Source organism: Thalassophryne amazonica, chromosome 6, assembly GCF_902500255.1.
Source record: "Thalassophryne amazonica chromosome 6, fThaAma1.1, whole genome shotgun sequence".
Taxonomy (NCBI): domain Eukaryota; kingdom Metazoa; phylum Chordata; class Actinopteri; order Batrachoidiformes; family Batrachoididae; genus Thalassophryne; species Thalassophryne amazonica.
Genome location: NC_047108.1, coordinates 47,899,273 through 48,187,630, shown reverse-complemented (window position 1 = coordinate 48,187,630; position 288,358 = coordinate 47,899,273). Strand labels below are relative to the sequence as shown.

At 41.1% G+C, this 288,358-nt stretch overlaps 3 protein-coding genes across 4 annotated transcripts in view; 2 read left to right on the top strand and 1 right to left on the bottom strand.

The window, feature by feature from the left end:
• Positions 1 to 45,444, top strand: part of arfgef2 (ADP-ribosylation factor guanine nucleotide-exchange factor 2 (brefeldin A-inhibited)) — a 130,349-nt gene extending 84,905 nt beyond the window's left edge. Inside the window, 15 exon segments of the mRNA XM_034172132.1 lie at positions 8,066 to 8,217; positions 8,328 to 8,500; positions 9,537 to 9,697; positions 9,806 to 9,936; positions 14,346 to 14,475; positions 14,576 to 14,711; positions 15,421 to 15,531; positions 15,534 to 15,558; positions 16,705 to 16,762; positions 17,121 to 17,229; positions 18,649 to 18,788; positions 19,817 to 19,994; positions 21,807 to 21,945; positions 37,945 to 38,062; positions 43,887 to 45,444. Of these exon segments, the coding sequence (XP_034028023.1) occupies positions 8,066 to 8,217; positions 8,328 to 8,500; positions 9,537 to 9,697; positions 9,806 to 9,936; positions 14,346 to 14,475; positions 14,576 to 14,711; positions 15,421 to 15,531; positions 15,534 to 15,558; positions 16,705 to 16,762; positions 17,121 to 17,229; positions 18,649 to 18,788; positions 19,817 to 19,994; positions 21,807 to 21,945; positions 37,945 to 38,062; positions 43,887 to 44,051 (1,926 nt within the window). The 3' untranslated portion in view covers positions 44,052 to 45,444.
• Positions 45,445 to 56,060: 10,616 nt separating this feature from the next.
• bcl2l1 (BCL2 like 1) lies at positions 56,061 to 175,669 on the top strand. 2 transcript variants are annotated; one of them, XM_034172130.1, is made up of 3 exons: positions 56,061 to 56,308; positions 78,728 to 79,484; positions 171,634 to 175,669. In XM_034172130.1, exons 2-3 carry the CDS (start codon positions 78,933 to 78,935, stop codon positions 171,775 to 171,777), a joined length of 696 nt encoding a protein of 231 aa, XP_034028021.1. In that variant the 5' UTR covers positions 56,061 to 56,308; positions 78,728 to 78,932; the 3' UTR covers positions 171,778 to 175,669. The 2 variants fall into 2 exon arrangements, with proteins under 2 accessions (XP_034028021.1, XP_034028022.1); XM_034172131.1 differs by lacking the exon at positions 56,061 to 56,308 and adding an exon at positions 67,127 to 67,328.
• A 2,647-nt stretch (positions 175,670 to 178,316) lies between these two features.
• LOC117512153 lies at positions 178,317 to 198,480 on the bottom strand. The gene is made up of 5 exons (XM_034172129.1): positions 198,359 to 198,480; positions 198,047 to 198,125; positions 182,253 to 182,417; positions 182,033 to 182,164; positions 178,317 to 178,676 (listed from the first exon to the last, which is right to left on the bottom strand). The coding sequence occupies exons 2-5, from the start codon at positions 198,123 to 198,125 to the stop codon at positions 178,543 to 178,545; spliced, it is 510 nt and encodes a 169-aa protein (XP_034028020.1). The 5' UTR covers positions 198,359 to 198,480; the 3' UTR covers positions 178,317 to 178,542.
• Positions 198,481 to 288,358: the final 89,878 nt, after the last annotated feature.

Sequence of the window (288,358 nt, the reverse complement as noted above, 5' to 3'; positions counted from 1 at the left end):
ACTCGCCAACACCCATGTTAGTGTGTATCATCCATTTTCTTCCGCTTTATCCGGAGTCGGGTTGCGGGAGCAGCAGCTCAAGCAAAGCCACCCAGACCTCCCGATCCACACACAGCTCCTCCGGGGGAACCCCAAGGCGTTCCCAAGCCGGCCGAGAGATGTAGTCCCTCCAGCGGGTCCTGGGTCTTTCCCGGGGCCTCCTCCTGATAGGACATGCCCGGAACACCTCTCCAGCGAGGCGTGCAGGTGGCATCCGGAAAAGATGCCCGAGCCACCTCAGCTGGCTCCTTTCAACGTGGAGGAGCAGCGGTTCAACTCCGAGCTCCTCCCCCTATCTCTAAGGGAGCGCCCAGCCACCCTGCAGAGGAAACTCATCTCAGCCGCTTGTACTTGCGAGCTCGTTCTTTCGGTCATGAGCCAAATCTCATGACCATAAGTGAGGATCGGAACGTAGATCGATCGGTAAATCGAGAGCTTTGCCCCCCTACTCAGCTCTCTCTTCACACGACGGTCCGATACAGCAACCACACCACTGCAGATGCTGCACTGATCCGTCTGTCGATCTCACGCTCCATCAGTCCCTCACTCGTGAACAAGACCCGAGATACTTAAACTCCTCCACTTGAAGCAAGTACACTCCACCGACCTGAAGAGGGCAAAGCACCTTTTTCTGGTCGAGAACCATGACCTCGGATTTGGAGGTGCTGATTTTCATCTCGGACGCTTCACACTCGGCTGCAAACCGCCCCAGTGCACGCTGAAGGTCCTGATTTGACGAAGCCAACAGAACCACATTGTCCTCAAACAGCAGAGACAAGATTCTGTGGTTCCCAAACCAGACCCCCTCTACACCCTGGCTGCGCCTAGAAATTCTGTCCATAAAGATAATGAACAGAACTGGTGACAAAGGGCAGCCCTGGCAGAGGCCAACGTGCACTGGAAATAGGTTTGACTTACTACCGGCAATGTGAACCAAGCTCCTGCTACGGTCGTACAGGGACTGGATATCCCTTAGCAAAGGACCCCGGACCCCATACTCCCGGAGCACCCCCCACACGGTGCCCCGAGGGACACGGTCAAACGCCTTCTCCAGATCCACAAAACACATGTGGACTGGTTGGGCGAACTCCCATGAACCCTCAGGCACTCGATGGAGCGTGTAGAGCTGGTCCAGTGTGCCGCGACCAGGACAAAAACCACACTGCTCCTCCTGAATCCAAGGTTTGACTATCGGTCGAATTCTCCTCTCCAGTACTCTGGAATTGACCGTACTGGGTAGGCTGAGGAATGTGATCCCCCTGCAGTTGTAACACACCCTCCTGTCCCCTTTCTTAAACAGAGGGACCACCACCCCGGCCGGCCAATCCAGAGGCACTGTCCCCGTCCGCCACGCCATGTTGCAGAGGCGTGTCAGCCAAGACAGTCCCACAATACCCAGAGACCTAAGGTACTCAGGACGGATTTCATCCACCCCAGGAGCCTTGCCACCGAGGAGCTTTCTAACCACCTCGGTGACTTCGGCCTGGGTAATGGATGAGTCTGCCTCTGAGTCCCCAGTCTCTGCTTCCTCTTCGGAAGACGTGACGATGGGATTGAGGAGGTCCTCGAAGTATTCCTTCCACCGCCCGGCAACATCCTCAGTCAGGGTCAACAGCGCCCCACCCGCACCGTGGTGGAGAGCTGCTTCCGCCTCCTGAGGCGTCGGATGGTTTACCAGAATTTCTTCGAGGCCGACCCCGAACTCCTCCCAGACCCGAGTTTTTGCCTCTGCAACCGCACGGGCTGCAGCATGCTTGGCCTGCCGGTACCTGTCGGCTGCCTCCAGGATCCCACCTACCAACAAAGACAAGTAGGACTCCTTCTTCAGCTTGACGGCATCCCTTACTTCTGGCGTCCACCACCGGGTTCGGGGATTGCCGCCGCGACAGGCACCAGAAACCTTGTGACCACAGCTACGAGCAGCCGCATCGACAACGGAGATGGAGAACATAGTCCACTCGGACTCCATGTCTCTAACCTCCCCCGGGATTTGGGAGAAGCTCTCCCGGAGGTGGGAGTTGAAGACCTCGCTGACAGAGGGTTCCGCCAGTCGTTCCCAGCAGACCCTCACGATACGTTTGGGCCTGCCAGGTCTGCCCGGCTTCCTCCCCTCCCAGCGGATCCAACTCACCACCAGGTGGTGATCGGTCAACAGCTCAGCCCCTCTCTTCACTCAAGTGTCCGAGACACGTGGCCGAAGGTCAGATGATACTACTACAACATCGATCATCGACCTCCGGCTCAGGGTGTCCTGGTGCCACGTGCACTTATGGACACCCTTGTGCTCGAACATGGTGTTCGTGATGGACAAACTGTGACTAGCACAGAAGTCCAACAACTGAACACCACTCGGGTTCAGATCGGGGAGGCCGTGCTTCCCGATCACCCCCCTCCAGGTCTCACTGTCACCGCCCACGTGGGCGTTGAAATCCCCCAGGAGAACAATGGAGTCCCCAGTCGGAGCACTATCTAGTACACCTCCCAGGGACTCCAAGAAGGTCGAGTACTCTGCACTGCCGCTCGGCACGTATGCCGAGACAACAGTGAGAGACCTGTCCCCGACCTGAAGGCGTAGGGACGCGACCCTCTCGTTCACCGGAGTGAACTTCAACACGTGGCGACTGAGCTGTGGAGCAATAAGCAGTGCAACCCCAGGTCTCCGCCTCTCCCCGTGGGCAACGCCAGAAAAGTGGAGTGTCCAGCCCCTCTCCAGGCGTTGGGTACCAGAGCCCAAGCTGTGCGTGGAGGTGAGCCCGACTATCTCTAGTCGGTATCTCTCAACCTCCCGCACAAGCTCAGGCTCCTTCCCCCCAGTGAGGTGACATTCCACGTCCCAGCAGCCAGGGGCTGTGAGCACAGACCGGGCCACCCGCCCTTGACCGCCACCCAGTCCTCTCTGCACCTGATCCCCATGGCCCCCTCTGCAGGTGGTGAACCCACAGGAGGGCGGGACCACGTTGCGTTTTCGGGCTGAGCCTGGCCGGGCCCCATGGGCTAAGGCCCGACCACCAGGCGCTCGTGCGCAAGCCCCAACCCCAGGCCTGGCTCCAGGGTGGGGCCCCGGCTCCGCCATACCAGGCAACATCTCGGTCCTTGATTTTTTTTACTGGTCATGGGAGCTTCTGAACTGTCCTTAGTCTGACCCGTCACCTAGGACTGGTTTGCCTTGGGAGACCCTACAAGGGGCACAAAGCCCCCGACAACATAGCTCCTAGGATCATCCAGGTACGCAAACTCCCCCACCACGATAAGGTGGCAGCTAGAGGGGGAGTGTGTATATATATATATATATATATATATATATACATACACACACACTATATATACACATTATATATATATATACACACACACACACTATATGTACACATTATATATATATATACACACACACACACTATATATACACATTATATATATATATATGTATATATATATATATACACACACACACACACTATATATATATATATATATATATATATATATATATATATATGTATGTGTATATATATATGTGTATATATATGTATGTGTATATATATATGTGTATATATATCTGCGTGACGCGCAGAACTCCTCCGCACGTCTGTCTTAATGTGCTGAAAAAGTGCTGATGTCCACGTCTTTTCACAATTCCTGTGCTAGTCAGACGACATCCTGGATCAAGACAGCATCCAGTTTAGAAATGAACGGCACATTCCACTGTTACAGGAGTTTTTGTCATGGAAAGAGGAGCATGGCGCAAAGCAACGCCGTGATGAAGCCTTCCAGGACATGTTGGGGCATGTCCAGCTCATGCACAATCACAATCGGATAATCACACGACTGAAAAGCAACCGGAATCCATCTGAAAGCCACCTGAAAGCCGTCCTGTGAGACCAACACCAATGTGGTTTTGTCCCGCGTAATGAACGGCTCCGTGGCGCGTCCCTCCGCTTTTCTTTCCATGAAAAAAACTCCTGTAACAGTGGAATGTGCCGAAAAAGCCTTCACGTTGGAAATGATCTGGTTGTTTCAGCGGGGTCTGAGCATGTCGATCGGCGCCGCGCTCTCAGCAGTTGTGGGCCGTCCTTAAAGCGGCAGTAACACTCCTTAATCTGTATAATCCCCATAAAATCATCCCTGAAAGCCATATTAATTTTCCGAACGGTGTCCACCTGGAGGTCTCTCACAGTTTCTGGAAAAAAGTTGATGCAGCAAAGCTCCAAATCATTCAGACATTTATTCGCAATAAAAAATCCGACGAGATGGGTGGACCAGTGCTCACAGGCGAATGACGCAACCGACAGGCGTGAAAAAACTCACGCATGCACATGAAGGTTCAAACTTGTCTGATGCAATCACACGTGATTCAAATCCATATGGTTTTTGAAAAAAATAAAAAGGTCCGATACTTTTCTAACAGACCTCGTGTGTATGTATGTATGTATGTATATATATATATATATATAAAGAATCTCAACATTGCAGGTAAGTGAATTTAAATATCATGGTGTGTGCTAAAATTGTATGCATATTATTTTCCCCATGCACAACAGCAAATGGGAAAAAAATAACAAGGAATATAAATTTGTTACCATAAAAGAAAAGTGATAAGATGATATGTGTCTTTTATACCACTACAAGGGCAATCAGAAGTCTTACATAGAAGATAAGCAGTGACACCAGTGTGGGCCTCAGTACTGTCACTGCTTATCTTTCAGTTCCACAGTGTGAAGCTTCTGCGAGTCACTCAGCAACTGAGGCAGACAAACACAGGTGAGGTGCTGAAAGGACAAGAGGCGAGCGCTGCCAGCCTGGTATCACCACATCCGCCTTAAAGACTCTAAAAGCTGGCCAGGTACACTTAGTGTCGCTCGTGAGTTCCACCCACCAGGACCTGCAACAGCAGAGTGACAACAAGCAGACGGGAAAAACACACACTCTTTCTCTCTCACTCAAGGCCGCCACAACAGCAATAAGAATCCTTGGTTCTCCAGTGATGTCATTAAACTGCACAACCAAGGAAGAGGCTCACAGACATTGTGACTGTGATGCACTCAAAATATGCACTTGAACAGAACAGTCACATCGATCAAAAACAAAAAAATAAAAAAGGAGCAGCATTTCACATTTGACTTTTCATTCAAAATTTGAACATTTGGACAACAAAGGATGTGTCCAGTCTGTCTGAGTCTGTCTGCTACATGTTCTAGATTGCAGCCTCTTCACACCTCAGTTCTCTGCTGTGCTTTGTAAGCTTCCACCACCCATCAGCTTCAGCGGATAGCAGGTTGCTCCATTTACTCAGGAAATAGAAGATTAGCAAACCACCCACTCCTGATTGTATCTCAGTGACAATAGTCCGGTGCTGCTCTGAACTGCCTTCTCCCACTCTCCCCAGCTTCTCCCCACCTATCAATCAGCATTTAAATCCGGTAAACCTGAGGTCCACGCTGTCGAACTGTGGTCGTCTAACAAGACAGAGGAGCTGAAAGGATGTTTCTTGTGTACAGATTGGGACATTTTTTTCCAAGATGTGACATTAACGCTACCACAGAAGTAATTGCTAGTTACATGTCCTTCTGTGTTGACTCAATCATTCCCTAAAAAATCATTAAGAAATACACAAATAATAAATTGTATATCACATGGGAAATACGGGAATCTATCAACAGGAAGAAAGCAGCTTTTGAATCAAGGGACATTGCAGGGGTCAGGGTAGCACAAAAAGACAATCAGAGATGAGAAATGTTTGACTGCAATACAAGGAGCGTGCAAAACGGGATCTCTCCAGGGCGAACAACAAGAGACTGTGGGATTTCATTTGTGGCATGACAGACATGGACACAAAAGGGAAACCTGTAATTGCCAACGATGAAATTGCAAAACCCAATGAGCTAAATGATTTTTATCTGCGTTTTGAGAGTGATAACCAGGAAGAGTGCAGGGAAATTCTAAAAGAGATTAGTTGTAATTTGCATATGGACAGAATTTTAATTAACCCATAGTCAGTCATTCAAGTTTTTAAATCAATGCATACTAACAAAGCAACAGGGCCAGACAATATGTCCGCTTTTCTTTTAAAAACATTTGCAGAGGAGCTCACTCCAGCTCAGCATCAACTCTTCCAACTCTCTATTGACACTTATTCGGTACCTGAGCTTTGGAAGAGATCAGTTATTATTCCAGTCCCCAAGAAGTCATGCCCGCAAGTGAACAATGATTTTCGGCCAGTGGCTCTAACCTCTAACGTAATGAAAGCATTGGAGAAACTGTAAAATCAGGAGCTTAGTACAGATTTACTTGGATCAGTATCAGTTTGCATACAAAAGGAAGCGGAGTACGAGTGATGCCATTTTAACTATAATGAACTTGGTTTTAAAGCATCTTGAGAGTTTCTCTGCATTTGCCAAATTAGTTTTTTATTGATTTTAGTTCTGCTTTTAATTGTATCCAGTCACATATCCTTCTTCAAAAACTGACTCAGCGGAATGTGAACCCTTTCTTAATTAAGTGGTATCACTGTTTTCTGTCAAACAGGTCACAGCAGGTGAAGTTTAATTCTGTCTTCTCTGATATTGCTTTAAGCAGCACTGGAGTCCCTCAAGGCTGTGTTAGTTCACTATTTCTATGTACATTGTATACTAATGACTGTGTCAGCTCCCAGTCAAGCCAGTATGTTGTTAAATTTTCAGATAACACTGAAATACTTACTTTGCTAACCCGTAACCAATTTAAGTAGTCACAAATCTGGTGGACAGGTTTGTAAACTGGTGTGACACCCACCAACTGCAGATTAATACCAATAAAACAGTAGAGATGTTGGTGGACCCCACGTCTTTTGGGGACTGTAGTTTGGTAGCCATACATGGACGTAACATTGAGCAGGTGGATTCATATAAATATCTGGAGGTTTACATTGACAACAACTTAAGCTGGCAAATGTCAAGTGTTTGTGCCCAAATCCACCAGCGCATGCACTTTCTGGTGTATGTAGGAATAATATGTTGAATTTCTACAGAGCAGCTATTGAGTCTGTGTTACGGTATGGTATTACCAGCAGGTTTGGTAATTTAACAGTTAAATCAAAAACTGAAATACGAAATCTGACAAAAATAGCAGGCAAAATCATTGGTGGCTGTCGAGGTGGATGATCCCATTCAGGACTGTGTGATCTCACCAGTGGCTGTAGTTCTGACAGTGACTCTGTTAAGCGTATTAAGTTTTCATACAAGAAAACCGATCAGGTGTACAGTAGGCTTCAGTCTCCCATGTGTCTCCCAGTAAACTGCAGCTGGAATTGCACTTTTTAAAAAAAATCTAAATCCTTTTTTGTGACACTCCACCCTGAAGCTATATAACTGGTGATGTGACACGACAGATACTGAAGAGCAGCAGAGTTTCTCTGGTCACAGCCATAGCAGCCTTTAACTCCTTCACAGAGTTGGCTGGAATTCTCAATGGCTTCCCTCACTAGTCTCCTTCCAGCTGTCTGTAAATAGGCTTGTCGTTCCTAAATTGTTTATGCTGTATTTTTGCTAATCAGTTGAATGAAAGCTTAGTCTACACTCCAAACACATCTTGATTGTTTCAAGTCAGTGATGGTTGTGTATAGAAGTAAAATTACAAAATGGTCCTATGGACCTGACTTTGTGGTGTGTTTAAATTTGAAGGGCATAGTTTTGCTACAGAGACCTGGATTTACATTAGTAGTTGAAAATGCGATATGGTGTATTTATATTAGATTAGACAGTAACGCTTAAAGTGAGAACACAATGAGAATTACAGCCTTAATGGTAAAACGTACTGGGAATTCCTGTCAAATATGAAACATGAATATTTTCTCTGACTACTGGAAGTCAGTGGTCTGCTGAGAAGGCTGTACTGGTCATAAATGTACATTTATTCATCGGTTATGTGGGGTTTTATTTTACAAACTGACCTGCCTGACGTAAATGCGCAGTTATTTTCACTCATTTAAACTTTTATTATTTTCCTAGGTGAAGCTGACTGACTGTTATGGGTGTCATATCTCCTTCAGGTTGGCTGTAACCCAAATGAGGATGTAGCCATCTTTGCCGTGGACTCACTGAGGCAGCTTTCTATGAAGTTCTTGGAGAAAGGAGAGCTGGCCAATTTCCGCTTCCAGAAAGACTTCCTCAGACCCTTTGAACACATCATGAAGAAGAACAGGTAGACACCGCCAGTGAAGAGAAGGATATTGGCTGTCTGTCAGTAAAAGACGGTGAATGAGGTGAGCTGTGTGTAGTATCAGTCATAAAATGTTAATACTCTCCCCTCAGATCTCCCACGATCAGAGACATGGTGATCAGGTGTGTGGCTCAGATGGTAAATTCCCAGGCAGCCAACATCCGTTCAGGTTGGAAGAACATCTTTTCAGTGTTTCACCAGGCAGCATCGGACCACGACGAGACGATAGTGGAGCTGGCCTTCCAGACTACTGGCCACATTGTCAGTGAGTGATTGTGGCTGTTTCTTTGTGGGATGGTTGTTGATCAGACATTGGTTTTATTGAGGTAGTTTAGTATGGATGAAATAATGCAACCAAAGGGCCAGAATATCTTCCAAACTTCTCATTTGATCCTGTGCCTTTAAGAATTTAGTGTAAAAATTTCTGCATTTCAAAATCCATCCATCCATTTTCTATGTCCACTCACTCCAATTAAGGTTCATGGCTGGAGCCCATCCCAGCAGTCATCGGGCGTGAGGTGGGGTGTACACCCTGGACAGGACGCCCTTCTGTTGCAGGGCCAACATTCAAATTATTATTATTTTTTTTAAGTTGCATTGTGTTGTAAAATGGAAACTGGACTTTGGCATTTGTGGTGCTTTGCCTTTGTTCCCCTGCAGCATTGCTGCGCAGCGAGTGCAGTAGGTGCGAGTTTTGTAGTGGAGACTCGGGCCGTTTTCCCCCTGAAAATTTTTAAATTTATAACTCTCTGAAACACTGTTGCCTGCATTTTGAGGGCAAAGGTTTGTGAAGTAGTATTAATATGCTGCATAACTATACAGTCAGGTAACAGCTCAGAAAAATGGTTTTAATAACACTGACCCAAATTGATATCAAATCAAAATAATCAATTCTGAATCTTAAGAATCAGAATCGAATCGACTTTTGAAATTTAAATTGATACCCAGCCCTACTATAAACCCACTTTCTCTCCTTTTTTTTTCCATCTTTCCTTTTGAGCACAGTGGATCAGTGGTTACAACTCTTGCCTCACAGCAAGACGTTATGGGGTTCAATTTCACCCATGTTCAGTTCCTTTCTGTGTGAACTTTCTGTGTTCTCCCCATTTCTGTGTGGGTTTTCTCTGAGTAATCCAGTTTCTTCCCACTATCAAAAACATGCACATCACTGCCCACTGCTGCTAGTGGTTGGATTGTGTCTAACTGTAATTGGGATGGATTAAATGCAGAGGACAAACTTCATTGTATGTACAGTGACAATAAAGGCTCTTCTTCTTCTTCTTCTTCTCCTCCTCCTTTAGTGAACACTTTCCAGCAGCACTTTGCGGCAGCTATCGACTCTTTCCAGGATGCAGTCAAGTGCCTGTCAGAGTTTGTGTGTAATGCAGCCTTCCCTGACACCAGCATGGAAGCCATCAGACTCATACGTCACTGTGCCAGATACGTGTCTGAAAGGCCGCAGGTGGGAGCAGTTCAAGTGTGACACTGCTGGTTTATTTCATTGGATTGTATGGTTTCTTTCCAGTGTCTTGCGTAATGTTTTAATTGCTTTTTTTGCCGACCTGTGCAGGCTCTGAGAGAATACACCAGTGATGACATGAATGTTGCCCCTGGTGATAGGGTGTGGGTTCGTGGTTGGTTTCCCATCCTGTTTGAGCTCTCCTGTATCATCAACCGCTGCAAGTTGGATGTCCGGACCAGGTAGCAAAAACTATTCCAGCAGCTTTGGTGGTGTCTCTCATTGGGACTTGGGGACTTCTAATCTGTATGTGGCACAGATTTTCCTGTGCATGATTCCTAACACTTGGTTGTGCCTCTCAATGTACGCTGTCCCAGCTTGCATCTCTGATCCTGTTACTATGTGCTGGACTGTCTCTCGGGCACATTTGCAACTTGGGTTCTGTCTGCCGTGGTGGACTCCTGTCTCTGTGGATCTGCTGCTGAGAGCCTGTTCTTGTGCAGCCATGATTAGAGCCTCTGTGCTGTCCTTTTGGCCAGTGTCGCAGACTGAAGGGTCCGCCCCTAAAAATTGGTCCGCCCTGCCTCCACTGCGCATATGTCATTTCAGAGCTCAGCAGCTCGTCTGAGACAGTCTCTAAACCCAAAGTTATCAGGTGGATTAATGGGATTATTAACAAGGTAAAACCTCTTAAATCATTCTAAAGTCAGAATGATTTAAGCAGAAGCGAGGCTGTTTTAAGTAGAAAAGAGGCAATACTTTGTGACGCTTTGAAATGACCGACGCGCAGTGAACGCATCAGCTAGCAGCGTGTGTGCTGCGGTGCATCAGCTAGCATATATACATAAATTATGAAGTAGTACAAACAGTATGGCACTCTGGTTAATCTGTGTGGAACAGACAGTTCTCAAAAACTGAGTGACTGTGCAAGAAGGAGAAGAGTGAGGAAAGCCACCAAGACACTTAGCCAACCCAGAAGTTGTTACAGGTTTCTGTGGCCGTGATTGGAGAAATTGTGCACAGTGCAAGTTTTGCATTTTGCATCACCAGTTATACAGCTTCATGATGAAGTGGTACAGAGGTGGATTTTCACAAAAAAAAAAAAAAAAGACCTGAAAGTTCATTTACATTTTGCCAAAAGGTACATCTGAGATGCAAACCTAGATTTGATGTTTTGGTGAAAGAAAATCCTTTTTCGTAATTTATGTAAATAAATTCCAAGACATATTCAGTGACTTGGAAATTTTCATGTATCCATCCCGTGACTCGTCTGAAGAAAACTGACAATAAAGCTGATTATTTACAGGTATTATACCAAAGCAGCTCATTACTTACGCAACCATGATCTTGGCTTTTATTTTTTTTTATGAACTTATAACAAGTTGTAGAGATTTACTTTCAGTTTGAGTTTTAGGAACATAATTTTCCAATTTTTTATATTGAGAAGCCTGATTTACTTTTTGTATTTGAAATGCCATAAACAAATTAAAATGCGTGAAATACCAAGGAGCCAAATACTTTTGCAAGCCACTCTGTGTGTGTGTGTGTGTGTGTGTGTGTGTGTGTGTGTGTGTGTGTGTGTGTGTGTGTGTGTGTGTGTGTGTGTGTGTGTGTGTGTGTGTGTGTGTGTGTGTGTGTGTGTGTGTGTGTGTGTGTGTGTGTGGTCAGCTGTATTTATGCTTTTTCTGATGGACATAACTTTTTCGGGACCATTTTGTTGCTTGATGGCTTTGCTTCATGAGAAAGTTTTAAATTTCAGCTGTAGTTTCTCAGAAGCCACGTGGGACAAATGACTCTCCCATGACTGCATATGACTGCTGGTGCCCCATACACAAGTTGCACTGTGACAGCTATGACTTTGTCCAGTCACAGCTACAGAAGCCTAGAATGCCTTCAGAGTTGTCTGTCTTGGTGGCTTCCCTGACTATTCTTCTTCTTGCACGGTTGTTAATTGCATTTATATAGCGCTTTTCCATCTGCATCAGACACTCAAAGCGCTTTACAAATAATGCCTCACATTTACCCCGATGTCCAGGTGCTGCCATACAAGGCACTCACTACACACCGGGAGCAACTAGGGGATTAAAGACCTTGCCCAAGGGCCTTTAGTGATTTTCCAGTCAGGCTGGGATTTGAACCGAGGATCCGAGGCAGCACCCTCACATCGGGGTGAATGTAAGGCATTATTTATAAAGCGCTTTGAGTGTCTTTGAGCGTCTATATAAATGCAGTCCATTTACCATTTTCACTAGACCATCACCGCTCTATTTTTTGTGAACTGCCTCCTCCATATAGATTTACCATACAGCACCAAACTGATGTATATCTATGGATACATATATTTTTATGAGATGATAGAAAAGCTGCTCAGTGGGACCCAAAGAGATTTGAGGAGGTTGTAAAGACTAAACAAGGACATGCGAAGTACAACCCCTGGCAAAAATTATGGAATCACCAGCCTCGGAGGATGTTCATTCAGTTGTTTAATTTTGTAGAAAAAAAAGCAGATCACAGACATGACACAAAACTAAAGTCGTTTCAAATGGCAACTTTCTGGCTTTAAGAAACACAATAAGAAATCAGGAAAAAAAATTGTGGCAGTCAGTAATGGTTACTTTTTTAGACCAAGCAGAGGGAAAAAAAATATGGAATTACTCAATTCTGAGGAAAAAATTATGGAATCATGAAAAACAAAAGAACGCTCCAACACATCACTGGTATTTTGTTGCACCACCTCTGGCTTTTATAACAGCTGCAGTCTTTGAGGCATGGACAAACAGACTATTTGCAGGCCATGACATTGACCCTATGTGTCTTTTTGCAAGGAATGTTTTCACAGTTTTTGCTCTATGGCAAGATCCATTATCATCTTGAAAAATGATTTCATCATCCCCAAACATCCTTTCAATTGATGGGATAAGAAAAGTGTCCAAAATATCAACGTAAACGTGTGCATTTATTGATGATGTAATGACAGCCATCTCCCCAGTGCCTTTACCTGACATGCAGCCCCATATCATCAATGACTGTGGAAATTTACATGTTCTCTTCAGGCAGTCATCTTTATAAATCTCATTGGAACGGCACCAAACAAAAGTTCCAGCATCATCACCTTGCCCAATGCAGATTTGAGATTCATCACTGAATATGACTTTCATCCAGTCATCCACAGTCCACGATTGCTTTTCCTTAGCCCATTGTAACCTTGTTTTTTTCTGTTTAGGTGTTAATGATGGCTTTCGTTTAGCTTTTCTGTATGTAAATCCCATTTCCTTTAGGCGGTTTCTTATAGTTCGGTCACAGACGTTGACTCCAGTTTCCTCCCATTCGTTCCTCATTTGTTTTGTTGTGCATTTTCGATTTTTGAGACATATTGCTTTAAGTTTTCTGTCTTGATGCTTTGATGTCTTCCTTGGTCTACCAGTATGTTTGCCTTTAACAACCTTCCCATGTTGTTTGTATTTGGTCCAGAGTTTAGACACAGCTGACTGTGAACAACCAACATCTTTTGCAACATTGCGTGATGATTTACCCTTTTTTAAGAGTTTGATAATCCTCTCCTTTGTTTCAATTGACATCTCTCGTGTTGGAGCCGTGATTCATGTCAGTCTACTTGGTGCAACAGCTCTCCAAGGTGTGATCACTCCTTTTTAGATGCAGACTAACGAGCAGATCTGATTTGATGCAGGTGTTAGTTTTGGGGATGAAAATTTACAGGGTGATTCCATAATTTATTCCTCAGAATTGAGTGAGTCCATATTTTTTCCCTCTGCTTGGTCTAAAAAAGTAACAGTTACTGACTGCCACAATTTTTTTTCTTGATTTCTTATAGTGTTTCTTAAAGCCAGAAAGTTGCCATTTGATCTGCTTTTTTTCTACAAAATGAAATAACTAAATGAACATCCTCCGAGGCCGGTGATTCCATAATTATTGCCAGGGGTTGTATTAGACAACATTTCGTAGAACGAAATGCAAACATTTGTGGATTGACGTATGATTTCAGCATTCTCTTTGTGCATTTTTTTGTTACTTTTGATGATAAATGGACATTTGTACAAGCTGAATGGGCATTCAGTATTATATTAATGGGGGGGAAAACGTGTTTTTTTTTCATGTTTTTGTCATTTTCAGTCAGGCCTTCTTGCTTGCTAACCTGTAGAACCTACAGGAAGTGAATGTAACCGCATGTAATGGTGTTTGACTCCCAACCAGGCAGATGGTTTCAGGCGAGCATGCATGAATCAGACACCTTGTTTGTACGGTGCTGAGGGCAAATCAGGTCCTCTGCTGTCTGCTTTGCCTCCCTTCTGGGAATAAAAGCATGTTCTTGTCATGCCAATTATAATAATCTGAGACTAAATGTTGAAATGGCCTCTAGTTTGCTTATACAACAAACACGTATTGAAATATTTTTCAAAATGACTCATTTTTTTTGAGACATTGTTCTGAAGTGCTGCATGTCTGAAATGGATTTGTCACAAGCAGGATAAATAAGAGCCTCAGAAAACAGTGTTTACTGAATAACCTTTTAGTGTTGGCATGACTTCCTGGATACGACACAGTTCAGTGTTGACCATGGCCAGTGCTGACTGTAGGGGTGCTTTTTTTTTAAGTTGCTTGACAGACGCGTAACTGTCTTTAATCCTGACAGAGGTCTGACGGTCATGTTTGAGATCATGAAGAGTTATGGCCACACCTTTGAGAAGCATTGGTGGCACGATCTCTTCAGGATCGTCTTCCGCATCTTCGACAACATGAAACTTCCTGAACAGCAAACAGAGGTCAGAGGTCACTAAATGATCCAGAAACGTGAATTCAAGGAATATGAAAAAAAATATGACTTTAATCACATTGGCTGATGTGTGTTGTTTTGATTGACAGAAAACAGAGTGGATGACAACAACTTGTAACCACGCACTGTATGCCATCTGTGACGTCTTCACCCAGTTTTATGAGCCTCTCAGTGAAATCCTGCTTTCAGACATATTCACACAGCTGCAGTGGTGTGTCAGACAGGGTGGGTGTCTAAAAAATATAGTATGAATGGGTAAAAACTGAATATTCACTCTGGTGATCTTCACAGGTTCAAGTGTTTGCACCTGATCTGAACCACATCTGCAGAACACAGTCTGAACCCTGAAGGCACGAGTTGATTTTTCAGTCAAGGATAAAATTTGATTGCCATAAAATGGATAGGAATGGATAGGAAGATAATCCGACCTCATCTAGATCAGACTAAAATATAGCGAAAATCTGCATCATGAGAGCACGCTTATGCATCACCAGGTTCCAGACTGTCCCAACTTTTTCTGATTTGGGGTTGTATTGCAAGAACTTGTTTTTTTCTTTTTTGATAGAACATGGCTACAAATTAGGTCAAACTTTTATCGGTAAGAGTTCAAATTGCTCCACAGATGTTCATGTTGGAGACTCTGTTATTGATGACACAGTTACTGATCAGTGCATTCTACAGTCTCTTGTTATTTTATGTCTCACATGAGTTTGTGTCGCATCTCAAACACATGGAATCAAACTAATACAGAAATCCTCCATGACATCAGCTGTTGTGGACATGTTTGATCTCTGCCGTTATCATGTCCTTCTCAACTGGTCAAAGTTGCTTAAGTAACAGTTTATGTTTTGTCACTATTAACCAGTACAAATAAAATTGAATGGTTTTAGCCTGTATCATACTGTTCTCTGAAGCCATTACTTTTCCTCCCCAGACAACGAGCAGCTGGCTCGGTCGGGTACCAACTGTCTGGAGAACCTGGTGATTCTGAATGGAGAGAAGTTCAGCAACAAAGTCTGGAACGTTACCTGCTCCTGCATGCTGGAGATTTCCAAACTACCAGCCCTCATGCGTATGTGGTCTTTTTCCATCAGAAGTATATTCTGGTCCCTTTTACTTGATTCAGCTCATAAATATCATAATAGCGTTTCATGACATTCATTCAGTGTAACATGCACATGCACAACCATTTCTAGAAAATCAAAAATGTTTTCATGCTTGAAAGAAAAAAATTCCAGCTGTGATTCTCTGCAGCGTTGAGAGTAGCTGAGGTTCCAATCAGTTTGAGTTGATCCAAGTTAAACGACAGTATAAAAGTATATTTATGCTTTGTGGGTTTTTTTTTTCGACACTGCCTGTGCATTAGTTGTAAATGACTAAACTCAGGCTGATGCCACTAATTATCCCCCACTGGCCGAAGGCAAATTATGTCCTGGTGATTTCTGTCCATCCGTCCATCCCAGAAAGGGTATAAGCATTCTGAGATCAACTCCTCTCACACTTTCAGGAGGAATTTTGTAAAACTTGGTACAAGTGCTCGGACAAGTTGTAGGTTGGTAATATGCATATTCTCATATCGTTCGAGTTGGGCCCATTTTACAAGAGTTATGGGCCTTGATTAACAAATCTAGGCTCCATCAGCTTAATGAAAGCAACTCCTCACATTTTTAGTAGGAATTTTGAGAAACTTGGTACAATTCCTTGTTATAGGTTGGTAATATGCATATTGTAATATTGTACAAGATTGACACATTTTGGCAGAGTTATGGCCCTTGATTAACAAACCTAGGCACTGCCAGGTTCATGAGTTGGTGTCTGTATTCTGAAATCAACCATCTTTTACATTGAAATGTTAGCAGAATGTAGCAAACACTTGTACCAAAGTAGCATTTGCCAGCAAGGATATTGTGCTCTCAGAGCACGCTTGTATTTGTATTTTATGAGGTCATTCTTATCATTTTTAAAGTTTGAATCAGTAAAATGTCCTATACAGCTGATATTCAAAATAAAAAATGTACTGCTGTAAATTAATGCACGTTGCTTTAATGCTAGCAATAAATCGTGCACATGGGGCGGTCTGTAATGAAATTGAGGAATTATATCTTGTGTATAGTAATGGTGATTTTGTCTTCATGCTGTGGTTGGATAGTCAATATAATCGCTCATACCTGATCTGCCACTCTGTTTTCTTTTTTCTGTATTTTTTATTATACATCAGTTTGTTGACATGGCGACCAGCTGGACAGGAAGAGGAATCGACTGATGGGAAGCATTTTGTAAGAAAATAAGCAAACTCTTGTTTACAACAGCAATTTTTTCCCCCCCCTTTGTTTGTTTTTTTTTCAACAGCAGGTTTTTCAAGGCTTGATATGCAAAAAAATGCTTTTTGCCACTGTCATGCACTTACTAGATGCAAGTACAAAATTGTTTCTAGTGTGGATATAAGTGGAATAAATCTCATTATACCGCAATAAAATAATTATTATATTGTTGTTATATATTTATTTTTAGGAGAGCTACAGTACATAATGACAGCAATTCCTAATTGGTGAAGAAATTGGTTATTTTACTGATGCTGTATCCCATCTCATTCCTCTTCTGTGAATGATCGTATTTGATTCTGAATGTTTTCAGGATGCTGACTTTGACAACCAATCCCAGAGCAGCTACGACAGAGCTCTGTCTGAGAGAGGACACAGTCAGATGTCCAGTGACGACACCTGGAAGGGACGACCTCATGCTCGTGAGTGCACAGTGTGATAAAGAAGAGACCCAATTATAGCCAGAGCAAATTTAATTTCTACCTGCATATCCATTAAACTGTAAATGCCAGTTTGAAAAATTCAAAATAGAAGGGCACTCTGTAAAGCACATAGCTGCTCCAAAGTCCCACCGTACCTTTTAATTTAAATTTAGCCTGAAACCAAACATTCAGTTCTTCACACATTCTATAATGCTATCAGTGCGGTAAGTGCCTAAATAAAGCTATAATGTGTTGCATCTGTGGCTGACATATCAGCTAGCCAGCATAAACAGATGTATGTAGATGAAAACAGTCTCCATGTTTGAGGTAAAATTAAAAGAAAAACCCAGGCACATTGCATAGTAATATTTATTCACAGGACTTATGTATACATTTTTGAAAAGTATAACATCTGTCTGACAATACATTTTTGACCACTGCATCCCAGTTATCTGTTACACAGATGAGTACTTTGAAAAGTTAATTTATTCAAATTTATTAAAAGTTGATTTATTATTTACTTTATACAGTTACTCTATGCAGTTACATTGTAATGTAACTAATAAAATAACTAGTAATCTAACTTGGTTATTTTTAAGATTAAGTAATCAGCAAAGTAACTGTTAGTTGCTTTGCTGATTATTCAATCTTAAGAATAACCGTTAGATTACTAGCTACCTTATTAGTTACATTATTTATTAGTTACAAGTTGTCGGCAGCTGCAAATAAAGTAACTGCATAAAGCTGCTAATGAAGTAACTGTATTAACTAACTAATAAACTTTTCAAAGTAACTGTGGCAACACTGGTCATAGGATACATATGCATGATTTTTCTCACAAAGATAGATGCATGAATTGATCTTAACTGTTAATCTTTGATCCTATGTGAGGACCTTTAATCTTTACTCTGTCCTCTGATTGTGAACATTGATATATGATCCTGATTACTGATCTGTGGTCCTGATCACAGTAGTTTGATACTGATTGGGGCCTGTGAATGTACTTGGTCTTTGCTGGAAATGGTTAGTCTTTGATCCTTTATGCTTAGCTTTGATTCTCATTCAAATTTGTCCGTGATTGCTGAGGTTTGCTCACTGATATTTCATCTATCTCCTGATCTGGATCCACACCAAAATGTAACAGGTTCTTCCTTGGCCAATGCCCCGCCCCACCCCTCCACCAAGTTTCATTAAAAGTGGTTCATTAGTTTTTGCACAGTACTCCTAAAAGTCAAATATTACAATGAAAACATGACTGTGTTGGTGTACTTAATAGGTTTTTAGCAGATTTGTCATTAACTGTTAACAGAATCACTATTCTATTTTTTTCTCCGGCAGCTCTATGCTAGAAGGATTTGTACAGATTCCTCGTGCATGAAGCCTGCTGAAATTCTGTTTTGTGTTTCTGTGTACCTACAGGAGTTTCTGACCAGAAGCTCTTTGCAGGACTGCTGATTAAATGTGTGGTGCAGCTTGAACTAATACAGACTATAGACAACATTGTTTTCTATCCTGCAACCAGCAAGAAGGAGGACGCTGAGAACATGGCTGCTGCCCAGGTTGGTCACAACAGGGTACATGAGACGCTGTCAAAAACATACATTGTGTTTAGGCCATGTGCTTGTTCTGTACAGACCTTCAAAGTCTGACAAGGGCATTTTCGTGTGTTGACCGGTCACATTTTATTTATATGGTACATTTCATTGCTCCATGAGGGAACTATATGCTTAACACTAGCAAACAACAACATAAACCGCTTGTAAGCACAATACACGTACACAGAGAGGAGCACAAAATAGTAGTAAATCTATACATGTCTTAAGGCCCATTGGGCTGGTGCTTGTCCTCCAAAAGCCTAGCATAAATCGTATGAAAGAGGTCAAATTGGCTGCAGAATTTATGTATTTAGTTTTTATAAAATTGTATCATCTAACTTGACAAGGCTTCCAGTTATTGTTGGAGAGCGATAACCACCAGGTCAGTGGGCCACTCTTTCTGGTAGACCACACCTCCCTCTGGTGGTCACAGTCAAAAAGCATTTGTCACCAGTCTGTTACAACTGACTCCCTCGGTGGAGATCACACAGACTAAAAGCGAGTCTATCACCAAACATATTTGCCAACTTTGATGAAGGCACGGATTTCTAAATCTGAAAATCCAGTGTTGATTGGTTGAGAGCTCTTCCATCAACATTATGATGCAATTGCGCTACAAGACAGCAGCATGCTCAGGTGGTCTCAGTTCAAAGGCATGTTAGACACTAGTCTGTTGTGTCTACATCCTGTGGTGACCATCTCACGTCCTGGGGTGAGTCTGTGCTAAAAGTACTAAATCTTCTGGGCGTGTTGTACACTGATCTTTCTGGTGCATATCTCATGTTCTGCCAAATGGTAAACAAAAGGCGATTGGGGACAAAGTGTCCAGTTTCAAAAAACATAAAAATCATTGACATTTATGTTGCCAGATGTTTTTAAAAATACCCTAATTATTATTTTTGGCCACACAGCTAAATATGAACTGTGGTTAATTTGGTAGCTAATCCTTGCTGTCTCATTCCATGTGGCCATTTCCTTTGTCCTTCTGTCAGCGTGATACTCTGGAAGAATCTGAGGTTGAACGAGGAGAGTCTGGTGCAGATCAGGGTATGTACAGATATTTAGCCTCGGTGCATCTCTTCAAGCTACTGGATTGTTTGCTGGAGTCACACACCTTTGCCAAGGACTTCAACTCCAACAACGAACAGAGGACGGCACTCTGGAGGGCAGGTAACCAGAAAGGGCAGAGTCTGTTTTTGTTGTTGTTGTCTCTCTCTTTCTCTCTGTGTCTCTCTCTCTCTGTCTCTGCCCATGGAATCCTAAGAACTAATTCTAAGGACTATTTTTTTTATTATTATTATTAATGGATTAGATGTTTGGTCCCTAAAAATATATGAAAATTGACATGCAGAACCCAAAGATAATTGTTTGACTGTCAAAGCAAAGTAGACAAAGAAACCAAAAATTAACTGATTATCAAAATAGTTTGGTTAATTTAATAGTCAAAGAATAATTGACTGTAGCATCTCTAAATGAGATGCAATGTCCTGTAGCTCACAATGGGAAAACATAGTTGTCCTTGTATGTGTGTTTGGGGTGGGGCTGTTGGTAGTGTGCCTTAATTGAGAGAGTGGCCACATGATGAATAAAAAAAAAAAAAAAAGTCACATGACTCATGGTGCCATCTTGGTTCCAAAATAGTTAATCTATCTGCATATAAATCCAGCTATTTTATTTATTTATTGGCTGAAAATGCTGGGTTGCTGTGCATTTGGAGGCACAGATAGACACAACAAGGGCCTCAGGATGTACACATTCCCTTCAGATCCAAACAGAATAAAAATTTGGGAAAATAGTCAGCTGTGTGGGATGGAAGCGACTTCGTCAAAGTTTTGAGAGGTAAATTTGTTGTTCAGTCCCATGTACAGTAAAACTCACCTAAAACATCATTGTATAAACCAGATATTCACATTCACTGGACAAAAAAGTCCCAAAGTTTTTGTATTGTTTTCCATGTAATAAACACCGTGTATAACGCATTTTGTATAATGGATTTTTCGCTCACATCGGATAAAATATCCCGTCCGAACGCAATGTATTTCTATTAAAAAACCCGAGCAGTCTGGACGTGCACATGTAACAGAGGTACAAATTAAAGTTCAATGCTGACACTCGCCAATTTCAGTAAGGTGGGACCGGTGTCATTTCTGTGATTAAAAGTTCGACCGTTTATGTTTTTCACACTGTGCTCAGACTCGAACCCGCATCCTGACGTGCACCTGTTAAATCACACTTTTTCTGCTTTCACTCCTTCGTCTCCCATCATATTTTAATAGTTTTTACAGTGCGCATGCTGATTACAAATGGATCAGAAAAGTCTGCAACTTTACAGCACAAAGTCGGTAAAAGAAGAAATTGTAACACTTACCTTTGATCTGGAGGTGATGATTGTAGAAAGAAAAGCTTGTTGAGGAACAAATTAGTCCCAAATAAAGCTTAATCCAGAGACTGAGAACTTTAAAGGTGTTTACAGGTGCAACTCAAATACCCGGTAAATCTTTTTGGATTGATCTTATCATTCTTATTCTAAAGGATTGACACATTTGGCACATTTATTTTTGACACTGTAGGCCATAATTATCTAAATTAAAATAAAAAAATCCTTGAAACTTTCGAATTTATATGTAATGAGTCTAGAATATTTAAATCTTCACTTTTTGAAATGACAAACAAAATATTGAGCTTTTTCATGATATTGTAGTTTTTTTTACATGCATCTGCATGTATGTAGTCATTGTAATAAGTGCAACAGAATGTTATGTTGCCCTTCTAAACTGAACTGGAAAATCTTGAACTGCAGGATGTTTTCTTTGACCTCCAAATAATCAGCTCAGTCATGAATATTCTGATCCGTCTGAAGTAACAGTTGGGTTGCAACACAGAAACTGTATTCAAGGTCTTTGTGCCCATTCATAAATTAGATTCTACTGATGTTCTTTAGCAAGTTGCATGTCAATAAGATGTTTGTTTTTCTGTCCTCAGGCTTTAAAGGAAAATCGAAGCCTAACTTACTGAAGCAGGAGACCAGCAGTCTGGCCTGCAGCCTCAGGATTTTGTTTAGGATGTACTCTGACCCTCAGCTGCAAGACTCTTGGCCTGACATCCAGACACGCCTTCTGCTGTGAGTATAAATTGTGATCATGAATCTGTCTTTGTGCCTTTTCACAGTGAAATAGTGTAACTGTTGATGCAACAGAGAAATGGTTGCACAGTATGCACAGTTTCTCCAGTCACAGATGCAAAGGCCTGTAAATCCTTAGGACTCGTGGTGGTTGCCCTCACTTATCTCATTTTACACAATCACTGGTCCAATCCCAGTATCCACCATAAACCCGAACCCCTGAACCATCACTAACTTTTAAACGGCATCGTCTGGAATGTTTGAAGCTGCAAGTGTTCAAAATGCTATAAACAGGAACGGAACAAAACACATTACCTCAACACCATCATGGTGCTCACTGTCAGAGTTCTATTTGTGAGATTTATGCATTGTAATTGAATATAAGATTTTCAACTGTTTTGTTTGCAATTTCAACAAAAATTAATAAACTTAATTCAAGGTATATTTGTTGGATAAACTGGTTCATATAAATTTGAAACAAATTGGGTTTATTTATGATAAATACATGGGTCTGGTTATTAGGTATTTAAAACAAGTTGCTTGGCAGACATAAAAACCTCACATTAAATGTATACTGTAGGACCACTGAGCTTTTTTTTTATTTTTATTTTTTTATGATTTGAATTTTAATGACTTTTTACAAAAACAAACATTGTCAGATATGCAAACAGCGGGGGGAGTCATCAGACGCTCAAAGCACTTAACAGTTCACCCCAATGTCAGGGTGCTGCCATACAAGGCGCTTACTACACACCTGAAGCAATTAGGGGATTAAGACCCTTAGTGATTTTCTGGTCAGGCCAGGATTTGAGCCAATGATCCTCTGGTCTCAAGCCCCCCTAGTGGCCGGTGATCACCTTATTATTTCTTCTGTTTTTGTTTTTGCTTAATGCTGACAATTATACTGTATTTGTTGTATTTCTGATGCCTGGTTCTGTTTTTTATCTCTGTTTGAGGTGCACTTCCACCCAGAGATGGGTGTGGTGTCTTTCTGTAACCCTCCAGTCCTGTGCACTGGCAAAATTTCCTGTATATTCATTTTGTAAATTTTTTTGTAAATTGGGTAGCATGGCCCAAGCAGAGGGTCACCCCTTTGAGTCTGGTGTGCTTGAGGCATGGAGCTGTATATAAGAACTAGAGAGCGCACTCACAATGCTGCACACTAAACAAAAATGTCCCTTCATGGACAGCGACATGACGTCTCCTAACCGGGCAAAATGTTGATGAAGTACCCGGATGTTAATGCATTTTCAGTGGGGATTCGCAACTGAACACATTCACACTCGTATTTTGCTCTTAAAATATGTGTTAAAATGCCATTTTGACCTGGATATCGAGCCAGTAAAATTAAATTACATTAAATTATGTCAGGAAAGTATTAAACTTACTCTGACACACACACATTCCCAAATATTAGTGTTGAAAGTTACACTGAACTGTGCTGTTCAAGCTGCTGAACTGAGGCGTCCTGCTGCAGCTGCTGCTGTGTTCAACGCAGCACGGCTCCTAAAACCATTACAATATATTTATTACCTCCGCCAAGGAGGTTATGTTTTCGGTCGCATTTGTTTGTTTGTCTGTCAGCAGGATAACTCAAAAAGTTTTGAACGGATTTTGATGAAATTTTGTGGAGTGGTTGGAAATGACAAGAGGAACAAGTGATTAAATTTTAGTGGTGATCCGGATGGATCCGGATCCCAATGCTAACGCGTTAGCATGTCTATGGCATTTTCAATGTTAAAAGTTAACATTAAGTAGTTGCAGCTGTCATCACGTTCGGGTGCATTTGTTTTCAAATTGTAATATTTCTTAAATTTATTTTTGTTTATATATTATTAATCTAATGATTATTATATATAATTTTAGAGAAAGAGACAAAAAGAAATAGATCACTGTGCCAAGGAGGGAATCTCTTTAGGGTTAGTGACCCTATGGCCTTGTTTAGAGAAGTATTTCATAGATGTTAAAACATTCATATATTTGCAGTTTAGTTGAATAATAAATTGAATTTTGTCTCTTATTTGTTTTTGTCTATAAGCACATGCAATATCAATGTCAGTGCTCAGATGACAGTAGTTTCTGGGAAAGGTACAAGTTGCAATAAAACGTGATGCCAAGCGCTAAGGATACATGCTATCCAGTCACAGCTGATGAAACTTTTTTTACTACTGAGCAAACATCATTGTTAGACTTTTTAGGTTCAATGATTCCATGGCGTGTAGATGTTATGGCGTCAGTGACCCCATGGCCTTGGCGGAGGTTTGCACTCTCTGAGTGCTTCTAGTATATATTATATTATTACACAATTATCCTTTATTGACCGAGTTTCATTCATGAAGTCAGTGGTGTGGGTACACATCTCTATGTGTGGGTGTGACTGTGAGCGGCACAGTGCGGGTCATCATAATCTCATTATTTTAAGGTGCAAATTTTTTTAAAAATCCCCAGTCTTGTCGAACAATTTTAATCACTAACGACAAGTATTTTAACTAGACATTGGTCTAGCAGTGGAAAATATTAACTAGACATAAGTGAAAAGTTAATGGTCCGTGTCATCATTCAAATATCACGGACAAAGTGACAAGAATAACCAAAACCACTTACTTATGGAAGGAAATATTGTCTCCCTTGTTCCACCGTTTGTGGCTTTGCCAACATGCGCAGCTTTCTAGCATATTCCACCTGTTTCTTGACGAGACTAAGTGAACTTCTATGCATGCAAATCACTAACTTGCCCGGAATTAAAATGGCAATCATGTCTCCTTGTCGGCACGCTTCTCAGCGCTACTGTGCTCTCTAGTTCTTATATACAGCTCCATGGCTTGAAATCATCAGAGGGAGTTTTTCCCTTACCACTGTCACCTGTGTGCTTGCTCTGTGGGTTGGTAAGGTTAGACCTTTACTTGTTTGAAGCGCCTTGAAGCAACTTTGTTGTGATTTTGCACTTTATCAATAAAAATGAGATGAAAGTCCAATGCTTAACCACTAGACCATCACCTCCCCCAAAAACAAAGCAAAAATCAAAAGCAAACAAACAGTCTTACCACCTTACCTACCCCATTGATACTGGCAAGATAGGTGTCCCACTTCAAATGGAAGTTGGCCTTCTGATCCAGGAGTATAAATGAGAGGCTGTCTAATGCAGCTACTTTAACAAACTCCCTGTGCCACAAAGCAACCGATGGAGCAGAAGGAGATTTCCAGTGTGAAGCGATAAGCTTATATCCCACCGGCTACTAAGCTTTTTATGATTTGGGGCTTAAAAAGAATTTTCTATGGCACCACTATAAATTTATTTATTAGCCTTTAAATTGGGGATTCATAATATGACATTGCTAACAAGATCAAAATTCACGTTTTCTAGAAAAAAATGTATAAAAAGTTCCCCTGAAGGGTAAAATATCAAAACAACAGATGGACTTGAACTACTTGCAGTAGCGATGGTTGAGACCCATGCAGTCTGATAGTGATGTCATAGATCATGTGGGGGGTTCCCCAGACTTTGCTTGAGAGGTTATGGGAAGGACACAGTGACAGGCAATCAGAGTAGAGAGGCACTGTGATGTCACTGGCTGGTCTCTCTCTGGTTGCTTATCCAACATGGCAGAAAATGCGACAAAACCACTCAGTTTCTGTATAAGTGTCACTTGTTTCTCATATATTATGTAAAAGCTAGTGAGAAATAAACACTTAGAAAACTAAAAGCACTATTCTTGTTAAAAGATAACACCGCTGAAGTGATTTACAAGACATCTTATGGATGTCAGCATGAGCACTATGTGTGCATGCATCACCCACGGTCAAAGGTAACTTTCAGTCTTTTCAAAAGGTCCGCGCAGATAAGTATGTTATCTTCATTAAAATGAGCTGTAATTTTACAAGATGTTTCTAAAGTCTACATTATAATGTTTGGTTTTCAGTAGAAACTAAATTTTGTCAGTTTAGTTTGGGTGGCCCTATGCTTTTAAGCAGGGGTGCCCACGTTTTTTCTTCTTGTGAGCTACTTTTAAAATGACCAAGTCGGAATGATCTACCTACAGTACATTACAAATGGGTTGAGCCAGATGCTCATTTCACACGAGTATCCAGTATGGTTTAAGCATTTTGACGAGTACGAGCATGATATGAGTAAAACTCATCAATATCTGTGCTCGTGCTGAAGGAAAATCCTCATTGGCTAACTGACTGTCTTCACGCTCTGGGATTGGCTAGTCATACACAGCGCCTGCCCCTCCCTACACAGACACGTCTCTGCAGCCTCTTGCACACACACAGACAGGGACTGAGCTCTCTGTGCTTGACTCTGTCTCACGTTGCTCTCTCAGTACTCCTTAAGTTTTCTTCAGCTCACCTCTTTTTCAGTTTGTATGATATTTAAAGTTACTTGGTGAACTTATTTTGTAACGTACGGGGTGCATTTGACAAGACAGAGCAGAAAACGGGTCGTGTCGCGCCGGTCAATGTCTCTACTCTGGTTGGGGTTTTTTTTTTTTTACCATTTGTTTGCTCTTTGTTTTGCTGGTGATATAAAGTCAGTTGGAAAACTTTGCTCCTACTGAACGCGGTGCTTTTGAGAAGAATACAGTGAACAAGGCTGACATTATTTTCCTGTTTGCCATCACTGGATGTTTGCATGAATCACAAAGTTCACACAGATCATTAAAAAATAAACAGTCTTACAGACCACTTACACACATACACACATATTGCTGAACACACAAAGTGGCCAATATTAATATTTTTATTGAATGTGGCTGCATGCAGTATCTGACACTTTCTCACTGCAGTTCATAAAAATAAATTGGTAAGTAGAGCAACCTCTCTCTTTCTCCTTCTCACACAGTCACACAGACACACATGCACACACAGACAGTCATACACACAGAGACAGTCATGCGCACATACATCTTAATCAATATTGTTTAACTTTGTGTGGCAAAAAAAATGACAATGTTAGGTAGTAAAAATAAATAAATAATTGGGAAAAAAATCACAGTTTGATCATCAAATTTAAAAAAAAGAAAGTTGTGTTGAGTATGACAACTTTTCTTCATGCATACTTAGTTCATAATTTCCTGCTACATTGAATGTCAATTCTGAGGCTGTTCTGTTATTCATTCATACACTTAAGAATATTTATATTCTGAGTTTATAAAAAGTTGTTAATAGTTCCTTTACTGTTGTGATCAAAAACATTTAATCTCAATTCTGAGGTTGTTCTGTAAGTATTCATTCATGCACTTAAGAATATTCATGTTCTGAGTTAATAAAAAACTTGTTCTGCAAATAGTTCTCTTACTTTTGTGATCAAAAACATTGATTTGAATCTCAATTTTGAGGCTGTTCTGTAAATAGTTTTCAAATAAACAATAAATATAGCAACTTCTGATCAATCCAAATCAATTTCAGACTTAAAATAATGTACTGATTTAAGCCCAGGGTTGGGAGGGTTACTTTAAAAATGTATTCCGATACAGTTACTAGTTACCTGTTGAAAAATGTTGTCAGTAATGTAATCCAAGTACATAATATTAAAGTAATGTAATTTGATTACTTTCAGTTACTTCTGGATTACTCCAATATCAAATATGCTAATACAGACAAAAAAAAAAAAACTAAATATAAATAGTCTTGACCACATAGTACAGTTTATTAAGCAAAAATAAAACTTTCTTTTACATGGCATGCTCTGTTTTACTTCACATTATGAATTAAGAGCGCCACAATATTGTTTTAAACACACCCAGTGTTCACCTGCTAAATTTTCAACAAAAAATGCCAAACAAATGAAGGATAATGAAAACTCAGGCTGTGTGCGGATGAATTTGTAATTAAAAGTGGCTTGCAGAACAATATACAAAACAAAAAAAAATTCTGCTACTTGTTCAGTAAACATAAAATTATCTTACTTTAGTCTTTCACATGGCATTCGCACCATGTTTAACATATCAGTCCACTTATTGAACTTTCAAAATAAGAACAACAGCATAATGAAAACCATTAAGTAAATAGTGTCAGTAAGGAGGCATGGTCGCCATTTTAATTCCGGGCAAGTTAGTGATTTGCGAACATAGAAGTTCAAGAAACAGGTGGAATATGCCGGAAGCTGCACATGTTGGCAAAGCCACAAACGGAGGAACAAGGGAGACAATATCTCCTTCCATAAGTAAGTGGTTTTGGTTCTTCTTGTCACTTTGTCCGTGATATTTGGGTGATAGACAGCTGTATGTCTCCTGCCGTACCTGTGTCACCCGATGACACGGACCATTAACTCTGCACTTATGTCTAGTTGATATTTTCCACTGCTAGACCAATGTCTAGTTAAAATACTTGTCGTTAGTGATTAAAATTGTTCGACAAGACTGGGGATTTTTTTTTTTATTTGCACCTTAAAATAATGAGATGATAATGACCCGCGCTGTGCCGCTCACAGTCACACCCACACATAGAGATGTGTACCCACACCACTGACTTCATGAATGAAACTCGGTCAATAAAGGATAATTGTGTAAAAATATAATATGTATACAACCCCTGGCCAAAATTATGGAATCACCGGCCTCGGAGGATGTTCATTCAGTTGTTTAATTTTGTAGAAAAAAAGCAGATCACAGACATGACACAAAACTAAAGTCATTTTAAATGGCAACTTTCTGGCTTTAAACAACACTATAAGAAATCAGGATAAAAAATTGTGGCAGTCAGTAACGGTTACTTTTTTAGACCAAGCAAAGGGAAAAAATATGGAATCACTCAATTCTGAGGAAAAAATTATGGAATCATGAAAAACAAAAGAACGCTCCAACACATCACTAGTATTTTGTTGCACCACCTCTGGCTTTTATAACAGCTTACAGTCTCTGAGGCATGGACTTAATGAGTGACAAACAATACTCTTCATCAATCTGGCTCCAACTTTCTCTGATTGCTGTTGCCAGATCAGCTTTGCAGGTTGGAGCCTTGTCATGGACCATTTTCTTCAACTTCCACCAAAGATTTTCAATTGGATTAAGATCCGGACTATTTGCAGGCCATGACATTGACCCGATGTGTCTTTTTGCAAGGAATGTTTTCACAGGTTTTGCTCTATGGCAAGATGCATTATAATCTTGCAAAATGATTTCATCATCCCCAAACATCCTTTCAATTGATGGGATAAGAAAAGTGCCCAAAATATCAACGTAAACTTATGCATTTATTGATGATGTAATGACAGCCATCTCCCCAGTGCCTTTACCTGACATGCAGCCCCATATCATCAATGACTGTGGAAATTTACATGTTCTCTTCAGGCAGTCATCTTTATAAATCTCATTGGAACGGGACCAAACAAAAGTTCCAGCATCATCACCTTGCCCAATGCAGATTCAAGATTCATCACTGAATATGACTTTCATCCAGTCATCCACAGTCCACGATTGCTTTTCCTTAGCCCATTGTAACCTTGTTTTTTTTTCTGTTTAGGTGTTAATGATGGCTTTTGTTTAGCTTTTCTGTATGTAAATCCCATTTCCTTTAGGCGGTTTCTTACAGTTTTTTTTTCTTTTTTTTTTTTTCTACAAAATTAAACAACTGAATGAACATCCTCCGAGGCCGGTGATTCCATCATTTTTGACAGGGGTTGTATAAATGTATTGTAAAGGTTTTAGGAGTTGCATTGAACAGCAGCAGCAGCAGGATGCCTCAGCTCAGCAGCTTGAACAGCGCAGATCCGTGTAACTTTCAACACTAATATTTGGGAATGTGTGTGAGTGTCAGAGTAAGTTTAATACTTTCCTGACATAATTTAATGCCATTTAATTTTACTGGCTTGATATCCAGGTCAAAATGGCATTTTTTGAACATGTATTTTGCAAGCATTTTTCTGAGTGTGTTCAGTCGCGAATCTCCATTGAAAATGTATTAACATCCGGGTACTTCATCAATATTTTGCCCGGTTAGGAGACGTCAAGTCGCTGCCCATGAAGGGACGTTTTCGTTTCAAAGAAAAAAAGTATTATATACAGATAATATCATAAAATGCATTAAAATTGTAATCCTGCGAACTAATCCCCATTTTTACTAAATATACCTGTAATCTGAATACGTCTTTTTTGCTCTAACTGTAGCGGAATACAGTTACCTTTTTTTTTTGTATCCTAATTACGTAACGCCGTTATATGTATTCCGTAACTCCCCAAGGCTGTTTAAACCCCACCCATTTCGGATTAAACCATGCCCACTTCCAGTTTAAGCCCCACCCACTACAAGTACAGATGCGGATACAGATCATTTAGATGGTTGAACAGATACAGATAGTGGTGTACTCGCTCATCCCTAGAAAAAATGTCTGTGTCAAGCTCACTGCAGATGTGCTGTCATCACTGCGCTTTGAGACACAGAGAGATGACTGTTTTTCAGCTGCTGCACAAAACAGTGGATTAACAGCTCGCAGCATCAAATGCTAAAAGTGGACAAAGTGGCCAGTTCAGATGGACCCCTGACCTCCCCCTGACTACGGGCCCTTTTTAATGCCGTGCGATATACCCGCTCTATCTTTGTGATCGACTGGTTGCTTGCTATCAACGTATTGGGCACTCCTGCTTTTAAGTTTATTCATTTGCATTAAAAATATAATCCAGCTGGATGGAAATCTTATATGGAATTAAAATGCATAAATCTTTGGAGTTGGCTTTATTTTGGGCTTGGGAGATTTTATTTTAATTTCATTTTTGTTACATTCTTGGTCCTTCATAATTAATTTACTCTTGTCAAAGCAGCATCAATTTATAGGCTAGCTTTTCGAGAACTGCCTTGTCCAGACAGCTTTACTATGGAGTGCCATACTGTTTGTATTTCTTAATGGATGATGTCATTGAAGTCCAAGACATGTTCAGTGACTTGGAAATATTCATGTGTTCATCCCCAAACTTGTCTCAAGAAACATGGTTGATGATTTCAAAATTCAAAATAATAATAATAATGCTCCCGTTAGGGGTCGACCACAACATAGCAATCTCACCCTGACCATCTGTATCTTCCTCTGTCACACCAACCACCTGCATGTCCTCCTTCAGCACATCCATAAACCTCCTCTTTGGACTCCCTCTTCTCCTGCCTGGTGGCTCTATCCTCGGCATCCTTCTCCCTGTATACCTTGGGTCCCTCCTCTGCACATGTCCAAACCATCTTAAGCTCGCCTCTGACTTTGTCTCCAAATCGTCCCACCTAAACTGTCCCTCTGATATGTTAATTCCTAATCCTGTCTGTTCTCGTCACTCCCAAAGAGAATCACATCTTCAGCTCTGCCACCTGTCTTTTTGTTAGTGACACCATCTCTAAGCCATAGAACATAGATGGTCTAACGACTGTCTTGTAAACTTTCCCTTTCACTCTTACAGGTATTGTTTGGTTATAAAACACTCCTGCCACCTTTCTCCACACACTCCACCCTGATTGCACTCTCTTCTTCACCCCTCTACCACACGCTCCATTACTTTGAACTCTTGTCCCCAATATTAAACCCATCTACTTTCACCACTTCTACTCCTTGTAACTGCCCTGTTCCACTGGGCTCCTACTCATTCACACACATGTACTCAGTCTTGCTCCTACTGACTTTCATTCATCTTCTCTCCAGAGCATATCTCCACATCTCCAGGCTAGAATCAACCTGCTCTCTACTCTTACTACAGATTGCAGTGTCATCTGCAAACATCATAGTCCATGGAGACTTCTGGCTGATCTCATCTGTCAACCTGTCCATCACCATTGCGAACAAGAAAGGACTCAGAGGTGATCCTTGGCGTAATCCCACCTCCACCTCAATTGAATCTGTCATTCCTACTGCGCATCTCACTCTTGTCACACTGTCCTTGTACATGTCCTGCACTACCCTCACATACTTCTCTGCCACTCTGGACTTCCTCATGCAATACCTCTTGACACCCTGTCACAAGTTTTCTCTATATCCACAAACACAAATGGTAACTCCTTCTGGCCTTCTCTCTACTTCTCCATCAGTATTCTCTGAGCAAACTTCGAATTCTGTAGTGCTCGTTCTCTGCATGAAACCATATTGTTGCTCACAGATCTTTACTTGTTTTCTAAGGCTAGCTTATGCTACTCTTTCCCATAACTTCATGTTGTAGCTGATCATCTTTATGCCTCTGTAGTTACTGCAGCACTGCACATCACCTTGTTCTTAAAAATAGGAACCAGCATACTTCATCTCCCCTCCTCAGGCATCCTCTCACTTTCTAAGATTTTATTAAACAGTGTAGTTAGAAATTCCACTGCTGTCTCTCCTGGACATTTCCATGCCTCCACTGGAATGTCATCTGGACCAACTGCCTTTCCACTCTTCATCCTCTTCATAGCTGCCCTCACTTAATCCTTACACCTGATTTACTCCCTCCACATTATCCAGCCTTTTTTCTCTCTCATTTTCTTCATTCATCAGCTCCTCAAAATATTCCCTCCACCTTCTCATGCTCTCCTCGCTTGTCAGCACATTACCATGTGCATCTTTTACCACCCTAACCTGCTGCACATCCTTTCCAGGTCTGTCACTTTGTCTGGCCAATCAGTACAAGTTCTTTTCTCCTTCCTTACTGTTCACCTTCTTGTAGAGCTCGCTATATGCTTTTTCCTTAGCTTTTGCCATTTCTCTTTTCACCTTACACCGTGTCTCCTGTCTATTTTCTTAATCTCTGACTATCTCTGTTCTTTTTTGCCAGCTTCTTTCTCCTTATGCGTCCCTGGACATCTTCCTTTCTCCGCCAAGTCTCCTTGTCTTCCTTCCACAGTACCTTCCTCGCTGTCTCCCCTCACCACATCTGCAGTACATTTCCAGTTGTCCAAATTGCTTCTCCTCCATCCAGTGCCACTCTCACCTGCTCACTGAGTTCCACACAACAGTCTTCCTCGTTTAGCTTCTACCATTTGATCCTTTGTTGAGCTCTTACTTGCTTCTTCAAGTCATCCTACAAACCACCATCCGATGCTGTCTAAGTACACTCTCCCCTGCCACCACCTTACAGTCTCTAATTTCTTTTAGCTTGCATCTCCTACACAGAATGAAGTCCCCCTGTATGCAACTTCCTCCATTCTTGTATGTCACCCTGTGCTCCTGGCTTTTCTTAAAGTAGATATTCACCACAGACATTTCTTTTGTTTTTGCAAAATCATCTACCATCTGACCTTGATACCATATCTACCAATTACTTCCTCATCACCTCTGTTCCCTTCACCAACATGCCCATTGAAGTCTGCTCCTATCACCACTCTTTCATCTAACTCACTCCAGAAATCTTCTTTCTCCTTCATCTCACAACCAAACTGTGGGGTATATGCACTGACGATATTCATCATCACCCCTTCAGTTTCCAACTTCACATTCATCACCCTTTCAGACACTCACTTAACCTTCAACACACTCTTAACAGCCTCTTCTTTTAAAGTGACCCCAACACCATTTCCCTTCCTATCCACACCATGATAGAACAACTTGAACTCACCGCCTATGCGCCTGCTCTTACTTTTCTTCCATTTGGTCTCTTGCACACACAATACATCTACCTTTCTCCTCTCCATTATATCAGCCAGTTCTCTTCCTTTACCGGTCATCAATCAATCAATTTTTTTATATAGCGCCAAATCACAACAAACAGTTGCCCCAAGGCGCTTTATATTGTAAGGCAAGGCCATACAATAATTATGTAAAACCCCAACGGTCAAAACGACCCCCTGTGAGCAAGCACTTGGCTACAGTGGGAAGGAAAAACTCCCTTTTAAACAGGAAGAAACCTCCAGCAGAACCAGGCTCAGGGAGGGGCAGTCTTCTGCTGGACTGGTTGGGGCTGAGGGAGAGAACCAGGAAAAAGACATGCTGTGGAGGGGAGCAGAGATCGATCACTAATGATTAAATGCAGAGTGGTGCATACAGAGCAAAAAGAGAAAGAAACAGTGCATCATGGGAACCCCCCAGCAGTCTACGTCTATAGCAGCATAACTAAGGGATGGTTCAGGGTCACCTGATCCAGCCCTAACTATAAGCTTTAGCAAAAAGGAAAGTTTTAAGCCTAATCTTAAAAGTAGAGAGGGTGTCTGTCTCCCTGATCTGAATGGGAGCTGGTTCCACAGGAGAGGAGCCTGAAAGCTGAAGGCTCTGCCTCCCATTCTACTCTTACAAACCCTAGGAACTACAAGTAAGCCTGCAGTCTGAGAGCGAAGTGCTCTATTGGGGTGATATGGTACTACGAGGTCCCTAAGATAAGATGGGACCTGATTATTCAAAACCAAAGTAAGAAGAAGAATTTTAAATTCTATTCTAGAATTAACAGGAAGCCAATGAAGAGAGGCCAATATGGGTGAGATATGCTCTCTCCTCCTAGTCCCCGTCAGTACTCTAGCTGCAGCATTTTGAAATAACTGAAGGCTTCTTAGGGTACCCTTCATACAACCTGATAATAATGAATTACAATAGTCCAGCCTAGAGGAAATAAATGCATGAATTAGTTTTTTCAGCATCACTCTGAGACAAGACCTTTCTGATTTTAGAGATATTGCGTAAATGCAAAAAAGCAGTCCTACATATTTGTTTAATATGCGCTTTGAATGACATATCCTGATCAAAAATGACTCCAAGATTTCTCACAGTATTACTAGAGGTCAGGGTAATGCCATCCAGAGTAAGGATCTGGTTAGACACCATGTTTCTAAGATTGTGGGGCCAAGTACAATAACTTCAGTTTTATCTGACTTTAAAAGCAGGAAATTAGAGGTCATCCATGTCTTTATGTCTGTAAGACAATCCTGCAGTTTAGCTAATTGGTGTGTGTCCTCTGGCTTCATGGATAGATAAAGCTGGGTATCATCTGCGTAACAATGAAAATTTAAGCAATACCGTCTAATAATACTGCCTAAGGGAAGCATGTATAAAGTGAATAAAATTGGTCCTAGCACAGAACCTTGTGGAACTCCATAATTAACTTTAGTCTGTGAAGAAGATTCCCCATTTACATGAACAAATTGTAATCTATTAGACAAATATGATTCAAACCACCGCAGCGCATTGCCTTTAATACCTATGGCATGCTCTAATCTCTGTAATAAAATTTTATGGTCAACAGTATCAAAAGCAGCACTGAGGTCTAACAGAACAAGCACAGAGATGAGTCCACTGTCCGAGGCCATAAGAAGATCATTTGTAACCTTCACTAATGCTGTTTCTGTACTATGATGAATTCTAAAACCTGACTGAAACTCTTCAAATAGACCATTCCTCTGCAGATGATCAGTTAGCTGTTTTACAACTACCCTTTCAAGAATTTTTGAGAGAAAAGGAAGGTTGGAGATTGGCCTATAATTAGCTAAGATAGCTGGGTCAAGTGATGGCTTTTTAAGTAATGGTTTAATTACTGCCACCTTAAAAGCCTGTGGTACATAGCCAACTAACAAAGATAGATTGATCATATTTAAGATCGAAGCATTAAATAATGGTAGGGCTTCCTTGAGCAGCCTGGTAGGAATGGGGTCTAATAAACATGTTGATGGTTTGGATGAAGTAACTAATGAAAATAACTCAGAACAATCGGAGAGAAAGAGTCTAACCAAATACCGGCATCACTGAAAGCAGCCAAAGATAACAATACGTCTTTGGGATGGTTATGAGTAATTTTTTCTCTAATAGTTAAAATTTTGTTAGCAAAGAAAGTCATGAAGTCATTACTAGTTAAAGTTAATGGAATACTCAGCTCAATAGAGCTCTGACTCTTTGTCAGCCTGGCTACAGTGCTGAAAAGAAACCTGGGGTTGTTCTTATTTTCTTCAATTAGTGATGAGTAGAAAGATGTCCTAGCTTACGGAGGGCTTTTTCATAGAGCAACAGACTCTTTTTCCAGGCTAAGTGAAGATCTTATAAATTAGTGAGACGCCATTTCCTCTCCAACTTACGGGTTATCTGCTTTAAGCTACGAGTTTGTGAGTTATACCACGGAGTCAGGCACTTCTGATTTAAAGCTCTCTTTTTTAGAGGAGCTACAGCATCCAAAGTTGTCTTCAATGAGGATGTAAAACTATTGACGAGATACTCTATCTCACTTACAGAATTTAGGTAGCTACTCTGCACTGTGTTAGTATATGGCATTAGAGAACATAAAGAAGGAATCATATCCTTAAACCTAGTTACAGCGCTTTCTGAAAGACTTCTAGTGTAATGAAACTTATTCCCCACTGCTGGGTAGTCCATCAAAGTAAATGTAAATGTTATTAAGAAATGATCAGACAGAAGGGAGTTTTCAGGGAATACTGTTAAGTCTTCTATTTCCATACCATAAGTCAGAACAAGATCTAAGATATGATTAAAGTGGTGGGTGGACTCATTTACTTTTTGAGCAAAGCCAATAGAGTCTAATAATAGATTAAATGCAGTGTTGAGGCTGTCATTCTCAGCATCTGTGTGGATGTTAAAATCGCCCACTATAATTATCTTATCTGAGCTAAGCACTAAGTCAGACAAAAGGTCTGAAAATTCACAGAGAAACTCACAGTAACGACCAGGTGGACGATAGATAATAACAAATAAAACTGGTTTTTGGGACTTCAATTTGGATGGACAAGACTAAGAGTCAAGCTTTCAATGAATTAAAGCTCTGTCTGGGTTTTTGATTAATTAATAAGCTGGAATGGAAGATTGCTGCTAATCCTCCGCCCCGGCCCGTGCTACGAGCATTCTGACAGTTAGTGTGACTCGGGGGTGTTGACTCATTTAAACTAACATATTCATCCTGCTGTAACCAGGTTTCTGTAAGGCAGAATAAATCAATATGTTGATCAATTATTATATCATTTACCAACAGGGACTTAGAAGAGAGAGACCTAATGTTTAATAGACCACATTTAACTGTTTTAGTCTGTGGTGCAGTTGAAGGTGCTATATTATTTTTTCTTTGAATGCTGGTCATACTGCCAGCATTCAAAGTCGACACTCTCACTTCCACCCTTTTAGTTTTCCTCTTCTTTCTCAGTCTCATGTTTTCCTCTCCTTTGCTCAGCAGTAGCCCAGTTTCCACCAGCACCCTATTGGCCAATGGCACCGGTTGCGGTCATTGTTAACCCGGGCCTCTACCGATCCTTCTTTATTTTGTCCAATTACATGTGGCCTCTGAAAATTGATTGACAATATATCAAAATGGCTGTAATTATTGAAATGTTAATGAGATATTTTTGTTAAACCCCAAATTAAAGCTGAAAGTCTACACTGTGAGAACATCTTGGTGGTTGCATTTCTACTCCTCTGTGGTGGTGCGCGTAGCTCAGTGGATAAGGAGCTGGCCTGTCTATATGTAGAGCTCAATGGCTCTCATGCCGCCTGTCTGCATTGCAGAAGACACTTCACCTGCATTGTCTTAGTCTGCAGAGCTCTGACTGGGTACCGGCGTTGTCCGGGGAAGTAGCCTGCATCGGACAGGTGTCCTGCCCGAGTTATTGAGTCTCATCTGCTTTCTCAAACAGACCTCAGACCTGACTGTATTATACTCGACCTTACATAGAGCATGCTGTTCTGTTATCAGTTTTCCTTTGATTATTAATCTTTGGGTGAGTAAACAACAGCTGTGCTTGCTCTGACTTGTGTGAGTTATATTTTGATAGATGACTGGTGTCATATATTTATGCGAAGTGTGTGCACGTGCACTTGCTGCATGGACTGTTGGCATTTGGTCTACACCAGCTTGCTCTGTTTATCTCTGAGCGGTGACTCTGGAGCTGTGGACTCCTTATGTGCGACATGTGTGCTTACTGTTGACTGTTGATTATTTTTCTTTTGCTTACATTTTTTAAATTACATCATCAATATAAAACCAAATGCATTACACCAATGAAACATCGAGAATACGGTTAAAATGCTTCTTTGCATGTAGTCCTTACAGGGCTGGTAAGCAGACCAGTCCCAGGTTTGGACAAACATCACACGTTGTGTTTGGAATAATGTGTCTGTGTGTGTGTTTTGTCTGTCAGGGTGTGTAGTGAAGCTCTGGCCTACTTCATCAGTCTGACCTCAGAGAGCCACAGAGAGGCCTGGAACTGCCTTCTGATGCTGCTGCTCACCAGGACACTGCGGCTACCCGACGACAAGGCAGGAACACAAATTATTTCTTCAACCACAGTAGTGTTGTAACAGTGCACCGACTACAGCAAAGCACAATGAACCAAATAATAACCTTCAACTATGTTTAGTTTTCTGAATAATTTTCTTCAGACTTGATCAAAAGTTATTGTCATTGGATAAATTTATTGTGGTCTTATTGGTATTAAAACATCCCCATTTTCTGTGACCCACACAATCACTCAGATTGTCAAGAGGTTAGAGAGGTGGGCTTGTGACCACAGAATCCTTGATTTGAATCCCAGCCAGACCGGAAAAATCACTGAAGGCCCTTAAGTAAAGTTGTTAATCCCAACATTGCTCTGGTGTACAGTTTAGTGCCTTGCATGCTGACACTGGACGGTGTGTGCGAAGGTGTGGGTGAAAGTGAGGCACCACTGTAAAGTGCTTTGAGTTTGCATCAGATGTAAATAAATAAATAAATGAATAAATAAACACTACAAAAATACAGGCCATTTCCCATTCATTGTTAAAGTAAAATTTTGAGATACAGCCTTATTCCAAAATAGAGTAAAATATTTTTCCTTTCAAAATTTGACTCACAACACCCCATAATGACAACATGAAAATTTTTTTTTCCTACAAATTTATTAAAAATAAAAAAAAACTAAGGAATCACTCGTACGTAAGTATTCACACCCTTTGCTTAAGACTTTGTTGATGCACCTTTGGCAACAATTACAGCCTCAAGTCTTCTTGAATATGATGCCACAAGTTTAGTGAACCTGTCTTTGGGTATTTTTGCCCATTCCTCTTTGCAACACCTCTCCAGCTCCATCAGGTTGCATGGGCAGCGTCGGTGCACAGCCACTTACAGATCTCCAGAGATGTTCAAATCGGATTCAGGTCTGGGCTCTGGCTGGGCCACTCAAGGACATTCACAGAGTTGTCCTCAAGCTACTCCTGTGATATCTTGGCTGTGTGCTTAGGGTCATTGTCCTGCTGAAAGATAAACTGTCGCCCCAGTCTGAGATCAAGAGCTCTCTGGAGCGGGTTTTCATCCAGGATGTCTCTGTACGTTGCTGCATTCATCTTTCTCTCAATACTGACTAGTCTCCCAGTTCCTGCTGCTGAAAAACATCCCCACAGCATGATGCTGCCACCACCATGCTTCACTGTAGGGATGGTACCAGGTTTCCTGGAGACATGATGCCTGGCATTCACAGCAAAGAGTTCAATCTTTGTCTCATCAAACCAGAGAATTTTGTTTGTCATAGTCTGAGAGTCCTTCAGGTGCCTTTTGGCAAACTCCAGGTGGGCTGCCATGTGCCTTTTATGAAGGAGTGGCTTCTGTCTGGCCACTCTACCATACAGGCCTGATTGGTGAATTGCTGCTGAGATGGTTGTCCCTCTGGAAGGTTCTCCTCTCTCCACAGAGGAATGCTGGAGCTCTGACAGAGTAACCATTGGATTCTTGGCCACCTCCCTGGCAAAGGCCCTTCACCCCCAATCACTCAGTTCAGACGGCGGTCAGCTCTAGGAAGAGTTCTGGTGAATACGAAATTCTTCCATTTAAGGATGATGGAGGTCACTGTGCTCACTGAGACCTTCAAAGCAGCAGAAATGCTTCTGTAGCCTTCCCCAGATTTGTGCATCAAGACAATCCTGTTTGAGGCACACCAGGAGCAATCTTGCAACTCAGGACTTTGTTCAGTGGCACCTTGGTGCTAGCAGTGAGGCTGAAACAAGTATTGATCCTTTATCTTCACCATCCACATTTTGTCTGTTCTTCAGTTCTCGCAATCGTCAAGAAAACTTTATTTTTGGGTGTTTTTGTTTTGTCTGAAAGTCTAAACCCTCAAATACATAATACGAGCAAAGCTTAGTAGACGAAGTCACAAATTGGAAATGGCACAAAACAATCTGGAAATGGCACAAAAAATCTGCCCATAGGGGAAAATGCCACAAACCGGACAACATTGTCGTCAAAAACCACAAACCGATGGTAGGTTCTGCAACAATTATTCATTTTTAAATTATTCTTTGATATATACAAGGATAGTGAAGAACTTTGCTCATTGGGGGGCACTATATCCTAACCTTACGATGGGTGCAAAATGAGTGTGGTATTACTGTTTTGTTTAAAAATGTTTAATTTTCACTGTTGCTGCACTTTGTGTGAAATCCTGAAGAGCTTCGCTCGTCATGTCCGTGACATATACATATTATACAATGAATGATATAAAAGATGATTCATAATCTCATTTTAAAGAAACTGCAATAAAAGTGTCTTTTCATTCATAATATTTTACTTATCAAAATAATGTGCTGCTAGCGTGTGATTTTATTTTTTTTGTGTGCGTTTGTTCGGTTTGTTGGGAATCAGTAAAATATGTGTGGCACATCTGTTTGCGGTGTAATGTGCCAATTGTTGGGCGGCTTTGTTTGTCCACCATCCAATGTCTTTAGTTCAGTGACATATTCTGAACTAAAGTAGCCATATCATGAATGAAAATTTAAAATTGTTTTTAGGACAGGACTTTCTGGACAGGAACATCGAGATAAAACAGAGTTTTGTGTCATTTTTCAGTCAACACTACGTGTCTTCCTCTTTGTCTCTGTGGTTACTGAACCATTCAGCTACCGTCTGTCGTGGACAGTTTCAGATGAACAGATCTGATTCATTAATTTGCATTTGAAGAAAAGCATATTCTACTGATGTAGCTGTTGTGTTTTTAAAGACTGTGTTTTAAGTATAATTTGTTCTCCAGTGCCCCCTCCTGTCGGTTACACTCATAGCAGTAAAAATGAAAATGTCCTCAACAAGTGGAACAGTCTCTGAACTGTGAATCATCCTGGTAATGCTGATCTTAATTTAATTAAATTTATTTAATTTATATTGTGTCAAATCACAACAAAGTTGCCTCAAGGTGCTTCACACAAGTAAGGTCTAACTTTACCAACTCTGAGAGCAAACACACGGGCGACAGTGGTAAGGAAAAACTCCCTCTGATGATTTGAAGAAGAAACCTCAAGCAGACCAAACTCAAAGGGGTGACCCTCTGCTTGGGGCATGCTACCAACACAATTAACAATATGAATATACAGGAAATTTTGGGAGTCCATGCTTGTGCACAGGACGGGAAGCCTGCAGAAGAAGACACCCACTCCCAACTCTTGATGGAGCCACACCTCAAACGGAGAGAAAAAAGTAGAATCTGGTGGCAGAAAGACAACAAATACATTATAATTTGTCTGCATTAAGCAACAAGAAAAGCAGAAGAAATGCTAAGGTGATCGCTGGCCACTAGCCCTAAGCTTCAATAAAAGACCCAGAATTTAGATAAAGTTGACGTGAAAGTCTCTACAGAATCTGACTGTTTTATTGACACAGGGAGATCATTCCGCAAAGCAGGTACCCGATAAGACAAAGCTCTGTGATGCACAGACTTTTTATTCACCCTAGGGACACAAAGTAGTCCTGCACCCTGAGAACACAGTAAGTAGGTAAGCTAAGCAGGGAGATGCTATTCCATGAATAATTTTATAGGTTAATAACAGAACCTTAAAATCTGGTCACACAGGGACAGGAAGCCAGTGAAGAGATGCCAAAATGGGTGTAATGTGGTCAAAGTTTCTGCTTCCTCTCAAAAGTCTGGCAGCAGCATTTTGAACCAGCTGGAGACCCCTAATCCTGGACTGCAGTAAACCAGAAAATAGAACATTGCAGTAGTCCAGTCTAGAAGAAACAAATGCATGAATCAGGGTCTCAGCATCAGCCATAGACAGGACGAATCTTTGCTATATTTCGCAGGTGGAAGAAAGCGGTCCTCATAATATCTCCAATGTGGAGGTCAAAGGACAGCGTAGGATCAGAAATTACCCCAAGGTTCCTCACTTTACTACTAATAATAATTGGAGGCGCCTTTCAAGTCACCCAAGGTCACCTTACAAAAAGTAAAAGCAGAGAAGTAAAAAAAAAAAACCCCACAAACGTTAGTAAAACAAAACATAAAAACAAATGACAGACTCCAGCTAGAGGTCATATGCCAGTTTGAACAGATGGGTTTTGCGTTGGGACTTGAATGTTGTGATGGAGTTTGATTGTCTTATTTGTCAGTGTGATGTATGACACACGAGCCTAGGCTAAGCGTTAACTGGTCAAATTGATGCAGATGTCTCACTGGACCCAGAACCATCATTTCAGTCTTGTCAGAGTTTAAAAGTGGGACATTGCTAGACATCCAGCTTATCTCTGATGAAAGGCAATTTTCTAAGGGTTTTATATGGATGAGATTACCAGTAGTTATTGGCATGTATACCTGAGTATCATCAGCATAGCAATGAAAGGTAACTCAAAATGCCGCAATATGTGCCCAAGGGGTGCTATATAAAGGGAAAAAAGCACGACGGACCTCTCTGGAACCCCAAATTTCATGTCACTAAGGTTAGAGGTAGTGTTATTGTACAAAATCAGTGAGAACAACTGGTCAGGTATCATGTCAACCATGCAAGGGCATTCCCAGTAATCCTAAAATGATTCTCCAGCCTATCGAGTAGAATATGGTGATCCATGGTATCAAACACAGCACTAAGATCTAACAGCACCAGAACTGTAGTGGTGTCCGAATCCATTGCAAGCAGAAGATCATTCACCACTTTAGTGAGAGCTGTCTCTGTGGAATGATATTTTCTAAAAGCAGACTGCAGTGACTCAAAAAGATTATTCTCAGTAAGGTGGTCCATGAGCTGCTATGAAACCACCTTTTCCAGAATTTTAGAGCAAAATGATTGATTTGATATCGGTCTGTAGTTTACTAGGGTCAAGATTAGGTTTCTTAAGTAATGGTTTAATCACTGCAAATTTGAAACATTTAGGAGCAGATCCAGAGGTTAATGAGAGATTAATCATTTCCAGCACAGTCGGCCCAAGAGTGGGCCACAGGTCCTTAAATTAGTGTTGTTGGTATAGGCACAAAATAAGCAGGTTGTGCTTTTTGTAGACATTACAAGTTTCGTCAGCATGTCCAGTGAGATATTATCAAATTCTGTAAATCTAGGCAATACCTCACTGATGGCACCCACCTCAATAGCAGGGTGTAGTGGCTGGGTTAAGGCATGCTGGAATATGTTTAACCTAATGTCATCTATTTTCTTCTCAAAGTCATCTTAGAAATCTTGTGCTGTAAAAGGAGAGCGACTTACAGTTGGTTGTCCATGAATAAGTGTTACCATCGTCTCAAACAAGAACTTTGAGTTATGTTTGTTTTTGTTGATCAATCAGAGTAATAGGTCCGCTTTGTAGCTCGTAGTGCATGCTAGCATCACGCCACGTGAGGTGGAATACTTCTAATTTTGAACCAGACCATTTACATTCTAGTCCTCGAGCCTTATACTTGAGATCATGCAGGTAATTATTTAACCAAGGTGACTGCGTTTTGGGGGGGGTTGTGGTTTTAATACAGGTTGAGGAATCATGTTGAGTGTAGTTTTGAGCGCTGAGTTTAAACTGTCCACAAGACTGTCTACTGATTGGGCATTTTCCAAACATGACACTAAGATATCAGACAGTCTAGCTTCGAGTTCAGTAGTAGTTGAGGAGTTGAAGCATCACCGCAGTGATGAATAAGGTTTTTGCTCCACTAAACACGGCAGTGAAACTCTAAACTTAATAAGACACCACCAATACAAAAGGCATAATGTCAATGTTTGTGCAATACCACGTGCGAGAACCAAATCCCAGATATTTCCACTCATGACCATCTAATCCTGAATGCATTGCTGGAATCCAAATACATTCATATGATCTTTTTACTTTGTTCTAATTGTTGTGTCATTTCCTTTTTTCTTCCAGTTTAAGCCCCATGCTTCCTGCTATTATCACCACTTGTGTGAAATGATGCAGTTTGACCTCATCCCCGAGCTGCGTGCTGTACTCAGGCGTTTCTTCCTGCGCATCGGCTCTGTCTTCCACATATCTGCTCCTGAGGTGGGTCCCTGCTGGACGGCAGCATCCTAAAATGTGTGGAGCGGTACTACAGGAAAAATGAAGCTGCCGGCATTCTTTGGCGATGGCCACTACACCGGAACAGACTTTACTCCTTTCACGCTGAAGCAGTTTACAGAGGGAGATCAGCGTCTGTAGCTTTTCTCACTCTGTTCTCAGTTCCTCTTGTTTCAGAGAGAACAGAAACATTAAAGTGTTGAGTTTTTCTCCCCTTTCCCTCCTGTGTCCCTCCTTTCTCTCTGGGATGAACAGCACTGTGACAGCGCCCCCCTCATCGCACCACTCATATCTCTCACTGCATTGACAGCAAAATAACTGTTAATTTATTTATACTGTATTGTTGAGACCCCTGCATTTTATTTTCTTTTTCCCCTTTGAGCTTGGTGGGTTTTTTGTAATTAAATGTATAAAGGTTGAAAGCAAACAAGCGCTTTACAAAAACCTCTTTTGGCCGCCTGTGCCTGTTGTGAAAACGCTGAGCAGTTTGGTGATGATGTGTGAACACTGATTTCTCTGTGCCCATCGCAAACCATTGTGAATCCCTTTCCTGTCTGTGGTGTTTGGTGGCGGGTTGGTCTTATTGTTACGGTGAAACTGAGCTGCAGGAGACAAACTGTCAACCTCAGAATCAACGACATTGCACAACGTGGTTTGTGGGAAGTCACAGCTCTGACACGACCATCCCCTTACGGCTCATCAAGGAGATTTAAATAGTTTTGGCTGTTATTTAGGATAACTGCTGCTTTACAGTGTAAAGTTTGTTGAAAGCCAGGATACTTCCCTGTGCCATATTAACACTGCACAGCGTTGGACTGAACGTGATGTCAGCTCTTCCTGCGTGGAATTACACTACCCTCAAAACAAAACCGCCAAAAGCTTCACAAAGTCGTGCGCTGGCCTCTGCAGTGACACGGAGGTTGTTTATCTCCCATGTTGTTTTGCACACCTGCTGTCTGCGTGGGGCAGATTCATGCATTACGGCCGCTCGCTGTGGGTGGCTGCTGGAACTCCCGTCAGTGTTGTTGTGTTCAGCAGCAGAATCCAAGCATCCCGGAATGGAGCGAAACCAAAGCTCGCTTCCAGAGATAGGGAAATCTCTTTTGCCTGATTCCATCATACTTATTTACATGCCTTTTTTAAAAAGGAGGATGTATGTAATTATTTAAAGTGCATTTAAATATTTTTGAGAAGCATTCCTTCCCTTGCAACTCTGGATGTCTACTTTTCTTCCCTAAAATTAGGGAGTATATAAATATTTACAGTATATACAGTGAAAGGAAAAACAGTGTAAAGTTTTCATTGTAAAATACATAGAAATGAAACTACTATCTGATTCTATACATAATAATATTGTGATGTAATCTTACAAACATTTGGTGAAGTAATCAATAAATCTCATCTCTGATCTCTGATCCGCTGCATTGACTTGATTCATTTTTAAGTGGTGCAGAATCTTGTATGTCATCATAACCTTTATTTTGAGTATCTCTCATCTTCCCCCACCAATTGACCGGGGTGAGAATTATGTCTTCTCAACAAAGATGAAAATTCAACTCTTGTGCTCCCATTTTTCATGAGGTGTAAAAAATAAATTCCATGCACACATTTATTTATCTCAAAAATTTCTTCAAAGCCATGTTGGTGGGCAGTTCACCAGATAATCTATCCACCTGGCTGGTGTGGTGTATTTTAATTATTAAACAGAATGATTATTGCACAGATGTGCCTTAGAATGCTCGAAATAAAAGGGAAATTAGCCTTTTTGTATGCATAGCATAAATCTGACATATTTTACATAAAAAATGAAAATGGATGTTTTTGTGATCTGTTTTTTTTTTTTTTTTTTTTGATATGTCATTGTAAATGATAGATTCTTGATCAGATGTTGTGGCGAGATTCTTAAATTTGACTTGAGGAAGGATTGACTTAGTTTTATGTCTGATTCAGATCTGCCTCAAATATTTTCTATTTGTGAACAACGGATTTGGTTGGTGTTAACACGGACATGATCCAACAGAAATCTCACCAGATATGCCACATGCTGTCTGAATCTAAACGGTCACCAAATGACCGTTATGTGGTCATTTGGTGTTTTTCAAAAAAATCTGCAAACCCACAAACTCGACTTAAGGTCAAAACCGGTAACGGTGAGAATAAGTCAGTGTTGGATGCTGTGTCTATTTCAAAATGCTGCAGGTTCCCTTGAATGAGAATAATCACAAGCTCTAAGGGGTGAGGTTAAAGGTGTAGTATGACCACACCCCTCTGATGGTGGGTGGGGTTAATGCTGGCTGAGGTGTGTGCACTCTGAGTAGTGTGCCTTTATTGAGAGAGTGGCGTCAACTCAGAACACGGTGCCATTTTGGGTCTAACTGTGCTGAACTACTGAATGAACCTTTAATCTTTTCAACATTTTTTAAAATCATTAACCACATACAACACCACATCCAGGTACAGGTGCTATCAAATATAAAAACAGTTAAGCTATCAAATTTATATAAATTTACAATTTATGATATTTATTTAATTTAAAGCCTGATTTATGCAGCTGCAGCTCTGTAACTCGGTGCCATGCAATAACGTGCGTGACAGTTTTAAAGATCTCCATCTCTGGATTATGCTTTGTTCTGGACAAATTTGACCCCCAACAAGCTTTTCTTTCTACAATCATCACCTCCAAATCAAAGAAACACCTTAGATAGTAACAACTATATAGTTGGAATATTCATTGATTTAAAGAAAGAGTTTGACACAATCACTCAGTTCTACTCAATAAACTGGAAAGATATGGTATCAGGGGAGTGGCTTGGAAATGGATTCAAAGCTATTTAATGGAGAGACAACAGTTTGTGCAGATGGGTGCATTTAAATCTAGATGTTTGGGCATCGCTTGTGGGGTCCCACATGGATCCATATTGGGTCCACATTTTTTTTAATCTTTATATAAATGACATTTTTAATGTGTCACAATTATTAAAATTATTATTATTTGCAGATGACACCAATATATTCTATTCCTGTGATAATTCTAGCAAACTTATTAATGTGGTAAATAGTGAATTAATCTGAAATCCTGGTTGAATATTAATAAATTATCCCTAAATATAAATAAGACTAAAGTCATGTTTTTCGGAAATCATAATGACAATTCTAATTTACCAGTAAATATAGACGGTGTTGAAATAGATAAAGTGTCAGAAATCAAATTTTTAGGGATAACCATTGATAGTAAATTAAGCTGGAAGTCTCATATCAGCCACATACATAAAAAAGTTTCCAAGAATGTTTCTATTATCTACAAAGCAAAATATTTTCTGGATCATTATGCATTATATTTATTGTATTGTTCTTTATCTCTCCTAATTTAACATACTGTATAGAGATCTGAGGCAACAATTACAAAAGTTTGCTACATCCCCTCTCTATACTCCAAAAGCGTGCAATAAGAATCATCTATAAGGTAGGATATCTTGATCACACAAATAGTCTATTTTTGCAATCCAAATGGTTGAAAATGCCAGATTTGGTTAATTTCTACACTGCTCAATTATTATATAAAGCCAGTAAAAACTCATTACCTAGTAATATTCTGTCTTTTTACTCAGAGAGAAGGGAGCTATAATTTCAGGGGATGTGGTAACTTTAAAGTCAAGGCAGTGAGAACTACCAGGAAAAGTTTCTGTGTGTCCGTGTGTGGCATTAAGCTGTGGAATAGTTTGGTACCTCAGCTCAAGCAATGTCCAAATATCCATCAATTCAAAAAAAGATACAAAGAAATGGTTCTATTGAAATACATGAATGAGGAGAGAGGTGCGTGATCATTACGTCTCTAATTTATTTTTATTTAATTTACCTTTGCTTTTTTGCCTTGTCAGCAATAGAAGGGATCTTGCTAAGACACACAAACTTTCATAAAATACCTAGAAATATATTGTACATCAATTTAATTATATATATCATAGCCATAATTGTAAATTATATTATTAAAAAAGAAAATAATAATAATAAAATCTTACTATATGTTTAATATATGTTAACATATTTGCATAATACCTGTTATTGCTGGTGTCGTAACCATGGTCAAAAGTATTATTTTTATACATGGTAATAACTTAGAGAGAGGGGGGAAACATATATATATATATATATGTGTACATATATAAATTTATTGATACATAAAAATACTTTTCTTTCCTCCTTGTCTCCCCCACTTACATCACTATCACCAGATCAGGGCCGGCAAGTGGTGGTCTGTTGCTCGAAGGTCTCCCCCTTCTGCCAGCAGACTCCAAAACCTTGTCTTTTAATGCAGAGCCTAGGACACTCAGCAAAGGGTGGACCTGTGTCAGGGGGCGACCCCTCTCTGGCAGCAGGTTTACAAAATACTTTGCATTGTTTAATGCACCACACACAAGACGAATGGGGAAGGAGGGGAAGGGAAAAATAAAATAATAAATTAATAAAAAAAAAGTTAGGGTAATAAAATAATAAAATAAATGAAATATATTTGTATATATGTGTGTACGTGTATACATGTGTGATGTATGGTGATGTATGTGTGTATTTTGTGTATGTATATCTACATATATATATATATAGAGAGAGAGAGAGAGAGACAGAACTACCATCCACACATACAATAATAATTCTTCTAAATAGTCATTCTCTGAATAAATGTGGGGAACTTATTGATATATGAAAATGACTTAAGGAATGACACCAGCAACATCAATAAAAAAAAAAAAATTTGACAATAATAATAATATTATTATGGTCATTATTACTAACTATTATGGTGGGAATTATTATTATTATTATTATTATTATAGATATTCATCACTAATATATGACATCAATTACATGATAATAAAAAAGGAATATTGGTCACACTCGGTAGTGGTAATAATGTATGGGTGTTTGGGGGTGGGATTAAATAAGCTCGTCTTCTTCCCACCCCTTTTCAGGCTAAATGCGTGTGTGTGTATGTATGTACGTATGTATTTCCTGTTCTTTTCAACCCAATGTGGGTAAATGTGAAAGAAATACTTATTTTGTAAAGCTCGAAATAAATAATCAATCAAAAAAGGTAAGCTGTACATTTTCCTCTTTTTCCGAGTGCTGTAAATGTGTGGACTTTTCTGATCCATTTATCAGTCTGCATACTGTAAAAAGCTATTATGATGACAGATGAAGGATTGAAAGCAGAAAATGTCAAATCACAGCCTTTTGTGTCTGATTTAACAGGTACGCATCCAGGCTACAGGTCTGAGTCTGAGCATGGCGTGAAAAAATTAACGGTGGGGCTTTTAATCACAGAAATGACTCAGGTCCGACTTTCCTCTCATTGGCGAGTGTCAGAGCGCTGAACTTTAATTTGTACCTCTGCACGTCCAGACTGCTCTGGGTTTTTAATGAAAATACATTGCAATCTGATGTGAGTGATATCTATGTAACAGATTAGTTACAGTCAGGAGGCGCTGAACATATACAGGGATTCCTGAATCGGGACCTGCGCCTCATTTAATGACCGGTCAAAATTTCCTCTGAAAATTTTTTCTGCCAAATGTATTTGATCTGAGCAATGGACTCAGACACCACTATGGTTTTGGTGTTGTTAGATCTTAGTGCTGTGTGGATGATCATATTTTGCTCGAATCTTTTTGGGATTACTGGAAGTGCCCTTGCATGGTTGATGTCATACCCGTCCAGTCTTTCTCAATGTGTTTTGTATAATAACACTACCTCTAACCTTAGTGACATGAGATTCAGGGTTCCACAGGGATCCGTTTTAGGCCCCTTGCTTTTCTCCCTGTATGTAGCACCCCTTGGGCGTATACTGCGGCGTTTTGGGATTGCCTCATTGTTATGCTGGTGATACTCAGTTGTACATGCCATTAACTGTGGGAAATCTCATTCCCATAAAACCCCTGGGGGACTGTCTTCTATCAGTGAGAAGCTGGATGTCTAGTAACTTCCTACTTTTAAACTCTGATAAGACTGAAATGATGGTTCTTGGTCCAGCAAGACATCTGCATCAATTTGACCAGCTGGCGCTCAGCCTGGGTTCATGTGTCATACATCATACGGACAAAGTGAGGAACCTTGGGGTAATTTTTGATCCCATGTTGTCCTTTGACCTCCACATCAGGGATGTTACTAAGACTGCTTTTTTCCATCTGCGAAATATAGCGAGGATCCACCCCATTCTGTCTATGGCTGATGCTGAGACCCTGATTATTGCATTTGTTTCTTCTAGATTAGATTATTGTAATGTCCTATTTTCAGGGTTGCCACAGTCCAGCATTAGGGGTCTTCAGCTGGTTCAGAATGCTGCTGCCATACTTTTTACATAAAGCAGAAGATTTGAACATATCACACCCATTTTGGCATCTTTACACTGGCTTCCTGTCTCTGTGAGAGCAGATTTTAAGGTTTTGTTCTTGACTTATGAAGTTGTTTATGGACTGCTGTCATCTTATCTGGCCGATAAGGTAAAACCCTCCGTGCCGGCCTGGGTTTTGCGGTTGCAGGATGCGGGACTGCAATGTGTTCCCAGGGTGAAGAAGTCAGCGGGTCAAAGAGCTTTATCTTATTGTGCACCCGCTCTGTGGAACAGTCTTCCTGCGACCGTGATGCAGTCGGAATCCGTGGACATTTTAGTCTAGAGACTTAAAACCTATTTTTATTCTCTTTCTTATGAATAGCTTTTATTTTTTTCTGTTTTATTCTTTTACTTGTGTTTTAAATTATATATTTAATTTTTTATTTTTGCTTATTTTTAATTTTATATTTGAACTGTGAGGTGCCTTGGGGCAGCTTTTGTTGTGATTTGGCGTTTTATAAGCTGATTAAATTGAATTGAAATGATCAATTATCAAAATGTAATCAGCGTGCGCACTGCAAAAAAAACGATTAAGATATGATGGCAGACGAAGCAGCGAAAGCAGCCAAGTGTCAAATCACAGCCTTCTGCTGCAGCTCAGAGTCTGAACACTGTGTGAAAAAATTAAACGGTCGTTTTTTTAATCAAGGAAATGACTCCGGTCCCACATGTGAGGGGTTTAATGGAAATACATTGTGATCGGATGGGACATTTTGTCCGATGTGAGCGAAAATCCATTGTACAAAATCGGTTATATACGGTGTTTATTACATGGAAAGCAATACAAAAACTTTCCAACTTTTTTTGTCCGGTGACTGCAAATATCCGGTTTATACGATGATGGTTTACAACCACAATTCTAATGAAGTTGGGACGTTGTGTGAAATGTAAATAAAAACAATACAATGATTTGCAAATCCTCTTCAACCTATATTCAATTGAATACACCATAAAGACAAGATATGTAATGTTCAAACTGATAGAGTTTCTGTTTTTGTGCAAATATTTGCTCATTTTGAAATGGATGCCTGCAACACATTTCAAAAAAGCTGGGTCAGGGCAACAAAAGACAGGGAAAGTTGATGAATGCTCAAAGAACACCTGTTTGGAACATTCCACAGGTGAACAGGTTAAGTGGACTCGGATACTACTACAGCATTGGTGTTGTTGGATCTCAGTGCTGCGTTTGACACAGTTGATCATCATATTCTACTTGATAGGCTAGAAAACTGTTTCGGGATTACTGGAACTGGTCTTGTGTGGCTGACGTATTATCTGTCTGGTCGTTCCCATTGTGTTTCGGCGTTTTGGGGTTGCTTTTCATTGTTATGCTGATGATACTCAGTTGTATATGCCGATAGCTGCTGGAAATCCTGTCCACATAAAATCTTTACAGGACTGTCTTGCAGCAGTGAGAAGTTGGATGTCTAGCAACTTTCTACTTTTGAACTCTGATAAGACTGAAATGATGGTTCTTGGCCCAGCAAGACATCGGCACCAATTTGATCAGCTGGCGCTTAGCCTAGGTTCATGTGTTATACATCATACTGACAAAGTGAGGAACCTTGGGGTAATCTTTGATCCTACGTTGTCCTTTGACCTCCACATTAGGGATATTACGAGGACTGCTTTCTTTCATCTGAGAAATATAGCAAAGATTCGCCCCATCCTGTCTATGGCTGATGCTGAGACTCTGATTCACGCATTTGTCTCTTCTTTATTTTCTGGTCTGTCGCAGTCTAGCATTCGAGGACTTCAGTTGGTGCAGAATGCTGCTGCCAGAATTTTGACACAAAGTAGAAGGTTTGACCACATTACCTCCCATTCTGGCATCCCTTCATTGGCTACCGGTTTCTGCCAGATTGGATTTTAAGTTTTATGTTGGTTTATAAAATTGTTCATGGACTGGCGCCTTCCTACTTGGCGGACTTGGTTATGCCCTACGTACCTGCGAGGCCTTTGCGTTCGCAGGGCTTCTGTGTGTTCCGAGGATGAACAAAAAGTCTGTGGGGTATAGAGCCTTTTCCTACCGTGGTCCGGCTCTTTGGAATGATCTACCTGCTGTTATTCGGCAGTCTGACACGGTGGAGATTTTTAAATCAAGACTGAAGACCCACTTTTTTAGACTGTCTTATCATTAATTTTTTAATCTGTTTGTGTTTGCTTTGTAATTTCTTTTTATTCTACTGTGGTTTATCTTTTAACTGTGCTTTTCTTGCTTTTAATTTTGAATTTAGATTAATTTGTGTTGTTGTGAATTATGTGAAGCGCCTTGGTGCGACTTTGTCGTGATTTGGCGCTATATAAATTAATAAATTAATTGGAAACAGGTGAGTGTCATGATTGGGTATAAAAGGAGCATCCCCAAAAGGATCAGCCGTTCACAAGAAAAGATGGGGTGAGGATCACCACTTTGTGAACAACTGCTTGAAAAAATATTCCAACAGTTTAAGAACAATGTTTCTGAATGTTCAACTGCAAGGAATTTAGGGATTCCATCATCTACAGTCCATAATATAAATCAGAAGATTCAGAGGATCTGAAGAACTTTCTACACGTAAGCGGCAAGGCCGAAAACCAACATTGAATGCCCGTGACCTTTGATCCCTCAGGCAGCACTGCATTAAAAACCAACATTGTGGAAAAGGATCTTACCGCTTGGGCTCAGGAACACAGTTCGTCGCTACATCTACAAGTGCAAGTTAAAACTCTACCATACAAAGCGAAACTCATACATCAGCAACATCCAGAAACGCCACTGCCTTCTCTGGGCCCGAGTTCATTGAAATGGACAGAGGCAAAGTGGAAAAGTGTGCTGTGGTCTGATGAGTCCACATTTCAAATTGTTTTTGGAAATCATGGATGTCATGTCCTCCAGATAAAAGAGGAAAAAGACCATCCAGATTGTTACCAACGCAAAGTTCAAAAGCCAGCATCTGTGATGGTATGGGGATGTGTTAGTGCCCATGGCACGGACAACTTACACATCTGTGATGACACCATCAATGCTGAAGGGTACATCCAGGTTTTGGAGCAACACATGCTGCCATGCAAGCAACGTCTTTATCAGGGACGTCCCTGCTTATTTCAGCAACACAATGCCAAGCCACATTCTGCATGTGTTACAGCAGCATGGCTTCATAGTAAAAGAGTGCAAGTACTAGACTGACCTGCCTGCAGTCCAGACCTGTCACCCATTGAAAATGTGTGGCGCATCATGAAGCGCAAAATACGACAACGGAGACCCTGGACTGTTGAAAAACTGAAGTCGTACATCAAGCAAGAATGGGAAAGAATTCCACCTACAAAGCTTCAACAATTAGTGTCCTCAGTTCCCAAATGCTTATCGAGTGTTATTAGAAGGAAAGGTGATGTAACATAGTGGAAAACATACCACTGTCCCAGCTTTTTTGAAACGTGTTGCAGGCATCTATTTCAAAATGAGCAAATATTTGCACAAAAACAAAGTTTATCAGTTTGAACATGAAATATCTTGTCTTTGTGATGTATTCAACTGATATAGGTTGAAGGGGATTTTCAAATCACTGTACGAGTATTCTATTTTTATTTACATTTTACACAACATCCCAACTTCACTGGAATTGGGGTTGTAGGTGAGTTTTACTGTACATGGGACTGAACAATAAATTTACTTCTCAAAACTTTGACGAGGAAATTACCTCCATCCCACACATCTGACTTTATTTTCCCAAATTTTTCTTCTGTTTGGATCTGAAGCCCTTGCAGTGTCTATTTGTGCCTCCAAATACACAGCAACCCAGCATTTTCAGCGAATGAATAAATAAAAAAGCTGGACTTACAATGGTTTGCAAAAGTATTCAGCCCCTTGGTATTTCACACATTTTAATTTGTTTATGGAATTTCAAATACAAAAAGTAAACCAGGCTTCTCAATATAAAAATTTCTAAAATTATCTTCCTTAAAATCAAACTGAAAGTAAATCTCTACAACATGATATAAATTAATTAAAAATATAAAAGCCAAGATGATGGGTTGCATAAGTAATGGGCCCCTTTGGTATAATACCTGTAAATATTCAGCTTTATTGTCAGTTTTCTTCAGATGAGTCAGTGGATGGATACATGAACATTTACAAGTCACTGAATATGTCTTGAACTTTATTTACATCATTTATGAAGAAATACAAACAGTATGGCACTCTGTGGTAAATCTGTATGAAGTAGACAGTTCTCAAAAACTGAGTGACTGTGCAAGAAGGAGAAGAGTGAGGAAAGACACCTAGACAACCTAGAAGTTGTTATAGGCTTCTGTGGCTGTGATTGGAGAAATTGTGCACAGTGCAAGTTTTGGATTTTATATCCCCAGTTATACAGCTTCATGACGAAGTGGAGCAGAGGAGGGTTTTCTTAAAAAAGACCTGAAAGTTCAACTACAATTTGCCAGAAGGCACATCTGAGATGCAAGCCTCGATTTGATGTTTTAGTGAAAGAAGACCCTCATCTATACCACACAATTTCTTCAATCACAGCCACAGAAGCCTAAAACTTCTTCTGGGTTGTCTGGGTGTCTTGGTGGCGTTCCTCACTGTTCTTGAGAACTGTCTACTCCACACAGATTTACCATAGAGTGCCATACTGTTTGTATTTCCTCATAATTGATGTAACTAAAGTTAGACATAATCAGTGACTTGGAAATGCTCATGTATCCATCTCCTGACTTGTCTGAAGGAAACTGGCAATTAAACTGATTATTTACAGGTATTATGCCAAAGGGGCTGATTACTTATTCAACCCATCATCTTGGCTTTTATATTTTGAATTAATTTACGTATATCAAGTTGTAGAGATTTGTTTTCAGTGTGAGTCTAAGGAAGATATTTTTAAAAAAATTTCTATTGAGAAACCTGATTTATTTTCTGTATTTGAAACACCATATTTACAAATTTACACCATATTTATTAAATTATTAATTTATTAAATTTACACCATACCACAAATTAAAATGCGTGAAATACCAAGGGGCTGAATACTTTTGCAAGCCAAAGTACATGCAGACAAACAGCGAACACTACACCATGAGTCATGTGACCGATTTTATTTGACTTGTCACGTCACCACTCTATTTAGGCACACGAACGCTGAGTACCCTTCTAGTTATCTTAAGAATTGCCAGCATTATTTCTTTAAAGCAGCAAGCAAATTTCCTGACTGATAGTTGACTGATTTAGTAAAGTAAATACACTAAAATATATATGGTTGACACAATAAACTGAAAACTCTTATTTCCACTGTGGTCCATATTAATCATTGGGTTCGTCTCTTTTTAAAATGTAAATATTAATCATTTCCAGTGTGTCCACGCGAAGATACCCGCTGGGTGGCGCTGGGTTCACACTGGTCACGCAAGATGAAGCGCGCGAGATAATTTTAGGGCAAACAAAGGTTACCATGGAGATCTCTTCTATCCTTTGTTTTAAGTTGTTTAACATCGACCACACGGGAAAACACCGTGTTATTAACGCACAAACCCAACAACACTCAGTTTATTAATTCGTGTGAGTTTCCCCGCAAACACAAGCAAACTCTCTCTTTAGCCAGTTTGACATTAGCGACGCGCTGCTAACGCTAACCAGCACTAGCTGGCATGCTAGTTTAAGCGAAATCGGTAAGTCATGGCACTGAGAGGAGTTTCACTCTGTACTTCACTGCAGATTGAGAAAAAAGCGGCCTCTATGAGCTGAACTGAGTGGTTAGGAGGAGATAACGTCGCTGTGGGCGGATCTCAAACAGCCAGTGAGGTTATCTCCGGTTAGCCATACAGGCTAGCATGACGGACCGTATCGTTCCTGCCGGGGTCTGGATTCTTCTCAGCCACCAGCCATGATTTTATGGAGCCTAACCTACAAGTAAGAGCTTCTCCCCACTACCCGAATGTGATTCTCGTGAGTGTTTATGTCTGACAGAAAGGATTGGTGCATAGGGTGGATTTTCTTTTCTGAATCATCCAGCTAGAGGAAGGAGGATTTTTGTGGCACACCTCGATAGATCGTGAAGAAAGCCGAACCATATTCTTGATTTTCGTCAAATGTTGTTCTGTTTGGTGCAGGGGACACATGTAAAGTCTAGTAAATGGTTTAACCCAGGGAAGTACGCCTTAAATATCTAGGCTTTACAGGTACGAGTACGCCAGGCGATAGTGACAGCCATATTCAATGTTCGCAAAAACCACCGAGCGCTGTGTGCACCAAATGCCTTTTATGACTTACTTCCTGTGATCCACATGATAAAGGTGATGGATTATATTTAGAGCAGGTACAGAGGGTGTTGCCGCAGAGTGGCATTTTTATGTGATTAAAGGTCTCACAAGAGAACTGAACGGTAATCTTGTATGTGTGCTGCCTTCGGGGACTCTGTTTTAAAATTGTTCATCCTGGACTCGCCTTAGCATTTCATATTGTCCGTTTCTGTCACCATATAGATAACGTAGCACTTATTAATTTTAGCTATTTCATGTAATAGCCAGCTGTACATGCTCTTATTTGTGGTGTACAATGTATTTTGACAGCCCTGTAAATGGTGCCTCAATAATCTCATTTATTTTAATGTGGCACTTGCCTTTAATAGAAACTGAAGGCAATATGAAATTATGTTAGAGTTGGTAGAAAAGTATTGTGAATTTTATTCTTTAATGTTTACTCATTGCCACTGAGAATTTGCTTACTCTTTCAAACATTAGGTGTTTTTAAATTAAGTGGTTACAGGTGTGAGACATCCCAAACATGAACGGTCATGTTACCTGCTGGAGCAGTTTGTCACACAGCACCACTTTCCAGCCATGGACCATTTCAGTGATGGCTGCCAATACAGCGGGTACTGTGTGGTATAGCATATATCTAAATACATTTCCCGTGTAACCAGAATTTTACAAGGAGAGTTTAATACAGAAGTACTCGCTCAGAGAGAAATCTTAATTTGCATATTCATGTCCACATATGGGCCATGTGCCATTGACAAAAATACAAAAATTATAAGTAAAAGTACAAGTTCATAACTTGACATTCGTTCATTTCTTGTACCCGCATTCCCCAGTCGAGGGTCTTGGGGGGGGGGGGGGGGGCTGAAACCTATCCCAGCAGTCGTAGGGCAAGGGGTAGGGTACACCCTGGAGAGAATACCAGTCTGTCACTGGAGTATATATAGACAGACAAACTCATTCACAAATAGATGTACACCTATGTTCAGTTTAGAGTCACGGATTAACCTATCCTGCATGTCTTTGGAAGTGGAAGGAAGCCAGAGCACCCAGAGGGAACCCATGCAATCAAGGGGAGACCATGCAAACTCCACACAGAAAGGACCAGGTGGGACGCAGTCCCAGGACCTTCTTGCTGTGAGGAAACAGTGCTAATCACTCATCCATCGTAACGACTAACTCTAGACAAATAATTCTTAAAGAGAGAGGAAAATAATGGTATAGAACTCTCACACTGAGCACTAACTGTGCTTTGTTGGTCAGATGATGTTATAGTGATTGCACAGTTATAGCTGTGATAACCCTAACCCTTCAATACATGTATTTAGCTGCTTTATGTCCTTACCTTGCAGATTCATATTAACAGCACAAAATCTTTATCAGTAAATAAAATATTCTATCAATAAAGCTTTATTGCTCTACAGGGTAACATTGGGAACATGCACTGGTACTATGCATCACTGCATCTGCCACACTAGGGAACTGTCTCAGGTTTTTGATGGAAACTTCCCAATCAGACAGCTGGTTCATCCCCACTTCTTGAATGTCACCATCTAATCTGCAGCAGCCAGGTGAAACATAGGCATCACCTTGGCCTTCTTCATCCTCTGGAGTCCTCAGTATTGAGGCACCTCTGTTCATGATCATGCCCAGAGAAAACACGCCTCATAGCCAAAATGTCATAGCAAGCATTCCGATACAATGCAAGTGATACTCCTCATCTTAATCTCCCTAAGTAATTTCTGTTTGACAAGAAGTCAGTAGGATTTTCTCAGCAGTGACATTCATGTCTCTGGGTCTTTGCCCTTTATGACTGAGACACCTACAAAAAGCTTATGGAGCCATGAGTTTGCTGGACAGTGGTGTTCAGTGATAAAACTCTGTGGACTCTATTGTCCTTGTCCGGACTAATTATTTGTTACAAACTGACATAATAGGCTTGTGGTACAGTTATCTGTACCAACGGACCACCTAAGACATCTGCGCTCTCGTATTTCTATTGAATGAAATATCACCGTTAACAATAATTAGCAGGTGTTTATAGCTGGTCATAGTTGTTAATGCCCACACCCAAGCCACCAAAAAGCTTTGCGGAAATCGAACACCTGAACCAAAGTTAGCCTTAGTTTGCTTGGAGAGTACGATATGGTGGGGCGGGATGGATTTGGGCTCCATTCATCTTGCCCAGGTCACCACGGCCTTGCTCCACACCTTTACCCATTGCTGGCCATGAACAATGTTTTTATTTGTTTTTCATTAATTCATTCATTTTCTATACTATTCTATGGGGAATCTTCTTCACAGACTAAAGTTAATTATGGAGTTCCACAAGGTTCTGTGCTAGGACCAATTTTATTCACTTTATACATGCTTCCCTTGGGCAGTATTATTAGACGGTATTGCTTAAATTTTCATTGTTACGCAGATGATACCCAGCTTTATCTATCCATGAAGCCAGAGGATACGCACCAATTAGCTAAACTGCAGGATTGTCTTACAGACATAAAGACATGGATGACCTCTAATTTCCTGCTTTTAAACTCAGATAAAACTGAAGTTATTGTACTTGGCCCCACAAATCTTAGAAGCATGGTGTCTAACCAGATCGTTACTCTGGATGGCATTTCCCTGATCTCTAGTAATACTGTGAGAAATCTTGGAGTTATTTTTGATCAGGATATGTCATTCAAAGCGCATATTAAACAAATATGTAGGACTGCCTTTTTGCATTTACGCAATATCTCTAAAATCAGAAAGGTCTTGTCTCAGAGTGATGCTGAAAAACTAATTCATGCATTTGTTTCCTCTAGGCTGGACTATTGTAATTCATTATTATCAGGTTGTCCTAAAAGTTCCCTAAAAAGCCTTCAGTTGGTTCAGAATGCTGCAGCTAGAGTACTGACGGGGACTAGCAGGAGAGAGCATATCTCACCCGTGTTGGCCTCCCTTCATTGGCTTCCTGTTAATGCTAGAATAGAATTTAAAATTCTTCTTCTTACTTATAAGGTTTTGAATAATCAGGTCCCATCTTATCTTAGGGACCTCATAGTACCATATTACCCCATTAGAGCGCTTCGCTCTCAGACTGCGGGCTTACTTGTAGTTCCTAGGGTTTGTAAGAGTAGAATGGGAGGCAGAGCCTTCAGCTTTCAGGCTCCTCTCCTGTGGAACCAGCTCCCAATTCAGATCAGGGAGACAGATACCCTCTCTACTTTTAAGATTAGGCTTAAAACTTTCCTTTTCGCTAAGGCTTATAGTTAGGGCTGGATCGGGTGACCCTGGACCATCTCTTGGTTATGTTGCTTTAGACGTAGACTGTGTTTCATAATTATTGTATGGCCTTGCCTTGCAATGTGGAGCGCCTTGGGGCAACTGTTTGTTGTGATTTGGCGCTATACAAGAAAAAAGTTGATTGATTGATTGATACCCGCTTATTCTAACCAAGGGCCACGTGGGGGGGGGGGCTATCCCAGCGGTCACTGCGATATGCAAGGTTCCCCCTTGATATGACATCAGACTATCACAGGGCTGATGGATATAGAACAGACAAACACATTCACACTGTCACTCACACCTGTGGTCAGTTTCGAGCAACCAGTTCACTTAACCTTCATTGGAGCATGAGGAGTGAACCCATACAAACATGGGGAGAACACACAAACTCCTCACAGAAAGGACCAGGTCAGAAGTAAATCCAGGGCCATCTTCTTGTGATGCAATGGTGCTAACCATTATGGATGTGAATCTTTCAACAACTCACAGTTTGATTACGTTTTGATTCATGGGGGTCACGGTTCAATTCAATATCGATTTGGTACAGAAAATAGAGCTGCTAATTTCAGGATCTACTCAAGTGTGCTAAGAAAGGTGGTGTGGCAAATTATGCCATGAAAGTAAAGTGCCAAAGATAATGTAGATTTATATGTGAAAAAGTCAATGTAAACAAAAGCAAATTTATGAATAAAGGTATTTCTTCTCCACAACACTGTAGGGGCATGTCTTTTGAAATCAAACGGGTGGTAGATCTAGTTATTCTTTTTACAAATTCAGAACTGGCTGGACGTTTGTTAAAGTGATGCACTGTGGTGCTGGTCAACTCCTGGTGTTGCCGCTGCGGCTGCTCATCTTCTTTCAACTCGGGGTAGATAATATGCTGGATGCATCTGAGCATTTATTCTGTTTTCCAAAATGCTTGACCTTCACTTTGCACAGCTTGCATATTGAATTGGTCATATGAAGCTACTTCCTTCTCGGGATATTGTACAATCCAAAGTGCGCCCAAACTCTTGCTTTTAACGATAACGGTAAATTTTGCTGGATGATATATTGCCTCAGTAAACACCACAAAAATGTAAATACTGTATAATCCTTTTAAAGAGAAATGAGCTTTATTTCTCAAGAATATACAACGTTGGAATTGAAATGAGTTAAACACTTTTAAATTAGTGATTCATTTTTCAAAAGGGGGTGTGAACTAATGGGCCATTTTCTCCATATGATGTGCCCTTCAGACATCAGTGGGCCTATGCAAAGCAGACTAAAATAAATAATTCAAGGATTGTCATGGTGTGTGTGTGTGTGTGTGTGTTTAAATCTGTTTTAAGAGTCACAGCTTTATGGCACTAAATCCAGGCCAAAAGTTTTGTAATCTGAAAAGAAAAAAGATTGAAAAAATAAATTTTGAAACTGAAAATTCAATGTTTGTTTTTGAATTTTATAATCATTTCAAATGTATTATTAAAATAAAAATAAGTGTAAGATATATATTTTTCAGTTTAAATGTATTTTTGATTCAGCTCTGTAATTATTTTGATCAAAACATTTATTTTCATTCATATTTCCTTTTTTTCACTCTACTCCCGTCTCCATCGTGGATTACTACGCGGCTGGCGCGTGAAAGAAAATAGAGAGAATGAAAGCTTATTACGAGGCTTTAAACCCTCGAGATAAAGCTGTTTATTGTGATTGATATGTAGCAATTGGTTCAGTCGATCCGTATGTTGTACCGGATAGTGAATTTAATGACGATGTAACAAAGTGGCCGGTAGTTTCACAGCGTAAACTTAATGTGACCAGAACCAAGCAGACCGCCCGTAAAGCCAAAGTCAAAAGAGCGCTCCGGCTACCGGCGGTGTGAAGAAGCCTCACCGTTACATGCTCGGCACTGAGGCGCTGAGAGTGATCCGCCGCTGCCAGAAATCCACTGAGCTGCTGATCCGCAAGCTGCCGACCAGGTCAGCCTCGCTGGCCTCCTGCAGAGCATCATAGCAGAGCTCTGAAAGCAGAGGTTGGTCTTGAAGTCCTGAGCGATTTCTCTCACCAGGTGCTGGAAGGGCAGCTTGTGGATCAGCAGCTCGGTGGATTTCTGATAGCGGTGGATCTCTGTCAGTGCCACGGTGCCGGGCCTGTAACGGTGAGGCTTCTTCACACCGCCGGTATCCGGAGCGTTCTTCCGGGTGGCTTTGGATTTGGATTTCCGGGCGGTCTGCTTGGTTCTGTCCATATTAAAGCTTCCTTCAGATCTGCTGAGCCAGGTTTCTCTGTGTGTCACTTAGAAAGCTCCTAACACTCCTCTGCATGATGCACAATAACTGCTGGCAGCCTGTAAAATGAGCGACCTGCCTCATTTTCATGCAGCAATGCTGTGCTGCTTTCACGGTCTTGTGTGGATTTGGGACACATCGGTTTTTTAGGTATAGGTGTTAAGCTTTACAGTCTTGCATATTTTCCAGTTTTTAAACATCAAAAATGAGTGGTCTAGAATTACTTGTAATAGACATCTTTGTCCTTAGCATTACTTAGACCAGTGATTTTCAACCTTTTTTGAGCCGCGGCACCCTTTTTATATTTACAAAATCCTGCGGTACACCACTGTCATGTGTCACGCACCACTAACTCGACTGTGTCTACACGGTGCGTTAGCACGTTAGCAAGACGTGCGGTACAGATATGATGTAACATAGTATATTATAGTCATGGAGCTGTATATAAGAACTAGAGAGCGCAGTCCCATTGCTGCACACTAAATGAAAATGTCCCTTCATGGACAGCGACATGACGTCTCCTAACCGGGCAAAATATTGACGAAGTACCCGGATGTTAATGCATTTTCAATGGAGATTCGCGACTGAACACACTCAGAAAAATGCTCGCAAAATACGTGATAAAATGCCATTTTGTCCTGGATATCGAGCCAGTAAAATGAAATTACATTAAATTATGTCAGGAAAGTATTAAACTTACTCTCACACACACATTCTCAAATATTAGTGTTGAAAGTTACACGGATCTGTGCTGTTAAGCTATGCTGCTCGGCTGAGCTGCTGCTGTGTTCAACGCAGCGCGGCTCCTAAAACCATTGCAATGCTTTTATATATATTATATTTTTACACAATTATCCTTTATTGACCGAGTTTCATTCATGAAGTCAGTGGTGTGTGTGTGCACATCTCTGTGTGTGTGGCAGCACAGCGCGGGTCATTAATCTCATTATTTTAAGGTGCAAAAAAAAAAAAAACTCCCCAGTCTTGTCCAACAATTTTTAGTCACTAACGACAAGAATTTTAACTAGACATTGGTCTAGCAGTGGAAAATATCAACTAGACATAAGTGAAAATAATGATCCGTGTCATCGGGCGACACAGGTACGGCAGGAGACATACAGCAGTTTATCATCCAAATATCACGGACAAAGTGACAACAATAACCAAAACCACTTACTTATGGAAGGAAATATTGTTCTCCCTTGTTCCTCCGTTGTGACTTTGCCAACATACGCAGCTTTCCGGCATATTCCACCTGTTTCTTGACGAGACTAAGTGAACTTCTATGCACACAAATCACTAACTTGCCTGGAATTAAAATGGCGATCACGCCTCCTTGTCGGCACACGGCTCAGCGCTACTGCGCGCTTTGCTGCCATCTAGTGGAATAAAAGAGCATTACACCATCTGCCACACTATTACAGCACATACACCCGATAATGGTGATATTTGATAATTGCCCACGGCACCCCTGACGATCGATCACGGCACCCCGGTTGAGAATCACTGACTTAGACAATACAGTGGAGAAAAAGTGTTAAGTCATTATCTATCAAAGGACCCACGTTTCCTGAAAGCAACATCATGTGAGGACTGATTGCTCTCCTGTCAGTCACAATTCCATGCCCCTCTCAATCAAAGCCACGCCCTCCCACACCAGAATGGGGTCAAAAGTTTGAAACTGAAAAAATAAGATCTGAAAGTGGGGAAAAAAGATCTGAAGGTGAAAAAAAGAAATATGAATGAAAATAAATTATTTGATCAAAATAGTTACAGAGCTGAATCAAAAATTTATTTAAACTGAAAAATATATATCTTACACTTATGTTTATTTTGATAATACTTTTTAAACGATTATAAAATTGAAACATTGAATTTTCAGTTTCAAAATTTATTAATTTTTTTTTTATTTTCAGATTACAAAACGTTTGGCCTGGATTTAGCTCCATACAGCTTGAGCCAATTGGAGACAAAATGTTGTTATTTCCTGGCTATTAATTCAAGCCTCTTGTGTAAAAATCTGTAGGCTTTGGTTTGGGTGAATGTAATCTCTTTACATACACCACAGATAATGTGAAATACTGAAACATGTGATAGAGTGAAAAAACTGAAATAAATCCATCTTGAAACTATTATTTCTAATTAATATTGTATGGAAATAAAGTTGGCCTTCTCACTAACTTAACATCCATTGATGAATACATGCAGTTGGGGGAAATGGAATTTAAGTTTTTAGTCAAAGTGTATGTAAACTTACAGTACCCTCCAAAAGTATTGGAACACTTGGTATTTCACACATTTTAATTTGTCATTTCAAATACAAAAAATAAAAAATTCTAAAATGACCTTACTTAAACTCAAACTGAAAGGACATCTCTACAACTTGATATAAATTAAATAAAAATATAAAAGCCAAAATGATGTGTTGCATAAGTAATGGAACGCTTAATTGTAAATAGCCAGTTTTATTATATGGCTACGATGCTACGCACACTCTGATTGGCTGATTTCCAGTCTGATATTTTCCAATATCAGACCTTTCCATGACAATCGGTCTGGTGTCACAGGCCGAACGGTCCACCCCTAAAAATCGGTCTCCCCTGCCTTCACTGCACATGCGTCATTAGCCACGGTTCATGGATTATCTCCTCGTTTCTGCTTAAAGCTGCACTTCAGTCGTCATTTGTCTCAGCGACAGATATCTGAAGCTTTTGTACAACAATCATTTCCACATAAATTTGACATTATTTCATCATAAAACACGGAGGAAGCGATCAGAGTGCCGCAGCTACACTGGCTGCTAGCTATTGCGTTCACTGTGTGTCCATCATTTCAAAGTGTCAGCGAATATCGCCTCATTTCTGCTTAAAACGGCCTCATTTCTGATTAAAACTGACCTTAGAGTGATTTAAGAGGTTTTACCTTGTCATCTGATGGTTAATAATTCCATTAATCCATTTGATCGCTTTGGATGAAGAGACTACTGCCCCCCCCCCAGATGAGCTATCGATGCTCCGAAATGACAAATGCACAGTAGAGGCAGGGCGGACCAGTTATTTTTTGGGGGGGGGGGGCAGTCGGTCTGTGACTCCGAAATGACAAATGCACGGTAGAGGCAGGGCGGACCAGTTATTTTTTTTGGGGGGGGGGGGGGGACAGTCGGTCTGTGACACCGGATTGCCTATCACATTTGCGACATTGTTTACAATATTCACGGTGCAAAATAAAACAAAACAAAAAGCAAACAAAGAAAATGAAGGAATTGACAGCAAATGAGAAGCTTATTGAGACTGCTCATTTTTCTAACATACACAAAAAACAACAAAAAACAAATCCAGTATGTCATAAGCCATCTGAAGGTATTTGCAGTAGGTGAAGAGCTCAACACATTTCTGTTGCGATTTTTTGCTGGACTGAGAAAAGCAGACGGCAGTCTGTACACAATGCACAGCATCAGCTATGGGCTGCATCGTTAGGATTGTTTTTGAACTATCTGATTCTTTTTGCAAGTTGACTGAGAACAATTTTGGATTGGACTCCTACGAGTATTTAAAGTTCATGTTGGACTGTTTGGAACCTGTTGACGTCAAAGGACCAGTGACATGGCAAAATGTAAGTCCCTTTCTCTTGTTTATAAATTAATAAAATATCAAATGACAAGGATCTATTTTAGCCATTGTATAAAACAAACAGTTTTTTCATTTGTTCAATGGAAAGAATATTTCATGAGGTGAAAGATGGAATGTTCCATCTTTCACCTCATGAAGTATTGTCACCATTGCACTCATAAACATTCATTATTTATATCAGGGGTGGGCAACTTGTTCCAGAAAGAGCCAAGAGGGTGCAGGTTTTCTTTGCAGCCACTGACTCCACCAGGCGATTTCACTGATTAACTGATTCCATTTGCTCAAAGTGCTATTAATCAGTGAAATCGCCTGGTGGAGTCAGTAGCTGCAAAGAAAACTTGCACCCTCTTGGCCCTTTCTGGAACAAGTTGCCCACCCCTGATTTATATAATAACGTCTTCTTGGTTGTCTGGGTGTCTTGATGGCTTTCCTCACACTTCTCCTTCTTGCAGACTCAATTTTTTAGAAAAATCTACTCCATAGAGATTTACCATAGAGTACCATGCTGTTTACATTTCTTTATAATTGATGTAAATAAAGTCTAAGATGCATTCAGTGACTTGGAAATGTTCATGTATCCATCCCCTGACTTGTCTAAAGAAAACTGCCAATAAAACTAATTGTTTACAGTTAATAAACCAAAGTGTTCCATTATTTATGCAACCCATCATATTGGCTTTTATATTTTTAATTAATTTATATCAAGTTGTAGAGATGTGCTTTCAGTTTGAGTTTAAGGAATATAACTTTAGATTTTTTTTTTTGGTTGTTTGTTTGTTTTGTTTTTTTTTGTATTTTTGTTTAAGTGTCAGACATGAAAATGTGTGAAATATCAAGTGTTCCTATATTTTTGGCGGACACTGTACATCTACAACTGTAAATGATTGTAATCAGGAGTTACAGTATCTCTAAACATTTTCACTGTACATCACTTTATGGTGTTGCCTTAAATAATTATGTTGTAAATGAAAAGTTTATCTGTTATGATACTATTATCATAGTTTATTTGACACCTGACTATCAATTAACTGTTTACTGCAAATGAGTCAAATGATTGTTGCACATCCAGAATATATCACGTGATCCAAATGATTGTTTCAAGTCTGCTGAACATCACAAATCACACTGCAAAGAAATTATGTAAGTCTTTCTTGTTCAATTTTGATAGATGGCACTTATTTAGACGAGATTTTGTCTGACAGGAAACCTCTTTCAAAGGAACGTGTGGATCGTGACGATTGAGATAGTTCCGACGGTCTTTGAAGGCATATATTGTTACGTAATAAGGGGCAGGGCCAGTAGGTTTTACATGCGTGAACCGTGAGCACAGTCAGTTACGCACTGTCTCTGTGGATGTTATATCGACCTCTGCTGGATTTCTGGCTGCTCTGTGGGAGCAGACTGAGAGAAGTTTGGGACATTTCGCAGCAGAGCGGTCACCAATCAAAATACAACTCCGCGTGCGCTAAAAAAAACAACAAAAAAAAAACACACACAACTGGTAAGATGCGACTTTTCTGTTTCTGTGTCAGACCATTTGTTGACGTAGTGTGTAAATTTATGTCTGCGCACAGGCTGTAAGTGACAACGCGTTTTATGTGGAGATAAATATCTTCACAGCGTTTTGTCAGTTAATATGTGAGCTGATGTTGCGTTCATGTGCTACATTTCACCGCGACTTGTTGAAAACGCCACACATTGTTCAGCGTGGTGTTTACGTCGCTGTTCATGCTCCAACCACGTGTCGGCAGCTTGGTGCCTTGTGGCCATTGTAAACACCGCTGCATTGTGGGACGCTGTCTGCGGTAATACACTTTTTTTCCTAATTTGTCACCAAAACATATTGACAAAGACAACTGCAAGTGCTGGAAGTTTGTAGGTGGGTGAAAGTGTCCGAGCAGCGTGCTGTGCGGGGCTGAACAGCCTGCATCATCCCTCCCATACAGCAATTAGACGCTCGAGTACTTATCATTCAGTGTCAATATTTTCGATAATACTGGACATGGTGATCATCACCAGGTCATCCTGCTCCCACACAGCAGATACTGTATCATCAGCCCACCGCACACAGCTGACAATAAATTACTGAAAACATGACTTTGATTGCAATTTATTTAACAGAAATGATTAAACTCAGTTTAATGCCATCACATATTAATCTTAAGTAAATTCATAGTATAGTGCACAGTAATATTAAGTTGGTGTTAAACCATACGAAAATATAGTTGGCAGGAAAAAAGTGTTAAGTATTAGTGTTAAGTATTAGTTTTGGCAAATACAAATTGATTGACCTCTGGAGCAAGTAATTAATAAAGACCCCTTTATTCTTTATTCATTTCTAATTTTTCAAGCTACATTTTTTTTTTTTAAAGTAGACATTAAGTATTTTTAGTGATATCATAACCCTTTTGTTTTCTGTGCTGGTTCACATTCATATCCATATGAAACTGGTAGCTTTCTGTAATTTTGCATACCTCACAACCCCAGTGGCGGTCTCATATCTTATACATCCAACATTCACACACACAAACTACAGCTGATGATTGATATTAAAAATTTAATGGTGTGAAATTACTGTTACAGGTTAAACCCTGTTCACCATTATTAACACAAGGCAGCGCCATCGTGTCACTGCTGCTGGAGTCCCTTAATTGAGAGAGTAGCAACATGACTAGTTGGGGGGGAAGGTCACATGACTCGTGGTGCCATCTTGGGTTCAAAATAGCGTTCTCTGTTAATCTATCTGCATGTAAATCCAGCTATTTTATTTGTTTATTGGCTGAAAATGTCAGGTTGCTGTGCATTTGGAGGCACAAATAGACACAACAAGGGCTTCAAGATGTACACATTCCCTTCAGATCCGAACAGAAGAAAAATTTGTTTAAATAAAGTCAGCTGTGGTATTGTAGCTGACATCATCATCAGAGCTTTGAGAGGTAAATGTATTGTTCAGTCCCATGTACAGTAAAACTCACCTAAACCATCATTGTATAAACTCGGTGTATCCGCTGTCACTGGACAAAAAAAGTCCCAAAGTTTTTGTATTGTAATCCATGTAATAAACACAGTATGTGATGGATTTTGTATAACATATTTTTCACTCACATTGGATAAAATGTCCCATCCGATCACAGTGTATTTCCATGAAAAACCCCTTGCATGGGGGGGCCGGAGTCATTTCCGTGATTACAAGCCCAACCGTTTATCTTTTTGCACATGGTACGCAGACTATGAAACCGCAGCCTGACATGCTAAATCCAGCCCATTTAAACATGCTGTAGTTAGGCCTCTTCTTAACCTAGATCCCTCAGTTTTATCTAATTTTAGACCAGTATCAAACTAAGGTTTTTATCTAAGGTTTTAGAAAAAGTTGTTTTTAATCAGTTGCAATCGTTTTTAGAACACAACTCTGTTTTAGATAAATTTCAGTCAGGTTTTAGATCTCGACATAGCACTGAGTCAGCTCTTTTAAAAGTACAAAATGACATTGTTTTATCCTTGGACTCTAAAAAACCTGTGCTGCTGGTGATGTTGGATCTAACAGCTGTGTTTGATACTGTGGGCCACTCAATCCTCCTCACACGTCTGTCCCAGCAGGTTGGCCTCCGGGGGACTGTCCTGGAGTGGTTTCAGTTTTATTTGACCAACAGGACTTTCAGGATGATGGTTAATGACCTCTCCTCCTCCACAGTTCCTCTGACCACTGGTGTGCCCCAGGACAGTATCCTCGGACCGCTCTTGTTCTCTTTGTACATGCTTCCACTGAGTTCAGTCATCACTAAATACAATCTTCAGTTTCATTTTTATGCTGATGATCTTCAGATTTATATGCCAGTTGTGCCTAATAATACAAGTGCTTTGGACTTCATACATAGCTCTTTTAAGGATATTAAGGACTGGCTGGCTCAGAATTTTCTGCACCTTAATGAAGCCAAAACAGAGTGTATTCTGTTTGGAGCTAAAACTAACTCTGACCCAGATCTTGGCTCCCTGGCTCCTTATTGTAGGGCTGTGGTAAGGAACCTTGGTGTGTTGTTTGACGACTGTTGAAAATTTGAGAAACAAATTGACAGTGTGGTAAGAGCCAGTTTTTTCCAGCTGAGACTCTTGGCAAAAGTCAAACCCTTTCTAAGCCAAAGGACCTTGAAAAGGCTATGCATGCTTTTATCAGCTCCGGATTGACTACTGCAATGCACTTTATGTTGGTATCACTCTAGGCTCCCTAAACCGACTCCAACTGGTCCCGAATGCTGCTGCTCGCTTGTTGACCAACACCAGGAAGCACAGCCACATCACTCCTGTACTTTACTCCCTGCACTGGCTTCCAGTCCGTTTTAGAGTTGATTTTAAACTGTTAGTTTGTTTTTAAAGCTGTAAATGACATTGCACCTTCTTATTTATGTAACCTGTTAAAAACACACAACCCTGTCAGAGCACTTCGGTCTGCTGACCAAAACTTTCTGGAGGTTCCCAGGTTCAAACAATGGGGTGACTGTTCTTTTGCAGTAGCAGGTCCTAAGTTGTGGAATGCATTACCTCCTGAACTGAGGTCCATTAATAGTTTGCCTCTGTTTAAAGCTAAGTTAAAAACGTACTTGTTCAGGGCAGCTTTTTGCACATAATTGCTTTGACACTTTTTCGTCTATTTTTTAATTCTATTTGGATGCTCTTATTATGCTTTTATGTATGTTTTTCATACTGTTCTTTTTATTTTTTCTTTAGTTAGTGCTATTGGAAAGCACTTTGGTTCAGTGAAAACTGTTGTCAAGTGCTATAGAAATAAAACTTGATTGATTGATGCTAAATCAGATAGCTAAAGGCTGTCTGCGTTCACTCCATCTACCATCATATTTTAATAGTTTTGCAGTGCACATGCTGATTACATTTTGGGATCACATACGTTTGTCAGAAAATTGTGCAACTTTACAGCACAAAGTCGGAAAAAGATGAAATTGTACATCTTACCTTTGAAGTGGAGGTGATGATTGTAGAAAGAAAAGCTTGTTCAGGATCAAATTAATCCATAATAATGCATAATCCAGCGATGGAGAACTTTAAACCTGTCATGCACGTCATTGCATGACACGTTATGATCAGACAAATAATGTATAGTTTTCATGATAGGAGCATTTTTAAATTTTGACCCCTGTGTAATTCTTTATTAACCTCTGTAGCTCATTAAGCCTCAGTCCCACCGAATAATGAAGGCTGAAGAAGGAGCCACGCATGGGTGTGGGGTGATTATTCAAAGAATGACCCACGTTTTGATCTATCACGTATCCACTATGAAGGTGCCACTATCTGCCTCTCTGTACCCCGCATGTGCCGCGTAGCAGCCTCTAGTGAGCCACGACCGACCTGTCATTACAGCCTCGAATGGCTCGCATCAGCCACACTAAGCCATGTAGTGCCATGCTAGCGCCATATTGGAGCACGTTTAGGCATGAGTTTGGTCCAAACCTCCAGCCCTCCCACACCTGGTCCCTTCAAAGTGTGGGTTTTCAATTCACAGATTCACAGCAGCATTTAAAGATGTCCCTTTTTTTTTTTTTTTAAACGCAGCCCAAAAATAGACACTCCAGCACAGTTCCACAGTTGTGCACTATGCGCCAGGCTGCTGTCCACCTGTAATGCACCAGACCAGCTAGACCCGAACCACGGGTTCCTGGAGAGCCGCCTCTGTGCTCCTCGCTGGCTCCGCGGCTCTCTGGCTTTTCTTCTGCGGCTGTAAACACACAAAACTTTGTTTGTCCATTTATTTCTGCAAAATCGCTCTTTTGCGCACGTGCTGCTGTTGTCCTTTCATGGGCAGCCGCCTCTGTGCTCTTTCTAAGTGGCTTCTTTTCCATCTGTGGCTTGCTGGCTTTATTTTTTCCCTGGCTTTACACAGTCATTTTTACAACATGATTCCACTTTTGACTTTGTGTTCGTCCGTTTATTTCTGCAAAAGCGCTCTTTTGTCCGCGGTGCCGTTCTGTATATAGAATGAGGTGACCGTTTTATTATATACACCTGTGGATCATTTTCAGTGTGTGTGTGTGTATGTATATATGTGTGTATATATATATATATATATATATATATATATATATATTTCTTTATTTCTTCCGCAGCTTACAAGTTATCATGATACAACTTTTAACTTTGTGTTATGTCTTCAAAATCAGTCTTTTGCGCTCTGCACCTGTGTTGCCGCACAGCTCCTGCTCTTAGCTACTCCACTGGAGTTATTATCTTCCATAGCTTTAAACACACATCCACTTTCACGCAGTCACCCAAATTTTAACTTTGTGTTCGTCCAATATTGACTGAAATATCACTCTTTTGTGAGCTGGCGTTCTGCCTAAATGCTCGTTTGAAGCGTGATGATGAGTCACTGCCTCAGTGCGCACACACAGCGGAGCTCATGTGATCCATTAATTCCAGAAGTAATTAGAGGTGTTTTCAGCATCCAAGGTTTGACAGAAAATGATTAATCCACTACAATATAATTATTTTATATAGAGTCCAGCGCACAGAGCAGGTGGAATTGTGTGCGCAAGAGAGCCGCTCCAAAAATAGCCTCTCAGGTCTTGCCTCAGTGCGCGCACACACAGCGGAGGTCATGTGATCCATTAACAAGATATTAAATCAACATACTTTTACATACAACAGACATAAACATACAGACATACTTTTACAGCTAGGAACTGTTTTATCAAGCTATAAAAAACATTAAAAATAATTACCTTAAGCTGTTCAAAATACATTCCACATGGAGCAGGAAAGAGGGGGGGAAAAAAAGCGTCCAGATGAAGCAGTCCTCTGATTCTAGAAGTGATTAGAGGTGTTTTCAGCATCCAAGGTTTGGCAGAAAATGCTTAATCCACTACAAAATAATTATTTTATATAGAGTCCAGTGCACAGAGCAGGTGGAATTGTGTGCGCAAGAGGAGAGCTGTAACAAAAATAACCTCTCAGGTCCTGCGAAGGTGCCAGGCGCGCGGATAATGGACTTTTTGCAGAATCGTAAGCACCACGCAAATGCCTCTAAGCCATCGTAGTAACTGTTGTTGCTAAATTTTGAACATCTTGAAATTAGCGCCACGCTCAGAGAGGAGCATCGTTAACTGAAGATAATGCCTCTAAGAGCCACTCTGAGCCACTATACTGCTACGATAGCTCACGAAACAAAAACAAAAAAACAGGGTGCGTGGCTCCTTCTTCATCCTTCATTATTCGGTGGGACCACGGCTTTAGAGTTCAGCTCCAGGATGGCTCCATATCTAAAAATAAACATTAGTTAATTTAGAATATGTGTGCCAAATTCCATGCTTTTTTCACAAACTGAACAATGTTTATGGAAATTTTAGCTAAGCTGCACCACTACCACAAGTGGTATGGTATTGGGCTTTAAATAGAATCATATCATGCATGCATAGATGCAACTTGATTATGATGAGTGCACAGTTTAGAAATGCTTTTTGTGTAAGGGTCACTTAAGTTAAAAAGTAGCCTTTTGCAGCTCCCAGTCCACCCACCAGTAGTGCCTTAATCTTCTAAAAAATTAAAAAATTTTGGTGAGAACACTACTTTCATTGGAGATAGACATTTTACTAATAATGATTGCCAACTCTGTCTGTAACCACCTCCCAGTTTGGTACCATCCCCCATGGATGCAGGGTTTACCCAACATGTCTCACAGAGTGGCCAGAGGGTGTTTGGATCTCTGTGCTTGCCTCCCTTCCTCATGTGGGAAAAGAGGGATCTTTGTCCCATGCTTTAGGTCTAGGAGTGTTGTTTACTACAGAGAGCACTGAAAAACAGGATATAACTTGATATATTCCAGTTTAGGCCTTAACTGCTCAAGTTTCTGTAGCCTTATAGATGGTATCTTCGTGCTGTAAATCAAGGTGAGTCTCTGTGCTGAGGCTGTGTAATCACTTACACTGAAATAATTTTTGTGATGTTTCATTGATATGACAGAAACTTGCATGTGCACTGTTTATTGTCCAGTTAGTGAGTGTAGCAAACGGGTGACCACTAGGCAATTAGTGTCGTGGTGGGCAGTCATTGGCATAGTGTGATGTTTCAATGTCAAAATAATTACTATTATTATTTTTTTTTTTAAGAAGACTTGTTTGTTTATGGACCTAGAGTTTAAAGTGCCTGTCACACCATGACTGATCAAGGAAACTTATGAGGAACCTGATACAAATTTTGGATATCTGTTTGTGATAGTTTTTGCCTTCCAAATGTCCTTTTCCCATTTGCTAATTGCGTTTCTTGTAACTGTCAGCTGATGTCTGCCGAGTCCCTCCAAAGGTTTTGTGCATGCTCAAAACTTTGAGCCAACATCAGGTGGAGAACTTTTCTGGTGCCTGCACATTTGTTTATTGTTTTGTTCTCTATTACAGGTGAGCCCCATTAACCCACTCGAGTTGGGGTCCATAAAATCGGACCGCGAGTTATCTGAAACTGCAAGTTAATAAGTTTGACCAAAAAAAAAACAAAAAAACCTTAAAATCAGCTTACCATGCCATAGTTTTAACCATTTGTACCATTCCTTCCTGGATGGTGTTTGGATGTGACTCTTTAGACTAGGGCTGAAACGATTAATCGAGTAATTCGATTACAAAAAATGTTCGAGGCAAATTCTTTGCCTCAAAGCTTCGTTTAAAGCTGTAGTACATATGCTAGGCCTGTAGGTGGCACTATAACGCTCCCACAAAAAACCGAGAAGACGACCGTAGAGCATGCCCATAACTAATGTAAGCGCTAATCAATGTAGCAGCCGATGCTACAAGCTTACAAAGCCACATGCTGAGTAAAATAAAGCCTAAAGGGTCTGTGCTGATCGTCTGAAACGGACTTATTATGCGTTTAAAGTGAAGCAGGGTGTTTATATTTTTTTAAAACGTGGTTGCTCCACTGGCTGCTCTCCGCCTCCGCAGATGAAGCGAAAGGAAGCACACTTTAAATTAATCATGTTTAACTATTCAAAAAAAAACTTTTTTAGATTTGATAAGAGTTTTTATCAACAGGCTGTAGAGTTAATTTATCAGTGCAGCTGTTGTGGAAATATTGCACTCCACAGCTGTTTTTTCAAAGGCTTTGTTATTCACCAAGTAGCCACAGAAAACAAGGAATTTGACTTCGGTTTGAGCTGCTCAGTACGGCATGTAGAAATATACACTAAACACTGAATAAATCACAGTAATAAAAAGTGCAAATGAAATGTGCAATAAGAAAAAAAAAAAAAAAAAAGAATGTTCTGTCCGCAAACTGAAGATTTCACAGAGCGCCTGGGCTTATGGTTTGGCAAAGCTCCAAAATTCTTAATAATGTGAAAAAATAATTACCTGGGAAAACAGAGAGAGGGAACATCCTAAACTTAAAAATCTGCATGATGGCACAGCGACATTGTGTCATTGCTCAGGGAGAGCCCTGCCACTACTGATATTGTTTAAAAATACAAAAGTACTTTTTTTTTATCCGATTAATCGATAGAATACTCGATTCCAAAAATATTCGATAGCTGCAGCCCTACTTTAGACTACCACGCTGCTCTCTCACTCGTGCTTTCTGTTTAGTGTGACAGACGTGTAGAAATTCCAGCACAATCTGAACTGGCAGTAAGGATTTCAAGCATCAAGTCCAAAGGGGAGTCTTCTGCACTGGCCAGAGGAGGGGGAAGATTCCAGATCCACTCTGTGTGCGCTCATCACACGTGGTAGGCGTGTGTGTGGTGGGCACACGACAAACATGTTGATGAGCAGCAGCCGGAGGAGGAAGAGGGAATCATTGTCCACACTCCCAAAAATGGTCAAATCAAAACTGACTTTGTGTAGTCTAAATTTTTGAGGTCCACAACTTTGACCATGAGTAAAGCTGAATTGTGACTTGTGTGTGTCCAACTTAACGGGGCTCACCTGTAGTTTTTTTAGTTTTATGATACTCATGCGTAGGGATGGGTATCAAGAACAGGTTATTTTCGGGTCTCGTTAATAAATGATTTGATCCACCAACATCAATAGCCTTTTTGCTTAACGATTCCCTTATCGGTCCTTCAGAGCGGCCGTTGTTTTTGAGGGTGTTTGTCGGGAAATGATCATTTCTCTACATTGATTGCAGACCTTGCAGTGGGTCTGTAATCAACCGTTTCTGCTGTGTGGCTCTGCTTTGAACCTTGAACCAATGAAGCAGTGCTCCGATCCACTGCTTTGTTGGTTCTTTGCTTTTTTCCTCTTCAGAAGCGGCAACTCCGCTTCTTAAACCCTCTCAAAGCCATTAAAATATATCAATTGTGAGTCACTTTTGTGCGGATTGGGACTCCTGTCTTGTTGCAAGAAAGAAACGAGAATCGTCCTCCGTTCCGTTGCTCTAAACACTGCGCCGCTCTCTACTGAGTCAAGTTAGAAAGATAGAGTCCGCTCAGAGTTAATAACTTCAAAGCAAATCACTGTTCAAATCAAATGACACCTTGTTATAAACGTAATAAACTGCAATCGATGAAAATGTTTTTTTTCCTCCCAAAATGAGATGTCCTGCACTGATGTGCAGCAGCCCAAGACTGTATGGCTCCAGACCTGTAGACTCCAGCAGCCGTCTGAGTTCAACTAAGACGTGTGGAGAGACTTTCATGCCATTGTCTGAAAGGAAATGCTTTTGACAAAAAATACAGAATTTGTTTATTTCTATTTATGTCCAGAGGTCAAGGATCCAGTGACTATTTACTTTAAGACTCAATAAAATATTGTTGACATAGAAAACTACTTGTAGTACACAGAAAATTCACAGGAGGTATCGATAGGGGAATCAATAATGGTATTGATAAAATCTTATCAGTACCCATCCCTACTCATGCGTTAATATCTTGTGGCTTCAGACTGGCTTTCTGATTGGCCAAAGCTCCGGTATGGGGTGTGAATTCTGCATGAGAGGAGAGAGGCCTGATCCCAAAGTGGCAAGATTCAGCGTGGCTCTTCATTTAGCCAAGGTCAGACTGAACTGAAGAAAAAGACAGTGCTGTGTACTTTTTAATCTGGACATCGGTGCACCCAGCAAATTCTCATGGTGAGAAGATGCAACAGAGTTTGTTTGTGTCCTTGCTACTGCGGCACCACTGAATGCCAGCACAGTGAGAAGACTCTGTCAGAGCCAGGGATGCGTATTGATAAGATTTTATCTATCAATTCCCTTATCAATACCTCTTGTGAATTTTCTGTGTTTTTCTCTGGGTAAAACTGGAGTTGCGTCAGGAAGAGCATCCGGCATAAAATGTCTGCCAATTACCAATGTGGATCTGGCTGTATCCGCTGTGGTGACTCTGAACAAAACCGGGAGCAGCTGAATAAGCAACAACAACTAAAACTAGGCTTTACGGGTTTTCTATGTCAACATTTTATTGGGTCTTTTTAAATAAATAAATATAATATGTATAAATAATATATAATATATATTATATAATATATTAATATATAAATAAATATTTCACCCATATTGGCCTCTCTTCATTGGCTTCCTGTTAATTCTAGAATAGAATTTAAAATTCTTCTTCTTACTTATAAGGTTTTGAATAATCAGGTCCCATCTTATCTTAGGGACCTCATAGTACCATATCACCCCAATAGAGCGCTTCGCTCTCAGACTGCAGGTTTACTTGTAGTTCCTAGGGTTTTTAAGAGTAGAATGGGAGGCAGAGCCTTCAGCTTTCAGGCTCCTCTCCTGTGGAACCAGCTCCCAATTCAGATCAGGGAGACAGACACCCTCTCTACTTTTAAGATTAGGCTTAAAACTTTCCTTTTTGCCAAAGCTTATAGTTAGGGCTGGATCAAGTGATCCTGAACCATCTCTTAGTTATGCTGCTATAGACTTAGACTGCTGGGGGGGTTCCCATGATGCACTGAGTGTTTCTTTCTCTTTTTGCTCTGTATGCACCACTCTGCATTTAATCATTAGTGATTGATCTCTGCTCTCTTCCACAGCATGTCTTTTTCCTGATTCTCTCCCTCAGCCCCAACCAGTCCCAGCAGAAGACTGCCCCTCCCTGAGCCTGGTTCTGCTGTAGGTTTCTTCCTGTTAAAAGGGAGTTTTTCCTTCCCACTGTCGCCAAGTGCTTGCTCACGGGGGGTCGTTTTGACCGTTGCGGTTTTTCTGTAATTATTGTATGGCTTTTGCCTTACAATATAAAGCACCTTGGGGCAACCGTTTGCTGTGATTTGGCGCTATATAAATAAAATTGATTTGATATAAATTAGTCAATGAATCCTTGATCTTTGGACATAAATAGAAATAAAATATGTAGTTTTTGTCAAAGGTATTTCCTTTCAGACATTAATGGCACTAAGATAACTCCATACATAGCCTCTGAGTTGAGCTCAGCCGGGTGCGCTGCAAGTCCAGATGTAATTCATAAAGAACGCAGGACATCTCATTATAAATATTCTGGCAAATGTGAGACCATCGCATATTTTCACCATCCACCTGAATCTTAAAAAGCCTCTTAAATGACAGCATACATGTCTATGTGAGTAACAGCCTAGTGTTCAGATATCCAAGGTGTTCAAATGGTCCAGCTGGAGGTCGAAGGGCAGCGATGAGGTGACTGTCTGTGTGGGCTGCCTGTCAGTCTGATCTTTCCTCACCTAAAACCTCGTGTGCTCTCTTCTGTCTCTGTCATGCTCACAAACACATTTTGCCCTATGATATGAATGTCACTGCCGCCTGCTCCATATGTAACAGTCCAATTAGAGAAATACACTTTGACCCTGTCTGTCCAGGTTTAATTTTAAAGTCTCAAGCATACCTGCTGAGCTGTGTCGTCCCTCCTCCTTCACACGCACCATTGTCCACACGTGCATAATTCCAATATGCTATAACTATCCAGACTTTGACCTTTCATTGTTGTCTTTTCTACAGGGCCTGAGCTGATTTGTCAGCCTTGTGTAGGTTTAGATTTTGCCCCTCAAGTGTCCTCTGGACATCAGCTGATTATGTTGATCTGAGGAGAGGAGACACAGGGAGAACATCTTGCACGTTGTGTGTTGATTCTAGCACAGGACGGCTCAACGAACAGAGGAACAGAGAGGCTCAGGAGCAAGGAGAAAAGAAATTTAAATTCACAATGTCTCAAAACAGAGAACTGGTGGTTTTCTACATAAACTATAAACTCTCCCAGAGAAACGATCCTTTCTACCACATTGGACTTTTAGAGTCTTCAAGCAGGACTGAGGGTGGGGAGGCTGGTTTTGCTGAGGAACAGCCAGTAGCAACACACTCCAATGGGACCTCTAATGGCACAAGTCCTGGGACCCCCCCAGCTTCCTCCCGGCAGCAACATTTGCAGTCAGCGACGAGCCTGGACGCTGTAAAAGAGGCCCTCCGGGAGTCAGCCAACGAGTTTGAGCTGTTATATGCTCGCGCCTTCAGCGACCTCCACAACCAGCTCCACATCACACCGGCCACGGCTTACCAAAGCTTCGAGAATGTAATGGATGAAGTGTTCCGGGATGGCGTCAACTGGGGCCGCATAATAGGGCTGTTTGCATTCGGTGGAGCGCTGTGTGTCGAGTGTGTAGAGAGAGAAATGAGTTCATTGGTGGCCAAGATCGTAGAGTGGATGACTGTCTACCTGGACAACCACATTCAGCCCTGGATCCAGAGCCAAGGCGGATGGGTAAGCCACACCTACAAATAACACATGCAAGCCTGAAGGGCAGGATGTAATGTTTTCATTGTCCTTTGTCTGTTTTTTGTTTATTTTTATAAGTTGCTGAAGCAGGCACACATTTTGAAATAGGCAACCAATTTGTTGGACAGGCAGATTCATGTTTATTGATGGAGTTTTACTAATGAATGGATTGTGTGAAAGTTGAGTAAAATATTGGAACAGGTTTTGATTTGGAATCAGCCCCGTTACATTTCGATTAGGGATGTCCCGATCCGATCACATGGTTTCAGACTTGATCGAAATCGGACGTTGCATCCCGATCAGGAATCCAATATAGATTTTATCCTCATTATTTTGATCAGCACTATTTCAGGCTCATTATTGCAGATTAATGGACCTTTCACGTGTCGCAAGCGTCAGAGGCGTGAGACGCGTTGCTTTTTAGAAGCGTCGCTTTAGCTCGGCTTTTGACGTGACGCTTCTGACGGGAGCGAGCATTGCTGCTTGTCGAGAGGCTGACGCTGTCAAAGTTCAACCCAATTTTTTTTTTTTTAATTGAACAAAAGAAAAAACATAAGCTCAACCGGATAGAGGTGGGGGGAGTTGCACGCACAAAGTTTCTTTCGCAGAACTGCTGTTTGTGTGTTTACGCGCTCAGCCTGATGCCTCGATGGAATGACAAGAGGATGATGTACACTTTCCCACCGAAACTCTTGCTCAGTCATCCTTCCGTGCGCAGCAGGACCCGGTGCTGACCAAGTCCTCGGGACAACGATCTGTCGTCTGATTAACAAAAAGAAAAAAACTAATTGTTCTGTGATCGTTTGTCTGCAAAACAGAGCGAGAGATGGTGTGTGCACGAGTGACGTGCACACTCATCACATTTAGGAGAGCGTCTTAAAGAGCTTCCGTCTTCATTCACGTTCACTGCGCTGCTCTGAACTTATTGAACACTAATAAAGCATCAGAGGGGCACACTGAAGACTGTCAGGACGCAAATGTAAGTTTTTTTTTTTTTTTTTTTTTTTTACTTTTACTTTTCAAAATGACTTTTGAACTTTCGACGCTCTGAACTGTGACGTAGCTTTGCGCTGTCCAATAGGAACGACGCGTCGGGCCAAAACACGGAAGACTAGTGGCAGAAACCACTGATCTGTACAAATGGTAAATGTACTGCATTTATAAAGCGCTTTTCCATCTGAATCGGAGGCTCAAAGCACTTTACAGTTATGCCTCACATTCACCCCGATGTCAGGGTGCTGCCATACAAGGCGCTCACTACACACTAGGAGCAATAGGGGATTAAAGACCTTGCCCAAGGGCCCTTAGTGATTTTCCAGTCAGGCGGGGATTTGAACCAGAGATCAGTGCAGAAACCATGTGTCTGAAGAAAAATCCTTGGAAATGTTTTTTGTTCTTGTTGTTACCTCAAAATTTCTGATTACTGTTTAAAAAAGTTTAGAACACTTGTAATTAAAATAGCTAAATCAATAAATGGGTCTTTAAAAAAACCTTTCATCTATAAATTAAAACCACCTGTTATTTCAGATTAGATAATTTCTTGTTTAACATAAGGAACCTTTGACATTTATTTTTAGACAAATAAAATAACATGGAAATTTGTACCTTTTTTTTTTTACGTCTGGTAGATTATTACTTGATTGTTCAAGCTACCTCAAGGAGAAGTGCACTGTTTAAGTGATAAATAATAAAATAAGGTGATTAAAATGAAATTATTATATATTTAGCATTTGTTCATTGTTCATTCAGTTTTTTAAAGTATCGGATCGGGACTCTGTATCGGCAGATACTCGGAATCGGATCGGGGCCAAAAAAACCTGATCGGTACATCCCTAATTTCGATACAGATCATCAAATGTTTAAAATCATGAAAGCCTGGGAAAATAAAGTGTGTGTGTGTGTGAGAAAGAAAGGTGATACTTTTGCTATATCTCCCACACGTACTTCACACAATGGTAGCACATCTGGTCCAATAACACCAGGGGGAGAGAATGAATTGGACTTTTTATTTAGTTAGTACTTCACATTCATCAATTACATGTACAGTAGTGTTTAATTGGTTCAATTCACCATAAGAGTTGCTACAACCAATATATAATGCATGTAAGCAACCAGCATGGCAGAGCAGGGTGGGGGTGATCATTTTGTAATCTTGATCACTGCTTTCCAGTTTAAAACTGATGAGTCAAATAAGTAAATATTGTCAATATAGAAAGAGTGACCAGTTAACATTTGCCTTTTTTTTTTTTTTTTTTTTGATAAATGGAAGACTATTGCATCACTTTGGCTCAGTGGTTAGCACAGTTGCCTCACAGCAAGAAGCTCTGGGGTTTGATTTCACTCATGAGCAGTTTGTTTCTGTGTGGAGTTTGTATGTTCTCCCCATTTCTGCGCAGGTTTTCTCCGGCACTCTTTTTTTTTTTCCGCAATCAAAAACATGGGTCTCCTCCTGACCGCGGCAACATCTCTGCATCTGGAGTTGGTCCCCGGGCGCGGCACTGCGGCTGCCCACTGCTCCTAGTTGGATTGTGTCTAACTGTAATTAGGATGGGTTAAATGCAGAGGACAAATTTCATTGTATATACAATAAAGGCCCTTCTTCTATCGATCGAGTAATAATTTCAACTCTGGTCAAATTTTTGACCCAAGCTAGTTACAGTTGTGGGAAAATGTGTGCAGATAGCGTAAGCTTTTGTTGACAGGCTCCTGGGTTATATTGTGTGTTGTTTCAGATGTGGGTGTGTGTGTATTGAAATACTGAGTGCATCCTGTTCCTTTTTATCAGCTGTGCTTTGAGCTAAACAGCCAGGCTATCTATCTGCCTCTCCCAACCTTCCAGGAAAGGTTTGTGATGTACATCTCGCCAGAAGTGGAAAATCCACAGCATTGTTTTTAATTTATTATACCTGTATGTAGGGCTGCAACAAACAATTATTTGGGTAATCGATTAATCTGATGGGGTTTTGACACGATTAATCGGATTAGCGGGGAAACAATTTTTCTCTCCTTCCATCACTTTATTTAACAACAGAACATTATTTGAAAACTTAAAATACTTGAAAATCAACAAATTGTCAAATGTCCCTTGGCTGTTGAAATATAAAATAATAAAGAATAAAACAGTTTATAATAAAGAACAAAAATAATTATTTCAAATGGCATTGCTGCATCAAAGGGCTGAGTTGCCATAAAACAACATTGAAACATATAAATGTTATAAAATATACGGTGAAAAAAGAGGTATTTTTATTGCTGCAAATGAGCAATTAGCATAACCAGTTAACCATAAAACCTAAATCAAAAACTATAGCCAGACTCATTATATGTGCATCATTCTCTGTATAACTTGTAAACTATGTGGTCATTTCACAATGACACGTGACTCATCCCACATATTTTTTTTCTCTCTCTCTCTCACCGTATTTGAGCAAACTTTGGAAACATGAAGACTTTCAACTGTAAAATAAAGCCTATAAATGAATTTCTGGAGCTATACAAGCAGAAGGAGCTCGTTTTATCTGAAGACTTTGACTGAGTTTTTTTTCCGCTACAGCGCTGCTCGGCTCTTTGTCTGCGGGTAGGGGGAGTGGCCAGTTCAGTTCTGCACAAACAGTCTGGCTGAATTTTAGAAAAACTACCTGATAGCAGGACAGAGTGTGACGGCGCTGTCGGAACACTGTGGCGCGGCATCGTTGCTCCACTGTCTGGGGAGTACCCTGTGTTACCATGTTTTCCGATTGTCCGCTGCATGGAGAGTGGCAGGAAAAACCGAAGACACTTTCTTGCGAGGTGTGAGAAGAATTTGAACGTTTTAAACCAAAAAAAAAAAAAAATGGCACTTGTCCGGTCGGACAACGATTTAGAGCTATTACTTGTCCGATCACATTTCACACTTGTTCCGGACAATCGGACAAGCGTTAATGTTGATGGTAGGACTTTGACAACATTAATAAAAAACTGTCGGTGCTGTTAGTTTTTCTTCTTTTTCTCTCACTCTCTGCTCCTCACCTCACTGCTCTGGGAGACGCGCAGACAGCCTGAGCCTGACTAGATCCAACCGTCAGGCTTCATATCACTGCCTGACTTGTCATACTGAGACGTTATGACTGCTTACACAAAAATAAACAAACATTTAACTTGTCCAGACACTGAGCTCTCCCCTTCCTCGTTGATGACTTCAATATGCTTTCGTTTGAGATGCTGCATCATTACCGTCGTACTCCCGTGCCGTGCGAGGTCCGACTTGCAAATGTTGCAGTTAACAAACGTCTTTGCGTTAACGTAAAGTGCTCCCACACTTTTGAAGTCTTAACTTTCTTCTGTCTACTTGCTTCTGCCATATTCTAAGTTAGTTCTTCTATGAAACAGCGTCTGATCTACTTTGTACACTGGTCGCTACTGGCGTCAGAAGCGGCCAGCAGCTTCTGACGCCATAATCGCTCGATACAACACATCGATGACGCAGTGTGTTGCCAACGCCTGTTGTAATCGAATTTTATCGATTCGTTGTTGCAGCCCTACCCGTATGTATGTATGTTGCAATTTGACTTGGACAAATTTATCCAGATAAGTCAGTATGTGAAGACTTCTCCATAACATTGTAACCTGAGAGAAGTGGTTGTAGCTCTGCTGTCCTGCAGTGGAGGAGAAAAGACCCTGGATTGAATACAGAGAAAACTGAACGAAAGGCAATTAACAACCAACCAAAGAAGTATTTATTAAAAAAAAAAAAAGAAAAAACTGCTGAGCCTAACAAACTGAAGAGAGCATGTTTGTCTGTGGTCAGCAGCTCGTTCAGCTGTTCACTAATTGATCAGCAGCATGGAGCTCAATGAGCAGAATCGAAGTGGGAGCTTAACAGTCTACATCAGGGCTTTGTGGCTCTCTACAGCCTGCCTGCCTGGGGATCGAAGTTCCCTCATCACAGGGTGGGATGAAGTCCAGAGCTTTTACAGATAGCCCTTTGTTTTTCTCCGGTCAGTTGATTGGCTCTGTTCTTTTCTTTTTTTGTCCTCTTCCCTCCTTTCGCTATCTGTTTTCCCTGTCTTCTCAGGACAGCTGCTTCATTTAAAAGCTTTTTTTTTTTAAATATATCTACTTTAAGCGTGAAATGGGTGGTACAGGTATTTATTGAAAATCCTTGGGTGTTTGTGTGGACAGATGTGCCTGTGAGCAGTTTCAGGACAGTTTAGGTCAGCTCTTTCCCTTTGTGTTCCTGTGTCATTGAAGAACAGTGATGGGAGGGGCTGCTGATCACTTCTATGGTGTCTCACGCTAGGTCAAAGGTCTGTCCTATGGAAACAGACATCCTATTAGCTGAACAGTATAGCTTAACAACAATCCTGTTGGGCAGGCTAGCTTTGTTGCACACCAGACCTCAAATTTGGCCATTTACTTTGAGTCTGAAACACTACAATATTTTTTCATAGGTAATCTACAGATTGCTTTCATGATTAATCAGATCAGTTGGGATTGTTTTACAAAGATCCTTAAAATATAATTCGACTTGCTTTGGCTTATACTCTGAGAAGATTTATTGCAGGATGTAGTCGGCCTGAAATGATATATATAAAAATAAAATTAAAATATCCAAGTGGTCTCTGTGTGCGTATGTATGACTTTGATCACATCGAAACTGGGGAGAGCTGACATTTGCCATTTGGTATGCTTATGTATTTTGGGTCAAGGATGAATGCTGCGAAAATGGTAAGTTGATAGGACTAATATTTTTGGAGAAATTAGCGATATTATCTAACAGTGAGCAGTGAATGTTGTGCTGCAGTGCACCATGGGAGTTCAGGGTTTTGGGGTTTTAAATTCAAGGATTCAAAAGAATTTTATTGTCATATGCACAAAGAAACACAATGAATTGTGTCTACTGCATTTAACCCATCCTAATTGCCAGTTAGGAGCAGAAGTCGCCATAAGGCGCCCGGGGACCAGCTCTAGATGTACATCCCTGCTTTAGGTCACAGCAGGGCTGAGCAAACCATGACCGACCCAAAGACAAACAACACACACGTAACAGACATAAGCCAGCCTGGTACATAAACGCATATAAAAAAGGACACACAAGGTAAGGAAGAGAAAAAAACCCTCAAGGTCGCTGCCTTTGAGAAGCCACAACAATGAGGAAAAAACTCTTATCAGCACAGAGAACAGTAAACACACAGACAAACAAGAACACAGGACGACAGCCGAGCTTTGAAAGTCCAGTTTATCAGAACACTCCGGTAGCAGCCCTTCTTGGCGCTAAACAACGGCCATGACTGAATCCTGGAAGGGAGGGGGGTTCTCTGAGCAGTCCACTGTTCACAGTCAACGTCAGAGCTGGAGAAGCTGAGGGAGGGGGAAACCAGGGAAGCGAGGCTTGAGTGTTTAATCTTCTTGGAGGTTTTTTATCGCAGCAGCCTTGAAGTGCAGCTGTCTTGGGGAAGCCAAATGAATGTCTGATTAGCAGACGCCTGAAAGATTCCACAGTTCTGAGAACAAAGTGGCTCTCAATGCATCTGAATGTAGAAAGGAAATATGGTCATTTACTGATGGTCAAGGCGGTTTTCCAGCGCTGCAATCCTCCCAGAGATGGTTTCCAACGTGCGGTTAACACCCGCCGACTGAACAGTCACTGTCCTTCCAATCGAATCAATCAAGTCGGGCAATCTGGATGGCCCAATCAAAACAGCCTCCACTTTTTTAAATTTCCAGTAAACCAGCGCTATGCCCGTGCCACACAGCAGAAAGCCGGTCACTCCCAAGCCAAATAGATACACATCTTCAACATCCTCCACAGACAGCGTGTAAAGGCACATGGCCTGCCATCTCCTCCACTAGCCCATCACATGCGTCCCGGCAGGACAGGTCGGGTCCTCCGCCCCCGAATGTCTTGTAGAAAAAATAGTGTCAATTGCGTTCAGAGACCACTTTAACAAATCCATTTTTGTCACTTTTCAGAAGAGCACAAACTGGAGCCTCACAGACAACACGCCACAGAAGCAGGAAAGATGAGGGAGGGAGAGAAGAGAAAATGCGTCCGTCTCGGCCGAGTGCAAGCTGGCAAAAAATATTGTGGTTCATGTTAAGTGTTGTTAGTGTTATTGATTTATTGCGTTTTTGTAGTTCAATTGGTTTAGTCAGTTTAGTGAAGTGTCACGTTGCTGTTACCATGAGTGAAAAGTGTGGCGCTTTTGATGTCTTACTCCACAGTTTGTGTGATAATTACATTCTGGACTCGCACGCCATTCCAACAGGGGGTGGTACATCTATATATTAAAAGTGTACATGCATGATTTTATTAACATAATTGTAAATACGTTAAAAATACATGAATGACACAAAGTGAAAACACTTATTTGCATTGTGGTCATTTAAAAATCAAATGACGAAATAGAAGTAGTAATAAAATAGTGTGTGTGTGTATATATATATATATATAATATGACGAACCTAAACAATTTATAAATCCATTAAGACAGTAAATTAACATTTTAAAAAAAAATTACATAATTAACAGGAAATAAAAGGGTTGAGTACTTCTTCTAAAAGCTGTTGAGGTCTAAGGTTCTGAAAACATTCTGGATTCACACGCCATTCCAACTCATAGAATCTTTGCATAATTTATTACCACCCATCAATAATGTCAGCCACGTATTTTATAAACACGACCCAATATAGAGCCTGTGGATCCCTATGGGCAACACGCTAGTTAGTTATAAGTTGTCATCCCCCGCACGCTCACTCACCCACTCACGTACTTACCTCACCACCAGCAGAAATGTTAAAACAAAATGAGACTAAAGCTGTAGCATATTTCAAGGCTTTACTGGCCTTACTAATGTCCCATGTTTTGTAAAAGCCAGAGCTCATCAAAATGTATTGAACATCACTACGCACACTGCTCTAGTCTAATGGTATACTCACACTAGACACTCTGTACAATGCCCAAGCTTGCCTTGCCCCCAAATTCCAGTTTGTTTGACTGGCATGCATGCTTTGGGCCATAGTCTGGGCCTCCTCACTGATGTTTGCCTGCCTCTACTTGCAGAAGTGGTACAATGTATGGTCCAGCTGCACACACCCGTGGATGCACATAGTGTGATCACAAAGGCACAGGAGCACAGAACTCTGTCATGTCCCTGACACCACTGTTGAATTTAATAATTACTGCTAATATTATTTTTACTACTTGGATAATACTGCCCTCAATTCATTCAATAGCATTTGGGTTAACAATGAGTGTAGTTTCTTAACTTATTGATGAATGTGAATTGTGGTCATCAAGCAAAGCTACAAAATATTTATTCATCTGCTGCCTTCTTAAAATCTTGTCATGCATGCAGTACGATTGACTGATAAATCCCTTATTGGATAATTTATTAAGACAGGGCAGCTTTATATAGGGAGGTGGGGTGAAGTAATAATTACCAGAAATCCTAGGTATTTTTGCTGCATCTGAATGCACCATCCATGCCAGTATTTTGGCACCTCTTAACTTTTGTCAAACGATCCATTGAAATTACCTCAGGCTAAGATGAATCTTTTGTGAAAGGAGTTTTACACTGTTCCACAAAATGCATTTGTAAAAACATTGCATCTTTTGATCACCTGTTTTGTTGCACGCTTGACGTGTATTGTGAAGTCCACAGTTCTGTATGCAGATAAACAAAAGCCAAAGTCAGTGAGATGTCTCTGTGAGAGGTGTTCATCCCATCTGCTCTGCATTGAGCAAGCAAAAAAGTTGTGCTGACAGATGCGTTGAAGCTAGACAGTCAGAAAAGACTGCAGATTCATTCTTTCAGAGCCGAGAACAAAGGAAAAGCATACCTAAACATGGCAATTTTTTTCTTTTTGAAGAGTGATGGCCATGCTTCTGGCCTGTTTGAGTAGCCACACCCACATCTCGTTTATCGAGCCTTTTTAACCCATGCTATTTGGTCATAATAAATATTACATTACCCCTTAAAACTATTCTCATCAGAATTGGGCTAAAGTCTAATCTTTCAGCGAGGTGTGTGTGTGTGTATATATGTGTGTGTGTGTATAGGTGTGTGTGTGTATAGGTGTGTGTGTGTGTGTGTATAGGTGTGTGTGTATACATATATACGTATATATATACACGTGTGTGTGTATAGGTGTGTGTGTGTATAGGTGTGTGTGTACAGTGAGGAAAATAAGTATTTGAACACCCTGCGGTTTTGCAAGTTCTCCCACTTAGAAATCATGGAGGGGTCTGAAAATTTTCATCTTAGGTGCATGTCCACTGTGAGAGACATAATCTTAAAAAAAAATCCGGAAATCACAATGTATGATTTTTATTTAATAATTTATTTGTATGTTACTGCTGCAAATAAGTATTTGAACACCTGCCAACCAGCAAGAATTCTGGCTCTCACAGACCTGTTAATTTTTCTTTAAAGGAGACCTGCATTGAAATAAATGCAGTCAGATCTTTGGACCAAAAAATGACTTACATTTACACATAAGATCCTTCTGAATGTAGTAAAGTAAATCTGGAAGCCCAGATCTGTCATTCAACTGAGAAATCATTTAAAAATGACAAATTTACAGCTAACATTTAGCCCTCTGCAAAACTGTCCCTCTCATCATGGACACTGCCGAGACATCACGGAGAAGACCCTCTCTACCAGCATGCATTGCGCGCCAGCTGTAATTTGTGGATTAACGTCAGTTTGCATCTGCACCTTTTTCTTGTCTTATACGGAAGGATCTACTTTTTTTAAAACTTCATATTGTCTTGCGGCACGTTTGGTGAGTACACATTTCTTTTATTTGTGCTTGAAAATTATTTTGGGGGACTTTTTCATACGCCCGTTTGATTGAGTGGTGTCGCAATGAAAATCTACTGTCTTTCACCTCCGGTACCATCACGGGATATGGAGGCGAGACCTGCAAAGAATCCCAGTCATTAAAAATATATAAACCTCTCTCAGCGTCCATGGAGTTTTGGGGCTCCGATTGCCGAGACGTGCGGTGCTGTGGATTTTGCCGCAAGAAGTCTGTCCTTGCAGCAACAGGTGTACCGGCCGCTTCGCATTAAAACAGCGAGCGTAATCTCAGGACTTGTGCCAAGTGTGCTGCAGCTCCATTCAGTAGACAGAGAGGTGATGCCGGTGTTGTGCGCTGAATCTGGCACAACACCGGCTGCAAAGCAGACACGGGCGGTGTGAGTGGCCCGCGTCAGCGGTTAACGAGCCCGCAGACTTGATAAGCGCAGCGGAGGCAGAGAGCGGGAGAGGAAGAACGGCGCCCGCTGTCGATGGCGTTGCTGATCTGAGCATACAGATCTGTATCTCACATTCATTGTAGCTTACTTTTGGATGTTGAAACCAGGACGTGTATAAGTAACATTACTAACAGATAAAATCAGTTTCAATGCGGGATCGGACTGAAGGCGGGAGCGCGTCGTCTTGTCCCTGACGTCATGGAAATGATACGGCTGTACAAACTGTTTTCACAGAGGGCTAAATTTTAGCTGCAAATTTGTCATTTTTAAACGAAGATTTCTCCGCTGAATTACAAATTTGGGCTTACAGATTTACTTTACTGCATTCACAAGGGTCTTAGAAATACATATCAGCTATTTCTTTCTGAAATCTGACCACATTTATTTCAATGCAGGTCTACTTTAAGAAGCCCTCTTATTCTGCACTCTTTACCTGTATTAATTGCACCTGTTTGAACTTGTTACCTGTATAAAAGACACCTGTTCACACACTCAATCAATCACACTCCAGCCTGTCCACCATAGCAAGACCAAAGAGCTGTCTAAGGACACTGGGGACAAAACTGATGTGACCTTGATAAATGCGGCGGGTGAAAACAATCGTAATTATAATAAACACGCCCATAAATATTCAGACTCCGCTTCAGAGACACCCTCATTTTACGACATGGAAGCCAGGAAGACGGCAAAGAAAAAGAACTCCACCAATCACGATGCGTGCCAATAGAGCGTCAAAAGCGGCCGTCGTATAAATTTTTTTGTAGTATATAATCAGTGTTACAGTGGTCCCTCGTTTATCGCGGGAGTTACGTTCTAAAAATAGCCCATAATATGCGAAACCGCGACGTAGTCAGCGTTATTTTTTACAATTATTATAGACGTTTCAAAGCTGTAAAACCCCTCACTACACAGTTTATACACTTTCTCAACCAGGCATGAACATTTTCTCACTTTTCTCTCGTGTGTAAACACTCTCAAAGTTCAAACCTTAGTAGAAAAATAAGACCAACCTGTTTTCAGGCCCAAACATTTGTTTGAGAAATAAAAATAGAACGTTTTCCTATAAATAATTATGATGGCTTTTAGAACTAACGAATTTAATTTTAACGATCAACGTACGAGGTTGGACACATAAGAAATTAATAGTGACTGACCAGTATTTCACAGATCGCGCATCTGCGTCCTGGCACCGCGCCTTTTTCCACTCACACCTGGCTGCAGGCGTCTGTTTCCAAGTGACAAACAGTTATGAGTAGTTGTTGGCGCTCTTTTTTTCTTCTGGGCGAGAAGATTCTTATAAACAGACACGCAGAACACAGAACACTGTTTAAAAAAATAAGGATTTGTATTGATTATTATGTAGTATAATCAGGAAAGTGTTATTTATGTAACATATGCATTGATTTGTATAATGGTACTGTTTATCATGTTGATCATTTTCATTCTTATGTGGATTCCAGCGCTGGTTCATTTTGGTGTATAATTTACACCACCTCTCGACCTGGTGTATATTTTCAGAGCAGCGTACGCCAACGACCACATTGTTAAATGCCAAGTAGCGCAGCCGTTTTGGCGTACACCCCATATACGCTCAAATATCGCCTTACACACATTGATACATGAGGCCCACTGTGATTTGTGGATTTTTTTTTTTTTGGTTTTGTTTTTTTTTTTTTTTTTTAGATTGTCTCTCACAGTGGACGTGCACCTAAGATGAAAATTTCAGATCCCTCCATGATTTCTAAGTGGGGAACTTGCAAAATCGCAGGGTGTTCAAATACTTATTTTCCTCACTGTATATACTCACTCACTGACTGCTTTATTACATAGAGCTGTTCAGTTGCTTGTTAACACAAGTAGATAATCAGCCAATCACATGGTAGCAATTCAATGCATTTAGGCATCTAGATGTGGTGAACATGAGTTGCTAAAGTTCACACCAGGAATCCAAATGGGAAAGAAAAGGGATTTAAGTGACTTTGAACGTAGCGTGGTTGTTGGTACCAGATGGGCTGGTCTGGGTATTTCAGAAACTGTTGATCTATTGGGGTTTTCACACACAACCATCTTTCGGGTTTACAGTGAATGGTCTGAAAAAGGGAAGATAATCCAGTGAGCGACAGTTGTGTGGATGAAAATGCCTTGTTGATGGTAAATGGACTGCATTTATATGGTGCTTTTCCATCTGCATCAGACACTCAAAGTGTTTTACAATTATGCCGTCCATTCACACACACACTCACACACTGATGTCAGGGTGTTGACATGCAAGGCACTAACTACACAACTCGGGTATTAAGGACCTTGCCAAAGAGCCCTTAGTGATTTTCCAGGCAGGCTGGGGTTTGAACCGAGGATCCTCTGGTCTGAAGCCCAATGCTTAACCACTAGACCATCACCTCCCCAATGTCATTCTGACATGTTGGTGTCAGAATGGGCAGACTGGTTGAATGGGCAACTGCATGATAGCCTGTCAGTATGGACTAACATCCTGAGGAATGTTTCCAACACTTTGATGACCCTATGGCACAAAGAATTAAGGCAGTTCTGAAGGCAAAAGGGGATCAAACTCTGTACTAGCAAGGTGTACCAAATAAAGTGACGTGTGTGTGTGTGTGTGTGTGTGTGTGTGTGTGTGTGTGTGTGTGTGTGTGTGTGTGTGTGTGTGTGTGAGAAAAACAAAACAAAGGAACTCTTATATTGATGTACGTGTGTTTGGCCCTGAATGTGGAGTACAGTGTCGGTGCTGGCCAGTGGCAGAGGGGTGAAAGTTATGCTTGGGCACAGTCTGAGGAACCTGGGTTCAGTGTGAGTATGCCCTAAGATAGATAATCACGCTGGATAGTTGATGTATAATTATTGATGTTAGCTGCTATCATTATTCTCTTAAATAATGACAGTATGTTGAGTGCAGGTGCTGACTGGCGTGATGCACTCTCAGGCCAAGCCACTGAAAATAACTGATTTCAGAGCAGAATGCTGCGCAAACTGCATACTTTGTGGAAGAATATTTAAAGGCACGTGAAGGATGAAAACGGCTCAGCTAGGTTGTGCTGTTGGCTGAGAAGATTGTGCCAGCTCTGTCGACTTCAGCTTGTAGTGTCCCCGGTTTGGATTGGTTTATTTAGTTGGTGTGTAGGAAGAGCTTTGAGGGGGAGACTGGTTTATTCACATGGGAATTGGGTGGAAGAAATCATGCAGTGATGTGGCTTATATGTGCCCAGAGTTGCCATGACAATATATGTGCCGAAGGCTCATGTGAGACTGCTGTGAAAAGGTTCAACATTGCGAGGCCACCTGAGACATTGAGAAACACTGTTCGGGGAAAACCCAAAATAAAAAAACATGCATTTATTCACATTTTAAAAAGGATAGCCGCTGCTACAAATAAGATTTTGCAACATAAGTGTAGGCTACGCTGCTTTTCCTGCATTCACTTGTTGGCTGTAAAGGGCCTGGCACACCTTGAGGATTTGGCTAGCGTATAGCGACTTATGAAGAATTTGGCAAATACACTGGCTATGTCAAATAAGTTATATTGCTGTCACGCCATGATGATTTAACCAGCTTTTGCTGATGTATCAAACATGCCGCCAATACGCCATTATATGGTAGCTGACACATTCACTCAGTTCTGTGGTCATCTGGAAAACATGAAATATATCAATAGGTGTTGAAGATGAGTTCAGTATAAGTTACACATAGGTTCAAAGCACGTTACTCATAGCTTAGAAGTAAGTTTTGGGTATGCTAGACATGGCATTTTGACTTAAGAGTAATGTGTGTCTGTAGTCACATAACGTACCTACCACTTGTGTGGTACATCCTGTGTATGCAGGATGTATGAGCCATATATTGGCGTGTTGAAAATATTTTGCATGCACAAAATTTTTTGACGTCCTTGCCATACTACGATATATACCAGCATGTTTCAACATGCTCTTAACTTATACAAAACTTACCCATTACTTAATAGATGTACGCCAGCATATTTGCCAAATTTTTAATATGTTGGCATACGCAGGCTAAATTGTCAAGGTGTGACAGGGCCATAAGCAGCAGACTGTAAAGCAGGTGTAGTTTTATCTTTAATGAGGAGGAAAGATGGTCAGTGAGAGGTGGACTATTCAAGTGCAGAAAATCACCTATTCTTTATCTGGGTAAATGTGAATAATTTGTTTGGTGTTGGAGAGGATTTAATCTAGAACCTGAGAAAGGTAATTTTTTTTAAGGTGCCATCAGACTCTGGGATTCCTGTTTTAGTAGAACACCTTGCAAAACGCTGCATCTTTCAGTTAAGTAAATAGTAGTTGGCATTGACAAATGACTGCACCTCGTGTTGTCACCTGCAGCTTAGGTGAGTCCATCTCGACTACAAATATACACTCAACAAAAATATAAATCAATCAATCAATCAATTTTTTTTATATAGCGCCAAATCACAACATAAACGCAACACTTTTGGTTTTGCTCCCATTTTGTATGAGATGAACTCAAATATCTAAAACTTTTTCCACATACACAATATCACCATTTCCCTCAAATATTGTTCACAAACCAGTCTAAATCTGTGATAGTGAGCACTTCTCCTTTGCTGAGATAATCCATCCCACCTCACAAGTGTGCCATATCAAGATGCTGATTAGACACCATGATTAGTGCACAGGTGTGCCTTAGACTGCCCACAATAAAAGGCCACTCTGAAAGGTGCAGTTTTATCACACAGCACAATGCCACAGATGTCGCAAGATTTGAGGGAGCTTGCAATTGGCATGCTGACAGCAGGAATGTCAACCAGAGCTGTTGCTCGTGTATTGAATGTTCATTTCTCTACCATAAGCCGTCTCCAAAGGCGTTTCAGAGAATTTGGCAGTACATCCAACCAGCCTCACAACCGCAGACGACGTGTAACCACACCAGCACAGGACCTCCACATCCAGCATGTTCACCTCCAAGATCGTCTGAGACCAGCCACTCGGACAGCTGCTGAAACAATCGGTTTGCATAACCAAAGAATTTCTGCACAAACTGTCAGAAACCGTCTCAGGGAAGCTCATCTGCATGCTCGTCATCCTCATCGGGGTCTCGACCTGACTCCAGCTCATCATCGTAACCGACTTGAGTGGGCAAATGCTCACATTCGCTGGCGTTTGGCACGTTGGAGAGGTGTTCTCTTCACGGATGAATCCCGGTTCACACTGTACAGGGCAGATGGCAGACAGCGTGTGTGGCGTCGTGTGGGTGAGCGGTTTTCTGATGTCAATGTTGTGGATCGAGTGGCCCATGGAGGCGGTGGGGTTATGGTATGGGCAGGCGTCTGTTATGGACGAAGAACACAGGTGCATTTTATTGATGGCATTTTGAATGCACAGAGATTCCGTGACGAGATCCTGAGGCCCATTGTTGTGCCATACATCCAAGAACATCACCTCATGTTGCAGCAGGATAATGCACGGCCCCATGTTGCAAGGATCTGTACACAATTCTTGGAAGCTGAAAATGTCCCAGTTCTTGCATGGCCGGCATACTCACCGGACATGTCACCCATTGAGCATGTTTGGGATGCTCTGGACCGGCGTATACGACAGCGTGTATCAGTTCCTGCCAATACCCAGCAACTTCGTACAGCCATTGAAGAGGAGTGGACCAACATTCCACAGGCCACAATTGACAACCTGATCAACTCTATGCGAAGGAGATGTGTTGCACTGCATGAGGCAAATGGTGGTCCCACCAGATACTGACTGGTGTCCCCCTCAATAAAACAAAACTGCACCTTTCAGAGTGGCCTTTTATTTTGGACAGTCTAAGGCACACCTGTGCACTAATCATGGTGTCTAATCAGCATCTTGATATGGCACACCTGTGAGGTGGGATGTTTTATCTCAGCAAAGGAGAAGTGCTCACTATCACAGATTTAGACTGGTTTGTGAACAATATTTGAGGGAAATGGTGATATTGTGTATGTGGAAAAAGTTTTAGATCTTTGAGTTCATCTCATACAAAATGGGAGCAAAACCAAAAGTGTTGCGTTTATATTTTTGTTGAGTGTATATATATATATATATGGGTGATTCTTTAACTACGGGCACTATTGGCCTTGTAAATGTAATTTCCACCACACCATTGCCTTACAATATAAAGCGCCTTGGGGCAACTGTTTGTTGTGATTTGGCGCTATATACATGTGCTCTGATGTCACTGTTTATCTCCATAGAAACTACCCAAACAATCTTTCATACAAACTGTTTAAAGGGACATTACAGTGTTGTGGTGGAAATTACGGCAATAGTGTGGCACAACTACATTTTGTTTAAAAAAACCACAACAGTTGTATGACGTTGAATTATGTTTTAATTATTTTACTGATATTTTATTCAGAGATATTTTAAAACATTAGAAAAAACGTTTCTTTACCATTCATTTTTATCATTGAAGATCAAAAGTCTGGGTGTGGGACAAGCACAAAACGGCAATATTTGCATATAATGATGCTGAAAAAAAGGTGAAAGTCATCATAGACTACTAGAACAAATTTCTTAACACACTTTCAATGTAAAGATAACTATAAAAGTGTGAAATTTCCCCTTTTTTCTGTTTTTCATACAATATGATCAAAGGACATAATAAGTGCCCGTAGTCTAAGAATCACACATATAGAGAGAGAGAGAGAGAGAGAGAGAGAGAGAGAGAGAGAGAGAGAGAGAGAGAGAGAGAGAGAGAGAGAGAGAGAGAGGAGAGAGAGAGAGAGAGAGAGAGAGAGAGAGAGAGAGAGAGAGAGAGAGAGAGAGAGAGAGAGAGAGAGAGAGAGAGAGAGAGAGAGAGAGAGAGAGAGAGAGAGAGAGAGAGAGAGAGAGAGAGAGAGAGAGAGAGAGAGAGAGAGAGAGAGAGAGAGAGAGAGAGAGAGAGAGAGAGAGAGAGAGAGAGATGAGAGAGAGAGAGAGAGAGAGAGAGAGAGAGAGAGAGATTGATTGATTGATTGATTGATTGATTGATTTGTGGTTTATGTTTTTGATGTCATGTCATCAAAAGTATGTTTGCACCCACACGTACTCCCTCAAATGCAAAAGGAACAGATACTTATGAGATGATTAGCATAATTTTTGATGAACAGTATTTCAGCTTGCCTCAAGTGGAGGAGTTTAAGTATCTCTGGGTCTTGCTCACAAGTGAGGGACAGATGGAGTGTGAGATCGATAGACGGATCGGTGCAGCATCTGCAGTGATGCGGTCGCTGTATCGGACCGTCGTGGTGAAGAGAGAGCTGAGTAGGGGGGCAAAGCTCTCGATTTACCGATCGATCTACGTTCCGATCCTCACCTATGGTCATGAGACTTGGCTCATGACCGAAAGAACGACATCGCGAGTACAAGCAGCCGAGATAAGTTTCGTCCGCAGGGTGGCTGGGTGCTCCCTTAGAGAGAGGGTGAGGAGCTCAGTCATTCGGGAGGAGCTCGGAGTCGAGCCACTGCTCCTCCACGTCGAAAGGAGTCAGTTGAGGTGGCTCGGGCATCTTTTCCGGATGCCCCCTGGACGGTGTTCCGGGCATGTCCCATTGGGAGGAGGCCCCGGGGAAGACCCAGGACACGCTGGAGGCACGCTGGACACATCTCTTGGCTGGCTTGGGAACGCCTTGGGGTTCCCCTGGAGGAGCTGGGGGAGGTGTGTGTGGATCGGGAGGTCTGGGCGGCGTTGCTTGAGCTGCTGCCCCCGCGACCCGACTCCGGATAAAGCGGAAGAAAATGGATGGATGGATGGATGGATGTTTGGGGAATGGATCAGTATGTTAAGAAAATCCAAGTGTGCGTGTGTGCGCGTGCAGTTTCACATCTCTTGATTCTGAAGAAAGACACTCAACCACATGATGCCACTTCCTTTATGTCTGTGCTTTCTGTAATTCACTGTTACCGTATTGTTGATCCAGTCACATGGTACTGCAGATCTTACAGTGGTGTGGTATTTGTTCCTTATTCATAACATAACTCTCTTGCCATGGGGGTGGTCCCGAGGTACAAAGGAAATCTGAACTATGCAGTGTTGTAGGTGTTTTACCCCAGAGTCCTTTTGATTTCTTCCTGTTGGTGTTTATAGTCTTTTTCACTTTCCCTCTTTTGCAGTCTGTCTTTAAAACCAACAGGCCTGCTCTTTCCGTTCCCTGAAGGGTACCTGTACCCTCAAAGGGGATCTGAGGCCTTTGCCTCTGAGTAGTATCCTCTTGAGATTTTCTTTCTTTCCTACTTTCCTCCTCTCTTGTGACACACACATGGATGAAGCGCATAGCCGCTGGCAGATGAAGGAACTGAAGTGTAGCTATGAGGAAAGTGCACCTTTTGTGCTCACTGATGAAATATTAGTCTGTTCTTCACAGCAAGGTCACTCTCTCTCTCTCTCACCTTCACAGACTTGCTCCATCACTTGTCTCGTGATCTTATTGGACTTTTCCAAATTCTTGTCATTGGTTGTCTTCAAAGATTGCAGTAGACAGGAAATGAGTGGATGGGACAGAGTGTACAGCATGGCTTTGGTAATATTCCAGTAATAGAAAATTTGATGTAAATGCCATCTGATTGTTATTGAAGCCCATTCTAATGCAAGGTAATCAATGTTTTTGGCAGAATCTGATTAACCCACATTGACATCTAATTCAGCAGTGTTATTTAAAATGTGATTTTATTTTTTGTGATAAAATGTGACTTTTGAAAGCTGAACACAAAATACTGAATTCACTTGTGACCATTAGGGAAGTTGTAGTTGCTGTAAGATTGCACATGAATGCGTCATCTTGCCAGGATTTTCAATCAGTTGGAACTTTCAACTGCATTTCACAGTAGACATTTAAGAGAATGTATAAATACAGAATTTATTTGCAAAGGTACCAATTATTTAAAAAAAATTATTGACGTTATTTCAGTTACAAGATAATTAAAAGTTAAGTCCCAGACTCATTCAGAACAATATGAATTTGACATGTCAGTGCATCATAACATTTCACACTTGGCACATAAATTATCTCAAATTTCATCCTTGTAAAATAAGACCCAAATCTATAATTGGAACCTTCCAATTTCTCAATATTTAGTAGCCATCAAAACCAGTGTGTTCCATAATGGGTAATTAACCAGTGTTCCATATATATATATATATATATATATATATATATATATATATATATATACACACACAAAACGGGTAAAATATGTATTGAACACATCACCATGTTTCTCAGTAAATGTATTTGTGAAGTTGCTATTGACATGAAATTTTCACCAGATGTCTGTAACCCAAATAATCCATAGATGCAAAGAAACCAAAACAAGTACAAAAATTAAATTATGTGTAATAAAATGGAATGACATAAATGTTTGCTGAAATTTATTTAATACTTTGTACAAAAGCCTTTGTTTGTAATGACAGCTTCAAGACACCTCCTGTATGGAGAAACTAGTCACATGCATTGCTCAGGTGTGATTTTTGGCCCATTCTTCCACACTGTCTTCAAATCTTGAAGGTTTCGTGGACCTCAACTATGAACTCTGATCTTTTAGTTTTTTTCCATAGATTTTAAATGGGAAACTTTCTAATTGTCCAGGTCTCCCTTATAAAAGAGATCTTGATGTCAGTGGGACTAACCTGGTTAAATTAAATGTTATATTGGATTCAAGTCAGGTGATTGGCTGGGCCATTCCATCAGATTTCATTTCATTCTCTGAAACCAATTGAGTCTGGTTGGCTGTGTGTTTGGGATCATTATCTTGTTGAAATGTCCACCTTTGTTTAATTTTCATCATCCTGGTAAGTTGTACCAGATTCCATCTTCTTATCGGTGCATTTGTTCATTCATCCTTCCTTCAATTATGCAAAGTTTGCCAGTGCCGTATACTGAAAAAGTCACACACCATGATGTTCCCACCTCCAGATTTGACTGTTGGCATGGTGTTTTTGTGGTGATGTGCAGTGCCATTTATGGTGTGTATTATGACATCCAAAAACTTGTATTTTAGTCTCATCTGACCAGACTGTATTTTTCCCGGCTTTTCTAAATGTTGTGCAGCAAACTTTAAATGAGCTTCCTCATGCTTTTTCTTAACCCTCTGGAGTCAGGTTATAACTGGGTGTTTTTGGATACTTTTGGTTTTACCTTCATAACTTGCCTTTAACAACTGTTTGCTTTGTTTCTTGTCATTGTTTTCAGTGTAACCTCACCTGTGTGACTTTACAGTTTTTCTTTCATTCTGACATTCTATATTATCACAATGAACCTAAATTCACACAAAAACATAAAATCTGAATAGGAATAAAGTTTGGGTTTTTTTGTACTGTGAAAACCACAAACATGTTTAACAAACAATATTCATAACTTAAAATTCATATATAAATTGTAAATCTCAAACATATGCACAAATGTAGCAAAAACAGTTATATACATTTATTTACATTACAATTCAAGAAATGTTTCAGGTGTCTTTTTTTGGTACAGCTATTTATATGCAATAAGATTCCACACAAATTATGTTTGTGGCACTCAGAAAAACAATTCCTGTCCATTGTACATCAGAAGCCCCAAAAAAAACTGCACAGCTAGTCCATCGTAATAGCTATTTGTATTTTTTCCTAATTCCTTGTTTTTGCAGCATTTATATTTGTGTTGGTACAGACTTTCCTGACTGCGTTAGTTGCAAAAAAACAAAAATAATAAAGGGTCTTTTGGACTTTGGGGGCAAAGTCTGTCTGTCTGTCTGGACTCCTGGTGTTCTCTGTGGCTGGAGCCTGCTTTGCTGGGGCACTGTCAGCATCCTGCTGTGTTCCAGGAGTCAGTGCAGGGGCAGGTCTCTGCTGTGCATGCCAGCGGAGACCTGGATCTGCTGGTAGCAGAAGCACGTGGGCGAGCTCCGCCCCTTTCCACCATGAAAACAGCCGGAACTACCGCGAACTTCGGTTTACATACTACTCGCCGACAAAACCATCTGGGTGTAAACCTTGCTTTATGGAATCACTGTCATTCTACATATGGAGAATGTCTCTCCTTCCTCTCTGCCTTTTCCACCATCTTGCCTGCTGAAGACACTCTTGGCCTTCCTAAAGTCCTCCTCCCTACTCTTACCAGTTTGGTATCTTGGGAGCGCTCTTGAGGCCCTAAGATGCTTGTGACCAACTTTCATATTACCAAGGGAAAATTCTAAGAAATGTCTAAAAATCCGAGGAATTCTACTATTTTTCTTAGAATAACATCACTGGGAGCTATTTTTAGCCTTAGGTTGCTTAGTGGAGAGCTCGTTGCTTTTACCCATCATGAGATGCTTCTTGTGTGACACCTTTTTATAGGTCATCAATTGGGACTGAACCAACTGATATTAACTTGCACTGACAAGGGGCAGGATTGCTTTTAAATTACTGATAGATTTCAGCTGGTATATTTGCTTTCCATGTCTTTTTGCACCTCCTTTTCTTCAGGTATTCAATACTTTTCCTGTGTTGTTTCACATTATTACACATAACAATTTATGGGCATCTATGGTTTGATTTCTTTTGTATGTGTGGATTACCTAGGTTGATACCAACATCTGGTGAAAATTTAATGTCAATAGCACCTTAGACATGTATTTACAGAAAAAAATGGTGACGTGTTCAATAATTATTTTACCCGCTTGGGGTGTGTGTGTATTATTATTATTATTATTATTATTATTAATGGACTTTATTTGACTCAGCTTTTGAGGTGGATGCTGTTGTTTTAAAAACTGTTGCATTATGTACTTGGGGTCTAATGATTGAAGCCAATGATGCATAGAACATGGCGGCATTTTCTCCAAGTTAAAAAATGCTGAATAGATGTCAATACATAAATATTTATAATTAGAATTTTTCCGAAACATTCAATACAGCTAGAGTACCGTATGAATATACTTGGCGATATATGTACTTTTCTTTAACAGACATTTGAATATTTGCAACTGAAAGGTGTTAAAGTGGGAGGCATGAAACAACTGGAGCCTCGGCTTAATCTATCCCAGTAGTTATTATTTTGGCACCCCTGCTGTCTTTGATACTGAAATATTTGATATTAATGTGGGATATGAGACTAAAATGCTCGGCCAGATTCTCACTCTGCAGCTCCTGATTTTACAGGAAGCTGTATATTGTAGGATAATAAACCTCCTTGGCAGACAGCAGAGGAAGAGACAGTGCCATCGACCTAATAATGCTGTTTCCAGCAGAGCAGGCGATGACAGTGATTACTCAGTGGAGATTGAGCCGCCTCAGGGTGGGGGTACAGGGTTATTACCAATTATAGATGAATAATATCGTGACCTGCTACGAGGGAAACGATGTTTTTTTTTTTCCCTCCCCCGCTCCACCCTGACAGAATAATAAAGGCTAAACTCATTTAGTAGAACCACACTGTTACGGTCTGTGGAAGTTGGGATGGAGCTGCATAAGGGGAGACAGAGGATGGAAAAAGAGGCCATTAGTGTCGTCGTTCTGCTATGTGGTATTGATGGTCTCTGTAAGGTAAACGAAAAGTTAACTACAATAAAAACATTTTGTAGTCCATTTCTTTCTATACTGCCCAATAGTATTCATCTATTTTGTTAATCACCTCTGCCACTTGGCTGTACATAATTTTTCATACATTATGTTGAGCTATAGGCTGTAATGTGACTGTAACACAGGCTGTACTGTGTAATGTAGAGAACTGACACTGTAATTAATGGCCCATGGAGGGTACTTAATTGACTTGTTTTGATAAGGATACACCTGAGCTTCCTTTGTGGCATTCTCATTGGTAGACTTATTTAAACACTGTTGGTTGCTCCCTCAACTGTCTTGCTCTCTCACTCTGTCTCTCTCGCCTTCTCTCTAATTAACATGCACATAGGATCGGCAGTTAGATTCACAGACCCGTCTGTCAGACTACCCTAGCAAAAAGGAGCAGGAAATCTCACCCGTGGGACCTATCCATCCCTCTCGGCTCATCTCTCGCTCTTTCAGAACCCCCACCTCATTTTCTTACTTATTTCCTTTCTGTCCTTTACCCTTCTACTTCGTTTCATCTCCTTCTGATTGATTTGTTCCTTTACAAAAAATACACAAAAAAAACTCTACAATCTTCAACTGTTCATCATTTTTGACCTTGTATTCTTCCTCCTTGCTTTCATTCCTTTCCTCCACACAGAGCCAACATCATGGTTTTCCGATCTTGCCATTAGCCCTGCATACTTGTGTCCCATTGCTTTGTTCTACATCTGTTGGCTTAATATAAACATACTCAGATTGTCACCAGCACTATTGATTGCTTCTGCATCACGTCCCGCAGCTTTCCAGCTTCCTACTGTTCATCATCCCTGTTTTACTCCCTCCGCTTCTTTGTCCGTTCCTTTCACACCTTGAGGTTTTTTTTTTTCTCTGATTTCTGTTTTGTTTCTAATAACGGTTGTTCATTCATCAAGTTTCCATACATTGTATTTGTAATAATCGAATGCGGAGCATGCATTGTTATTTCATTTTATGGTGGTGCGCTGCAGAAGGGAGGGGACGGAACCAAGTCAGACAAATCATGCGACTACATTAAACAAAGGACCTGTGGCCACATACACACAGGCAGAAATGTGCTTTATGGACTTGATAATTATTCCCACAGGTCTGTTGTTGCTTGCAGACTAAATCATTACTTACAGGACAGTCAGTCCATTGAAGGGCTGTTGTGATGTAAAAACAACTTTATCCTCTCTTGCCTCTTTAAGTTGTGACACAAACAATGTGATTGTACTTTCTGCGTTGTATGAGATAGTTTTTATTTTATTTTAAAAGGACTTGTCGCACATTTTTTAACGTCCCACTTCAGACCTGGGCACACAGCATGCGGCGATAGCTGAACAAAGGGGGGGGGTCCCAAAGTCACAAATCGAGAAAAAGTAGACGAATGAGCCGGTACTTCTCCCATCACCGAAAAGCCTGCGAGTCCAGAGTGCATAAAAGAATGAAACGAAACCAAAACTAACAAAGGAAAAACGAAGCAAACAGCGACCTTGATGCTTTCAACAAAATCAAAACAAAGCATTCATGATAATGTGACTCGACAGCGGGTATCAGACCACGCGCCAACTTGTGATCAAGTCTGGAGTCAGCGTGCGCTCTCCACAGTACCTGCAGATGTGAGTTCTGGTTGTCTTGACAAGAGGTCTGTCTTCACAACAACGTGTGCGCACAGCCTCTCCATCAACAGACGGCATGCGAATGTGTGTAAATAGTTACAGTAATTGGTAAAACGTTCTTGCCGCTATTGTTTCTGTATGAAAACATTGCTTTTCGTCCCACACATGGACGAGTCACATTCAGTTCGTTGGAGCTTTAGTTATTGATCCATTGAGATATCGTCAATGTTCGTGCAAGACGTCGGACTTGGGAGGTTGGACGACAATCAAACAGAATGCTGATGGTACGGAAACTATGCAAATGATGAGGAAACGTCAAGACAGAAAGCAAAATGGATTATCGACGAATTGAAGTTGTCGTCGGGATTCATTCACATTTTTCAACAGTTTGAAAATTCTGATGAAGCGCCAGCTACAGGAACAAAGCTGGATGACTTAAACGAAGTCTCCGAAAGTCAACGCAAGTCCAGATTTCTTTTGTTTTGGCCTTGATGTCCTTTGTTAGTGCCGTGTGACCGGGGCTTAAGCAACACAACATCAAAGTATTCATGTTTGCAAGTCTCTCCGCCCACATGCGCTCATAAGTAGTGGTCTCATGTTTTATTTATTGCTCTCCCTGAGTGAGTTAATAGGTGCATTTCCGGGAAAACGTCTCACTCGGCAATATTTGGCATTTCTCTGCATGTGACGTACATTTTAGAATAAGCAGAAACATCCCAATGACTGACAGTGAAACAAACCTGCTCTGTCCAAAAACAAAACTTCTGAGCTTTTATTTGAAAGTGATGGCTCGGATTTACAGAGGAGGCGACGCACTTCACCCCAAAACTCTTAACTTTTTCAGAGTCTGTCAGATTTTGGAACCTAAAATGTTGTGACGCTGCTTTTGTGCCACGGGATGCTAGTTTACTGCTGCTGTGATCATGGACGTGGACTGTCTCCACCATGCTGTTTTTACAGACTGCCTGGACATGCAGATGTATGTCTCATATTGGCAAAACTCAGACACTGTTTTCAGGCGATAATGGACTCTGTATCTAATGTGCTGCAATCATGACAGAATTTCAGCTGAAAGCAAAGCTGTGATTAGATGTTATGTGCACGCGCAATCGGAACATGAGGGTAAGTGGACCTGGACGTTATTCTCTGGCTGGCTATCCATACCTGAGGACTAGTGGAACTTGAAAATGATCTCTGGATGTCAATCCGATTGAGGTCTAGTGGACCCTTTACTTGGTAGGCGATCACACGCACATGATCATGATGCGTGTGTGGGGGCTTCTTTGATGTTGTGGAATTTTTATTTGGAAATCTTTACAACAGGGTGACATGGCTGCAAAATCTCCGTCTGTAGACGGATTTCCGTCAATTTTTATTTTCTGGTTCCGTTTATTCCGTCATTTATAATCGCTAACTGAAAAAAATATTTTATTGCTTCATTTCGACACAAAACGGGAGAGAAGGATGGAACTGCTTTAAAATGTATTCCATACGGAGGCCGCCATCACAGGAAGCGGTCGTGTGTGCGCAGTGGTGTTCTGGGCAGCGACTCTGTCACTGTGCTCATTGCTTTCTGAAGGTAAACATGTGAGCAAAACCTCCGTTTATGGATTTCCTTCCAATTTTTTTTCCATGTTCCGTTTATATCGTCATATAAAACCGCTAACTTAAAAAAAAATATTTTATGGCTTTATTTCGACACAAAACGCGCTCCTGTCAAACCAGGTGACCCTATGAGAAAATCAAACTCACCCCTCTTCTTGTACGGCGTTTAATGGCAGCTGGCATCCTTATTGTTGGACTACTGCCACCTACTGTATTGGGCCGTTAAAGCAACCCTAAATCCTCTCATTGAGTCCCGTGTCTTTCAAGTATTTAAAAAGGCAACACTTCCCCCTCTCACTGGACTTTACTGCTAAAATACTTCTTACAGAAACTCCTTTCAGGCCTTACAATTGATTTCCTTCCGTTTTACACTTTATAGCTTTATTTTGACATGAAATGCACTCCTCTCTAAACGTGTGTCACGGTGATGAAATCTAACATACCCCTCTCTTCTTCTACGGCGCTTAATGGCATCGCACTGCTGCCACCTGCTGCATCAGTCCATTATAGCAGTATTAAATCCTCTCGATGAGTCCAGTGTCTTTCAAGTACTTAAAAAGTCAAGATTTCCCCCTCTCGACCTTCTGGCTAAATTGCTTTCTACATAAACTTCTTTTAGTACTTACAATTGATTTATTAAGTTTTTACTCTTTAATCGATTCAAAAATGACTATTTTTGTAAAATAAAACATTTTGAAGTAAAATAAAATGCTAATGCTGTAAAGGTGTTCATTGGTTATGATTTTTATCATTTATATTAAAACTTGTGGTATTTGAAAGTGCTGGATTCTGGTGACAGTATTTCACAAGACTTTATTTAAAATTCAGTTGGTCTGGTGGTTCAATTCTTTTTATTTCGAACTTAGTTGTCAATTCCAGTATCATGACAGTTCACAATATAAGCAAATCAAATGAACAAAGCTTCTTTGTCCTCTCTGTACCTCTACACTCATATGAAAAAATAAACAAGATTAAAAAAGAAGCAAAACAAAAAATGACAACAAGAAAGTTCGAAAGGGAGTGGGAAGAAGTACATACTTTTTAAATCCCACCCCCAGTACACATATCTTCAGTGGTTGCTTAATTGACAATAAATACAACTGCAGTTAATTTACAATACCTAAATATATTTACAATTCCAATAACTCATGAATAGACAACAATTTCAATAACTTATCAATATACCTACAGTTTCAATAGCTCATGAATGGACTTACAATTCCAGTACCCGTGAATATGCTTACTCTTCAATCACTCATCAATATACTACAAATACTAAATAATTTAGTAGATTCAATATTCAGTACAATACAATACCTTAACTCTGATATACTTATTATTACTAAATGATTTAATGTTTTATGATCTAAATACTATGACTATAGTAAGAATTTTCACTGTATACTGTACCGTAGTAAAATGTTTTCTTTGTACTTGGCTTTGAATTGGTAAGTGTTTGGACATTGTTTTAAATTCCATTCTAAACTATTCCACAATCGCACTCCACACACTGAAACACACATACTTCTTCTCATGGTTCTTACAGGTTTTGGTATAAATTTACCATTTCCCCTCAGATTGTAGCCGCCTTCCCTTTCTATAAATTGGGCTTGAATGTTGGCCGGTAGAGAATTTTTACTGGCTTTGTATAGCAGTTGAGCTGTGCAGAAATCCACCAGATCAATTAATTTCAATAATTTGGACTGTAAGAAGAGTGCGTTTTTGTGTTCCAGGAAGCTTGTCTTGTGGATAACGCGTACTACACGCTTTTGAAGTAATACCAGTGGCCTTAGAGTACTCCTGTAATTGTTACCCCAAACTTCTATAACATATGATAAATAAGAATAAATTAAACTAAAGTATAAAACGTACAGGGCGTTATAGTTAAGTACCCACTTTGCTTTATTTATAATAGCTATATTTTTTGATACTTTCTTTTGTATGTAATTAATGTGGGATTTCCAGTTTAAATTCTTATCTGTTATTATTCCCAAAAATTTGATTTGTTACCTTTTCTATTACTTTACCATCAATAGTTATAGATATATTTGGATTTTCCTTGCCGTTACCAAACATCATTACTTTAGTTTTTTCAAGATTAAGTGACAGTTTATTATTGTTTCATCCATATTTTAATTTTTGCCAATTCCTCATTTACAGTGTTTATAACGTCGTCATAATCATCATCTGCATAGAAAATATTTGTATCGTCAGCGAATAAGACCAGTTTAATTTATATACAGATTAAATAATTTTGGACCCAATATGGAACCCTGTGGCAGTCCACATGTGATAATTTTACATGGAGATTCATACTTACCCATCTTTACGAACTGCTGCCTCTCAGTTAAATAACTTTTGATCCATTCCCATGCTACCCCTCGAATCCCATACTTTTCTAATTTTTCTAGTAAAATTGAATGATTGTGTCAAACGCTTTTTTTAAGTCAATAAAAACTCCAATAGCATTTTTTTTTATTTTCCAATGAATGTGCAGTTTCCTCTATTGCATCAATAATGGCCATAGATGTAGATCCTCCAGGTCTGAAACCATACTGGCCTTTATTTAACAGGCAATATTTTTCTATAAAATTTTCAAGTCTGTCATTAAATACTTTCTCAAGTATTTTTAAGAATTGTGGGAGGAGAGAGACAGGTCTATAGTTAGTAAAGATGTGCTTGTTACCAGTCTTAAAAATTGGAATTACCTTAGCAGTTTTCATTTTGTTCGGGAATATCCCAATTTGCAGTGAAATATTACAAATATACGTTAATGGTTATTTTTACACTTACGAACAATTTCTTTAATTTATGTTTCATTTACTCCTGAGAGAAAGATACTTTTTGGATTTCTTTCAATTAGTGATTGACCTTCATTACTTGCAGGGACTCCAGCCGCTAGATCTGGGCCCCCATTTACAAAAAATGAATTAAATTTGTTCACCACATTTTGCATATTATAATTCTCAGCATTTCTGTCAATAAAATACTCTGGATAGGTGTCCATGATATCTGCCTTATCTTTAACTAATCCATTAATTACATTCCATATTCCTTTAATGTTGTTTTTGTTTTGATTCATTAACCTTTCAAAATGCAACTTCCTACTCATTCTTAGTATTGTGGTCAACTTATTTTTGTATACCATATATATATATATATATATATATATATATATATATTTTTTTTTTTTTTTTTTTTCATATTCCATAGTTCTAACTTTCAAGAACTGTTTATATAGTTTATATGGTTGAATTTGGCATTAATATGTGGTCTTGATCTGGTGATGGTCTTTTTTTTACTTTAATTTTTTAACTATTGCATCAGTTTTAAATTACTTAAAGTGTAGCTTTAAGTGTATTATTTACTGTAGAAAGTGTGTAATTATTGATTTGTTTTATAAGACACTGTTTTGATAAATGTAGAATGAAAACAGTGAAAGCAGAATTAAAGTCAGTTAATACAGACATTAAGTCCATCTGTGGAAACTTGTTACTGACAAAACATACAAGATAGAAAATACATTTTAATGAAATTAACTTGAGACATATTTTGTTCCAGTATAAGAATCAAATACCACTGATTTAAACCAACAAAAACTGACCAAAGTGCTCTCAGAGTGCACCAAATTGCATAATTTTTTTCAACATTTCCAGGGGAATATGCCCCTGGACCCCCAAGGGGACCTTGCACTTTGGTGCTCGGCTGTCCACTTAGAGAAAATGTTCAGTCAAAAAAATTTCAGTTGCTTGCACCCATGGGATGAGTGGGATGTTCATTTTTTTCAGCTTTTGCTTTGTGTTCCTTTCAATAGAGCTTTCAATGAAAGTAAAATTTTATTTTACTTTGAGAGAGAGTGTGTGCGCATGCAGCACACACACTCTAACGCACAGCTCATGTTTTTTTTTGCCGCTGTGAACATGGACATGAAATATCATAGATCTGATCACATCTCTCTGATCATCCATATTCATAAATGCAGAGTATTGAAAAGCACCCCCAATTTACATGTACCACTGGCTGAATTTGAACAATATATTAGCAGTATTAAGCTTATAGACTCTCCCAAATGTCATAAAACTGTCAAGCCCTATAAGGAACTTTGAACGAGAATTGGCCATGCAGGTGCACTAAACCTTCTCAGGGCTGCTGCTTTTACTGTGACTGCATCAAAATGAACAGTTTTCACTTAAAAACGAGTCATCATAACCCAACATCACACTTGTGTAAACTTTGGAATTAATCAGTCTGTGTCTCAGTTCTTAACGTCAGCAGCTACATTCCATTCAAGCATGTGCTGGGATGCTTCTAATAGTAACATCACCACTGTCGGAAACACACGAGTACTCACAAGTAAGTCTCCGTAGTTGTTTGTTGCGAATGTCGTATACTTTCAAAGCGGTCATGGAAGTGTACAAAGTAATCCTGGAGGATCATTGGATGGTCACTAACATTCTAAATATAAACTACGACTGCAAGCAGTCATATACGGGCCCTCGTTCCGCGTGACCGCCTACCCAGGGCAGTGTGTTCTCTTGTGAGCAGATGTGGGCATGTGCGTACAGGGGCAACCACTCATCCCACAGTTCAAATTTCAAGCAAATCACACAATGCATGAAGGAGTTATGACATGTTGATGGTTCATCCACTAGGGGGCGCTCAGTGTACAAACAGAGGGGCCAGGTGTGTTGAGGGGCCAACCGTCATCATACATGTGAAGTTTCAAGTCAGTCAGGCAAAGCCTGAAGGAGTTATGACTTGATGTTCTATGGCGAAGGGTCAAAATGGCAGCGCCATAGCGGCCACACCTTTCAACATAAAGAAAAGCTTTCGATAACTTTTGGTCAGTATCGTCTGCGGGTGATGTTGAAGAAATTTGAAGTGCATTGGACAAAATCCCTAGGAGGAGTTTGTTCAAATACAACATGTGGAAATCAGGCCAAAATGACAAGAAAATTCAAAATGGCCAACTTCCTGTTTGGAGTAGACCCATGGTGCAAGAGACTTTTTTGTACGTCTATGCAAGTCACACGTGTACCAATTTTCATCTCCCTACTCCAAAAAAAAACCCCTATGGGGAGGGGTTTTTGAAAGTTTCAAGGGGGCGCTATTGAGGCATTTTGCCCCGCCCATAGGCGACGCCCCTATGAATTGTAAGAGGTTGTTGTGCTCGACCTGTGTATCAATTTTCATGATGATGTGACAAAATTAAAGCCGTCAAAAGGAAGAATGTAATTTCATGGCGAATGGTCAATATTCGGCACGCCGCCACACGGACGCCTTTACTCGTAACTTCACGGCGTTCATTGCCTACGTTCACCAACTTGTTCTGCATGTTTTAGAAGAGGAATGAAGTTGATTGGGTTAAGTATGTGACATCAGGACCTCTTAAAGTAAAAATAGGACATTTCCCACCACCACCGGGGGGCGCTATGGCGCAGGTGGGAACGTAAGATATGTAGACGTTGAGGGCGGAGCCCTCATCATGTCCAGCAAGTTTGAAGGATCTACGATGAAGTATGTGGGCGTGACAGCCGTTCGAAGTGAAATGGCGTGCTCCGAAAAGCTCGCCAAAGTTTGACGACCCCTAGCATCCACGCCTTTTGACTTAATTAGAATCTTTTGATAACTTTTGATCACCATTGTGTTGTGATGATTTTGACCAAATTTGAAGATGATCGGATGAAATCCCTAGGACGAGTTCGTGCAAATGTAAGTAGTGGAAATGGCCAAAAATGGCAAAAATTTGCTCAAAATCGAAACTTAAAATCAAAATGGCCGACTTCCTGTCGATATTTCACCATGACAGTAAGAGACTTTTTCATACGTCCTGGCATGGTAAATATGTGTACCGAATTTCGTGAGGCTACGACGAAAAAAGCCCAATGCGGAGGGGTTTTTGAAAATTTCTAGGGGGCGCTATTTCGTGATTTTTCTGCGACCATGTGCAACACCCCCAAAATATCGAATTTCGGATCTGGCCGGATGACTTTGGAAAGTTTGGTGAGTTTTTCAGCATGGGAAGAGGCCGAAATTTCGATTTCAAAAGTGAGAATAATAATAATAATAAACAGCGCAATTACAATAGGGTCCTCGTAGGACGTTGCCTACTCGGGCCCTAATCATGATTTTGGTGCAACATGTCCTTTAAAGTTCACCATGAATATTGGTCTTAGGTGCTGTGGCATATGTTTATATCTGGTGGGTAACTGTGGATTAATTTGAAAATGCTTTTTGTTCAGCCTCAGACTTATCTCTGTTTTTGTGTGCATATGCTCTGTTTAAGCTTCCACATTAGTTCTTCATGATTGGGTGTGTACACTCACTGGTGTGTTTCAGTCACAGCTTGAAAATGGCAGAAAACAGATTGTCTGATTCACTTGCCTCCAGCTTTACCAGAAGAACATCAGAGACGTGTGCACATACATGTAGGCCTGACGTGTTTGCATATAAATTCTTGCATGTCTTGAGGAAGAGGTCTTGGCACAAACCATTTTTATGTGGTTGCAGTGAATGGTCCACTGAGGGATGCACCAATTCAATTTTTTCTTTCTTTATTCTTCTCTGGTTCATAGTTGGTGGCTCATTGACAGATGTGAAGTTACCAGTGTGATGCCATGCACACAATAACTCTTGTCATTGCTGCATTGTACTTATTTATTAGGTCACTGCGAGTGCAGAGTGCACAAAGGACAGATGGCGGTGAGTCTTTATTTCTGTGTAAAATGACTGAGATACTTTGACTATGCAGATATCGTTGTCAGCCATTTATAACGGCCAATATTAAAGGATTATTAACCGATCGCGAGGTCTGTACGGGGAAATATCAGACCGAGGTGTTGTCAGTACGGACAGAGCGTTAGCGAGGTCCGTGCGAAAAACACAGATCTCTCGTTAATACCTAATGCCAAAGTACCAGTCGATACGGAGTACTCACCTCATGGCAATGATTGGGTTTAAAAATCTGTTTGTATGAGAGGGGTATGGACAAATTGTTTTTCTGTATGTAAGATGAGATGCTACAGTCACATCCTACCTTGCGTCTGGAGGGTTTTGTAAAAATTGTATATTTTAACCCTGCAGGCACAGTTACTTTGACCATATAGTGACTAGAAAGAATGTTTAAAGGGGTTTTGTTGCATATGGTGCATTCCATTTATGTGTGTGTGTGTGTGCACAAGATCTGACCTGACTGATGTCTGGATTTGTTCAAAGCAAAGTACCACTCTGTTGCTAGTGGCATAAATTCTACCTTTTTATCACATTCTCATTTAAAATGGCATCTGACGTTCCTGGTTGTGTCACAAACTTTTTCCATGTTAAATGTCTTAATGAGACATTTGTGTAATTAACTGCATGTGTTATTAGGACAAAGCTTTTATGTGAATGGGCAACACTACATGTGAGCCATGTCTTGTAAAATCACAAATATACTGACCAAAAAAAGAAATGCAACATTTTAGTCAATGTAATAAGGATTTTATTTTGATACATATAACACATAATTTGGTTTAAAAATTTAGGCGACACATTAAACAAAACAAATATCAATAAATCATGTGACAACCGAACCACATTGTACACCAGTAACAAAAAAAACAGAGACAGTAACATTCACAAAGTCAGTAACTGGTCCTCCGTTTGCCTCACGTACAGCATTACACCTGCTCCTCATTGACGCTATCAGATGTCTGATGATGACTTGTGGAATGTTGTTCCACTCCTCAGCGTCCAGATACGACATTCAGTAGCTGGGGTGGTAACACGTGGTCTTCCGGATTATGGGATGATCATCAATCCGTCCAGTGTCATTCAGGCGAGTCTGGAGATAGCTTATTGTTGTTGGGTGGACACCAAATTGCCAGGTGACTTGGTTCACGCAAGTTCCAGCCTGCAACATCTCAATTGCTCATTCTCGTTGAACTGCTATCAGTCATGACATGGCTGCACATTCTGAATTTTAGCCATTTTCGCTGGACTTTTATAGGCCCCGAGGAGAACATATATTATATCCAGCACTGCTGTCATCTTCATGAATAGATTCCCCAAATACTTCCCACATCTTGCTTTCCTTTGAGGAGTGTCTTTTTCTTTTTAAACTTCTCCCACTCAGTCTCCCTGTTCAATCTCCAGTAATGCAGGCTGTCTGTGGTAACCACCGCTGCATCTCTTCAGGATTGCAGTTATTCAACCGATGATGTTAAAGAAAACAATGATTTCTTAAATATTGATGGTGGCCATTAGGTAATGTTTGACAAATATACAGTGCTATGAAAAATTTGGTGCCCCCTTAAGCTTTTGCATGCTTGAAATTTTTAGGACATCAAAAAGAAAATGAGAAATTAATTTTTTTAATGTTTTGGTTGAAATTGCAAGATAAAACAAAGGTACGACTCTATACTCTTGAAATGTGATCAAATTGGTACATTTTTCAGCAATATTTCAGTTAATTTTTTGGAAAATCTCTGGTGGGCTTGACAGCCAATTTGAACGCGAGAGTCGGACGGAAATTTGCAGTACTGGCAGTACCACCCAGCGCTGCCCACCGTAGCTAGAACCCTGATTCCTACATTATGAATTAAAATAAATAAAACTGTAAAAGCCAAAAAAGATGGTGTGAATAAGTAAGTGCACCCTCTAGTATAACCAGTGATGCCAGTAACGCGTTATTCTAATCTGACCGCTTTTTTCAGGAACGAGTAATCTGACGCATTAATCTTTCCAAAGCAGTAATCAGATTAAAGTTACTACTTCAAGTTGCTGTGTGTTACAATTTTTTTTTTTTTATCGTGGTTCGATTGTAGCATGAAAACCGGCCCGTGAGCGGGGAGGTCGGCGTTTGGCTGAACTGCTCACTTCCCCCACTATCAGTGAGCTACAAGCTTTTCCTCTGTTGTGCAGCAGCTCTGAGTTGAAAAACCTTTGTCTCTTAAAGTACAGTGATGCTCAGTTATGGTTTTACAAAGACATTATTTTTTCACTTTTATGTTTTCTTGAAAACTCTGTACCACAGTGTGTCTCCTCCTAAAAACAGCTGATCCATGATGCGTTATAAATACTAACACTTGTTTTCCCAAGTGGGTGGGGCTGGGGGGTGGGGGGGGGTGGGTGAGGGCAGCTCCCCACAACAGCCCCAGATTAAAGTTTCACTTTTGAAGACATTTTTTTCTATTACTACTACTAATAATACTACTTATAATAATCATAATAATTTAAACAATTAAAATATTTAGAATATAAATGTTAGAAAGAATTTAATAGTTACATTTATAAATGGTGTAAGGGGTGGTGGCCAAGTGGTTTAGGGGTGGTGGCCAAGTGGTTAATGCGCTTGGTTTCAGTTCAGAAGGTTCCGGGTTCAAATCCCACCCCTGCCACATTTCTCCATGTAATGTGGAGTTGCGTCAGGAAGGGCATCTGGCGTAAAACTTGTGCCAATTCAACATGCAGATCCACCTTGGATTTGCTGTGGCGACCCCAAGTGCAAACAAAGGAGCAGCCGAAGGGACTTACTTTTTACTTTTACATTTATAAATGGTGTAGATTAGAAATTAAGTTTTACCCTACAGTGCTATCAAAAGTTAAATATGAGGTCAAGAGAGATGTCTTGATTTTATTTTTTTTAAAACAAGTATTTATGTTCATTGTCAAGAAAGAGTGACTATAAAGTAAGAATTAGCAAAACGGGTTATCATTTTCATATTGAGGTGGCAGTGGGGGTTGTTGTCCGCAGCTGCTGAAAGTACGTAATAAAGCAACTGGTAATGTAACTTAGTTACTTGTAAAATTGAGTAATCAGTAAAGTAACTAAGTTGCTTTTCTAAGGAGTAATCAGTAATTGGATTACTTTTTCAAAGTAATTGTCAACACTGAGTATACAGTTGTATGCAAAAGTTTGGGCAGCCCTGATCATTTGCATGATTTTCCTTTATAAATCATAGGTTGTCTGGATCAGAAATTTCAGTTAAATATATCATATAGCAGGAAAAACAGTGATATTTGAGAACTGAAATGAAGTCTTTAGTATTTACAGAAAGTGTGCAATAATTATTTAAACAAAATTGGGCAGGTGCATACATTTTGGCACCCTTGTTATTTTATTGATTTGAATACATATCACACTAATTATTGGAACAAAAAATTGGTTTGGTAAGCTCATTGACCCTTGACCTCCTTACACCAAATCAAATCATGAGAAAGGGTATTTAAGGTGGCCATTTGCAAATGTTTCCCCTCTTTGCATCATTCAACATCATGGTTTAGGGGAAAGATACAAAAAGCTATCTGAGATTTCAGCTGTCAGTTTCCACTGTGAGGAAATGGAAGATGGCAGGCACAGTACTAATTAAGGCCCGAAGTGGCAGGCCAGAAAAAAATCTCAGATAAGCTGAAGCGAAAATTGGTGAGAACAGTCATAGTCAACCCACAGACCTGCTCCAAAGACCTACAACATGATCTTGCTGCAGATGTTGTCTCTGTGTGTCGCAGAGGAAGCCTTTTCTTCGTACACACCACAAACAGTCACTTGAAGTATGATAAAGCACATTTGGACAAGTCAGCTTAATTTTGGAATAAGTTCCTGTGGACTGATGAAACTAAAATTGAGTTATTTGGACATAACAAGGGCCGGTATGCATGGCAGAAAAAGAACACAGCATTCCACTTGCTACCTACAGTAAAATTTGGAGATGGTTCCACCCATCATGCTGTGTGAAAATGGTATTGGGCCCATTCACGTTACTTTTCAGCATAATGCCCACTATTGCACGTTAATATTTAAGCTTATACCTGCATGTTGTACCTCTTCAGAATCAGGCAATTTCAAAGAAAACGACCATCAACTCCAATCAAAGCCAACCATCCATCACAAACGCCACTAACTAATAATTTGTCATCATATTAGAATTCATAATTTTCCATTCTTACCTTTTCTGAGTCTTTTGGACCTTCAAAACAAGTCAAATCCAGCCACGAATAGGCTCATTTTGTTTGTGACATTACACAGAAAAATAATATCCAGCTGTATGTCCCATAAAGAAATGTTGTATGTTGTCGTCTATCAAATTCCATTTTACTCCATGAAAAAGTAAAAATACGACGATAATAAAAACGTGCCTTTCCCGTGAATAACAACCGGTTTTCGAAACTTTGGATTTTCCATGTGGCTTGCGCTTATTCACTAATCTGTTTACTCTCTAAATCCATCGTAAGCTCCGTTCTCGGTACGCGCATTCGTCTGGTGGACGCTCTGATTTTCCACGTGGCTTGGGCTTATTCACTAACCCAGGGGTGCCCAAGTTCGGCCCTCGAGATCTACCTTCCTGACACTCTTAGTTGTCGGCCTGTTCCAGCACACCTGAATCCAATGAAAGACTCGTTAGCAGGCTTTTAATGAGCCTTTCATTGGATTCAGGTATGTTGGAGCAAGGAGACAACTAAGAGTGTCAGGAAGGTAGATCTCGAGGGCCGAACTTGGGCACCCCTGCACTAACCTGTTTACTCTCTAAATCCACAGTCAGCTCTGTTCTCAGTACGCACATTGGTCTGGTGGACGCTCGTTTGTAAAACGTGCGCTCCAAGGCACTTCTGCATTGAAGACTTTGCCCAATTAGCAAATCCAGTGACGTATCAAACCTATGACTCATAGTTTCTGTTAGCCAATGAGGTAAGCTTTCCAGTGCACATGGGAATCATAGTCTTTAGCTACAAAGGCAGCCTGCATAAGCGTGCGAAAAGGTGTCACACAGAGCAGATCGAGGCCAGAGGGCACACAGGAGTGAATGCTACGGTATGAAAATTTGAAATATTGAAGAAGAAAGTGCTTGAATTGAAATTTGCATCCATCTAAATATGGAAATGTATTTTTATGGTCAAATTAGTCATAAAATACAAATAATCCTGTTTGGCACTTTTGGAGCTAATTTGGATGAATTGTGACCAATGGCACTTTTACATACGTAGTTTTTGAAAAAATAAAAAGGTCCTTTTTGACTTTTTGGACAGACTTCATACAGAAAAGCTAACACTCTGGTAACTCTGATCTTATGTTTCAGAATCTGTCTGGGAAGAATTTACTTCAAATTGTCTCCATGCAAACTCTTGCCAGCTTAATCTGCATTTTATGGTTCTTCTGGACACAGGCTTTCTGACGTTTTGGGGTGAAAAAAAAATCAGAAACATCATGGCAGATTTCACAATTTTGAAAAGAGAGCCTGTCTTGTGATGACATTATGACAAACAAGTTTAGATGGCAGTGGTTAGAGGAAAAAGACAAGAATTTTTGTGTGTGTGTTCCTATGCTAGAAAAACGCACCAGGGAGGTAAGAAGATATTTTTATTTGATTATCACTTGCATTATGCATTAGACAATAAATCTTGGCATTAATGTACTTATAATTAACTCAGGGTCTAACCAGATAAACAGTGATTTTCCCAGAGCCCTCACCTCTGTTTTTTTTTTTTTTGCATAAAATGAAAGTGAATAAATGAATTTAGTACCTTTCAATATAAGAAATATTTGTATAAAAAAACAGAAAATATTAAAAGCAAAAGAAAAGAAAGATGACATAAGGTAGCCAAGAATTTGAAAAGAAAGATTATCAGTAGCTCCAAAGCTCCTGTCAAAACTAGGAAAACTCAGAAATGAGTGAAGGTTTAAGTTGATGCATTAATGTGCCATAAATACGTCTGTTGTTCCATTTGAATTCAAACTGAATTAAGAATCATTATTTTTGAGTTTTTTTTGTTTGTTTTTTTTAATTGTCATGTCCTTTGCTGTGCACTTTTGAGCCACAATGTGTTTGTGTGTGAAAAGACTGAGGTGGAAAAATTGACCTGTTCCCCCCCAAAAAAAGGATTTTTTTTTTCTTTTTTTTTTTTTTGATGGGTAAATAGTTTTGAAAATGCACCAGAATGCATCTGAAATTTCACTTTCATCACTGCTTTAGGCACCTCACAGGTTAATTAAATTGATTCAGAGAGCTGTGATAACATTAAGAAGCTGTTATCGATGCATCTTTTTTATGCAGGATTTCTTTTTCTAATTGTGTAACTAATTGATGCTTTTCAAATCAAAGTATCTGTAATGATCCATGATGAATTTATTTCCGATACATTCTTTAACAGGTCAACAATATTTGCACCGGTGTGGCTGTTATTCACTGACTAAATTCTGAAAACCCGGGGGGCTTGGCCCCATCCAATTTGCTAAAGCCGCCTGTGTAAGTTTGAATTCAGACTAATGCCTGTCTGCAAAATTATCCCCCCAGCATCAAAAGACCCACAAAAATCTCACACTCACATCTGTAGCTTTTTTCTGCCTTTATATGCACCTCATCACGATGCGCGTGCACACATGCTCTTAGTACTTTTGTCAGAATAATTACGACAGGAACATGTGTGATGATAATGGTGAAACTTTGTGGTGCTGCTGATTTGCTGACATGCTATAAACTACAGAAAATGTTGCACGTACATCTATTCTCATCTTGTTCATGGATATTTTCCTCTTAACTCCCATTTTGTGGATGAACACACGTGCGCTCAACCACAATGCGCTACCCAACATATATTTAAAAGAAAACGATAGCGGCGACAATTTTAGGAAAACAGCCATGATACTTCGGAAATAATCTGTTTGGGTTTTTAGGCCTTTATGAAACGGGCTAAGTCTGTGTTCAGCAGAGCAGTCATCTGAGCAGTCAACATGCTTGCGTGCTTTGCCGCGTAAACAAGCACTCCATGAAGTAACTGATTTGTTTGTTTTTGAAGTTAAAAATTGTGTTCAGATGGGGCCAGAGTTTATAGCTAGATGCTTCTTATCCTGTAGAGTGTCATATAATCCAAAAACAGGTGGGTCTACTCCTCCTCACGTACACACTGCATTAGGCAACCTGCATTTGCTCTGCATGATCCTCCAGTTTTTACATTGGGAAGTTTCAACAAAGATGACTTCTAAATGTACTGTAATAGAAAGTACATTAGCAGTTTAAAAAAACAGTCATCCGTAAAAAGTCGAGGCACAGGATTTAAATACTGAACGTGAAAAGTGCTCATTATTGTTGGCCAGCAGCTGTTTCTGCTCCTGCAGCTTAAAGTAGACAGACCTGCTTTCAAATAAATGTTTAGCACTCTGGACTCTGAATCCAGTGATCCAAGTTCATATCTCGGTGGAACCTCATAGCACTTTGAGGTTCCATGAATGTAAAGTGCATTACAAATAAAATGTATTATAAATGTGGTCAGATCTCAGAAAGAAATAGCTAATATATATTTATAAGACCCTTATGAATAGGGATGGGTGTCAAGAACCGGTTCCTTTCGGGTATTGTTAAGAAATGATTCGATCCACCAACATCAATAAGCTAGCTTTTTGCTTAATGATTCCGTTATCGGTCCTTCAGAGTGGCCGTTCTATTTGAGGGTGTTTGTCAGGAAAATGGTCATTTCTCTACATTGATTACGGACCCTGCAGCGGGTCTGTAATCAACTTTTCTGCAGCGTGGCTTTGCTTTGAACCTTGAACCAATCGAAGTAGTGGTTCGCAGATTGAAGCAGTGCTTCGATCTATTGCTTTGTTTTTTCATTTTTTTCTTTCGCTTAATTTTCCCCTGCTAAAACCCTGAAGAGCATACGTCTGAGTATTATTTACCTTTTTTATGTTAAACCGACCTGTTATGGTCTTCTGAAACAGTTGATAGATGTATTTTATAACTTAAAAAGGGGAGTGATGCTAATGAGTTAGCATGTCTATGGCATTTCCAATGTTAAAGTTAGCATTAAGCAGTTGCAGCTGTCATCACGTTTGGGTGCATTTGTTTTCAAATTGTAATTTTTTAAATTTTTTTTGTTTATATATTAATAATCTAATGATTAGATATTATATACAATTTTAGAGAAACAGACAAAAAGAACCTAAATAGAAACACAACAGAAAATATAAAACCAACTAACAATGCATACATAAATAAATGTTTCCTGTGAACACCTAGTGACTCTTACACCTCCATTTAATCCCTGTTTTATTTAAGTTTAATGACAGTTTGTTTCGGTCAAACCATATTTTCAATGTGTTAATTTCTTCAGTGATTTCCTCCAGAACTATCTGGCAAGCTGGAAACTGCTGCATCCTAGTAAGAGCAGAATACTACTGGAATGAATTTGAATAAGGAAAGTTTTGTTTGTTTGTTTTTCTTCTCACCAAAATGGATGCTGTACTCACTCCAGTTTATCGTCTGGAATAGTCCCAGATTGCATTTCAGAGCTTCTAGAATTGAAAAATATTTGTACAGGTGGTGTTGGGTGGGGGGGGGGTAATTTTGGGTTTCAGCTTTTTTTTTTTTGTTGTTTACTTGTTTTTTCACCACTTTCATCCCTGAATGTGTCAATCGTGAGTCACTTTTGTGCGCATTAAAGTTACTAACTGGGACTCCTGTCTAGTTACGAGAAAGAAATGAGAATCGTCCTCCGTTCTGTTCACACAGCTCCAAACGCTGCGCAGCTCTCTGCCCAGTCAAGTTAGAACGATAGTCCAGTCGGAATTAATAACTTCAAAGTGAAATGCCGTTTTGTTTATTTTTATTTATGTCCAGAGATCAAGGATACAGTGACCAATTTCATATTTATTTACTTTAAGACTCAATGAAATACATACAAAACTTGTAAAGCCTACTTTTAGTACAAAATTCACAAGAGGTATCGATAAGGGAATCGATAAGGAATCGGATCGATAAGCAGAATTGATAATGGCATCGATATCAATAAAATCTTATCAATACCCATCCCTACTTATGCATGCAGTAAAGTAAATCTGCAAGCCCAAATTTGTAATTCAGCGGAGAAATCTTTGTTTAAAAATGACAAATTTGCAGCTACAATTTGTCCCTCCGCGAAAACTGTTCAGTCCGATCCCGCGCGTTGAGTGAATGCAATATTAGCTATTTCTCAATTCGAACACTTGAAAATGACCGCCGAATTGTCGGACAGATTGATCGAGATTGATCTCGACATGGAAGTCGACGTAGAGGATCCTGATGATCTCAGCAGTAGCTCAGATAGCTCAAATAGTGACCAAGATGATGGTAATATCAGAGAATTTGATGAGAAAAATGACAGCGGAGATCAAGGTGGAGAAGCAGCGAGGCTGGCGGTCACACAGCTAAGACCCTACCAGCACGAACCTGAGCCGCGAGAGGGGGAAGCTGATGATCCAGGCGCCGAAGTGTGGGGTGAACCGGCAGATCCTGGTTTCAACAGCCAAAACTAAGCTGCAATGAATGTGAGATACAGCTCTGCATGCTCAGATCAGCGGTGACATCGACAGCGGGCGACGTTCTTCCCCGATCCTTACTGCGCCAGCCTGCTCGCTCACACAGCATGCAAGCGGGTCGTCCCGGTAACCGCGACCCCAGCCCTGTCCCGTGAGAAAATATTGGCTTTCATGGAGTGCCTCTGTCGCGACACCACTCAATCAAATGGGAGTATGAAAAGGTTCCCAAAAATAATTTTCAGGCAAAAATAAAAGAAATGTATACTCGCCAAACTTACCGCAACATAATATGAAGTTTTAAAAAAAGTTGATACTTCCGTATAAGACAATAAAAAGGTCCTTTGGTAAGAGATGCAAACTGAGGTAAATCCACAAATTACAGTTTACACTACTATATCCGTCCCAGCGTGCGCAATGCATGCTGTGATAGTGTCTTGTCTCTTATGTCACGGCAACGTCCCGGATGTGATGACAGTTTTGTGGAGGGCCAAATTTTAGCTGTAAATTTGTCATTTTTAAACATAGATTTCTCCGTTGAATGAGAGATCTGGGCTTGCAGATTTACTTTACTATATTCAGAAGGATCTTATGTGTAAGTATGTTATTTTTTGGTCCAAAGATCTGACTGCGTTTATTTCAAAGCAGGTCTACTTTAAAGTAAGTCCCTTCAGTCCTTGTGTTTTCACTCTGGTTCACCATTGTGTATCTGAGCTGGATCTGCATGTTGAATGCGCCCAAGTTTTATACTGGATGACCTTCTTGACGCAACTCCACATTACAGTACATGGTGAATGGACGGGGGCTTTGAACGGAGAATCTTCTTCTCCGGAAATGAGCACACTAATCGCTTGCTCACCACACTGCCTTCCTGCCCCTGCAACTAACATTCCTAAAATCGATTACTGATATTTGTGAATCAATTCGGAATAATTGCATTCCATCGACCCCCCCCCCACCCACACACACACACACACACACCTAGAGCTGAATGTCCCTTCAGCATGTTTTGTATCGAGATGGCATTTATAGAAACATACCCTATCCAGGTGTGTAGACGGATGAATGCATGTTTATATTGCAATTTTGCCAGACCGGTAGGCGTCACACTGTAGTGCACCACTGCCGTAAACATTTCACCCCCTTCCTGTAGTGTAGGTGTGTGGTAATGTGTGACAGCCTTGACGCAGAGGATGAAGATGATGTAGAAGATGAGTGGAGACACAGATGAGCCTAGTGACTCAACTAGATAACGATGTAGTATGTAGGCCAATAGGTTACACAATGTGTCTGCACATGTTGCACACATGTATAGATGTGGCAGCATGGTGTAGAACAGCTGTATGTTTTTGAAGCAGAGTGCATTTGGTTGCCCTAGCGCTGTTCCACTTCTCTCCACTGAAGCTTAGTGATGAAATCAGGTCATAAGACTCCCCCATCGTTCTCTTTGCTCTTCTCTTTCCTCCACTCTGCCTGTCCCCTCATTTTTGCCAGACTTTTCTCCCTTGCGTCGGCTGTATTTCTGAGTGCAGACTGCAGCATCCCTGATAGTACTTCATCCCTTTCCTCCATCAATTCGCTCATATCTTTTCTGCTTTCTCTTTCCATGCTCATATGTGATCAGATTATGCAACACATCATGGGATTAGTGCCTCTCACGGCATGTATTAAACAAGGAGACTCGAGGGATAGATAGGAAACGTTTGAGTATTAACACTGTGTACCCAATTTGGTAGCACAGACACTAAAGGATAAAGAGCATCAAGGCCATTAATGTTATATTCTTTGTAGCCTTTGAATGGTGAAGGGGTTAAAGCAGTAAACACAAAATGTATTTTCAGTGGCTCTACAATAATGGAAAGGATAATTCAACTACAAGGGGTTTGTGCAGAGCTTTTAGATCTGTACTCAACAGAATCAGGGAATTTCTAAATCAGTTTCTTTCATGTCGCTGAAACTAAATTTATGAAGATATACAGTAAAACATGCAGTTTCAAGGTTAAACCCCTCATGTTAGGTTACCCACCGATTGTTAGTTCACATGAAAAAATCAATCAATCAATTTTATTTATATAGCGCCAAATCACAACAAACAGTTGCCCCAAGGCGCTTTATATTGTAAGGCAAGGCCATACAATAATTACGTAAAAACCCCAATGGTCAAAACGACCCCCTGTGAGCAAGCACTTGGCGACAGTGGGAAGGAAAAACTCCCTTTTAACAGGAAGAAACCTCCAGCAGAACCAGGCTCAGGGAGGGGCAGTCTTCTGCTGGGACTGGTTGGGGCTGAGGGAGAGAACCAGGAAAAAGACATGCTGTGGAGGGGAGCAGAGATCAATCACTAATGATTAAATGCAGAGTGGTGCATACAGAGCAAAAAGAAACACTCAGTGCATTATGGGAACCCCCCAGCAGTCTAAGTCTATAGCAGCATAACTAAGGGATGGTTCAGGGTCACCTGATCCAGCCCTAACTATAAGCTTTAGCAAAAAGGAAAGTTTTAAGCCTAATCTTAAAAGTAGAGAGGGTGTCTGTCTCCCTGATCCGAATTGGGAGCTGGTTCCACAGGAGAGGAGCCTGAAAGCTGAAGGCTCTGCCTCCCATTCTACTCTTACAAACCCTAGGAACTACAAGTAAGCCTGCAGTCTGAGAGCGAAGCGCTCTATTGGGGTGATATGGTACTATGAGGTCCCTAAGATAAGAAGGGACCTGATTATTCAAAACCTTATAAGTAAGAAGAAGAATTTTAAATTCTATTCTAGAATTAACAGGAAGCCAATGAAGAGAGGCCAATATGGGTGAGATATGCTCTCTCCTTCTAGTCCCCGTCAGTACTCTAGCTGCAGCATTTTGAATTAACTGAAGGCTTTTCAGGGAACTTTTAGGACAACCTGATAATAATGAATCACAATAGTCCAGCCTAGAGGAAATAAATGCATGAATTAGTTTTTCAGCATCACTCTGAGACAAGACCTTTCTAATTTTAGAGATATTGCGTAAATGCAAAAAGCAGTCTTACATATTTGTTTAATATGCGCTTTGAATGACATATCCTGATCAAAAATGACTCCAAGATTTCTCACAGTATTACTAGAGGTCAGGGTAATGCCATCCAGAGTAAGGATCTGGTTAGACACCATGTTTCTAAGATTTGTGGGGCCAAGTACAATAACTTCAGTTTTATCTGAGTTTAAAAGCAGGAAATTAGAGGTCATCTATGTCCTTATGTCTGTAAGACAATCCTGCAGTTTAGCTAATTGGTGTGTGTCCTCTGGCTTCATGGATAGATAAAGCTGGGTATCATCTGCGTAACAATGAAAATTTAAGCAATACCGTCTAATAAATCTGCCTAAGGGAAGCATGTATAAAGTGAATAAAATTGGTCCTAGCACAGAACCTTGTGGAACTCCATAATTAACCTTAGTCTGTGAAGAAGATTCCCCATTTACATGAACAAATTGTAATCTATTAGATAAATATGATTCAAACCACCGCAGCGCAGTGCCTTTAATACCTATGGCATGCTCTAATCTCTGTAATAAAATTTTATGGTCAACATTATCAAAAGCAGCACTGAGGTCTAACAGAACAAGCACAGAGATGAGTCCACTGTCTGAGGCCATAAGAAGATCATTTGTAACCTTCAGTAATGCTGTTTCTGTACTATGATGAATTCTAAAACCTGACTGAAACTCTTCAAATAGACCATTCCTCTGCAGATGATCAGTTAGCTGTTTTACAACTACCCTTTCAAGAATTTTTGAGAGAAAAGGAAGGTTGGAGATTGGCCTATAATTAGCTAAGATAGCTGGGTCAAGTGATGGCTTTTTAAGTAATGGTTTAATTACTGCCACCTTAAAAGCCTGTGGTACATAGCCAACTAATAAAGATAGATTGATCATATTTAAGATCGAAGCATTAAATAATGGTAGGGCTTCCTTGAGCAGCCTGGTAGGAATGGGGTCTAATAGACATGTTGATGGTTTGGATGAAGTAACTAATGAAAATAACTCATACAGAACAATCTGAGAGAAAGAGTCTAACCAAATACTGGCATCACTGAAAGCAGCCAAAGATAATGATATGTCTTTGGGATGGTTATGAGTAATTTTTTCTCTAATAGTTAAAATTTTATTAGCAAAGAAAGTCATGAAGTCATTACTAGTTAAAGTTAAAGGAATACTCGGCTCAATAGAGCTCTGACTCTTTGTCAGCCTGGCTACAGTGCTGAAAAGAAACCTGGGGTTGTTCTCATTTTCTTCAATTAGTGATGAGTAGTAAGATGTCCTAGCTTTACGGAGGGCTTTTTTATAGAGCAACAGACTCTTTTTCCAGGCTAAGTGACGATCTTCTAAATTAGTGAGACGTCATTTCCTCTCCAACTTACGGGTTATCTGCTTTAAGCTGCGAGTTTGTGAGTTATACCACGGAGTCAGGCACTTCTGATTTAAAGCTCTCTTTTTCAGAGGAGCTGCAGCATCCAAAGTTGTCTTCAATGAGGATGTAAAACTATTGACGAGATACTCTATCTCACTTACAGAGTTTAGGTAGCTACTCTGCACTGTGTTGGTATATGGCATTAGGGAACATAAAGAAGGAAACATATCCTTAAACCTAGTTACAGCGCTTTCTGAAAGACTTCTAGTGTAATGAAACTTATTCCCCACTGCTGGGTAGTCCATCAGAGTAAATGTAAATGTTATTAAGAAATGATCAGACAGAAGGGAGTTTTCAGGGAATACTGTTAAGTCTTCAATTTCCATACCATAAGTCAGAACAAGATCTAAGATATGATTAAAGTGGTGGGTGGACTCATTTACATTTTGAGCAAAGCCAATTGAGTCTAATAATAGATTAAATGCAGTGTTGAGGCTGTCATTCTCAGCATCTGTGTGGATGTTAAAATCGCCCACTATAATTATCTTAACTGAGCTAAGCACTAAGTCAGACAAAAGTTCTGAAAATTCACAGAGAAACTCACAGTAATGACCAGGAGGACGATAGATAACAACAAATAAAACTGGTTTTTGGGACTTCCAATTTGGATGGACAAGACTAAGAGTCAAGCTTTCAAATGAATTAAAGCTCTGTCTTGGTTTTTGATTAATTAATAAGCTGGAATGGAAGATTGTTGCTAATCCTCCGCCTCGGCCCGTGCTACGAGCGTTCTGGCAGTTAGTGTGACTCGGGGGTGTTGACTCATTTAAACTAACATATTCATCCTGCTGTAACCAGGTTTCTGTAAGGCAGAATAAATCAATATGTTGATCAGTTATTATATCATTTACTAACTGGGACTTAGAAGAGAGAGACCTAATGTTTAATAGACCACATTTAACTGTTTTAGTCTGTGGTGCAGTTGAAGGTGCTATATTATTTTTTCTTTTTGAATTTTTATGCTTCGATAGATTTTTGCTGGTTATTGGTAGTCTGGGAGCAGGCACCGTCTCTACGGAGATGGGGTAATGAGGGGATGGCAGGGGGAGAGAAGCTGCAGAGAGGTGTGTAAGACTACAACTCTGCTTCCTGGTCCCAACCCTGGATAGTCACGGTTTGGAGGATTTAAGAAAATTGGCCAGATTTCTAGAAATGAGAGCTGCTCCATCCAAAGTGGGATGGATGCCGTCTCTCCTAACAAGACCAGGTTTTCCCCAGAAGCTTTGCCAATTATCTATGAAGCCCACCTCATTTTTTGGACACCACTCAGACAGCCAGCAATTCAAGGAGAACATGCGGCTAAACATGTCACTCCCGGTCCGATTGGGGAGGGGCCCAGAGAAAACTACAGAGTCCGACATTGTTTTTGCAAAGTTACACACCGATTCAATGTTAATTTTAGTGACCTTCGATTGGCGTAACCGGGTGTCATTACTGCCGACGTGAATTACAATCTTACCAAATTTACGCTTAGCCTTAGCCAGCAGTTTCAAATTTCCTTCAATGTCGCCTGCTCTGGCCCCCGGAAGACAATTGACTATGGTTGCTGGTGTCGCTAACTTCACATTTCTCAAAACAGAGTCGCCAATAACCAGAGTTTGTTCCTCGGCGGGTGTGTCGCCGAGTGGGGAAAAAACGGTTAGAAATGTGAACGGGTTGTCGGTGTACACGGGGCTTCTGTTTAGGGCTACGCTTCCTCCTCACAGTCACCCAGTCGGCCTGCTTTCCCGGCTGCTCGGGATCTGCCAGAGGGAAACTAACGGCGGCTAAGCTACCTTGGTCCGCACCGACTACAGGGGCCTGGCTAGCTGTAGAATTTTCCACGGTGCGGAGCCGAGTCTCCAATTCGCCCAGCCTGGCCTCCAAAGCTACGAATAAGCTACACTTATTACAAGTACCATTACCGCTAAAGGAGGCCGAGGAATAACTAAACATTTCACACCCAGAGCAGAAAAGTGCGGGAGAGACAGGAGAAGCCGCCATGCTAAGCCGGCTAAGAGCTAGTAGCTGCGCTAAGCTAGCGGATTCCTAAAAACACGCAAAGTGAATAACGTGTAAATAATTTAGAGGTGATTCAGCAGAGGGAGTGCTTTAGTTAAGGCACGTGAAGATAACACTGTGAAACAAATCGTTATCTAGGTAACTAGATCAATCTAACTGCGCAGATTAAACAGCTAACAGATACAGCAAAACACCGCTGTGCTCCACAACAGGAAGTGATACAATACCGCAGTGAGAGCCAACCACCAGTAGAGGCAAGCAAGAGCAAACACAATTGCAGAAGGGTACAGGTGGAGCTCCCTTCAGGTACGCTCTCCTCCTGACGGTCCTCCTTTTTAGTTTCTGCTCCTTTTCATCAGCCTTTTTCCTTGTGGCCTGCTTTTCTGTTCTTGTCCTCATTTTTCTTTCATGTCTCATTCTGTTTCCGTTGCCTCTCTTTGTGTCTTTCATTGTCTGTTTCCTTGCATTTTGTCATTTTCTTGTTTTATGGTTTTTTTTTTCTTTCTTTCTTTTCAAGACAGATGGTAGGTATTGGGGTCATGAGGTCTCTGGATGGGCTGATGGCCGACAGAGTGAATGCTTATGCTGCTGATGACATCCAGACAGACTGTTGCTTTTCTTTAACTACTGCTCTTTCCGCTCACCTTCTGTTTTCACACTTTACATATACATACAGTATTGTTCAGAATAATAGTAGTGCTATGTGACTAAAAAGATGAATCCAGGTTTTGAGTGCATTTCTTATTGTTACATGGGAAACAAAGTACTAGTAGATTCAGTAGATTCTCACAAATCCAACAAGACCAAACATTCATGATATGCACACTCTTAAGGCTATGAAATTGGGCTATTAGTAAAAAAAAAGTAGAAAAGGGGGTGTTCACAATAATAGTAGCATCTGCTGTTGATGCTGCAAACTCAAAACTGTTATGTTCAAACTGCTTTTTTAGTAATCCTGTGAATCACTAAACTAGTATTTAGTTGTATAACCACAGTTTTTCATGATTTCTTCACATCTGCGAGGCATTAATTTTGTTGGTATGGAACCAAGATTTTGCTCATTTACTAGTGTGCTTGGGGTCATTGTCTTGTTGAAACACCCATTTCAAGGGCATGTCCTCTTCAGCATAAGGCAACATGACCTCTTGAAGTATTTTGACATATTCAAACTGATCCATGATACCTGGTATGCGATATATAGGCCCAACACCATAGTAGGAGAAACATGCCCATATCATGATCTTTGCACCACCATGCTTCACTGTCTTCACTGTGAACTGTGGCTTGAATTCAGAGTTTAGGGGTTGTCTCACAAACTGTCTGTGGTCCTTGGACCCAAAAAGAACAATTTTACTCTCATTAGTCCACAAATATTCCTCCATTCTCTTTAGGCCAGTTGATGTGTTCTTTGGCAAATTGTAACCTCTTCTGCACATGTCTTTTATTTAACAGAGGGACTTTGCGGGGGATTCTTGCAAATAAATTAGCTCCACACAGGTGTCTTCTAACTGTCACAGCACTTACAGGTAACTCCAGACTGTCTTTGATCATCCTGGAGCTGATCAATGGGTGAGCCTTTGCCATTCTGTTTATTCTTCTATCCATTTTGATGGTTGTTTTCCGTTTTCTTCCACACGTCTCTGGTTTTTTTTGTCCATTTTAAAGCATTGGAGATCATTGTAGATGAACAGCCTATATTTTTTTTTGCACCTGCGTATAGGTTTTCCCCTTTCCAATCAACTTTTTAACCAAACTACGCTGTTCTTCTGAACAATGTCTTGATCGTCCCATTTTCCTCAGGCTTTCAAAGAGAAAATCATGTTCAACAGGTGCTGGCTTCATCCTTAAATAGGGGACACCTGATTCACACCTGTTTGTTCCACAAAATTGACAAACTCACTGACTGAATGCCACACTACTATTATTGAATCTACTGAATCTGCTGGTACCTTGTTTCCAATGTAACAATGAGAAATATACTCAAAACCTGGATTAATCTTTTTAGTCACATAGCACTACTATTATTCTGAACACTACTGTATGCTCACTCTGCCAGACATGCACACAGTTCTGAGTCCTTGGCCTTCCTGGTGTGTCTCGGGGTGTGTGTGTGTACGCTGACAGAATGGAGTTTTGTGGAGCGACAGTCCCCAGAGTGGGATAGGGAACAGATTGGAGTCTGAGCCTTCATGTCCTCACTCATTAATCTCCTCTTTAATTCATGGCCTCACTGCCGGCTCAACACGTGTGCATACAGATCCAAGTACAAGGTCCAAAAGAGACAAACAGAAAACTCTCACTGCTGAGGGCAGGTTTAATGATTGAATTTCCTCTTTCAAACCAGGTCTGTTGTAGCACACCCCATATTTCCAGCTTCAGTTTTAATGTGACACTGCAGGTGCCATCGATCCAGCACGTATGTGAAGTTAACACATGTATAATGGCTCAATGAAAATACAACCATGCTGTTGTGTTATGGAACAGTTGATGCTTTTCGTTTCTGGTTGAAGCCCAGTTTTCCATCAGGGGCTGAGTGAGGAACAGGGAAATATGTTTGACAGTGTCTTTCAGTGCTTCCTAAATCAGTCTTAAATGTTACTGTTTTGAATGACTGAACGTGACGACGTGTCCACTGAGCCTGAATCTGATCCCCATCAAGTTGTCTTTGAGAGGTCATCTTTTTTCTTCACACTGTCATTGAGGGGTCAAGGGTAACCACATTCAGTGTGAAAAGAGCTTAATTTTATTCAAGTAAAATGGCACAAATACCTGTGTGAGCTGTGAAAGCAGATCTACTGCTGTATCAAGCATGCACATTTTAAGAAACACGATTCAAATGAATGCACTCTTCTTCAGGCATCAGCTATCAGTGTAATACATATTTTCATAACCTTGCACAGTGGATTTTTTTGACTTTTGACTTTCCTTTTTCTGTCAAGCAGACGATAACAGTCACTGTAACATCCAAAGTGAACCTGAACTACGCTACCCACAATGCATCGACCTGTCAATCACGTGGTGCGCTTAATGATGACATCATCATCAAGCGACAGGCAGCCAGTCTGCCACACACACACAATAGATGGACTAAAATGTTTGATTTTACGGTTTACAAACGTTTTTGACCGTTAAACTTTGCTCACTTTAGCAGATAACCCGTAAGTTGGAGAGGAAATGGCGTCTCACTAATTTAGAAGATCTTCACTTAGCCTGGAAAAAGAGTTTGTTGCTCTATAAAAAAGCCCTCCGTAAAGCTAGGACATCTTTCTACTCATCAGTAATTGAAGAAAATAAGAACAACCCCAGGTTTCTTTTCAACACTGTAGCCAGGCTATTGAGCTGAGTATTCCATTAACTTTAACTAGTAATGACTTCATGACTTTCTTTGCTAACAAAATTTTGACTATTAGAGAAAAAATTACTCATAATCATCCCAAAGATGTATCGTTATCTTTGGCTGCTTTCAGTGATGCCGGTATTTGGTTAGACTCTTTCTCTCCGATTGTTCTGTCTGAGTTATTTTCATTAGTTACTTCATTCAAACCATCAACATGTTTATTAAACCCCATTCCTGCCAGGCTGCTCAAGGAAGTCCTACCATTATTTAATGCTTCAACCTTAAATATGATCAACTTATCTTTGTTAGTTGGCTATGTACCACAGGCTTTTAAGGTGGCAGTAATTAAACCATTACTTAAAAAGCCATCACTTGACCCAGCTATCTTAGCTAATTATAGGCCAATCTCCAACCTTCCTTTTCTTTCAAAGATTCTTGAGAGGGTAGTTGTAAAACAGCTAACTGATCACCTGCAGAGGAATGGTCTATTTGAAGAGGTTCAGTCAGGTTTTAGAATTCATCATAGTACAGAAACAGCATTAGTGAAGGTTACAAATGATCTTCTTATGGCTTCGGACAGTGGACTTATCTCTGTGCTTGTTCTGTTGGACCTCAGTGCTGCTTTTGATACTGTTGACCATAAAATTTTATTACAGAGATTAGAGCATGTCATAGGTATTAAAGGCACTGCGCTGCGGTGGTTTGAATCATATTTGTCTAATAGATTACAGTTTGTTCATGTAAATGGGGAATCTTCTTCACAGACTAAAGTTAATTATGGAGTTCCACAAGGTTCTGTGCTAGGACCAATTTTATTCACTTTATACATGCTTCCCTTAGGCAGTATTATTAGACGGTATTGCTTAAATTTTCATTGTTACGCAGATGATACCCAGCTTTATCTATCCATGAAACCAGAGGACACACACCAATTAGCTAAACTGCAGGATTGTCTTACAGACATAAAGACATGGATGACCTCTAATTTCCTGCTTTTAAACTCAGATAAAACTGAAGTTATTGTACTTGGCCCCACAAATCTTAGAAGCATGGTCTCTAACCAGATCTTTACTCTGGATGGCATTTCCCTGACCCCTAGTAATACTGTGAGAAATCTTGGAGTCATTTTTGATCAGGATATGTCATTCAAAGCGCATATTAAACAAATATGTACGACTGCCTTTTTGCATTTACGCAATATCTCTAAAATCAGAAAGGTCTTGTCTCAGAGTGATGCTGAAAAACTAATTCATGCATTTATTTCCTCTAGGCTGGACTATTGTAATTCATTATTATCAGGTTGTCCTAAAAGTTCCCTAAAAAGCCTTCAGTTAATTCAAAATGCTGCAGCTAGAGTACTGACGGGGACTAGCAGGAGAGAGCATATCTCACCCGTGTTGGCCTCTCTTCATTGGCTTCCTGTTAATTCTAGAATAGAATTTAAAATTCTTCTTCTTACCTATAAGGTTTTGAATAATCAGGTCCCATCTTATCTTAGGGACCGCGTAGTACCATATTACCCCATTAGAGCGCTTCGCTCTCAGACTGCAGGCTTACTTGTAGTTCCTAGGGTTTGTAAGAGTAGAATGGGAGGCAGAGCCTTCAGCTTTCAGGCTCCTCTCCTGTGGAACCAGCTCCCAATTCAGATCAGGGAGACAGATACCCTCTCTACTTTTAAGATTAGGCTTAAAACTTTCCTTTTCGCTAAGGCTTATAGTTAGGGCTGGATCAGGTGACCCTGGACTATCCCTTGGTTATGCTGCTTTAGACGTAGACTGTGGGGGGGTTCCCATGATGCACTGTTTCTTTCTCTTTTTGCTCTGTATGCATCACTCCGCATTTAATCATTAGTGATCGATCTCTGCCCCCTTCCACAGCATGTCTTTTTCCTGGTTCTTTCCCTCAGCCCCAACCAGTCTCAGCAGAAGACTGTCCCTCCCTGAGCCTGGTTCTGCTGGAGGTTTCTTCCTGTTAAAAGGGAGTTTTTCCTTCCCACTGTAGCCAAGTGCTTGCTCACAGGGGGTCGTTTTGACCGTTGGGGTTTTTCATAATTATTGTATGGCCTTGCCTTACAATATAAAGCGCCTTGGGGCAACTGTTTGTTGTGATTTGGCGCTATATAAAAAAAAGTTGATTGATTGATTGATTGACTTTACCATCAAAAAAATGTTATCGGAACTAAATTTATCGGAAGATATTTGGTCCAGTGTCTGTTTTAAAACTCATCTGAAAAGCTAATCCGCTAGCAAAAACATTAGCTTCGATAATTATTCGTTATCGGATTAGCTGAACTGTGCCCACCACTGTATATAAATGATGATGTAAAAATGGTACCATTTATCACACACACCTGTGGTCAAAGTTTACTGGATTTCCATAAAGACGTTATGTGAGGAGGAGATCTGCACATTTAGACGACCAGACTGACAAAATGTGCACATGAAGATGTTCACAGCACAGCCACGATGAACTGAAGGAGCCATGGACAGGTAAATATACAAACAATACCAAAATCAAACTGCAAGACTTGACTTAATGGTTGTGCCCCACGTAGTATGTTCCCACAGTTTGATTTGATTTATTTGTGAGCACAGGAAACTCATTTTAGCAGCTCATGTAACCAGTGCATTTTTATTTTTTGTATCATTAGCCAGATAAATGGCCAATAATGTCTTTGTCACTCTTAAAGTTATGCGCTCAACTTGGCGTAGCACACAAATTAATTAGATGTCCAAGTAATGAATAAAGCTCCAAAATAATAATAATAATAATAAAAAGCAGCAATTAAATATCTGTTGGAGCATGCTTCTTTCATGCTAGACATGCATGGACCACAGATGGGCCCAACCTGCTGTGTTTTCTCCTCCACTGCAGAACAGAAATGAGTACACATTCTGTTATTCCACAAACTTTTTATCATGTTGATGCATTTATGATATGGCAGTATTGCACTGTATCATCATGTAGTTTATGTTCAGCTTAACGTTTCTTCCTTGCAAGCTTTGAAATCTGCCTTTTTGCCATTGTTCTACATGGGTGCCTGTGTGCAAATTCCTGCTGTGGAGAAAATGTCTACTGGTCTATTGAAAACTATACTTATGGCCCTTCCCTTGTACTGGCCTTGCCTAGGAAATAAAGCTGTAATGGAGTAGCATCCCAGTCAGGGTAAATTGTAAATTCTGTCGTAGGTTTGGGCACTAGAATCTGCATTCAACATGGCACCTGTAATTTGGCAGCACTCAGTCGACGTTTTCTAAAACATGTTTTACAGAAATGGGCAGGACTGAGATTAACACAGAAATTTTTCATTTTTGATCGTTTTGATACGTAGTGAAGCTGAATAAGATATTAACTTCTCTGTAATTGCCCGTGTGTGTAGAACATGTTAGGGTTTGAGGTGCATGGGAACTGTATTCAGGGAAGGATCCACAAGGATCTTTACCTGCTTTAAATCTTAAATTGAATCCAATTGAAATCTTTACCACATTTAAGTACTGTTGGATTGCACTGTAGTAATTTTTTTATTCTTTTTTTTTTTTACTTCTCCTTTTAGCTTGGTGTTCCTACAGTGGCTCCATATGGGAGCTGCTAAAATTCATTCGTTTGAAATATTTTGAAAGTCATGTGTAATTATGTTTGAGCCCCTTCAGATATTTATGCTATGAATCCTTTTTATTTTTATATCATTTTGAGAGAAGTACATTTTAAAACCAGTATGAATTCCTATATTGAAACAGCTTCATGTATTTAACATTGATAAAAATCATTAAAGCCCTTAAATGTATCATTGTAAATTCTGTTTATGGCAATGAAATAGTTTAGATTTGTAATAAGTGACTTTTGACTGTTTCTCAAGGCCACAGTAGCACATTTAGGTACTTTATAAAGTTGTAGTGTTTCATTGGCATTGCAAAAACCCCAAATGAAACCAACACAAATCTTCTGCTGGTGGTGTAAGCACCAGCAGCTATTGGCCTCGGGGCCTCTACAGGACTTGTTACTTCTTGTGGATCTGACTTGTCAGTGAGCCAACCACTATTGGCCTCTCTTCATTGGCTTCCTGTTAATTCTAGAATAGAATTTAAAATTCTTCTTCTTACTTATAAGGTTTTGAATAATCAGGTCCCATCTTATCTTAGGGACCTCGTAGTACCATATCACCCCAATAGAGCGCTTCGCTCTCAGACTGCAGGCTTACTTGTAGTTCCTAGGGTTTGTAAGAGTAGAATGGGAGGCAGAGCCTTCAGCTTTCAGGCTCCTCTCCTGTGGAACCAGCTCCCAATTCAGATCAGGGAGACAGACACCCTCTCTACTTTTAAGATTAGGCTTAAAACTTTCCTTTTTGCTAAAGCTTATAGTTAGGGCTGGATCAGGTGACCCTGAACCATCCCTTAGTTATGCTGCTATAGACGTAGACTGCTGGGGGGTTCCCATGATGCACTATTTCTTTCTCTTTTTGCTCTGTATGTACCACTCTGCATTTAATGATTAGTGATCGATCTCTGCTCCCCTCCACAGCATGTCTTTTTCCTGGTTCTCTCCCTCAGTCCCAACCAGTCCCAGCAGAAGACTGCCCCTCCCTGAGCCTGGTTCTGCTGGAGGTTTCTACCTGTTAAAAGGGAGTTTTTCCTTCCCACTGTAGCCAAGTGCTTGCTCACAGGGGGTCGTTTTGACCGTTGGGGTTTTACATAATTATTGTATGGCCTTGCCTTACAATATAAAGCGCCTTGGGGCAACTGTTTGTTGTGATTTGGCGCTATATAAAAAAAAAATTGAAAAAAATTTAATTGAATTGAAGTCACAATTCATTTGAAACGAGGTGCAACAGAGCAGCACATCCTTTAAATAAGTGTTTTGAGCTTTTGGGGAAAAATACTGACACTCATAGCTTTTATCATCATTTAGTTGGTGTGAGTTATTTTTTTTTTACTCACAGGTTACAACTCTTAATGATACAAACTTATTCTGAATTACCAGGTGGCGAATAGATAGTTGTACTGGCAAAAACCTTTTTTTTTTTTTTGAAGAGCTGAAAGAGCTGTTTTAGTGCTGCACCCTGTATCAAAAGAGGTTTAATTGCGGATGCCTCTGCCTGACAGTGTGTGTTTGTGTGTGTGTGTGTGTGTGTGTGTCTATATATATATATATATATATATATATATATATATATATATATATATATATATATATATATATAAAACCCCGAGTGCAAACAAGGGAGCAGCCGAAGGGACTTATTATTGTAAACATCAGGTGTTTTAATGAATTGACAGTTGGTAAAGAAAGGTAAACTGTTTGTGAATAAAATCTGAACTGCAGTTCCTTGCGTTTTTGCGCTTAGCGCAAAGGACTTCTTACTTTCGTCTGTCATTTATGGCAAAGTCAGTTTCACATTTTGGCAGAAATAAGTTTCATGAAAAATGCTGCAAAATTTTGTATTTCTTTATTTTAAACCGTGTCACACTCTTGTGGTATCGGAGGGGTGAAAACGGACACCAGTGTTCTCTTGATTACTCTTGTGTGCGCTGTGTGTTGTCCACAACAAAAACACAAATGCACACCTAATGATTCCTGCTGATGGGATCAGATTTTTGGCTGAAAATCCTGCATTGGCGGAACACACTATAATTATTCACCAGTTTGTTTAAATATCATCAGAATGGGGGCATTGTGTATGGAGCACATTCACCTGTGAAATTCCAGGTGTGGCTCTAGCTTCAGGTGAAGGTTGGGGGGAGGGGAGTATGACTTGATTTCCCATGGAAAATTTAAAAAAATCTATAGCCTTTTTCCTACATTGTAAGGTCATCTGGGAAACGAAACGGTGACTCACAAGACAGTTTTTATTTTAAATATCTTATGAGTGCAGTGAAATGAGCTGAGCTGTCCACTACAGTATACAAATAAATGTTTAAGTTCAATGGTACGAACATTCATTATTTGTTTTATACAGTGCTGTGAAAAAGTGTTGGCCCCCTTGACCCTTTATATGTTAGATTTTTATTAGGACATCAAAAAACAAAACAAATATTCAGGCCTTGTATATTAGAATTTCCAAAATCATGCTGTTTAAACTCACAGTGAAAGTAAATCTCTACAGTTTGATATATAATTAATTTATATATATATATATATATATATATATATATATATATATATATATATATATATACGAGGGCTGTCCGTAAAGTATAGGTCCTTTTTTATTTTTTTCAAAAACTATATGGATTTCATTCATATGTTTTTACGTCAGACATGCTTGCACCCTCGTGCGCATGCGTGAGTTTTTCCATGGCTGTCGGTGACGTCATTCGCCTGTGAGCACTCCTTGTGGGAGGAGTCGTCCAGCCCCTCGTCGGAATTCCTTTGTCTGAGAAGTTGCTGAGAGACTGGCGCTTTGTTTGATCAAAATTTTTTCTAAACCTGTGAGACACATCGAAGTGGACATGGTTCGAAAAATTAAGCTGGTTTTCAGTGAAAATTTTAACGGCTGATGAGAGATTTTGAGGTGATTCTGTTGCTTTAAGGACTTTTCACGGTGCGAGACGTCGCGCAGCGCTCTCAGGCGCCGTTGTCAGCCTGTTTCAAGCTTAAAACCTCCACATTTCAGGCTCTATTGATCCGGGACGTCGTGAGAGAACAGAGAAGTTTCAGAAGAAGTCGGTTTCAGCATTTTATCCGGATATTCCACTGGTAAAGGAGATTTTTTTAATGAAAGACGTGCGGACGGGTCCGCGCGTCCGTACGCAGCCGACGCGACGCGGCGGCACAGGAAAAACACCTCTGTGTTGATAACCATTTGTTAAAATCCAGTTGGCTTTTGATGGCTTTCAGTGGAGTGAGTATATGAGAAATTGTTTATCAGCTGGAGATGTTCCAACTTGTCCTCAAGGCTTCCAACAGAGGTGTTTTTCCTGTGGCGGAGCGTCGCGGCGGCTGCGAGCCGACGCTGCAATCCGCCCGCACGTCTTTCATTAAAAAAATCTCCTTTAACAGTGGAATATCCGGATAAAATGCTGAAACCGACTTCTTCTGAAACTTCTCTGTTCTCTCACGACGTCCAGGATCAACAGAGCCTGAAATGTGGAGGTTTTAAGCTTGAAACATGCTGATGAAGCCGCCTGAGAGCGCTGCGCGACGTCTCGCATCGTGAAAAGTCCTTAAAGCGACAGAATCACCTCAAAATCTCTCATCAGCTGTTAAAATTTTCACTGAAGACCAGCTTAATTTTTCGAACCATGTCCACTTCGATGTGTCTCACAGGTTTAGAAAAAATTTTGATCAAACAAAGCGCCAGTCTTTCAGCAACTTCTCAGACAAAGGAATTCCGACGAGGGGCTGGACGACTCCTCCCACAAGGAATGCTCACAGGCGAATGACGTCACCGACAGGCGTGGAAAAACTCACGCATGCGCACGAGGGTTCAAGCATGTCTGACGTAAAAACATGTGAATGAAATCCATATAGTTTTTGAAAAAAATAAAAAGGACCTATACTTTACGGACAGACCTCGTGTGTGTGTGTATGTGTATATATATATATATATATATATATATATATATATATATATATATATATATATATATATATATATATAGTCCTTTCGGGGTCGCCACAGCAGATCTGAGGTGGATCTGCATGTTGATTTGGCATGTTTTACACCGGATGCCCTTCCTGACACAACTCCGCATTACATGAAGAGATAGCAGGGGTGGGGTTTGAACCGGGAACCTTCTGCACTGAAACCAAATGCATTTCATTTTTGTCAAGTTCCATATTCAAAAACTGGAAAAACTCCATCCATCCATCCATTTTCTTCCGCTTTATCCGGAGTCGGGTCAAGGGGGCAGCAGCTCAAGCAAAGCCACCCAGACCTCCCGATCCACACACACCTCCCCCAGCTCCTCCGGGGGAACCCAAAGCGTTCCCAAGCCAGCCGAGAGATGTAGTCCCTCCAGCGTGTCCTGGGTCTTCCCCGGGGCCTCCTCCCAGTGGGACGTGCCCGGAACACCTCTCCAACGAGGCGTCCAGGGGGCATCCGGAAAAGATGCCCGAGCCACCTCAACTGACTCCTTTCGACGTGGAGGAGCAGCGGCTGGACTCTGAGCTCCTCCCGAGTGACCGAGCTCCTCACCCTATCTCTAAGGGAGCGCTCAGCCACCCTGCGGAGGAAACTCATCTCGGCCGCTTGTACTTGCGATCTCGTTCTTTCGGTCATGAGCGAAATCTCATGACCATAGGTGAGGATCGGAACGTAGATCGATCGGTAAATCGAGAGCTTTGCCCCCCTACTCAGCTCTCTCTTCACCACGACGGTCCGATACAGCGACCGCATCACTGCAGATGCTGCACCGATCCGTCTATCAATCTCACGCTCCATCCGTCCCTCACTCGTGAACAAGACCCCGAGATACTTAAACTCCTCCACTTGAGGCAAGGACACTCCACCGACCTGAAGAGGGCAAAGCACCTTTTTCTGGTCAAGAACCATGACCTCGGATTTGGAGGTGCTGATTTTCATCCCGGACGCTTCACACTCGGCTGCAAACCGCCCCAGTGCACGCTGAAGGTCCTGATTTGACGAAGCCAACAGAACCACATCGTCCGCAAACAGCAGAGACGAGATTCTGTGGTTCCCAAACCAGATCCCCTCTACACCCTGGCTGCGCCTAGAAATTCTGTCCATAAAAATAATGAACAGAACCGGTGACAAAGGGCAGCCCTGGCGGAGGCCAACGTGCACTGGAAACAGGTTTGACTTACTACCGGCAATGCGAACCAAGCTCCTGCTGCGGTTGTACAGGGACCGGATAGCCCTTAGCAAAGGACCCCGGACCCCATACTCCTGGATATGCTCTCTCTAGAAGGAGAGAGCATATCTCACCCATATTGGCCTCTCTTCATTGGCTTCCTGTTAATTCTAGAATAGAATTTAAAATTCTTCTTCTTACTTATAAGGTTTTGAATAATCAGGTCCCATCTTATCTTAGGGACCTCGTAGTACCATATCACCCCAATAGAGCGCTTCGCTCTCAGACTGCAGGCTTACTTGTAGTTCCTAGGGTTTGTAAGAGTAGAATGGGAGGCAGAGCCTTCAGCTTTCAGGCTCCTCTCCTGTGGAACCAGCTCCCAATTCAGATCAGGGAGACAGACACCCTCTCTACTTTTAAGATTAGGCTTAAAACTTTCCTTTTTGCTAAAGCTTATAGTTAGGGCTGGATTGGGTGACCCTGAACCATCCCTTAGTTATGCTGCTATAGACGTAGACTGCTGGGGGGTTCCCATGATGCACTGTTTCTTTCTCTTTTTGCTCTGTATGCACCACTCTGCATTTAATCATTAGTGATCGATCTCTGCTCCCCTCCACAGCATGTCTTTTTCCTGGTTCTCTCCCTCAGCCCCAACCAGTCCCAGCAGAAGACTGCCCCTCCCTGAGCCTGGTTCTGCTGGAGGTTTCTTCCTGTTAAAAGGGAGTTTTTCCTTCCCACTGTAGCCAGGTGCTTGCTCACAGGGGGTTGTTTTGACCGTTGGGGTTTTACATAATTATTGTATGGCCTTGCCTTACAATATAAAGTGCCTTGGGGCAACTGTTTGTTGTGATTTGGCGCTATATAAAAAACAAATTGAATTGAATTGAATCATGCTGTTTCTGAGTAGTCCGTTTATGGACTGTACGTCACAGGTCACTGCACACACATGAACACACTCGCTGTACGTGGCACTTATGACATCTTGTTTATCCAGCCAGGTCATCTGCCTGTGTTTGGTTTTGTAAAGATTATTTTATCAGTCAGACATGGATGAGTGGACCGAAACAAAAACAGTATTCGATCTGTTACATTCCGTACTCAGGGCCACATTTCAATATGTATATGCATAACCCTGTCAAAAAACCCCCCGCTGAATTTCAAGTGTTTCAACTCGGAGAAAGTCTCATTTGTCTTCAGCCAACCCCAGTCCGAACAGGTCTTTGAATTTGGCATCATCAGACTTTGAGTCACTGGTTTCTTGTGAACTCCTGGTCTGGGCTCCTTTAAGTTTCCTGTCACCTCTCATGTTCTCTAACTGATCTTATTTGTCTGCCTTTGTTTACAATTTCCTCTGTAAAGAAGGCAAGAAGGTACCTGTTGAAATTGCCTTCACTGAGGAGATAAGAGTCGGTTTTGGGGGTTTTTTTTTTTTGGCCCATGATTGTTTGTTAGCAGGATATCTGGGATACAGCAGAGGGATTTCACTTAAATTTGGTGGACACATGGGCCTTGGGTCTAGAAAGAGCTGATCAGATTTAGCCATGTACAACTTCAGAATCCAGGGATGAAAATTCTCTGCGTATCCCCTGATTTCCTACTTTTTCTGGATTTGTGGACCATTTCTGAGATCTGTGTAAATCCATTGGGAAAAATTTTGAGTGTGAAAGTACCCGGGCGTGGACATTTTGGTTTTGTTCTGTTGAACTGCGTCTTTAATAGACATGTTGCATGTTTTTTTAACATCCCAGTTAGCAAAACAACATCAAAGTATTCATTATTGTAAGTCTCTCTGCACACGTGCTCATAATTAATGGTCTCTGATGTTTTTTATTGCTCTCCGAGTGAGTTAACAGATGCATTTCTCGGCGTGGGACGTACATATTGGAATGAGCAGAAACATCCCGATGGTTGACAGACAGAGCCAAAGGAACCTCCTCCTTCTGAAAACAAAACTTGTGAGCTTTTATTTGAAAGTGATGGCTTGGATTTACAGAGGAGATGACGCACTTCACCCCAAAACTCTTAACTTTTTCAGAGTCTGTCGGATTTTGGAACCTAAAATGTCGTGAAGCTGCTGTTTGCATCACAGGATGTTGGTTGACTGCTGCTGTGATCATGGACGTGGACTGTCTCCACCACGCTGTTTTTACGGACTGCCTCAACACGCAGATGTATGTCTCATCTTGGAAAACCTCAGAAGATACTATTTTCAGGACATAATGGACTCTCTATCTAACATGCCACAGTCGTGACAGAATTTCCGGCCAAACTAGATCTGTGATTAGATTTTATGTGCGCACAATCAGAACCTGAAGGCAAGTGGAGCTGGTCATTATTCTCTGCCCAGCTATCCAGAATTGAGGACTAGTGGAACTTGAAAATGATCTCTGGATGTTGATCCGAGTGAGGACTAGTGGACCCTTTCCTTGGCTGGTAATCGCACGCACACAGTCGCGATTTGTGTGTGTGTGGGGGCTTGTTTGGAATTTTTATTTGGAAGGCTTTACAACAGGGTGAGTGGCATGTTAATTTTTTTCATCTTTTGCTTTGTGTTGCTTTCAATAAAGCTTTCAATGAAAGTAAAATTTTTGTTTTACTTTGAGAGAGTCTGTGTGTGCAGCAGCTGTTTTAATGCACAGGTCATCTGTTTTATTGTCGCTGTGAATATGGATGTGAAATATCAGATCTGATCACATCTGTCTGATCATCCATATTCATAAATACAGAGTATTGAAAAGGACCCCCAATTTACACCAAAACAGATCACTTTTCCATAGGAATCAATGTTAAAATGTCCAACTTTAGAGCAGAAGTAAGCATGTTTACAGCCTGGTACAAAAACTGTTTTGATCTCTGGATAGTTTCCTTCTGTGTGGCATCTGTACAGGGGGTGATCCCTCCAACTTCTTAGATTAAGACATTTGAAGCCATAAAGTTCTGTAAATTTGGGGCCATGGTCATTTTGAGTGACGAAAGCTGAGCGTCACATCTTCATGTCTCTTCTTAGCTCAGACTTTGCTCAGTGCAGCTAGTAGTGGACACTGTCTGCTTGTTTGGACAGTTGTCAGTAGCTTCACCCATTAGGTCCACTTAATGTATGATTACTGAGAAAATAACTTTTAATGTCCACCACAAAGTAAACTGTATGCAGAACCGCTGCCCACTCCCCCCAAAAGTATGATTTAGTAAGCACCCGAACTACGGCTGCAGCTATCGATTATTTTAATAATCAAGTATTCTATGGATTATTCTGGCAATTAATCGAGTAATCGGATAAAAAATACTTTTGCATTTTTGAACAACATCAATAGTCCAGGGCTCTCTGTAAGCAATGGCACAGTGTTGGGCCAAATTCTTGACATTTTGCTGAAATGGCAATGGGATGTGGTTTCTGTTTTTTGTTTTTCCCCAACTTGTAAAATATAACCATTTTTTGTTTGTTTGTTTGTTTGTTTTAAGGTTGGTGGATTGGGTCCCTGCAATATTTTTTTAATCCCTCTTTCTCTGCAATTCAGCAGATGCATTTCAGCTGGAGGTTGAACATGCAAGTCTCGCAGTCAGTTTTTTATTATTATTATTTTTATTTTATTTAAGTTACAGTGTTTGTGAAGTGTTGTGTGTTGCCCAAAAAAGCAAAAATTAAAAAAGCGAAACACACAATGCGAGTCTGAGCAAAACACAGAAGAAAGAATGGACTTCTGCTGAGACGATCTTTCAGAAACTGTCAGTGTGGCCTGGGACAGAGCTGTGACTTGCCAGGTGTGAGCGGAGTGCTCAGAGCTCCTCACACCGGGTAGCGACGGCAGCTGGCCACCGGGCAAGTCACTCCCCGCGTAGAACGGACCGTGTGTTTTTTAAAAATAGACAAAGGCACTGCTTCACTTTAAATGTGTGCAGTCACTCTATTTCAGGTGATCACCATGGACCCTTCTTTCTCTTAAAAGGCTTTATTTTACTCTGTATGTCATGTTGGAAAGCTGTAGCTTTTGAATTAGCCTTTACACGATTTATGGGCATGCTCTAGTCTTCTGTTGGGTTGTTTTTTCTTTTGGCATATGTGCTACAACATTAAACAAAACTTTGTGGCACAGAATTTGCCTTCAACATTTTTTGTAAATGAATTATTTGAGTTACTCAACTAATCGTTTCAGCCATAACCCGAATACAGGTTAGGTGGCATGGACTTTGAGAGAGGTGTGTTCAGGTGTCTTTCTTTCATCACACTGATCCACCATGTTCCATCCTTTGATACATTAATGAGCATTAATATGCATTCAGCTGCTGTGAACATGGCCATGCCCGCAACATGGCCAAGACATGGTCTTTATATTGGCTGTTCTGGTTTGCTATAGAAAACCAGTGGGTGACATCAAGCTGACTTTGTCCAGTGTATACATTTGTATGAGATTTTCAATAATATTCAGGTCTGGGGACTGAGATGTCCATTCCAGAATGTTGTACTTGTTCCTCTGCATGAATGCCTTAGTAGATTTTGAGCAGTGTTTAGGGTCGTTGTCTCGTTGAAAGATCCAGCCCCAACGCAACTTCAACTTTGTCACTGATTGTTGAACATTGTTCTCAAGAATCTGGTGATATTGACTGGAATCCATGTGACCCTCAACTTTATCAAGATTCCTAGTACCTGCACTGACCACACAGCCCCACAGCATGATGGAACCACCTCCAGATTTTAATGTAGGTAGCAAATGTTTTTCTTGGAATGCTGTGTTCTTTTTCTGCCATGCATACCGCCCATTGTTATGTTTAAATAACTCGGTATTAGTTTCATCAGTCCACAGCACCTTATTCCAAAATGAAGCTGGCTTGTCCAAATGTGTTTTAGCATACCTCAAGCGACTCTGTTTGTGGCATGTGCGCAGAAAAGGCTTCCTCTGCATTACTCTCCCATACAGCATCTCCTTGTGAGAGTGTGCTGTATAGTTGAACAATGCACAGAGACTCTATTTGCAGCAAGATCATGTTGTCGGTCTTTGGAGCATGTCTGTGGGTTGACTGACTGTTCTCACTATCCTTCGCTTCAGCTTATCTGAGATTTTTCTTGGCCTGCCACTTCAGGCCTTAACTAGTACTGTGCCTGCAGTCTTCTGTTTCTTCACTATGTTCCTCACAGTGGAAACTGACAGCTGAAATCTCTGAGATGTATCCTTCCCCTAAACCATGTTGAACAATCTTTGTTTTCACGTTATTAGAGAGTTGTTTAGAGGCTCTGATGTTGCCACTCATTAGAAGAGATGCAAAGAGGGGAAACATTTGCAAATGGCCATCTTTAATACCCTTTCTCATGATTGCATTCACCTGTGTAAGGAGGTCAAGGGTCAGTGAGCTTACCAAACCAATTTAGTGCTCCAATAATTAGTGCTAAATGTATTCAAATCAATAAAATAAGGGTGTCTAAATTTATGCACCTGCCTAATTTTGTTTAAATAATTATTGCACCATTTCTGTAAATACTAGAAACTTCATTTCACTTCTCAAATATCAGTGTTCATCTGCTATATGATATATTTAACTGAAGTTTCTGATCCAGACAACCAATGATTTATAAAGGAAAATCATGAAAATTATCAGGGGTGCCCAAACTTTTGCATACAACTGTATATACAGTCTATGGGGCAACCAGGGGACTTCCTCACCAGATGACCAAACCACCTTAAATGGCTCCTTTCAGCAGCAGATCTACACAGACTCCCTCTCTCATCGTAGACCTTCTTACCCTGACCTCGAGTGTAAACCCAGATACCTGATTGTGGAATCTCATTTCCACTGTTTGTATCCCCAACCTTGTTCTTTTAGTCATTACCCAAAATTCACAAGCATAGGTGAGGATAAGAGCGTAAATCGACCGGTAAATGGTAAATGGACTGCATTTATATAGTGCTTTTCCATCTGTATCAGACCCTCAAAGGGCTTTACAATAATGCCTCACATTCACCCCGATGTCAGGGTGCTGCCATACAAGGCGCTCGCTACACACCGGGAGCAATAGGGGATTAAAGGCCTTGCCCAAGGGCCCTTAGTGATTTTCCAGTCAGGCGGGGATTTGAACCCATGATCTTCTGGACTCAAGCCCAACACCTTAACCACTAGACTATCACCTCCCCCTTAAATCAAGTCTTGCCTTCTGGCTCAGAAGGGGGTTGTTTTTGAGCCTTGATAGAAGTACCTATTAGTAGCTCTGGCTCTTGTCTAATATGAAATCCTTAAAGTGGATATGACACTTAAAGACAACATAGTCTTATTGCATGTAACAAAGGTTATATAAGTTGGTCAACCTAAGCGTTTTGGGAAAATGGACGCAGTTCTCCCGTTATATATAACATCTGAACGTCCCACCACTGAAAAAGTGCATGCCCCTTGACCAGCTTCCCGCTGAGCACCAAGCCTAAAATACATCACTACAAGTAGACCGTATCGGCTCGCGCGCCTGGCGGCTGTTGTTTACACTTTTTTTTGCGGCAGAAACTTTGTTTAAACACAGCTTTCAGGGACTTGTCGATATGCCTGACCAGTGTGTCGCAGCATATTGCACAAACACAATGGTGAAAGGTTTTAGCCTTTTCAAGTCCAGGCAGATTGATCGAAAGCCGCGGTGTTGTGTGATGCACGAAATGTCCGGCTGCCGCTCCCACACACGCATTTGCTCCCGACAGCAGACACTTTCCTCTACTGTCTCCATGTTCTCGCACTGCTCACAGGAACACATAAAATGTCAACCCCAGATAATATGTTCACAATAATCTTGAAATGGTCAAGGAACTTGCGTAGTAAACACGGCGGCGGCATGTTCAGTGTTGTTTTCGGCGATCTTTTTCGAAACCTTCGCCGTTTATTTCCTATTCTTTTGTGAAAACGTAACTAAACACGGATAAATGCAATGCCAGGCACTCGAAAATGGCAAAACCCGAAGGTAATGTCGGTGGTCCACAAGTAATAGCTAAGTGAATGAGTGAGAGACAGGTGTTACTTTACTACAAATTCCGAAAGGCAAGCTTTTGATCGGCTGTACATTTTGTCTAGATGGGTGGCTACATGGTGCCTTGACATTTTGTGGTTGGTAGATCAAATCTTATTCTAAAATATGATACCTGTTTTCAACATGATTTCCATTAATTCAGACCATTGTTCAGTCACAGTGGTATATAAAATCAGTATCAGGAAAAATAAATTAAAAAAGACAGCATTTCATGCTGGTGAGGTGAATACTGTTTGCCTTTTTCACACAAAGCTCTGTCAGTGTGCTCTCCCCTGACTGTGATTTTCAGATCCAGTAACGTTCCGCTTTACCTCATGTGCTCATGTGTCCCCTGTCTCTGGAGTCGGCTGGTTCAGAGCTGGTTTATCTCCATTGTTTGTGTCAGCCCATTGCTATTCACAGACAGTGCAAGCACGCTTCCATTCATTGTCATCTTTTATTTTAGTGTTCTGCAGGAAGAGTCATTGCCAGCTTTCTATCAGAGTATTGTGGATAAGTGACCGTTCAGTTCAGGACACTGAACCTTCAGGAATGGATTTCTAGATGCTTGTGAACAGATTGTTCATCAGTTGTTCTGTCATATTGTCTCATTGCTGCCACTGTTTGTCATTCTGTCTTTAAGCTGTTTTTCAGGTGACATAACCACTGTGACCTATGCTACACACATGCCATGTGAGTGACTGGGCACTATAGGCTGGGAATCCCATGGGTCACGCGATTCCCGTGGAATTCCCACGGGATGGGAGTCAACTTTACTACAGGTGCTGGTCATATAATTAGAATATCATGACAAAGTTGACTTATTTCAGTAATTCCATTCAAAAAGTGAAACTTGTATATTCATTCATTATACACAGACTGATATATTTCAGATGTTTTTCTTTTAATTGTGATGATATTCTTGCCAATTATAGGCCTGTTTCAAAGTTGCCATTTTTTAGCTAAAATCCTTGAGAAAATTGTCTATGATCAGTTTCAGTCTTATTTGGATACTAATGGCATTTTTGAAAAATTTCAGTCTGGCTTCACATCACTTCGTAGTACTGAAACAACACTGTTGAAAGTTTTTAATGATCTCCTTTTAATTGTTGACTCTGGTTGCTCTGGGATTTTAGTTTTGCTGGATTTGACAGCAGCCTTTGACACGGTTGATCACTGTATTTTACTGTCCTATCTGGAGCATTATGCAGGTTTTAAAAACACAGCACTGGAGTGGTTCAGATCTTATCTTAGAAACCGTAGTTTCTCTGTGCACCTTGGGCCACACCAATCCAGCTCAGCACCCTTAAATTATGGTGTTCCACAAGGCTCTGTTTTGGGTCCCGCCCTTTTTTCACTGTATATGCTGCCACTTGGCACCATATTCAGAAAATACAACTTGGCCTTTCATTTTATGCCGATGACCTGCAAATCTATCTCCCACTTAAGCTCCCATCAAATTCTTTTACTAACCTGGTAAATTGTCTGCAGGAAGTGGAAACTTGGTTGGCCCAAAACTTTCTAATTCTCAATGAGGAAAAAACTGAAATAGTTGGTTTTGGCCCTGCATAGTCATCTGGTTCATATGATGTGCTTGGTCCTTTGTCTTCCTGTGTGCATGATTCTGTCAGAAATCTGGGGGTCATTTTTGACAGCTCCTTCAAAATGGACAAGCAAATTAATTCTGTGGTAAAGGCCAGTTTCCACCAACTCAGAATCTTGAGAAAAGTGAAGGCTTACTTCCCAGCGTGTGATTTTGAGTGAGTTATTCATTCGTTTATAACATCTTGTCTAGATTATTGTAACTCACTCTACTGTGGACTGGACCAGTCGTCTCTAAAGCGTCTGCAGCAGGTCCAGAACGCTGCTGCACGACTGCTCATAGGGACGAGGAAGCGAGAGCACATAACCCCTGTGTTAGCCTCGCTCCATTGGCTCCCAGTCACATTTAGGATTGATTTTATGATTATGCTGCTTGTGTTCAAGTGTTTAAATGGTTTGGTTCCCGATTACCTCTCTGAGCTTTTGACTCCTTATGTTCCGGTCAGATCAGTGAGGTCAGAAAGCCAGCTTTTATTAAATGTGCCCAGATCTTGATTAAAAACTCGAGGTGATCGGGCTTTTTCGGTGGCTGCGCCTAAACTTTGGAACAGTTTGTCTTTGCACATCAGAGCTGCTCCAACTCTAGAGTCTTCTTAAGACTCAATTTTATGCTTTGGCTTTTAATACAGTTTAAGCTGTGTGTGTCTGGTCTTATGTGTCCTTGTATATTTTGGAATTTTAATGCTTTTTTTTTTGTGGTATGGTTTTTGATATTGTTTATACTGTGAAGCACTTTGGGCAGCTGCTGTTGTTGTAAATGTGCTATATAAATAAAATTGACATTGACATGATTATAACTGACATCTAATGAAAATCCCAAATTCATTGTCTCAGAAAATTAGAATATTGTGAAAAGGTTCAATATTGAAGACACCTGGTGGCACGCTCTAATAAGCTAATTAACTCAAAACACCTGCAGAGTCCTTTAACTGGTTTCTGTCTAGTTCTGTAGGCTACATAGTCATGGAGAAGACTGTTAACTTGATGTCTTGCCTGGACTAAAGACAAAAAGGGCTGGACTGCTGCTCAGTGATCAAAAGTTATGTTCTCTGATGAAAGTAAATTTTGCATTTCCTTTGGAAATCAAGGTTCCAGAGTCTGGAGGAAGAGAGGAGAGGCACAGAATCTACGTTGCTTGAGTTCCAGTGTAAAGTTTCTACAGTCAGTGATGGTTTGGGGTGCCATGCCATCTGCTGGTGTTGGTCCACTGTGTTTTCTGAGGTCCAAGGTCAATGCAGCCATAACTTACACAGAGATTGTTGCACATATGAGTCAGGCTACAGTTTTTCATTTAGGTTTTATGGTTAACTGGTTATGCTAATTGCTCATTTGCAGCAACAAAAATGCCTCTTTTTTTTCACCATATATTTTCTAACATTTATACGTTTCAATGTTGTTTTATCGCAACTCAGCACTTTGATAGCAATGCCATTTGAAATAATTTTTTTTCTTTATTATAAACTGTTGTATTCTTTACTATTTTAGATTTCAACAGCCAAGGGACATTTGACAATTTGTTGATTTTCAAGTATTTTAAGTTTTCAAATAATGTTCTGTTGTTAAATAAAGTGATGGAAGGAGAGAAAAATTGTTTACCTGGCACATTTTTAAAAAATTCCCCTCCAGGAGGCCCAACTACGTATTGAGTGCTGTACATGCTCATAGTTTTCATGTTCATACTTTTCATACTAATCATACTTTGGCCAACATTTCTAAAAATTATTTTTTGTATTGGTCTTAGGTAATATTCAAATTTTCTGAGATACTAAATTTGGGATTTTCATTAGTTGTCAGTTATAATGATCAAAATTAAAAGAAACATTTGAAATATATCAGTCTGTGTGTAATGAATGAATATAATATACAAGTTTCACTTTTTGAATGGAATTACTGAAATAAATCAATGCTGTCATGATAATCTAATTATATGACCAGCACCTGTATTTATCATGTGATTGGGGTGGTACAGTATAAAAAGTTAACGGGAGCAGATGGGGGCAGGGACCAACTAATAGGACCAAAAAAAAGAAAACAAAGGACCAGTGCTGTCATTTTGTAGTTTTCTTTCAGTAAACCAACACTGTAATGCAAGTCAAAAGAACTACACGGCACAGAAGCCAACAGTGTTTCTGGTCACTGCTTTCCACCAGAATTCAAAGAATTTGTGCCTTTTAGTGAAGTTTTTTATTTATTTATTTGGATTGAGGCAATAAGTGCCTCCCTATCTTACCACAGATGAACTGTTCCTATTGCCATATCTTTTGAAATAAAACTGCAGAACACAAAGTAATCTAAAAAAAGAATCGGGAGAAGATGAAATCAAATTTGGTGTACTGCCTAAAAACTAAAAGAAAGAAAAAAAAAATGGGAATGGTACAGGTCATTCTGAATGGGAGTGGGATAGGAGTGGGAGTCATTTTACTAGGAGTGGGATGGGACAGGATTTTTTTTTTTTTTTTTTTTTTTTAACACTCTGGCCTGGGATTGGGATGGGACAGGAATTTTTCTGTGGGAGTGGGATGGGACTGGAGTGAAAATCTCCTCCTGTGTCACCCTCTGCTGGGCACCGGTCCATGATGAACTGGAGTTTAGTTGATCAGACATGGATGAAATCTTATTGAATAATGGCATTTTCACAGTATCGTAGAGTGCTGGGGTTTGCACCAAATTGGCCATATATTTCCAGTATCTAAACATACTAGGTAAAAAGTCATATATGGATAAATACATGATAGAATGAAGTACCTGCAAATAAAAAAATAACAAACAAAAACTATTTGTTTATCTTGAAAATATATCAAGCAGTTGAATTTTGGACAGAAATGACTTTCCCATTTGAAAAATGCAGTTTTCCAAGTTGAATAATTTTCAAGGCAGAATATTCACCACAAAAATATTCACAGGTAAAATACATTAGAATATGTACTTTCACTAAATGATGCAATAGTGGCTATATCCATGAGTAAGTTTCCGTCCAAAATGTTCACTCCAACTTTTCCATCTGTTGCTCTAACAAGAAATACATCTTTGTGAATCAGATACACTTTTAATAAAGTGCACCTGTGTTTGTCACCTTAAGGCAAAATATAGCTGAACTATCTTCTGAAACTTGGTATTGAGAAGCATGTGAACCTCATTCCGTGCAAAAGTGTCCACTCCAAAATACAGGTTTAAGTCCTTGGTAAGTTAACACTGAAAATATTTCTAAGGCAAGGTAATAAAAAAATATCCACTCACTACATAATATACATATTATGCACTTGGAAAATTATTGGCTGTTAATTTTGAATAAGACCCACAAGGAATGTGTCTAAAATATTTTGTCCACTCCGAAACCATTTGTTACAAAACTTAGTATCCTGTATCCTTTAAGTAAAACTTAAAGTATCCTGTATCATTAATCATTAATCCTGATTTTATTGATTTATTTCTCTAATATATCAAGACACTTGTGACATTATACAACCCCTGGCAAAAATTATGGAATCACCGGCCTCAGAGGATGTTCATTCAGTTGTTTAGTTTTGTAGAAAAAAAGCAGATCACAGACATGACAAACTAAAGTCATTTCAAATGGCAACTTTCTGGCTTTAAGAAACACTATAAGAAATCAAGAAAAAAAGATTGTGGCAGTCAGTAACGGTTACTTTTTTAGACCAAGCAGAGGAAAAAAATATGGACTCACTCAATTCTGAGGAATAAATTATGGAATCACCCTGTAAATTTTCATCCCCAAAACTAACACCTGCATCAGATCAGATCTGCTCGTTGATATTGACCCTGTGCCATGTCATTGACCCTATGTGTCTTTTTGCAAGGAATGTTTTCACAGTTTTTACTCTATGGCAAGATGCATTATCATCTTGAAAAATGATTTCATCATCCCCAAACATCCTTTCAATTGTCCAAAATATCAACGTAAACTTGTGCATTTATTGATGATGTAATGACAGCCATCTGCCCAGTGCCTTTACCTGACATGCAGCCACATATCATCAATGACTGTGGAAATTTACATGTTCTCTTCAGGCAGTCATCTTTATAAATCTCATTGGAACGGCACCAAACAAAAGTTCCAGCATCATCACCTTGGCCAATGCAGATTAGAGATTCATCACTGAATATGACTCTCATCCAGACATCCACCTTCCACGATTGCTTTTCCTTAGCCCATTGTAACCTTGTTTTTTTCTGTTTAGGTGTTAATGATGGCTTTCGTTTAGCTTTTCTGTATGTAAATCCCATTTCCTTTAGGCGGTTTCTTACAGTTCGGTCACAGACGTTGACTCCAGTTTCCTCCCATTCATTCCTCATTTGTTTTGTTGTGCATTTTTCAATTTTTGAGACATATTGCTTTAGGTTTTCTGTCTTGATGCTTTGATGTCTTCCTTGGTCTACCAGTATATTTGCCTTTAACAGCCTTCCCATGTTGTTTGTATTTGGTCCAGAGTTTAGACACAGCTGACTGTGAACAACCAACATCTTTTGCAACATTGCATGATGATTTACCCTCCTTTAAGAGTTTGATAATCCTCCCCTTTGTTTCAATTGACATCTCTCGTGTTGGAGCCATGATTCATGTCAGTCCACTTGGTGCAACAGCTCTCCAAGGTGTGATCACTCCTTTTTATATGCAGACTAACGAGCAGATCTGATATGATGCAGGTGTTAGTTTTGGGGATGAAAATTTACAGGGTGATTCCATAATTTATTCCTCAGAATTGAGTGAGTCTGTATTTTTTTTTCCTCTGCTTGGTCTAAAAAAGTAACCGTTACTGACTGCCACAATTTTTTTCCTGATTTCTTATAGTGTTTCTTAAAGCCAGATAGTTGCCATTTGAAATGACTTTAGTTTTGTGTCATGTCTGTGATCTGCTTTTTTTTTCTACAAAATTAAACAACTGAATGAACATCCTCTGAGGCCGGTGATTCCATAATTATTGCCAGGGGTTGTATACTTTTGAAGTATTTCTGACAGTCTTGACATTGTTTTAATTTTTTTGCACCCTATTGACTTAATATAATTATTCGAACTCCAACAAAACATGCACAAATTGCTGGAATACAGTACAAGAGTTATCACTTTGGGCCATGCATTAATATTTTCTTGAAACTATGGATTAATACTTAGAATAAAAACATAATTTGTTGTTGTTCATACAAAAGAATAACCTTTAGCTCTCATATTTGTCCCTTATGGGTTTTGGCATTTTTTGGCGCCAGAGGAGAATATTTCACTAAGACTCAAATTTTTAGTGAAAATTTCAGCTTCCACATTGGATGACTACATCCAGTAAATGATATAAATAATCTAGGTAAGTTTTACTAAGAAACTTGAACTTATTTTAACTTGGAAATATGGCTGTTACTGACAGTGGTAATTTTCTTGTATTTTTAACCTTTTGGACATGTACGAGGTCTATTAGAAAAGTATCCGACCTTATTATTTTTTTCAAAAACCATATGGATTTGAATCACGTGTGATTGCGTCAGCCAAGCTTGAACCTTCATGCGCATGCGTGAGTTTTTTCACGCCTGTCGGTTGCGTCATTTGCCTGTGAGCAGGCTTTGAGTGAGGAGTGGTCCACCCCTCTCGTCGTTTTTTTCGTTGTTTAGGAATGGCTCAGACTGCCGCTTTGCTTGATCAAAATTTTTTCAGAAACTGTGAGGGACATCAAAGTGGACACCATTAGAGAAATTCAGATGGTTTTTGGTGAAAATTTTATGGGCTTCAAAGAGATTACAGAGTGTTACTGTCGCGTTAAGGACGGCCTAGAGCGACTGGTGGTGCCCCGCGCTCCGAAGCCACCATCGACAGGCTGAGCGACCATTTCATTTCTAAATGGATGGCTGTATGGATCCGTGACCATCGTGTGCAATTTCTCTGGTTATCACAAGAGCTGGACATCAACCATTTTCCAGCAGATTTCACTCTTAACAAGAGATTTTGTCATGGAAAGCCGAGTGGAGGCTTCGCGCATCACGATGGATTCGCTACTGGAGCGAGACAAAACCACCTCCGTTTTGGTCTCACAGGACGGCTTTGAGATGGCGTTCAGCTGTCGGTGGTTTTTCCATCGAGTGATTATCCGAGAAATTGTGGATGTGCCTGGACATGCCAGAACATGTCCTGTGAGGCTTCATCACGGCGTTGCTTTGCGCCATGCTGCACCGCCGCGACGCGCGAAGCCTCCACTCCTCTTTCCGTGACAAAAACTCCTGTAACAGTGGAATGTGCCATTCATTTCCAAACTGGATGCTGTGTTTTATCCGGGATGTCATCTGGCTAGCACAGGAATTGTGAAAAGACGTGGACATCAGCACTTTTTCGGCATATTGAGACAGACGTGCGGAGGTGCCGCATGGCGCAAAGCAACGCCGTGATGAAGCCTCACAGGACATGTTGTGGCATGTCCAGGCACATCCACAATTTCTCGGATAATCACTCAATGGAAAAACCACAGACAGCTGTCTGAATGCCATCTCAAAGCCGTCCTGTGAGACCAAAATGGACGTGGTTTTGTCTCGCTCCAGTAGCGAATCCATCATGACACGCGAAGCCTCCACTCGGCTTTCCATGACAAAATCTCTTGTTAAAAGTGAAATCTGCCAGAAAATTGTTGATGTCCAGTTCTTGTGATAACCAGAGAAATTGCACACGATGGTCATGGATCCATACAGCCATCCGTTTAGAAAAGAAATGGTCGCTCAGCCTGTCGATGGCGGCTTCGGAGCGTGGTGCACCACCAGTCGCTCTGGGCCGTCCTTAAAGCGACAGTAACACTCCGTAATCTCTTTGAAGCCCATAAAATTTTCACCAAAAACCATCTGAATTTCTCGAATGGTGTCCACTTTGATGTCCCTCACAGTTTCTGAAAAACGTTTGATCAAGCAAAGCGGCAGTCTGAGCCATTCCTAAACAATGAAAAAAATGACGAGGGGGTGGATCACTCCTCACTCAAAGCCTGCTCACAGGCGAATGACGCAACCGACAGGTGTGAAAAAACTCACGCATGCGCACGAAGGTTCAAGCTTGGCTGACGCAATCACACGTGATTCAAATCCATATGGTTTTTGAAAAAAATAAGGTCGGATACTTTTCTAACAGACCTCGTATAATTTGAAAGACCAGAACTTGAGAGAAAATAAAGTTACAGCCAAAATTTTAAAAGTTTCTGCAACCATAAAGGTTAGAGATATAAACTAATTACTAAAAACAGCAAATTGAAGACATCAGTTTTTTGACCTCTTTGAGACTGAATGCGCTACAATATTGTGAAAATGCTCATAAGATAAGAGGCAGGGTTTTTTTTTTTTATAAGAATCAGATGGTGGGTGATAATGATGATCTCAGATTTGCCAGATTTTTGTGGACGGTCTATGGGTACATAGAAAAATCCTCAAATTCTAAGTCCCTAAACCAAACATGTTTTTTTTTTTTTTTTTGAGGGCCTCCAGAATGTCAGTTTCTTGGGTTTTGAAGTTGAAATATCTCAATGCACCAATGACTGCCCAGGTCCATTTTCATTGGCATTGATCTGTGTTGGGAGGAGCTCTGTAAAATTGCAAAATTTCAGTGGGCAGTCGAGGGTGCCGGCTATAGGGGGTGCTGCAAAACGCTTCTTTGTGCTGAAGTGACATTTGTTTTCGAGGCATTTCTGGACTGTGCCTTCAACATCCCAAGCTAGTTTCTGCATGATATGAATCCATTAGCAAGTCCAATACTGTGTCACTTGAAATTATCATGGGATAATAAAGGCGCGAGAGTATAGGTGGCTCTCAAGTCGGTCAAAATGTCAAATTCAGTGTTTTTGTGGATTGCATATCTCCACGCACTCGCATCAGATTTGAATGAAATCTTTATCAGGCAGCCTTATACGAGTATGTCTACTAACATACAAGGTACACATACACTACTAACTATTAAGATTGACTGAGGTCAGTCTTTAGTCAGTCTGACTGAAGTCATTGACCGAGGTTACTATTTGGTACAAGGTCTAACCATAGACCTTTCATGAAAAAAAAATTCTGGCAAATCTGAGGGGGTCATATGTTACCCACTATTAGTAATCTGCCTGAATCTTAAAAAAAAAAAATCTGCTTTTAATAAGTTGATGGTTGTGCCATATGCAGCTGAACTTGACAGTGTAGAACAATGTCACTTTTACCTTATTTTTATAAAGAGGGAAATCAACTTGGTTGAATGTGTTCAGTCTGTCATTATTGGCAGTTTTGCACTTAGCTTTGCACTGTGATTGCATGAGGTTTAACCACTGTCAACACAATGTACTTTTTCCATTGTCCACAAGCTATTGAATTTCCATCCATCTACAGCCCCATTTTACTTAAAAGGAAAAGGATATGAGCTGTTAATTGATGCTGTGTGTGTCATGGTCATGTGTTTCATCATAAGGGGAGTTGAGTATTGCAGCTTCTTATGGTGCAACACTGAAGCAACCAACAACTCAGCATTGATGAATGGGACACAACTGCTAATGATCATTAAAATGGTCTTTTCTCCACACGTAGTATTGGACTATTCATCAGCCACAGCATTGGATTTACAGGTCCAGACACATGGGCACACTAGCACCATAATCAGCTACCGTCTGGTAGCCATGACGACCAACTATCTCTTTCCTTTTGCCCCTTTACTATTTCTCTTTCTCTCATTTGTTCATTTATTCTAACCCTTTGCTCTCATGAGCTAATCCTTCCTTCATCCTTTATTTTTCCTTCCTGGATAACTAAGCAAAGTTAAGTTTAAGACAGAAAAAATGCCTCAAAGCATTCTCTGGGCTACTACTTAGTGCCTGATTTCCTTTGGGAAGGGAGAAGCGATATAAAGGATAGAAGTAAAGGCGTGAACGTGTGAAAGCAAAGGGAAAGTGAGAGTGTAATGTGGAAAGCAGATAAAGATAGGATTTACCTGCCAGTGGGAGAAAAATAGATGGAGCGTATCAACTCAACAGTGCTGCTTTGACATATGTATAGTGGACTGACTGGTAGTATTGCTAAAAAAAAATTAAAGCCAAAGTCCCAAAGGCAGGGATCTCCAACCCTGCTGCTGGAGAGCACCTGCTTCACGTTTTTTGTCTTCATCCCCAGCTAATTAACTCAGCCAGGTGTACTCAGCTAATCAAGAGCTGAGAAAGACCAAGGTTAATTCATCAGGTGGAAGTAAAGCAGGTAGGCATGAAAAATATGCAAGGCAGGTGCTCCAGAGGAGTAGGGTTGGAGACTCCTGGACCAAGTCATTAAGTTGAAACTATATTAAAGTGCAGTGATGAGCTTGAATATTAACAGCTTCCAGCAAAGAGCAGATGCAGTGTGAGATACAGATGTGCTGGTGTGAATGGTGACAACCATAATATATGACTACTAACAACTAAATGTGTAAATATACGTAATTATGATTGCGTGCGCTGGATGGATTTGGACAAGATTTGAGCAAGCGGTAAGCTTCGATGGGTTCAAATGCAGTGGTGGGCACAGTTCAGATAATCTGATAACAAATAATTGTCTGAGCTATTTTTGCTAGCAGATTAGCTTTTCAGATAAGTTTTAAAGCCATCATCAGACCAATTATCTTCCGATAAATTTAGTTCCAATAACTTTCTGTGTGATAACATTTTTTATTTTATTTTTTTTTTTTGCTGGTAAAGTGAGCAAAGCTTAACAGTCAAAACATTTATAAACCCTAAAATCAAACATTTTTAGTCCATCTGTTGTGTGTTTGTGGCACACTGGCTGCCGTCATCATAAAGCACAAGACGTGATTGGCCAGTCGATGCAGGGAGCTTTGTGGGTAGTGTAGTTCAGGTTCACTTTGGGCATTACACTGTTACCGTCCTCTCGACACAAAACGGACTAATTTTAACATTTTATTTATTTGTGGCCGATGGGATAATTTAATTGCCAAGACTCGTGGGGGAGAGGAGCTCTCACGGCGCAGCTGTGTAGGCTTTTCATCGTCATTTAGACACTTTTGGATGATAAAAAAAAAGATGCTTTATTTCTTCAGATGAATCCCACTGAAACTAACAGGTAAGAATTTATAAATGCTGACGTGTCTTTTACTCTGCCAATCAATTCATTATTGGACGTATTTCTGTTGGTTATGCCGCAGGGTTCAAAAAGTGTGGAAAGAAGCAGCAGCTTTTTAGTTCGTGTATATAAATAACTGTGTTTTACTACTTTTGAAAGATAACAGTGTTTGGGATTTTTTTTTTTTTTAATTCATTCATTCATTTTTTGTGCATTCTTATGCCGCATGTTCTCCTTGAATTGCTGGCTGTCTGAGTGGTGTCCAAAAAATGAGGTGGGCTTCATAGATAATTGGCAAAGCTTCTGGGGAAAACCTGGTCTTGTTAGGAGAGACGGCAGCCATCCCACTTTGGATGGAGCAGCTCTCATTTCTAGAAATCTGGCCAATTTTCTTAAATCCTCCAAACCGTGACTATCCAGGGTTGGGACCAGGAAGCAGAGTTGTAGTCTTACACACCTCTCTGCAGCTTCTCTCCCCCTGCATCCCCTCATTACCCCATCCCCGTAGAGACGGTGCCTGCTCCCAGACTACCAATAACCAGCAAAAATCTATTTAAGCATAAAAATTCAAAAAGAAAAAATAATATAGCACCTTCAACTGCACCACAGACTAAAACAGTTAAATGTGGTCTATTAAACATTAGGTCTCTCTCTTCTAAGTCCCTGTTGGTAAATGATATAATAATTGATCAACATATTGATTTATTCTGCCTAACAGAAACCTGGTTACAGCAGGATGAATATGTTAGTTTAAATGAGTCAACACCCCGAGTCACACTAACTGTCAGAATGCTCGTAGCACGGGCCGGGGTGGAGGATTAGCAGCAATCTTCCATTCCAGCTTATTAATTAATCCAAAACCCAGACAGAGCTTTAATTCATTTGAAAGCTTGTCTCTTAGTCTTGTCCATCCAAATTGGAAGTCCCAAAAACCAGTTTTATTTGTTATTATCTATCGTCCACCTGGTCGTTACTGTGAGTTTCTCTGTGAATTTTCAGACCTTTTGTCTGACTTAGTGCTTAGCTCAGATAAGATAATTATAGTGGGCGATTTTAACATCCACACAGATGCTGAGAATGACAGCCTCAACACTGCATTTAATCTATTATTAGACTCTATTGGCTTTGCTCAAAAAGTAAATGAGTCCACCCACCACTTTAATCATATCTTAGATCTTGTTCTGACTTATGGTATGGAAATAGAAGACTTAACAGTATTCCCTGATAACTCCCTTCTGTCTGATCATTTCTTAATAACATTTACATTTACTCTGATGGACTACCCAGCAGTGGGGAATAAGTTTCATTACACTAGAAGTCTTTCAGAAAGCGCTGTAACTAGGTTTAAGGATATGATTCCTTCTTTATGTTCTCTAATGCCATATACCAACACAGTGCAGAGTAGCTACCTAAACTCTGTAAGGGAGATAGAGTATCTCGTCAATAGTTTTACATCCTCATTGAAGACAACTTTGGATGCTGTAGCTCCTCTGAAAAAGAGAGCTTTAAATCAGAAGTGTCTGACTCCGTGGTATAACTCACAAACTCGTAGCTTAAAGCAGATAACCCGTAAGTTGGAGAGGAAATGGCGTCTCACTAATTTAGAAGATCTTCACTTAGCCTGGAAAAAGAGTCTGTTGCTCTATAAAAAAGCCCTTCGTAAAGCTAGGACATCTTTCTACTCATCACTAATTGAAGAAAATAAGAACAACCCCAGGTTTCTTTTCAGCACTGTAGCCAGGCTGACAAAGAGTCAGAGCTCTATTGAGCTGAGTATTCCATTAACTTTAACTAGTAATGACTTCATGACTTTCTTTGCTAACAAAATTTTAACTATTAGAGAAAAAATTACTCATAACCATCCCAAAGACGTATCGTTATCTTTGGCTGCTTTCAGTGATGCCGGTATTTGGTTAGACTCTTTCTCTCCGATTGTTCTGTCTGAGTTATTCTCATTAGTTACTTCATCCAAACCATCAACATGTTTATTAGACCCATTCCTACCAGGCTGCTCAAGGAAGCCCTACCATTATTTAATGCTTCGATCTTAAATATGATCAATCTATCTTTGTTAGTTGGCTATGTACCACAGGCTTTTAAGGTGGCAGTAATTAAACCATTACTTAAAAAGCCATCACTTGACCCAGCTATCTTAGCTAATTATAGGCCAATCTCCAACCTTTCTTTTCTCTCAAAAATTCTTGAAAGGGTAGTTGTAAAACAGCTAACTGATCATCTGCAGAGGAATGGTCTATTTGAAGAGTTTCAGTCAGGTTTTAGAATTCATCATAGTACAGAAACAGCATTAGTGAAGGTTACAAATGATCTTCTTATGGCCTCGGACAGTGGACTCATCTCTGTGCTTGTTCTGTTAGATCTCAGTGCTGCTTTTGATACTGTTGACCATAAAATTTTATTACAGAGATTAGAGCATGCCATAGGTATTAAAGGCACTGCGCTGCGGTGGTTTGAATCATATTTGTCTAATAGATTACAATTTGTTCATGTAAATGGGGAATCTTCTTCACAGACTAAAGTTAATTATGGAGTTCCACAAGGTTCTGTGCTAGGACCAATTTTATTCACTTTATACATGCTTCCCTTAGGCAGTATTATTAGACGGTATTGCTTAAATTTTCATTGTTACGCAGATGATACCCAGCTTTATCTATCCATGAAGCCAGAGGACACACACCAATTAGCTAAACTGCAGGATTGTCTTACAGACATAAAGACATGGATGACCTCTAATTTCCTGCTTTTAAACTCAGATAAAACTGAAGTTATTGTACTTGGCCCCACAAATCTTAGAAACATGGTGTCTAACCAGATCCTTACTCTGGATGGCATTACCCTGACCTCTAGTAATACTGTGAGAAATCTTGGAGTCATTTTTGATCAGGATATGTCATTCAAAGTGCATATTAAACAAATATGTAGGACTGCTTTTTTGCATTTACGCAATATCTCTAAAATCAGAAAGGTCTTGTCTCAGAGTGATGCTGAAAAACTAATTCATGCATTTATTTCCTCTAGGCTGGACTATTGTAATTCATTATTATCAGGTTGTCCTAAAAGTTCCCTAAAAAGCCTTCAGTTAATTCAAAATGCTGCAGCTAGAGTACTGACGGGGACTAGAAGGAGAGAGCATATCTCACCCATATTGGCCTCTCTTCATTGGCTTCCTGTTAATTCTAGAATAGAATTTAAAATTCTTCTTCTTACTTATAAGGTTTTGAATAATCAGGTCCCATCTTATCTTAGGGACCTCGTAGTACCATATTACCCCAATAGAGCGCTTCGCTCTCAGACTGCAGGCTTACTTGTAGTTCCTAGGGTTTGTAAGAGTAGAATGGGAGGCAGAGCCTTCAGCTTTCAGGCTCCTCTCCTGTGGAACCAGCTCCCAATTCAGATCAGGGAGACAGACACCCTCTCTACTTTTAAGATTAGGCTTAAAACTTTCCTTTTTGCTAAAGCTTATAGTTAGGGCTGGATCAGGTGACCCTGAACCATCCCTTAGTTATGCTGCTATAGACGTAGACTGCTGGGGGGTTCCCATGATGCACTGTTTCTTTTTCTTTTTGCTCTGTATGCACCACTCTGCATTTAATCATTAGTGATCGATCTCTGCTCCCCTCCACAGCATGTCTTTTTCCTGGTTCTCTCCCTCAGCCCCAACCAGTCCCAGCAGAAGACTGCCCCTCCCTGAGCCTGGTTCTGCTGGAGGTTTCTTCCTGTTAAAAGGGAGTTTTTCCTTCCCACTGTAGCCAAGTGCTTGCTCACAGGGGGTCGTTTTGACCGTTGGGGTTTTACATAATTATTGTATGGCCTTGCCTTACAATATAAAGCGCCTTGGGGCAACTGTTTGTTGTGATTTGGCGCTATATAAAAAAAATTGATTGATTGATTGATTGATTATGTGTTTGTGATCATTGAATTTACCCAGCAGTGAAAAGTGTAAGTGAAACTGGTTTATCAGAAGCTGACAGTATAATCTGATACAAAAAAGTTATCGGTTATCTGTAATAAAGACAAATTTTTTTTTTTTTAGCAGTTTAGCGTCATAACTTTTCAGTTATTCGATTAATGGTTATTGAAACAAACTTTTTGGTTAGCTGTGTCCACTACTGTTCAGATGACATCCACTTGCATGAAGAAACAGTTCGTTTCCTCAAGCAGCAGTGCCGCCCCCCCCCCCCCCCCCCCCAAAAAAAAAAAAACCCAGTCCATGCGACACTTCCACAAATCCTCAGCACGCTCTGGACTTCCACTGCTTTCACATGTCCCATTTCTTGAAGAATCTCTGATTGGATGGATGGGCAGAAGCATCTATGAAGCTCCAAAATGGAGTGATCCAGAGTTTAATACAGATTACTTTTGTTGTCAGATGTGCTCATTGAATGTTAAAACCAGAAGAAAAGTCCACTTTTTTTTACAGTTGTTTTAGTAAGTATATTGTGGTGAAATGTGCTTGTTCCTTAAGCACATTTCACCATATTTCCATGACACTTTGTTTTAAGGGAGTAAAATTATTCTTCGCTCTGTGTCAGCCTGATCCCGTCAGATCTGAGAAGCTAAGCAGTGCGGCATCTGGTTAGTACTTGGATGGGAGACCTCTTTGGAACACCAGCAGCTGTGTATGTTTCTCCATGTAAAACTGGAGTTGCGTCAGGAAGGGCATTCGGCGTAAGACTTGTGCCAAATACCAATACGGATCTGGCTGGATCTGCTGTGGCGACCCCGAACAAAACGGGAGCGGCCGAATGGACAACAACAAACTGAACAACAAACTGTGATAACTCAACATCTCATGCGGGTGGGGGAGGCAGGGCAGAATCTGTACTTTAATGGTGGAGGGCGCGCACGTCAGACTCAGTACAGTGAATGACGATAATGTATTTATTTAGCTCCCACCCTTTCACGCTCATAATCTGAGACTGACATTAGGATTGCGGTGCATTTCTATGTAAATGTGCCTTAAATTTTGCACATTGCTGTATATTTTCTGGTAGGGGTGGTGGCCAAGTGGTTAATGCGCTTGGTTTCAGTGCAGAAGGTTCCGCGTTCAAATCCCACCCCTGCCACATTTCTCCATGTAATGTGGAGTTGCATCAGGAAGGGCATCTGGCGTAAAACCTATACCAATTCTACATGCAAATCCACCTTGGATTTTCTGTGGCGACCCCGAGTGCAAACAAGGGAGCAGCCGAGGGGACTTACTTTTTTTGCTGTATATTTTCTGGTGACTTATTGTTTTATTCCTTTAATCTTTGACTTGTTTATTGCTTTTTCTGTAATATTCTCATGACATCAAGACTTTATTTTTATGACATTTTCTTGTAAACTCATTACAGCCAGTCAACTCACTATTGGACAAATAATAGTCATTCATGTACAAATGCATATTTCAAGGTATTAACTACATGGCCATGAATTATATCTCAAAAGATTGCTTCATTCTCAGTCTTGGATTTGATTGTTGTCAAGGTGATTGTAATACTCTACTGAATGGTCCAAAAGGGAAAATAAGAGTGCTATTAAACCTTCCTTAAATAACTGCCCCATAGAGGCTTCCCCTATTATATTGCATAACCAATTTAACATCACTGAACAGAGTTTTCCTGGCATCACTTGGCACATCTAATCAATAAGTGGTATTGCATAATTCATTGAGTATAGCACAGTACATGCCTTGACATGTCACAGTTGCAAGTTTCAGTCATCATCACAAGGTGTTATAATGCAGCCCCACACCCCCATTCCTGACATTGTTGTGGAGACTTTCTCAGAAAGTGCTCAGATGAGGTCACACCACAGCCTGCGGTAAAACACTGACTCATAAGATGTTCACTGTGTGATTATTGCAGTATGTCACTATTTACTTTTATTCCATTTAAATTCCCTTATGGCTAATTCTAGCTGCTTCAATGCAGCTCATTCTTCATGGCTTTTAAAAGCAGCTCAAACAAATATTTCATCTGCATCGATTACATGTCGAGATGCTTCTGGTGTATTTTGTATTAATTGAGCGTCTGTGCATTAGTCCTGCTGTGTTGCTGGACATGTCATTCTTTTGTTTTTTCGATGAGGAATGTGTTGTTGGTCTTACGTTTTTCAGCATGTGTCTGCTCCCATCAGTTTTGACTTTCTACTGTGTCAAAAAACATGGGAAACATGTTAATGGTCAGTTATACAGCTTTGTAATGAAGTAGAGGAGGAGGATTTTCTTAAAAGAAGACCTGAAAGTTTAGCTGCAAATTGCCAAAAGGTACATCTGAGATGCAAGCCTAAATTTGATCTGTTTTGATGAAAGAATATCTTTCTTTGCTCTGCTCCATTATGAAGCTAATAGTGGTGACGTAAAATCCAAAATTTGCACTGTGCACAATTTCTCCAATCACAGCCGCATAAGCCTATAACTTCTTCTGGGTGTCATGGTGGCTTTCCTCACTCTTCTCCTTCTTGCACAGTCACTCAGTTTTTGAGAACTGTCTTGCACTTCATGAAGAAATACCATAGAGAAGCCAGTTTTTCAAGTTACATGTTTTTATTGCAAACTAGTTTGAAATTGTAGTACACATATTTCATAAACCACAAAGCTCAAGATAACTCATTAACTATTAACTTTAAAAATTTCACTTTTCCATTATAGAAAAGTGAAAGTAATAAGAGTATGGAACCTTGCGGATGTTATTTTTGACGGACAATTCTCAGGTTGTTTTCAACTTGTTATAATTTCTTAATACGCGTATCTTTTATACAAATTGACGATGTATATCGGAGAATACATATTTCAGAGTAGAATGCCCATCTAAGTGTAAATGTTAGCCATAGTTTATGCGACTTTTAACCATCTATATCTCCCACTTTGTTTTGATAGACGACGTAACATCCGCAAGGGTCATTTTTAATTTAATTTTTTTTGTACTTAAAATTGACTCAAGGGCCTTTTATTTACTTTTAATTTTTCATTTCATGGGTTTTCTATTGACTAACGCACAATGCAATTGCCTTGAGGTTGGTTTGAAAAAAATATGACCTGGTTGAAAAAGTGAGGTCCAATCGTGTTATGTGATGAAAAAAAGTGGATTTTCCAAACTTCTTTTCAATTTTTCTTTATTTTATGAGCAACAAAATACACTCAAATTATGCATACTATATATACATTAGTTACATTAGTGTTAATAATAACAAACATTTCTATTTAACAATCCATATTTAATAAACACATTCATGAAGTACCTCAGGTGTAATATAACAGTTTAGCATATTGTGAGCCATTTCTTCATAACTGATGTAAATAAAAAAATTGGGCAAAAAACAAAAATTCTGCCAGGATATATAAACTTTTGAGGACAATTTTGTGTGTGTGTGTGTGTGTGTGTGTGTGTGTGTGTGTGTGTGTGTGTGTGTGTGTGTGTGTGTGTGTGTGTGTGTGTGTGTGTGTGTGTGTGTGTGTGTGTGTGTGTGTGTGTGGTGTAGGGTGGTCCCGAAAAACAAACGTCAACTTTTTCAAGTTACTTCATTTTTTGGCTCCTTTAGGGGAAAATAAATTGGGTGAAATTTCATGAGATTTGAAAAATATTAACCACTGCCACCCAGCCTCTGTTTTTTGTGGTGTGCGAGAGACATTACACAATTATAGAATTTTGATGAGCTGTACTCGTGATTATGTGGACCTGGTCAGGATGGGATTTGATGTGGCGACCCTGAGTGCCACCAGGGGAGCAGGCAAAGAAATAGCAGTGTCTGCATTTTTACCTTCGCCAACGAAGGTTGTTTGTGTACAGCCTGGAGCACACAACTTTTCATATACTATGACATTTTTACTGAAGATTCATATCCTGAAGCCAAGAACTGATTCAGTTTTCAAGGTCAAAGGGCAGAGTCAGGACAAATCTTGGAAAATTGGAAAAATCCCTATTTTTAACATTGAATGAACTGTCCAAAAAGATCAAATAAATAATAATCCATCATATTATCATATGGTTTGGGGGAGTGGCTTGGAATTAACAGATGTGGGTTTGTGACAAGAGGATCCTGGGTTCAATTCCATGTTAAATAGGAGACTCACTGAGGCGTTGAGGCGCCCCGGTTTCCTTAATCCCCAAGTTGCTTCCAGTGTGCAGATGAGCACCTTGCATGACATTATGCTAACGCATGTGTGAGTGAGTGAGAGGCAGATAAAAATTAGGCTCATTTAATATTTCTTTATTCATCAGAGTACTGACCACATGTGAGTGGCTCCACCTGCTGTCTGTGTTTGCCTGTTGTTAATGCACATGTGAATTACATGTATTCAGGCCAGCCATCATTAATACACAAACGGGATTATTCACCTTATGCCAGTGATTTACAGCCAGCTACTGTAAAGGTCAGAGAGGATGCACGGTTACAAGCAAAGGCTCCACCAGCTGATTTTGTTGATTGCTGCTTTGAATAGAGGGATGGAGTTCATCAGTGACATCACCTGGTGGATGTGGTTGGCAGTGAAATCCAGCCACTGTAGCTTTAAGAGGTGGCCTTGTTGCATGTTAAGATTTGTTGAATTTTAAACGGTGTTTTGTGTTGCCAGTGAGTTTAGTCTAACATGAGTAACATCCACATGTCCAGCATTGTGCAACAACATGAGCTTCCTGTCAAGACCAAAGTTTAAAAACACCACTGTATGGGGGAAATGTCAGCTTCCACATGCAGCTGTCTGGTTGGTTACAAAAATAGTTTGAAGGCTGAAATCAGTGCAGCTAATGACATGGTGAGTGCTAGCAATGGGTGTAAAGCAGAGGGACATGTCACACTGGCTGTAGTTCAGATGTGCAAAACCAGCATGATGCACAGAATGCAGTCACAATGTGAATGCACCTAACCCGTCCCCCTCTGTCAGGTGGTGGCTACAGTGACCTCCAAAAATATAGGAACACCTGGTATTTCACCCATTTGAATTTGTTTATGCCATTTCAAATACAAATAATACAAATTTCTAAAATTATCTTCATTTAACTCAAACAAAGAAAATCTCTACAACTTGATATACATTAATTAAAAATAGAAAAGCCAAGATGTTGCACTTTGGTATAATACCTGTAAGTAATTAGTTTTCTTCAGACAAGTCAGAAGTAAAGAGAAGAGTGAGGAAAGACTCCCAGACAACCCAGAAGAGGTTATAGGCTTCTGTGCCTGTGGATTTTATATTTTAATTTATATCAAGTTGTTGCTTTGAGTTTGAGTTTAAGGACTATGATTTTAGAAATTTGTATTTTTTTGTATTTGAAATGGCATAAACAAATTAAAATGTGCGAAATACCAAGTGTTCCAACACTTTTGGAGGGCACTGTATTTCCTGCGAGGATGTTTGTGCTCTGAGTTTTTTCTTGCTAGTGTTTGTTGGTTAGTTTAGCATAGCCCATTATGTGAACAAAGCCTTAGTAATTAAGTAGAAATTATGAAAATGCAGGTCATGACGTTTACGTAACCATCCAACACATGATAAAGCTTACATGTACATCTGTTTGAGGAGTGAGGTCATCACGCCGCCTTCCTTATTTTCTGTAACACTCTGACACACTTTACTTTAGGAACGCCTCCTGCAAAGGCCAGACCGAAAACCTTTACACAGCGACGGCATTTCCACTGATTCACCGTTATCAGTCTTGCGATTTGGCCTCATTGTTATGGACTTCCTGTGAACTGAAAGTGGTTCTGCTGCATAGTTTTGACTCATTCTGGTTTGCAGTGGTGCAGTGCTGATTATGTCGCAGTGTGGGAGAAACTTCCCAACACTCATGTAATCCATCATAAATGAGTGGAATGCTTCAGCATTGACACCCGTACACCCCCATTGTTTCATTTTATTTGTCACTGCCCTGTTCTTGCTATGGGAGCACTCTTTCTTCTTGATTACTGCTTCTCTCTCCTCTGTTTTCCTCTGTCCTTTCACTCTCATATTACTGGAAGCAACCCCCCCCCAAAAATCAAAGACATTCTGTTTTGCCTCTTGGTTCTGAGTAAGAAGCAGACTGACAGCTCAGTTATTCATATTTTGTCAGAACACCCACCCCGTATTTGCTCGTGAATATTAAAGGACATGCTGCACAGAAATCATAATTTAGATTTTGGCTGTTAGTGACCATCCGATGATACACAGGATTACTCTGTGCACTTCCGTGACCAGTCTCAAAATGCCATATTTACTCTAATAAATGCGCCCTCTCTAATAAAAGCACCCCTCCCTGACCTTTTTTTTATCACATTGCATGTAGTGAAATTGTGAATTCATGAGAGAACAGCGTAAAATCAAAACGAAATGGTCCTACCTCACTGCCATGAAATCTCAAGTCTATTCTGGTTTCCATGTTGCTTATGCAACCGCAGTGCCTTGTATTTCAGACCATTCTCTGTTACGCGAACGCCTATCATTTCCCCCGCCACCAGGCAGCCATTTTGCTTTTTTGGCCAGGGTTGCAAGCTTATCCTCATTCCTAGACCACTCCCATGCTGCTTGGAAAATCCGAGCGGCGTGGCGCTTCCCACAACTTTTAGCTTGAATGCTGCTGAGCAAGAACGTTTGCGTGGAGCCACTTTATGTAATTGTATAGCAGCTACTGCATGTAGAAAAACATTAGTTTTGAGTCTGCGCTGCTTCTCTTGTATGCAGTACACATGTACATACGTACCATAAGGCCGTACTATGTACAGCATGCATGTATGTGTATGCAAATGTTCATCAAATGCCCCCTTCATGAAAATTTTCATGACCGCAGGGTGTTTAGTAGAGTACATATGGCATTTGCAGCAAACAGCTACGGAGACTGCCGAAAACAGAGTACTCATGAGTACTTGTTTCCGACAGTGTTGACATAGCTTTGAGGAAATGTCCCAGTGCAAGCTTGAATGTAATGTAGTTGCCAATATTGAGAACAGAGCCACAGATTAATTGTAAAGTTTATATAAGTGTGATGTCATGTTATGATGACTCGATTTTAAGGGATAATTGTTCATTTTGATGCAGTCACGGTAAAAGTAGTAGCCACTTTCCACTGTGAGAAGACTTAGTGCGTGTGCATGTTCATTAGTCATGAACACAGCTTGTTAAAAACAGTCTCTGTTGGAGCCTCAGCTTTGTGCATGCTTATAAGTGTTGTCATCACTTTAACTGTGAAAAATCTATGAAATGCATCTATCTGTGTGATCAGACAGCCTGAAAAACAGCTGCGAGTTCCGCATGCACGTTTACAGTGGTAGCTATAGTGCTCCGGTAGATGGCAGACTCCGCGCACACACACAGGGATCCAAAATCTGACAAACTCGCAAAGTAAAAATAAAAACAACACAGCCACAAGCTCTGATGATAACAAAATACAAACGGAAGAATACTGTCCAGGGCACTCACCCACTTGTAGAATGATTTCACAGGTTAAATATGAAAGTCCACACAATCAAAGAAGTTGTCATGCATGACAACTGGAGAATAATGTACAGATCCACGCCATCCTCCTGTGGACAGGGGTCCTTCATGGTTCCCCTGTGATTAAGCCTACCTCTGTGCACGGGGCTGACCATGGCCATCAGCATGAGACGTTTTCTTCTTGTGGTCCTCATTTAGAAAAAGGATAATCACAGCTGGTGCGGACAGGTGTCCAACCCACTTCCCATGAGCCACTGGTGCTGGACACTCTTGGCTACTTCCGAAAGCAGCTGTATGTCCGATAATTTCTCCTATTTTGTTGTGCACACACAGCAGCTGTGCCGTCAGCTCCTGTCACAATTGTGGCATGCTAGAGAGTCCATTATCTCCTGAAAATAATGTATTCTGACTTTTTCCCCATGTAAGAAATACATCTACATCATGTTTCTGCATTTGCTAAAATGTACATCACATGCGGGTAAACGGTGAGAAATGCCGAATAAGATGTTTTCCAGAAATGCACTTGCTGACTTGCTGAGTGAGAGGGATAATTAGCAGTAAAATACATCAGTGACTGCTAATTACCACATGTGTGTGGATAGACTTAGTCATGAATACTTAGATGTTGTGTTGTGAACTGGGACGTTAAATAATGTGCGACATGTCCTTTTAAAGTGTTCTGAACACACGGAGTCATCACAGCATAAACTCAGTGTTGGGCCACGTCCACTTCAGTGTGCACGAGCTCCTGCCACTGGCTCCTCCTTGTGGCTTGACATTAACCTGCGTGTTGCTGTGGCTTTTCTGCGTAGTTGAGCTACGCTATCATTTCCAGGAAATGTGGGCGGTAATCTACGCCACGGAGGGAAAGAATGTCAGTAAGACAAACTGCTTGTGCACGGAGCCGCTGCACAGCCGATAGAATGCTGGGAGGCGACGTCTGCTGGAAAATTCTTAGTGCTCAGAGGAAGAACTGAATTTTTTTCCCTGACTTTAATTAGTGTGCATACTGCGGCTGCAGGTGGATGTTGGTGGTGTCTTTTTTTTTTTTTTTAGTACATTATTTTGTAGTTTTGTGACATCTTACCTGTGTGATGTCTGCGGTGGAAATTTCCACACACTGACCGTGTGGGTTCTGCCAGTCATATAGGCTCCCTGTGGGTGGCTCCTCAGCACTCAGACCTTTAAACAGGGAATCTACCTGCACGTGTGTGTGTGTGTGTGTGTGTGTGTGTGTGTGTGTGTGTGCGCGCGCGCGCATTTCATTCTTGTTCTCTCGTAATTACTAAGCACCCTTCATCTTCTTTTTGCATCTCTCCAGGAGCGATTCGCTGAACTGTTTGGACAGGATGCGGCCGCAGAGAGCAGGAGGTCTCAGGAGCGTTTCAAGAAGTGGCTGCTGGCAGGGATGACCTTGGTGACCGGGGTCGTGGTGGGGTCGCTTATCGCCCATAAACGCCTGTGAGGGACGACTGTACTCTCCTATCGCTCCACACACTATGAAAGTTGACATGAAGGTCCTGTTCGTCTCGCCGGCTCTTTAAAAAAAAAAAAAAAAAAAAATTCTTTTTATTAAAGAACTGCTAACCATGCCAACTGCACCTCCTCCCCCCACCCCCGGAGAACTGCAAATCTTTGTGTGTTATGGAACTTTTAAGAAAATGAGTGTTGTTGATCTTCACATCTGATGTTCACCCTATTCAAACTCCACCCCGTGGTTACAGAAAGACAGATACATTTTTGGGGTTTTTCTTTTTGTTTTTTTGGGGGGGGGGGGTACATTATTGAACTTGTTTAGATTCCCACGGGCTCCTGAATCCTCGCCTTGCTTATGTACGATTTTTAGCAGGTTTTTTTTCCCCGTTTTCTCCCTAAAAAGTGACAACTTGAACCTGTCCAGTAGGAAGCATCTGTGTTGTCTGTCTGTGCTGCTCTACGTGTCTCGTGTTGAAGCTTGTTTTGTTGCGGGCCATTCCCTTCCACAAACACCTCCATGATAGTGTTGTACAGCGTGTGCCATGTGGACAGCCAAAGCATGTTCTGGATGTAGCACCTGCCCATCGTGATTTGATTTATTTTGTTTTGTTTTTCCCCTCCACATTTCCTGCCAGCTGTCTGGATCTTCATGTCATGTTCATGGTCAGATCCCAACACATGACTGTGTGCTGAGAGGTTCTGCCTTATCACACTCTCCTTCACGCTTACTAATACTGAATGAATGACAAAGTAAGAGGAAGATTTTAGTTAATAAAATGTTGGAGTCTTACTTTTTAAGAAAAAAAATATAGGGAACTGGGTCAGGTCACTTTGTTTTTGAGTTCTCTAACCCCACTGCCCTCACTCATTTACGGCTGGCCTCAGAATTCCCTCTTTGTGTTTAGCAAGTTCACTGCCAGACTGCCATTTGTGATGACTAACACATATTCACTGCACAGTAGCCGCAGTTATTGTAGCAACACATAGATGAGTGGAAGCCAGAATAAGGGCACACCGCAGCCGCTGCACTCAGAGGGACCGCTCTTTTTTAAAATCATCCGTCGTTAATATTCAGGACGATGTGGAATGGGAGGGGCGTTTGGTTGTGTTATTGTATCCGTTCTGAACATGCCCCTTTTCTTTTCACCTTTGCACAAAGAAAAAAGTTTGACACAAAACACAACTGTTGCAGCACTGACGAAGCTCGAGACCAACCACAGACTGCTTATCATTTGTTTTTGTTTTCACCTTTCAGAATCTGTCATTTCCATAATTAGTTTCTATGTATTTTCATAATTAAATTTCTGTTGGAGTTCATGTTTTGAGGCCTTTTATAGTTTCAGAAACACTGCAGATCAAACCAGCATTGGAATTGACAAACACACAACACTGGTTTTACCTTCAAGGAACAACAAAACAGCATGAAAATGTCTCCAGTCATTAGATTTGTGACTTGAATTTGAAGTTATTTTGGCTGATATTTTCACAAAGTCCTTGTATACTAAGAATTTCAAAGGCCAGTATTTATCAGTTTTGTTAAAGTAAAAAAATGCAATAAGTCTGTAGTTTTAACTCTTCAGTCAAACGTGATGTTTCTTAGTTGTGCTTCATGTCGTCGTCGTCATCAGCAGAACAAAGAGCTGTTTTTGTGCAGTGAGCTGAGGGGGAACGAGTGAAGCATTAGGAGGAAGTTTGGTTCAGCATCAGATGTTCGATTTGAGATGCCTCACACATTGTCTGTTAACCAGCTTAAACAAATCAGCAGCTGCCTCTGGTTATACAACCGGAACATTCCGTATCCAACCCTTCGTGTCTCGTCTCTCACACACTCGATCCACGTTATTCATGCATCGCTGTCGCAGTCTGCAACCCGGTTTCTCCTCTGCATCCCCGCGATACCTCACACCTGTCAACTCTCCGTCCATCTATCCTCTTTCCCCCCCTCACCTTCCAGCTCCGCCCCTTCCTCTGAGGCCTCCTGGCTGTCACTGCGACTCGTCACGAGTGTCAGTCGCAGCTGGCCCACCTCCTACTACACACAAAAGCAGCATAGCACACTTACATACACAGATGTAGCCTGCAGGGTGGGGGTGGGGAGCTCATCTATATTTCTAAACATTCCATCTCTAATTTAAAGCTGGCGTTCAGCGCCACAGCCACCAACTGACAGTGCCATGGTGATGTACTCCTCAGTACGAGTGTTCGAGCGCTTCAGTCATCAGTGTCTTTACACACACGCAATCATGGTTAGAAGTTTACTTACACTCTTGGACATGAATGTGATATTGGGATTTCATTGATTTCTGTCTGTTCCTTTTTGTGACATAATTCAATTAAAAATTTGCAGTAGAAGTCAATTGTGCGCAAGTTCTGATTTAATTTAGATTCTATGAAATAAACATAGGATGAAAATTAATTCTCCCAGGTTCAAAAAATGATTGGCGTTGAAAATTGCAAAATGTGCTTACCTACTGTGGCCTCTTCCTGTTGGTGATCCTGATTGACCACAGCCGCTAGCTTCACTGTGCCAACTCAAAAAAAGTCAATAAAAGGTTTGTGTCAACATTTTATGGCTAGAGCAACACACAGGACAAAGGAAATGTCCCGTGAGTCCACAGGGCATCTAAGAAGGATCATAGAGGTACACGTCAGTACTGGCTCTAGTATCTATATCTGAATAACTGCAGATTCCAACATCATTGGTTTACACAACTGTGTAAGTACAGCCAGTTTGACAGGGTCAGGAAAAAGACCCCAATGGTCACCCTCAGATTCTCAGGAGTGCCCCAGGAACTGCCATTGAACATCCTACTGTGAACTGGAAGCATCCATCCCAACGACACCTATAATCGTGAAGCGTAGCGGTGTCAGCAGTGGTGCACTTTGCCACTGGTTGGAGGGCAAGCTCAGAATTCTTCAGCAAATCCTCAAACCATTCAGCTTGAATAGTCTGTGTACGGTATAGGTTTGACCCTGTGACGTATGTTGTCCAAACAGCTGTCCCCAGAAAAAAAACGTTCACGCCGACTGTACGTAAACGTCTGACCAAAAGTGTGCGGCTGCAACGCGCGCTAGCTTCAGTCTATTAAAGCACAAAGCATATTTGGCACAGGACACTACCCCCCCCCCCCCCCCCCCCCCCCAATAAGGTGCATACTGACATATTCAAGGAAACAATGTAAACATTAATTTTCAGTCTTCATCCATCACGACACTCAGCCTGAGGGGCTAGCTCAAACCACGACCCTGTTCACGGTTTCGTGGTGTTAACTCATGGAAAACAAAAATACTTTCAGAAACCCTTCCCTTCGATGTCGCCATTCTTCTCTTCCATCAAGTGATTATTCTGGCTGTGGTCTGCTCTCATACATCCCAGGACAGTATATATATTTTTCTAGAGTACTTTGCCACCAAAAAGCTGCTTGCAGGCTCGTCCCTGCTGTCCGGGCCCTCACACGAACATCATCACTTCCTACACATATGTGGATGCATGCGTGTGAAATACTGTACGGCAAAATATTTTTTGAAGGAGTCAAGTTGTGAAAGCATTGACTACACACACGCACGCTAGTTATTTAAATGGCTTAGACTAGTATACTAGCTTAGCAACATATTTAATAAATAGAACTGGCTTTTAAACATTATTTATATTTGGTGTAAAAAGCATAATTGTGTCCCTTCAAATGGCCTTAAATCTCCCATCGGTGCATTGCTAGTTAGGGTTGTTTTTTTTCTTAGTACAATAATTGCAACTAGACAAGAAAATACAAAGCAAGAGGGTATTTTCAAAGAAGGTTCTTGTCTGCAAATGTCCAGTGGTCTGTATATCTTAGAATGCCGTTGTAAAAACATTGAACTGAATAAACCACAATGGAAGATGTGCCGTCTTTCTCTCGTCTTTGCTTATTAATTTTATCCTTTAAAGGTCTTGGACAGTGGCTGGGTGTACTAAAGCACTTGTGTAGGTGTGTGTGTGTGAGAAAGCCTATTAAAAATTTAAAGAACATTTTAACACTTTTGTCCATCACATATAATTAAAAGGTGCCACACAATACCACCAACCTCTTGCAAATCTTGTGTGTCCTGAAAGTTTAATGTTAGGTTAAATGTTTAAAATTTTTCCCCCTTAATTTTCCTGAGTGCCACTAGGTTCTGTGTATTCCAATGCGGTGTCAGTTTTTCCTCATTTATTCACAAACCAGTGGTGTGGAACATGAAACAGCCATGGAAACTCCAAGACACCAGCTGCTCACATCAGGAGACATTACAGTCTTTCTGAATTGCTAAAACACTAAATTCCGTTCCCTGAACCAAATTCACAATGGCCTGAACTCATTTCTTGAATCACGCAACCCTTTAGTCAAAACTTTAAGCAGTTTTCACCTAGTTAGAGCTTCCAGGCATGTGAGGCAAATAAAGAAAAATGCTTTAAGGGGGGGTAGCCATGCTAATGCTCCCCTAAAGCAGTTACTCAAAAAAAAAAAAAAAAAAAAAAATCTGAAGGACCTAAATGACTAGCCTGACAACCAGCCCTGAATTGGGCCAGATACTGGCCTCTCTTTCCTAGCCTGTGATTGGCTGGCGCCCGAGACTTTGACATCACAGCCTCACTTTGATGTGGCGAGCCCTGCTCTCCTATTGGTTGTTTAGGAGTGGGAATTATGCTCCAAAATGAAGGCCAGTATCTGGCCCAATTCAGAGCCAGTTGTCAGGCTACTATGACATGGCGAGATGCTGAAGAGCTTCGCTTGTTCATGTCCGCAACATAAACATATCAGTTTTATTGCCAGTTTTCTTCAGACAAGTCAGGGGATGGAAACATGAACATTTCCAAGTCACTGAATATGTCTGACTTTATTTACCTCAATTATGAAGAAATACAATGTTTACAATGGGGTACTCAGGTCAAAGCAGTTTCAGTCTTTTGTTCATGGTAATGAGTCATTCACGTCATCAGGAGAGTCGTCTGTCCCATCATTAGGAGGGACAGCTGCCCTGTCATTAGGAGGGTGCTAACTAGAGCACAATAGGTGCTAATTAGAGCTATTGTTTACTCACTAGCCTATAGCAGTCTGCCTCTCGGTAGGAGGGGTCTGGTTTAAAACTCCAGCTTTTGTGGCTTGTTATTCTTCTCTACAAGAGTCAAGACAGAAGTGACTACCAGAGCAAGAATTTTAGCTGAGGAAGCTTCTGTGATTTGAAGCAAAACATCCTCGCATCAAGCAACCCAGTCCAGTGGAAGATTCAAGCGTCTCTACGGTACAGCAGTAAATGTGGCAGCATGACCAAGTATTTTGAAGAGGAAATGCACTTATAATGGGTCTTTCAACAAGATAACACCAGCAAGCAAGCGGCATCTTGGTTCCAGACCAACTAGTTTAACCTTATGGGGTAACCAGCCCAATCCTAGGACCATAATCCAATAGAAAACCTCTGGGGTGACATCAAAAATGCTTTTCATGTGGCAAAACAAATGCAGAGGAACTGGTCAACTCCATGCAGCACAGTTGTGAAGTCCTCAAAGTGTCTATACAACTAAATATTTGTTCAGTGAAAAACCTTACTTTTTCATGTTTTGTAAAGTAGTAAATTCTGTAATTATTTTGTTTTGATTTAGAATGTACCGTGTTCCCAGTGCATTTGCGTGTATGGAAATAAAAGCTATTTTAAGGACTTTGAGCTTCACTCACTTTTTCAAATGCATCATTATTAACTATATATGGACCTAAAATTTAAAATCTGTTGGATTTGGAAATAGTGTTGTCACAGCACAAGTATTCCAAAACACTGACATTTGGGTAAAAAGTTTTGTTACTGTAATGCATTTGTTTTATGTATATTTTTGATATCCTGCATGCTGTCGTAATGTACTGGCCCACCACCTGCTTCAGGGGAGAAAATAATCGTTAACTTTAAGTCTGTGATACACTTCACAAAGTGATACTCCACACTGCCACATCAGGTAGTGCCATTTATCAAATGTTGCCAATAAAATAGCTTTTCTGAGGAAAATCCCTGAGTTTATAACCTGGTCACCTTCTGACCAGAACAGGACTGTTTATAAACATCACTCAACAGATTAACATTCAGCGGCACCAGAGTCATATCAGGATGTTAATCATAAGGGGGGGATGATGGATCACATCCATCATTACTTGCAAAAAGATAAAGTGAATTTACCCTCCCGTTTAGTTGTAGTTACCCAAAGTTACAGCACAAAATGGTTCCAACTTGCACACAGGATAAGATGAGCTTCAAGTGTGTTGGACTGCACTAATTTGACAGACGCCGCTACCTTCAAATCCGTAATATTTTTAAAAGTGATTTTCAGCATTTTGGTTTTGGTAAGTACGTGTTTACACAGTGAGCGTCCATCTTTCCATATTTAGAAACTCTGGTATCTTGTCTGTCATTTAAAGTAGTTGAGTGAATCATCATGCGGCCTTCAGTATTTAAAAATGCTCATCTGATTACAGCATTTTGCAACACAGCACCAACTGCTGCTGCAGCCAAAGAACCAAACAGACTGGCATCAGAGCAAGCTCCACCTCAGAGATGCAGCAGAGACGAGCAAAACTTTATTTTAATCAGGTGACACCAAGAGCACACTTGCATCACGACAGCAGGCTGTAGTGAAAATAGAAGTGGACAGTGACAGAACCAAAGGCGGCAAATTTCCACACGACTATTGAGATCAGTGTATGACAGTCAAATTTAGCTTCACTGGAGTCCAAGCTGAACCTCGCCTTGTGTTTTACTTCCACTGGCCCTTCTCGTAGTCCCACTTGGAAGCGAGGCCCTGGACAGGGTTCATCCTCATGTCCAACATCCTCTTTAATTCGGCGGCTTTCCACTCCGGGTCAAAAGTCTTGGGATGGGGCGGGTAGACTAGGGAGAGAAAATCCGTTTATAATGTAATAATACAAAGACACACCTGTTCATTTTAGTCCATGGTAATAATTATCAACACACCTCAGTGATCTACCCACCATCGGCTTTTGCTCAGTTTACAAGAAATCCATTTAAAATGGTGCATGTTAAACCGACTCATTTGTGCCTTTCTGAACTAAGAGGCAGAATATGTGATCTGTATTTTAGCGACGTAGCTTTCACATTATTACACATCTGCAAAAAGATTAGGGGAAACAAATGTGTACCAATAGCATGTACATATTAATTAATTAGTATTCAATTACATTTAAATTAAAACACTGAAATTGTATGTTAATATGACAACCCCCTAGAATTATCTAGGGAAATGATTATACACTACTTACTGTTATATACAGGCGTGCACATATCGTGTGTGCATAAAATAAGTGACTTGCAGCAGAAAACAGAGGGAAGATCTTAAGAGGAAAGCGGTGACTGCAGCTTGTAGGAAAAACACTTCCCTCTGCATTTTCTGCTGCACGCCTGGTTCATGTTCACAGAAATCCTGTTAGAAATACAGTAGCTGTGCTATACATTAGCTGACCAGTAGATGTCAGTAGTCTTTAGAAGCAAAGGAGAACTGGTTGTCTGCTTGAGTGAATCTCATCCAGGACCCAGAGCGGTTCTGTAGTGTGGTGGATACAGTGATGTGCAGCACAGGTGCAATCTGACCTAAATATACTGTTCAATTTGACTTGGGGGGAGAGAACTGGTTTTCCACATCTGGACCATTTTACTTTTCAAATCTGCTCCTAACAAGTAGAGGCAGGCAGGAAAGGCTAAATTTGGCCAGGGCGGAGAACAGCAGGGTGCAGACGAGGCGCCCTCAGAAATCAGGTCAAATAGTCCCAAAACAAATGTTAGATCATTAGCAGATGTGTTCATCACAAAATGAAACACTAATAACTACACCACACTATGGGGAGGTGATGGTCTAGTGGTTAAGCTTTGGGCTTGAGACCAGAGGATCCTCTGTTCAAATCCTAGCCTAACTGGGAAATCACTAAGGGCCCTTGGACAATGGTCCTTAATCCCCTAGTTGCTCCCGGTGTGTAGTGGGCACCTTGCATGGCAGCAGCCTGACATCGGGGTGAATGTGAGGCATTATTGTAAAGCACTTTGAGCATCTGATGCAGATGGAAAAGTGCTATATAAATGCAGTCCATTTACTATTTCACACATTTTTACAGTTTAGTTGAATTCATTTAGAGATCTACTGTTCGTTCCCTGCAAACTGACGTTTCCTTTTCAACAATTTTCAAAATGGGGGCTCGTCTCACATGACGTAATAAAGCCAAAGTTGACTACAACCCCTGGCAAAAATTATGGAATCACCGGCGTCGGAGGATGTTCATTCAGTTGTTTAATTCTGTAGAAAAAAAGCAGATCACAGACATGACACAAAACTAAAGTCATTTCAAATGGCAACTTTCTGGCTTTAAGAAACACTATAAGACATAAGGAAAAAAAAAAAAATTGTGGCAGTCAGTAACCGTTACTTTTTTAGACCAAGCAGAGGAAAAAATATGGACTCACTCAATTCTGAGGAATAAATTATGGAATCACCCTGTAAATTTTCATCCCCAAAACTAACACCTGCATCAAATCAGATCTGCTCATTAGTCTGCATCTAAAAAGGAGTGATCACACCTTGGAGAGCTGTTGCACCAAGTGGACTGACATGAGAGATGTCAATTGAAACAAAGGAGAGAATTATCAAACTCTTAAAAGAGGGTAAATCATCACGCAATGTTGCAAAAGATATTGGTTGTTCAGTCAGCTGTGTCTAAACTCTGGACCAAATACAAACAACATGGGAAGGTTGTTAAAGGCAAACATACTGGTAGACCAAGGAAGACATCAAAGCATCATGACAGAAAACTTAAAGCAATATGTCTCAAAAATCAAAAATGCACAACAAAACAAATGAGGAATGAATGGGAGGAAACTGGAGTCAACGTCTGTGACCGAACTGTAAGAAACCGCCTAAAGGAAATGGGATTTACATACAGAAGAGCTAAACGAAAGCCATCATTAAACAGAAAAAAACAAGGTTACAATGGGCTAAGGAAAAGCAATCGTGGACTGTGGATGACTGGATTAAAGTCATATTCAGTGATGAATCTCGAATCTGCATTGGGCAAGGTGATGATGCTGGAACTTTTGTTTGGTGCCGTTCCAATGAGATTTATAAAGAAGACTGTCTGAAGAGAACATGTAAATTTCCACAGTCATTGATGACATGGGGCTGCATGTCAGGTAAAGGCACTGGGGAGATGGCTGTCATTACATCATCAATAAATGCACAAGTTTACGTTGATATTTTGGACACTTTTCTTATATGGGGCTGCATGTCAGGTAAAGGCACTGGGGAGATGGCTGTCATTACATCATCAATAAATGCACAAGTTTACGTTGATATTTTGGACACTTTTCTTATCCCATCAAATGAAAGGATGTTTGGGGATGATGAAATCATTCACGATGATAATGCATCTTGCCATAGAGCAAAAACTGTGAAAACATTCCTTGCAAAAAGACACATAGGGTCAATGTCATGGCCTGCAAATAGTCTGGATCTTAATCCAATTGAAAATCTTTGGTGGAGGTTGAAGAAAATGGTCCATGACAAGGCTCCAACCTGCAAAGCTGATCTGGCAACAGCAATCAGAGAAAGTTGGAGCCAGATTGATGAAGAGTACTGTTTGTCACTCATTAAGTCCATGCGTCAGAGACTGCAAGCTGTTATAAAAGCCAGAGGTGGTGCAACAAAATACTAGTTATGTGTTGGAGCGTTCTTTTGTTTTTCATGATTCCATAATTTTTTCCTCAGAATTGAGTGATTCCATATTTTTTTCCCCTCTGCTTGGTCTAAAAAAGTAACCGTTACTGACTGCCACAATTGTTTTTCCTCATTTCTTATAGTGTTTCTTAAAGCCAGAAAGTTGCCATTTGAAATGACTAGTTTTGTGTCATGTCTGTGATCTGCTTTTTTTTCTACAAAATTAAACAACTGAATGAACATCCTCTGAGGCCGGTGATTCCATAATTTTTGCCAGGGGTTGTAGAACACATACATACACATAATTACTAACAGTGTCTTAATTAGATTAAGACTGTTTAAATAATAATAATAATAATTATTATTATAATAATAAAAATAACTAAAATAAGATCTTGAGCCTCCACAGATTAAATCAAAAATGAAATCAACACTTCACATCTGTGGAAAAGCAGCAAAAGACTTCAAGGACAGAGAAGGTCACGTTACACATCAGTGTTGCTGTCAAACAGTCCAAAGAACTACTCACCATACACCGACTGCCACAAGACTAAAAGACCGGTCAGTCCCAAACCCAACAAGACTAAGCCCGTGACTGACTTCCAGTCGCTTTTCTCCTCATTCATCTCAAAATACGTCTGGCAGAACTTCATCCGATACACTGCAGCAGGGAAAAAGTGAACATCCCACTCAATCAGTGTGTGCTCACATTTATGTAAGGAATTATAAAAGAATGAAAAAAAAATTACATGTTATCTTTTCCTCTTTGGTCAGCTGGGACCAGGGTCCTTTCTCCTTCTCTTTCAGGCCCCTTTCTGCTTCAGTCAGGATGTTTTTATAGGGTACATCAGGCAGAGGGATGTCCCGACGGTCAAGGTACTGTGGCCTGGAGAAGTCCATAGCCTCCACCACTTCTGCAGGGACACAGTTAGAAAAACACTTTCTCACAGCTAATCATTCTCATGTCCTGCAGCAGAGCCAATCTCTTCCACTGCATAACCCTCCACAATAGCACCACCTGCTGGTAAGACATCACTAATGACTGAGGCCTTGTGTAGTCATTAAAAAAAAAAAATGAAGGAAATAGCACCACCAGCCAAGGGATCAGGAAGTGTAGGTCACACACGCGTTTGGAGGAAATGAACGTTACAAAAGCTTCTTAGTTGTTTCACACTGAAATGTGAATTCTAAAATTGTCCTGGCTCATGTGAACAGCAGACATGACTGATGGGTAAAAGTTGAACCATCTTTCTGCTGCCTCCCAACAAACAGAGGTAAGGATGAATGGTAAGTATGTTTGGTTGCCACAGCAGATCAGATATGGATCTGCCTTGATAAAACTGACAGTTAGCATTAGGGATGTCCCGAGCAGGTTTTTTTTTTTGGCCCCAATCCGATTCCGAGTCATCTGATTTTGAGTATCTGCCGATACTGAGTCCCGATCCGATACTTTAAAAAACTGAATGAACAGTGAACAAATGCTAAATATATAATAATTTCATTTTAATCACCTTAATTTATTATTTATCACTTAAACAGTGCACTTCTCCTTGAGGTAGGTTGAAAAATCAAGTAATAATCTACCAGACTTAAAAAATTTCCATGTTATTTGTCTAAAAATAAATGTCAAAGGTACCTTATGTTAAACAAATGATCTAATCTGAAATAACAGGTGGTTTTAATTTATAGATGAAAGGTTTTTAAAGAACCATTTATTGATTTAGCTATTTTAATTACAAGTGTTCTAAACTTTTTTAAACAGTAATCAGAAATTTTGAGGTAACAAACAAAAAACATTTCCAAGGATTTTTCTTCAGACACGTGGTTTCTGCACTGATCTGTGGTTCAAATCCCCGCCTGACTGGAAAATCACTAAGGGCCCTTGGGCAAGGTCTTTAATCCCCTATTGCTCCTGGTGTGTAGTGAGCACCTTGTATGGCAGCACCCTGACATCGGGGTAAATGTGAGGCATAACTGTAAAGCGCTTTGAGCGTCTGATGCAGATGGAAAAGTGCTTTAGAAATGCAGTCCATTTACCATTTGTACAGATCAGTGGTTTCTGCCACTAGTCTTCCGTGTTTTGGCCCGACGCTTCGTTCCTATTGGACAGCGCGAAGCTACGTCACAGCTCAGAGTGTTGAAAGTTCAAAAGTCAACTTGAAAAGTAAAAAAAAAAAACGTACATTTGCGTCCTGACAGTCCTCAGTGTGCCCCTCTGATGCTTTATCAGTGTTCAACAAGTTCAGAGCAGTGCAGTGAACGTGAATGAAGACAGAAGCTCTTTAAGACGTGCTCCTAAATGTGATGAGTGTGCACGTCGCTCTAAGGGCACATGGGCAAGGTCCTTAATCCTCTAGTTGCTCCCTGTGTGTAGTGAGCACTTTGTATGGCAGCACCCTGACACTGGCGTGAATGTGAGGCATTATTGTAAAGCGCTTTGAGCGTCTGAAGTAGATGGAAATGCTCTACATAAATGCAGTCCATTTACTATTTCCGACTTCTCACTGAAACAGTGTGGTGCCACTCCATCTTTGCTTTGCGTGTCCTTATTCCCAATAATGTCCGGCTCCAGGACGACCATGTGCCTGCAGATGGGATTCACGATTAACCCGTGACTTTGCCAGTGTGAAATTTTTTTTCCCTATCAGGAACCCAACCGAACCAGATGCATATGGACAAGGGGTTTTATACTGAACGTGAGAGAGTGATACAATAGATGTGTATTTGGAGAGCATTTTTCCTTAGTACTGCACTGTGGAAGGGTCCATGCCTTCATTGGAAATGGGAATAAACATGACCCAAAAACACATCTCAAGTGCTTTACGTTTCTGGACCACTTTTGTTGTGTTCTGTTGAGTGAGAGGAAACTCTCCCCCCACCCTCTCCATGTGCCTCAACCACCTGCTGATTTTCATGCGGATGGAGTTTTTTTTTTTTATCTCCCCAAACAGTACTTGTACAGATGGGATTCACGTACAGAACTAAGGTGAATAATATCCATTTACAAAAATAAAATTTAAACCCTGTGTGCATGTTGCGGAATGTAGAGTTTCATTTTTTTGTTGGCAAAATTTTATTATTTTATATATGATACAGTACTAATCAAAAGTTTAGACACACTTTCCCCATTCGGTTTACCGGGAAAGCGTGTCCAAACTTCTGACTAGTCATGTGTATAATATTTAATAAATATAAATGACTATTTAATATTATTAGGATGTGGTAAACTGTGGGGAATTGCGTGCAGGTCCCAGTCTCAGTTATATTAGCTGCCTTCGTCATCTGCTTCAGATTAATTTGGCTCAAAATTGTCCATCATCACCACATATAACCACCACGTTATGTTCTCTGGTAGTGTTTAAACTCTGTTGAAGTACAACTCTGACGTCACGCTACAATTGTTGTGTTTGGCCTCGAAGACCCAACATTGCCACTGCAGGGTCAATATTTCACCCAAAAACGTGTTGGGATCACAATTTAAAACAAACACATACCATTACAAAAATTTAGGTCAAGACAGATTTCAGACAGTTGGAATGAAATTTAAGACCATTGCAATAACCAAAAATTAAGGGTGGGCGCAATATAAATACAGGTTAGGGACAAATTTACCCAAATATATGGCAACACAGAAAATAATTCCTGGCTTAGCAACGCTGCATAATCTTACCAAAAAAGCCAATTTTCATTAAATTTACACTTCCTCATGCAGGTTAGGTGCAACCAGTTGAAAGCATAGACCAGCTGTGTCCAAAGTGTTCCAGAAAGGGCCGAGAGGGTGCAGGTTTTCTTTGCAGACGTCGACTCCAGTAGGTGATTTAACTGATTAACATCACTGAGCAGAAGGGATGAGTTCACTGGTCAAAATCACCTGCTTGAGTCAGTGGCTGCAAAGAAACTCTACACCCTCTCAGCCCTTTCTGGAACACTTTGGACACCACTGGTACAGACTGTATATACACACACTGGACAAAGCCTGCATGACGAGACCCATAAGCTTTTTAAAGAGAGCCAGAACAACTCAAATGAAGCCTGTATCTGGGTGTTGCCATGTTGGCATCACTGATACTGGCTACAAGAGGTGGAGCCTGCAAGGGATAGTGTGTGACAAAAGAAGCCTGAACAAGCCTCAACTTCAAGTCCGACTGAGCTAAAGTAACAGGCTAATCTCAATTTAGGTGTTTATTAAATCATTTTTGGGAACTGCGCGGTGGTTATCGTGTTTCGTTTGGTGTGGACATTTAAAGTTCTGCGCTGCTTATTTTCTTGTGATCATGCATTAAAGGGATCCAACGGATTAAACCACAGATGGCCAATGCTGTTAGCGCCTAGTCCCATTTATTGAAACCAACAGAAAACTGGGTGTTTCTTGTGGACTGTGAATATGTTGAAGAGGTGTGTTTTGGGAGGATGCAGCAACAGCACTCACGATGTTTATTAAGTGGACAGCTTTCCCAAAAGGTAAAGGCCTGGTCACACGGCATATGACAATTCCTGAACGAAGGGAAAAAGTAAAATCACAAATTGTTAAGAAAAGGTTGATGAATGAGCTTTATCACTGAATAGCCTACGAATCAAGAGCGCAAAAGGGACGAAAGAGGAATAAAATGAAACCGAAGCTAACAATCTCGACACTTTAAAAGAAACACGCCTGGAGCCACTGCTGGAGCAGTGTGTGTCTGCATCTCTGCATTTCAGGACTCTGCGCTGGGACGGAGCTCACAGCGCCCAAGTCCTGGAGAAACTGCAAACAGAAGCTGTGGAGATCTGTGCGTACATCAGTGGATCCACCTGCTCTGGTTCCTCATCCAGAACAAAAGGGGGATTATCTCCATCGTCAGAATCTTCACTGTCTGGTTTAGACTGACAACACGCTGCGCGCTCCATCTTGCTCCAATTAAAAAAAAAAAAAAAAAAAAAAAAAACCTGAAGCGCTTGTTCAACATTCATAAGACGCCTCATTTTTACAAAATTAAGACTACTCAGGGTTGAAGGAAAGATGAATGCAGCGGCGTACAGAGACATCCTGGATGAAAACCTGCTCCAGAGCGCTCTTGACCTCAGACTGGGGTAACAGTTCATCTTTTAGCAGGACAATGACCCTAATGCCGTGTTCACACTGGGCGCAACCAGACACCATAAATTCACTTCGGTCGCGTGGCAACAGATGCGCCACCATCGCCTGGTGTGTTGCTCTGCTTTCGCTGCAAAAATTCGCCCCAGTGCATCATCAAATAGGAGGAGCTTCCCATTCCGCTCGAATGATTCGTGGCTTTTATTTCGCTTTATCCTAATTTTTTCCTGCTAAAACCCTAAAGAGCATATGTCTGTGAGTAATATTTTTTATGTTAAACCGACCTGTTATGGTCTTCTGAAACAGTTGATAGATGTATTTTATAACTTAAAAACGGGACTGATGCTAACGCGTTAGCATGTCTACGGCGTTTTCAATGTTAAAGTTAGCATGTTAGCAAGCTAGTTGTGTTGATTTGTTTTCTGTATAATTAATTGCTCAGCGTTCGTTGTCGTAAAAGAGTCAAATTGTAATTTTTAAAATTTTATTCATACGAGGTCTGTTAGAAAAGTAACGGACCTTTTTATTTTTTTCAAAAACTATATGGATTTGATTCATATGTTTTTATGTCAGCCAAGCTTGAACCTTCGTGCGCATGCATGAGTTTTTCCACGCCTGTCGGTTGCGTCATTCGCCTGTGGGCAGGCTTTGAGTGAGTACTGGTCCACCCCTCTCGTCGTCGTTTCATTACGAGGAAATGGCGGAATGATTTGGGCTTTTTTTCCCATCAGAATTTTTTTTTTTTTCAGAAACTGTTAGAGACAAGCAGCTGGAAACCATTTGAAAAATTTATCTGGCTTTCGGTGAAAATTTTACAGGCTTCACAGAGAATAAGGAGTGTTACTACAGCTTTAAGGACGGCCCACAATGGCACACGGCGCGAGCCGCCATCGAGAGGCAGAAACCACATCATTTCTAAACGGATGGCTGTGTGAAGCCGGGACCATCGTGTGCAATTTCTCTGGTTATCACAAGAGCTGGACATCAGCCATTTTCCAGCAGATTTCACTTTTAACAAGAGATTGTCATGGAAAGCCGCGTGGAGGCTTCGCGCGTCACGACCGATTCGCTGATGAAGCGAGACAAAGGAACACCTCTGTTTCGGAGTGCCAGAGGACAAGTTGGGACTCACTCGACTGGTAAGCACTGAAAGCCGAGATAGGCATGTCCCAACTGAGCCACTCTACTAAAGCGCGCAGACAGAGCGCGCAGCGTGTCGACAGACAGTCCCTCTTTTGTTCTGGACGAGGAACCAGAGCAGGTGGTCCACTGACATGCACACAGATCTCCACAGCTTCTGTTTGCAGTTTCTCCAGGACTCAGGCGCTATGAGCTCCATTCCAGCACCGAGTCCTGGAACTCAGATGCAGACACACACTGCTCCAGCTGTGGCTCCAGGCGTGTTTAGTTAAAAGCGTCGAGATCGTGAGCTTCGGTTTTGTTAAGTTCCTCGCTCGTCCCTTTTGCGCTCTTGCTTCGCAGACTGTTCGGTGATAAAAGCTCGTTCGTCCACCTTTTCTCAACGAATTGTGACTTTTTTTTACTTTTTCCCTTTGTTCAGGAAATGTCATGTGCCGTGTGACTGGGCCATTAGAGAAAGAGACAAAAAGAACCTAATGAAACAAAACAACAGAAAAGATAAAACCATGTAACAATGAAAATAAATGAATACATATAGAAATAAAGTGAGTAGTGATAGTGAGTAGCCTACTCTCGTTTAGGTTTTGAAGCCTTGTTTCTGAAGTGTTTTTGTGTGATGTGCACAATTTTCAGTATTTTGACTAATATTACCAGTCATTTACAAGCCTAGATAAACTTTTAATAAAAAAAGTCCATTTTTGATTATTAACATTTACTTGAGTACATTTAGTTGTACATTACTTGTCATACTTGGTACGATAAATACTAGATACTTTACTTTTACTTGAGTAGCATTTCAATCAGTGACTTGAACTTCTACCAAAGTCATTTTTAATAGGTATCTGTACTTTAACTTAAGTGTCATTTTCCGGTACTTTATTCAACACTGTGTGCGCACATGTAAACGAAAAAACCTCCGCTCCCCCTGCTGTGGGGCTGCAGCTCGCTCTTCCCCCAAAAAGCTCTGTCATAATTGTGTTCAGAAACCAGTCACCATTTGCTTTATTATACACCTGTGTAGTTAATAAGTAAAACAATCTTCATGGATGATTCTCTCGCGCGTGCACGTAAAAAAAAAAAAAAGAGAGGAAACTCCGCTCCCCCTGCTGTGGGGCTGCCGTTTGCTCTTCCCCCAAATTCTGTCATAATTGCGAAATAAAGGACAAAAGGGACATAAGTCCTAGTCACAGGCTGGCTACCAGAGACAGGACATGTTCACATGCTCAGTCAAACTCCAGACATCTCCACGTCACTACATATTCAGTCCCTGATTTGTCATTAAGGCCCGACAAGATGAAAAAGTTCAGATTTTTCAACTTGGGAAGGAGGGCAACGCGACGCAATATCGCGTCACAAATGCGGCAATCGCTTCATTCACATCCATCGCGTGGCTTGGCGCCAAAGCGCGTCCTTCTATAGGGATTACATGGCAACCTGTCGGTGCTGTCGCTCGCGTCGTGACCGGTGTGAACGTGGCATAAGCACACAGCTAAGATATCAAAGCAATGGCTTCAGGACAACTCTGTGAATGTCCTTGAGTGGCTCAACCAGAGCCCAGACTTGAACCCAATTGAACATCTCTGCTGAAATCTGAAAATGGCTATGAGAGTAGAGAAAATAGAGCTTTTATTGCTGTTGTACATACACACATATAACAGTTTGTCCTCTGCATTTAACCCATCCTAATTACAGTTAGGCACAATCCAACCACTAGTAGTAGTGGGCTGCCAGTTTGACACCCGGGGACCAACTCCAGACGTAGACGCTGCCTTGGTTAGGGGCAGAGAAAGGAGCAGACCCTAAATAAGCATGTTTTTGATTGTGCATGGAAACCAGAGGAAACCAATGTAGAAAAGGGGAGAACATGCAAACTCCACCCACCAAGGCTGGGAAGCGATCCCACAACCTTCTTGCTGCGAGGCAAGAAGGTGGGGGAAGGGGGGCATACCTTGCGGGCAGAGTGGGAGAAATTTGGCTCTGTGACGCTTTAACATGCCACAATTGTGAAAGAAGTTAGGAAGGTTGAAAGCACTGCGGAGCTGCAGCCGGCGATCACGCGCACGATTCGTCCGTGAGGAGTGGACAGTGGACATCTCCTCTCACTGACGATCAGCCAGTGAGCAGGAGTTAATGGACTTTATTTTATGTGCCACAAAAATGACAACTTGAGGAGGTGAAAGAAGCTGCAAAATTTGGAAGTTTTAGAAAGAGATATCTTTGTTTACATACAGGTCCTTGTGGAACCGGAGCAGCACAGATATGCTACATGACATATCACGTTACAAAAGTATCCCTGCATCCATGCAGGTCTCTCCCAAGGTATGAGGGCTGGTCATTAAAGATTTCCCCTGACCACAATCTGGTGATTGTAGGAAGCTGAAACTGCACATGTATAATACATATCTTTTAAAAAACAAGACCTGAAATTGAGCTACAATTTGCATCTAGGCTTGCATCTGAAATCTAAGGAGAGAGAGAGAGAGGGAGAAACATGAAATCTAGGCTTGCATCTCTTTGGTGAAAGAAAATCCTCCTAAGTTTACCACTTCATCATAAATGTAAAAAATGCACTATGCACAATTTCCCCAATCACAGCCAGAGAAGCCTATAAGTTCTTCTGGGTTGTCTGGGTGTCTCAGTGACTTTCCTCGCTCTTCTTCTTGCACAGTCAGTTTTTGAGAACGGTCTACTCCACACAGATTTACCGTAGAGTGCCGTACTGTTTGTACTTCTTCATAATTGATGGAAAGAAATTCCAAGACATATTCAGTGATTTGGAAATGTTCATGCATCCATGATCCCTTGACTTGTCTGAAAAGAAAAAAAAAAATTCAATAAAACTGATTATTCACAGGTATTATACCAAACTGTCCCATTACTTATGCAACCCATGATCTTGGCTTTTATGTAAGTCCCTTCGGCTGCTCCTTTGTTTTGCACTCGGGGTCGCCACAGCAAATCCGAGGTGCATCTGCATGTTGAATTGGCACAAGTTTTATGTCGGATGCCCTTCCTGACGCAAGTCCACATTACATGGAGAAATGTGGCAGGGGTGGGGTCTGAACCAGGAACCTTCTGCACTGAATCCAAGCACACTAACCACGACCCCTGCATCATCTTGGTTTTTATATTTTTAATTATATCAAATTGTAGAGACTTGCTTTCAGTTTGAGTTTAAGATAGATAATTTTTATTGTATTTGAAATGGCATAAAAAATTAGAATGTGTGAAATATCAAGTGGTCCAATACTTTTGGAGGGCAGTGTATTTATTACTACTTTGTGCTTATCCAGTCTTATTCAGACAGTCTGATTTTTTTTATCCTGAATACACCCTGAGTTACAAATGAGGCAGAGAAACTACGTTGATAGGCAAAATGCAAGAATATGACTTAAACCATATTAGGTTTGTATACAAAAGGAAACCCAGATTGACTGCGTACTGGTGTAAGTCATTGACCATTAAAGAAATGCAACCATTTTTATATGCAGCCCCTCCATTATAAGAAACCATAACTAATGACAAACAGTTCTAACTAAGGATTACTGTTAACATTTATAGTCCATGACTGCCTGATGTCTTGAACCCAGACATCACCAAATACACAGCTTTCTCACCACTGCAAATCAAAGCAATGTGAATCTGTCACGTGTTCCAAGTGATTTGCTGGTCAAGGCTGATGACATCAAAATCTGCTCTACTGGTGTCATGTACTTTTCTTTCGTCTGTATTTTTCTTTACCCCATGTGCATTCACACAAGGTAGAAAACTGAGCATGATACCGCACATCTCAATATCTCCTATGCTGTTACATGTATTTTTGGGGGAAATAGATGGTTGTTGATAATGGGGGAAAAGATTTCATGATAATTATGTCATACAATTTTCCCCTTCCTTGGGGGAAAGACTGTATGCTTAGCTTAATTTTCTACACATCCATCATCCAATCTGTGCTGTGCATCTCCATCTGCATTTGGTTTCCCTGTCGCCAAGCAAATGGTCCCCTCTAAAAATTGGTCTGCCCTGCCTTCACTGCGCATGCGTCTGAGACTGACTCTCTACACACAAAGAGATCAAAGGGAATAATGTGATTATTAACCATCAGATGACAAATTAAAACCTCTTAAATCATTCTAGTCAGTTTTAAGCAGAAACGAGACCGTTTAAGCAGAAACAAGGCAATAAATTTGTGAATCGCTAATGACGCTCCGAAATGATGTAGGTGCAGCAGCATATCAGACTGAGACGTGCTGCTGCAGCGCTCTGATCGGCCCCCTGTCTGTTATTATGAAACAATGATGAATTTATGTGGAAATGATTGTTGTACAAAAGCTTCAGATATCTGTCACTGCGGTAGATGACTGGAGTGCAATTTTAAGCAGAAACAACATGATAATCAGTGAATCCCTGCCGACGCTCAAATGACGCAGCTGACACTCCGAAATGACTGATGCGCGGTGAAGGCAGGGCGGACAGATTTTTTTTTTGGGGGGGGGGGGGGGGGGGGGCCTTCGGTCTGCAACACCGGTCCAGGGCCAGGAAGTGAGCTGGTAACATCTCTGCAGACCCCTCACACACTGGACACATACTGTTTAATCCTCTCCCTCCCAACTCTTCTGTACTTTACTACACGGTGATAAGACTGATGATTAAGTTGTGCACATATTCATCACAGAACCTGCTGTGGACACACTGTATCTGCATGAGTTACCGACCAATTCCCATTTAAGTCAAAATGGGAGCCTTGTCAAGACATGAAGTTTGTAAAATGTAAAAAAAAAAACAAAAAAAAGTTATAATTTTGCCTGGGCTGAAGAGGATTAAACTCCTTCCCTCTGGTCAAAACAGCGAGACACTGTAACACTTTCTTTCCACAGGCCATCACACTGATGAACAATTTAACCTGCCAAAAACTCCCTAATTCATATACCTCATGTACATCTTAATTCCAATCTGTTGTCTGTTTCACACAATTTTTTTTTCCTCTTATTGCACATTTTATTTTAACTTGCACATGTTTTACTGTGACTTATTCAGTTCAGTGCTTAGGGTATATTTATGCATGCCGTACAGAGAGCTTGCAGCTCAAACTGAAGTCATATTCTGTGTATTCTGTGGATACTTGGCAAATTAAACCTATTCCAACAATAGAAGGGGGAAAAAAAAAATCATTTTAACATACATTATAGTGAATTTCATAAATTATATGAACAGACACAGTGGGGCAAATAAGTATTTGATCCACTATTGATTTTGCATGTTCTCCCACCTACAAAGAATGGAGAGGTCTGAGTTTTATCGTAGGTATACTTAAACTGTGAGAGACAAAATCTATATTAAAAAAATAACATTGTATGATTTTTAAATAATACATTTGCATTTTATTGTATGAAATAAGTATTTGATCAACTAGAAAAACAGACCTTAATATTTGATACGGAAACCTTTGTTTGCAGTTACAGAGCTCAGACGTTTCCTGTAGTTCTTGACCAAGATTTCACACACTGCAGCAGGGATTTTGGTCTACTCCTCCATACAGATCTTCTCCAGATCTTTCAGGTTTGGAGTTTCAGCTCCCTCCAAAGATTTTCTATTGAGTTCAGGTCTGGAGACTGGCCAGGCCACTCCAGGACCTTGAAATGCTTCTTACGGAGCCCCTCCTTAGCTGCCCTGGCTGGGTGTTTGGGGTCATTGTCATGCTGGAAGACCCAGCCATGACCCATCTTCAATGCTCTTACTGAGAGAAGGAGGCCATTTGCCAAAATCTCACAATACATGACCCCATCCATCCTCCCTTCAATACAGTGCAGTCGTCCTGTCCCCTTTGCAGAAAAGCACCCACAAAAACGATGTTTCCACCCCCATGCTTCACGGTTGGGATGCTGTTCTTTAGGTTGTTCTCATCCTCCAAACACGGCGACTGTAGCTGAAGCAAAAAGCTCTACTTCGGTCTCATCTGACTACATGACCTTCTCCCATGCCTCCTCTGGATCATCCAGAAGGTCACTGGTGAACTTCAAACAGGCCTGGACATGTGCTGGTGTGCTGCTTGCCTGTTGTCCTGTAGTCCATCCCAGCCTTGTGCAGGTCTACAGTTTTGTCCCTGGTGTCCTTGGACAGCTCTTTGGTCTTGGCCATGGTGGATAGGTTGGAGTCTGACAGGTGTCTTTTATACAGGTAACAAGTTCAAACAGGTGCAATTAATACAGGTAAAGCGTGCAGAACAGGAAGGTTTCTTAAAGAAGAACTAACAGGTCTGTGAGAGCAAGAATTCTTGCTGGTTGGTAGGTGATCAAATACTTATTTCATGCAATAAAATGCAAATTAATTATTTAAAAATCAAACTGTAATTTTCCAGAATTTTTTTTTTTTTTTTTTTTTGATTCTGTCTCTCACTGTTGAAGTGTACCTACGACAAAATTTACAGACCTCTCCATTTTTTATAGGTGGGAAAACTTGCAAAATCGATAGTGGATCAAATACTTATTTGCCCCACTGTATGTTTAGAGAGGGGAGAATATTTTTTCAGGAAGCCCCTGGTGGGGTATCTGGGGGTTCATGCGTGAACATTTTCACGCCTGTCGATTGCGTCATTTCCTGGTAAGCAGCCTTTGTGTGGGACGTGTGTGGTGCACTTGGCGGATTTTCATTTCAAGGAAAAAGACGGAACGACTGGAGCAGCGCCGCATCAAATTTTGCCAGAAACTGGGCGACAGCCAGGTGGAAACCATTCGGAAGATTCAGACGGCTTTCGGTGACGATGCTATGGGCATCACACAGATTAAGGAGCGGTACAACCGGTTTAAAGATGTCCACACAACGGTGGAGAGCGAGCCACGCTCCGGTCGGCCATCAACATGCTGAAATGACCAGGTCATTCCAAAGTGAATGCTGTGGTGATGCGGGACCGTCGTGTGACTATCCGAGAAACTGTGGAAGAGGTGGACATCAGCACTTTTTCGGTACATTCCACTGTGACAGAAGATTTGGCCATGAAAAGATTGGTGGTGAAATTCATGCTGCTGCTGACGGCGGCGCAAAAGCGCCTCCATATTGGAAGTCTCACAGGACATGTTGTGACATGCCCACCTCTTCCACAATTTCTTGGATAGTCACACAACTGAAAAGTCACCGAAAGCCGTCCGAATGGTTTTCACCTGGCTGTCACCCAGTTTCTGGCAAAATTTGATGCGGCGCTGCTCCAGTCGTTCCGTCTTTTTCCTTGAAATGAAAATCCGCCGAGCTCACGTCACTCACCACACACGTCCCACACAAAGGCTGCTTACCAGAAAATGATGCAATCGACAGGTGTGGAAAAAGGTCCGATACTTTTCTAACAGACCTTGTATTTGCCCACCAAACATCTTTCCAAAAAATGTAATTATTTTCTTGGGTCAGGTCAATTTTCCTACCCCAGTCTTTTCACACAACTTTACATTTTGGTCCAGAAAGTACACAGTAAAACAAATGACAATTCAAAAGAACTCAAAAATAATAATTCCCAGTATCAGTTCAAATGGAACAATAGACGTATTTATGGCACATGAATGCATTTATGCACACAGATGCATCTCTGAGCACATCAAATAGCATGTTTGTTAAATGGTAAATGGACTGCATTTATATAGCACTTTTCCATCTACATCAGACGCTCAAAGTGCTTTATAATTAAGCCTCACATTCACCCCGATGTCAGGTGCTGCCATACAAGGCACTCACTACACACCGGGAGCAATAAGGGATTAAAGGCCTTGCCCAAGGGCCATTAGTGATTTTCCAGTCAGGCGGGGATTTGAACCAATGATCATCTGGACTCAAGCCCAACACCTTAACCACTAGACCATCACCTTGAACGCATATGCGCGCGCGGACAGCACGCACGCACGCACACAGAGGATTCACAAGGAGACTGTTAAAGAAACAAACGTTCATAAGGCACAGTAACAGGTGTTGCTACTTACTGTCACTGTTGTATAAAAAAACTATATTTCATACAGAGTCTTACAGCTGTGCAAATTGTAGCAACTTACTTCCTCATCTGTCGTGAATCCTGTTGCTGTCTGCTGTGTGCGAGCGAACGCACGCATATGCGTTCAGTCTCCCCCCACTTGATTCCACTCACTGTGTGCTCTGATAGGCATGAGCTTTAATATGATATTAGGTTATTGCGGGGGAACGCAAAACAATACTGCAAGGGAATGCAATAATCTGGGCCAAAAAAAAATTAACCACCATGTCCCCAGACGGGCTCCGTATGACCTCAGATGAGGAAAAGCCATAAAATTTATTAAGAAAAAAGAATAACCAGTACTTTGGTTATGCAAGAATTACATCTGCAGTAAGCAGTTACATTCTGTCTGGAGAACACTGAAAATCTGAGAAAATGGGGCAAGTTAAATGGGGAAAAAAGTGTTCACTCAAGTGTTCACTTTAACAAAATTGTTATTAAATGTAATGTTGGAATTAAAAATGTACGTCTCTTTTCTAAATGTTTATATAATTGAAAATAAAGTTATGAGTTAAACTAGCTTTTTGACTGTTTTGAGTGGAATTACACAGTACTGGTCAAAATAACCTACAATATAAAGTAATTTTTCAACATGAGGGTTAACATAATAAAAAGCACATTAATGCTAACATTTGTTGTCTTACGCAAAAAAAAAAAAAAAAAAAAAAAAAAATCTTACCTGCCTGTTTTGTCTTTCTGACATAGGAAGACAAAAAATAAATGAAGAAAAAGTCATTTTTGTCTTTTTTCCTCTAACCACTACCATCTAAACTTGTTCTTCACGCTGTTATCAGAAAACAGGCTGTCCCCTCTTTTCAAAATTGTGAAATCTGCAATTATATTTGATTTTTTTTTTCACCCTAAAACTTCAGAAAGCCTGTGTCCAGAAGAACCATAAAATGCAGATTTAGCAAGCTCAAGTTTGCGTGGAGACAATTTGAAGTAAATTCTTCCCAGATTCTGAAACGTAAGATCAAAGACTTACTGGAGTGTTCGCTTTTCTGCATAAACGATTATTTTAAAAAGTCAGGTGCCTTTTTTTGGTCCTTTGGCTCGGTGTTTCAGCACGGCACGCAGCTCACAGTAAAATCAGAACATCATCTTTCATTCTCTGCTCTGTGCAGCGGCATGTAACATTAATCCTTCAGTCTCAGATCATGACATGAAAACATTAAAGTTAATATCCACTGTGGCGTCTCATCACAGATGTTTCCAAATGATTTTACAAACTCAAACTTTGGGAATAAAGCCCACATTAAATCCGACCAGGAAAACAAACATAACCATTCTTCTTTTGTTTAATGGCAGCTTGCAAACCAACACGGAGCATTACTGCCACCAAGTGTTTGGGTGTGGAACTGAATGAATTAATTTTGACGTAACTTATGAAAAATAACCCAGAAACGCTCACCATGTGACTAAAATCCCTGAATTCCAGCCATTTCCAGAAGACTTTCATTACTGGATATTGATATGTGTAGCATCATGCTCCGTTTCGCTACTTACGCGCAATGGGGAAAGAAAAGCACATGACACAGTATAGCCAAAATCCATACATTAGGGCAAATTCATACGAAATATCATCGACCGCTAAATGACATGTTGTGAAGGAGTTTTTCCCTCACCAAGGAAGGAATTCTGTCATCCACTTTAGTTGTCTTCTGTGGTGTTCTAGAACTTTTAACATTAATGAGCCCCTCTTAAACAAAACGAGGCACAAATTATTGATTTGTCCATTCCTAAAGTTTCTGCTAGCTGTCTGATTGATTTAAATTTTTTGCCCAACCTTATTGTGGCCTCCTTCACTTGCATCAACACATCTTTAGACCTCATATTCTGAGTTCAAGATGCAAATTCAGCACTCAATCAGCTCAACCTTTTATTGCTTAATTTGCACTGGAGTAACTAGGGAACAGGCCACACCTGGCCATGAAACTCCCAGTCAGTCAACAGTCCAATTACTTCCTGCTTATGAAAATGAAAGTTTCAAAACCAATGCAGCTCTTAAATGGTTAATATTTTTTAAACTCTTGAATTACACCTGAAAGTCTACACTAGAATCACGGATTAATTGTTTCATATGAACTCCACTGTAATGTCAGACGGAAAAAAGAAGTGTCACGTCCAAATACTTATGGACCCGATGACCTCCATTAGCTTGCTAACAGTGTGTATGACCGTTTGAAGGATTTAAGCATTGTACTTACTGTTCGAGCACACTTACAATTTCCTTTTACATTTACAAACTAGTAGCAGCTGGGCGATACATTACAGTAAATTCTGACATTTAAAAAGGTGTTTAAAAACACGGTGTTACGTACGGTGGCTGGCCGTCCTCGCGCTGCCGGTGCTCAGGGCTGCTGTCGCGCGCCTGGTCAGGAAGTTTCCCACGCGCAGCATCTGAAAACAGTTGTGAAATATATTAATTCTTAGGCAAAAAAAAAAAAAAACGACGCTTTGTCCTGAACGTGACAAACGTGTAATAATCTCATAAATTGGTATGGCTAAACCGGGGCTGCACTTAGCCAACGTGCTCAAGAGCCACTTTAGGACCATTTTACAAGTCAGAATTAAATCTTTACATCAGAAAACCGAAACATGCGATAATGCATCAAATCGTCGAAAATAATTACTTGTAAAACGTTTCCTTCTTCTGATTAAGCAGCTCAGACTCTCGAAGGTGAAATCACGTACAAATCTCTTTTTGGTGTGTCTTTTTCCCTGTGGCTCACATACCAAGCCAACGTCATTACCGCCACCTACTGTCTGGAGGCGATTCCACTAAAGGCGACTAAAGCCAGAAAATCAAACTGATTTTGAGAGATTAATATTTCAGCCGGGAAAGGGAAACGCAAATCTAAAATTAGATCCGAAGTCATGCAAAAATTACAAATCACAAATTTATGAAAATTGTAGGATGAAAAATATTTGCTTTATTAATCAGAGCAGAAGATATAGTTTATTCCAGATTAACATCAAGTCACACTGCACTTGATGGTGCACTTTAGACAATGGTGAGAAATCATTGTTATAACACTGTTTGTGCAGGGAATGGAAGAACATGTATTATTTAGATGTAGTAAGAACTCCAAATGTCAACTGATGTGGCAGAAATAATGACAAGTTGAGAATTTAAGATGCAAACTGTACATAGAAAATAAGGATCGGAAGAGATAATATTACTGCTCTATTTAGTTTCCTTAAAGATTCATGGTCAGTGTACGTGCTTCCAAAACAGAAGGTTCCCAGTTCAAGGACCACCCTCACCCATTCATACAGTAATGGGTGTAGTGTCAGGAATGGCATCTAGTATAAAATATGTGACAAATCAACATGCAGATCCATGTTAGATCTGCTGCAGAGTGGCTGCCCCAAAAATAAAGGGAAAAGCCGACAGAATTTACCAAAGACTCTGGGTTAATTGAAAGAATTTTAGTTTTTGAAAGTCAAAACATACTGTGGTAAAGTGCTATGCACACGTCAGTTGCAAACTGTCTGTTCCCTAAAAGAACAGGAAAACGCACACATGCACACACTCTAACACTGAGTTTATGTAGTTTACATCAAGTCACGTTTTCATCAAAATAAAATACAAATGACTGCAGGATGGGCCTGCCGTTTATTTAGTTTTATTTAGATATGAATTGCAGCCTCTTTAGATTTAAGTTTTTGACAAAGTGTCCATTATCATTAGCTATTAGGTCAGACTTTCTCCATATTTTAGCAGTTCAACCCATTTAGATTTTTTCATACCTGAACATATTAGCATTTCATTTATATTATTTTATATGAGGTTTTGTGCTTATATGAGCTATTTGTGGTGTCCTTTAACTTTAACTAGTAATGACTTCCATGACTTTCTTTGCTAATACAATTTTAACTATTAGAGAAAAAAATTACTCATAACCATCCCAAAGACATATCGTTCTCTTTGGCTGCTTTCAGTGATGCCAGTATTTGGTTAGACTCTTTCTCTCCGATTGTTCTGTCTGAGTTATTTTCATTAGTCACTTCCTCCAAACCATCAACATGTCTATTAGACCCCATTCCTACCAGGCTGCTCAAGGAAGCCCTACCATTAATTAATGCTTCGATCTTAAATATGATCAATCTATCTTTATTAGTTGGCTATGTACCACAGGCTTTAAGGTGACAGTAATTAAACCATTACTTAAAAAGCCATCACTTGACCCAGCTATCTTAGCTAATTATAGGCCAATCTCCAACCTTCCTTTTCTCTCAAAATTCTTGAAAGGGTAGTTGTAAAACAGCTAACTGATCATCTGCAGAGGAATGGTCTATTTGAAGAGTTTCAGTCAGGTTTTAGAATTCATCATAGTACAGAAACAGCATTAGTGAAGGTTACAAATGATCTTCTTATGGCCTCAGACAGTGGACTCATCTCTGTGCTTGTTCTGTTAGACCTCAGTGCTGCTTTTGATACTGTTGACCACAAAATTTTATTACAGAGATTAGAGCATGCCATAGGTATTAAAGGCACTGTGCTGCGGTGGTTTGAATCATATTTGTCTAATAGATTACAGTTTGTTCATGTAAATGGGGAATCTTCTTCACAGACTAAAGTTAATTATGGAGTTCCACAAGGTTCTGTGCTAGGACCAATTTTATTCACTTTATACATGCTTCCCTTAGGCAGTATTATAGACAGCATTGCTTAAATATTCATTGTTACGCAGATGATACCAGCTTTAGCTATCCATGAAGCCAGAGGACACACACCAATTAGCTAAACTGCACGATTGTCTACAGACATAAAGGACATGGATGACCTCTAATTTCTGCTTTTAAACTCAGATAAAACTGAAGTTATTGTACTTGGCCCCACAAATCTTAGAAAACATGGTGTCTAACCAGATCCTTACTCTGGATGGCATTACCCTGACCTCTAGTAATACTGTGAGAAATCTTGGAGTCATTTTTGATCAGGATATGTCATTCAATGCGCATATTAAACAAATATGTAGGACTGATTTTTTGCATTTGCGCAATATCTCTAAAATTAGAAAGGTCTTGTCTCAGAGTGATGCTGAAAAACTAATTCATGCATTTATTTCCTCTAGGCTGGACTATTGTAATTCATTATTATCAGGTTGTCCTAAAAGTTCCCTGAAAAGCCTTCAGTTAATTCAAAATGCTGCAGCTAGAGTACTGACAGGGACTAGAAGCAGAGAGCATATCTCACCCATATTGGCCTCTCTTCATTGGCTTCCTGTTAATTCTAGAATAGAATTTAAAATTCTTCTTCTTACTTATAAGGTTTTGAATAATCAGGTCCCATCTTATCTTAGGGACCTCATAGTACCATATCACCCAATAGAGCGCTTGCTCTCAGACTGCAGGCTTACTTGTAGTTCCTAGGGTTTGTAAGAGTAGAATGGGAGGCAGAGCCTTCAGCTTTCAGGCTCCTCTCCTCTGGAACCAGCTCCCAATTCGGATCAGGGAGACAGACACCCTCTCTACTTTCAAGATTAGGCTTAAAACTTTCCTTTTTGCTAAAGCTTATAGTTAGGGCTGGATCAGGTGACCCTGAACCATCCCTTAGTTATGCTGCTATAGACTTAGACTGCTGGGGGGTTCCCATGATGCGCTGAGTGTTTCTTTTTATTCACCTCTTTTTGCTCTGTATGCACCACTCTGCATTTAATCATTAGTGATTGATCTCTGCTCCCCTCCACAGCATGTCTTTTTCCTGGTTCTCTCCCTCAGCCCCAACCAGTCCCAGCAGAAGACTGCCCCTCCCTGAGCCTGGTTCTGCTGGAGGTTTCTTCCTGTTAAAAGGGAGTTTTTCCTTCCCACTGTCGCCAAGTGCTTGTTCACAGGGGGTCGTTTGACTGTTGGGGTTTTTTCCGTAATTATTGTATGGCTTTGCCTTACAATATAAATCAAATCAATTTTATTTATATAGCACCAAATCACAACAAACAGTTGCCCCAAGGCGCTTTATATTGTAACAATATAAAGCACCTTGGGGTAACTGTTTGTTGTGATTTGGTGCTATATAAATAAAATTGATTTGATTTGATTTGAATTGAAATTATCTCAACAGTGACATTCCTCTTACAGTGCATTCAGAAAGCACAGCATTTCACTTTTTCCACATTTTGTTAATTCACAGTCTGAGTAGGGTTGCATCAGGAAGGGCTTCCGGCATAAAACAAGTCAAATTACAATTCAGAGTAGATATGTGAGCAACAGTATGGTTTCATGCTGAGAAAGAGCACTACTGATGCAATGTTTGCTCTGAAAATACTGATGGAGAAGTATAAAGAACACCAGAAGGAGTTACATTGTGTTTGTGAATCTAGAGAAACCTTATGACAGGCTGCCAAGAGAAGAGTTGTGGTATTGTATGTAGAAGTCTAGAGTGGCAGAGAAGAATGTGAGGGTAGTGCAGGACATGTACAAGGATAGTGTGACAGCAGTGAGATGTGCAGTAGGGATGACAGACTTATTCAAGGTGGAGGTGGGATTACACCAAGAATCCACTCTGAGTCCTTTCTTGTTTATGTTGATGGACAGGTTGATGGATGAGATCTGACAGGAGTTTCCATAGACTATGATGTTTGCAGATGACACTGTGATCTGTAGTGAGAGTAGAGAGCAAGTCGATTCTAGTCTGTAGAGGTGGACATATGCTTTGGAGAGAAGGGGAATGAAAGTCAGTCGGAGTAAGACTGAGTACAAGTGTGTGAATGAGAGGGAGCCCAGTGGAATATTGCGGTTACAAGGAGTAGAAGTGGTGAAAGTAGATGAGTTTAAATACTTGGGGTCAACTGTCCAAAGTAATGGAGAGTGTGGTAGAGAGGTGAAGAATAGAGTGCAGGTAGGGTGGAGTTGGTGCAGAAAGGTGGCGGGAGTGATTTGTAATTGAACAATATCTGCAAGAGTGAAGGGGAAAGTCTACAAGACAGTAGTGAGACCAGCTCTATGTTTTACAGCTTAGAGACGGCAGAACTAAAGATGTAATGATTCTCTTTGAGAGTGACGAGGAAGGACAGGATTAGGAATGAACATATCAGAGGGACAGCTCAGGTGGGATGGTTTGGAGACAAAATCAGAGAGGTGAGATTGAGATGGTGTGGACATGCAGAGGAGGCACCCAGGATATATAGGGAGAAGGATGTGAGGATGGAGCCACCAGGCAGGAGGAGAAGAGGGGAACAATGAGAAGTTCTATGGATGTGCTGAAGGAGGACAAGCAGGTGGTTGGTGTGACAGAGGAAGATACGGAGGACAGGGTGAGATGGAAATGATTGATCTGCTGTGGCGACACCTAACAGGAGCAGCCAAAAGAACAAGACACCCTTATTCCAAAATAGATGAAATTCATTTTTTTTCTCAAAATTTTACACACAATACCCCATAATGACAATGTAAAAAAAGCTGCTTTGTTTTTTAGATTTTTGCAAATTTATTAAAAAAAACAAACCAAAGTGCATAAGTATTCACAGTCTTTGCCATGAAGCTCAAAATTGAGCTCAGGTGCATCCTGTATCCACTGATTATCCTTGAGATGTTTCTACATCTTAATAGGCTAAATGCCGCTAACTTCCGTTCTGAAACTTCCGGACTTTTCATACAGCTCAAGTACTTAGCCTACATGCTAGCACTTAACTAGGGCTGCCACAACTAGTCGACTAGTCACGACTACGTCGACTATTGAAACCGTCAACAACTAATTTAGTAGTCAACGAGTCGTTTATTTTATTTAAGTCTTTGTTTTTCTCTCCATTCATAGTTTTAGGCAGCGAGCCGTCCTGCCGTCATTTGGACGTTCAAATTTGGATAAGACGGCCGATTAAAACAGTGGCCGTCTTGTTCAAAGCCGTTTAAAATGCGCAGTTTACCGACGGAGCTGTCGGTGTGTGTGTGTGCGCGCGCGCGGAGTCAACCCGAGTGAACATGTTTAAAAAAAAAAAAAAACCGAACCAAACCGTGGAGCTGCCTTTACTCTCTGTACTTTCTCTACTCGTGCGGTTCTGATGGCATTGTCCTGTTTGAAATGAGATTAAATAAACAGTTAAATATCCTTAAAAATGACAATAAATAATGAACGGAGCATACACGGGTAAAAAACCCTGCTGTGGAGAAGCTGCAGTGATGTTCAGAGGCACAGATCACATAAAGCAGGCGAGAACTCTGAACTTTAACAGCTGTTCTTTTCCAAAGGTATTTATTTTTTCAATCTTAAGCTTAATGTAGTGTTCAAGCACAAAACATGACTGATAAGGAGAAAAAAATGACTTCATCACACTAAAATGAACTGGAGTCAGAATAAAAATACAAGCTGCTGATTTTTGTTACGTATTTTTCAAAGTTATTACAAGCTGCAGCTATATGTTTTATTCATTTCAAAGTGAGTTACCTCTTATTTTATTCTGATTTATTTATACAAAAATTATGGGGAGTCAACATTGCATTGTTCTGTTCAGTTTAAGTTTATATCAAGTTTTCCTGCACATCTGTGTATTTTTTCCTTCTTTATAAGAGTTTGGTGTTTGCATTTGCTCCACAAAGTTTTTAAAACACAATAACATGTTCACACTTTTCTTTAAAGCAGTTCTGTAATTTTGCAACAGAAACAACCACAAATCAGAAAAAGTTGGGACTATATGTAAAATGAAGAAGTTCTTCCAGAGTTGTGTCTTGGTGGCTTCCCTCACTTGTCTCCTTCCAGCATGGACATTTAGTTTTTGAGAACTGCCTACCTGACACAGATTTACTATAAAGTACCACACTGTATGTATTTCTGAATGGTTGATGTAAATTAAGTCTAAGAAATAGTCATTGATTTGGAAATGTTCATGTTTTCATCCCCTGACATTTTTCAGATAATGCTGCAGGCCTTAAATTTAGGAAATTACGTACGATCTGACTAGTCAACTAATCACAAAAATAATCATTGACTAGTCGACTATCAAAATAGTCGTTTGTGGCAGCCCTTCTCTTAACTCGTTGAAATTATAAAAGTGTAGAAACAATGTAAATAACGTTAAAAGAGCTATGACATTAACGTCATGAATATTTAGGTTGTCTATATTTTAACGAGTGAGGTTAATGTCATGAATATTTTGTGTTTCTGTAATACAATACCCTAACCTCTATTTTAATCACAGTTTCAAACAAGGAGTCAGGGGAGCTCATGGTTAGGTCTGAGTGCTTCAGATCCATGAAGAAGAGCCAGAAACCTCACTGTCTGAATGTAAGAGGAAGTGAAGTCTTCCTGCAGGTTCAGTTCAGGTTCAAAAGAAGGTTCCTTCAGGTTCAAAAAGAAGTTCCTGTTTTGTCAAAATCAAGTTTCTACGAGTCATGTCATTGCTGTGAATTAGATACGATAAACACCATCATTGCATTTATCGGTACCTGAGACGTGAAATATTATGCATTGCAGGGTGTGCCAGTAAGAATGTGAAATGAATGGCTCTCACAGAAGCAAGATTTGGTCAGAAGTTATTATAATTTTTTTTTTTATTTATTCTACACTGATATTTGAAAATAAGTAAAGTGAGATAAATCACAATCCATTACATTTTAGTCAAGACCCAGGTCGAAATTCTTCCAGGTGCCCAAGTCCAAAAAAGCAATTAGCCACATGCTTTTCATCATGATTAGTCTCACTTTATTTATCTACGTAAATTGTATCAATACCTGTATCACTTTGCATGTTTTAAAGTTTACTAATAGATTCCCTGTGATTACATTGGCAGCTGCTATAGTTTCTATAAAAACATATTTGTGTTGTAACAGATTGTGCTGAGGGATTCTAAGCCGGTGGTCTTAACTGAGATGCTAGTGTACCTGTGTGGCAGGTACAGCCTTATGTAGTCATGTGGCAGCTTTACTGTACCAGACGGCGCACTATTCCCAGCTGAGACTTACATCAGTTCCCCCAGTGTTCAGTTGCACAGAAACTGAACAAAAGTGGCACAAACCAAGGACCATGGTAACAAGCCTTTTAATGACTCTTACATGTTGTATACGTATGGGTGTCTTGAATGTTTCTTACACGTTTTTATTTCAATGCAGGGTATCAAACCTGGTCCAGTTAATGAAATGGCCATCATATCTGCCAGAGCAAGAGAGAGAAGACTAGTAGAGGGAATCAGGTATGTGTTGTCTATACTACACACACATGTATGGCAAAGCCATTTTCACATAGCACACATACACTTACCTACTCCCTTGCTTAAAGACACTTTTCTTCCTACCAATAGGACTATGTTTGGAAGTATACTGGAGTATCACTTTAAATGCACACAACTACATGCAACCCCCCCCCCCCCACACTCACCGTATTTCCAGGGATGTACACACGCACACACCTTTATACAAGCAACCCACGAGTGCACAATGCACACACACACACTGCCACACACAAAGCTCACTTATTTACATTCAGTACATACAGTATGCACTAGGCTTTTGGACTTACAAATTATGAAACATTTGTTTGTCTTTCTTTCCACAGAAGCAACTTGTATAAAGGAGTAAGCTGCCCTCTGCCAAACATCTCCAGTCTGAAAATCCAGGAGGCATACCATGGACTTAGTGCGGATGAAGTGCCCATAATCACCACAATGGCCATCTCCAGTGATGTACCTTTTGTTGATTCCCTGTTTGGTCCAGTGCGGGAGGGAAGTGTGCTGTCCTATCAACTTCCTTGTAAGGACAGTCCCCAGTACCCGTCCACACCAAGACACCCCTTCCCCCCACAGCTGCCTCTCTCTGGTTACAAACTGGGCCCTCTGCCTGTGCATTTGCCTTTACTGAACATCAATTTCATCAAGTTTCAAGTTATTTGACTGCCCTTACATCATGATCAGGGAGGGTACTCATACACTGAGCGTTCAGCACCAACCCTTATTACTGGCAGGTCCAGGGGCAGATGCTCATTTCAGGTGTGAGTGGTGCGGACTTTGTTGTTTATACAGAAATGACATTTTATCCAGCGTATTCCCTGTGGCATTGAAGTCACGCAAACCATTAAAAAAGTTGACCATTTCTTTTTATTACTATCTCAATGCCTTCTTGTCAAATTAATGACTTGATTACAGTGTAAATATTGATTGGAGATACTCTGTTGGAAATTAATGTTACTGTATTGTGTTTTTGTCTGTGATGCATGTTTAGGAGTAATAAATTAATGAATTTAAGCATTTTTGGCATTTTGGTGCTTTAAGTTCAGTTTCAAAAGGTACAAGAGGGATTAAAAGGACAGAAGAAACAAAAGCAGATTACCACTTGAATAGTGTTTTAACAATGTAGCAGTTAAAGGTCCAAACAGTAGGCCTATACAAACAAATGTCAAATAATTCTGATTATGGAACACAACTAAGATTTGATTGAATATAAAGAAAACTTATTTATGCTAGCTTCATAAAAGCGTTGTTAATGAAGCGCTCACTCAGGGTACTGCACATTTGCACCAAGTCCTCACACTTCAGGGTCTTTGCCCTGGCCTTTACCAGAGGCCCATTTTGATAGTTTGTAAGGAGACAAGCCACAGTGTACAAATGATTTATGTTTCGAAAAGCCCGTAGAGGGATGACAGAATCAAAAATCTTGTGCTCCTTGATCCGGCGAATGGCGCGCTCTACATGCACCCTCAGGCGTGCTATGGCCTGGGTCTCCCTGACCTCAGGTGCAGACATTTGAGGTTTGCCCTTGAGGTAGGCTGGTCTGTAGATTTTGCATGGTACAATGTCCTCAATGAGGAAACCTCTGTCCACCATGACGGCCATTTCAGGCTTCAGAGACGGAGGATGCCAGATTCCCGGGTAACCTACTTGTCGCTGACAGACCCAGCATACATGCAGAGACAAAGGTCACTGGCCCATGCAGAGCGCAATCCCAACGAGTCCCTTCATGTGCAGTGGGACTTGTATGATGAAAACACCTCACTCTGGAGGAGAGGGGAAGATGGTCACTGACACTTCAGCTCGGTGCAGTCAAGGATGACTATGGGGTCAGGATAGTCCTTGAAAGTCTGTTGGCAGATTTCCTTCGAATCTCCTCCTCAGGTAACCAGATTGCATGGAACCAAGCACTGTGAAGAGGAAGTTGCTCCACTTCGTGATGATCCTGCTGACTGTGGACTGATGGATATCATAGCATTAGCAAGATCATGTTTGTTAGGATCCAAGGACAAGGTATTCAAAAATAAAAAAAAGCTTGTCAATGAGTTTGAAGGGAGTGGGTGGTTGCATTTGACTCTGTGAGAGCTCCTCTCTGGGCTTGGCAGACACTGACAATGAATGGAAGATACTCCTCGAGCAAGCTCCAAAAAACGCATCAGTTGATCATAACGATGCAACCTAAAGAAATCACATGCAGATCATGCAACAGAATATACACAAACAATTTTAATCAAATCAAATCATTTCATTTATATAGCGCCAAATCACAACAACAGTTGCCCCAAGGCGCTTCATATTGCAAGGGCAAAGCCATACAATAATTACAGAAAAACCCCAACTGTCCAAATGACCCCTGTGGCAGCACTTGGCGACAGTGGAAGAAAAACTCCCTTTAACAGGAAGAAACCTCCAGCAGAACAGGCTCAGGGAGGGGGCAGTCTTCTGCTGGGACTGGTTGGGGCTGAGGGAGAGAACCAGGAAAAAGACAGCTGTGGAAGGAGAGCAGAGATCATCACTAATGATTAAATGCAGAGTGGTGCATACAGAGCAAAAAGAGAAGAAACACTCAGTGCATCATGGGAACCCCCCAGCAGTCTAAATCTATAGCAGCATAACTAAGGGATGGTTCAGGGTCACCTGATCCAGCCCGAACTATAGCTTTAGCAAAAAGGAAAGTTTTAAGCCTAATCTTAAAAGTAAGGAGGGTGTCTGTCTCCCTGATCCGAATTGGAGAATTCTATTCTAGAATTAACAGGAACCAATGAAGAGAGGCCAATATGGGTGAGATATGCTCTCTCCTTCTAGTCCCTGTTAGTATTCTAGCTGCAGCATTTTGAATTAACTGAAGGCTTTTCAGGTAACTTTAAGGACAACCTGATAATAATGAATTACAATAGTCCAGCCTAGAGGAAATAAATGCATGATTAGGTTTTCAGCATCAACTCTGAAACAAGACCTTTCTAATTTAGAGATATTGCGCAATGCAAAAAAGCAGTCTTACTATTTGTTTAATATGCGCATTGAATGACATATCCTGATCAAAATGACTCCAGATTTCTCACAGTATTACTAGAGGTCAGGGTAATGCCATCCAGAGTAAGGATTAAAAAATTTAATTCAAAACATCTGCAAAATACATAGGTTACTGTTGAAGAAAACTTAAGTTTTGCCACAAAGAAGTGAACTAGCTACCTAAATGGATGTCAGACTCTTGCCAGGATTTGCACCTGGAATCTCCACCCAAGGGTGGCGGTGTTACTATTACACCACAAGAGTTTTTGACAGAATAAAACAATCAAATCCCCTCCATAGTGTGCTAGATTATAACAAAAACCTATTGCACGTTACAGACTCCCCCTTCCCTCAGTCACACACACATTCTCTCATCTACACACACACGAACACGCTCATCTGCACACACGTTAGCCTACCTGTCAAGACTTACCTTGTAAAGAACCTGATATCTTTGTCCGAGGCAGAAAAACGGTGGATGCCGAACCGCTGTCTCAGTGTGAGGGCGACTTGCTGGCGTAGCAGGCGATTTTCCTCCTTGAGGGACGCATTTTCCTCCAACACCAAATCCACGACTGCAGGGTCGGGCGCCTGTGCATAATCATGTTTCATGGGGACGTTGGTGGAAGGGAGAAGTTGTTCCACTCAAACAGCACAGGAACCGCTCCCTTTTTCAAAAGACGTCTACCTGTCCCCGACGCTAGTTCACGGATGTCCTCTGTTTTAAAGTGCTGGCTACACACCCGGGTATGAGGCGTCACGGTAAATTTTTCCCGGCGAATAGCGTTGACCCACTTCCACCTCAGCTCCACATCAACTGATGTACTGAATTGTACTTCACGGATGCCGAACACTGTGGCACACAGCAGTGTTCGGCGGTTGAAGCAGACACTCTCTGATATTTAAACGTCGAGTTTTTCATGTTACCTCAGGTAGCATCACAGCTAACTACTAGAGTGTACCAGGCTAGAGTCTGAAGCTAACGGAAGTGCTCGAGCTGGCCAACATTTCAGCGGAAGTACGTCACAACAGCCACTGGCATTTAGGGAATTGGAGTCCACCTGGGGTAAATTCAGTTGACTGGATGTGATTTGAAAAGGTACAGACCTGTCTACATACAGTGAGGAAAATAAGTATTTGAACACCCTGCGATTTTGCAAGTTCTCCCACTTAGAAATCATGGAGGGGTCTGAAATTTTCATCTTATTTGCATGTCGTCTGTGAGAGACATAATATATATATATATATATAAAAAGGAAATCACAATGTATGGTTTTTTTTTTTAATAATTTACTTGTATGTTACTGCTGCAAATAAGTATTTGAACACCTGTGAAAATCAATGTTAATATTTGGTACAGTAGCCTTTGTTTGCAATTACAGAGGTCAAACGTTTGCTGTAGTTTTTTACCAGGTTTGCACACACTGCAGCAGCGATTTTGGTCCACTCCTCCATACAGATCTTCTCTAGATCTTTCAGGTTTGGAGTTTCAGCTCCCTCCAAAGATTTTCTATTGAGTTCAGGTCTGGAGACTGGCCAGGCCACTCCAGGACCTTGAAATGCTTCTTACGGAGCCCCTCCTTAGTTACCCTGGCTGTGTGTTTGGGGTCATTGTCATGCTGGAAGACCCAGCCATGACCCATCTTCAATGCTCTTACTGAGGGAAGGAGGTTGTTTGCCAAAATCTCGCAATACATGACCCCATCCATCCTCCCTTCAATACGATGCAGTCATCCTGTCCCCTTTGCAGAAGAGCACCCTCAGAGTATGATGTTTCTACCCCCATGCTTCACGGTTGGGATGGTTTTCTTGGGGTTGTTCTCATCCTCTAAACATGGTAAGTGGAGTTGATTCCAAAAAGCTCTATTCTGGTCTCATCTGACCACATGACCTTCTCCCATGCCTCCTCTGGATCATCCAGATGGTCACTGGTGAACTTCAAACAGGCCTGGACATGTGCTGGCTTGAGCAGGGGGACCTTTCTGCTCTGCAGGATTTTAAACCATGACAGTATCATGTGTTACTAATGTAATCTTTGTGACTGTGGTCCCAGCTCTCTTCAGGTCATTGACCAGATCCTCCTGTGTAGTTCTGAGCTTTCTCAGAATCATCCTTACCCCACAAAGTTGTTGTGTGTTGGGGGGGGGGGGGTTTGGCTGGACAAGGTTGGGTTGTTTTGTGTTTATTTCCTTCCCAGGTGATTTGGGGCTGTTCTCTGAGGAAAATGTGCTGCAGAAGAGTCTCTCTCCTCTGTTACGATGATTGGCTGCACCTGTTGCATTCTCGTGCGGCTCTCTATCAGGACAATCCACGACACCTGTGATGTTCACGTGCAGATCTGAGGACTTCCAGCTGGTACCAATGTAGTGATGAAGAACTACATTTAAACCAGCAGTGAGTTGGATAAGATTGCCGGAGAATACGACCTTGTGACGACCGTGTGGGGACGCTGAGGGCCGTTTCAGAGTCTGACATCGCGCCTGTGAAGGAGGACGAGGGTGAGAGACAAACGTTGTCAGCACACGGCAGAGGTGAATATTCTGAAAAGTTTATCCGTGAATGTAAATTGGCGTCTTATACGCAGCTATAAGTAATTATTGGTGGAAAGAGTTTGGCGTGTTCCTCACGGCAGTGGCGTGCGGATTAATGATCCTCCACTAGCTGTGAGCAGCAGCCTCCTTGAATTAAGTTGGAATTCAGACCTAAACGTGTAGCTGATAAGTTTGCCTCCAAACAATATTTCATAGTAATAGTGTTGAATAATCTCATCTCTGTTCCTCCTTCGCAGAGTACAGTTCTGGGAAAAAGTCACCTGGGGGGGTGTCGGCGGAACTCCTGAGTCCTGAACGTTCGGACTCCGACTGTTGAGACGCTGAAAGAGCGCGCCGCCTTTTCACCTCACCAGAACTTTAATTAATTAGTATTTTATGTATAGCACAAAGGGGAGAAAAATAAATGTTTTCTTTTTGGAACTGCTTCTGATTATTTCATGCTGGGTTCAGTCAAATACTGGACCGCTCCTCACTCTGTGTCTTATCCATAACAAAAGTGAGCTCTTGCATGGAATCCCAGACCGAGGGAGACTGACAGTCATCTTGTGTTTCTTCCACTTTCTAATAAATAATCATAGCAGTTGTTGTCTTCTACCAAGCTGCTTGTCTGTTGTCCTGTAGTCCATCCCATTGGAGTGTGATTGATTGAGTGTGTGAACAGGTGTCTTTTATACAGGTAACAAGTTCAATAAGGTGCAATTAATACAGGTAAAGAGTGCAGCATAAGAGGGCTTCTTAAAGAAAAAATTAACAGGTCTGTGTGGGCCAGAATTTTTGCTGGTTGGGAGGTGTTCAAATACTTATTTGTAGCAGTAACATACAAATAAATTATTGAAAAAAAATCATACATTGTGATTTCCGGATTTTTTTTTTTTTTTTTAGATTATGTCTCTCACAGTGGACATGCACCTAAGATGAAAATTTCAGACCCCTCCATGATTTCTAAGTGGGAGAAATTGCAAAACCGCAGGGTGTTCAAATACTTATTTTCCTCACTGTATAAGGTCCCACAGTTTACAGTGCATGGCAGAGCACAAACCAAACATGAAGTCAATGGAATTGTCTGTAGACCTCTGAAAAAAGATTGTGTCAATGCACAAATTTGGGGAAGGGTAGAGAAACATTTCTGCTGCTTTGAAGGTCCCAATGGGCACAGTGGCCTCCATCATCCGTAAAAGAAAGAAGTTTGGAGATTTATTAGAGCTGGCCACACGTCTATACTGAGTGATCAGAGGAGAATGGCCTTATGGGCCTTTCACACTGCAAGCGTTGATGGCATTAGATGCTTCGCAGATTGTTTAAAAAGCATTATTTTCAATAAGATGCTTCGTGTTTTTGACGCGCTGCTTTGCTTCACATCAAAAGCTGAGCTAAAGCGACGTTTCGCAGGGAGCACGTGCTGCAGCTTGTCATCAAGCTGCTGTAACAGGTTAATAATATTACTTTGAGTAATGCTTCAAATCCAACCAAATCAGACATTAGTCATAAATCAGTTATTGTTCTATTAGTACCTGTTTGAATTGGGCAGTGAGTTTGTCCGTTTGCACTTGAACGCAGCTCATATGTCAGTCACATTGACCCGACTCACGCGAGAGCGGGTTAATGCTGCTTTTGGCCATGCGATAATGCGAGAGATAAGATGTGCAATACTTTGGGTCCTGATATAAAACATTTTTTTGGTTGATTCACGTTTTAGAGGTTGAGTAAGAATGTTTTTTTTAACCATAATAGGGAGCCAAAGTCTCAAAAATGGGTTGAACCTGACATGGTCTGCCATACTTTTTATTTGTGTTTTTCATGTTAATTCTGACCCTAAGCAACAATAACTGGAGGGTCTGCTCTGCCGTAAATATTGTGAAAAAAAAATTGTGCCCATTTTAGTGTATGCATCCTTCTTTTTATCAGAAAAATGTGAGAGGTGATTCTTTCCCTCAAATCGTCAGTGGTTTGAGTAGGCTGTCAATAAATACGAGTACATTCCAGTTACACAGAACATATGTGCTGACAACATACACTGACAAAATAACTCTTAAAAGACTTTTCTACATGATTTTGGCTCAATTTAATGCAAAAAATAGGCATTTTCTCACTTTTTTTCAATATTTTCATCTTTACTTCATTGGTAATCAACTATTACCCCAAGTTATGACATCAGCCAATATGCCATTCTTTTCACCAAACAGTGTACTCATTTCACAGAAAAAATTATAAAAATCCAACCAAAATCAATTGATCTGTAATGATATTACTGCTAGCTGGCAATCACCAGGCTCAGAACCTCAATAGAATTTAGGCTACTCTCAAAATTCCAAAACTCATGCATTATTTGAATATGGTTGCTATGTCCACATTATTTAACATCATGGCCTATGCATCTTTTTAATTTCAGCATAGCCCTTTTCTTGTCACACAAGAAATATAATGCAGCAAAATGAGTTTCATTAATTTATTGAAGGAACAAAATATTTGAACATAATATCTGAACAAAATTAACTTGGTGCAGGTCCCTGTGAGGTGGGATAATCAGGTGGGAGTCACACTGCAAATACTGCTGGGGACAAACCTTCACCCTTACCGCCTGAGGAGACAGCAAAAAAAAAAAACAAAACAAAAAAAACGGCTGGGTGGGTTATACAGCAACGTGATAAAAGATGCCCCCCCTTTCTAATACATACACTCACACATGCAGTCTACTTACATGTCGCTGTCTTCAAGCACAAAATCCTTGAACATCTGTTGGGGTCACCGGTGCAGAGACATGCAATCCCACACTTCACATTGGCTTTTGCACAGGGGCATCCTCGAGCACACATGCTTTTCTTGCAGCAGCAGTATTTGGTGTGTTTGAGTTCAGATGGTTTTGGCTCTTTCAGCATGATGGTTGCCACCAATTTGCCATTGACAAGGTGTCTCCCAAAATCAGTAGCAGCTGGGTAGGTTGGCTGAACCATGTATGCCTGTTTACACACAGCCAACTGATGTAGAGCTCGGCGCAGGTGTAATAGGAACGCATCTTCAGTTGGTGGAAGGCAACGCATGTCTCCTTTGATGCTCACAAAGAGATGGGCTCGCAGTGCATCCAGAGTACCACTAAAATCACTCCTGTCATACAGTGACATCATGTATCTCCGTGCTGCTGTTATAACCTCTTCCTGAACATCCAGGCTTTCCTCAGGGTTACCATACCTGCACAGTGGCAGAAGATCTGTCAGGTGTTTAATAGTAGTTGTGTAGGCCCGCCTTTTTCCTTTTCTGTACAGATAGCTCACTGTGTCACATCCGGAAAGTATGTAAGTGCCGAGGAGAAGGGATGTTAGATCTGCAGCTCCAACATCATACTTCTCCGCCAGAGCTTCTGTGATGGCATGAACAGGTAAAAAGATATCCATCTTCTTCACCCACAGCTCCTGCAGCCTAACCATATGTGAGCTGTAGTACATGCACATCATGACCACATCTGTGTCCGTTGCAACCACTACAGCCCGTTTGTGGTTCAGAATTTGTACTGAGTATGCAATGTGAGCAAATATCCTAGGGCCAATAGCTGGGAGTCTCCTGCCTCAACCAGACTCATGTCAGTCTGCAGTGGCTCAAGAGCACTCGGTTGCACAACCAGAGCAGGTGAATGCAAACACACCATGCTGCCTCACCTCACAGTATCCTGTCTCCTTGCAAGGTCCTACAATGGCAGGCCCTTACCAGCAGCTCCAGCACTCGCCAGTGGCCCATTCTGCTCAACCAACAGTCTCGCTAGTCTCTCAGCAGCCAGTGCTAGCCACACCTCAGCCTCAGTTTGCAGTTGGCCCAGTAGTGAACCCTCCAGCAGTCATTTCATCACAGTCTATTAATTTGGAAGGTGTGCACTCTCTAATGAGTCTGCTGGACTGCTTAATTACATGTTATAACACAAGACCGCCTGGCACAGTCCAGCATGCAGCAGCTGATCGCTCCCTGAGAGCCTGCAAAGTTTGTGGTGACCCTGCCCACTCATCGCTTTTGCATTGCAGAAGGAATAATCTCTGCCTACCATGCTTCTCTCCAGGACATTGGAAAAAGAACTGCCCAAAGAAAGGCCAAAGGCCTGCACATAATAGGACACAGGACACTGCTAACCAGACCCAGCCTTCAGGAAACTAGGACACACACTCGGAGAGGGGCAGTGTGAGTGAAAAACAGAGAACCCTCATTGATGAACCGGATCTAGAGCTTCGTCGTGGTCCAGGGGACAACGGAGGATCCAGTCTTTAGTGAGTTGTTCTACACCCAGGTCTGAATGAATAACAATGTTGAGATAAAGGGTATTATCGACTCAGGGTCCATGGCTTGCACACTTAGTGAGGTGGCAGAGAACCAGCTCTTGGAGGCAGGAGCCATAATCAGTCAGCCTAAGTCAGCAGAGTGTATTTTGCTGTTTGGTTCAGAATCAGAAGAATCGCCTTTATTGTCATTGTAATTTGCATTACAACGAGATTGAGTGCAACTCCAAAAAGGTGCTTTCCGTGGTGTCAGTAATTTTAGCCAAATAACGATAGTGAAATTTAATGGTAAATTATTCAGAATATGTACAACTAATATAAACATAAGGTAAAATAAAATAAAATAAAATAAAACGTGGACCAAGTAAAATGTAAAACGAGAATTATATACAACTGTGGAATCATGTTGCACAGGAAAATTGCACATGGTTTACAAATATTGCACAAGAAACTTGAAAGGTGCGGATTAGAGTGATTTGTTATTGTTCAGTGCAGTGATCGCTCTGGGGAGAAAGCTGTCCCCGAGTCTATTTGTCGTAGTTCTGATTGACCTATACCGTCGTCTGGAGGGTAATACGTCAAACAGGTGGTTGCTGGGGTGGGATGTGTCTTTGCTGATGCTGGCAGTTCTGCTGAGGTAGCGAGAGCTGGCAATGTCTTCCAGGCTGGGCAGAGAGCAACCAGTGATCCCCTGGGCCATTTTGATCACCCTCTGCAGCACTCTCATGTCTGCTGCTGAGCACCCCCCCCCCCGTACTACGCTGTGATGCAGTACGTCAGGATGCTCTTGATGGTGGCTCTGTAGAACAACACCATCAGCTTCTCCTCCAGATTGTTTCTCCTGAGCACCCTCAGGAAGTGGAGTCGCTGCTGGGCTTTCTTCACCACCGCTGTGGTGTTGGCAGTCCAGGAGAGGCTGTCAGAGAGCTGCACTCCTAGGCACCTGATGGAGATGACCCTTTCCACACAGTCCCCTTGGATGTAGAGCGGGGCTGGGTCAGCCCTGTTCTTCCTGAAGTCCAGGATTATTTCTTTTGTTTTTGTGGTGTTCAGCGGCAGGTTGTTAGCTGAATACCACTATGTCAGTCGATTTACCTCGTCTCTGTAGTCGGTCTCATCCCCCCCTGAGATGAGCCCAATCATGGTGGTATCATCTGCAAACTTTATGATGGTGTTTGTGGGATGGGTCGGAGAGCAGTCGTGCATGTAAAGGGTGAACAGGAGGGGGCTCAGTACACAGCCTTGAGGGAAACCAGTGCTGAGTGTGATGATGGAGGAAAGGTGGGGGCCAAGTTTCATGGACTGTGGGCGGTTTGTGAGGAAGGCCTTGATCCACTGGCAGATGGGGTGGAGATGCGCAGATGTGTTAGTTTCTGGACCAGTATCTCCGGGATGATGTGGTTGAAGGCTGAGCTGAAATTCAGGAAGAGCATCCTCACATAGCTCCCCTGGTGCTCCAGGTGGCTCAGTGCGGTGTGGAGAGCTGTGGTGATAGCATCTCTGTGGAGTGGTTTGCCCTATAGCCAAACTGGTGGGGGTCCAGAATGGGAGGCAGACAGGCTCTGATGTGCTGAGAGACCAGTCTTTCAAAGCACTTCATGACCACAGGCCTAAGTGGAACAGGCCTGTAGTCATTTATGCTCTTCACTGCTGACTTCTTTGGGACTGGAATGACGGTGGAGGATTTGAGGCAGAGTGGAATGATGGCCTGTGATAGGGACAGGTTGAAGATGCAGGTGAAAACTCCAGCCAGTTGGTCAGCACACGCTTTGAGTACCTTTCCAGGTACACCATCGGGGTCGGCCGCCTTCCTGGGGTTCACTGCTTTCAGCACACGTCTAACTTCGTGTTCCTGAAGTGTTAGCATGCTAGTGCTGGAGGGTGGTGGGTGTGGAGTTGCTGCTGGTCTGTCTGCTTCGAAGCGGGCAAAGAAGCGGTTTAGCTCCTCTGCCAGTGAGGCATCAGACCTAGCATTTCCTGGGTTGCTGCTTCTGTAGTTGTTTATATGATTTATTCCCTGCCACATCTTTCTGGGGTCATTTACAGCAAAGTGGTCCTCTATCTTTTTCTTGTAGGCAGCCTTGGCCTCTCTGATGCCTCTTTTCAGATCGGACCTGGCCGTGCTGTACAGGGCCCTGTCCCCTGATTTAAAGGGGGTGTTGCGGCTTTTTAATAGGGACTGGACTGCACTGTTCATGGTTGTGGCGGTAAGCAGACATACCCAAAGTGCATCTATGACCTGACTCCCTCTATCTACGGAATGAGGTGTGTTGTAGCAGTCCTAGTAGTTCCTGGCCAAAGAGATGACCTTATCATTGTTTCAAATGTCCTGAAAAAGCTGATGAGTGTTCTGAAGAGTGATGATAGCTATTGGAGACATATCTTGGATGGATGCAGGTATTCTCTCCCTGATTACGAACACTTCCTCAACACCATGTCCTGTTGAGTCAGATGAAGTCAGGTGAAGACCTGCCGGATGTCATTGGCACAGTGCGGTTGCCCTGTGCTGTCACGCTTCTGCCGCAACAGGAACACTTGGTGTGGGGAAAACTGCACAGACACAGACAACCGACTCTTCTGCATGCTGTACCGTAGGGTGCCTCCAGCCCATTACCAGAAGCTATGCCAGGTCCTGTCCGACATGGAAGAGAGAGGTATCATATGCAAGTCTGTTAGCGAGTATGCATCTCCTCTAGTCATGGTGTGGAAAAAAAGACAGACAGGCAGTTTGAGGATCTGCGCAGACTTCAGGTGGCTGAACACACGAACACTGAAGGACGCACGCCTGCTCCCCCACCAGGCTGATTGCCTTGCAGCCCTCAGTGGCAGTGCATTCTTCAGCACTATGGATTTAACCTCAGGGTTTTATAACATCCCTATGTGCAAAGAGGACAAGCACTACACTGCCTTCACTACACCAATTGGGCTTTTCAAATACAACAGAATGCACCAAGGACTCTGCAACAGCCCTGCGTCATTCATGCGCATGATGTTAGGTATTTTCATGGATCTCAGCTTCACCAGTCTGCTCTGTTAGCTGGATGACTTGCTGGTCTTTGCCCCGACTGAAGAGGAAGCCCTTAAGAGGCTGGGTGTTGTGTTTCAGAAGTTGAGGGACAACCACCTTAAGTTGAGCCCAAAGAAATGTAAACTCCTGTACAAGTCAGTCAAATTCTTGGGACACATTGTCGATCATGAAGAGGTGTCTGTGGACTTATCCAGGGTGGAAGTGATCACCAGGATGCCCAAAGAATCTCTGATGGAAGAGGATGGCTGCACGCCCTCAGTGAGAAAGCTGAAGTCCTTCCTGGGCATGGTCTTTTTCTATCAGAGTTTTATTCCCCGATGTTCAGCCATAGCCAGACCACTGTTCACCTTGACGGTTGGACCCATAAGAAAGGGCAGGCACCTACAGACCAGAAAAGGGGCTGTGCGAAGTTGCTGGATATTGGCAGGAACTGGTACACGCTGTCGCATACGCCGGTCCAGAGCATCCCAAACATGCTCAATGGGTGACATGTCAGGTGAGTATGCCGGTCATGCAAGAACTGGGACATTTTCAGCTTCCAAGAATTGTGTACAGATCCTTGCAACATGGGGCCGTGCATTATCCTGCTGCAACATGAGGTGATGTTCTTGGATGTATGGCACAACAATGGGCCTCAGGATCTCGTCACGGTATCTCTGTGCATTCAAAATGCCATCAATAAAATGCACCTGTGTTCTTCGTCCATAACAGACGCCTGCCCATACCATAACCCCACCGCCACCATGGGCCACTCGATCCACAACATTGACATCAGAAAACCGCTCACCCACACGACGCCACACACGCTGTCTGCCATCTGCCCTGGACAGTGTGAACCAGGATTCCTCTGTGAAGAGAACACCTCTCCAATGTGCCAAACGCCAGTGAATGTGAGCATTTGCCCACTCAAGTTGGTTACGACGACGAACTGGAGTCAGGTCGAGACCCCGATGAGGACGACGAGCATGCAGATGAGCTTCCCTGAGACGGTTTCTGACAGTTTGTGCAGAAATTCTTTGGTTATGCAAACCGATTGTTTCAGCAGCTGTCCGAGTGGCTGGTCTCAGACGATCTTGGAGGTGAACATACTGGATGTGGAGGTCCTGGGCTGGTGTGGTTACACGTGGTCTGCGGTTGTGAGGCTGGTTGGATGTAGTGCCAAATTCTCTGAAACGCCTTTGGAGACGGCTTATGGTAGAGAAATGAACATTCAATACACAAGCAACAGCTCTGGTTGACATTCCTGCTGTCAGCATGCCAATTGCACGCTCCCTCAAATCTTGCGACATCTGTGGCATTGTGCTGTGTGATAAAACTGCACCTTTCAGAGTGGCCTTTTATTGTGGGCAGTCTAAGGCACACCTGTGGAGGCTTCGCGCGTCACGACCGATTCGCTGATGAAGTGAGACAAAGGAACACCTCTGTTTCGCAGTGTTAGAGGACAAGTTGGGACATGCCTATCTCGGCTTTCAGTGCTTACCAGTCGAGTGAGTATAAGAGAACTTGTGGAGAGCTGGACATGTCCAAACTTGTCCTCTAACACTCCGAAACGGAGGTGTTCCTTTGTCTCGCTTCATCAGCGAATCGGTTGTGATGCGTGAAGCCTCCGCGCGGCTTTCCATGACAAAATCTCTTGTTAAAAGTGAAATCTGCCAGAAAATGGCTGATGTCCAGCTGTTGTGATAACCAGAGAAAGAGCACACGACGGTCTCGTATCTACAGAGCCATCAGCTTAGAAATGATCCAGTGGTTTGTGCCGCGACGTCGCAGCTCAGAGTGCGGCGCACCGACCGTCCTTAAAGGGGTCCTTAAAGCTGTAGTTAAAGTCCTTATTCTCTGTGAAGCCCGTAAAATTTTCACCAAAAGCCAGATAACTTTTTCGAATGTTTTCCAGGTGCCAGTCTCTAACAGCTTCTGAAAAAATTCTGATGGGAAAAAAGTCCTTTTCATTCCGCCATTTCCAGACAATGAAAATCCGACGAGGGGGCGGGACCACTCCTTCCACAAGGAGTGCTCACAGGCGAATGACGTCACCGACAGGCGTGGAAAAACTCACGCATGCGCACGAGGGTTCAAGCATGTCTGACGTAAAAACATATGAATGAAATCCATATAGTTTTTAAAAAAATAAAAAGGACCATTACTTTATGGACTCACCACGTATGCTAGAAATGTCATGCTTTTCTCACAAAATGCACAATTGTGTGTAATATGAGCGTTTGCACTAATTAACAAATCACACATATATAAAGAAAACACTGAAGCAACAATAAAGGGCCTGGAAATTAATTTTAATTATGTTGGTTTGTCCAATGACTTTTGGTCATTTTTAAAAAGTGAGGACTACAAACAAACAAAACACCTTGTAAGTTCTACATTGTTTTTACAACTTGCATTCCTCAATTTAAACCTAAAATAATGCACTTTCAAGTCATATTCCAGATTTATGCTATCAACTCTAACATGTTGTGGTAGATGAGTGAAAAAGCTGAACTGTTGTTAATCTCCAAATAATTCTGGACGTGGGTGCACATGCATCATCATCATCATCGTTGTTGTTATGTGTTATAGTTCTGCTGTGAAGACAGTAGGCTATTTTCTGTTCCTTTAAGTTTCACTTGTGTGATGTTTTATGTTGGCTGTTTAAATGTCAGGCCCCTCGTTTTGTTATGTGCTCATATTTTGTTGTGTCAGACAAAAGCACTTAAATGCACCTTGTATTTATGGATTGCACACTCACAGGAGGGCACTTGAAGCAGCACTCGTTACAACCAACAGTTCATTAAGGCAAGAAAAATGAGGCTGAAGAACTAATGCACACACACAAAAGCACACACAAGATTTTTTCTCTAAATTTCCATTCCCCATTGTGGTTTGTGTTGCATTGTTTTGAATATTTATTAGGCCATTAATCCTCTTTTTAAAAGGCACACAGTGGACATTGTTATGTGTATGTGTGTGCATGTGTGTATGTGCATGTTCTGTTTACAACAGTGAGTCACAAAATCTCATTAAGTGCTCCATAAAATCTCTTCTTTGCATGGTTCATTATCTTTTCCAACAAAATGAGCTACATTGTTACATGAAATGAACATCCACCCACTTAACTGTAAGTAGACATCATGTTTGTGACCTTTGATACTTCAGATTTGAAGTCAGGTCAGGTCAGGTCTGGGAACCAACTGGAACATCATAACGTCTCCAAAGTAACCACCCGTCTAGTCGTAGTCAGGTAAAATGCTGGCATCCCTTTGGTGCTGTGTGGTGCACGAGGAAGAAAAGGAAGATGAGAGGAGGAGACCCTCACACTCACAAAGACGGCTGCACTCTCAACACCACCCCGCTGCCTGTGGTTATTTTATAACAGGGCCATTGTAGGTAAAATAAACAAATAAATAAATAAAAAGCTGGAGGGACAGGGGTAATAATTTGAGAAAGAATATCAGATGTTTGCAAGAAGAAAAAAAAAAAATAGTGGGATGTTTTTCATGTCACAGACCCACAATGTTTCACTGTCCAGGTGGATCAGGCTCCACACATTACTGAGGGACAGGGAGAAACTTAGATTAGACAGAACTTTATTGATCCCTTGGGAAGACTCCCTTAGGGAAATTGAGGTTCCAGCAGCATTGTATAGCAGCACACAGGTAAAGAAGCACACAGAGTATCAAAAGTGAAAGTAAAAAAGAAAAAGAGTTTGCAATATACGTATATATTCGTAAATACACAATACGTATAAATACCAGACATACTGAACAATACTGGTTTACTGGCTACCCACACAGTAAAATCGCCAGTGTAAAACTAAGACTGTCAGTGTATATATGGTCCTACTCTGGCCACAGTGGGACCATAGGTTCACTGTCAGTGTTAATTTAACACTGGTGATTTTACTGTGTACTGTTCCTTTCAATCCTGACCTCTGTCTTCCTGTTACTTCTCCTCCCCTGAGTGAGGACTTGTACAGTCTGATGGCCTGAGTGACAGATGGATTTTTCAGTTTGTTGGTTCTGCACTTGGGGAGGAGCAGTCTGTGGCTGAAGAGGCTCCTCCGCTTGCTGACGTAACATTTTATTTTCAGAGTTGGTGTGATGGGAGCAGGAAAAATGGGGGATGCATAAAGATTTGAGTGACTGTGACAAAGGTGACATTGTGATGTTCCCAGTCGGTAGTATTCAGTACCTACCAAAAGTGATGAACAGAAGAAAAACTGGCAAACTGGGGGCAGAGTCATGTGGTGCCAGATACCACAGCACACCTCCAGAATTCTGATGAAGTCCATGCCTCAGTGGTTCATGGCTGGATTGGTGGCAAAAGGACAACCTATACAATATTAGGCAGGTGGTCACAAGACATTTGACCTTATGTGACCTCGTAAGGTCAGTCTCAAGGTCATAATGGCTTAACTCAAACACTTTAGAGCCTGTATAGTTTAAACATGGTGGAAGGGTTGTGTGATAGTGAAAGATAACGTGTTTCCATTTTGGACAGAAGACCACACGAATCATGTATCATAATATCAAGGAATCACACAGAAGTAAATTCCAAAAGTCATTGTCAAACATGTGTTCCCATTCTATTTATACTTGAGACTACTGAATAATTGCCTCCACCCAGGAGGAAACATTTTGTCTGTTTCTTTGTCTGTCTGTGTGTTAGCAGTCTCACTGGAAGAAGGTGATGGGTTTTGTTCCAGTACTTTTCTGTGTTGAGTTTTTGGGTTCACCTCCATGTCTGTGTGGGTTACCTCCCACTACTACAGTAACAGGATTACCAAGTCTCCTGTAGAACAGCTTTTCTCCGAGATCTTTTTTTTTCATGCCAGGTGGTACTACCCCCTGACTCCCACCTCTTTAAACTGTGCAGCAAAAGCCGGAGGTGCTCAAAAACACAAAAGCTAAAGTTATGTGATATGCTAATTATTTGTATAGTCCTGCAAATCTAGATCACTGATGGTTTAAAACAAACTAACAAATTACTTTTCACAGAAAAATGCACAAATATGTTTCAGATTAAAGAATGGCCAAAGATGAGGATCTCTCAGTTTGTACATCACTTCAACACCACATCACCAACTGCATGGGTGCAACAGTATATTTGAGTAAGCAAAATTTTATGTGTGTATTTATTTTCAGAATCCTCACAGTCATCACTGACAGAGCATGTCCACACAAAGAGAGGACAGGCCAAATGTGGCCCGCAGGGCGGCAGTAGTAACCCTCATTCAGGCTCTGCACAGCAACCCAGTTAACAAGCTGCTGCCCAATAAGCCACCACGCAGACCACATTAAGAATCACAAAGATTTATATGTATTTTTTAATGACCCTTTTGTTTCAGCAGCACAGATGTCTGGTGTGAAACAGGAGTTAGGAAGGAGTACTCAGTGGTGAGTGAGTATGTGATGAAAAACTTCTGCAATGCAAAAATATATTTGGAGGTGGAGGGAAATCAGCACTAGTCAAAATCTGTGGCTCCAGCTCCCCTTTGACCTTTAACTGGATTAAGCGGAAATAGAAAATGACTGAATGAACCATTAGTGCGCTGCCAAATCTCATAAAAATAATAGTTACTCCACAGAAGATTGTTTGTGTGAGAGAATACCAGAATCAAACCACTACAGATGTGCTGAGATTATTGTCATCTATCTATAAAGCATAAAACATCTGTGTGTGGGTATGTGGCTCGCATATCTCTCTGTTTCTCAGATTGACCTCAGGATGTGGCTTGCGCGTGGCAGGATGATGTGCAACCTTTATTCTAAAAATTTTAGGGATTAATTTTCAAAACCTTTTGAAAATGAATCATTGTGATATAAGTACATCATTGTGATATAAGTACTTCCAAGATGGCACCCTCCGTGGTGTCTCTGTCCCACAAAACCTCCGTTTGTATACAGATTTCCATCAAAATTTGCTTCCATGTTCCATATATATATATATATATATATATATATATATATATATATATATATAATTTTTTTTCATTCTTTCTTCCTGCTAACAGCCTCCAGACAACACAGTGGATTTGTTTTGTGTGTGTGTGTTTGTGTGTGTGTTACAAGAATTAGCAGCGTCAGTTAGCTCAATCAAATTATGTCTCGGTAGAGTCGTTGTCCCCCACGCGCGTGCACACACATACACACAACCTGGTCGGCATTTGTGTGTGCGTGTACTACCAAAAAAGACTGTGTACGTCCTCAGTGCAGCGGAACAAAAAATCCCATCAGAAATGAGTCCAGGTTTTCATTCCAACTTCCTGCCAACAGCCCGCAGACAGCACAATGGATTTGTTTCGTGTGCATGTGTGAGCGCATGTGTGTGGCGTATGCGCGTGCATGAGCATGTGTGCGTGCGTCCATGTATGAGCACATGTGCATGTGTGTGCACGTGTGCAGAGTGCAATGGTACCAAACGTATGGAACCAAAGTTGCACTCTAAATGCAATTCAATACAAATGGGATGAATTAATCCATGTCAATCAAATGACAAGGATCCACTCAGCCGTTTTATATATATATATATATATATATATACTCAACAAAAATATAAACGCAACACTTTTGGTTTTGCTCCCATTTTGTATGAGATGAACTCAAAGATCTAAAACTTTTTCCACATACACAATATCACCATTTCCCTCAAATATTGTTCACAAACCAGTCTAAATCTGTGATAGTGAGCACTTCTTTGCTGAGATAATCCATCCCACCTCACAGGTGTGCCATATCAAGATGCTGATTAGACACCATGATTAGTGCACAGGTGTGCCTTAGACTGCCCACAATAAAAGGCCACTCTGAAAGGTGCAGTTTTGTTTTATTGGGGGGGGGGATACCAGTCAGTATCTGGTGTGACCACCATTTGCCTCATGAAGTGCAACACATCTCCTTTGCATAGAGTTGATCAGGTTGTCAATTGTGGCCTGTGGAATGTTGGTCCACTCCTCTTAAATGGCTGTGCGAAGTTGCTGGATATTGGCAGGAACTGGTACACGCTGTCGTATACGCCGGTCCAGAGCATCCCAAACATGCTCAATGGGTGACATGTCCGGTGAGTATGCCGGCCATGCAAGAACTGGGACATTTTCAGCTTCCAAGAATTGTGTACAGATCCTTGCAACATGGGGCCGTGCATTATCCTGCTGCAACATGAGGTGATGTTCTTGGATGTATGGCACAACAATGGGCCTCAGGATCTCGTCACGATATCTCTGTGCATTCAAAATGCCATCAATAAAATGCACCTGTGTTCTTCATCCATAACAGACGCCTGCCCATACCATAACCCCACTGCCACCATGGGCCACTCGATCCACAACATTGACATCAGAAAACCGCTCACCCACATGATGCCACACACGCTGTCTGCCATCTGCCCTGAACAGTGTGTACCGGGATTCATCTGTGAAGAGATCACCTTTCCAACGTGCCAAACGCCAGCGAATGTGAGCATTTGCCCACTCAAGTCAGTTACGACGACGAACTGGAGTCAGGTCGAGACCCCGATGAGGACGACGAGCATGCAGATGAGCTTCCCTGAAACGGTTTCTGACAGTTTGTGCAGAAATTCTTTGGTTATGCAAACCGATTGTTTCAGCAGCTGTCCGAGTGGCTGGTCTCAGATGATCTTGGAGGTGAACATGCTGGATGTGGAGGTCCTGTGCTGGTGTGGTTACACGTGGTCTGCGGTTGTAAGGCTGGTTGGATGTACTGCCAAATTCTCTGAAACGCCTTTGGAGACGGCTTATGGTAGAGAAATGAACATTCAATACACGAGCAACAGCTCTGGTTGACATTCCTGCTGTCAGCATGCCAATTGCACGCTCCCTCAAATCTTGCGACATCTGTGGCATTGTGCTGTGTGATAAAACTGCACCTTTCAGAGTGGCCTTTTATTGTGGGCAGTCTAAGGCACACTTGTGCACTAATCATGGTGTCTAATCAGCATCTTGATATGGCACACCTGTGAGGTGGGATGGATTATCTCAGCAAAGGAGAAGTGCTCACTATCACAGAGTTAGACTGGTTTGTGAACAATATTTGAGGGAAATGGTGATATTGTGTATGTGGAAAAAGTTTTAGATCTTTGAGTTCATCTCATACAAAATGGGAGCAAAACCAAAAGTGTTGCGTTTATATTTTTGTTGAGTGTATATATATATATGGATTTATTTTGACACAAAACATGCTTCTCTTAAAACATGACCCTGTGGAGAAAAACAAACCCCGCTTCTTCTTCTGTGGTGTTTAACAGCAGCCAGCATCTTGCTTAGCATTATTACACATCGTCAGGCTTTAGAAATCGATGATGCGCTGACTTAAACTTTGGTTAAAGTGATCTGAAAATGATGTTTTGTTTAATGATGTGAGGAAATGACTAAAATAGCAGAATAAAGGTTAGAAACTGATTGATTTTTTATGTTGATCTGTATTCTGTAAAGTAGTGATTTCACTTTTACTGCCTGAATGCTTTGTTGTGATAAATATCTCACCAAATGCAGATTTTTGGTGAAACTCTCTTGAAAACATTGATCATGTCCACACTGATTTCAATTTATGTCTGGTTGTTAGACGCTAGCCAAGATGGCGGCACTCTGGCAACAACCAGCGAATGAGCGTCCATCTAGTGAGTAAATAGAAATCGATGGTAGCAGTACTAAATCCTATCGATGAGTCCCGCGTCTTTCAAGTATTTAAAAAATCAACACTTCTCTCTCTTGCTTAACCTTATGGCTAAAATACTTCTTACAGAAACTTCTTTCAGGACTTACAATTGATTTCTTTCAGTTTTTACTCTTTAATAGATAAACCATTTAAAATGATGAGATATAGTTTGTAAATCAAATATTTTGAGGTAAAATGAAAACACTGTGATAAATACTGTACAGTTATGTTCACTGGTTATGATTTTTATTTTTTATATTCCAACTGGTGGCATTTGAAAGTGCTGCATTCTGGTCATGGCATTTTACAACCCTTTATTTAGAATTCAGTTGGTCTGGTGGTGGTATTTGGCATTAATATGCAGTATTGATGGTGATGGTCTTTTTTTAATTACATTAATTACATTAATTACATTTTAGCTCCCAATTTACTATATGAATACAGACTTCCTACAGGCACTGCACTAGTCCAAATGAATGACTATTTATATTTTTCTTTGGTGTTATTAGTAACATATTGCTGGCCTGGTGGCCTGCCAAGCCTATAATACTGTAGGGGAAACACTGTAGAAACATTCAGCCAGTCTGAAACCACATGAGGCTGTGGAGCTGGTGTGGTTTTAAGATATCGTTCCCACCAGGATGCAACAATGTGCAAATCAAAGTGCATGTTTCTCAGTCTGAATCTGCAGGCTTTGGGTCATGGAATAGTTGGTTAATATGTAGCCACACCCAGATATGGATCACTTTTAGTTCATGTTGAAGTAATATATTTGTAATGGTCTTCTTTGAGTTGCATGGTCTTTGTATTTTGGAAACCTGGTTAAGGACAGATAAAGGGCTTTTGGGTTTTAGGAGAAGTTTGCACTCTCTGAGTACCCTCTACTTTTCATATGTAATAACATTGTAATGTAGAATGATATTGTTTTCAGAATAGTTTTTTGGCCAATAATGACAGTTTATACTGACCATCTATTTTTGACAGTTGAAGAGACCCTTGTTGTTCATGGACAGCATATTCAGCAGCCCAATGCCAAACAGATGGACTTTGTACTTTTCTGCCTAAACTGCAATTTCAGTATTCAGTTCACATAACTTGATTTGTGGAAAGAAAAGTTGAGGTATGCAGCATGTAGCCATTGGTCATGTCTGTGTTGCTGATTATCATTATTTCATGTTTCTGTAGCAGTGACTGACCCTGCCTGAGTTCACAGTCTGTATTTTCATCTGATTTTGCACATTACTTGGGCAAATTCCAGACAAGGAGTTTGTAGAACAGTCTTCCGAGGATGTGGCCCTTGAACTGAGACACAGCCCCGAGCTGTGCTAAGTGGGGCCTCAATATGACACCAACTGGTTCAAAGAAAATGTGTCAAAACATTCCATTTGATTTGGTGTTGAAACACTAAAACACAAGTGAATGAACGGACGGATGAATGGATACAAAAACTTTGCAATACCCAGTGGCCATATTTGATGGCCATTGGATGATAAACACATAAAATTCATTCTGGACATTGTTGTTGTTGTTCTTTGATGACTTTGGACTGAATCATCACTTTTACAGTTAGTTTTCTTGAAACAAGTCAGGGGATGGATACATGAACATCTCCCAATCACTGAATATGTCTTGGACTTAGTTTACATCAATCATTAAGAAATACAAATAGTAAGGCAGTGTACAGTAAATCTCCCTGGATTAGCCAGTTCTCAAAAACTGAATGATCGTGTAAGGAGATAGTGAGGGAAGCCACCAAGACACTCATGACACAACATACACTGGGTATCATTTTTCTGTCACATCATCAGTTACGAAGCTTCATGGTGTCTTCTTAAAAATAAGTCATGAACTTTCAGCTACAGTTTGCTAGAAGGCACATGGGAGACTTGAGCCTAAAGTTAATTTGTTTTGTTGATTTCAAATCCTTCTCTTCTCCATTTCACCACACCTGGTGTACCTGGTGACACAACAGAGGAAAGCTGCACTCTGTGCTGTTCTTCTGATCACAGTTACAGAAGACTATAACTCCTTCAGAGTTGTCTGAGTGTGCTGGTGGCTTCCCTCACTAGATGTCTTCTTCTACGGTCCGTAGGTTTTTGAGTAGCCTGCTGTTTGCATTTCTTAATGATTAATATCAATGAAAGTCCAAGATATATTCAGTGACTTAGAAATGTTCATTTACCAATCATCTAGTTTGTCTAAAGAAAACAGTTGCTGTTATTCAATAACCTTTGGCATGTTATCACATACACTCAACAAAAATATAAACGCAACACTTTTGGTTTTGCTCCCATTTTGTATGAGATGAACTCAAAGATCTAAAACTTTTTCCACATACACAATATCACCATTTCCCTCTAATATTGTTCACAAACCAGTCGAAATCTGTGATAGTGAGCACTTCTCCTTTGCTGAGATAATCCATCCCACCTCACAGGTGTGCCATATCAAGATGCTGATTAGACACCATGATTAGTGCACAGGTGTGCCTTAGACTGCCCACAATAAAAGGCCACTCTGAAAGGTGCAGTTTTGTTTTATTGGGGGGGGGGATACCAGTCAGTATCTGGTGTGACCACCATTTGCCTCATGCAGTGCAACACATCTCCTTCGCATAAAGTTGAAGAGAACACCTCTCCAACATGCCAAACGCCAGCGAATGTAAGCATTTGCCCACTCAAGTCGGTTACGACGACGAACTGGAGTCAGGTCGAGACCCCGATGAGGATGACGAGCATGCAGATGAGCTTCCCTGAGACGGTTTCTGACAGTTTGTGCAGAAATTCTTTGGTTATGCAAACCGATTGTTTCAGCAGCTGTCTGAGTGGCTGGTCTCAGACGATCTTGGAGGTGAACATGCTGGATGTGGAGGTCCTGGGCTGGTGTGGTTACACGTGGTCTGCGGTTGTGAGGCTGGTTGGATGTACTGCCAAATTCTCTGAAACGCCTTTGGAGACGGCTTATGGTAGAGAAATGAACATTCAATACACGAGCAACAGCTCTGATTGACATTCCTGCTGTCAGCATGCCAATTGCACGCTCCCTCAAATCTTGCAACATCTGTGGCATTGTGCTGTGTGATAAAACTGCACCTTTCAGAGTGGCCTTTTATTGTGGGCAGTCTAAGGCACACCTGTGCACTAATCATGGTGTCTAATCAGCATCTTGATATGGCACACCTGTGAGGTGGGATGGATTATCTCAGCAAAGGAGAAGTGCTCACTATCACAGATTTAGACTGGTTTGTGAACAATATTTGAGGGAAATGGTGATATTGTGTATGTGGAAAAAGTTTTAGATCTTTGAGTTCATCTCATACAAAATGGGAGCAAAACCAAAAGTGTTGCATTTATATTTTTGTTGAGTATATTATTTAAAAAAACGGCATGTTGGCTTAATGGTTAGCACTGGTGCCTCACAGCAAGAAGGTCATGGGATTGATTCCCAGCCTTTCTGTGTGGAGTTTGCATGTTCTCCCTGTGTCTGCGTGGGTTTCCTCCAGGCACTCCGGTTTTCTCCCACAATCAAAAACATGCTTATTTAGGGTCTGCTCCTTTCTCTGCCCCTGACCAAGGCATCGTCTACATCTGGAGTTGATCTCCGCACGTCGGACTGTGGCTGCCCACTGCTCCTAGTGGTTGGATTGTGTCTAACTATAATTAGGATGGGTTAAATGCAGAGGACAAATTTTGTTGTATGTATCTGCAATGACAACAAAGACTCCATTCTATTTTATTCTATTTTAATATTGTGATTATACATGTTTTAAAATCTATGTTTAAAAATTAGACCTGAGAGTAATGCCAGTAATGCTGGTCAGGTTTGTAACTGTGCATTAACAACGTAGTAACATACACACAGTCTGTAAAATTAAACAGAAAAATCAGGAATTGCTCATTGATGGCCGAGGCTGCTAACATATATCCACTAGATGGCAGCATCACACAAACGTGAGAGTGACTGAAAATGTACAAAGTGCCAGAGTGTAAATAAAGACAAGTATTTATCATCCTGGATCAAATCCAGTGAATATTTCACTAGGGTGGAATATTTGCGTTTGTTTATGGCTGGTTGATAAACAGTCAGCCTTTAACAGTGAACACTGGAAACAGCCGTGCAAAAGCTCAAATGGTTTGTTTCTGAAATTAAACTGAGGATAAAGCATAAGCTGGGTTTTCTACTGTTTCATTTGCAATCAAAAATGTGGTTTGTTATAATCACAATAAAAGTCTAAATGCAAAAAGGAACCACGTATGTTTGCTTATTTGAGTTTTTGTTTTATGGTCATGATGCACATTCAGTGTTGTACGTAATCAACATGAACACATTCTTCAAGCCAAACTTTGTTTGTTTTGATTGGATTTTGAAAGCACAGAAACCTCTTTCTTGAGTGCTAAAACTTTATTTTGGAACCATGAGTCTTGTTCTACGTGAACCCGGTCAACACAGACTGCATCACACAGTGCGTGGTGTGTCGATTTCTGTCATGACCATCATCAAGCAGAGCATCAGTAATGACTGATGAGAGTTTGGACAGATATGATGAGGAATAAGCGGGATATAATGTTTCTCCCAAGGCTCAACCTCTGGTACAGAAAATGAAGCCACGCAGAAGTAAAAAAAACAAACAAACAAACAAAACAAAACAAACAAAAACAAACAGTTCCTCAAATGGCCACTTGAGGCTGGCTCTTAAAGTGAGTCACTCCCCATAGAAAACCATGTCAAACTCTTCAACTTTAAAGCCAAAATAAACAGGTTGGTACAAAAAACAGTTTTGGTCTCGATGGCTAGTTTCATGACAACTGTATGTGGGGTGAATTTTTATCAAATTCATTAGTTTAAATTATTTTAAGCCACAAGATTATGATTAATTTCAGACGTGGTTGCTTTGAGTGACAGCTGTGTGCCAGAGTCAGGGCCTTGCTAGCAATCAGTGCTAACTACTGAGCGGTTGAGTCAACTGTTTGTCCTTTCTGAGCATTTTATTTCAAATATCTGCTGTGATATGACTTGCACTATGTTTAATATTACTAATGCTCTATCTAATGCCGCGTTCACACCGGGTGCGATCAGACGCTACAAATTCACTCGCGCGCTCGTAAAATAAAAAGAGAAAGAATCTCCGCTCCCGCAGCTGTGGTGCTGCTGCTCGCTCCAAAAACTCTGTCATGATTGTGAAATAAAGGACAAAAGAGACATAAGTCCTGCTCACAGGCTGCTACCAGATACGGGACATGTTCACATCTTCAGTCAAACTCCAGACATCTCCACATCACTACATATTCAGTCCCTGATTGGTCATCGTGGCGCGACAAGATGAAAAAGTTCAGATTTTTCAACTTGGGGAGGAGGGCAACGAGACGTGACGCGACGCGACGCAATATCGCGCCACAAACCGTGTTGGAAGTCTCACAGGACATGCTGTGACATGCCCACCTCTTCCACAATTTCTCGGATAGTCACACGACTGAAAAGTCACCGAAAGCCATCTGAATAATCCGAATGGTTTCCACCTGGCTATCGCCCAGTTTCTGACAAAATTTGATGCAGTTGTGCTGCTCCAGTCATTCCGCCATTTCCTTGCAAAGAAAAAACGACGAGAGTCTACATCCATCCTCCCACAAAGGCTGCTTACAAGCAAATGACCCAACTGATAGGCATGAAAAAATCACGCATGCGCACGAAGGTTCAATGTTGGCTCATGCAAGCACACGTGATTCAAATCAATCAGGTTTTTGCAAAAAAATAAGAAGGTCGGATACTTTTCTAACAGACCTCCTACGTTCAAAAACCACACGTCGGGCTCGTGTTTCCAGAAGCAAAACGTATACAGAAGCTTTTTTTTCTTTAAAAAAAAATGATTTATATTCTCATGCCTATCAGCGTGCACAGTGAGTGAAATCAGGTGGGGGAAGACTGAACGTATATGCGCGCGCGCACGCACATGCAGACAGTAACATGATTCACGAGAGGATGGTAAAAAAAGAAAACATAAACATTCATAACAGGTGTTGCTACTTACACTGTTGTATAAATAAACTATATTTCATACAGAGTCTTACAGCTGTGCAAGGTGTAGCAACTTACTCCCTCATCTGTGGTAAATCCTGTTGTTGTCTGCTGTATATATACGTTCAGTCTCCCCCCACCTGATTCCACTCACTGTGCGCACTGATAGGCATGAACTTTAAGGAACGCAATAAAAAAAAACCCCCACAAGACTTTACATGAGATCACTGTTTGCTCTCTCCGGTGTTTGCTCATGGACAGTGCGCGAGGTAATCAGCGCGTAGACGCTTGTAGCGCTACCTCAACAGCGCAGAACCCTTACGAGTCACGACAGCCGACCAAAATATCAAACAGGCTTGATTTTCATCCGACCATACCATACGATTGCCGATCGGGAGGTGGTCGTGAGATGTTAAACGCAGCTTGTTACTCCATGTAGACTGCACGATGCAGGATGCACTATTAAGCTGAAACTCTGCGTGAACCAAAAAATTCTCGCACAAGTGAAAAATCGGCTGAAAAAGAGCCAAAACTCACACAATGTAAACCAGCCTTAGCGGCAAATTTCTGCTCGGGTCATGGGTTCAAATTGTCTGTTTGTTGAGCACGGATTTTCCGAAAAAAAAAAATTGAATTGTTGCTGAAAATGTGTGCTAAAAAGTTAGCCACCTCACTTTGCCGAGGCTGTAAAATGCCAGCTCAGAGTGCAGCCGAGGAGGACAGCAAACAGAGATTCTGTCCACTGAAAGGGAAAAAGTCTCCATTAAAATCCTTCGTGTGAGCGTCGATGATGATACATTTATTTTACAGTTGAAAGGCTTCGTGTTTCCCAAAAGTTTGAAGTTTCCGCAGCACGAACAGTGAGAGAGGAAGAAAAGGAGAGAGAGACAGAGGAAGAGAGAAAGAGAGAGAGCCAGTGATAGAGAGAAAGTGAGCGAAAGACAGAGAGACAGGCAGAGAGAGACAGGGAGAGACAGAGAGACAGGGAGAGACAGACAGACAGAGAGACAGGGAGACACAGAGAGACAGGGAGACAGGCAGAGAGAGAGAGAAACAAGAAGAGAGAGAGAGGGGGAGAGAGAGAGTGCTGTCTTTTCTCTTTAATTCTATAAAGATAAGGCTATAAAAGTGTATAAAAAGTAAAAGTACTTAATTCTTTCACTAAAACATCAAATCTAGACTTTCATCTTAGATATACCTTCTGGCAAATTGGAGCTCAACTTTCAGGTCTCCTTTTTAAGAAAATCCTCATATAAAATCAACAATAATGATAATAATAATATTAAAGCAAACAGAGCTCTGGTATCGGATTGGAAAAGTATCGGTATTGGCAGATATCCAAATTCAAGTATCGGGATCGGATTGGAAGTGAAAAATTGTGGATTGCTGCATCCCTAGCAACAATGACTGAGGCAATATGCCGGTAATACATTTTAAAAGCAGCACCCAACCACCGCCCAGTCCCCAAAATATGTGTTAAACACCCCAACCAAAGTTAGCCTGTTAAGCTTAGTTTAGCTTATTTGGTAACTGTGAGATGGGCTTATTTTGTTCCATGTACCACTTCTATGGGTTGGCTGGGAGTTAGGCGGAGTTGTGCACTGCCAAGATGGCTACATTTGGAGCTGCCCTATTTGAGCTTCAAAACTGCTCTTCAGAGAACTTTTAGGTGACGTCTTAGAGGGTTTGTCCAATATACAAATTTATTGTAAACCATTTGTGCTGATTGAAATGATCAGTGGACCTTTTTCTGACTGACCAGCTGATTGATTATTTCTAGGGTTGGGGTGATGGAAATCATGAGTTAACCAGTCAGGTATCATTAGTCATCGACTAGTCAACTAGTTGGCGACTAAATTTGACATTGAATGAATTAGGCCAATTTCAAATCTTCATGGTGACACTCAAATGTGAGATTTATTTTAGTAAATTATAAGCACAAAATCACAAATACAATAAACAGCATTAGCATAAAGACAATACCTAGTAGGGGTGGTAGCCAAGTGGTTAATGCACTTGGTTTCAGTGCGGAAGGTTCCCAGTTCGAATCCCATCCCTACCACATTTATCCATGTAATGTGGAGTTGTGTCAGGAAGGGCATCCGGCGTAAAACTTGTGCCAATTCAACATGCAGATCCACCTTGGATTTGCTGTGGCGACCCTGAGTACAAAACAAGGGAGCAGCCGAAGGGACTTACTATCATACAGACAATACCTGCATTAATTTACTAGGTATAGACGAGCTGTTTGAGCTGACTAATTCACCTGCCAAGGTTCACACACTTTCTTCAGTGGGTGAAGGGAGGAGTGGTGGCAGCTCCAGCAGGAATATTCTTTTAAGGGTTAAATGAACTTAATAAATGGCTTTCCACTAGTCGACTAATAGAAAATGTTAGCTAGTCGTAGTTGACTGTTATGACTAGTTGTCCCATCCCTAGTTATTTCTGGATAAAGATCTGACACAGACAAATATAAACATGATTGTCTTGCAGTTTTTGCAGACATGCTTCAAACGCTGTGATCATGAAGTGATCAAGCGTAACGAAAGGCTTCTATTTCTGCTGATAGAAAACGTGTCAACGCCGTTCCCTTGTTGATGTGTTGTGAAGACGTTGGACCTGTCGACCAAGACAGCAGCTGCCAGAATACATTACACACACACACACACACACACACACACACACACACACACACACACACACACACACACACACACACACACACACACACACACACACACACACACACAGTAGGGCACACGCCTCTGATTCATTTATGGAAATGAAGGGAGGACCGTGGCGATGCACGTCACCCCCTCCTCCACACCCTCGCCCTTTATTCCCTGCAGTCTTTTACCCCGCATTGACCCCCGCGCACCCTCTTCTGTCCCATTAGAATTGGAGATATGTCTCCATCTCTCTTGAGAAAACATTTGCCATCCGTCACCTCTTTTTCCCCCTTTGTTTAATTTTCACCGCTGCCTCCGTGTGCGTATAACAACAAAGCAAGATGAGGATTTAAGGGAGGGAATCTGCACTCCGAACGTGAGCCTACAGTCAATCTGGCATATTAACAGACTGTTGGACTTGAAAACAGCCCTAACGGCAGATCTGACAGCAGCCCAGTGGAACATATTTCCCATGTGACACATGACAAAAGACAGATGATGTCCACCTCTCAGTGAGAGTGATGCTGGGACTTTTATTTTGGCAGACGTACATGTGTTGTCTCAACGGTCAGCGTCTCCGTTTGAAGAGATTAACCCGCGACGCTTTATCGTAATATATATTCAGTTCAGTTTTAACCTGAAGGAAAGCGATTCAGAGGGTGACTTGCTTTTGTCTCACTAACCTTTTCCCTCAGCGTTGTCTTTGATGTATTTGTACAGAGCTTAGTCAGCTGAAGGGAAACCACAGGGCTGAGACGCAGGAGCAGAGAGGCCTGAGTGTCTGCTCATCCAGCCCCAGAATGCATCAAACCTTTAATTCCCCCAACATGGAAAATGTAGGTCAGGGAATCAAAGACCTTGCCTGTATGTGTGTGTGTGTGATTTTTTTTTTTTTTTTTTTGTCACTGCTTGGCCATGTGCTGTGTGTGATCAGAAGCCTCGGGCTCATGCCTGCCTCAGTCTGTCACTCCCTAACCTCTGCGTTGTCCAGGCAAGTTGAATTTGGACTTCACGTAGAACCCCTCTCTACCTTGTGTGTGTGTGTGGATACACATAAATTTGCATTGCTATCTGTCCCCTCTCCTTCCACCCGTGAGGCATTGTGTGTAAGTGGGTCAGGCTCCCATCGCTCCTGCTACAAGAATGTTGCTCCTCCTCTTCTCCTCTCATCGTTATCATTCCTCATCCTCTTCCAAACTGCTCTTTTCATATTTTGCTCCGTTTCATTGTGTCGTGTCAGCAGGCTTTCTGGCCTTGTTGCTTCATTGGCATCTCATCAAAGAGATGTCAATGAGGGCACGGGATTATGTGCCTATATTCTAAAATAGGAGTGAAATTTACTGCCAGTAGCTTCCTGTTAATTTACTTCAGGGTATATATAGAGAACAGAGTTTTGTTCCCGTTCCATGCACTATTAGATTTTCTTGCACTGGATGTATCCATGCCATATATGGGTGATTCTTAGACTACGGGCACTTATTATGTCCTTTGATCATATTGTATGAAAAACAGAAAAAAGGGGAAATTTCACACTTTTATAGTTATCTTTACAATGAAAGTGTTTTAAGAAATTTGTTCTAGTAGTCTGTGATGACTTTTTCACCTTTTTTCAGCATCATTATATGCAAATATTGCCGTTTTGTGCTTGTCCCACACCCAGACTTTTGATCTTCAATGATAAAAATGAATGGTAAAAAAACGTTTTTTCTAATGTTTTAAAATATCTCTGAATAAAATATCAGTAAAATAATCAAAACATAATTGGGGTATTCAATGTCATACAACTGTTGTGATTTTTTTAAACAAAATGTAGTTGTCCCACACTATTGCCGTAATTTCCACCACAACACTGTAATGTCCCTTTAAACAGTTTGTATGATTGATTGTTTGGGTAGTTTCTATGGAGATAAACAGTGACATCAGAGCACATGTATATAGCGCCAAATCACAACAAACAGTTGCCCCAAGGCGCTTTATATTGTAAGGCAATGGTGTGGTGAAAATTACATTTACAAGGCCAATAGTGCCCGTAGTTAAAGCATCATCCATATTTATTTGATGCCTTTGGAATGAAAATATCTGTAACATTCTCATGATGTTTCTTTTAGAACAAATCTTGACATGTCCTGCAACACTGAACCTGATCAAACCTGACCATGTACAGCCATCAGCAGGTTGTGCAGAGGAAAACACTAACACTGTCCAAATGCTTCAACTGCATTTATTTCTATGTGAGGGTTAATTCATCTTTACATTTTCTGTCTCAGAGGCCTGGCAGAAAGCTCAGATCAAACAACCTTTAACACCGTTCTACCTTTTATGGATCAGACTGTTCTATTGTTCAGAATGTTCTCATATGTTCTGTTTTCTGGTTTATCACAGTCCAGCATTAGGGGTCTTCAATTGGTTCAAAATGCTGCTGCCAAAATCGTGACAGGAAGCAGAAAGTTTGACCACATCACACCCATTTTGGCGTCTCTTCACTGTCTTCCTGTCTCTGTGTGACCAGATTTTAAGGTTCTGTTATTAACCTATAAAGTTATTCACGGACTGGCACCTCCCTACCTAGCTGACCTATTAAACCCTATGTACTGGCTCGGGCTCTGCTTTCTCAGGGTGCAGAACTACTTTGTGTCTCTAGGGTGAATAAAAAGTCTGTGGGCCTTAGAGCCTTCTCTTATTGTGCACCTGTTTTATGAAATTATCTCCCTATGGAGATAAAACAGCCAGATTCTGTATAGACATTCAAGTCCAGACTTAAGATGCATTTATTCTTCCTCTCGTGTGGCTAGCATACTGGCATAGTGTGGAACTATGTTTTCTATCCCTTTAAATTCATTTTCTTAGCAAAAGAACAGGTCTCAGCTTAATTTCATCTAAATTCTGGGTCTACTAAGGTACCTTGACACTTGCATAAATTTGATCCCCGCACTGCTGCGTAATTCATTGTGCCAATGTGACCCACTTTGTCAAGCTGGACGTCTCGCTTTGTCCCATTTGATGCCACGTTATATAAATTAGTCATTTAGTAGCGATGACATATTTGCTCTCAGAACTTGGCTGATGAAACCATCTCTTATCGCTCCCAGAATCACAGAGAAATTATCTGCAGCTGCAGTTTTTCTCATGCACATTGTGCAGTGGAGAACGCATTCGGAATATTCTCAAAGGTAGTTATTTATAATATTTATATTGTAATGGACTAGTAACACAGTTGCATTGTCATTCCTTCTTATGTATTAGATAATGTATCTGTAAAATATGTTTATTATAGATGTTCGGATGTGCTGCGGCAATGAGATGCATTGACTTGCAGTGACGAACAGTTGCACAATGTTTACATCTAGTTCACGAAATGACTGTGTGCCAGATGATTTGAACATTTCTATGTTTTCATTGCACACTGGCTCGCAGCTGTGCACAGTTCACGTGCAGTTTACAAGAGTGAGTTTACTCACTGGCACACCAGATTACATGCAAGGGAATCAAATTTGTGCAAGTGTCAAGGTGCCTTTAGTGAAGCTTAGGGCCTTCAGCCGGCGATCACCTTAGTATTGTCTCTGCTTTCCTGTCGATTTACTGCTGGTGAATTACACCTTAGGTGTATTGTTTTCGGCCGACTGATTCTGCTCTTTTTCTCTCTGTCCGAAGTACTAATGACGTTGCACAAGATTGACAGCTGCAAACCACAGGGCGCTGGACTGATCACGAGATGCCATGCTTGAAACTGATGCAGTACACTGCAGTCTGCATTTGGAATAAAGTTTTCCATGGTGACAGGCCGACTGACCGCATGACGGATGAGCACAGGCCCTGCACCCCAGGGTGTTGGATGACCCCCTGACATGCATGGTCATCTCAACAATTACACTGTTTTTGATGTTGCTTTGATTTCCTGTTTTCTGTTTCTTCTGCTTTGTAAAACTCTGCACAAACCTTGTAACTGTTATAATGGCCTAAGCCAGGGGCGGCCAAGTTCGGTCCTCGAGAGCCACATTCCTGACACTCTAAGTTGTCTCCCTGCTCCAACACACCTGAATCCAATGAAAGGCTCATTAAAAGTCTGCTAACGAGTCTTTCATTGGATTCAGGTGTGTTGGAGCAGGGAGACAACTAAGAGTGTCAGGAATGTGGCTCTCGAGGACCGAACTTGGCCACCCCTGGCCTAAGCTGTGGGTCACCTTTCTGAGTCTGGTCTGCTTGAGGTTTCTTCCTCATTATCATCAGAGGGAGTTTTTCCACCACTGTCACCTGTGTGCTTGCTCTAGGGGTTGGTTACTCAAGTGAAGCTCCTTGAGGCAGCTTTGTTGTGATTTGGTGCAATATAAATAAAATAAATTGAATTCAATTTAATTGAATTATGGAAATGCATCTTGGTGGGTCACAAACTGGCAAACCTTGTCCTTACCTCGAAAAGCCTTTGAGGGTCAGAAAGGATGTCCATTATGAACCAGGACATTCCATCATTGTGCTTTGGTCTTGTCTTAGCTTATTCTTGTGAAAGATTTGTCGTAAAATATCTGAACAAATGCACAAACATTTGTACATATTGTTCCTATTTTTCACACATTTTCTACGTATTCCTCTGCTAGGAGGCTGTCAGGACATCACCAACAACAAGATGGTGGATAATATGATTTTAAAAATGGAGTAAATTATCCTGTGCTTGTGCTTGTGCGTGGACAATCGTAGCAACAAGCAGGAAATATCACGTTAACGTTTAGGATGATGTCATACGACATGCGCTATGCTGCTTGTTTTAACTGAAGTGGAACTGTCAAGATGTTAAAAAATTGCTTTTATCCTTTGAAAACCTTCATATACTTAAGCAAACTTTTGCATTTCCAAGCACGTTGTTGTGCACAACCTGACTTTACCAGGAGGTTTTCCAGAAGTGCCACGGTTGTGTTAAACATATGTTATAGTTGTTTTAGCACATTCCGTCACATGGTACAAGTCCAGCGGGTTACAGCCTGGCGAGTCCAGTTATGTTATCCAGTCACACATTAGATTACATTCAGGGGCAACCATGATCTCACATCCTGGTTTGTCACAGTTATAGCGCGGGTCATGACCTACAACAAAGTTTTTCACACCTATGGTTCAGATCTAGGGTGAGAAGCTTGGTCATCTGTGGGAAACTCGGAGTAGAGTTGCTTCTCCTTCGCATTGAAAGGAGCCAGCTGAGGTGGTTCGGACATCTGGTAAGGATGCCTCCTGGGCGCCTCCCTAGGGAGGTGTTCCAGGCACGTCCATCTGGGAGGAGACCCCAGGGAAGACCCAGGACTAGGTGGAGTGATTACAACCCCTGGCAAAAATGATGGAATCACCGGCCTTGGAGGATGTTCATTCAGTTGTTTAATTTTGTAGAAAAAAAAGCAGATCACAGACATGACACAAAACTAAAGTCATTTCAAATGGCAACTTTCTGGCTTTAAGAAACACTATAAGAAATCAGGAAAAAAGTAGTAACGCTCCAACACATCACTAGTATTTTGTTGCCCCACCTCTGGCTTTTATAACAGCTTGCAGTCTCTGAGGCATGGACTTAATGAGTGACAAACAGTACTCTTCATCAATCTGGCTCCAACTTTCTCTGACTGCTGTTGCCAGATCAGCTTTGCAGGTTGAAGCCTTGTCATGGACCATTTTCTTCAACTTCCATGAAAGATTTTCAATTGGATTAAGATCCGGACTATTTGCAGGCCATGACATTGACCCTATGTGTCTTTTTGCAAGGAATGTTTTCACAGTTTTTGCTCTATGGCAAGATGCATTATCATCTTGAAAAATGATTTCATCATCCCCAAACATCCTTTCAACAGATGGGATAAGAAAAGTGTCCAAAATATCAACGTAAACTTGTGCATTTATTGATGATGTAATGACAGCCATCTCCCCAGTGCCTTTACCTGACATGCAGCCCCATATCATCAATGATGACTCTTCAGGCAGTCATCTTTATAAATCTCATTGGAACGGCACCAAACAAAAGTTCCAGCATCATCACCTTGCCCAATGCAGATTCGAGATTCATCACTGAATAGGACTTTCATCCAGTCATCCACAGTCCACGATTGCTTTTCCTTAGCCCATTGTAACCTTGTTTTTTCTGTTTAGGTGTTAATGATGGCTTTCGTTTAGCTTTTCTGTATGTAAATCCCATTTCCTTTAGGCGGTTTCTTACAGTTCGGTCACAGACGTTGACTCCAGTTTCCTCCCATCCGTTCCTCATTTGTTTTGTTGTGCATTTTCGATTTTTGAGACATATTGCTTTAAGTTTTCTGTCTTGATGCTTTGATGTCTTCCCTGGTCTACCAGTATGTTTGCCTTTAACAACCTTCCCATGTTGTTTGTATTTGGTCCAGAGTTTAGACACAGCTGACTGTGAACAACCAACATCTTTTGCAACATTGCGTGATGAGTTACCCTCTTTTAAGAGTTTGATAATCCTCTCCTTTGTTTCAATTGACATCTCTCGTGTTGGAGCCATGATTCACGTCAGTCCACTTGGTGCAACAGCTCTCCAAGGTGTGATCACTCCTTTTTAGATGCAGACTAATGAGCAGATCTGATTTGATGCAGGTGTTAGTTTTGGGGATGAAAATTTACAGGGTGATTCCATAATTTATTCCTCAGAATTGAGTGAGTCCATATTTTTTCCCTCTGCTTGGTCTGAAAAAGTAACTGTTACTGACTGCCAGAATTTTTTTTTCCTGATTTCTTATAGTGTTTCTTAAAGCCAGGAAGTTGCCATTTGAAATGACTTTAGTTTTGTGTCATGTCTGTGATCTGCTTTGTTTCTACAAAATTAAACAACTGAATGAACATCCTCTGAGGCCGGTGATTCCATAATTATTGCCAGGGGTTGTATATCTTCACACTGGCATGGGAATGCCTCAGGATCCCCCAGTCAGAGGTGGTCAATGTGGCCCGGGAACGGGAAATCTGGGGTCCCCCGCTGGAGCTGTTGCCCCCATGACCCTATCCTGGATAACAAGTTGAAGATGAGTGAGTGATTCAGCAGTTCCACCTTTCTGTCTTTCCTGTGCAACTTTAGTCAGACAAATTTACTCTCTTTATTAGATTAAGAATAACAATAAGAAAGAACTTCATTAATCCCGAAGGAAATTGTTTACCAGCTGAAGTTGATTTGTTTCAATTCAATTAATTTAGTGAGAATCTGTGAAGTACTTTTGAAATAATCCAGAAAAGTCAATATACGAGGTCTGTTAGAAAAGTATCCGACCTTTTTATTTTTTTCAAAAACCATATGGATTTGAATCACGTGTGATTGCATCAGACAAGCTTGAACCTTCATGCGCATGCGTGAGTTTTTTCACGCCTGTCGGTTGCGTCATTCGCCTGTGAGCACGCTTTGTGTGAGCAGTGGTCCACCCCTCTCGTCGTTTTTTTTATTGCGAATAAATGTCTGAACGATTTGGAGCTTTGCTGCATCAATTTTTTTCCAGAAACTGTGAGAGACCTCCAGGTGGACACCGTTCGGAAAATTAATATGGCTTTCAGGGACGATTTTATGGGGATTACACAGATTAAGGAGTAATCCAGATGGTTTAAAGACCGCCCACAACTGCTGAGAGCACGCCGCACGCCGCGCTCTGAGCTCCGAGCGCCGATCGACAGGCTCAAACCCCGCTGAAACAACCAGATCATTTCCACCGTGAAGGCTTTGTTGATCCAGGACATCATCTGACTTTCACAAAAAGGCAGAAGGAATGGACATCAGCACTTTTTCGGCACATTCCACTGTTACAGGAGTTTTTTTCATGGAAAGAAAAGCGGAGGGACACGCCACGGAGCCGTTCATTACGAGGCACAAAACCACCTCCGTGTTGGTCTCACAGGACAGCTTTCAGGTGGATTTCAGACGGCTGTCGGTTGCTTTTCAGTTGTGTGATTATCCGAGAAATTGAGCATGAGCTGGACATGCCCCACCATGTCCTGTGAGGCTTAATCACAGCGTTGCTTTGCGCCATGCGGCTCCACTGCGACGCGCGGAACTTCTCCACACGTCTGTCTCAATGTGCTGAAAAAGTGCTGATGTCCACGTCTTTTCACAATTCCTGTGCTAGTCAGATGACATACTGGATCAAGACAGCGTCCAGTATAGAAATGAATGGCACATTCCACTGTTACAGGAGTTTTAGTCATGGAAAGAGGAGTGGAATTCCGCGTGTTGTGGTGGAGCTGCATGGCACAAAGCAACACAGTGATGAAGCCTCACAGGACATGTTGGGGCATGTCCAGCTCATGCTCAATTTCTCGGATAATCACACAACTGAAAAGCAACCAACAGCCGTCTGAAATCCACCTGAAAGCTGTCCTGTGAGACCAACATGGAGGTGGTTTTGTGCCGCGTAATGAACGCCTCCGTGGCGCGTCCCTCCGCTTTTCTTTCCATGAAAAAAACTCCTGTAACAGTGGAATGTGCCGAGAAAGTGCTGATGTTCACGCCTTCTGCCTTTTTGTGAAACTCAGACGACGTCCTGGATCAGCAAAGCCTTCACGTTGGAAATGATCTGGTTGTTTCAGCGGGGTTTGAGCCTGTCGATCGGCGCTCGGAGTGTGGCGCGCAGTTGTGGGCAGTCTTAAACTGTCTGGATCACTCCTTAATCTGTGTAATCCCCATAAAATCGTCCTTGAAAGCCATATTAATTTTCTGAACGGTGTCCACCTGGAGGTCTCTCACAGTTTCTGGAAAAAAAATTGATGCAGCAAAGCTCCAAATCTTTCAGACATTTATTTGCAATAAAAAAACGACGAGAGGGGTGGACCACTGCTCACACAAAGCCTGCTCACAGGCGAATGACGCAACCGACAGGCGTGAAAAAACTCACGCATGCGCATGAAGGTTCAAGCTTGTCTGATGCAATCACACGTGATTCAAATCCATATGGTTTTTGCAAAAAATAAAAAGGTATGATACTTTTCTAACAGACCTCGTAAAGTGAAATCTTGATTCAGAATCCGCGTCCGGATCACCTTCAACATTTTATGGAGTCTTCCATGGCCTAATAGCTATCTGTGGTGAAAATTTAGATTTTGTGGTGACATCTCATCCTTGGCAGATGTAAAATGTGCATCTATAAGTTCAAGTTTGTGGTTCTTTTCTGCCTAAGTGCATGAGCATGTGCAGTGGTTTCATGGAACTCAACAAGAAGATGTGAAAATCCATTGAGCTTTTGAAGTGGGGTCAGTGAAATCTGGAGTTCAATGGGTAATCTTGAAAAGCAACACTAAATTTATACAGCTACTTGCCGAATGTGCCAAGGTGCAAAAATCCTTAAGAGCTATCCTCAGGTTCACTGTTTCCTGATGCCAACCTGGGTAATAATCATCTGCTTAACAATTTCAGCCTCCTCTTCTTGTGCTTTCTCTCTCACAGTCCCTCTATTGAAGTTAGTTAATAACATGCAGGTCTGCTAAGTTTATATAACATTGTTTTGTGTTTGGCAGCACAGTGGCTTAGTGGTTAGCACTGTTGCCTCACAGCGAGAAGGTCATGGGTAAAATTCCCGCCTGTGGCCTTTCTGTGTGGATTTTGCATGTTCTCCCCGTCTTTGCGTGGGTTTCCTCCGGGTGCTCTAGTTTCCTCCCAAATCCAAAGACATGCGGGTTAGGTGGATTGGAATCTTTAAATTGTCTGTAGGTGTGACTGTGTTTGTTTGTCTGTTTGTGGCCGTGTGACAGACTGGCGTCCTGTCCTGGGTGTAGCCCACCTCGCGCTCTATGACTGCTGGGATAGGCTCCAGCCCCCCGCGACCCTCAACTGGACTAAGCGTTTGAAGATGTGTGTGTGTTTTGTGGATTTATGCCTCCACTAGGCAAGATTTATTATTTACTGAATTAAATTCAGTTAGTTTTTGTATTCTGTTAATTCTACATTATTTTTTCCCCCCAGGTTTTCAGTTGGATTTATATTTTCTTTGTTTAATATCCACTTAGGTTTCTATTGTTTTCAAGTGCAGTGCAACAGCTGCCTGACTTCAAGATATTGTTTAGATTCTTCAAACCCTGATGCCCATGGTAAACACGAGTGAGTTTTTAAAACCAGCCAGTTGTGTTATACAGTGCTGAAGCTATTCGCAGCACTTCACTTTTTCCACATTCTGTTATGTTACAGCCTTATTCTAAAATTGATTAAATTCATTTTCCCTCAAATTCTGCACATAGTACCCCATAATGAAAATATGAAAAAGTTTTTTTTTAGATTTTTAATGTATTAAAAATAAAACAACTAAGAAATTACATGGAGAGCGCATGTCAGAGCACAAACCTAGCATGAAGTCAAAATTATTGTCTGTAGACCTACGAGACAGGATTGTCTTGAGGCACAAATCTAGGGAAGGGTACAAAAATCTTTCTGCTGCATTGAAGGTCGCAATGAGCACAGTGGCCTCCATCATCTGTAAATGGAAGAAGTTTGGATCCACCAGGACTCTTCCTAGAGGTGGATTCCCGTCTAAACTGAGGGATCAGGGGAGAAGGTCCTTAGTCAGGGAGGTGACCAAGGACCTAATGGTCACTCTTTCAGAGCTCCAGCATTTCTCTGTAGAGAGAGAACCTTCCAGAAGGACAGCCATCTCTGCAGCAATTCACCAATCAGGCCTGTATGATAGAGTGGCCAGATGGAAACCACTCCTTAGTAAAAGGCACATGGCCTGGAGTTTGCCAAAAGGCACCTGAAGGACTCTTAAACCATGAGAAACAAAATTCTCTGGTCTGATGAGACAAAGACTGAAGCTTTTTGCATGAATGCTAGGCATCACGTTTGGAGGAAAGAAGGCACCCTACAGTGAAGCATGGTGGTGGCAGCATCATGCTGTGGGGATGTTTTTCAGCAGCAGGAACTGGGAGACTAATCAGGATTGAGGGAAAGATGAATGCAGCAATGTACAGAAACATCCTGGATGAAAACTTGCTCCAGAGTACTCTTGACCTCAGACTGGGGCGATGGTTCATCTTTTAGCAGAACAATGACCCTAAGCACACAGCCAAGATATCAAAGCAGTGGCTTCGGGGCAACTTTGTGAATGTCTTTGAGTGTCCCAGCCAGAGTCTAGGCCTGAATCCGATTGAACATCTCTGGAGAGATCTGAAAATGGCTGTGCACCGACGGTCCCCATCCAACCTGATGGAGTTTGAGAGGTGCTGCAAAGAGAAATGGACAAAACTGCCCAAAGATAGGTGTGCCAAGCTTGTGGCATCATATTCAAGACTTGAGGCTGTAATTGCTGCCAAAGGTGCATCAACAAAGTATTGAGCAAAAGGTGTTAATACTTATGTACAGTTGTGCTCAAATGTTTACATACCCTGGCAGAAATTTCAATATTTTTTTGGCCATTTTTCAGAGAATATGAATAACACAAACTTTTTTCACTCATGGTTAGTGGTTATGTGAAGCCATTTATTGTCAAACAACTGTGTTTACTCTTGTTCAATCATAATAAAAACCACCCAGATGACCCTGATCAAACGTTTACATACCCCAGTTCTTCATACAGGGTGGGTTTTTCTTTGCATCCGAACAATTTTCCTGGCAGTTGTTGCTGAAATTTTTGTTGGTCTACCTAACTGTGGTTTGGTTTCAACAGAATCCCTCATTTTCCTCTTCTTAATTTGAGTTGAACACTGCTGATTGGCATTGTCAGTCCCTTGGACACATTTTTATATCACTTTCCTGTTTTATAGAGTTCAGTTACCTTTTCTTTGACAATTATTTTGCTTTCCCTATGACTCAGAAACCAGAAATATCAGAGCAGCACTGGATGAATGATGCAAGGGTCTGTCAGGAGCTCAGAAACTCACTGACCTTTTCTACACACACAGATTACAAGCAAACAGATCACAGGTGAGGATGCTTACCTTTTGTAGCCATTCAAACCCATTTCTGTCAACTTGTGTGCATGTTATCAAGCCAAACCCACCAGGGTATGTAAACATTTGATCAGAGTCATTTGGATTGTTTCTGTTGTAATTATGACTTTAAAAGAGTAAACACAGTTGTTTGATAATAGCTTCACACAAAAACTAACCATGAGTGAAGACAACGTTTTTGTGTTATCATTCATATTCTCTGAAAAAATGGCCAAAAATATAAAAGAATAAAATTCTGCTAGGGTATGTAAACATTCGAATGCAATTGTATATGTGATTTCTTGTAAATTTGCAAAAAAAAAAACCCAAAAACTTTTTCATGTTGTCATTATGGGGTGTGGGGGGTAGAATTTTGAGGGGAAAAAAACAAAACAAAACAAATTTACTCCATTTTGGATTAAGTTTGCAACATAACAAAATGTGTAAAAAGTGAAGCTCTGTAAATACTTTTTTGGATGCACCATATATGCATATGTTAAATTCCTACACTCTCAGTCACCCCAGCACAGCTGCTGAAGCTGGCATTGGCCAAAATGTGTCCTGTGCATTGCCTGACTCTGTAACATCCAGTGTTACTGTAATCACATGTGCCTCTAATGCAGTAATGTAACGCATTACTGTTGTAAATTCAGTAATCACACTCTTGCGCATAAAGTAGTAATCCTGAGAACTTGACTGGTGGAGGAGGTAACTGGAGCACGGGTGAAGGAATGGGAGAGCTTTTTTGATGTACATTCTGCTAAAATATTCAAGGGAAAGTGCACACTTCCGTGGAATAAAAGTCATGTAAAGATGGAGGCAAAATGTGTGGATAATAGAACTTTGTCCATGTTGTCCTTCTGAATATGCGAGTCAGATGCTTGGTAATTACTTTTTCTGAAGTGCTTTAAGAGCTGTCACAAATAGACATATGTGTCTAGCTACGTAGGGAGAATTTGCGCTAAAACACTCCATAGTGTTTAATGGTGGTTTAATTAAACAGGTACGTATCTCTTAAATGTAATAAAACTGCAAAAATAGAGTGAGAGACAGACAGAGAGACAGACACAGACAGACACAGGGAAAGACTTTCTGATACCAACAGAAACAGGAATCCATCTAATTAAAGGGAAGTGGTGTCTGTGTGTTTGTGTAGCTGGAGCATCAACTAAAATCCAGAAAGAGCTGACTTTCATCTTTTGGCATACTTATGTATTTTTTTGTGAGGATTTAAGTCGTGAAATCAGCAAGGTAATCGGGCCAATATGCACGTCCACAATAAGAGCCTGTATGTCAAAATAAAAGCCTGTGGGGTTGTTGCAGACTGACAGAACATTTTCAACACTGTCACACACAGGCCAAAAAAAAAGAAAAAAGAAAAAAAAAAGAAAAGAAATTTGATCTAATGTGAACACTGTCACAGTCTAAATATAAAAGTTCAGTTATTCATAATTTCTTTACATTCGGGGTTTTCACGTATCCCATAATCCCTTGCGTGCCAGAGAGTCGCTGCAGTCAAAACAACATAGAGAATCCACACGATGACAATTGTAAATGAATATTATACTACAAAAATGTAATTTTTTATGCTTTTCATCACGTTAATAAGAGACTGCTGCATGATACCCTGAAAACTTGCTAAAACAATTATAACAAAATAATCCGTGTCTGCTACATTTAATCTGTGTGGAATTTAATAAGCGCAAACCGAATTTCAGACATATTATACATATTACTCTGGAACAAAGAGGACAAACAGTGTTGTAAAGAACAATAATCAAGACGTTAAAGAGCAAACTTCACTTTCCCCCAGAACGTCATGAACAGGAAGCGATTGTAGCTCACAGCAGCTCCCATTGAAAATAACGGAGAGACAGCCTGGGATTCTCACGTTTACATAAAACAAACACAGTAACAATGTCTATAAACCCAGAGAATATATTCACAAGAGTTTTAGGCACAATATAAAAATAGTTTTATGTTGCGATGTTAATTGTGTTGTCCGTGTGCAGTGGTTAAAATGAAGCGTGATCAGAGCGTATCAATGCAGTTCTCAATGTTCCTGAGATCTCGCAGCGCAGCGACCTCTCCAAAGTTTTGTGGGATTTGAAACCTGAAAAGCCTCAATGGATATTTTACCGGTTAAGCAGCTTCAGAAAAGCTTACTGATGACAAAACATTTTAGAAAATTGAATGCAACTGAAAACATATTAAACCTTCAATAAAGACTTTCACAAAAGCCAAGAAATATTTTGATGTCAATACTTAAAACATGTAGCATAACTGTCAACAGATTTTCCCCGAAAGTCATCTGTCCTTCGTATATAGTACAAATGACCACATTTAGAACCCCCACGGGTAAACATCCTAGTTAGTGTGAGTAGGACATGTAGGTTTAAGGTTTGACTACAGTCTGTTTCTGAGTAACGCAAAATTAACAAATACGAGATACTTTGCACAGACAATAAATAAGTAAAGCAACATTACATTTTTTTAAGTAGTGAGTAATGTGTAATATATTACTTTTTTGTGTATCAATCCCAACACTGATAACATGTAGATCTTGGGGACTGTTTTGCAGCCTCAGGAGTTGTGGTTCTGTGATATTCTCATGCACACGTGCATATACACACGTGCATGTCCAGTTTCAGTGTGCAGATATTTATACTGATGGCGGGAATGTGATGCGTTCATGACAGTGATATACTGTATATGCCAGTGTACTGGGTTCAAAAGAGACAAGACAAAGAGGAAGCGTATGTGAGTCAGTGAGAGAAATGTACACAACATCAATCAATATAAAATCTAATTACGAATTACAGTTTAAGAATTTTCTGACTGGTTCTGGACAGAGGTGAGATTAATCTGTGACAGCAGCGTTAGTTACACACGGACTGAGAGTGAATTCAGTCGAGCTGGTTTTCCATGTGAAAGACTCATATGAAGCTCTGTTCTTTTTGAGGTGACAGAAAGTGCAGTTTTCACTAATTTCATATTCTTCCAGCACCTTTCAAGCGCTCGGTCCTCATTTGTTCCAGTCAGGTTTAGTTGGGTTGAACACTTGCTGTTTGTTCTGTTAGTATTCATCAGGGGTTGTTTGTAATTGTGTTGGTTACCGTGGCAGCCGAGGGTTGTTTCTGACTATGTCCTGAAAGCTGTGAGCCTTCCTGTCTGTCAGCGAGGGTTCAGTTCCCATGATAGATCACCTGCATATACAATACCCCACGCCTGACCTAATGGGGCTGCAAGCAACACCCTAATTAACTTAATCGCAATTAATCTACAAACTGTGTGTTCTCCTGCGTCACCTCTGTCTCTCTTTTGTTACTTAAGGCCTTAAGTAAACGTGACAGGAATGACTCTGCTCTAATCCTTGGAATCAGCATTTTTTATTTATTTATAATTTTTTTGCAAGCTGTTAATTTTGTTTTTAATCATTTTAGATTTGAACAAATGGAAGTGATCACATCTTAGCAGTAAAACACGATATTGAAGCAGCAGAGGTTCTTGTATAGAGTGGAGGTGCCTCAGGCTGCAGCCACATTCTACTGCTTCATGGGACTTACAGCATAATGAATGGATTTGTGATATCCAATATTTCCAGACTGCATCCAGTTACATAGTGTGGACGCTTCCAAATGATATAACATATCCAGGTGAGTGGGAATATCCGATCACTTCAAAAGGTCACACTCACATCAATATATTCACTTTCTCCAAACTCAGTCTCCAGCGCATTACAGCTATCATTTGTATTCCAGTGGGACAAAAATATGGAAAACTAAACGCGATAGGGAAAAAATCAGTTTGAAACATGAATATGTTATATCAGTTCTTCAGTGAATGCAGGATTGCCTTTAAAGGATAGCGTGTAGTAGAGCTTTGTGTAAATCTTATTTTTGGCAGAACCAGCGTTGGATAGGCTGAATAGATGTGGGGATCTGTATTCCACCCGGTACAAAGGAGCACCCAAATGGCCAATGTCGGTTTCCATCCAACACCTGGACACAATAATCAAAAACCCTTTTTACATAGTGGGTTCACAACTCTGTGAGCAATGACACACATTAGTGCATCATAGTACAGTGAAACTGAATAAAAAAAATTAAAAATGAACAAAGAAATAATATGTATATGTCACGGACATGCACAAGCGAAGGTCCTTCAGGCTTTTGTCAGGAAAACACTTCTGGGAGCATTAGCATGACTAAAAACCTTCGGCTCCCAGACCCCCAATTACAGCCCCTTTAACCCCACCCCCCTGCCATTTTAAGCATTTTTCTTTATTTGCATCTCACATGCCTGGAAAGTCCTCACCATCTCATTCAGATCCTTCACACTTTATTTTAATTAAATGCTTCTGGGGAGCATTAGCATGACTAAAAACCTTAACTCCCTGCCATTTTAAGCATTTTTCTTTATTTGGGTCTCACATGCCTGGAAAGTCCTCACCATCTCTGAGTTCTGTCTTTGCCTGATCTGTACCTGATTTCCAGAGAAGTCATATATCATACCCCCCTGTCTTTTCATTCTCAACTGACGCTATTAAAAAAAATAGGCCAGTCTTGTTACTCTTAGCATTACACAATGTTATTAAATCCCCACTTCCAGCCCAAAAATGTCAGAACAAATAGACTGATGTATTTGATGTAAATTATTACATCATTACATTATTACATTATATAAATTATTTGCAGCTAGTTGACATTAGGGCTGCACGATATGGCCAAACTATCATATCTCAATATTGAAGCCACATATTATGTCTCTACTGATATGATATGAAATAATATGACTATGATTTCACACAAAGTTCAGCAACAGTGAAAATTAAGTATTCTTAAAAAATTTGCACTCATCATAAGGTTAGGATACGTGCCATCTAAAAGTATTGGAACACTTGGTATTTCACACATTTTAATTTGTTTATGCCATTTCAAATACAAGAAATACCAAAAATATCAAAAAATGAAAATTTGTAAAATGTCTAAAAAGAAAATCTTCCTCTCTGCTTGACAAGTTTTCTTCAGAGAAGTCCAGGGATGGATACATCAACATTTCCAAGTGACTGAATATGTCTTGGACTTTGTTTATATCAGTTATGAAGAAATACAAAATTTTCTTTCACCAAAACATCAAATCTAGGCTTGCATTTTAGATGTACTTTCTGGCAAAATGTAGCTGAAATTTCAGGTCTTCTTTTTAAGAAAATTCTTCTCTGTACCACTTCATCAGGAAGATGTATTTTATATTTTTGATTAATTTACATCAAGTTGTAGAGATCTGCTTTTAGTTTGAGTTTAAGGAAGATAATTTTAGATTTAAATTTTTTGTATTTGAAATGGCATATAGAAACTAGAAGCACTCGGAGAGCGCAAACCTCCGCCAAGGCCATAGGGTCACTGACGTCACATGGAATACCCTTTGGCAAAGAAACTTATTTGACGGCATTTCACGTATCTACCATCATGTTTCAGATTCAGTGGTTAACCCTTTGGGGTCTGAGGGCATTTTTTGGACAGTTCACTCGCCTGGCATAAATGTTTTATTATTGCTGTTAACAGCTCTCCCTGCATCCCACACAAGTTTTATGTCTCTTTTTTTTCAGGACAACCTGTACTTTCAAAATATATATGCTATAGTTGTGTTTTATAAGTGTAATAAAGGTTTACAATCAGAAATAAGAAAGGAAAAAGTAAAGCGGACCCTCAGCTTGAAACAGGCTGACGACGGCGCCTGAGAGCGCTGTGCGACGTCTCGCTCCGTGGGAAGTCCTTAAAGCGACAGTATCACCTCAAAATCTCTCATCAGCCATTAAAATTTTCACCGAAAACCAGCTTAATTTTTCGAACCGTGTCCACTTCAATGTGTCTCACAGGTTTAGAAAAAATTTTGATCAAACAAAGCGCCAGTCTCTCAGCAACTTCTCAAACAAAGGAATTCCGACGAGGGGCTGGACGACTCCTCCCACAAGGAGTGCTCACAGGCGAATGACGTCACCAACAGGCGTGGAAAAACTCACGCATGCGCACGAGGGTTCAAGCATGTCTGACATAAAAACATATGAATGAAATCCATATAGTTTTTGAAAAAAATAAAAAGGACCTATACTTTATGGACAGACCTCGTACATTTTTACTTCAGTGAAATTTTATTGATTTTATTATGCTCTAAATAATAAATAAAATCATCTGTGCTTATTTATTTATTTATTTGTTTGTTGTTATTTTTTAGCAGGATTATGTCATACTGCACAGATTTTGACAAAATTTTCACCACAGATACATATTAGGGCATGGAAAACTCCATTGAATTTTGGAAGTGATCCAGATCTGGATTGGCGGATGTCAGAAATCTCAAATTATTCTTGTTTGCAATAAAACTGCACTTTTACAGTATAAACATCTCAGCAGACCTCTTGATTTTTGAATTTAGCAGTCGGCAAAGTATGTTCAGTGGTGTCAGGCTTCTCTTAAAGTAAAACTCCTTTCATGTCCTGGATCCTTGGATAACGGCACATAAGGTACACTGTAAAAAATGCCGTGAAATTTACATAAAAACAATGTAAAATCACTACAGAAAAGTATTGTAAACCCAAAAACACATATTTTTGTTTCAATCACAGTGGACTTTTGTAAACTATTAAACAGAATGTTTTTGTTAGATGTACAACAACAATATTGTTGTGTGGGCCGCTGAAGAGGAGGTACTGCTGGCCCACTACCAAAGGGTGCCCTGCCTGAAGTGCGGGCTTCAGGCACGAGAGGGCGCTGCCGCCTCACAGGAACAGCCGGGGTGACAGCTGTCACTCATCAACTATGACAGCTATCACCAATCACCAGATCTTCAACCACACACACAAAAGCCGGACGACATCTCCACCTCGTCGCCGAGATATTGTCTACCTCTACGGTAAACTCTCAGCCGTTTGACTGTGCCGTTACGCACGTGATTCCTTTTCTGAGTGTTTGCAGGAGTTACTGTAGCTGCTGTCAGCTGGGTGCAGCGTTTTGTGGTTCCGTGAAAGAGTGATGTTCTTCACCCTCACGCCAAAACGCTAAGTAGCTTTTTGGCTCTGCACAACTGTGTTCTGTGTTAAAGGTGGAGGTGTTGTTTCCCACCTGGAATAACGACTTGCTGACTGTTTACTGAGTGTATTGTCACACACTCATCACATCTGTTCTTCTGCCAGCAGTACCAGATCCGACAGTCGGAGACGGTGACCACCTGGGGACTCGGGACTTGGCGGCTCCAGTATCCTTCGGGTTCGGTGGCAGTGGAAATCGTGTGGGATCCGGTTCTTCTCGGGACAGACGTCTTCTATCCTCGAGCCTACCCACACATCACCTTGTATAGTTTGATTGTGATCCAAATTCTGCATTTGTCTGTATTCTCGTTGTGCATTTTTCACAACAGTAAAGTGTTGTATTTTTGGCTCATCTATTGTCCGCTCATTTACGCCCCCTGTTGTGGGTCTGTGTCACTACACTTTCCCAACAAATATGTGATTCTAATCAAATGTATTTGTTGAAACTACAACTATTTGTAACAAAAACTGAGAAATACTGTAATACTCATTGCAAAACAATTGTGGTAAATTGACATGCAACCTATAGTTTGTCAGTTGTTTTTAAAAATACAAGAATTATACACTCAACAAAAATATAAATGCAACACTTTTGGTTTTGCTCCCATTTTGTATGAGATGAACTCAAAGATCTAAAACTTTTTCCACATACACAATATCACCATTTCCCTCAAATATTGTTCACAAACCAGTTTAAATCTGTGATAGTGAGCACTTCTCCTTTGCTGAGATAATCCATCCCACCTCACAGGTGTGCCATATCAAGATGCTGATTAGACACCATGATTAGTGCACAGGTGTGCCTTAGACTGTCCACAATAAAAGGCCACTCTGAAAGGTGCAGTTTTGTTTTATTGAGGGGGGATACCAGTCAGTATCTGGTGTGACCACCATTTGCCTCATGCAGTGCAACACATCTCCTTCGCATAGAGTTGATCAGGTTGTCAATTGTGGCCTGTGGAATGTTGGTCCACTCCTCTTCAATGGCTGTGCGAAGTTGCTGGATATTGGCAGGAACTGGTACACGCTGTCGTATACGCCGGTCCAGAGCATCCCAAACATGCTCAATGGGTGACATGTCCGGTGAGTATGCCGGCCATGCAAGAACTGGGACATTTTCAGCTTCCAAGAATTGTGTACAGATCCTTGCAACATGGGGCCGTGCATTATCCTGCTGCAACATGAGGTGATGTTCTTGGATGTATGGCACAACAATGGGCCTCAGGATCTCGTCACGGTATCTCTGTGCATTCAAAATGCCATCAATAAAATGCACCTGTGTTTTTCATCCATAACAGACGCCTGCCCATACCATAACCCCACCGCCACCATGGGCCACTCAATCCACAACATTGACATCAGAAAACCGCTCACCCACACGATGCCACACACGCTGTATGCCATCTGCCCTGAACAGTGTGAACCGGGATTCATCCGTGAAGAGAACACCTCTCCAACGTGCCAAACGCCAGCGAATGTGAGCATTTGCCCACTCAAGTTGGATACGACGACGAACTGGAGTCACGTCGAGACCCCGATGAGGACGACGAGCATGCAGATGAGCTTCCCTGAGACGGTTTCAGACAGTTTGTGCAGAAATTCTTTGGTTATGCAAACCGATTGTTTCAGCAGCTGTCCGAGTGGCTGGTCTCAGATGATCTTGGAGGTGAACATGCTGGATGTGGAGGTCCTGGGCTGGTGTGGTTACACGTGGTCTGCGGTTGTGAGACTGGTTGGATGTACTGCCAAATTCTCTGAAACGCCTTTGGAGACGGCTTACGGTAGAGAAATGAACATTCAATACACTAGCAAAAGCTCTCATACAAAATGGGAGCAAAACCAAAAGTGTTGCATTTATATTTTTGTTGAGTGTATGTAAGTCACTTTACAAGTTTATGCTGTAGCCTAACTTTAACATGATTGATGAAACGATGCAAATTCGGGTAGGCCTATAGGCTACAGGTAGGCTATTTGCAGCTTGTAGAGTAGGCTAAGGAGTAGGCCTATAAGAAATTATTGCTAGTCTAAGTACTTCTGTTCAGTCATAATCCTTGCATAATCCTTGCAGTTTCTTTTTATTTTAATACGATACGATACTCAGACTAGGCTCTGTTTTTTTGTAGATTTAACAGTTTTTTAATGTGAGTCAGCTGTGGTTCATTTACTGTAAATGTTGTGTGGGCCACTGAAGAGGAGGTACTGTTGGCCCACCACCACCAGTCGGCGCCCTGCTTGGAGTGCGGGCTTCAAGCATGAGAGGGCGCCGAGACAACAGAGAGTGACAGCTGTCACTCATTTACACCAGCTGTCACCAATCACCACCTTCCCTACAAAAGCCGGATTATTACTCCACCTCCTCGCTGAGAAATCAGCTACCGTTTAAGGTAATTCTCTGCAAGTCATACTTTTTGAGACTAATTATTGTTCTGTGTGCAGCCGTATTCCTGAAGTCTGTCATAATTGGATTGGCGTGCAGTGAGAGTCTGCGACGTCTTCGCCTCTCACTCCATCCAAGGAGCAACTGTCAGGAGCTGCACGGGTGATTCTGTATCAGAGGTGGAGGTTTTCCCTGCCTGAAGACCTGTGGGTGAAGGATTACTGGGTGTGTGGATACACACTCACCATTAACTGTTTTCATCTTCTGCCAGCAGTACCAGGGTCTGCAACAGAAGACAGTGACCACCTGGGGACTCAGGACTTGGCGGCTCCGGTGTTCTTCAGGCCGTTGGTGGTGGAAGCTGTGTGGGTCCCGGCTCTTCGATCGCCAGAGGTCTCCTATCTTCGAGCCTGCCCGCACGTCACCTTGTGTTTAATTGGCATTATATATTTTTGTCTGTATCCAGTTGTGCGTTTCACAACATTAAATTGTTACTCTTTGTCTTATCCATTGTCCGTTCGTTTGCGCCTCCTGTTGCGGGTCCGTGTTACGACACCTTCCCAACAGTAAATCCATTTACATATTATGTCTGTAAAGTTATCTCCTGTGCTGCTGTATTTTTTACAGGAATTCCCTGGTAACCACAGCTGCCAGCGTTTTCCTGTAAAAACAACAGTTTTTCTTTACAGTGTAAGTTCTGTAAGACTGGTGGGTGCACAACTGTTTACCCTTATAAATCAATGACAGAACCGTAAAGTCTGCTCTTGTGTTCACAGGAAGTCAGTAAAAAGAAGCCAAAACAGGTTGTGATATGGTGAAATTTTCCAAAAAACCCCCCCAAAAAACAAACAACAAAAAAACAATACACCTTGTGGGCCATATTTCTCCGGATATTATTTTACCATAAACATCCTGCCAATAAGGGGGATTGCATGTGTTGGTATAATGGATAAATATACCTGTCTGAACTTTACAGTCCATTCACAATTTGATAATATTTTTTACTGTCTGTTATTGTTGTTTATTTCACCATTGTGTACTGGTACATAACGGGGAAATTATGCTATGCTATTTGTGCTATGCTAACAAGAGTTTATTTCTTCTGGGCTTCTTCAATGTTTAACTTTCTGCTGCTGTATGTCGTGCTGCCCCCAGTGGTGAACAAAAGGTGAGCAGAGGCATCAGCAGGGTGCTTCAACACAACAGTAATAACCCTAAGAAGGTTGCTTGTTTTTCATGAAATATGTATTTGAAAGTAAGGAAATTTATTGTGGAAAATGATTGAACAACTACATTAAACCAATTTCTCCTCTGTGAGATCAATAAAGTTTATCTTTAGCTTTATCTTATCTTTAAGTGAATCAGATTTTTTGATACTGCATCAAATTGTTCTATAGTAACAGGTATCATATCTGAATCATATCATAACCTATGTACTGTATTTTGATAACTCATATTGTTATATAAAGTAGAAGTACACACTCCTAATTACAAGGGTTGCCAAAAAAGCAACCTTATTGTTTAGTCACATGAAGTTTTGAAAGAAAAAAAAGTAAGTTAAGAGAAAGTAATGGGAAGCCAGTGTTACCAGGTTCAGGCAGCTGGTCACACTTGTTTGCTAAAAAACACTCCTCTGGAGTTGACCTCACACATGGTTAATTTTCAGTTTTGTCCGTTGGAAATAAAGAAGTAAAGTTTGCCTCAGGGCTCATCCGTTTATATGTGTGTTTGCATTACAACCAACATTGCACTTTCATAGAATACTGTGTAAAACTCTTAAGCACTCCAGCACTCCTGTCTAAATGTGTTTTCTGATGTTTTGTTCTTAATTAGTGTGTTGCTAAAACATCAAATTAGAAATTTACATGGAATCTTGTCTGTTTTATTAAAGAAAATATTGTGAAGAAAGTAGAAATCTTATTTGATTAAAAAAAAATGTAATCATGTTAAAGGATTTAGCCTAATGTTCTCTGTTCAGATAACTTTGCATTTACTGTTGATGGAGTGCACACACACACACACACACACACACACACACACACACACACACACACACACACACACACACACACACACACACACACACACACACACACACACACACACACACACACACACACACACACACAGTCTGGTAAAGTCCCAGGAATCCTCTGAAGGAATAGCTTCAAATCCTGGTTTGAAAACAGGCGACCTGGAAGCAGGTTAAAGGAAGGCTGTACTGTCTGGGTTTGTCTGAGCTCCGTGCGAGCAGTTAGATTTCACCTCCTGGAGACAACTCCTCCAACATGTTACAGCGCTGTTGCTTCATATCAGCCCCCCTCGCTACATGATGAAACGCACAGTGAGAGATTACAGGAGGCGTGCGTGCACTCTCTCTTGCTCACATATGTCGAATAAAGGTATTTGTAGCACACTGACAATTCAGAGTAACTGTCATATTTTTTAAACGGTCAAAAAATAGGATCAAAATTGCTTGTTTGATTAGACTATGTTGATATTTGACACTTTATTTTATTCCTTGTGATTTGAGAGGGTGGGAGCATTGGTGTTCAGCCTCCTCACTGTCCACCTGATAAGTATCAGGTCCATGTCTCTTTCATTGACACTGTTTGGTTTCTTAAAGGTACCAACTTTAATTAGTGAGTATCTTGTTCACTTTTGTTCCTGCATACTTTTCCTGTGTCTCACACTCTTTTATTTCTCTTTACACTCCCATGTTTTTCTTTGATGCAGGAAACCAGTGATGTGAGGTCTGTTGTGTTTGCTGACCTCTGTATTCAGACACAAGTGCAACTCTGTGAGACGTTGGCACCTTTAAAGTGTTCTTTCTTGCAAAGCCCGATGTTCAAAGAAGCGACATCTGCAGAACATTTAAACACAAAAGTTTGAAAAACGCCCACTTCTGCTAATTCTGTATGTACATTCTGTATTCTGTACATTAAGTTTACATCGGAGTGTTTTAAAGCATTTACGTCATCTGACAGACAGTCAGACAGAGAGATAGATGGTCACATTTATAGTGTGGTATGGTATGTTAATGAAACAGTTCCCGTAGGATTTTTGTACTAAAACTGATTTTCTTGCTGTTTTGGATTCAATAGGGACCAGACTGTTAGAAAATGATGAGATTCAAATTTTCAGACTGCTGCCCCCTTCTTCAAGGAGGGAAAATATTACTACAGTGGAAAACTAGAAATTGAGTCTGTGTTTTAATGTACTCTAATGTGTTTGTCTCCTAATATAGATTAAAAAAGTATATTTTTGCCTCGGCTTCAGCGTTTAGTTAAAGTGGTATACCCCCATAATGACCCAAGGATGACCTCGAACCTTTAAAGCCCCATACCTGTGTAACTATTGGTCGGAACCTAGAGAAACTATACCTTACTTTAATCCCCTCAACAAAACAGATATACGAGGTCTGTTAGAAAAGTATCATACCTTTTTATTGTTTTCAAAAACTATATGGATTTGATTCATATGTTTTTACGTGAGCCAAGCTTGAACCTTCGTGTGCATGCGTGAGTTTTTCCACGCCTGTCGGTTGCGTCATTCGCCTGTGGGCAGGCTTTGAGTGAGCACTGCTCCACCCCTCTCGTCATTGTTTCATTGCGAGGAAATGGCGGAATGATTTGGGCTTTTTTTTCAGAAACTGTTAGAGACAGGCAGCTGGAAACCATTCAAAAAATGTATCTGGCTTTTGGTGAAAATTTTACGGGCTTCACAGAGAATAAGGAGTGTTACTACCGCTTTAAGGACGGCCAACAATGGCGCACGGCACACCGCACTCTGAGCTGCCATCAAGAGGCAGAAAACACCACATCATTTCTAAACCCAGCTCTCCACAATTTCTCTTATACTCACTCGACTGGTAAGTACTGAAAGCCGAGATAGGCATGTCCCAACTTGTCCTCTGGCACTCTGAAACGGAGGTGTTCCTTTGTCTCGCTTCATGAGCGAATCGGTCGTGACGCGTGGCTTTCCATGACAAAATCTCTTGTTAAAAGTGAAATCTGCCGGAAAATGGCTGATGTCCAGCTCTTGTGATAACCAGAGAAATTGCACACGATGGTCCAGGCTCCACACAGCCATCCGTTTAGAAATGATGTGGTGGTTTCTGCCTCTTGATGGCTCGGAGCGTGGCGCGCCGTGCGCCATTGTGGGCCGTCCTTAAAGCTGTAGTAACACTCCTTATTCTCTGTGAAGCCCGTAAAATTTTCACTGAAAGCCAGATAAATGTTTTGAATGGTTTCCAGCTGCCTGTCTCTAACAGTTTCTGAAAAAATTCTGATGGAAAAAAAGCCCAAATCATTCCGCCATTTCCTCGCAATGAAACAACAATGAGATGGGTGGACCAGTGCTCACTCAAAGCCTGCCCACAGGCGAATGACGCAACCGACAGGCGTGGAAAAACTCACGCATGTGCACGAAGGTTCAAGCTTGGCTGACGTAAAAACATATGAATCAGATCCATATAGTTTCTGAAAAAAATAAAAAGCTCCGTTACTTTTCTCACAGACCTCATATTGGTGTATATTTTAACACAGTTTAACTTGATTTCCAATTTAACCCTGTACTAACGTTTGCCCCCTTGCAGAAGAGAAGCAGGGGTTCTGAAAATTTGAACACCATCATTTTCTGACAGTCTAAGCCCTATTGAAACCCAAACAGCAACAAAATCAACTTTAGCATGAAAATCCTATTAGGCATAAGCCTCTGCATAGATGGTTTATTTACTGTAAGATATTTCATATTGGTTTAACTTGGAAAGTTTACCATCTGCCTTGAAAATGCAAGTTAAGTCAAATTGAAGAATACTTCAATGAAATGAAAGTTCATAAATTTGATTTAATGTTCAATTGTCTCACCATTCCAAACCTTATTCGGCACAGCAGGGTGGACATGATCATTCCCTATGGTGTCCAACTTGTCCAGAATGTACTGTAAAGACTGAAGTCAACCGGAGAGACCCCGCAGCAGAGAACGATACAGGAGTATAATCAGTGTCATTATGTAGGCAAAGTTCAAAATGCATAAAGAAGGCAGGCTGTGAAACAAAGATGTCCATGAGAGAAACTTCAAAGAGGCAATCTAGAAAACAATGCAGAGGGTCAAAACACAGGTGATCTCCATATCAGGCAAAAAGTAGCAAAGACAGCAAGCTAAACTAATAGGGCATTAAAAGACAGTGAGCATTGTTAACAGGCTCAGGAAACAAAGAAGAAACAACACGAGAAGACTTGCACAACACAAGACCTTCTGGCGCTGGTGTAATGGAAGGTCCCTTACATTAAATATTGAGTAACACAATAACAGCAAGAAGCAGGCATATACGTGGAACAGAAAAAAGCCAGTAAAATGGACACAGGCCAAGAACCTCAAAATAAGAGCATCAACCAAAGTAATCAGAGTGTATCATACAAGATAATGATATAGAGCACCTTTACAAAATATGACATCATGAAGTGAGCTTAAGGTTTGGTGTGTTGTCTTCAAAATCTTCCAATGTTAGGTGTGTTTGCAACTTGCCACCTCTTTTTGGATGTCGGAGGAATATGTGGGTGTTCACTGCCACTGATGTGCAACCATGCAGCAGCCTGTGTTTTCAAATTTCATGTTCATGACATGATGTGAGCTAAAGAGGAGGGGGATGGGAAAGTAGAGGGTAGCAGCGCGTGTCCCCTCCACCAAGAATAGGAGGAGGGGTATCAAACTTTGGTTTTTGGTCATTGTAACATCATATGTATTGACTGTAGAGATAAAATCAAGTTATTATTCAGAATCAAAGACAATGATAAAGTGAAAACAATATAAGGTAAAAGCAAGAGATATCAAAAATATGTGACATCATAAAGAGTAGGGGTTCATGAATTCTTCAGTCTGTCTGAGAGTAGACCGTCTGACTGAAGAAGAAGTCTCTTGAATGAATGGTGTGATAGCTTGAAGACCAACAAGAAGTAAACTTTCTGACAATTCATGGCATACTGTAAAAAGAGAAAAGGAGAAAAAGCTCAGCAGCAGTGCTTTAGTGCCGACTGAAATATTTTTTTTTACTGAATATGCAGAAGTGCGATTTTTGAATAGAGACTTTAAAACACTTAAATTACAGACATTATATGAACATTACCTCTCCACGATCTTTCTTTCTTTTGCTTATAATTCCTATAACACTACATTTTGCATCAGCTACGTGTATAATCTTTGTTTCATTATTTATTTTCATGTGATCAATAATTCCTGCTTTGATGAAGTGTCTCTGTAAGTGTCGTGCGTCTGTGAGGGTTTTTCCGCTCTGCAGCAGCCTGGCTCGTGCCACACACTCTGCATCATGTGTCCCAGATTATCAGGGATGAGGTACCGGGGGAGGAAGAGGTTTTTGCAATAAGGAAAGAGGAGAGTGATGGAGTTGGGGGTTTGGAGTGGATGATGAGCGCACTGACTTTGTGGTGAGAAGAGCGATGGATGTGTGACATATACTGATGGAAAAGACACATAAAATGAACGTGTCACCACCACTGGGGAAAAAATATAATGAAAGGTTTTGACTGAGGAGAGTTGATGTAGCCCACTAAAAAACTGCTTAGAAAGCCTGGATTCAGCCATAAAGTATTGTTTGATACCGTGTGCAGTACGTCATCTGTGACAGTAATGACCAAGTTGTTGAGCGTGTCATTTTTGAAATGGTGATAGCAGTCGACCATTGATGAGATGTGCATGATCAATTTTTACCTGCATTTTTTTCTTTCTCTTAATTATTTTGCTGCATTTAAAATACATTTTGGTCTGTAAGTATTTGGTCAGTGACATAATTTTTGTACTATTGCCTCTGTACACCACCACAGTGGAGTTGGGCTAAAACAACCAAGACGTTGTTGTATAGATAACACTAGTCAACACCGTTCTTCTTGCATGGACTTTTTTTTAATGGATTTTGGGTAATTTGGGGGCACTGAATCCAAATCAGGTGTTAGTTTATGCCAAACACATCACGTATTTGAGATATGAAAACAATTTTTTTAAATTGATATTTTTTGACGAAAGTTAAATAATTGTCTTTAATTCAAGAAATTAAAAAAAAAATTGCATTAACCATTTTGTAATTAGAGCTGTTTTTCCATTTTCACAGGCCTGAAGCAACTGGACAAACTAAAAATAAGGGTTGTTGTTAACACAAAACATCACTTTTGCAGACAGTTGTTTATTTATTCAATTTTCAGACAAGTCAGGGGATGGAAGTAGGAACATTTGCAAGCCAGTATTTTTTGGGAACTGTCCTTGCCTGGGGAAGTAATCTGGTGTCCTGTCCAGGGGGACAATTAAAGTATCAACTGCTGCAGGCTACAGAATGAGAGGCACTGGTACCACGGGCCCCGGGGCCTATACAGGATTAGTTTCTTCTACTTCTTCAGTTACTTATGGCCTCTAAACTGGAGGGACTGTGTGTATAAATGTACACAATTTCATCTTCATTGTGGTGTTGTACAGGTGTAAAATAACAAAATTATTGTCAAAATACTTATGGAACTGAACATATTTCCACAAAATAAAGGTTCACAAATATTTAAACAACAGCAAAGCTTTTGTCTTAAGTGTGACAGTAAATCTGAGTTGAAATCAAATAGCAAATGTGATCGAAAGAAATAGACTGACAGCTTTAATATGAATGAAATAGCAGATGTTTGGTTGTAATTCCTGATTTTTCCCAGGTTAGTGGGGAGTGAACTCAGAAGACTCAAAAACTGATAGGAAACAGACTTCAATTTTAGAGGTTGTATTGAATAGATGCCTTCACTAAACAGGGAGTTACCACATCAGTTAGCAATCTGAACACACAGCCCCCCCCCCCCACACACACACAGATGGGCGGGCCGTCCCCTCAGCGTGGATCAGTAAAGTTGTGTGATTGGTTGAAAGATGTTGCATTTTGACCTTTATATGTGATAACTGCTTACATTGTATCAAACGTTATGTGTAAAAGTAAAACTGTGTTTTGTCCATGTAGCGTGGTCAGCAGAACAGTATGCATCATGGCATTCCAGAGGAGGTATGAAGTTATTCTTCTTCTTCTTATCATTATTTGTATAAGGAAATATGAAGATATTATTATATGAAGTTAGCAAAGCAGCAAGTTGGCCATGACAACAACTCCCAACAACTCCCCCTGTTGACGTGACCTTAAGACAGAAGTGCAAAAACAAAAAACAACACAAACATGCAAAAACCAAAACTATCCACCAAAAACAACAAAAACATTCGAGAGTACATGAGCCTGCGTGGGCCTAAAAGGAGTACCTCGCCAGTGGTGTTAGTGGTGCCTGTGCCCCCAAGCAGGACTTGACATAACCATCTCAACTTGGAAGGACCACTGGAACCAGGCTGCCTTCAGGTAAGCAGTGTAGCGTGTGGAGAATTCTTGTGGGATTTTACTCCGCTTATTGCAAAGCATGAAAACACTAACAGCATGTGTAATAACACAGTGAAAAGGAACAATACTACCCTAAATATAAGATATACCAACCTCAGTTATTCCTGCAAACAGCGTGAATATGTATTATCCTTAGCAACATGGTGAGATGAGTAAATGTAGACCTGAAATGTAGACCTAACCATTGAGGGGAGGGGATGGTCTAGTGGTTGAGACCAGAGGATCCTCGGTTCAAATCCCAGTCTGACCAGAAAAACACTAAGGGCCCTTGGGCAAGGTCCTTAATCCCCTGGGTGCTCCTGGTATGTAGTGAGTACCTTATATGGCAGCACACTCACATCGGGGTGAATGTGAGGCATTATTGTAAAGTGCTTTGAGCATCTGATGCAGATGGAAAAGTGCTATATAAATGCAGTCCATTTGACTCTATACTCAGTGAAAGGTGGAGTTAGTATAGATGTTAATAGATGTAAAGATGTTAATTTTTGTTCCGATCGTGCACTTTTGAGAAAAAGTGCCAGATTTGGCATGGGAGTCCCTTTGGGGGTATATTTTTATTTTAGATTGGGTACCCAGCTGAACCATGCCCGGAACCCGCTTTTTTAAGATGGTTTCCAAAATGGCCACCAGAATACTTGTAAAGTCCTCTAACTTCATTTCTAGGTCACACAGAGACATTATCTTGGTGCCTAAACCCATGTTTATGAGTATAAGGCAATGATTTTCAACCTTTTTTGAGCCGCGGCACCCTTTTTGTATTTACAAAATCCTGCGGCACACCACCAACCAAAATAATATTATAATGCTATTACCTCTGGTTTTGCGCAGAACCCAATTATCGCAATAGAAAATCGATACAGAAAACACCGCATTTCGAAAATCCTCAAGCATTTTGCGCTCTGATCTCAAGTAGGGCTGTCACGATTAGAAATTTCTGGAGACGATTAATTGTCAGACAAATAATTGCGATTGATGAATATATTGTCTATTTTTTTCCCCCCCTTCTTTATATTCTACTATTGTAGTATAATTACACAACTCTGGAAGAATGTTTGGCTTCTGTGAGTGGAGAAACTGGGAATGGTGCAACATTTTTATTTTTATCTTCATTTTACATACAGTCCCAACTTTTTCTGATTTGTGGTTGTTTCTGTTGCATTTCTGAAATTGTTTCTCCTCATCAGTCACATTTTGTGCTTAAACACTGCATTAAGCTCAAGATTGAACAAATAAATACCTTTGGAAAATAACAGCTGTTAAAGTTCAGAGTTCTCACCTGCTTTTTGTGATCTCTGCGTCTGAACATTGTTTTTTTTTTTGTGGCTCAGTTCATTCATATATTCTCATTTTTAAAATATGTTTGACCATTTATTTCATCTCATGATCTCATAAATTCAGCATACGACGCGCACATGGTGTGAACAGGACGGTAACGGCAGAATCACACCTTTAGAGAAAGTTCAGAGAGAAGTAAAGGCAGCTTCATGTTTCCGTTTTGTTAACGTTCACTTGGGTTAAAATCCTCTCTCTGCTCCGCGCTCGATGCTGAACGTGTTGTGCCTGCATTCAGGAATCTCCCTCACCCACCCCCTCCCTCGCAGTCTGCAGCCTGTTAACTCTGCGCGCACGCGCACACACAGGCACAGACACACACACCAACAGCTCCGCATTTTAGACGGCTTTTGGAGGAGACGGCACTGTTTTAATCGGCCGTCAGCCTCCTTGTTATTGTCCCGCCTTAAGACGAGAGCGAGGCTGCAGCACGTTTGACGTCAGATTCTGTCATTTTATGCTTTATGGATAAAATAAATAATTCACGGTAAACGCGAAGCGAATATGAAAAATACCCACGGCACCCCTGACGATCGATCACGGCACCCTAGGGTGCCGCGGCACCCCGGTTGAGAATCACTGGTATAAGGAATCCAATGGTGATGATTAAAATATATTCTGATTGTCAACCATCTTGGATTTTTCAAAATGGCTGCCAAAATATAATTTTGCTTTCTGTTTTTGTTTCTAGGCCACATAGGGACATGATCTGGGTCTCTAAACCCATGTTAATGGGTATTAGGAACCCAGTGGTGGTGATTGAAATATATTATGAAAACAGATTGACAAAGTAATATATGTATTAATTTTTGCAAGTTATTCTGTGAGGTACCTTTTTCACTTAACTTTTAGAAAAATAATAAAGATAGAAACTAGAAAATTTTCACATGAAATCTCCTAAACCTGTGGTAATAGGCAGCATTCACAAGCTATGTGTTTATGAATGGTAACTAAGAGCTTCCATTGATCCCAAATAGAACAACCTAGCAAACGAAAAAATGTTTTAGTGACGTTTTGGGAACGTTTCCCTTAAGTTGGAAAAACGTTTTAAAAAACATTGAAAGTGAAGCTCCGGTGAATGGCTTTTGTAGGTTTTTTTTTTTTCAAAGTTTGTTTTAAACCTTTAGAGAACCAAATCACAACATTATTTTGGGGGCAAGGTTCACAGAAAACACTCTAAAAAGGTCCTCAAGACGTTGTGGAGAAGGATTGAAAAGGAAAATCATTTAAAAGCTGTTCGCCAGAGCGTCATTTTCAACAGTTTTTCAACGTCATTTTTTGAACCAAATGTAAATGTTAAAAAACATTTCTGGTTTGCTGGGAATGATTTACTTCACAATGTGCTTATAATTTAAAACAGAGATACCTGTCACAAGCAATAAATGATTGCCACTATTGCCACTGCATTACATAATGTAGAAGCATAATGATTGTTTTGTACCCAAAAGCATATTTGTTGTTAGATGTTATAGAAGTGGAAAGAACTATTATATGCCTTTAGATTAATATTAACAGCTTTTAATGTCTCCTTCTTTTCTATTTCAGGTAAGTGGACAAAGACTCTTGGTGGTGGGTTTCCTAGTAGATAGAATCTTTCCAAAATGGCGACATCCTCATCCACAAATGAAATTGACTGGACACTTTGTGCACTTTGTCAGAACAGAGAGAAACGAGATAAGCAGGGGAAGGTAGAGAAGCTTGTAAACCCAGCAAATAAAACACAGAAAGAAGGAAAAAGTGGCTCAATGCCTCTCTTGAAATGGGCGATACACCAGAAGGTATTCTAGACATTCATAGGCTTGATGATGGTACTGGCATTGAAAATACTCTTATTAAGAACCAAGCCATGTGACAGAAGTCTTGTTGGCACAAACGTTGTAATCTAAGGCTTCAACGAGCACAGAAGAGGAAGCAAACAGAAACCTTGTGTTCAGAAGCACCAAGCCCTGCTAAAACAAGACGCTCTCTGCCAAAGGAAATGTGTGTTTAATTTGTGAGGAATCGGATGATAAGCAAAAGCTTATCACAGCTTCAAGCAAAGAAATTGATGCTACATTGCGTGGGTATGCAACAGAATTAAGAGACTCCAAGTTATTTTCTAAGCTAGCAGCAGGAGATATGGTTGCGATAGATGCAGTCTATCATTTGGATTGTCTGAATGTCCTTAGACATCGCACCATCTCTCAATGAAGACAGCTGCTTAAAACAAAGAGGAGACCTATGAAAGTCTGGTTCTGGGAGAACTTGTTGCATACATTGAAGAAGCTCGTCAAAGTAAGGAAGCTGTTCCAAACTTAAATTATCAAAGCTTTCAAAGCTTTACAGTAGTAGATTTGCATCACTCCAAGGTGTTGATGAAGTACATGTGCACTCCACCCACCTGAAAGACAGACTTCTGAAACAGATCCCAGACCTCAGAGCAGAACAACAAGGAAGAGATGTTGTTCTGATGTTCAGCAAAGATATTGGTGACATACTAAAGAAAGCACTTGATAGTGAAAATGATGATGAAGGAGTTCATTTGGTGAAGACTGCTCAGTGTGTTTGAAAACAAATGTTTCAGCAACAATATGAGTTTGATGGATCATTCAATGAGAAGTGTGAAGCAGATTCAGTTCCACCTGCTCTTAATGCTCTGATGATGATGATTATGGAAGGCCCAAACATCAAAGATAAACAAATCAATCCTGCAAAAGAGAAGATTGCTCTGGGCCTGTCTCAGATGGTGATGTTTAACTAAAAAAACTAAACAAAAAAACAAACAAAAAAAAACCTATCACTCCAAAGGAAACAAGCACTCAAAGGCATCCCAAAGAGAGAGAAACGCCACTTCCCATCTACCTAGGCCTCCTTGTCCATGCTAGAACCAGAAAGAAAGAACGTCTGGACAAACTCTTTAGTCTTGGTCTGTGCATCTCCTATGACAGTATGACTCCTTATGACCATATCAACTGAGATGGCAAACAAAGTTTGTGGCATATATGAAGCAGAAAAGGTAGTGTGCCCTCCAGCAATGGTGAAAAATGTCTTTACAGTTGGAGCAGTCGATAACATCGACCACAACCCTAGCTCTAGAACAGCACAGGGGTCCTTTCATGGCACAGCTATCACATTAATGCAATTCCCCACACCAGAACACCCAGGAGAGAAGAGAACATTTCCATCTGTCCCAAATGAGGCACGAGCACGAAAACGAACATTATCCCCATTGCCAAAATCATACACAGAGGTTCCAGCTACAACAGAGTGCAAAGCCACAAAAGTTCCACACATTGATGGTGTTCTGACAGCTCCATCCTTATACCCATAAACATAGGTTTAGATACCAAGATCATGTCCGTATGTGGCCTAGAAGTGAAGTTAGAGGACTTTACAAGTATTCTGGTGGCCATTTTGGAAACCATCTTAAAAAAGCGGGTTCCGGGCATTGTTCAGCTGGGTACCCAATCTAAAATGAAAACATACCCAGAAAGGAACATTCATGCCAAATTTGGCACTTTTTCTCAAAAATGCACGATTTTTTCACTAACCTCTATACTAAGTGGTCTTCATCCAAGAGGGCTGAGAGACCAGCAGTAAACAGATCCATCTGCGCCAGGTGCTGCACCACCTGCTGGCAACCACTGCCAAGCACCGATGTGCCCTTGTCCCCTGGATACTGACAATAGTGATGCATTCGAGATACAAATGACTTACACGATGAACCAGTACAGCTACTGCCACAGGCAGAAATAAAAAATGAAGCCACCAGTCCTTACCAATCGTTGAAATATTTATAAAAGCAGACAACTAATGAGGCGTACTCTTCAGTCAAACATGTGGTATCCCCCCCAACGTGGCTACGACGAAATCCAAAAGCAATCCGTCCCTGTCCATGGTGTCCAGTCATAGCGTTTCTGGTCAGACTATCCAATCATCGCATGGAAATAGATACAATAAAAGTCAGACACATTTTTTGGGTATCGTGCACCCCCAACAGATGGTCGACTTAATTTCATTGTAACGTGACCCACCGATTTATATTCCTTAGCCACCCCATTTGCCCCCACCTGAAGAAACCATACTCATCATTAGGAATACTACAAGAACAGATATTTGAAGAAACACCATGAACCTAAAACATCAAAGTGGGTGAAAGAAACAAGAATGATAATAAATTTTGTGCTGTTATTTTTGTGGTAGCACATTTTAAAGCACCACCAGTAATTGGAGTATTGTTTGTTGAATTGTTTTACAGCCACATGTGTGTTATTCCCTCATTGTTGGGCTATTTCATTATTTATTTGAGTTCAACCTACATGTGACATAGAGTCTGGTAATTCTGCTAAAAACAGCCAGACTGTGCATGAAGCATCGACTGAGGGAAGCCACCAAGACACCATCACATCTCTGAAAGAATTAAAAGCTGTCAATGGCTGTAATCATAGAGGTTAAAAAAGGAAAAGCTGTCCAAACACTTGGGGGACCAAACAGTTTCTAAAGCAATAAATCTATTTCATGTATTCTGAATCATTCATTCATTCATTTATTTTGTATACCCGCCTACTCCAATCAAGGGTCACAGGGATGGGGAGCTGGATCCTATCCCAGCAGTCATAGAGTCTGAGGTGGTTTGCACGCTGGACAGGATGGCAGTCTGTCGCAGGGCCACATACAGACAAACAAACACAATCACACCTGCACGCACACACTGACAGTTTAGAGTTACCAATTCATCTAATCTGCATGTTATGGCTTTGGAAGAGGGAGGAAGCTGGAACACCCGTAGGGAACCCATGGAAACATAGGGAGAACGTGCAAACGGCACAGAAAGGCCACAGGTGGGAAGTGATCTCATGACCTTGTTGTTGTGAGGCAACAGTGGTAACCACGAAGACCCCGGGCTGCCCTGTACTCTGAATCTTGTCTACAAATGACTGTTTCAGCTGAACAAAAAATTAATATATAAATTAATAAAACCTACTTAAAACAGCCTTTTGCACACTGTAGCCAAAAATAGCCTATAACATGCACGTGGTGTGTAATGGCACAGAAGAAGGTTGATTCAGTTTCTGTAACTATGAAGACGAACAAAGTGACTGAGAAACAATTATGTGGCTGGTAAAATATAATCATAAAAATCATGCAATTTTTTAAAACTAGTTTTCATGCCTGACAAACAGTAAATTAAAGTCTTGCATGGCACCAAATTAATCCAAGTTTAACTCAGCAAAGAACTGGTGTACAGCATGGATTTAATCTAATGGAAACTTCTGGCACGCAAGTGTTTCTACAATTTCACATATTCGTGTTTGCAGATATCAGCAGATGTTTGCTGTGTAGACAGATTATGACAGATGTCATTCATGTTTTGATTTCATGAAAGGCGTATTCAGACTTTGGAATAAGAGACGTATATTTCAGGTAGATGATTTGAAGAAAGGGGTGAAGAAAACAGATCAGAATGATTCCAACATGATCTCATCCCAGTGACCTACTATGTGCGTCTTGTGTGGTGGGAGGGTTGTTTTTCCCCCCATAAGTTCTGACCCCTTCTCAAACCCAAACCCTACATCAGGCTTTACACAGTTAAACCCCATAATTAGTGTGTGGGTGGAGGTCTGTTGGAGACTCACAAAGGCAGTTAGAAATGTGTGTATGTATGATGGAGACCATTGGAAATGTGTGTGTGTGTGTGTGTCAAACAGTTCACACTAATCACTGATTGTGTGATGCAACAACAGCAGTACTCGTGACGGTAAGGGATTTGACACAAAAGAGTCCTGGCACATGTCGGTGTGACCTATGGCCCACAGCGTCTAGTCGCACCCATCCGGTCCCTCCCTTCATCCTGTCACCCCTTCCTCCTCCTCTTCTTCTCTACCTCCATCTCCTCTTTTCCTCTCTAGGGATTGACCCTCACTTAGTTGGAGGTACGGAGCAGCAGCTGGTTGTCTGCAAAGAAAGGAGGTGAAGGCTAATGAAGGAAAAAGGGAGGGAGCAACAAAAAACAGGAAACATGACTTTATGTATTTCTGTAGTAACCTTTGACAGAGTTTTTTATTGCAGTTTTCTGTTTTTTTTTTTTTTTGTTTGTTTTTTACATCATGCAGCAGATGTCTCTGATGGGCTGCTACATTGTCGTTGTGGACAGGTCTATGTGTTCCAATGATCCCGAGAGTGATGTTATTGGGAGCATTATCCTCCCAACACGGCCACTCATGGTAGTGAATTCTTGGATGAAGTTCCAGATGAAGAGTGATCTACCACCAAGTCCTCAATGGTGGATCAGATGGAAGATCTGGATTGATATGGAATCATTTGAAGACAATAGGTCTTAAAAATCCATTAATTTTAAATTTTTGCAATTGAAGGACAAGAAGGAGAAGAAGAAGAAAGAGAAGGAGAAGAACCTTTATTGTCATTGTGCATTCATGCAACAAAATTTGTCCATTCTAGTTACAGTTAGACGCAATCTAACAACTAGGAGCTGCTGCAGTGGGCAGCCACGATCCAGCGCCTGGGGACCAATTCCAGATGTTGACGTGCTAACTTGGTCAGGGGCAGAGAAACGAGCAGACCCTAAATAAGCATGTTTTTGATAGTGGGAGGAAACTGGAGTGCCCAGAGGAAACCCACACAGACACTGGGAGAACATGTAAACTCCACACAGAAAGGCCCAGGCGGGAAGTGATCCAAGGACCTTCTTGCTGTGAGGCACCATTGCTAAACACGTAGCCACAGTGCTGCCTGTGATGATGTTCTGGCTTCCTCCCACTTCCAAATAAATAAAATAAATGGTAAATGGACTGCATTTATATCATGCTTTTCCATCTGCATCAGATGCTCAAAGCGCTTTACACATCAATGCCTCACATTCACCCCGATGTCAGGCTGCTGCCATGCAAGGCCCCCACTACACACCGGGAGCAACTAGGGGATTAAGGACCTTGCCCAAGGGCCCTTAGTAATTTTCCGGTCAGCCTGGGATTTGAACCGAGGATCCTCTGCTCTCAAGCTCAATGCTTAACCACTAGACCATCACCTCCCCATTTCCAAACACATGCAGATTAGGTAAATTAGTGGCGAAATTGTCCGTAAGTGTGCACACGTGTGTGAACGTGTTTTTCCTTCTATATATGTGGCCCTGCGATAGACTGGTGTCCTGCTTGGAGTGTACAGAGTGTAGAGCAAACACACAGGTGGCAGTGGTAAGGAAAAACTCCCTGTGATGATATGATGAAGAAACCTCAAGCAGACCAGACTCAGAGGGGTGACCCTCTGCTTGGGCCATGCTACCGACAATACAAATATTATGACAACAAAAATCATGACAACATGACATAACATTAAATAAAAAAATATGAAAACCATATCACTGATATCACTGATATGCCCATGTTGGACTCAGAAAACTTTATTAATCCCAGGGGAAATTGTAAGTATGATAGTATGTGCAAAACCCAGCTTGGTATTGAGGGCTGGGTATTACACATATGTTATATGTATACCACCTGGGTAGTCTAGTTGTATCACATTAGACTGGGATCTCAGCAGACAGATTTATTTTAAATTTCCACTCCAATTTCCACTAAAATAACAATCCTCAGTCAGCTTGTAAAGTGCTGAAACCAAAGCCCTCTTTGACACCCATCATGTGAGAAGGACAAAGGACCTCATCTGTGTGTATGCCTTTGTTCCTGGTCCTCCTCAGAACATTTTTAGTTCACTCAAACTACTAGAGGAGGGTGTTGCAGCAGGGTAAGGTAAGATAGTACCATCGTCTGATGGTCAATGGGGTAGTTGATGTTGTCCCACCAGTTCTAGGGCATGGCATATGAGGGGTGGTGCCCCTCTCCTCTCCATCACACCTTCTCAAATTCTAAAGAGAGTCAGGTCCCCATTTGTTGCTCGATTGACAGAGACATTTCTTTTCATTTGTCCAATGGGATTCAAACTAGTGACCTTCTGCACCTTTTAAGAATGTCACTGCTAAACTGAGTGCTTGTGTAGTTTTTATTGTTGATGTTTTCATCTTTTTTTTTTTACTAGTGTAATTTTTTCTTATCAGCTTTTTCGACAATGTGGTTCCACACACAACACTCATGTTTGATTCGTCCAGCTGTTTTATCCAAGCAATTTCCTATTTCTTCAGTAACCACTAATCCAAGGAAGTTAAATTTAATACGTTTTCGGTACCTCTCCCAGTGAGCTAACATCCGGATCCTGACCTCCATTAAACCTCCAGTATTCTGTCTTCTTCCTGTTATTACTGTCTTCCTGAACCTTTTCCTATTCTTCTGGAATTTTTCTCCACAACACTATCCAAAAAGTATTCACAGCACTTCACTTTTTCTACATTTTGTTATGTTACAGCCTTCTTCCAAAATGGATGAAATTCATTTTCCCCTCAAAGTTCTACACACAATACCCCATAATGACAATGTGATAAAAGGTTTTTTTTTTGTTTTTTTTTTTAGATTTTTGCAAATTTGTTAAAAATAAAAAAAAAACAACTAAGAAATCACATGTACATAGGTATTCACAGCCTTTGGCATGAAGGTCAAAACTGAGCTCAGGTGCATCCTATTTTCACTGATCATCCTTGAGATGTTTCTACAGCTTAATTGGAGTCCATGTGGAGTAAATTCAATTGATTGGACATGATATAAGGTCCCAGTTGACAGACATGTCAGAGCACAAACCAAGCATGAAGTCAAAGGAATTGTTTGTAGACCTCCGAGACAGGATTGTCTCGTGGCACAAATCTGGGGAAGGGAACAGAAACATTTCTGCTGCTTTGAAGGTCCCAATGAGCGCAGTGGCCTCCATCATCTGTAAATGGAAGAAGTTCAGATCCACCAGGACTCTTCCGAGAGCTGGATGCCCGTCTAAACAGAGGGATCAGGGGAGAATGGCCTTAGTAAGGAAGGTGACCAAGAACCTGATGGTCACTCTGTCAGAGCTCCAGCATTTCTTTGTGGAGAGAGGAGAACCTTACAGAAAGACAACTATCTCTGCAACAATCCACCAATCAGGCCTGTATGGTAGAGTGGCCACACAGAAGCTGCGCTTTATTAAAAGGCACGTGGCAGCCCACCTGGAGTTTGCCAAAAAGCACCTGAAGGACTCAACTTGAGTGACCCAGCCAGAGCCCAGACCTGAATCCGACTGAACATCTCTGGAGAGATCTGAAACTCGCTGTGCACCAACATTCCCCATCCAACCTGATGGAGCTTGAGAGGTGCTGCAAAGAGGAATGGGCAAAACTGCCTGAAGGTTTCTGCACCAAGCTTGTGGCATCATATTCAAGAAGACTTGAGGCTGTAATTGCTGCCAAAGATGCATCAACAAAATATTGAGCAAATAGTCTGAATACTTACGTACATGTGACTACTTAATTTTTTATTTTTAATAAATTTGCAAAAAACAAAACAAAAAAACATCATATTGTCATTATGAGGTGGTGTGAATAGAAGTTTGAGGGGAAAAAATTAATTTGCTCCATTTTGGAATAAGGCTGTAACATAACAAAATGTGCTTGCCTCTACTGGTGGTTGGCTCTCACTGCAGTATTGTATCACTTCCTGTTCCGGAGCACAGCAGTGTTTTGCTGTATCTGTTAGCTGTTTTTATCTGTGCAGTTAGATTGATCTAGTTAACTAGATAACGATTTGTTTCACAGTGTAATCTTCACGTGCCTTAACTAAAGCACTCCCTCTGCTGAATCACCTCTAAATTATTTACACATTATTCACTTCGTGTGTTTTTAGGAATCCGCTAGCTTAGCGCAGCTACTAGCTCTTAGCCAGTTTAGCATGGCGGCTTCTCCTGTCTCTTCCGCACTTTTCTGCTCTGGGTGTGAAATGTTTAGTTATTCCTCGGCCTCCTTTAGCAGTAATGGTACTTGTAATAAGTGTAGCTTATTTGTAGCTTTGGAGGCCAGGCTGGGCGAATTGGAGACTCGGCTCCGCACCTTGGAAAATCCTACAGCTAGCCAGGCCCCTGTAGTCGGTGCGGACCAAGGTAGCTTAGCCGCCGTTAGTTCCCCTCCGGCAGATCCCGAGCAGCCGGGAAAGCAGGCCGACTGGGTGACTGTGAGGAGGAAGCGTAGCCCTAAACAGAAGCCCCGTGTACACCACCAACCCGTTCACATTTCTAACCGTTTTTCCCCACTCGGCGACACACCCACCGAGGATCAAATTCTGGTTATTGGCGACTCTGTTTTGAGAAATGTGAAGTTAGCGACACCAGCAACCATAGTCAAATGTCTTCCGGGGGCCAGAGCAGGCGACATTGAAGGAAATTTGAAACTGCTGGCTAAGGCTAAGCGTAAATTTGGTAAGATTGTAATTCACGTCGGCAGTAATGACACCTGGTTACGCCAATCGGAGGTTACTAAAATTAACATTGAATCGGTGTGTAACTTTGCAAAAACAATGTCGGACTCTGTAGTTTTCTCTGGGTCCCTCCCCAATCGGACCGGGAGTGACGTGTAGCCGCATGTTCTCCCTGAATTGCTGGCTGTCTTACCCCCCCAGACCACCAACAACCAGTAAAAATCTATTTAAGCATAAAAATTCAAAAAGAAAAAATAATATAGCACCTTCAACTGCACCACAGACTAAAACAGTTAAATGTGGTCTATTAAACATTAGATCTCTCTCTTCTAAGTCCCTGTTTGTAAATGATATAATAATTGATCAACATATTGATTTATTCTGCCTTACAGAAACCTGGTTACAGCAACATGAATATGTTAGTTTAAATGAGTCAACACCCCCGAGTCACACTAACTGCCAGAACGCTCGTAGCACGGGCTGAGGCGGAGGATTAGCAGCAATCTTATTTGTTATTATCTATCGTCCACCTGGTGGTTACTGTGAGTTTCTCTGTGAATTTTCAGACCTTTTGTCTGACTTAGTGCTTGACTCAGATAAGATAATTATAGTGGGCGATTTTAATATCCACACAGATGCTGAGAATGACAGCCTCAACACTGCATTTAATCTATTATTAGACTCAACTGGCTTTGCTCAAAATGTAAATGAGTCCACCCACCACTTTAATCATATCTTAGATATTGTTCTGACTTATGGTATGGAAATTGAAGACTTAACAGTATTCCCTGAAAACTCCCTTCTGTCTGATCATTTCTTAATAACATTTACATTTACTCTGATGGACTACCCAGCAGTGGGGAATAAGTTTCATTACATTATAAGTCTTTCAGAAAGCGCTGTAACTAGGTTTAAGGATATGATTCCTTCTTTATGTTCTCTAATGCCATATACCAACACAGGGCAGAGTAGCTACCTAAACTCTGTGAGTGAGATAGATTATCTTGTCAATAGTTTTACATCCTCATTGAAGACAACTTTGGATGTTGCAGCTCCTCTGAAAAAGAGAGCCTTAAATCAGAAGTGCCTGACTCCGTGGTATAACTCACAAACTCGCAGCTTAAAGCAGATAACCCGTAAGTTGGAGAGGAAGTGGTGTCTCACTAATTTAGAAGATCTTCACTTAGCCTGGAAAAAGAGTTTGTTGCTCTATAAAAAAAGCCCTCTGTAAAGCTAGGACATCTTACTACTCATCACTAATTGAAGAAAATAAGAACAACCCCAGGTTTATTTTCAGCACTGTAGCCAGGCTGACAAAGAGTCAGAGCTCTATTGAGCCGAGTATTCCTTTAACTTTAACTAGTAATGACTTCATGACTTTCTTTGCTAATAAAATTTTAACTATTAGAGAAAAAATTACTCATAACCATCCCAAAGACGTATCATTATCTTTGGCTGCTTTCAGTGATGCCGGTATTTGGTTAGACTCTTTCTCTCCAATTGTTCTGTCTGAGTTATTTTCATTAGTTACTTCCTCCAAACATGTCTATTAGACCCCATTCCTACCAGGCTGCTCAAGGAAGCCCTACCATTAATTAATGCTTCGATCTTAAATATGATCAATCTATCTTTATTAGTTGGCTATGTACCACAGGCTTTTAAGGTGGCAGTAATTAAACCATTACTTAAAAAGTCATCACTTGACCCAGCTATCTTAGCTAATTATAGGCCAATCTCCAACCTTCCTTTTCTCTCAAAAATTCTTGAAAGGGTAGTTGTAAAACAGCTAACTGATCATCTGCAGAGGAATGGTCTATTTGAAGAGTTTCAGTCAGGTTTTAGAATTCATCATAGTACAGAAACAGCATTAGTGAAGGTTACAAATGATCTTCTTATGGCCTCAGACAATGGACTCATTTCTGTGCTTGTTCTGTTAGACCTCAGTGCTGCTTTTGATACTGTTGACCATAAAATTTTATTACAGAGATTAGAGCATGCCATAGGTATTAAAGGCACTGCGCTGCGGTGGTTTGAATCATATTTATCTAATAGATTACAGTTTGTTCATGTAAATGGGGAATCTTCTTCACAGACTAAGGTTAATTATGGAATTCCACAAGGTTCTGTGCTAGGACCAATTTTATTCACTTTATACATGTTTCCCTTAGGCAGTATTATTAGACGTCATTGCTTAAATTTTCATTGTTACGCAGATGATACCCAGCGTTATGTTATGTTTCGGACGCAGTCGGAGCACCGACCCAGCGTTTGAAGGACCCAGCATAAAATAAGCAGAGCACGGTTCAAAGGATAACAGAATTTAATAAACATAACAGTGAGATGCAGTGCTCAAACAACTAAAAAAGTCCACGGTCTGGTGAGGTGGAAACACGGCGCGCTCTCAACAGCGCAAACGGTCCGGAGCCACAGCAGTTCGGACCCAGGGACCCCGCCGACACCCCCCAGGTGGCCGCGACAAACCGAGTCTGTGAAGAAAGAAAACATGAGGTGAGTCCAACTCCACACAGAGAGACACAACTCAAAGGTGCAGGCAATCAGCAAACACTTCCTGGCTTAAATCTATACATCAGCTTCTCACCCTGCAGGCACGGAACAACTCAGTTCAAATCTCCACTGCAGCAGAAGCTGATTAGACAATTAGCATAACGTGACAGCTCACTAACACAAGGTGTGAAGGACACCTAATCCACTGTCATTACTTCATAAAAGTCACCAAAACCAAATTACCTCAGGAAGTGTGCTGAAGAGCGTGAGACCTCACCCAATCCTCCTTCACAGACTGTGGCGTCAAACCTGGAGCGGTCTCTGCGTCCGTGATGGTGAGATTGTTCTCCTGACGTCGATCTCACACGTCTGCTCACAAGGTTGAGTCTCTGGCAATCACACACTGTGCATTCAAGGTTTAAATGCAGCAATCTCTGATTAAGACAAAATACACCACAGCTGTGAGTCCTGATGACCTGCACGTGATAACAAGCCTCAGGTGTTCAGGGTGAGGTCCTAATGCTCAGCCACTCAGTCCTGAATGCATACCACCTGGTGGGAGAAACAGAAAACAAAAACCAAGCCAGCCAAACACCCCAGCCCACAACAGTACCCCACCCTCACGGGAAGCCTCCCGGCGACCACACGGACCTGGGCCAGGAAAAACAAAGCCCCCCTCCAGGGACCATGGCTGGAATGTTGGCTGGGAACAAAAAACACCTCCTGCAGCTTCAGCTCCTTGTGCTGACGATCCAGCTGGGAAAGGCCCGTCTCCAGGAGCTGTGCGTTACTGTGCTCTGACGACAGCTCCATCATCAGCTGCTCCACCTGCAACGTTAATCTCTTCATGCAGTCATTGATCATCTCAATGTTGAGCCTCTCCAGCTCTTCCCTCAGCTGGATATGCATGCTTCCAGCCGTCTCTTCTCTGTCAACAGGGAACTCCGTGCCGAGACCATCACTCTCATCCTGGAGCTCATCCTTTCCCACCCTGAGCCTGTCTGCAGCAGACTGCTCCGCAGCTGACACTCCAGTGCAGAGACATCCTTTGTTGACTTAAATGGTCTTGCCCTCTGTTTCATCCAGAAAACCTGTCAGAGTCTCCACCTTTGCGTTCATTCCTGTCGACTCTTGCTTTAGTTGTTCACTTTGCATAATTTTGGCCAGGAGTTCTTGAACCTGTGCACTCAGCCTTCTTCCGACTATGTGTTAAAGTCTGCTTAGTCATAAACAAAAAATAAATACAAATACAAACAACCATACCAACCCCCCCCCCCTCCCCAGAGGACCGTTCCATCAAACCCCGGGAAGAGGAGAAAAGAAAAAACAAAACCCAAACTTAAGCTTGCAAACAAAAAAAAATGCTAACACCCCCCCCCGGACAACATGTAGGGACCAACACCCCCCAGAGGACATCCCGCCAGCTCCAGGAGTAATAACCACAGCCGAGGTCCCTCTGGGATCCAAAGTCACCCACGGGGACTCCCAGCGCCTCCCAGAGGACCGTTCCATTAAACCCCAGGAGACGCCCCCCCTCATGACTAACAGACCCAGCCCCGGCCGTCTACGGCTAGATGGACCCACAGTCTTTTCCCCCCCAGAGGACACCACAGTCACACCCTGAAGTCGGAAACTGGGGGGAAAAAAACATACAAACAAAACAACAACCCCAACCCCACCCCCTCAGCGCAGTGGAAACTGGAAGTACGTCCAGTGTCACCAACCACGACTATACCCCAAAAGTCAACCGGGAGGAGTGGAACAGCAGTAATGGCATACGGCACAAGACGGCGCCACCCCTTTGACTTTTAAACCAGCCACCAGCTGCAGGTATATTCCACTGCCCCAAACCTCAGCTACGCCGATGGCGTACGGCTCAAAGGCACGCTGAAGCCGGAGGTGGAACAGGGAAGTAACAAAAAAAAAACCCATACACCCCCCCCACCCGGGTGCAGAGGTTACCTGGGAAACGCCCAGCATAACCGAACTGCACCACCCCAGCAACGCCAATGGCAAACGGCACAGAGGCGCGCCAAGGCTGGAGGTTGCAAAGGGAATTAAAAAAAAATACCCCAAACCCCCCCCCCTCCTCCCGGGTGCAGAGGTTACCTGGGAAACGCCCAGAATAACCAAACTGCACCACTCCAGCAACGCCGACAACGTACGGCTCACACGGCTGGAGCCAGAGGAGAAGAGAGGGCACAACAAAAACAAAAAAAAAAAGAAAAAAACAACCCAATTACCCCCCCCCCCCATCACCCCCCAGAGGACCGTCCCATCAAACCCTGGGAGGTGAAACCAAAAGAAATAAAAAAGAAAGACTAACAGACTAACATAAAGTCACCTGGGTCAAACTATGCTCCAGACAGCCTGCCTTTTCAACACCAGACCACAGACAGTGCTTAAAAACCCACAAAAACAACAAATTAACCCCTGATAAAAACACCTCATACTAAAACAAGAAACAGATAATAGACCAATAAAAAAACTACCATTGGCCTACATCGTCAAGTGCAAAGAATGGAAAAACATTGTTTTCCATCCTTTGAACCTGGACGGTAATGTGACTCTGTCACCAACAGAGGGAGCCAAAGTGCCAAATAAGAAAATCCCCGTGGTAACAGAGTAAAACCCATTCACACTGCTGCAAACGACAGCAGGTTATACCAAACAGCTTAACGTGCAAACTAAATACCACCGGGGCTGCTACAACAGGCGTCGGAGCCAGCTGCACGGGAGGAGACGGGGCTACAGCCGTAACAGCGGGGTGCGACACGACCCAAGCTGTAAACTCCGCCATGCGCGCACCAACGCGCACAACCCGGGCGGAGAGCACCCGCAACTGATCCCGGATCAACTCCAACATCTGCTGCAGCCTTCCCGGCAAAATTAACCGTCTCTGCTTCCGCTGGTCCATTGTTAAATGGCCAGAGACTACTGTTATGTTTCGGACGCGGTCGGAGCACCAACCCAGCGTTTGAAGGACCCAGCATAAAATAAGCAGAGCACGGTTCAAAGGATAACAGAATTTAATAAACATAACAGTGAGATGCAGTGCTCAAACAACTAAAAAAGTCCGCGGTCTGGTGAGGTGGAAACACGGCGCGCTCTCAACAGCGCAAACGGTCCGGAGCCACAGCAGTACGGACCCAGGGACCCCGCCGACACCCCCCAGGTGGCCGCGACAAACCGAGTCTGTGAAGAAAGAAAACATGAGGTGAGTCCAACTCCACACAGAGAGACACAACTCAAAGGTGCACGCAATCAGCAAACACTTCCTGGCTTAAATCTATACATCAGCTTCTCACCCTGCAGGCACGGAACAACTCAGTTCAAATCTCCACTGTAGCAGAAGCTGATTAGACAATTAGCATAACGTGACAGCTCACTAACACAAGGTGTGAGGGACACCTAATCCACTGTCATTACTTCATAAAAGTCACCAAAACCAAATTACCTCAGGAAGTGTGCTGAAGAGCGTGAGACCTCACCCAATCCTCCTTCACAGACTGTGGCGTCAAACCTGGAGCGGTCTCTGCGTCCGTGATGGTGAGATTGTTCTCCTGACGTCGATCTCACACGTCTGCTCACAAGGTCGAGTCTCTGGCAATCACACACTGTGCATTCAAGGTTTAAATGCAGCAATCTCTGATTAAGACAAAATACACCACAGCTGTGAGTCCTGATGACCTGCACGTGATAACAAGCCTCAGGTGTTCAGGGTGAGGTCCTAATGCTCAGCCACTCAGTCCTGAATGCATACCACCTGGTGGGAGAAACAGAAAACAAAAACCAAGCCAGCCAAACACCCCAGCCCACAACACGTTATCTATACATGAAGCCAGAGGACACACACCAATTAGCTAAACTGCAGGATTGTCTTACAGACATAAAGACATGGATGACCTCTAATTTCCTGCTTTTAAACTCAGATAAAACTGAAGTTATTGTACTTGGCCCCACAAATCTTAGAAACATGGTGTCTGACCAGATCCTTACTCTGGATGGCATTACCCTGACCTCTAGTAATACTGTGAGAAATCTTGGAGTCATTTTTGATCAGGATATGTCATTCAATGCGCATATTAAACAAATATGTAGGACTGCTTTTTTGCATTTGCGCAATATCTCTAAAATTAGAAAGGTCTTGTCTCAGAGTGATGCTGAAAAACTAATTCATGCATTTATTTCCTCTAGGCTGGACTATTGTAATTCATTATTATCAGGTTGTCCTAAAAGTTCCCTGAAAAGCCTTCAGTTAATTCAAAATGCTGCAGCTAGAGTACTGACGGGGACTAGAAGGAGCGAGCATATCTCACCCATATTGGCCTCTCTTCATTGGCTTCCTGTTAATTCTAGAATAGAATTTAAAATTCTTCTTCTTACTTATAAGGTTTTGAATAATCAGGTCCCATCTTATCTTAGGGACCTCACAGTACCATATCACCCCAATAGAGCGCTTCACTCTCAGACTGCAGGCTTACTTGTAGTTCCTAGGGTTTGTAAGAGTAGAATGGGAGGCAGAGCCTTCAGCTTTCAGGCTCCTCTCCTGTGGAACCAGCTCCCAGTTCAGATCAGGGAGACAGACACCCTCTCTACTTTTAAGATTAGGCTTAAAACTTTCCTTTTTGCTAAAGCTTATAGTTAGGGCTGGATCAGGTGACCCTGAACCATCCCTTAGTTATGCTGCTATAGACTTAGACTGCTGGGGGGTTCCCATGATGCACTGAGTGTTTCTTTCTCTTTTTGCTCTGTATGCACCACTCTGCATTTAATCATTAGTGATTGATCTCTGCTCCCCTCCACAGCATGTCTTTTTCCTGGTTCTCTCCCTCAGCCCCAACCAGTCCCAGCAGAAGACTGCCCCTCCCTGAGCCTGGTTCTGCTGGAGGTTTCTTCCTGTTAAAAGGGAGTTTTTCCTTTCCACTGTTGTCAAGTGCTTGCTCACAGGGGGTCGTTTTGACCGTTGGGGTTTTTCCGTAATTATTGTATGGCCTTGCGCCTTGGGGCAACTGTTTGTTGTGATTTGGCGCTATATAAATAAAATTGATTTGATTTGATTTGGAAAAGTGAAGGGCTGTGAATGCTTTAGTGGATGTGCTGTAATTCTGAAGCCAATATCCTTCTTCAAAGCATCACTTTCTTATAGGTATCTGTACATTTCATCAAAGTTCGTCCCATAGTTACTGCTATTGCTATCTGCAGTAATCATGAATCCAGATGGACAACAAACAAATGGATGGACAGAGTTATGAACGTAAACCATTCCAGTAATCCCCTCTTTCTGCTCCGTGGCAGTGGATATGGTTTAAACATGATCCCTGATACAGACCTACTCTAACTGGAATTTCAAGCCTCTATCTTGATGATCTATGGTTCATGCTTGATAGCAAATGCATTTGAGGCTGTCTAGCTCTACATTGGTACAAAAGAAAAGTGATGTAAAATCTGAATGCAAATTAGGGCGCAGTGTGCTAAGGAGTTGTACCTAGGCCTTGTTTAGACTTGTCATAAAAATCTGATTTATATGCATATTCAATTTGAATCTGACCCCATGTTGCATGTCTGAACGTTGCACTGTACAATCACATGTATAGCAGTTACAATATTGTATTCTATTCTATTCTATTTTATTCTGTTCTATTCTATTCTGTTAATGGTCAAAAATGGCATGAAATATGTTTTTCCAAACTTCGTTTCAAACCTCATTCGTAGGTGGTTTGAAAAGTGATTCAAATAACATTTCTGCAAATCGTTTTTGGTCCAAATGCATAAATCAGATTCCAGGTGTGTTGTGCTATATCTGTTAATGCCTCATGCACTGTATATTGCACTGGACACATGCATCACAGTCCAGTAGTGGGCACACTTCCGATAATCCAATAACCGATAATTATCGAAGATAAAGTTTTCATTATCAGATTATCTTTTCAGATAACTTTGAAAACCATTATCTGACTAATTATCTTCCGATAAATTTCTGTCTGATAATTTTTAGACCGTTAACGTGGTAAACAAAAGTGAACAGATGTGTAGTTCTACCCTCTGCAAACAGAGGAGGCTGCTTCTACAACCCCTGGCAAAAATTATGGAATCACCGGCCTCGGAGGATGTTCATTCAGTTGTTTCATTTTGTAGAAAAAAAGCAGATCACAGACATGACACAAAACTAAAGTCATGTCAAATGGCAACTTTCTGGCTTTAAGAAACACTATAAGAAATCAGGAAAAAAAAAAGTGGCAGTCAGTAACGGTTACTTTTTTAGACCAAGCAGAGGGAAAAAATATGGAATCACTCAATTCTGAGGAATAAATTATGGAATCACCCTGTAAATTTTCATCCCCAAAACTAACACCTGCATCAAATCAAATCTGCTCGTTAGTCTGCATCTAAAAAGGAGTGATCACACCTTGGAGAGCTGTTGCACCAAGTGGACTGACATGAATCAAGAAACCGCCTAAAGGAAATGGGATTTACATACAGAAAAGCTAACGAAAGCCATCATTAACACCTAAACAGAAAAAAACAAGGTTACAATGGGCTAAGGAAAAGCAATCGTGGACTGTGGATGACTGGATGAAAGTCATATTCAGTGATGAATCTCGAATCTGCATTGGGCAAGGTGATGATGCTGGAACTTTTGAATGGTGCCGTTCCAATGAGATTTATAAAGATGACTGCCTGAAGAGAACATGTAAATTTTCACAGTCATTGATGATATGGGGCTGCATGTCAGGTAAAGGCACTGGGGAGATGGCTGTCATTACATCATCAATAAATGCACAAGTGTATGTTGATATTTTGGACACTTTTCTTATTCCATCAATTGAAAGGATGTTTGGGGATGATGAAATCATTTTTCAAGATGATAGTGCATCTTGCCATAGAGCAGAAACTGTGAAAACATTCCTTTCAAAAAGACACATAGGGTCAATGTCATGGCCTGCAAATAGTCCGGATCTTGAAGAAAATGGTCCATGACAAGGCTCCAACCTGCAAAGCTGATCTGGCAACAGCAATCAGAGAAAGTTGGAGCCAGATTGATGAAGAGTACTGTTTGTCGCTCATTAAGTCCATGCCTCAGAGACTGCAAGCTGTTATAAAAGCCAGAGGTGGGGCAACAAAATACTAGTGATGTGTTGGAGCGTTCTTTTGTTTTTCATGATTCCATAATTTTTTCCTCAGAATTGAGTGATTCCATATTTTTTCCCTCTGCTTGGGCTAAAAAAGTAACCGTTACTGACTGCCACAATTTTTTTTCCTGATTTCTTATAGTGTTTCTTAAAGCCAGAAAGTTGCCATTTGAAATGACTTTAGTTTTGTGTCATGTCTGTGATCTGCTTTTTTTCTACAAAATTAAACAACTGAATGAACATCCTCCGAGGCTGGTGATTCCATAATTTTTGCCAGGGGTTGTAGAAGAAACTGCACTATCCTCTGCAGGAAAAGGAGAACTGGTCACCACACACAAAAAAAACTTCACTTCTTTTAACTCCATACTGATACACGGCCATTATCACCCAAGTCATCCAGTGGCATACATTTTTAACTTATGGTTCAAATTTTAACAAAACTTATTTTGGACAAGTTATTTAAATTAACATCAATTCTGAAGTTTTATAAAGTGAAAATATCAGATATATGTTTTAGTTTTAAAGTAATGCACTAATTTTTAATGCTGTGTCCAGGTGCATTATGGGTGAAAGGGTAATCTCAGTACGTTCACGACATGAGAAATGCATTTGAGAGACTCTGATCAGGACAACAGCATTAAACTCTAGTGCATAAAACTCTCGTGAATATGTTCTCTGGGTTTATAGACATTGTTTTTGTGTTTGCTTTTATTAAATTCCGCTCATCTTAAATGTAGCAAGTTGCAACACAGATTATCTGGAATTTTGTGTTTGCAAGTTTTCAAGGTCTCTACTGCCATCTACTGGCCAGTAGTATTTATGGCAGTATTCAGATTGAAGCTGGGCAGACACTGTACCAGAAAACCGCACGGTGTAAAAGTTCAGAGCGCCCGATTTATGTTCTCACACACAATGTATGTTCAAAAACCACACATCGGACTCGTGTTTCCAGAAGCAAAACGTAAAAAGAAGCTTTTTTCGAACTTAATTTACAAAAACTCTCCATGGGAGACATCAAAGTTTAAAAAAAACTAAACAAAACAAAAAACATTACAAGATAGGTCTGCGGTGTCTGCACATGCACAGTGCAAGAGGTTGGATGCTTGTAGCGCTTCAGCAGCATGATACCCTCACGACCGCTGACCAGAATATCAAACAGGTTTGATTTTCATCTGACCATATGACTGGCAATCAGGAGGTGGTCATGAGATGTTAAACGCAGCTCGTTA

Excerpts from the sequence above, each read along its gene's own strand:
- LOC117512153 (XM_034172129.1), bottom strand. The coding sequence starts at position 198,125 with ATGCTGCGCGTGGGAAACTTCCTGACCAGGCGCGCGACAGCAGCCCTG. Across the intron at positions 182,418-198,046 it reads CGCGAGGACGGCCAGCCACC|AAGTGGTGGAGGCTATGGAC; the intron begins GTACGTAACACC and ends GTGTCCCTGCAG. Across the intron at positions 182,165-182,252 it reads CAAAGAGGAAAAGATAACAT|TGTATCGGATGAAGTTCTGC; the intron begins GTAATTTTTTTT and ends TCCCTGCTGCAG.
- bcl2l1 (XM_034172130.1), top strand. The coding sequence starts at position 78,933 with ATGTCTCAAAACAGAGAACTGGTGGTTTTCTACATAAACTATAAACTC. Across the intron at positions 79,485-171,633 it reads TCCAGAGCCAAGGCGGATGG|GAGCGATTCGCTGAACTGTT; the intron begins GTAAGCCACACC and ends GCATCTCTCCAG.